Source organism: Bradysia coprophila, unplaced genomic scaffold, assembly GCF_014529535.1.
Source record: "Bradysia coprophila strain Holo2 unplaced genomic scaffold, BU_Bcop_v1 contig_24, whole genome shotgun sequence".
In the NCBI taxonomy this organism is placed as follows: domain Eukaryota; kingdom Metazoa; phylum Arthropoda; class Insecta; order Diptera; family Sciaridae; genus Bradysia; species Bradysia coprophila.
Genome location: NW_023503501.1, coordinates 3,868,524 through 4,156,881, shown reverse-complemented (window position 1 = coordinate 4,156,881; position 288,358 = coordinate 3,868,524). Strand labels below are relative to the sequence as shown.

The following is a 288,358-nucleotide window of genomic DNA, read 5'->3' as shown; positions in this document are numbered from 1 at the left end:
TCTGCATGAGACAATTTTAGTCGTTTTCAAATAGGAAGTCCTTTGAAAAACCTTTAGACTTCTACATGTCATGAGGCACACACAATTTTTCCGATGATTGGGATGATACCCTTGAGTTTGCAGGGTGCATGTCATAGTTAAAACGGAAATCGGTTCTACGAATCTCACAGCAAAAAGTGCCTCCGTTCTATGTAACCATTTTAAGAGATAATGCTGATGTAGTATGCAATTTCCGATGTATATTAAACAAAGATTTACTTTGATTGAAAATGAGATTAAAGCTTCAATTAAAAATGTTTTACTGAAGAGCGTTATTACTTAACCTGCAAAATGTATGGTCGGACTATGTATGTGCATACATTATGCAGAACATACGGGTAAACTTTTAGTTGGGTTGAAAGCTGAGTGATTGCTTTTAATTCAACTAGACGTTTTAAAAAAGCGTTAATGGAATGAAATGTGAGAAGCGAAATAGCTGAAATTGAATATGAGTTAATTTGACGAAGAGAGAACATAAACGCAATGAAGTCAGCAAAACTCGTTGATTAGAAAAATAGTTGGAACCGTCTCAGGCAAGGCATAATATTGCGAATTTCACTAAAAAATTCACTAACTTTGATGAATTTTTTGGTGAAATTTAGTGAAATATTTCTCAATGGTGGACAAGTAGAAGAAAATCATTAGGCTGAAAATACACGAGCAATGTTGCGATGATCATTAATTAATCCTATTTTTTTTTTTCATTTTAATCTGATATTCACCACAGGCTAAACGATGGAAAACACTAAGAGCATTGAAGGAGACTATGACAATAATGGGGGACTGAAGTTTCGATAATTTCGATAGACAACATTATTCTAAGCAAAAAATTATTCTACACTATCGTAAAATTATAAACATTTATATTTTTAATTAATTGTTTTCTGATTTTCAAAGATCATTCAAACATAAAAAAGACTATACGTCTATATATGCCTCTCTTTTCTTCTCATGTCATTTTTTCTTAATTCTCTCACGAAAAAGGTATGCTTTTGGGTTGAATTTGGGTCGTAGTCGTAATTGAAATATAAATTAAAAGTAAAAAACTTGAAAATTCGGCAATAGTGTAGAACAATTTTTTGTTTACAATAACATTCTTAATCTAAATTAAAAAAATGTCAAAAGTTCAATGTCCCATTGTTAAGTTTTCACAGTTACGCGTTTTGTCTCCATGTACATGACAGTTGACATTTCATACAATTCAGCACATGTTCGGTCTATTGTTTGAACTGTCAACCCGAGGCCAACTTTACTGTTTTGCCCGATAATTGTATTGAACCACTTGTAAGTAAAAGTATTTTACCACACACGTGCAAACTTTGCTTTCAGCATGGATACTTGAACTATTTACGACGCGACTATTAAATAGGCATAGGATTTTTGCTATTAGATGCAGAGGCTAGTATTGAGAATTTTTTTTTATCGAAACTTCCGAAACTAATATGTCCTAGCACATACCCTACATAACTACAATACTTCCAGGTACTACTGTTTTGCACACGCAAAAAGTTCCACTTTCGTTTCTAAGATGTTCTTGTTGTTATCTTCCATTTTTCTCATGTCACTAATATCCTATGCCATTTAAAACGGCTAAAATGACAGAGTAACATTTCATACCAATCATACTTTTATTAAATGAACAGTTTTCGGTGCAGAAGCATGTGATCTGCACTTTCTTTGTGTTCATTTACTGATCAGAAGCACGTAAAGTATTGTGCGTGCGTGGTGTCAAATTTTTGTTTTGAGGAGTATATCTTGGAGTATATCCGCCACGGATGTAATGTACCGTGGGAGCTAATCTCAACCATATAGAATATGGGACTACAGTCAACTGCCTACTATCTAATCTACAAGAGAAAGACGTAGAATTGTTGTCTCGGCCGAAGCCGGACAGTGAATGTTTTATTGTCGTAATGTACCTGGTCTGGTATATATAGGCTGGAGCACAGGCAATTCAATGGCAAACTGTGATCACCACGGCACTAATATAGAATCTTTAAAATGTCTTGGATGAACATTCATCAATCGAAGCTGTTGTTGGATGAGTGCGAAGTGTGAACGACGTGGCAACATTACATGACACCTTTCTTCATATTCAGGACATTAACCCGTAAATTCGCACTGTTATTTTCCTTACTCCACTTGTATTCACCAGCATTATTCGGTATTGTCATTATCTACCCATATTTACTCGGTATTTATCCAAAGTTACAAGAATTCGTCATCAATATGGTATTCAAACCTTTCCTTAAGACCTAAATCGGTTAAAATGGATTTAAGAGCATCGGGACCTTAATTCGTTATCATGACGAACAGTGTCGTGGAATGTCCACTTGAACAATTCTGGAATATTCTACTGTTGTCCTCAAACTCAAACTTCTTAACATTCCCATTAAAGTGGTTCCAATGGTATCACCTACGCAAATACAAAATTTTACGAAATCAGCTTTGCTAGTTGTGGCGTGTGCCCACAATATTCATTTAAAGAAAGAAAGGAAAAAAAATTATTAGAAGACGAAGCAATATTCCCACGGCAAATAAATCATTCAAACTTTTAATTAGAAAATATTTTCCCTCCTTTATTGCAAAGTTAACAAAGGTTTTTTTTTCCTATCTTCGGTCTATGCTCCATAATCTCTGTCTTAAATTGTTGTACTAATTTTCCTTTTGTTGGATTTTATGTTACGAACATACGCATTGGCATTATTACCGAATTTCATAAATATTTATTTAAAAATTATTTCCATTCAGCAAGCATTGGTGTTGCATCACGTATTTTTATAGCCAATTTCAAATTAAATTCCATCTTCTAACGTTAATACATTACAAACCAACAAAATAAACGGCTAAATTTGGGGTTGATGAAATTAAATTTTTTTTTCTCCGTAAAGGGAAAGCAGTTTAATTTAGTGCCATTGCCAAGGCGTGTTGTAATGATATGGCCGCGCTATATTTTCCGTATTTTCTCTACGTTTCCATCAGATAAATAGCGTTCCATTTCAATAATCTGTACTTTGCACACGAGAGAAAAAAAAAATCGCATTTTAGTCGAAAAAGGGGTTATTTTAATTGCGTATTTTTACAGCGATGATAACCTTGGCATCTCCAGTACATTGCGTCCCTTTGACACTTTCAAATCTGTGTTGAAAGTGGGAGAGTAAATTATTACATCTGTTTTATTACAGCAATCAAATACTTAGGTACGGAAGCGTTCTCTCACATACCGTTTATTTTCGGTCTTGGGTGGACAGGGTATTTGATGGTCCCGTAGACGAGGAATACTATCAAGTCGAGTTGAATATTGAAAAATGTGCTGAGATCAGCCATTGTTTTCGGACATTTAGGAATGGTTTTAATTTAAATTACAGATAAAACGACTGTGAAACGAAACATTTGGTTTTGTTCTGCTGACAAAAATCAGTTTTACGACTTGGACGAAATTGCTACCGGAGATTGGATTTGTATTTGTGTACACAGATAAAAATTTGGGATTAAAATTTTAGGTCAGTGTGGAATTACTTACTGTGGATTGGTAAGGGACGGTATTAAAGAACGTATTTTAATCTCATGGGGACTTTTTTTTGTAGCAAATAGACTCCAGTGGGATTAAATTCTGATAAAGCATTTTTTGAGTGAGTAGACTACAAACAAGTAAAACCATAAAATCACGCATAAATGTGTAAATTTCAATAATTCAAAGGAAATTTTGGTTTGTATAACTTACTTCGACAAACCTGTGCAGATTCAAAGCACCTAGCAGGGTAATAGAGGTTTTTACACGTCAAATAGAGTAGTATTTTGGTACCAATAATACCATTAGCAGCCTTAATGGTAATTTTGCAATGACATTATTAAAAAAAAGGTATGGAAATTTTCGCATACTTCGATTAAAATACTACTTAATTTTTTTCTATTACCCTGCTAGGTGCTTTGGCAGATTACATAAATTTACAAAATCTGCAAAGTGGGATAAGTTATCACCCACAAACCAATTTTCCCTTCAAAAGTACAGTCAAAGGCAGTCAATTCTCAGCATAAATTAGCTTCAGCTGTTTTTCAGCTGATCCATACAAACAATCACAACCGTTTATACGTCTTTATACGGTTTTACCACTATCATGCGCGTGCGTGTAGCAGCTTCAACCGTATGAACAAGGAAAACCAGTTTTGATTGTTTTTGTGGATCAGCTGAAAAACAGCTGAAGCAAATTTATGCTGAAAATTGACTGCGTTTGACTGTAAGACATTTTTGCGTGCTTTAATAGTTTTACTTTAAAAAAAATTGTTTTAAGAAATCATCAAACAAACGAACATTTTTATGCCTAAATGTAGGCTGCAAATTTGTGAAGGGTCATTGTAGAAAATTGAGACACCACACGCACGGCTTATGTACACAAATTCCCTTAACAGTATTTTTTCATACGAGTCATTCGGTGTGTACATTTTGAGTGAAATTTTGGACGTTACTAATTCGATATAATCTGTAGAAAAATTCGATGTAGAATTTTGTCTGACACGGGAAACGAACCCGAATCATTTTGGTGGAAGTCTACTACGTATATCAACTGAACCATGACGTTAACTCCTGTTGTTTAATCATTTGGTGTGGTTTCACTGCGAACACTTTTACATTATTCACACAACCATGTTTGTGGTTGTTGCAAACACGTTCTATCACTTAAGATAAAACTTACAGACAACCTGAAAGTAGCCTCCCGTTTAATCGAGGTTGTACGGCGACGGTCTAGATAAAATGGTTCATCAAAGAATAAAATTCGAAACCACAAGTCTTCTCATGAAATAGAAATTCACGGCGCTGGGTAAATGGTCGCTAAAGTGAAGATGTTTTGCAAATTCATTTCTCTAACTTTACGTTCGAAATCATATAAATGTGTTCGTTTACCTTGCGGAACAAAAATATATTTTCCGTCTCTAGGACATGTCTTCTTTAACTTTATGGTGGTATACAATAATGAACAGCTTTGAAAAGAAATACCAAGTGAAATTCTTAGCGAAAAGATATTTCCAAGAATATTTTCCAGATGTACATTTCCATACTTGAATTTATGTGTGTGTCTATATTCGTTGTAGATAATAAACTTTTTTTTTAAATTCAAATTTTTGCAAAACTTTCTGCACACAGACATGATGTTTGAAACAAAATATTCTGACACTTTTCAACCAAAGTTATGTAATTTCTGGAAAAGGAACTTATAAAATTTGGAATATTGCTACATCGTGGCAGCTATAGTGTAAGTAACCGTATACTTAAATAGTCATGTCGGACGGGGGCGTAATTTCGTAACATTGAGATGTATCTCTTCGATGCTGTTGTATGTATATTTTCAACATTGTTCATCATCTTAATTCATTTCTCCGGACAAAAGAATGTGTTGTACACGAAAACAAATTGAAATTTTAATTCCAACCCGACAATGTTGTGAAAGCTTAAATAATTTACCATCGTTCAATGTTTTCAGCGCGGCGAAATGTTTCGGAACAAAAATATTTCCAGACAATCCCAATTAATGTTTAGGAAATGGACTTGTGACGATGTCGTCTCGGTGGTTTTTTTGATAAATATTTGATTTAAGTGAACAGGACTGATTCTTGTTAATGAATGGACTCCTGGAAAATTTAAATTTTAGTCAATGTACCGAGCCATTTCTTGTATTAATTTACTAAGCTGTTGTATTGCTTTGTTCCGACCAATGTTGAAAGTTTTTAGCCCCGTACGAAGTACGAAGGGGCTTATAGGATTACGATGCCGTGTGTAATTGATGGAATTCGAAGCAGACGGTAAGGGCAAAGTGTTTGCCTATGTTCATAGATAACGAATCCGCAATAAAAATTTGGTCCGTCTGTCCGTCTGTCCGTCTGTCCGTCTGTCCGTCTGTCCGTCACGTCGATATCTTGAGTAAATCAAATCCGATTTCAAAATTTTTTTTTTTCCCTGAAAGATAGTCAAAATAGTAAGGCTAAGTTCGAAGATGGGCATATTCGGGTCGGCCCTTCGTGAGTTAGGGCCACCTAAGTGATTTAAGGTCTTTTGGTGATATTTATGGCAAAATAAACGAAGGAAATGTAAATGACACGGCAAATGATAGGTATTGTCAATACCAATCCAGGAAAAAAAAGTTTTTTAAAATCGGGTGAGTGGACCGTGAGTTAGGGCCTTAGAAGTGAAAAGCTACTAGGGCCCTATGTGTATTTTACATAGAACTCAAGTAAATTTCATTCGTTTTTCGTAGTTTTTGTGTCATTTGGAAGGTAATCAAAAGCCGAAAAGAATGTTGTTGAAAAAAAAAAAAATTGGGTCCTCGGACTAAGGCCGCTACTAGGGCCCTATGCGTATTTTACATACAACTCGTGTAAATTTCATCCGTTTTTCGTAATTTTTGTTTCATTTGAAAGATAATCGAACACCGAATAGAATGTTGTTGAAAAAAAAATTAAATTTGGGTCCTTGGACTATGGCCGCTACTAGGGCCCTATGTGTGTTCTACATATAACTCGAGCAAATTTCATCCGTTTTTCGTATTTTTTGTTTCGTTTGGAAGGTAATCGAACACCGAATAGAATGTAGTTGAAAAAAAAAATAAATTTGGATCCTCGGACTGAGGCCGATACTAGGCCCTATGTGTATTTATACTCAATAAATTAAAATTTTAGGTCAATTCGAAATTTGTGTTACAGTTAAAAGGAACGTCGTACGGGGCTTCGTAATTGCGCTATGCGCAATTTTTAAGACGTACACATTTCATAAGAATTTTACTTTACCGACGTTTACGGGCGCAGTAGGTTTACTAGGGTCACGTACGCAATAGACGTACGGGTTTGTACGGGGCGCAGTCGCAGCAAACGCTCCGGCTGTTCTGACGGCTCGTTTTATTTCAACGTAAAAAATGAAACGTGTTACCGTTTACATTTTAAATGTTTTAGGAACAGTCATGCACGTTCTACAACCACAGGTTCTAGCTAGTGTAGCCATGTAGAAAAATTAATGGTAAAATTGATGGTAAAACTAATGAAAGAATTTGTCTGTAGTCTGTACCAAACAAGTACAATGTTAAGCACTGTTTCGTATTGATACTTTAATGCTGATTTACTACTGTTGCAGTGCTGATGCACTACCACGATACAGTTGACGTGAAAAAAGCTGTCAAAGGGAATCATGACAGATTGTGATTTTCACTTAGAATTGTTGGTTGGTCTGTAACACTTCTGACTTGCAAGGTGACTCGCTGTCTTAGACTAATCATACCTAGACGGCTAATTGCTAACAGAATTACATAAAAATGCATGCAAAATTCACAAAAAAACACGAAACGACGAAATAGAAAATTAAAAGGTGCCCACTATAACGATCAAAATGTGTTAATGAAAAACTCTACGTACAGTCAGAGGCAGTGAATTTTCAGCATGAATTTGCTTCAGCTGTTTTTCAGCTGATCCACACATACAATCAAAACTCTTTATACTTGTTAATACGCATGTGGTAGTGGTAAAACCGTATAAAGACATATAAACAGTTTTGATTGTTTGTGTGGATCAGCTGAAAAACAGCTGAAGCAAATTCATACTGAAAATTCACTGCCTCCAACTGTAAGATTGTACGAAATTTGTATCTTGTTCAAGCTGGTGTCTGCACCAAATTTTATCATACGAGGTACCGGTCGTACCAGTCTAGTATGATCCCAACAAAAATCTGTGACGCAGCCTTTGTAGTACAATTTCTAAAATGAATGATATCGCTAGAGTTGACGCTTTCAGCTTCGCTGGCTTAGTTTTCCTCATCATCTGCCAAACATTTTTTACCGAAAAAATTGACTGACAGATGTTCACAGATGTTGACAAATGTTCAGAAACAGACCTACAAGAAAATTTCTCTGCCACATGCGACGCAGATTGTTTTGGTAAAATTTCTGTCGTTTTCAGCCAAGTTTTTTTTGTAAAAAATATTTGGTAGATGATGAGGAAAACTGAGCCATCTTGTTTGAAAAAGGTTTTCTGGTGATATAGACCAAATAAAAGGTTAGAAACTAAAATGTTCGGCTATACATAGTTGGCGCGTCTCAAAAAAACTTCTTTGTTCTTTTTTGGGGGGAGAAAGACTGCGTCAAGTCCTTTGCTATCGCTCCGGACATGATTAGTCTAGGATCGCTGAACACCTTTTATGTCGAGTTTACGTGAATATAATGTTCACGTTTTACGCTGATTCATAAGTGAAAATCGTAGTTTTTCCGTTTGAGTGCTCAACCTCTGGATATTGATCATTAAGTTCAGGTTAGAAAAACAATTTTGTAACTTCGGTTGATTACATACTTGTTCATACATTCCATCCATTAATTAAGTGAAAACACGTTTTAGCAATTCAGATATCCTATAAAGCTATGCATACGACTACGACCTGGACCAGAAAATGTTCACAGTGGATACGGAAAATTTATGAATATTTACCAATTGAAATAACTTTTCACCGCATAAATTTAAACAATTTCACCCAGCTAAAAGACACACGAAAAATCTAAAAATAAGACGAAAAAAGAAATCTGCATAAATGTACTCCGTCCTATTTGGAGAGAGAGCAAAATAAGAAAAAGGCGAAAATTGAAGAAAGAAAAAAAAACGGAAAAACAACACAGACCAAACGAACGAAAGAAAAGAAGTTATTCTTAATCTACTGAGAAATTAATTAACCATAAAATTTTAATTATGCTAATAATCTTTTGGCAAAATGTCTGTGTATCGCATAAATAATGAATCCTTACGCATAAAGCGAAAATTCCACGCGATTTGCATAATTAAAATATTATCTTCTTAAATAATAAATGTACCAAAGTCACTATTGAATTTTAATTAATTTTTTTCCCTCGTCCTACTTACGTCGGCGAACAAACACGCTTTGTTCAAGTCTTGATAATCTGATTTGAATAAAAAAGTGTGTTATTACGGCCGCAGCGAGGAAAAAATCCATTTCGATCAATAGAAAAAAATCCTGAGACAACAAAAGTCTGTTTTCAATTAGTTGAAGGAAGTTTGAATGTCATTAATTCTGCGTAAACAAATGATACGTTTAAGAAACAGTCAACAACAACCAGCAGCGTATTTAAACATTTCACAGACGTCAAACATAATCGGCAGTTTTATTGTTAGATCTATTACTTCATTTGACATAAACATTGAGAGTTATATTACATTACTTTCATAGGTCCAAACTTTTATTTTGACGAGTTGGGACAGGTGGGACGTGATTGGGCGTGATTGGGCAACGTAAATGGCAGTTTCCACGCTCAGTGAGAATTCAGAATTTGTACTAACACACACTGAGGCTGTAGTACTATAGTGTTCATACCTCAGTACATTTCGTACATTTTTCGACATTGCCATTATTTTGGTTTCAGTTTTTTTTTTGTTTTTTTGAGTGATTGATTGGTGTTATTTAAATTAACTGATTCGGTGAGAAATGGTAAGTATGTAATCTGAGAGGCCATTTAGGGATTTACGGAAGATATTTAATCCGAAGATATGTGTATGTTCGAGGACGTGACACGAACAAAATTATAGATGCGCCCAAACAAAACATAAAAAAATGTTGACCGTGATGGTTTCAGCAGTGTGAAAAACATCAATGAATCTCGTTAGCGATGTACATCAGAGATAATTTTACTAATTACAGGCTCTTACTAACGCTGAAAGGAAAAGAAAATACATCGAAAATTTGAATTTAAGTGGACGATACGAAGACTAAAAAAGAAAAAAAGCAGCTGACGAAAAACTGAAACGATCCCGAATGAAAGAAAATCTAGAAAAAATTCCAAAAAGAATGAAAATGGAATTGTTAGAATTGCGAAGAAACTGAATCTCGTCAGCGCAGCGGGCTAAGAAATTTAGAGAAAAAAACAAGCTCAAACGAACGGAATCTTCTTGGCGAATACACGTCACATGCACTACGAAAAGCTCTCAAGAAAGTCAAGCGATCTATGCCATATTGTCTGGTGAAACAAAAGGAAATTATGGGAAAACTTTTTTTTTGACTTGGCGGTTGAAGAACAGGAGAAAATTCTGAAAAGCAATAAGCAAATGAGAAACGCTTCAAAACGAGGTTTGCCAGTGGAACTGATAAAAGAAGTCATTGAATTTTACATCCGCGACGACGTGAGCGGACAATCTCCGAATGTTAAGGATACGCGATATTTCATCGATCCGTTGACTATGAAGACCGAATCGAAAGCCAAGCGCCATTTAAAGTTGTATCCGTTTCGTAAGCATTAAATTAAATGATGATTCAAATGTTATTATTTAACTATGAAGAAACACGTTTGGCGTATGTGATTGCATACAATTTTTCTTACTTGAGAAACGTTCGGAACGATACTTAAATATGGTTTAATTTTGCAAATTTTATAAATAATAAACTTTCATCTTTAATAGTCATTGAGAAACCATTTTTGAAGCAATCTAATGATTTCCAAGATATTTTGTTTTATTTAAAAAGTATCATGCACGCAAATATTACAAAAGAACCTGCCCAATACATATTTCATACGAGCGAAGCGCTATTTACATTGCCGTAACACGCAAAAGACTTGTTTGAACAGTGCTACAAAGGACCGCATTAGTCAGAGCTTGTCGTTTATTTCTGAAGTCGTTATCGATACTTAGATAAAATGAAGTAATAGAATGGATTATAATACTGGTGATATACTTGTCGTCCTTGAAAGGTTGAAAGACTTTGGTTGACAGTGCGAATGCATGAAGTGAATCAGTTTGTGCTACATGTGCTACCGATTCATTCATGCGTAAAATCTATTAACGCTCGACTTAGGAAAAACTCTGACAAATAAAGCGCGATTCGCTTATTGGTCGGCTGGGTTTTAATATTTCATGAGCTTCAGACTTTTGCCTTTTTGAAAATTTAATTCACTCGAATAGACTACGCCAAAATGATTTTTTTTCTCAATTTTTTTTACATAAAGCAGCTAAAAATTGAAAATAAAGATACACGTGTCTCGTGACGAAAAAACTTGAAACCGGAAAGATTTTTCACTTTATAAATTCCTGAAATATGTGATTTGCGCCATTTTCCACCCAAATTCCACATAAGGTCTTAAGTTTGCCACTTTGCAATTACAGTAGTATGAGTAGTATTGTTCACTCAGTTCATCCAGTTTTGACTGATTCACTGAATGTTGTTTTGATGAAATGTCAAATCGGGACAGTAAATTTTAAATCTCAAACAAGTTTGTGTCGAAAATTTGTAGTATTTCGCCTTCGCGTAAAACAAAGTGATTCAGTTTAAATTTCGCACAGAAAATAGTTCCGAGTGTGCTCATGCTAGTGTCTTAAACAGAATTTAGGACAAATTCTCCGAAATAATTTTAAAGACAAATTAATTTGGTCAAACGTTGTGGGTGTTGTGAAAATCTCATTTTTAAAAGTAATTTGGTGTGAATTGTGCCATTCAGTGTTCAATTCCTTAATTTTATGTGCCTAGAAATTGCCTGCAATACGTTTCGTGCTAATTCAGTCGGTAAAATGTGAAGAAAACATACAAAAATATGTTGCCATTCAGGTAAACAAAATTCTTGACATGTCTGTTGTGAAGATAGTCGTAAGTGACACCACAAAACTGAAATTTTTTTGTCCGTTAATTTAAAAAATGATTTTTTTGGCGGAAATGCTTCTATTTGAATGTGTGCATGATTCCGGTAAAATAAAATAGTGATAAAGTCACCACTATTGATGACCTTTAAAATGGCATCATTGGTTAAATATGATTGGCATAGTCTATTCGAACTCGAATTTATCTTTTCGAAAGTTAAGTCCCTTTTCATTGCTATATCATTTCTGGTCGACAACGCACATAAAATGCTGAATACGAACACTTCCTGGGATCGTCTCATGAAGCAAAATAAATGCAGAGATAACGACACGGTACTTTTTGGAGCTATTCTGGCATGAAACATGAAATCTATTCTTTCTTTCTTTAAATTTCTAATTTCTACTGTAAGAGTGTTCACGCAAAGCGAAAACCAGTTAAATTTAACTGATCTGAAGGTCAGCTGTCAAAAAATCATGAGTAAAAAAAATTGAGAGTAGGTCAAGTTTAACTTTGAATGCAGTTTCTTACATTTTGACACCGAGACTAGTTGCATTTAACTGATCAAAAAGTGCTCTCCGTTAACACCGTTAATACCCTTCACAACCGAGGGTAGGTGCGGTTTTTGTGTGATTATAGAGACTCCTTTTTGAATCGTACGAGCTCCAAAGTTGATCGAGTAGCAGCATACGTTTTGGTTGAATTAATATTTAACTTGACTCGATAATGAACTTTGCTAATTATTCCGTCATAATAATAACGAAACAAAAAAGAAATCAAGATATAAGATGGTATCAAACCATACACACACTTGACGTGTCAAGGAAACACATCTTAAACTCTGCACGTTAAGAATAAGCAAACATTTTACATAACAGTTCTGAAACCATACTGAACAACAATACCATATCCCAACAACACACACACACCACAAGGATAAGAACTTTTAAACCAAACTTTATTTGGAAAATATTGTTAGACTCTCTCTCTGGTGTATGTGGTATATCTGTAATATGCGAACAATAAACAATGGTGACATTATAAGTGACAGCTGAAGTAATAAGTACCACTGAATATAGAACACATTCCCGTAATAAATGTACGTGTAAACAGCATCACGTAATAACCAAAATATTTTGTGTTCTTGAGTGAACTTTGTTAGCTTTTATATAAATTTTGTTTGCGACACATTTTATTCAAAAACAAGCCAAAGGATCGGAGAACAATAAAAGATGAATTTGTCCCATGTATAGCATTGATATATATGGAATTGTGGCTGAGGATACTGTTATAACAATTCGGTTAAAATGTGGTGCAGTTGAATATCGTTTTAATTCGGGTATAAATGTTTGAGTTTTAATTCGATACAAAAATCAGTCGCCCATCTACGAAGTATATTTGAATATGGTTGTGATTATTACACTCGAAATAAACGGGGGTGGGTGATAATTGATTCCGTGTCTGTTATGTGCATGGAATCTCTTTTTGCTTATAGTGTGGCTACAACCGGGCTTATTATTGGGACTTTTATTGCTGAAAATTCGGACAAGTTCCAAATAATTCGGAAAAAGTTCCGAAAAAATCCGAACAAAAATTTTCCGAATTTTTCGGAATTCTGTCGGAAATAAAATTTCCAATAATTAGCCGTGGGCTACAATTATCCGAAAGGAGACCGTTAAAAGTCTTTCCACATTTTCTCTGTCATTGTGGAGTTTCCTGGACTTATAGACCACCCGACTAGCCACCGAGGGTGATTATAATGAAGAACGACCTTCTTTTGCATTATTTGGCGAAGTTCTAACTGCGGCCTGGAAAATGCCTGCGATGAACGCAGGTGGGTTTTAAAAAATATCTCTCCAGAATGGGATAACATTCGATAAGATTTTCCAGTAAATCCGAAAGGGATGAAGATACGTCCCGCTCAGGAACCAGTGCAGTGTCTTCTGAAGGACCAATTAGTCCATGGTCCAGTGCACTAGGTGCACTAGGTCAATTTTCAATGGAATGCAAAAATTGGTCCCTAGACTAAAATTGTCCAGGGTGCTGAATAGGCCAGAAGCGGCACAATGAGTAACCAAGCAATACTTTATTACGACGGCAGTTCCCGTAAATTTATGATGTTTCTTCTTTAATTGGAACAAAAACTCTTATTTCCTACTTACAACCTTGATGCCACATTAGCCACATTACTTGACTGACTTACAATATCACTGAGGCCTAGTAAATTCGATGAAATAAAAAAGAAACTCAGGCTTTCAATAAATACTTATTAACTTCTGCAGCCGATACTCCAATAGGACACGGAGACAGATTTCGGCCTAAAGACGATAGTTGTACCAGAACGGTCTGCAATAGACTCTTTACGTCTTTCGCTTCGCATGATTATATCAAGACTATCGTTTTGTTGATGCCCAATGTAAAGTCGATCAATTCATCCAAGTACACTGCAAGTGTGGATGATACATGGGATGATATCTATCCATATCTCTTAATAATTAGAGATGCCGTAGTGGTTAAAACAGCTTGAATTGCCATAATAATGTCATACGTAAGAAGACTCATAACTCATGCATCGTACACGGACTCTGCAAACTTTGTGCAACCTCAGCCTGGTATATCTTTTTTAGAATGACGGCTAATCTAACGGCGAGAACTCTGCGGGCATTCATTATCGCGTTAAAGTTGATCTGTTGATCTGTTGATCTGCCCCGAAAGCGATAAGAAATACAACCTGCATCTTTGAGCAAAAACTGAACAATATGTCGTTTTCAGTGAAGTCAGCCGCTAAAATAGCCAAATTTTAGGCAGAATCAATATTTGTTGGGCATGTTATCGATATTAGGCATACCATATTAGGCAAATAAATGGAAATAGCTTCAACCATCTGATCAAATAAATTCATTCAACTTTTTAACGAATAATTTCTTGGCGAAATTAAGACGTCTTAATTTACGGGTTTTGCGGCCGCTTAAAACCGACTTCCTTTAATATAGAAGCCTCGGACATCCATAGTCTATTTTTAGAATTAAATTCGAAAAAAATGTCTCTTCATTGGAAACACTACATATCATATCTATGATACCTTCGGAACCAAATCCCGACCAAAACGTGTGATAACCCACAAAGACTCGACAATCGATTGTAGGGAAAGAAATCCAAATTTGTACGTGATTTCGGGAAGAAACTTTCTTTCGACTATTCGAGACATAAATGATAGTTATTGGGTCAACGAGGGAAGAAAAGTTGAAAATTGCAAAATGCCGTAAGAAAGTGACGTTTAGTTGATGCTTTTTCCGATGACAGTTCGGTGGAGAAAATGTTTTTTTTCCTATCTTGTTCTGACAGGGGATAAAATTTTTTTTTTTGGAATATTGTGTAACCGATTGGTGTTTTTATTCCGAGCGATTCTCGACCCTCGCTCGACTCTGGCCAGAAAAGCAGCCAGTTCCAAAATTTTACGTCAATTAATCAAATCGTTCGAAATAGAGATAATTTACTCTAATCCTTTTTCTGACTACGTAGAACTACGACAACCGGTAACATTATAATACTAGTACACCTCAGGCTGATGCTCAAAGAAAAGAGTAGAGAAATGCTAATTGACATTCTTAGGTATACTCCTTCAGCACAATAGCTGAAAGATAACAAAAGACCGAAAATAAAACGATAATTTTCCTACCAGCAAAACCCTACAGTATGAAACGTGCTAGCCTGTGAATACCAATTTCAACTAATAATAATGACGTTGATAGTCAATTATTACATAACCATCAAGAAGCAAAGCGTAATACCCACAATCCGAATACCCTAAATAATAAAATGGAATTGAATGAGATATTAAGTAATTATTAAATTTGTTGGTTGGAATTGTATTCTGCTATTTGGTATTGTGTGCACACGGTTGAGTGAATTTTTGTTTTTCCCATTTGAGATTAAAATCTTTCGAGTATTTTATATTATATTAAAGGAATCACCGTCGTATATTGATACAGACACACAAACATCAGGCCACAAAGAGAATATATTTATAAATTGCTAAAGAATATGTTCGAATAACACAATACAACAAAAAACTGATCAACCGTACGCATTGAACAATGAACGGATTCCCATATGGTTTTTGAAAATTGTAAATTCAAACATAAACGATCGACATATACCATATGGATCATACACCACACGTATACCGTATAATATCCTTAGACAGATATAACATAATATCCCAAATGTAATCAATAAAGTATTTGAGACCCAACAACATGTGTTAAATACAAAAGAGAGGATACCATCAATGATGAGTAGGTAAAAAAAAAGATTCCGAAAAAAGAAATCTTCCTCTAAAGACCTTCTTGAAAAACCTAATTTGAAGATTGAGATGTTACAAAATAATAATTACCGGTGTGAATTTGTAAACCCAAAGGTCGTTAACAAAACAAAATTCGATATATTTACCATCGCAGTTTTATTGTACAAATTTTTGTTTTTCTTTTTTTTTAATTTGTTCGTCACGATGAGATGTTTCATTTTTTTCAGTTTTAATTTTAGTATGCCATTATAGCGACCAACATTCTATCATAATTCATAGGATACTCCTCTAAGAACATAGAAACTTTGAAATTCTATTTCATGAAAATAGTTTTACACAGGAACAGGATACATTCGAATTTGAATTCCCTATGGGCTATTAGAACCAACGAAATGTTTAACTAATTAACGGAGCGTCTCTTCCCATATGCATGTTTTATATGGGGCAACAGATTATATCGATGAAGCCTCACTAAGAGGATTTACCGTTAAGCCGAACACATAGAAGTGAAAATGAAGTGATGGACAACACGGCGCGCTAGGAACAAGTCTGAAAAAAGCTGACTACGGAGAAACTACGCGGGCAAATACTGGGACAGGTGCTATTTTCTATTAACGCCAGTAGAAGGAAATAGTGCACCAATGGTCACCAATACCAAATAGATGGCGTAGTTTCCCCCTCGCAAGCATTATTGGTACGATAATTTGAGTGACATTTTTCGACTGATAAATCCATCTAAGTTATCGTAAAATTAGAATCGACATTTGGCCAACATGGCTATGCAAACTTTTTCATAAATTTGAAGCATCTGATCAAATATAATCTATTTTCAACCAATGTAAGTTGTTTTTTGGCACGTTTTGCGAGTATGTTTTTGAATCCAAGTCGAAAAACTCGTGAGTGTAGTGTATCTAGGCTATGGAATGTTCGACCAATTATCATTGAAATTACAGCTCTAGGTGAGTTAGAATTTAAAACTTGTTTCACTGACAAAAGCTGGATTACGTGAATGATACCGACTGCGAATTTACACCTAAAGTTTTAGGTGTAATTTTGCATTCGGTTTCATTTACGTCGTTATGCAAATCTAATCAATCCAAACTAATGTCAAAACGTTTGAAACCTGTGCAGAGACATAAATTTACACAATCTGCAATGGTTTCTCATAGTGGGATAAGTTATCACCAACAGAAGAGCCACAGACCTTTTTTTTTCTTTAAAAGTAACACATTTTTGAGTGATTGAATGGTTTTACAATTTCCAAAAAAAAACATTTTGGATCAGAGAAATCGTGAGAAAATGAATATTTTTCCGCCTAGGCTACAAGTTTGCAAAAGGTGCATCGCTCGAAGAGCTTAGGGACACTTTTTTGAACGAAGATATTTTACCGCCGAAGTGAACACATCAAACATTCATTCTAGTACTTATAATAGCGGAGTGTGACAGTTGGGTCGAAATGTTTTCTGTGTTTTTGTAGCTTTTGTAGCGACGAAACAAAAAAAAACTTTTTGTTTTTGCATCGAGTAAAAAGTGTTCAGTGTTCAAATATGCCTTGGAGACCTAAAGAGACTATGCCCGAATACAATGTAAACCATAAGAGTTGGGTTTCTTTGAATTTTTTCGGTGAATTTTTGTGATAAAATTTTCCATTCATTTTCGGGAAACTGTCCTGTCATTTTCCTATGACGGGGCTTTAATAGAACATGATCTGAAACGGTTTTATTCACTGTTTCAATTCATGAAAAATCCCACATGACGTGATCCAAACTTATACTTTATTTTGTAGATAAAATTCAACATTACAAAGCATAATACAGCAAAAACATTAGCAAAATTGCTCTGCAAAAGTTATTACACCTCCATAACGAAATATTGTCTGAAACTGGATCCAACCCACGTGTGCATACTATAAATCAACACACTATCAAAATAGGTGCATGTCAAAGTCGAGAAACTTCTTGATTTTATGATGCATAACGGTACGTGGAAAAGAGATGAAAATTGTTAAAATGTAACAATCTAATCTATACAGTGTAAGGAGAGCGATTTTTGACCACTTAGTTTAAACTGGTCTCGGGGACACATGTCAAAATTAGAGAAATCACATACAAATTTAAACTGGCTCAACTCTCAATTTTTTTTTTCATAGATCATTTTCATGACCTTGTAAACGTCAGACACGATCCCAGCTGTCAGACATGTCGAAAAATATCGAATGAATTGACCGATCGATTTTCATGTAAAAACCAGTAAATTGAACGCAGTCAACGTCAATTAATTGAGGTTAAGGACTACTGTACTACTGGACGAAACATTTAGTGGGGTTACGTTGACAAGTACCGTATAATGAAAATGATCTATTGATGAATATTTGACAGCTGATCCCGAGACCAATTAAATTTAACTGGTTTTCGCTCTCCTTAAACACTGTATAAGGACGGTAGTTTAAGTAACATTCGATCAGTGGTTACGGACTTGTCCTTGCACTAAAATTATTGGAATTTCTACATGTAATTTACCTAGCGAGGTTGTCGCATTAAATGTAACGCCCTAAACTTCACTCAAGGCTCTACTTTCGCCAAAATGTCCAATATCGTAACCAAATTATTTTTAAAATGCTCTCACTTGAAATCAGAGAAATGATAAGCGCGGCCACTCATGGCTGGGATAGATCACTCCTGAGGCATATTTTTTTCAACAATTTTCTCTCTCATTTCGTCTGTCAATTTCTCATATATTTTTGACGTATTGGTTGGATTATTACATGGACTTTTTTCTTCCATCGGTTATATGTAATCAATCAGTCATCGTCAGGCGTGTTCTATCCCAGCCATGAGTGGCCATGAGTGGCCGCGCTTATAATTTCTCTGCTTGAAATACAAAGAAAATGAGCAGTCACACGCCTACCAAAGTACTCGGGAGCCGGAGATATTGCGTTATCCAAGTCGTAATTTTCAGTACAAATACATGAAAAATGGCATTATCCAAACAATCATAATCTTTCAACTCACCCTGTATGTTTCTATCTATCTGTCTATCTATCTATCTCTCAGCCTTTTTTTGATGAGAGTATTGTGATGATAGTTAGTTGTGATGTATGTTGTGAAGTTGGTTGTAATTTGGTTGAAATATCAGAACTCAAAAATTTGGAATATGATGGTTTACATGGTGGGTAATTTAAAAAAAATTGGTCACTTTCGGGGTATGTTGGGCAGCTGGAAATATTTGGCCACTTTCAGGGTATGTTGGGCAGCTGGAAAAATTTTACCAAAAAAATCTGCGTCGCAAAGTGGCAAATGAACCGATCTACAAGAAAATGTATCTGCCACATGCGACACAGATTTTTTTGGGAATACGACGTAAGTAAAGCCTAATGTGTATCCGCCCTAACGATGAATTTGAGTAAATACTATTTCTACCCTATAGTTAGGCGAGATGTCAGTAGAGAGTATTTACATAGTATTTGAAGACTCGTTATGCTGGTAGTCCAGATTGAACCTATTGGCCGTAAAATGTATCAAAAACAAACATTACCGTAGCAGTAGCATTATTTAAATATAAAATTTTAATTTGCAAACATCAGTCACCGAATATTTTCTATGTTAATGCTAGAAGCAGTGCATGAAACGACATTCGACGCAAAGAAAGGTAGACCGTAACTTATGCTGAAGTGAGTAAATGCGAGGAATGTTTTTTAGTTTTCCACCCCAATTAATATTTCCGTTCAAAATGATTAACAGCTGAAGTTATGCAATGCAAACCACCACCTTCAATACCACACATTTGTACGAATAGTTCACATACCAGAGCGATATTGAGCCGTGCGAATGTCCCACCAACACATAAATACACACAAGATAAACACCTGTGCTTTTAGTTGTGCAACATTTTTTCTATGAAAATTTTAGTTATAACATTTTGCTTACAAACTATATGTGGCTCATACACTGTTTACGAGCACACACAGTGTCCCATAAATCAACAAAATTTATGACGAAATTGTTTTAGATAAATGTCTGAACAATTGTTTAGTTAGTACCATTTGAATCGAACGGCTCTATTTTAGGGCTTTGAATTAATTTCACATCGTTACACATTCTACGTATACATATGGATATCCACAACTATGTAGGTTGTTACACATATGAAGTGTGTAATTTTGTAATAAAATGACCCATTATTGGAATAGAGGGATCTATGCATACAATTATTATGTGTATCAGTCATGTAAACACGTATACTGTGCTTGTAATAAAGCTTATCATCGTGTTACACATACCCCGGAACTTCTAAACGAAAATAGGATGTCGTGAATACATATTTACTTGATCCTAATTTAAACTGAACTCTGTGCTATGCTATAGAGAGCGAAAAAAAACCAACAAAACAAAGTTATGTGCAGCATTTTCTCCAGATAAGGTACTAAAAATTCCACAGAAAAATACAATTTTACATCAATTTATTGGATGTTGTTGGTGAAAAACTGGCAAAATGCTATAGAAAAGCTCTCAAGATAGTTTGTTTTAGATCGGATTAGTTTTTTTTTGTGTATACCCGGCACCCCTTTATAGTTCTTGTTTCGTACACTTCGTACATGAACATTTTACTGCTGTGTGGATATGCTATACGTGGATACATGTATACCTACTTGTTCAGACATAAGCATAAATTGAGTTGAATTCGCTTTTATGGTAAAAAAAATATTTTCCATCAGAAGTTTGTTTGTTTGATAAAATAGAGAAGGCAGACAAAAAATGTAGAACTTGTCGGATAGGAAAAAAATATGTGATGACTAGTATTTTGTACTAAAGAAATTTTATTTATAAAATAAAATTGGAATAAAAATTTTTATTCCTTTTCGATCCTTCAAACATAAATAACAATATAAAAAAATCTGAAGTATTGGAATGTCGTCGACGATGGATTGGCGAATTTTTAATACCCGAACGCGGGAATTTTGAAGACTCTGATACGCAAATATACAATTTTTAATGTCATTTCACTGCTCAAGCCGTAAGTACGCTTGAATTTTTAAATGGAAAGTGTGAAATTCTTTCTAACGCGGTGTCATTTTCATACAATGAAGCGCTGAAATGTATTTTTCGGTTCACTTTTTCATCCACTGACTGACGGTGTTCACTTCTTATTTTCTATAAAAATGCGGCGATCGTAAAGTAAAATTTTGAAACGAAATGACAGCCCAAAATTTCACTTTTGGATCGCCAATAGATTAAGGAATTTGTTTATGCATTGTCCGTCGACAAGAGGATCGTCACGGGTTTCTGGTGGATTTTGATTTTAGTTTTTTACACGTTTCCAGACATTATTGACAATTTAAAGATATTTTAATTGGGAGGTTACGCTGAAACTTTGGTGAAAAAGGACTTCACCTAGCACAAATTAAAGGCCTTGGACATATGTTTGACATTGTAATCAATGTAATGTGGGCAACATAGAGGGACATAGCTTCAAAACCCACCGAAACCTCTTGCTTCGATCTACTTAAAAAACACACACCGAGTGAGCCAATCTTAATCTATCACTTGGGGGGAAATTTTGTACTGAAAAGCAGGTAGAGTTACCGATAGCAGCAATAGATTTTTTGCAATACGACCCAGGGCCTATTTTAAGGAAATTAAATTTCCAAAAATTCTCAAATTTTTCCATCACTTTTCGTCATTTTATCTAAAAACACAACAGATTGTGCATCGTAAATGTTGTTTTTACTGCCTTTTTAGTTGTTTTTCATGTCTTTGAGCTTAACTGATTACTTTGGAACGACATCTATCAGAAAACAAAATTTAGAAATTTTAAGAATTTTTGTGAAATCTGTGAAATTTTGGAAATTTTTGGAAATTAAATTCCTTAAAATAGGCCCCAGTGAAGTAAAGGCGGTCGGTGTAACCGCCCTACATTTATGAAATCGCGATACAATTTTGTATGAAAAATACAGAAAAGTTCAGAAAATTTTGCGATAATTTTGCTCAGCGTAACCGATACCTCCTTATATCCAATCTCGGCATAAATACAATAGATTGTGGAGTTTCACAGAATCGAAAATTTAAAGTTCTAAACAAATGATTCGGCATCGTTGATAAGTGCGGTAGTGACGATACACCGTTTTACAAGTGGTTCGTCACTGGCTTTGAGAAGGTTTTGTTTGTTGTTTTTTATACATTGCCACACGTGCTTTTGTCAAATTCTACGTTTTTATGGGAAGGTTAAGGACATTGCTTGGCAACATAAAAATCAAATTTTCAAAACACCCTGGAACCCAGTGCTTCCATCTATTCGTTATATACGAACTAGGCGAGCCAATCTTAATGTTTAATTAATTTTTAGGTATATCAGCCTTATAGTTCCGACAATTACATTTAAGACTTTCAAATGACGCGACAACCGAACGTACACGACATAAATTAAAACTCAAAAATTATAAAAAACAAACCTTTCAAACGCTTTCGAAATCAACGATTTCATCTTCGGGAGATGATACACGATACTGAAGCCAAAATCAAATTTTTATATCAATCTCGTACTTTAAGTACGTCGTCAAATGCTCATTGTATTACAAAAAACAGGATTTTTTGTACACATCCATAACATCAAAAGCACTGATGTTATTTCGTTCAGTCTAAACATCAAATGTTAGGTCATATGCAAGAATAAAGCACTTTCCATTCCAGTGCAGGCAGTTTTACGTTCATAATTTCACCTTTATGTTTATCAATATTATTAGACTAGTGTTTAGCACTATTATTTTCAACAATTTTATGCGTCGGATTATCAAAAATATGTTTCGCGACCGCGGATCTTAAATCCTCCTTTTCGATAGCTCAAATATGTTCTTTCCACCGACAACGACACCGACGGCTCGTTTGTCCCACATAAAATCTGTCACATACTTCACATTTCATTTAATAGATTCCCGGCTTATCCGATTTATTCACTTTGTCCTTGTTGCACAACGAATTCTTAATTTTGTTGTCACTCGCATAAGCCGTTGAAATGCCGACCGACTTTAAAACGTCTTTGATCTTATCCGTTAGAGGCGGATAGTACGAAAGCCTCATTCTAGGGATTTTCTTTTTATCAATTCTGTTGTATTTTCACAATATATTGAAAACTAAAAGTGAATGCGGTCACTCTATTTGAATGGCGGAGACTATAAGTTCGGTGATGTAAAGATGTTCGAAGTTAAATTTGGTGGAAGAACAGAAATACTTTGGATCACACTTACTAATACTTGTTTGCTATCAGCTATGGATCGACAAAGACGTTCTCTTACACACTATAAAAACTATAAGGTCGATGGTTGCTGGCACGATAACCGTGTTAGAAACTAATGCTAGCTAATGTGGTATTATTACACCAAGTAACCGTTATTTTCATGTATTTCCAGTACTTCATACTTTACGCTGTCGCAAGACGATAAAATCTGTTAACTCATTTGTTTAATCATCGGCGATCGTTCAAAGTCTACAAAATTCAAAATCCACACAATTTTTGGGTTATTTAAAGTTTCATGGCCTTCAAGTTTTCTGTGTCCTTATACTATAATATTATGCTTAATTCTTCACAGACGACACAACAATCAAGTCTTACTGTTTTTCAACAAATACTACATTGATTGATACATTATAACTGGAGCAAAATGGTTTATTTCTGCTGTCACTGTCCTTAGATGATAAAAATGTCACTTTTCAGATAAATGATAATGCTGTCATCATTTCTCTGAATATAAGCTATATCAACAGATTCAAACATTAAATGTGCTGTCACGGCACAGTAAAATAAACCAGGAAGGAGCAGTTCATTTTCGAAACGTCAAATCAGGGACCCAATTCACGCCTTAAGTGTGCCTAAAATTTGAATTTGAAGTGAACGATTCGATGAAAAAGTGAACCGAAAAGTAAATTTCAACGCTTTCCTTGTATGAAAATGACGCTGCGTTAGAAATTATCACGCACTTTCCATTTTGAATTTCGACCGCACTTACGGCGTCAATACATTGTATGAAAATGAACTCAAATGAACACTGACTAAATTATAAAAATTTATTCGCAAAAAATATAGTGCTTCTAGATTATTCAGGTGAATCAGGTCCCTATAGTCAAATCAGCGCTCCTGCCTGGTTTACTTTACTCTGCCGTGGTTCTGTTCAACTAGTTAATAGTCGATTTTTAATGGAAACTGCAGATTCGCAGAACAGTCATGCAGCTGGCTTATCATAAGCCACTGTCGTTAATGTTCGTATACGTTAATATCATACTGAATATTGAATCGTACCTATAAGAATTGTAAGACTTGTAACATAACGGTATTACAGAGGTAGTAGGATTAAATTCCCATTATCATTAGTACACATAACTAGTGCACACAATTCTATTTTGCTATAATTTCACGCAGGCCAACATTATTTCGGATGGTTAATATTTGCACAGAATACAGAAATAGAGAGATACACATTAACGTTTTGGAGTTATAAAGGATTTACATTTATGTTTCAATGATTTTAGCTGAACAAAAAAAATCAATGTGCACATAAAGCACTCGGTGCTTGTGTAAATAAATCCGATTTTGGTCCATTACATGATTGGCCATTTATATGCACCCACCAACATTTGCTGTAAGAAATTTATGAATTCTGTTTGACTTACTTGCGAATGCATTAAGAGAGTAAAAGCTCTGTGATGAGAAAAAAAAAATATTTTTTTAATATTTACTGTAAAGTTGCAAAGCGCTACATTTTCCAGATTTATTTTTCATTTCAAGGCAAATATTGTTCTATCATCGCTCATAGTGGATGAAATGACACATTCAATTTTTTTTTTTGTTAATGTTTCACCATCCCATTCATGTATGAAGGTGCGGGAAAAGGCAATAAATCAATACGATAAAAGGAGTACATCTGTAAGATTTGAGGTGATGGCCCACAAAATTTAAAAAAATGAATTTTTGCAAACATTGGATTAATGATACAAGTCTGTTCCATTAGGTAAGTTGTTACTTTACGACTGGTGTGCTTCGAAATAGTTATTTCTCTAACGAATGCTAAACAGCTCCGACTCGTGCTGAAAGGTTTTTTTTAGCCTGTTTGATTCTAGAACTCGCCTCCGGCTCGTACAGGTTAAAAAAGGCTTTCAGCATGCGTTAGGAAAATGTCTGTTGACTGCCTACCCTAGAGATTTTTCATTTTCGATAAAATCGAGGAAAATTTCCACAATTCTAGAAAAATAGGAAAGTTTCGATTCTTTGAAAATTGAAGAAAATTGAAAAACTTTTAAAAATCTTGAAAATCCAGGAAATTTGAATGGTTTTATCGATTGAAAATATTCACGAAAATTGAAAAAATGAAAGAAAATATTCGTGAAAATAAACAACATTTTCTTAAATGTAGGCAGTGTCTAAAAGCACATCAAAACGCTGTTGAGATCCTCATAATCTTGCCTATTTTTGATATTTTCTAACTATTTTGAATACTGTGTTGCATTTTTATCGTCTTTTTCTGCATCTCCCAGTTCGTATTGTGCAGAAGAAATGTTTCCTTATATGTTTTCTCTAGACGAAAATTCATTTTTTTCTCCGTATTCATGTCTGAGATATCTAGGTTGTAGTCACATGAACTATACTAAATCCGCCAACATTTGAATTATTCCGCACGAATAAACGTTGTATACAGAATAACATCCGTATGTGCTCCATTTTTATAAAGCCCTGAATGTTAGTACAAACTTCATTTATGCATTAACACAGGAAAGGTGTTCTCATTGGCGCTACACAATATGAACAAATTAATCGCATATATACGCCAGTATAACAATTTTCACTACGTATACCACCAGTAACACTTGAACATTGTGCTATTATTTTCTGTATTTCCTAGCAAAACATTGCACTCTACACCCATACACAGCACTCTGCACATTTTACAAGTATTAATATTAAAAATACTCCAGAAAAAATCCCTTTGTGAGCGAATGCCGCAATTTCAAACGATAAATGTTCGTTCTTCAAAGGCAAAACAACAACAACAACAAAAAATATTGTCTGAGCGACGTTGCTCTTAATTACGAACGATTTTAATTTATGTAATAGAAGCTGTTGACTGTGAACGAGAGACTCTTTTAGACGCTGCTTGGGCTTGTACCCATTTTCTTTCTTTCTTTTTTCTTTGCCTCCCAAACGTACACCGTATACTATAATAGCAGTTGAGTATAGTAATAAATTTATACCTTCGTTTGATACACATTACACATTATTTGGCGTAATGCATCACAATCTATCATGTAATTATAATGAACAGCTTTATAGAGTCATCTCCGTGATGGCTTTTTTCCTCATTTTCTATTTCACATACAAGTTCTTTTGATAGAATTATGCATGCAATACACTTATAACACCTTTATCGTTCGTTTAAGTAAAGTGTTTCGCATACATAAAGGACGACACTCTCCTTTATGGAAACTATTTTTGAGTTATAGTTAACGCAAATTGAAATTAATTTTGGCATCTGAACGAAACAAGAAAATAAAATTGCGTTTTTGGGTTAAGATGTGAATTTGAGCTAAGTTTGTGTACATAATAATGTGAAAATTGGTGTGCGAGAGTTAAAAAACTACTAGCCAAATATCTGTCAATATTTCACTCCTACTGAAAAAGTGACAGAAAGTCCATACATTTTCTGTCAAAATTTCAGACTTTTTTGGTAAAATTTTTGTTGTTTTCAGTCAATTTTTTTTTGTAAAATTTATTTGGCAGATGATGAGGAAAACTACACCAGCTTCTTTGAACTTATTGGCTGTAAAATTTAATTTTTTCGTAACAAAGCTGAAAGTGTCAACTCTAGCGATATCATTCATTTTAGAAATCGTGAAAGACTGCATCACACTTTTCTCGTAGAGATTTTTGTTGAGATATCACTCATTATGGACGTTTTAGGTCAACAATTTGACGAAAATCGAAAATTTGACGAAATTTCACAAAATCAAAAATTTGACGAAAATTGAAAAGTTGGTAAAAATCAGCTGCACCGAAAGCGACCAAATTTTTCCAGCTGCCCAACATACCCTGAAAGTGAACAACTATTTCTAATTGCCCACCATATTCAAAAACTTTTAAATTTCGACCAAATTACAACCAACTTCACAACAATCATCACAACACTATCATCACAAAATGGCTGTACATTTTTATATGAGAGAAATTGTTCCGAAAATTAATTAATTAATTCCAAAAAATTCTGATCTTTCCTGGGATAATGATGAATGAAACTTAAGTTCTAATGGCCTGACTAAGGTTCCTGCAGAGTTTCATGGAGTTTGGCTGACTACTTTCCGAGATAGTCCGTCGATAGATAGATAGATAGAAAAAAAAATACAGAGTAAGTTGAAAGATTGTTTGGAGAATGCCATTTTTCGTGTATTTGTACTGCAAATGACGACTCGGAAAACGCAATATCTCCGGTTCCCGAGCATTTTGGTAGGCGTGTTTTCTTTGTATTTCAAGTGAGAATATTTTAAAAATAATTTGGTTGCGATATTGGACATTTTAGCGAAAGTAGAATTCTCGCCTATACATAGCTGTCGCGTCTCAAAAAAAAATTCTCCATTCTTCTTTTGGGGGTTAGACTGCGTCAATTCCTCCGGACATGAGCCTCTATTTCTCTGATCCGCTGAGAGCTTGCATTTCCTTCAATGTTTATATACTTTGGTTACAACCTTCCCTAAGGCTTTCGTTACATTTCCCTAGACTGTGCAGTTCGTAGTAAAGGTAGCAAATGTGAGTGGATCAGCGACTTGCGAATCGCCCTTTACCTTCCTACGTAATGCATTTTTTTGTTTTCATTTTCCCACTCCAAAACTCTCTATATATATTTTTGGATGTTCACTTTAAAACATGTAGCAAAAAAATGCGAACCGTAGACTGTATCCAGTTACAAACCGCCATTAATATTAATTTCTATAAAACAACAAAAAGATGAAAATGAAAATTAATTGCAGTGAACGAAATAAATTCAAAACAAAAGAAAGCAAACGAAAACGTTGTGCTAATTGAAACAAAAGGACAGTCAATGGTGATACTTATGAATGAGGTATATAATGCATAAAACTGTCGAGCAAATTCGTTGCATAAAATTTAATATTTAAATTTTAGTATTCCGTCATCATTGAAGATAAGGAACGAGAGACTATTTCTAGTTACTAACCTAACACGGAGAGCAATTTTTCATGTTTGGAATTTCGTTGTGATTCTTAAGGAATCTGAAATTATGTCTAAAAGTCTCTTGGTGAGTCGTAATTCTGTCTTTAATCTCGGATTCACTTCATCATCTCGATTATTCCTGCGAGTTCAGCATCACTCTCCATATGCTTAAAGTCGAAATTGCATTGCCTTCTTTCCACATTTTTTTTTATTTTTGAGTCGAACATTTACATAGTGGCTATTACCAACCTTGTTGTCCCGTATCTATTGGTAAGATTACTAAACAGTGGAATAATGGATTCAAGCAAGAATTACAGTCGGATTTATCCTATAAGCCGGTAAAATCAGTTAAGGTAAAGTTGAAATATCGCGACTTCCTCTAGCTAACGCAACAGCGACGCGAAGGAAACCCAATTTTTTATGCTTTTGTTCTCCTGTCAAAGTTGACAGTTAAACATAAGACGAATTTAAATTATAGTGTTTAACTGCAGGGTTCTATTTTCAATTATGGAAGATGAATCTCACTGGAAACTGACGTCACTTCGATACGAAAAATGGCGGTATTTTCCAGGTAGACTCATCTTCCCATGATTGAAAATAGAGACCCAGATCTGCTCCTAGAATGAAAAGAGGCCTTGAGTTTCATTCGTAAAGACTAGGAGGCTTTTTGACGTCGGCAAAAATGAGTGTTAATGCTAGGAGCAGTCCTATGGTTTAACTTATGCTCTTTAACGCATTCCTTGGAAGGGCTGACATTTCGGGACTAGGAAAATGTCAGGATTCAGCCCATTCCAGGTTAATTGCTTTTGTAAAAGTAAGACTATAAAGCTTACAGTGTAAAATCGTTTGAATTTGAATTGAAAAGAAGTGTACCTCGGAACTATTAACGGCTGTACGTGTACACCAATGACTTAATTTCATACGACCTGAATTCTGGACCTTCATACACACAATGCAATGAAAGCCATCTGTGTAGCCCTTGTGACACTGACATTCAAAAAATATAGCCGATGAGCTCCGTTAATCTGTACTCATGGCTTTAAGATGTAACCTTAGTAGAAGCGGATTAGTAGCAATTTTTCACAAGAAACAACACCTAATTAGACGTTGATCAGTATTTATATCGTTTTAAAAACCAGCTTCTATTGAGAATGGAAATTCTGTATTTGTATACCCCATCAACATCAATTCATCAATGAAACATCCGACGAACGTTTCAAGCGAAAGAAAGTAGAATAAAAAAAAACGACGCGAGAAAATATGTGGGTGAACATTGCACATATCCTAGCATTACCAAAGAAAATATTCGGAGGCTTATGCACTGAAAATAGGCTCTGTAATACAGAGTCTGGTATTGCTTTCATTGAGACAGGAGTAATGTCAATCTTTGAGAAAAGTTTTCTTGATTTTATCGAATTTTCGTTTATTTTCTCGTAATCAACCAAATTTCTGTTTGTTCAACGCACTTCAAGCAAAAGTGTTCACAATCGACAGCTGTCAAATATAGTACTATTTTGTATGAATTGTATTTACAGTGTTTGACACACTGTGAAGTTTCAGTACCCTATTTAGAGTACTGTTTTCTTGGTATGAGTTACAACCCTCAGTACATGCAAATACGGCATCGATAATTCAAATTTTGGAGGATTTTTGACGTCTGACATTTGGGTGTTAATGCTAGGAATAGTGCTACGGGGTGAATTTAAACTATTTTTTTCTTCTTTCTCTCCGCTGATATTATCGTTTGAACGAACGAATAAACCGTCAACCACACCGCGCAACAACTTCATTAACGGAATGAATAAATACTTGCTTGAACTCAAATAACAACTCAATCGGTGTTGTCATGGAAAGGATTAATTAAAAACAATATTTAATTGGATAATTGGAACGAATGTAATGTCAATCTGGTGGAAGGGAGAAAAACGAGGAAAAGAATAATTAATTAAGTTGTTATCATGGCTCTTTCGTTCGTTCGTTTCAAAAAAACTTAAAACGAGTTTTTTGTTTACCAGCTTTAATGTGCTGGCTGGCGAAAGTGTAGAATGTATGGGTGTCTCTGATGGTCGTAAATATAAAGTGGGTTATATATTTTCTCGAATAAAGAAACCTTCATTATTGAATAATGGCGCTAAAAACGAGGCATATTGTGGAATGTGTTGAATTAATTAATTTCAGAGACATTTATCTGTAACAAGTGGCGCTAAATGATCCACACCAGCAAAACATTTGTTCGATGTTCAAGTAGGTGTTTTGTCTACATTGTAACATTTTACATCCTTCGGAAGAGAGCTCTCACTTACACTTATAACATTCGTTATTCTGATTCTGGAGTTGGATTAAAATTATCGATGTCTTAAAAGGCTAATTCGGATGCAATGGGTTAGACCAGAGATCTGAGAAAAGAGTGAGGGATTCTTCTGAAAAACAGAAGACCGAAATCGGACTCATTTTCTATTGGCATTTTTTATATGTGCCCAGTAAGGTATTCGACCCCAAAAGCCAAAACCACTTTCAAAAAATTCTTCGAAGCTTGTGTGGCTAGTGTGAGGTCAGCAAAAACCGAAAACTTGCACAAAAATTTCTCTAATTACACGAGCCGTACATGGTCGTGTGAGGCGTCATTAGAAAGGTAATTGCATGTACTTCCGGGGCAGATAGGGTCTTATTGGGTTTAAAGTTCATCCACACTGAGATATGTTAAAGTTGAAGTTTTCAACCGAAAAAAAGACTGAAAACTTACACTTTTGTTACAGAAATTTCTCGAAGTTACACGAAACGTACATGGTCGTGTGGGTTGTCATTAGAAAGGTAATCATCACATGGCCTAACTTCTCGGTTTATTTAAAAGTAAAATAAATTTCCAAATTGAAAAAAAAAATCGTTTCAGTCAAGTCTTCGTCTGATTGAATACGCCGGCGCATTGGGTCCACTGATCATTTTACTAAAAATTTTCGGATCATATGGCCCCCTAACGGTTAGTCTCGGATACGTGTTCGGTGGTGGTGAATTCGATTTGAAGACATCTTTGTGCGGTATCCGCATTGTCGGTTTTAGTCTGGTTTCGTTGGGATGGATTGAATTTGTCTTCTCGCGCTCGAATTTCGGATACGCATTCGGTCCAGGTGTTTCGAACTTTGGCTTCAATGGTTTTCTAAAAAGTATAAAACCAATGATTGGATAGAAAGAAAACTAACGAAAAAGAAAAACTTACGGACGGCCAGCAAATGTGAACCTATTCTTTTCTTCAATCGGTAAAATCGATTTACCGACTGAAGGATACAGAGCTGGTTCGGTATGGATTGATGGTTTCAGTGGTTTTCTGTGAAACATGATAGCTGGTTGTATAAATGCAAATGACCAATATACCAATAGTCTCACGTCGCTCTACCGAAAGAGAACTTGTTCGCTCTCTTCGGTATATTCAATCCATTGATCGGTAGTTTGTCATTAAAATACATTTCGTTACTATCATCAAGAAGTGGATAAGCTGCTGGTCCCGGATTGATCAGCTGATTTTCCAAACTGAAAGAAACGATTTTTATTTGGTTCAATCTTCTTACGCATTTTCGTTCATTGACACTTACAATCTTCGAGCACCAAAAGTAGACTTTAATGATTGGTCATTCTGATAAAATGATTGATCTTTGTGCTGTTGTCTATCATCGATTTGCGGATAAGCAGCTGGGCCCGGACCAAAAGCTAAAATATAATTCGATTGAAAAAAATAATTAACCGAACCGTATTCAAGAATTCACCTTTAGGTTTCGTCTTTTCACCTTTCGGGAACGAGTACATCGGAAGTTTCTTAAAGGTGATGTCATGATTTTTGTGACCAACAGTTGTGTGATTGGTGTATTTGGTTGTGATCTTAGATTTTTTCTCAGACAAGTTTGCTGTTAAACGAAAAACGAATCTTCAGTATTTAATTGTTTTGGCTCAAGCTGCGGTATTTTATCAGCCGTACAACGTTAAAGAGAGAAAAGATTTAATATGAAAAATCCATACAAAATCTTCTCTCTCTCTATGTGTTTTTCATTTTGAAGCTTTTTAACGTTGTATGTACCACAGAAATCAAAACAAGGTATGACAAGCTTTACCTTTCGAGCTTATCGACCTAACGTTTTTTTCATGGTAAAATCTACCACTTCTTTTGTTTGCCTAGAATTTGATGAAAAATCTGTTTCGACTGAGAATGACTTACCCATGTTTTGATTTTCGACAAAAATTTTGTTTGAATTTTGAGCAATCTGTTACCGAAAAGTTACTAGTTAAAAATCACCAGTAAAGGGTTGGCCTACTCTTCGATGCTATCAATATATGACTGTAAAAGTTCCTGAACTTGAGAGTACTAAATTGACTTGACATCGTCGTCCTTCGTCAATGGAAAATCAGATAAAAATGTACAGCCTAAAATCTTAAGCACAGCTGTCAACTTTGCCCATAGATCATCTTAAATGCCGTTTGAAATGCCATACACGTTAAGAAATGCCATCCACGTTAAAAAAATCGTATACAAATGAATGAATGAACGAAGCATTTAACGAAACTTTAGTGAGGTTACGTCTGAAAGTACCGTATCTTGAAGATAATCTATAATTATAAATTAATGTTTAAACGGAAAACGAGAGAGGTTCTGTTAAGGGGTCATTCTCAAAGTGTGAGAAAAATGACGTAAAACGTATGGACAGAAAATTTAAATATATTAAACGCAAGCTTCCGTCTCCCCCAATGAGAGTGAGTAATTTGTGAATGAACCCTTAATAGTAATTGTGGCTCCAAGTTCTTCATTGTTATGCCGAAAAAAATTAGAAAACCTGTATTTGAACTTGAACACCAGAAGACCAAGTACAAGTTTTGCACAAAACACCCCGTGTACTTGTGCATATAACTTTTAAGATACGTTAGATAGGTAAGCCTAGTGAAAAAACAAAAGTATAAAAAGGTCGAGTAGCGTACACCCACCCACGATCTCGTCTCTTGTGTCGTTTCGTTTTCACCTGGGAGACTATATTGAAGATAAATCAAGAAATTGTGACCGCATATACGTGATCAGGGCTTACTTTAGAGAATTAAAATTCTGAAAATTCCGAAAATTCTGAAAAAGTTCCGAAAAATTCTGAAAAAATTCCTAACAATTCCGAAATATTTTTTAGGAATTTTTTCAGAATTTTTCGGAACTTTTTCAGAATTTTCGGAATTTTCAGAATTTTAATTCTCTAAAGTAAGCCCTGTACGTGATACGAAAAAGTATCCAAAGTTTTGCTTCTTCACTTACGACCGTGTACAATTACAGTTTATCGTCGTCAATGTAACTGAATTGCTCGAATGTTTATGCATTTGACTTCTTAGTTTCAACTTCCAACGTTTGGAAGCTGCGAAAAAGCCAAAAAAAATCTTTTACTTCATTTGTTTCTCCTAAAAATGTAGCTATATATGAGGTCGGTTTCTAAAGCCGATCGGTTGATTTTGTGTAGTGTTTATGATATCAGATGAATAATCAGGTCAAAACAAGTCCTGTTACCATAGGTAACATAAATTCTAAAAGGTTACACATCGGACAGCGTCTTCGTTGGATCGCTTTCAGCATCGACCAAAAGATTATGTAAAATAGGGCACTGCCTCAACACACAAATATCTTTTTGGAATGTTGTTTGTAGAACACAAACCCGCACAAACCATTTGAGAAATCCGCGACTCCACATTTTTCGCTATTCGTGTTTGCATTGAATCGATGCCAGATTTTCTGTTCGAACGACACAGCGTCAGAACATTCATTCTAATAATTTTATTTCGCTATTTCGGTTATTAATCGTTAAATTTATAAATGTGCGAATTTGCACTTATAATAATATCTATAATGTCCTACTCTTAGGAGCGGCTAAAAGCAATTTTGCCTGTCAAAAATAAATTACACTCATAAAATATTTATGAAGCCAAGGGGATGGATATGTATACATAAGTTGCGAAAAACAATAAAATCCACTTAGCCTCACTCAAGCGAAAAATCGCATACCGACACATTGCATAAAATGCTTTATTTTACTTGTGTCCTTTTTTAATAAATGCCAAAAATAAATCCTTTAAGCCAATAGGCACGAAACTAATACCTTTTTAAAGGTATCATAAAGTTTATTTTCATTGCAAAATACAATCCCTGCATGTATCATTAAATGTAATATGTATATTGTATTATCCTAGCATTATACGTGCATTTATATTCCATATAAAATTTAAGAATCTTACTCGTCGTATACGTTCGTGTATATATAACAATGCCAATCTCATTCCACCACATGTCCTTTCCTTACAGCATTTATTTAAGTCCTGCTTTGACAATAACTGTATTATAGGACATGTATGCATACACATACACACATGATTCGGATAAGTTTATTTTAACCAACGAATTGTTTTATACACATTCCGACAGACACATATCTGATTATAATCTACGTAACAGTACGTTAGATGTTTGTGGAAAAAGCCCCCGCTATAATAATGTGTATACACTCAGTGCTAGATGCTGAAGATACAGAGAGACAAATGAAGTGAAGTGGTTTATGTATTCTCTTATATTCCCGAGGAAAGATTAATGATTCATCTAATTACAAAACTGGAGTTTTACCAGCTGGATATCAAAGTTCATTTGTTATTATCATAATGCGAGACAAATAGAATTATATGCGAAAATTTTGAGACAGGTGAATATGGTTGTGGAATGGAAAGTGGAATGAAAGTGCTCGCATAAATGAAATGAATATTACCGCAAAGGTTAATTCATCGTCATATGGTTCATTTTTATCAGCCTATTCGTTACGGAAATCAGTTAGTTAGATAGTGAACCTTTCGCCACTATAATTTGAACGGTCGGGTTAGATGCTTTATGGTTTACAATTGTGACAGTTGGTATCAAAAGTCGGTCTATTTCTTCTGTCAAAGTAGCGTTTTAAACGTCAAACCAAAATTTTTCTGACAAATAGTTAAGAAGTGACAATTTTTCCTCAATTCTATCAGTGAAAGAGATTTATAGTAAAATAAACGATTTTGTAATGGGTTGTGATGGAACTTACAGATTTAGCCGCGCCAACTTTGTAATTTTCTTTCTCGAATTTCACACGTAATTTCTACTCAAACGGGAATAGTTTTGTAATTTTACTTAAAAAGTACAAACTCTACTACCGAGTCAAAACATAAACAACCAGAATACATGTCTTATTTACGAGCGTCATATACCTTGATCGCAATTCTTCTTCTTCTTCTTAAAATGGCGGAAATCACAACCCATTATTTGGTTAAAAAATTTTGGTTTGACGTTTAAAATGTCACTTTGACAGATGTAATAATAGACCGATTTTTGATCCCAACTGTCACAATTATTTTCTGATCAATAATTTCAGGCACTATTCAACCTTTCAAGAGAATTCATCAACGTGACTAATCGTAGCCATTTTGCACCCAAATCCCACATAAGGTCTTGAGTTTGCAACTTTTCAATTATTGCAGTTCTAGAAATCGTAGAAGACTGAAAATATACCAGTATCCTGTGTTATACTGAGTTGTTAAAACGTGATCGAATACTTTATGCGATAGGTGTATCAGTTGCCCCAAAAAATATAAAATCCATATGAAACTAAAAGTACCGCTAAAGACTACAGATTTCTAGAACCTAGGACCCATAACATAAGGAATGATCAGTTTATAGGAACTGGCCTCTAATTACCTCAAGAATGGCATAAATACAGAAAAACATGAAAAAATCCGATGAAAATCCGATAAATCTATAGGTTCTAAAGCTGGGAAGACGATAGAACATCAGGAATGTACATGGTACAGTTAGTTATCACCATTTAAAACGTTTCTGGTGTTAAGTCGTCGAATTAAAAGTAGCTTAGTGCAAAAATAAGGTTTATTTTGACGAGTTTACAAATTGGGGTGTTGAATGGCATCCACAACATCCTGAGCTAGTGTTGTTCAATTCTAAAATGATGTGGACAGGCTATTCTTCTAAATTCATCAGCAAAAATTAATTATGTGTCGCTATTTTGCTCAGAAATAAATACTAAATAATGTTGAAAATATCAGTTCTAGGAACCGTGGAAGTCCGGGCTTATATCTCGACATCGAGGAAACGGCGTTAAGCCCACCGGGCTGCATTCGAAAATTTATTTATTTATTGAAATCAGTTTCGAATTCACGGTGTGAGGTGAGCTCAAAGTTTAGGACTTTTCCTTAACAAAGATTCCTATATTGACGACATAATGGCCCTACGTTAGTGAAAGGCCGTGACGCAAGTCCGTTCACACTGAAAATTTTGACAAAAAAAATTTTCCGCAGGACTGAGGAACATTTATACACGAACTTTTTGACTTTCCCCCTTTGCTCCTACTACCCCCAAAGTATTTTATTCGTAATCTGGGCGTCCATACGAGTTCAACGAGCTATCACACGCCTCATAAGGTTAAGATTTGGCCGAGATATTAAATTTCAAAACTTGGAAATTTGCAGAAATTTGTATGAAGAAATTCATTTTCATACATGTTGAAATTGATGAATTTTACCAACCTTTGTTACTCTGTTACTCTGTTACGGCGAAACTTTTTAATTTACCGGTGGATTTGGCTGAAATTTTCAGGGCGGGTTTGGGAGCTATGAGCGGAAAATATGGCAGATAGAAAGTTCGTTTAAAAGACAATTTTATAGAGTTTCACATTCTAGTCGCCACGTGTTTCATGTTTTTCCTAAAAAGTCGCTTATTTGGGAGCTATGAGCGTTTTAAGCGCGTCAATTTTTCGATTTTAGTCAAATTTTCGATTTTTATCAAAGTTTTAATTTTCGTCAAATTTTCAAATTCCGTCAAAATTTTCGAATTTCGTCAAATTTTTTATTTTCGTCAAATGAAAGCTGGAAGTTTCAGATCAAAGAGAAAGTTATACAGTTTTGTAAGAGGAATATTTTCGTTAAAACTGCACAATATGATTGTCTATTATCTGCGACCAAATTCTAAAAAATCACAACTTACAAAAGAGCTGATATCGCCCAAAACCACTTACAGTGGAGGTGTGACGCAAGTCCTGTTATCCACCTTCAAAAGAACTGATATCGGTGTAGGTGACGCTTACAGATTCGACACGCAAAAAGGTATGCGTCACAAATGACAGCTGATGAGGAAAGTACGCGAAAGTTTTATCAACAAAAATCTTACCAGAAAAATTTTAGGAAGAAAATTATAATAATAATATATCCGTTTGAATTCCATTTTTTAAAGGAATATGTTTCACAATTATACAAATTTTCCTTCCTCAACATCTGCTACTTTTGGACGCAAACTTTTTTATTATTATTTTCTTTCCTCATCAGCTGTCATTTGTGACGCATACCTTTTTGCGTGTCGAATCTGTAAGCGTCACCTACACCGATATCAGTTCTTTTGGAAGTGGATAACAGGACTTGCGTCACACCTCCACTGTAAGTGGTTTTGGGCGATTACATTTTACAGAAAATAAACTTGTTCCACGAAATGTTGGTATTGAATCAGGCTTTCAAGGAAAAAAAGAATTTTTGAATTAAGTTGTCGCGTTCGGTAGATATTTAACTTAATTTTTTCATAAAAACCGCTTTTCCGGCTGGAAAAACGATTTTCCATTTTCCAGAAAAATTTTTAGTTACACAATGCTCAATCAGAAGTCAACCCTTCTAAAGTTTTTAATTTCGATTGGTCTAGCCTAGACCATAATATTAGATTCAGTCATACCTTCTGCATCTCTATCCCCAGTATCATATGTCGGTAATACAACAATAAAAACTTCCGCTGTATAAAAACAAGAAAAAATCCGAAACAAAAAAGGGTTATCAGTTCAACAGCATCCCCTTTCTTTCGTACAAAATTATAAATATTTATTTCGCAAAACTTATAATCTCTCTGCTGTATACACGATTAATATCTGACGAAATTTATACCGAGAATTCTTTTATTGTTTTATTAGTCTTCTGCGTAATCCTTTCGTTTCTCAAATTTTCTAAATAAAATTAATTTCACGTTTGTAGTCTTTTATACAAAAACCTGAAGACTTTTGGAGTATGTATCATAAAAACGAAACCGTATTAGCGTTGCGTGTGCAGTTTTATTTTCATAATTTTTTTTTCTTTTTCTTCGCTTCTCTGTGTTGTAAATTTAAAAAAAAAGTGCCCTCTTCAAACCGCTACGTATGCTTTAACCGTCTTAACCGTCTTATTGCGCTCATATTATAAGTTGATTGAGACATCACAAATTCACTTTATGTATTGTACATCGTTTATCTTTATCATGCCCTGTTTATTGTGTACATGTGAAACATACTATGCGGAGAAGAAGAAGATGGAAAAAAATGATGCTTCGGGGGCAACCACAAATGTCTTTATTTTGCTCGTCTGACTTTGGCTATAAAATAAGAAATTATCCATGGTAGGTTAACTTAACATATTCACATGATGTAGATACACAAGATATAATACACTTGATATAAATGAACGAGAGTAGGAAGGAAAAAAAATGAATACGCCAAGAGTTCCTCTCAGTCTGAAGTGCGTGCACTTTTTTTTGTTTAAGTATAATAACCACAAAGGTTCCGCGCAACGAAACGAAAAACCGTGAAATATTTTTTCGTTCTTATAAGCTGGGATATGCAATATGTACCAGATGTGTAAAGGCAGTATAAATAGTCGGATGTTCAGCGAACAATATATGCAATGCTATATGCGTTAGTAGGACCATCAAGCAATTCAAATATAAATTTGTTCCCCACAATATCGAACAGATATCAATATTCCAATAAACAATTTTGATGTATCACATTTTCAGTGGTCTCGAAACACTCAACCTCACCGGCTGAATAGACGAACTGTAAAAACTGTACTGTTGAAGCGAAGTGCGCGTTTATTCAAAATGCACCCCTTCTCAAAAATTATGCAAATTTTACAAAATTTCAAATTTACCATCCCGCACAGTTTTGAAATAGTGACATGTGGCCACAATAGAGATAGGTAATTGCAGAGGCGTCTATATTTACACTCGACTATTTCCATAATCCATTAAAGTTGTTTCAAATACTCACAAAAAAAAGTGACGCGAATTGTATACGCTACCACAAAAGCAAGTCTACTCGGCTCGGTTTTCCATTGGGAATTTCAGAAAAAGCTGCAAGGAGGAATAAAATCAATAATTTACTGACGTTATTTACTAAAACTAATAAAATTGTTTGAAATTAGAGTGTGAAGCTGTTAACATTTCCCTGCTTTGAGTAGTTATGTTATATTTGACATTCTCTTAGCAATTACGATTTTAATCATCTTTTTTGTACATACATCGAGATCCGACATATCGTTTTGCAGTCCGTGTAGTTCTTGAATAGTTTTCCTAACCAGGGTTGACTCTATCTCGTATTTTTCACATCGTTTACAAAAAACTTTGTTACTCGCCTCCGGCTCATTCGCCAAACAAAAACTTTTGAGCATGCGTTAGGAAAATAACTATTGCCTTTATGTGTGGCAGTGGGATCCTCAATTTTATAATCGTCATGTCAGCGACGAGTAGTATCTGATGAGCTATGCATTTTTACATTGATATTTGAATTTAAAGAAAAGGTGACTGCGGGAACCAGAGACTAATCTGAGGGACAATTTGTTTGAATAGTTAAATGTAGAAACGGGACATTAGCGAATTATAAGAAAAATTAAATTTCCAGGCATCCCACTCAAAAATATATACTAAGGAATTTCGTCGAAAGAAAAATAATGAATTCTGATGCGGAAAATCAGGAAAAAATTAAGATTTTTCGAAACAAATTTCTAAATGAAAGCAAATGATTACATGTCAAAAGAGATGAAAAATGTGAGCCTGAAAGAAATGTTGGAAATCTGAGAACCAAATGATTGATCGAATTGAACTGATTGATTAGGCTACGTTTCAGACAGGCTCTCAATGTCGAAAGAAGTTTCTTTAATTATAGTTTAAAACAAAATATATCATCGTAAGCCTATTCGAAACCGAGCTAAATGAATAAAATGTCATTTTTCTTATAATTCGCTAATGTGTCATGTCCAGTTTTTGCATTTAAGTATTCATTCATCTTCGATGGTTGCATCCCAAGCCTAAAGCGAGGCTTATAGTTCCCTTCGAAGATGAACAAATCGTACTACATTAAACACAAGGTATTTTAATTTCCTTGTGTGGCCGAGGGGCCTATGGCAATTCAAAATTAAGGCCGTGTGATCCTAACAGTGACATCCCTGAGTGAACTGGAATTTTCACCGAAACGGTATCGACGTACTGTCACTTTCATGCCTATCTAGGGAAATAATGACCTATTGTCCACACAATTTCTGTCAGAATTTCATTTCGCTCGGCGTTGTTTATGATATAAAAAAATTATTTAACATAAATGTCTGGCAAAATGTATGAATTTCCAGTTTTCGAGTAACAATCTCACTGAAGTGTAATAATAATTCAACTGTGTACTACTTGTTGTTCATATTAATCCATGCATAATACATGTTGAATGACTTTGAAAGCCTATACATTATATTTGTGTGCGCTAAAATATTATTCATATCGAAAATTATTGTTATGAAAATGGTAGCGTTATACATCAACCCCTGTCACATCCAAATTATTATACAGGAAAAAATATAATATGAAAACCGACTTCCATTTAAAAAACAAAAATTATTGTTCTTACCACCACCCTATCTCTCTCCCTCTCTATCTCCCTCTCTCTTTATACACAAACACACAATATTTTCGGATATTATACCTTTACCCTAATTCAATCCATGCCTTATGTTTTACAATCTAACATAAAAACGAACAAACGACTTTCATTAAGAAAAACAAAACTAACCAACCAGCCAACCAACCCTTGTTTAGTGTAAAATCAACGCAATCAAAAATATTTTTTTTGTGTTCTGCCGTAATGGTGGGTTCAAGTATTATTACGTTTTTTCCACATAAAATTCTACATTTCCCTAGCTCTTCCAAAAAGTATAACGTAAAAATATAACACGCGTTTTATGCAGTATGGTTGGCTAATATTATGCGACACAATGTAAAAAAAAAAATTATAAAAAAGGATATAAATGTTGGTGTTGGCTAAGCCAATTCATTTTTTTGTTGTTGTTGGTGCTGCTATAAAAGAAGCTTTGTCGCACATCGTGTCGTCACCGCAAAACCCATTTGGTGAACACATATAAACCACCTAGCTATGAGAGGAGATTTGTCATCGTTAACCATAAAGGATTAAGCAAATCAGATGGATTTGTCCTGTAATACGATGTTATATCAACCACATACCTTATGAGCTTGACTCTTAACTTACCAGCCAGCAATTTACAATTTTATTATTTAGCTGCTTGTTCGGGTTATTGGATTTCCTGGCGAGTAAATAGGATGGAATAAGACTAGCTTTGCGTTTAGAGTTAATATTTGGAGTTACCGCAGAGAGTATCTCGGATTAAAGATTGAGTCAATCTATTACTCAATCAGTCAAGAAGCCCTTCACAGGTAAATGTGACGCAAGTCTGAATGATATCATTCTATTGGCAGTCTTAGTTTTTACGTTCAATATGGTCGCATTTTGTACAAAAAACAAAATAGATCTGAATATAAAACTGCTAACATGCATGCCATCTTCTTCTTGATCTGCATTTATCAACTGTGTTGTAGATATTGGGCTCCCCTTTGCCTTTCCACTTTTATCGATATTCTGCTGTTTGCTGTCAGTTTATTCCTGCTTCATGATGTTGTGATGGCATCTTTCTGGTAGTCTGCCCATTGGTCTTTTCGTCGGCGATGAACGTTGATCATGGAGTAGGATAGCTTTGGTCCAATATTCATTAGTCCGCCTGGCAACAGTGATGTAACAAATGGAATGAATCCATTCGATGATGTTATTCACTCCATGACATCAATGACTTTCGTTTGTTGTTTGATCCATTGATCCCTCTAAGCGAAATTTTCAGCATACACTTTTGCATTCTAATTTCAGTCGATTTTCAAACTATTTCGTTAATGTGAGAAGCTCCATAGATGAGTATTGGGAGGACACATTTTGAGCTTCAGACTGTTGTTCATATTGCACCTGAACATTTGTCTGACTTTTCCAAACGCTCCCCACTCTGCACCGATTCTTCGTTTCACTTCAGCTGTTTGATTTTAGATATACACAGATGAGGCAGTGCCTTTGGTCTACCTTCACAACTTTTCTTTATGCTACCCAATGGGATAATAATTTCACGAAATGAGTTTGCATCCCCTCGATGATATATCAACGGTTAATAGAGTGAATCAAGTCATTCTTGATTTAACCCCATACTGCATTATTGTGTGTACATACGTACGTATGTATAAATAACCCTCAACAAGAAACGCAAATATATTTGCCAGAAAAACGTTTCCTCCATTATAGGGAAGGAGGGAAACAACATATATCGATGGAAAATATTGTAATAGTCAAATATTTGAAAATAGTTTATTGAAGATTCAAAATGTATTTCCCTTTCTTTTCTTTTCTTTTTTTTTTGCTTATGCTGAGGTTGTAAAAACGAAAACAATCTATACATGCAATTACTGCTGATAGTCTAGTGCTTTCAAGTAGTAGAAATAGCAGACCTTGAAAGATGCGATCACTGGGTTCAGAGCGATTTTCTTGTACTAGATTCTTCATGAGGCTGCATATTCAGGCAAAGCACATAGCAGGGTACTAGGAAAAAGTAGAGTACTACTTTAATCTAAGTATACGAATATTTAAAAACCATTTTTTCCTTAATGTCATTGCAAAATTACCATTAAGGCTGCTAATGGTATTATTGGTATCAAAATAGTACTCTATTTGACGTGGTAAAACCTCTATTACCCTGCTAGCTTTTGCTTTGATTTAGGCAAACCTTAAACGATTTTATATGTCACAATTTGAAAGGTTTTATCCGTAGAAAATTGGATTTTGGTCGGAAAAAGTTACTACCCGATTGGAGCTCTCGTTACCTGACATGTTTATTAATGAAGCAAGGAATTTTTTTTTGGTGAGTATGCAGTGTTGCTACCCGACCCAAAGACAAGGGTTGCATGCATACTCTCAAAAAGAACACTTTCATCGAGTTACGTATAAAACTTTTGATGTCAAGGGCTACGAAAGCTTATGTACATCAGTGTGATCCTCATTTACGCACTATGATCGCACTACGTGTACATACATAAAGTAAAGTGTCTGCAGGATCTTTGATCTGGGTTCCTGCTTCTCAATGGAGGAAGACTCCCAAAAACTCTAATCTAATGTAAAGTGTCTACAGTAATAAATTTTCAGGACCATTTCATGTGCAACCAGGGGTCAGACGTTTCAAGAAAAAGAATTAAAAGTAAAATACGACTCACCCTGACTCACCCTAGTGTTGGTACAAAACACATGACCAACTTCACTCTTTGACGCCATTTTTCTCCTATATCAAATTCGAGTCAAGTTATACATTTATAGCTTGAACCCAGCGTTGCGAAATGATCTACTTATTAAAATTAGCTTTGCAATAATGAAGTTGATTTCCCCATCAAATGCACCAGACTATGATGCTCTGTGTACTCTTTCATGCAATGTATTGCAAACATAACTTATTTACAAAACTTCATATATTGCTTTAAAATATTCTGTACGAATCGGTTAGGGAAGATTCAGCGAGTTTGTTTTATATACTTTATACATACACATGGAACATAAAACCGAAATATTCACATATATTCCGCTGGGACTTATATCATGGAGAGAAAATTTTTGCAAAACGGACTTAATCTCGTGGGAAATTAGTTTTTTGTGAAAAATACATTCGTTTTATTTTTATTATTTGTTTCTATTTCAATTTAAGCGCATGATTTATAATGCTAAAGTGTAAATATTACTTAAAAGGTTCTCTTTCTCCGCTTTCTTGGGGGTTTTTTCTTTCTGCTTTTTGCCCTCGTCTATGATGATCTGTCTTCTCCCATATATTCCCATTAATATTTTACGGACATTAAATCTAAAATTCAATTTATTTCACTTAATTTGTCAAATTTCGTAGATGCATTTTAGTAAGAAAAAAAAAAGAATTAAAAAAATGAAAATGGAAATTCCATTCGACTACTAAAAAATTGTATTTAAACCTGAAAATCCGAAAAGGCATCCCTCCTGTCTGTGCAATTGTGCTAAGTAAACGTCGTCTGTTATGAAAACGATAACAACTTTAATGCAATCTTTCAGAATTACTCTCTTTTCCTATCTAACAACATGTAAAAAAAAACGAACAAAGCCGTTCATGATGCTGAATAACACAGCTCGGAAAAAAAGTATTTTTCACTTTCATCGTTGATAATTTCATTAGTTTTATCCTGAGAGAATTTTTAATGTTTTGTGACACGTGTCAAAAGGTTATAGTACAATCTGTTAAGAAGTTGTTGTAAGCAAGTGCATAACTATTTTTTTATGTTGATCACTCTCTCTCTGTGCGCTTATGAGGAAGGTATATAAAATGCAAATTATAAAAATATAAAATGTGAGGGTGGACTTTTTGGGTTGATTGTGTAGATTGCCATTAACTGTGAGAGTGTACTTTTCCATTATAGATGACATTTTAATGGATAAAATTAAATTGTTGGCATTTTCAGTTAAAGGGGGTTAGTATCGCGTTTTGTGCGACATAAAATATTCACTCTACAATAGTATGGTCGGGTTGTAAGGTATTGTAAGCGGCTAAGGTGGTAGTCACTGTAGAAACAAAAATAGACTTGTTGAGGTGAAGTGGTCAATAGATCAATAATTTATTTTCTTTTTTCAAGGAAGAATAGAGGACTGACGTGGAAATGTATTTTATATAGTATTTTCAGAGAAAAAAGGGTGAGAAAATGTCAGAAAGTCACATTCTTGCGTATTGACAGACCTCGGCTACGCCTCGTATCATCAAAATTCACACGACAACCGTGACCGTGACATATCAAGAGCTGGTGCCTGTGCACTGCACATATACAATACAATGTGACCCAATATAATGCCACAAGGATAAATCAGTTACCTGATAACGAATTAGTTGTCCGAATCTCACCTGTTATAACTTTACAATTACCTGTCTCCCACTAATCTCACCATTGTCCATTCCGTTTGTTCAGTTCAGTATTTAGATTTCCATAACAGGACCTTCAACAATCTCACATTTGAGCACCTCCAACGGTCAATCAATCCTCGAACGTTCTTCGCAGCCATCGAATCAGAGTTCTCCAGGAAGTCATTCGGTCAAAGTACATACGATGGAGTGAACGAAGGTTCAGAAAGCGGTTGACGAGGCAAGAGTTGAAGGGTGAAAGCGAAGACTAAGACAACGAACGTAATCCTGTGCAGAAAAGCGGACGAAAGTCGGTTACTACCGAACGGCTTTTTGTCCTAGGAATTTCTTCTTCTTCTTCTTCTTCTCCGGCGCTACAGCCACTTGTGGGCCTTGGCCTGATCGAGAATCCGGTTCCAGCGAACCCTGTCCCCTGCTACACTTCGCCAACTTCTTATTCCCAGCGTCCGTAGATCTGATTCGACGCCATCTATCCATCTCATCTTTGGACGACCTTTTCCTCGCCGCCCTTCTGGATCGTTTCGGAATAACATCGAGGGGGCTCTGTTCATATCCATGCGTGCTAGATGCCCCGCCCACCTCAACCGTTGGACTTTCACCACTGCCACAATATCCGGTTCACCAAAATCACGTTTCAGTTCAAAGTTGTACCGTCGCCGCCACCTTCACCTAGGGATTTCTCCTTCTACGAAAGGTAACGCAAAGACTTTTTTAGTCCTAGAGAACTCATCCTTACACGAAAGATAACGCACAGGCGCTCTTCGGCTCTAGAGATTTGCCCCCTTTTAAGAAAGGTGTTCAGCTTGATCCTACGGAACCTATCTTCCTACCAAAGGCTACGGAAAGGCACCTCGCTCGACCCTAGGGAATTTCTCCTTTTACAAAAAGAATCGCAAAGGCGTTTCCCGGTCCTAGCGAATTAATTACCTCACGAAACGTAACTCAAAGGCAAAAGAAACGACACAGCGAGTTCAACCAAGTGGTCGACTTAAGGTTAAGCCCGCTAAAACAACCATTAAAAAATTCGGAGCAAAATTCTTTGCTACTTGCCACTTCCAAGGCACATGAGGACTCAACAGAAGATTCACCCTTTCACGTAACACTTCCACTCTTTCGCGTCACTTCCAGCGCATCAGTCTACACATTCCACTAATCAGGGTCACACAACGAGTCAGAGATTAGCAAATCCTTCTTCAACTTTTGTTTACTTAACAGACGTCGACAACAACTAAAATCAACAACAGACTGAAACTCGAAGCGCGCAACATTACGGAAAGAAAAAACTCTAGAGCAATCACAAACAATTGCAAACCGTGTACAGTTGCGCACGAATGTAGACGTAGAGCGTAAACAAGACTAAGGCTTCTAATCGTATCGGATTATCCGTGAAGGATCTGATTGACAAAGCTGGCAAAACAGCACATCAAGTCTAAAAGCGCAAATGCTCCTCATTAGAAATGACAAAGAAAAATTGTGAGAAACGATGCATTCAGAGAACGGCAATTGGGAAGCATCAACAATTCACACACCAAGTTACATCGCACGTACCGAAACCGTTAACAATTACAAACCGTATCTGCTTCAACTAGAGTCAGAGTTTTCTCCGAACCGTGCTGCACTGTGTCCCGAACGTATCAGTTCAGTATCATTATCATATGCGGTACAACCCGTATTTGTAACATATTGATACCAGAATCAGAGCCTTTGTTCATCATTGAGTTTCACTGTTTGATCTGGATATAGTTCATTTCGATATCCATCCTGTTAGTTTCCGCATTGGCATTCGGCTCCTATTTCTTGCCATTTCCCTCAAATTCATGAATTCCATTGAACAGCTTGTTGACCAAAAAATGCTGGTTACCGTCCTGTTTCACCGCCCATGAGCCTACGTCTCCGTCCGTCGTAAATTTCATTCGGGAAAAACCACAATCGCTCGCGAAAACAATCGGACACAACCGTAAACAACTTTGGAATCAAACAATCCACGAAAACCAATAAATAACTTGCAAAATTAAGACAAATTCGACGAGCGAAAAATTTTCACGTCCAGCCATTTTCACGGCGCCTACTGTATATCAAAATTCACACGACAACTGAGCTTTTCAATTTAATTTCTTATCCCTTTTTTTGTACAATACTCGCTTTCTGTGACTTTTTCTTTGTTCTTTTTCGAGTCGAAATTGAAGATTCCACACGTCGGAAAAAAATATCCTCGCAAGACACAAGTATTTTGTTTGCTTGCCGATAGAAAATGCAAAAAACCGGTTTTGGGCGAGACGGTAATGAGTCGTTTTCTGACCGAAAGCTAAGATCTAGACACATTACCGCAATGTTTGTATTAGGATGGATATCATTTCCTTAGATTCTCTCAAACACGGAATTTCGAAAAATTGGTAAAATTTTGGAGGAAAAAAATTCCGAGAAACATGACTTGGACATAAGAAGTTTACTACTTTCAATTTACGTAAATGAAATTCGTCGTGAAAGCCTCAACATCCAGAGACGGCAATCATCTAAATGAAGAAATGCTCATCGACATTGGCATGTATCGAAGGTAATAAGGGATCATCGTAACAGTCGATGAGTGATGGTGATGGATAATAAACATTATGCACCTGTGTCCAAATGTTTATTTTGACGAGTTAGAGATTGTGATCCTAAACCGAAGGTGCGGATCATAATCCAACTAAATAATACGTTACTTTGTTCGGCCAAATTGTGTTTTGTTGTTGTGATGCTTCATTGAGTAAAATCTCTTGGGAAATTGTGTTCCTCGCCTTGGGATCGACACACAAACTTTTTTTCCGGCTCGATGGCTACTACTTTATTACCTACTACTACAAAATTAAAAAGTCAAGTTTACAGGTAAGTCTTAGTAACCCGTGGTGAAGCCCAGATCGATAATCACACGTGAAAGTTCCTTTTCACTTGTAACCCGTGTTCGCACGAATTTAAACACGAACAACAAAATAAGAAATTATTACAACCCTAGTGCTGTAATGTGTATATGGGCTGCAACCCTCAGAGTAATGACTCATTTTCCCAGATGGGCATTGTAAAATTGCTGCAACCACATGTTATACTGACATCGAATATTCATTAGCTTATCTTGGGGGTGTTTTTTCATGAAAATTATTTTAAGATCTGCTAAAATCTCGATAGCATATCGATAAATCTCCCGATGAAAAATATGGAACAAAGGGCCCGTTTAATTGAAGTTGTATATATACAGCGTTTCAGAGAACGAAAATCGACTCCATTTCGTATTAGCATAAGCAAACGGTTTTGCAGTGAAGAAGTTGCAATTACCGCACCAAGAGAATCAACAGACGAAAATTTAATAAACCTAAATATATACCATAAAGACCCCCAATTTAAATTCTAATTTAATTTAAATTAAAAATCAACAAAAGTTTTTTTTTCCTGCATATTATATTGCAAGAGCCAATGTGCGTATACATGCGTGCCGTATGAAATTTTACACTATCGTTGTTTGGATATGAAATAAACAAATTATGCTCGAAAAAAAGAGAGGAAAACAGCAAATATTTGCACAGCGTTTTCGCCTTCGAGCATGGTATTATGCGTTGAGTGTGTAACTATGTACTCTAACCGATCGAGTGGGGTGAATATGTTTTGAAATGTCACGTGTTTATTTCTGCTCGAACGTTTAAGTTTGATTTACCCTTTTCTTGTATCTCTGTTGGAAAGTTAAAGGAAAATGTTTGCATTTCTGTATTTACATTTCACGCATCGGAATACAAAAAGCGTATGCTCTGTGAGACGGTATGTATTGTACTTAAGTTACCCCTTAAAGAAAAGAGATTTCTTTACAAATTTACACGAATTTAAATTGTAATGCTCAGTCGTAAATTATGACAATCAGATCAAATAAAATAAAAACTTTTTATCGCTGTGATAGTCTGACATTGACAATTTCTATCTAAGGGAACCAAATCTGGTTTTCAACATACATTTTTCGAAAGAAGACCGGTGGCAAAAAGCTGCTGAAGATAGTAAATTCTTGTGTTTAGGATGCGCAATATTCTTCAAGTAATTGTCTAGATAGTGTTGCACGCGAGGGGATAACTACTCCGAAAAACGCTGTACCATGACTTTGTGACTTTGAATAAAGTTCAGAGTCACGCTGAGCCGATGGCTTTATGTGTGAGTGTGTGGTGACTTTTCCTGGCCCTGTACCATGACTTTCCGGAGCAGTTTTCTTCTTGGTTGCACATCCTAACATTTGTAATACTCAAGGAGCAAATGCTATACATAAATGACCATGAGGAAAGTCTCGCCCATTCTTTTTTAAGGCTAGTTCGTGAAAAATGCATGCAAAATCGACCTCTGCAAAATGCTTGCAAAATATGACACAAAATGTATGAGCTATCTGTCAAATATTTTTTTTTCAATGTCGATTTTGTATGCATTTTTCACGAACTCTGTACTCATCTTTAGGAAAGGGCATATCTGTCCTACAAAGCATCAAAAAGTAAGTGCAAAAGAGATGAACGATTTTGTGAGAGAACGTTTATACCCTCTCAAAATCTTGCATCTCTTTTGCTCTATGTTTTTCATGCGTTGAAGATTGCAGAGCAGATATACGATACGCAAAGTGCCTGCAAACGTTCCGAGGCATGAAAACGACATTTTCCTTTGAAATGAGCATCATAACGTGTGTAAAATTTTGAATATCACATGGAGATCCACTCAATCACAACATGTATGCATGTGAGTTCGTATACCTCGAGTACAAACACATACATCATTCAGGAATTTCGTGTGTTCCATGTGATTTAAATATCTATTTATCTCCCAATGATTTTTCGATAAAAATGACATTGCCGCTGTTCCCTCTGCAATAGTGTTTACTTACTTACTTAAAATGTCACAGATCCACCTGATTTATTCAGGCCGGGTTCAGGTCTAATAATGTAGGCGGATTTTGTATTGAGATGACGTGGAAACAGCAAATTCCGATTCTTACTTGTTGTACTGTCAGAACTGCAAACAGATCCGCCTGGCCCTATGGGTATTCGGGCGATACCCGAAAGGCTTTCCTATTCTTGTATGGTTAAAAGACAACGAGGTCTTTTTCGAGCCAGTCCGGATCAGACTGCAAATAGTAATAAAGTTTTCTGGTAAATTTCGTCTTTTACACCGCATTCAAAATCTTTACTTTTCTGCAAATTGATTGCATCCGTTAAATTGTGCAATTTTCAATGATCATTGCTATATTTCAGTTGCATATTATATTTACCCGAATCACAAACAAAATTATAATCTCACCGTATCTACTTATATTAGTTAGATACTTTGAACTAATTTCGAATTCAATTAAATTACAGGATTTAGCGCACAATGTATCATAAATTCCATATTCGAAAATCTGATATTCTGTTTCTGAATTTGTAATTTTTGGTTTATTTCTTTCTTGTTTTGTGCAAAATATTCATTTTTACCACAGCACTTCTCCTAGCATGAACACCGAATGGTCAAGTGTCAAATTTGGAGGTTTTAGTGATAAGGCCGAGGTTAATATCGTGTAAATGCCATATATAACCGAATCAGATGTGCGGTGGCATGAAAATTCGATACAAACGCCATGTCCTCGCTTCGTTAGAAATAAAAAATGGAATAGAAACTCGGGCCATCTGTTGTGAGATAGCGAACTTATTTTGAGAAACACAAGTAAATGATAGTCAACCATTTTAAGCGAAGATGTCATTGGCATCGAACTTATGTGCTACACCGCTCGTCTGAATGGCATTACCTCCACACTATATTTACCTTGGTTTTAATTCATACGACGAAAACAACTCACACCGTAAGTGTGCCTAAAATTTGAATTTTAAGTGAACGATTCGATGAGAAAGTGAATCGAAAAATACATTTCAAGAGCCCGTACAGAAATTCTATTTTTTCGTCGCTCAGTGAACGCTAACTCAGCGCGTGAAAGTAAATTTTGACAACTGTTGTTGCAATAAAAACAAAATTTAATTAATTGATTTTCACTATTTGAACACAATGTCATCACTCAAAAATAATTATTATTCATCAACACGAAAATCGAAAACCTTTTTACATCAAAAATGTCAAGTTTCACTGACAAGTTAATTCTTCACGGACAAAATCGGCCGTGGTAAATCTAACCTCACAGTTAACTTTGACAGTATTAACTGAGCGACAAAAGTTAACGTCAATGAATGAAATACAATTGTTGTACACGGCCCAACGCTTCATTGTATGAAAATGACGCTACGTTAAAAAGACTTCCGCACTTTCCATTTTGAATTTCGACCACACTTACGGCGTGAATTCATCTATATTTACAAAAGAAACGCAGTGCCTGCTGTGATTTCATGCTAGGAGCAGTGCTGTGTTTTTACTTAAAAAGAATAAACTTCTGGCTTGGAACCAAAAACTGTATACCTGCCAGGCTGATTTCATTAAGCAGCACCAAATTTATCGATTCGAATGGAACTCTCTCTATCTCTGTACCGTTTTCCGAAACATTATCACGTGACGATTGTATCACACATTTGCATTGCTAATGAATGATATTGGATTTATTATTACAATTGGAATAAATTTATTTATATAACCGACGAAAATCGCTTAATATCTGAACGAAAATTGCGTGCATCATGCATATTTGTATAGCATAACAACGCAGACACAATTATCTATCGACATTCGTTTTATTATACATAAATCCTAGCCACTGACTGGTTGAAAGCGTCGCGCATCGATTCACGGATTAATGACTTCATTTGTTATTATTTGTTAATATCAAAAACGGAACGCATGCATTTGTGTTGTAGTGTGTTTTGTGTATATTACGAATGTCCACGGTCGGGGCGACCCTATTTACGAAGGGTATAATTTGCTTTTGAAATGTTTGTGTGTTTCAAATAATAAATAATAATTCTCCGTTCGGCACGAACAGTGGACATATGCTTTCAATAAATTGGTAGACATTAAACAAAAGACAGAAACGAATAACGAAATAAAAAAAAATCCATTTTTTTGTGTGTCAATACTTAGAAAACCGACCGACATAATCGACAACGATTATTGCCTCCATTTTATTAAAACCATGGTGGAATACGTTTTAATATGTTCTGTACCATATGTCTCTAATTTATCCTAATGCAAGCCAGCTAACTTCTGTGTATTATATCAAAAAGAATGCATCAAAGGAAGATCCAATTAAAATACAATTAAGTTGTACCGATCTTCCCAACAGTAAGGTCATGTGGGAGAATGATTTTATAAAATTGAAACGAACGATGATGATGGTGTGTGTACGAAAATGCGATTGTTTTTTATGTTGTTTTTTAAACATTCGAAAATATCATGCGCGTAATAACTTAATTTCAAACAACAGATGTCAACAGTTTAACACTTGTAAAGAATGAAAATTATGAAGATTGTTGTGGTGATGATTTAGTGCATCGTTCGAAGAGATTTCATCGAAAATTTTGTGTAGATGAGATTTCCGTTGTGGAGGTTGTAAATTTTAAAATACAGAAATTTTCCAACGAAAAGTATAATTTCATTTCTTTCATGATCACTTAACATAAATAATGCAATTAGCATGGTGTTATGAGTTATGACAACTATAACATTCATAATCATTCGGAAAAAGTGTTATATGTGAGGCATAAATGAATATCTAAATACATAATGGTGACGTGTCCAATTAGCGAATTATAACGAAAATGAAATTTCATTTATTAATCTTCGATCCCTTCTTCTTTTTATTTGATTTTCTTTAGGATTCTATGATCTTGAGGAATTTCTTTTGTAAAATTTTGAAGGCTTTTCTAAGAATATTATTTTTTTGACAAAGGATTTTCTGTGAATATTTGCCCTTCAGTTTATGGATTTATCGTCAGGGGCGGATCCAGAAAATCCTGACTTAGGTGGTTGAAATTCGGTTGTTTCTGAATGATAAAAAATCTGCGCAATTTAGGGACAACAAATAGCCTTTCTATTCATAGAACCTTTCACCACCTTTTACCGACAGCACTCATATGACCAGTTAGGTAACAATGAATCTGTTACTTCTTTTGAACCAAATATTTTTGATAGATTAATACAGATAGACAAATCTTGTACTTCACAAGTCTTAACATGAATTTTACTATTAGAAAACGGAATAGCCGAAGCTCATAGTTTATTTTTGGTCCTCGCTCATAACAGATGACATGTAATGTAAAAAGTACTTTCTCTAAATAAATTCATAAGAATGATGACTCCTAAAATCGAAAGTGGTCTCGTCGAAAATTTAAAGATCGGACTTTATCAGACAATGTTATCGCTTGCATGCTAAATGTTCGTTAATCTATGGTCATTTAATTTACTGAAACATTAAACAAATGACAAACAATCTTGAGTTAACTTGAAAACTTGAGGAATTTCAAAAGAAAAGAGTTCAATCATACAGCCAAAAGAATTTCAAACCATCAACACTTCTTTGTTGTTTAAGCGGTTAATTGACGGTATTTCAACTAATCAACTAATTCCTTTTCCAATTTAACAATACAATGCTAGAGAACTCGTTCACTTACCGCCAAATTAGACTACCTCCATGGTTTCAATCTAGTCCTCAGCAACAACAAATAAAAAACGAACCGGCCAAAATCAACAATAAACTTCATTTACTTTCGAGAGGGAAAAAAACGTTAAATGATTCCAATTGCTAGAAATAAGATAACTTAATTAGTACACTCGCACAGATAGAACCTGAAAAACAAAACACACATAAACAACCTGCCAAGCGAGAGAGAGAGAGAGAGAGAGAGAGAACCCAAAAATTACTCGTTTACCCAGAATTGAAAATACAATATACATCCAGTCCCCCAGAAATCACCAGACAACTTTATCATGCATAGTATCACACAGTATCTGGGAATATGTTACAAAAACCCCAAATCTAAAATTTGCATAAAAGGAAAATCTCGTTTTTCACTTAAAAAACAAAAAAATAGAAACCGAATGTCAAAGTGAAAACTAAACTTTCCGTTCGGTAAATGAAAGTGGGAAATTTTAGGCGTTCGTTCTGGGATATTATCTATTACATTGCTGTCTCCTATGTTAATGATAGTGTTACCGTAAACTATTCAGTTTCAGATGTACAGACCCCACCGTAAAACGTTCTATTATGTAGCGGGGGTACTTGTGAAAAGTCTGTTACGGTTATTGAATTATTTATGTATCATTAAAGGTATAAAACCGCTATTTTCTGTGAAAATTGTATTACTATGGATTATAAAACGGGATACCCCATCCATGTATACACAAAGAATATGTACGGGGTTTGAGGGTGGACACATTTATGGGGGTGTGATTAATTCGGTATTTGAGGACTTTATTTAAAGAGAAGTTTTTGAAGCTTAAAATTAGGCAATTAAAAACTTTGTAGGTTTGAACTTTTCGGTAAACAAGAACAAAGACAAACAAAATATAAATAGAAAAGTATTAGCAGGGAGAGTGAAGCATGTGTTGTACACTAAATATCCGCAAAGGTACCGTGCTTTTTATAGGCTATTTATGGGAGTTTTTGTCTGCAATATATATACCCACAACACGACGATATGTTTTAAGTTCATACATAAATGAACTCTGTCCTTCTCTCTCACCGTTGGTGTGCGGAAATATTATATGAGGTACCATAATATAATATAGTTTGCAGCAGGGATTTGCCAAACCAAAACATTTATTTACTGTTAGCGCAAATTTAGATTACTTGAATAATGCATTTGGGATTATGTTTTGTTTTGCAGAAGTTTGTTGTTTGTTAAAATATGCGTGTGTTGATTTGATTACGAGAAAACTCATTTAACTTGTATCCAACTGTCTGAATGGAACGCCTCGGTGTTTCATGTGTGAGTAGGAACGGGTGTACAAATTGGAGCAATTCAACTCTGAGAATAACAAAATTATTTGGAATCATTGCAACGCCATTCCGATTGTTTATATCTGACATTCATAGAGAGAGAGGAAGACATTAAGTAAGATTGGATGGATGGATATCAAAATTGATTTTTATGGAACGTATGCTGGCTATTCCAATGTCAAGATCATGTCGCAGACGAGAATATATAGGTTGTTCTGTAGGTATGACGTTTCATAATGCAGGCTTTCGCTTTTTCCATATCATCGGTGCTTTGTCTTGCGAGTGATAGTGGATATAATGTAGGATCAGGTTAGGCCGTAGCTAAATGAAACATCCGACTTTTAAACACAAATGAACTCAATTTTATTTAAATCTTCCTTCATCTACCTATCGCCTGAAGCTGATTAACAATTCTCGTCTTTCTCTATGCAACTGTTCATCATGGTAAAACGATATCGATAAAAGGACATATACCCAGTACCCACATATACTCGACATTAAGCAACAATCCTAGATTTGCGTAGACAAATAATGGCATAGTGCGTTTGTTAGGTGCTGGTGTACAAAACGTTGGTTCAAATGATGTCTGCAGTTCTACTGGACCCGCTACACACAAAAAAAATTATAAAAAGTTATGGGAACCGGACGAGTTAAAACGGTCAGAGAGATGCTACTATGACGATTGGGTCGTTTCGACGGATTTCGAATGATTTAAAATTTGGTCGAGAAAAAATGTATTGAAAAAAATTCAATTTTGTCTCTCACGCGAAGTACTTTTTTGGTAATTGGAAATCAAGCCTTAGACAAGCTGACCGGTGGTTTTTTGTATGACATACACCATCACCAATACTTATTTCGTGCTTTGGAACAGTTGCCATATCGGAGCTGTGTAGAGAAGCGTAATGAATGGCAACATTCTGAGACATTAAATATTCATTAAATCAAAAACAAAGATGAGTGTAACGGTATTGTCTTATGGCTTTCGACACATTCTTGGGCTTTTTCATGTATCACCATTTAAGGTGTTAATGTTAGTAAAGGAATTTTCCAACAGGATTTTCTATCCAAATTTCAATCTTTAAATAGGATTACGTCTTCATAAGATTTCCTCTTTCGCTTTTAACCCTACCTGATGTACTGTGCTCTAACGAACGGCAATGATTCAATTTTCTTCGAATTTGTTCTTGTTTTAAGATGAAAACCACTTTAACAATATCACCCGAACTAGTTCAGCCACACCACTTTCTTATCTGTAAAATTTGTTTTAGCTGTTTTACCAGGATTGGAGCGTATCAGCAGTGTGTTTGAGTGAGTGGATCAGCTGGTAAAGTCGACTGTATTACAAATTTGGTTAACTTTAACTGTATCCCTTCAATAAAACTACGATATGAATACCTACAGTAAACGTCAGGGAAATGAGGACATGAATTTGCTTCAGTTGTTTTTCAGTTGGTCCACTCATACAAACAAAACTGCTCATCTGTAGTCTAATCTACCACTACCATGTGCGTGCGAGTAAATATTTAGCCTGTATAAGCTTTTTTGTTTGTATGAGGTGAAAAACAGCTGAATCAAATTCATGTCTAAATTTCACTGACGTCGACTGTACAATGGCAATAGAATCAATTGCGTATCAATCTCCAACATTACATCGCAACAAAGAAAATGAAACCCAACAATTTACATGTTTTCACAAACTGAATCGATAATATCTCCGAGCGACACAAAAGCCTACATCATCGCCACGAAATTCCGATTTGTCTGTTCTAAGAACAAAATCGTAAGAATGGAGAAGAAGAAGAAAAAACAACACTCCAAGGCATATCGATGTGCGAGTTGTCATATGTTAACATATGTATCGCAAAAGAAACGGAGAAAAAAATTCATTTACGGAAACGAACCGTAACAAAGGAAGATAAAGAAAATTTTATCATCAGATCTCGTGTCGCAAATGTTTTATATCATTCTTTGAGATTGCAAAAGAAGAGATGAAGAAGGGAAAAAAAAAGTTTCCATCGCTCAAGGTCAATTTCAAATCATTTTATTCGCGTAAATCGTATCAAACTCAATATCGTCTTTCGTATCCCCGTAAATGTCTTTAAAATGCCACCGAATGTGAGTGTACATCATGGTGTTATACAGCGTAACAAGCCGATTGGATTGATTGCTAACACTCCAAAGACGAAATACACTTTACACTTACGGGATGATGATTTTTTTTTCAGATGTGAGCTTCTGCCTTAAATTACATAAAATGGAATTTCTTGTTTCTATAGCGATGATGGTGCGGTGTGGTGATGCACACAACACGTAAGTTCTCATATTTTTATTTGGTTTTTATGTTACGTTTCTATAGTCACATCTTATTATAAATACACTCTCCTTACCAGGTTCTCCTCGGATGTAGCATTTATCAGTGGAAAAAACACCCTTACAGCCTGAAGGTGACGCTAGTCCCTCTGTCTTTGCTCACAAAAGAATTCATATGACTAGGAGTGACACATTCTGCAGAAAATTTTACCCCAAATCGGGTGACTCATCTTTTTTCTTAGAATGTTCGTTGTTACAATTTTTTCTAGCGAAGTTTTAAGGTTGCCTGTTGATGAAAAAAAAGATTTTCACACAGTACGGCTGTGGAAACTTTCAAACATCGAAATCTCGAAGGTTTGACCAAAAAAAAACTTTTTTCAGAAAGGTAATGTCAATGTTTTGTAAGGTGCATTTTTTTTAATGAGCAACCTCCTACCATCTTAAAAATCTAAAAAATCGAAATCCTGAAGTTCTAGAACTGGGAAGATAGTTGAGTGATGAAATTGAAGGAACAACCTAATATCAACTCAAAAGTCCAGAAAGGTATCTAAAATACAGTCAATGCTCCTCAAAATCCTAGAATTCTACAGGTAGGGCCTACCTCGTAGGCGCTGTGATGGAGGGAAACTTTTTTCGCCATTATTCGTAGTTTGACTTCACGGATGTAAATCCTTCAAAAAATCACTAAAATTTAAACATTCTCCGCTGCAGTTCGTCAGTGAATGGGTAGAGTAGATGTTTTCATTACATACATTCCAAATTTCAAGCAAATCTATAGGAACGTTTAGGATGAACATGATTTTTGAACTGATTGATTCGTTGTTGATGTGATGAGTGCATTCTATGTTAACCAATTTAATGATGATCGGTTCATCTTTTGGTTTAATAAATTCAACAAATGCAGACACATTTCACATCGTGTCTGTAGAAGAATCAAACTACTCATGCATAAGCATTTGACTTGTTTACAGGTCTGTTGTGTATGTGTTTACACATCGTTCTGATTTTTCTTTCGCAGTATGTGCTGCTCTGTAGTGGCTATAGCTACAGTACTCCAACACGTGGAGGGTAAGTTTTTTTAGTGATGAGGCGTTTTGAAGAATATTATTTCTTCATTTAGCTAATGATTCACTGAAAAATAGCGTGTATAAAGGCATGACTACCTCTCGTAGTTTGGTCATTTCTTTGCCACTGTCGCCTCGGCCTGAGAAACAGTGGTCAAACGTACCTCGAACGTTGAGGAGTTGTTGCATCCAATTTTTCATAGGAACTAGGCAACTAAGAACTAAACATAAACGTAGAAAGTTTCAGTTATCTCAAAATACGAAATGTTGCATTTTTTCATACAAATGTTCTATTTAAAATTACGAAAACATTAGTTGTGGGACGATTGGGTGAAGGGATGGAAGTAAAAAAATGTCTGTAAATATGTTTCCTAGTCCCTAAAGAATTTGTTTTTATGTTTTGGGTGGTTTTAAACTAGCGAGGATGATACTTGGTCCCTAATTTTTTTTTCAACTTTTGTAGCATTGGACCTGTGCCACGCCCGCTTACTACCGCGTGGGCATGATATACCAAAAATACTTATTTTCTATGAAATATTATCATATATGAAAGGGAGACGTGCTGGTCGGTCGCTATGCTGTATGGTAAAGCTTAATATCAAACCGTATGCAGTGTGCATATGAATATTAGAGTTTTACGGCATATCCAAAGGTATATTACTTTCTCTTCGGTCTTCTTCTTCTTTTTTTTTGGCAAGGATATCGTTTTTTTCCTCTTCTCCGACATATGTAAAATAAAACAGAAGATAAAATAGCTCTCATAAATGAATATTTAAGGATATTGTTGTAGCTCTTGTTCCACTCATATAATACGATCATATTTCATAAAAACGAAAAATTTGATTTATTGCCCGAACATCTGCGATAAATTTTGATTTTATGTTCCATACAGAATGAATGTGACGTAAGATGAAAGTTAAAATTTCTATCGGGTAAAACAATTTTCCTCGCTATTACGGCAAAACGCTCTCATTCGCGATATTATATGCATATACACGGATGTCTAAATTTTCGCCGAAAACCATTTTGATGAAAACTTAGTTTGCAATTAGTGAGACGAATACCAATGAGTTTTTGATTGGCGCATTTCTTTAATTAACCGCAACGGATTAGATTAAAGTTTACAAGTTTACAGAGTGCTGGTGTTGGATCAACACAAGTATGTATCGACTAGACATAGTGCAATAGTGGTGTATAGTGTTGTCTTAGCAATATTGCTAAGACTTTTACTTAATTAAATGCTAAATGTTTGCTATTTCAATAACGAATGCTTCATGGACAGATGGATATGAACCCAGAAAAACGTTTGTGGTACACTTTTTGTAAAACGATTACAATTGCACTGAAGTTCCGATAACATGAGTACCGACCACTTACTGGAGAAACGATGAGTTATAGATGAAATGACGATTAGTCGATGTTTCTTCAGTATTTCATTGATACTTCTCGCCGGTCCTACACTTCTTTAATATTTAGTAAAATGAATATTCCTTTTAAACCAAAATGGTTAGAAGCGACGACTTCCTGAAGAAACGACGAATTCCTGAACTAGTCGTCAATACCCTATGTCGTCGAAACTTCAGTGCTCTTGCAACAGCGGACAAATATGTCGTTACATTTCTCATTACTTCATTATAACAGTAGTACTGATACAATGCTACATTATACCATTTTACACACGAACAAGTCTATCGAATCATAAATAAAATGAAATTTCGGTGTCGGGACATTTACATACCGTGTCAATATCGTCAGTAACGATATTATCGTTTTTTTGGACGATACTATCGTCTAAAAAACGATACTATCGTCTAAAAAACGATACTATCGTCTAAAAAACGATAATATCATTTTTAGACGATAGTATCGTCCAAAAAAACGATATTATCGTCCAAAAAATTTTCATCCAGGACGATAATATCGTCTAAATTGAAAAATTCTGAAATACTGTCTGGACGAAAGTATCGTTTTCTGGACGATAATATCGTCCAAAACGATAATATCGTCCTGGGCGATATTATCGTTTTCTTAAATGATAATATCGTTCAGGACGATACTATCGTTTAAAAAAACGATAATATCGCCCAGGACGATATTATCGTTTAGTTTTGGGTGGTAATATTGTCCAGGACTCAATTTTACTCAGAGGTGCAGCAAGAACCGAATTCTCTTCCAAAATATCGAAAAACAATTGTCAGAGGAAATCACCTACCAAAAAATAAAAGGACAATTTACTCACACAAAGTCGGTAACTTCCTCCATTAAAAATCATATTTTTTATTGCAGCTATTTATCAAGCCAACGTCTTTCCTCAATGTGGAATATCTTAGCTCAACTCAAGACAATCTTGAGATTAAGTTGAGTTGAGATCTCAACTCAACTCAAGATTTTCTTGAGATCTTAATATCAACTCAAGATTACCACAATCTCAAGTTGAGTTGAGATTGAGATCTCAAGATTACCTCAAAATTAGCAGAAAGGAAGAGTTTGCAAAGTATTTATTGATAGAAAGTAAATAATCGTAAAATCGGTTGTGTTAACTACATACATTGGTCCATACACATCAGTGTTTAAAAACTACAGTGTTACATGTTACAGTCGCACGAGTCGAACTCTTTGATCCCAGGGAATTCATCCTTTTACAAAATGTAACGTAAAGACGTTTTGTTCGTTCCTTCCTAGGGAATTCACACTTTTACGAAATGAAACGTAAAGGCGTTTAGTTCGTCCCTAAATAATTCATCTTTTTACGAAATGAATACCAACTTTGATTGTACATAAAAAGCGTTTTAACACGCCGAGGGATACTATCGGGCCGGGCGCCGGAACGGTGTCGGAACTTAGGAGTTAATTTTCTATAAAAATCTACAAGATTTTGTGTTTCGTCTTCAACAACCATCCAGAACGATAATATCGCCCAGGACGATATTATCGTCTAGAATTTTTATTTTAAATAAATTAAAAACGATATTATCGCCCTGGACGATATTATCGTCTCAAATTAAAAAAAATAAATCAATTAAAAACGATATTATCGTCCCAAAAAGTATCGCCCAGGACGATAATATCGTCCAAAATAACGACAAAAATTGTTCAGAAAAAGAAAATAACGATAATATCGTCCAGCGGATATTTTCATACAGGACGATATTATCGTCAAAAAAACGATATTATCATTTTTTGAACGATAATATCGTTTTTTAAACGATAGTATCGTCCAGAAAACGATAATATCGTCCTGAAAATATTTTAGAATTTATAATTTTAGACGATATTATCGTCCTGGATGAAAATTATTTGGACGATAATATCGTTTTTTAGACGATACTATCGTCTAGAAAACGATAATATCGTTCCTGACGATATTAACCGTGTAGTTATGCCGCCTCATCGAAATTTCAATTTCTAACTATATCTGCAAACTGATGGTGTGCCAGTGTGTAGTGAGGTAACACAGAACTAGATGTATGCTATATGAATATACTCTACCATGGATAGCAGCCTCAATACAAACATCGTGTATATCCATAGACAGCAACGGCATCTATTGAGCATGAAATTGCATTAAACCTTTAAAGAGTTTATACAGAAAGAAACGGGATACAATTTAAAAAATACCGTCACACCTCTCTTCTCTTCAAAAAAAATTACATTGCACTTGTCTCTTAGATCAGAAGAAAATTGTTGTTGTAGCCGTGAGCTGGCTGCAATATTTTTCTATTTTGAAGTGTTCTTCTACAAGAACAAAGTAGCAGCAAACGAAAACATTTTACTTTTCCAAGTAGGTACAATTGTTTTTCCCCCGATGCCCAAGAGCCTCGCTAAGAGCACTTGTATTAGCCATTTAAAAGAATAAACAAAAATGTCCTTGCGCTAACGAACATTTTGTCGTGTTGTGAATGTCCTCTATTTAAAAATCCGACAAAGTAAATATGCATACAAAAGGGATGAGGCTGTATCAAACATTCTTATTCATAACATTTAACTCCTCAACAACAAAGCGGTACACAATTCTTTTGTAAATCTAATTAAAATTCCACATAAATAGGATTCATCCATTCTTGTTGCAATAAAATTAAAAACAGTCCCCAGTTTGTTGTGCGAGGAAGCCGTGTCTCTTCTTGTTGTTGTTGTTTTTGTGTTGTTGTATATATACCACCCTAATTCCCTGGTGCAGTATCATCAACACTTGCATATATATCCATATCCTGCACTCATTCTTATCCTTGTTTAACAAAGTAGCAAGTAGAAAAATGCTTTAAATGAATGTGCAGAACACATACACCACACACAGTATGAGAGAATAAGCATTTGCACGACACAGCAGAAAGAAGAAAAAACAAACAGTAAAACACACAGAGTTGAGGATATATTTCCACCGAGTCGAGTATTATTCTAGTTATTTTTAATGGGGGGATTAAAACCAGATTTAGATAGCACAAAGATTCACTCTTTTTGAATAACGAGGTGTGAATGCAAAGTAGGTAATTCATTCGTTCATTCCATGGTAGGGAACCATTTATTTTTCTCCGTTTAAGCGTGTTTTAAAATACTTTGATTTATTGCATTGTTTATTGTCTGACGGGATGATGTTTCGTTTGATAGACGAAGACTATTTTTTCTCCGTCGTTCTGGAAGTGACTAAGGGAAAAAAATGTGCGCACTGGGTATTAAGGATTGTACAATCAATTGGATATTGAGCAGGAATTTTTTTTCTTCAATGCTGCCGGATTATATATACCATCATCAGACGTAGATTATCCAGTCATTGTTTTTGGATGACTGTTGAAAATATTGCCGTGAGTTCAAAATACGGTTTTTTCGTCTCTTGAGAGGCATAAGGATTACGATGTCCTATCCATTCAAAATTGAGATTTTGTTATTACGTTGACATGTATTTACGGTTCAACCTAAATCGTTACTGTCTGAAACTTTACCATGGAGACTTAAATGGTTCGATAAATTTTCTTATCTTTTAATCATGGCTAGCGGCGTTGAAATCCTATAAAAAAGTTGAAGTAATTTTAACAGTTTACGAGTGACATTCATACTGTCATACTTCTGTTTAGTAAATTATTTTGACTCAACATCTTTTACTTCACTTGTTTCAACAAATATTTAGCTTAAAAGAAGAACTAGTCATAGGAGCAATACACAATAACGGTGGTCTGACAACAGCATAAGCTTCGTACATTTTCGAAATTATAACGTTTTGGAGTAAGATAAGATGGGGGTAGTAGTCTGAACTCGTAATTTTTCGCTCAAAAACGGTTTCTAACGGAAGGGGTTTTATGTAAACGATTTCTGACGGAAGCGGTTTTATGCAAACGATTTCTGACGGAAACGGCTTCTAACGTAAACGCTTTATTTCTTGCTGTCACCACACAGTTTCAATAAAGTAGCTAGCGCTCTCCAAGATCCGTATATTTTCTCACCAAGTGACATGATTTTCTTTTTTTCTAAACCTGGCAAAACTCCAAACAGACTGCCATCCAAAACCCTGCACCCTGCAAGTGAGAGACGAGGCGGGGTGAATTACAAGCGAGTTTAAGTATCTATTGCCCCAACTTTTTGTTTGATGCACAAAAAATTGTTTTCTCCTCTTTAAAAGAACTTTGTACAAAGAGTACAGGAATTAACTAAGTAAAAGCAAACTATAAAAAACAGCGAGCGAACGAAGCAAAAAGAAAGAGTTTTTAAAGAGTTGCAATTGAACAATGAACGAGTAGAACTCAAGGTGAAATAAAATTAAAAAGATATAAAGGACAACAAGATTTATGGAGAAGGAAAGTTCTGTAACATTAAAATTTATTTAAAGTGTTTGCGTTGCCGATGTTACTAAATATAATATGCGAGAGAAGTACTCCGCAAGGAAGGTGGTTTTAATTTATTTACGTTTTTCGATTTTGTTTTTGTAATTTTTTTTTCTCTCCACTTCTTTTAATATTCGAACTTAAGGGCATGTAATTGAAATTTTAACATTGTGAACTTACCGAACAATGCTTTTAAAACAATCATTTCGGATATATATACCTTTATTTAGTACTTAAAAAGTGTAAGATTTGCTGAGTGGAAAATAGTGATTTATCTACCAAGGCAGGTAGTATGTGAACAATGCAGCAATCCTAGGGAAAAATGAGTGATATAAGGAGAAATTTGACAAAAAAATGTCATTTTGATGATTTTTCGATCATAAAGTTACGACAGTTAAGTTGGCCCAAATAGCCCAATAGCCGACCATTTCTCCCCAGAATTGCTGCATTGTTCACGCCAGCAATACTAGGAACGATTTGGAACCGTTTTTGCATACATTCTGTGAAAAATAAAAACATTTGTTGTTAATTATTAATAACTTTGTCAATAAAAACATTTGGTTTTACTCGTACCATTTTAGAAAGCTTTAACTCCAAACAATTTCTGGAAAAGTCATGGTCGGGAACACTTCTTGTAATTTTTCATCGGTGAATCGAATTTTTTTAAATTTTAAAGTATGCCAAATATGTCCAAGACACAGTCTCTACGAGTATTTATCATATACACTTAACAAATTTGTTTCAACACAGTCGGCAGAACTGTTGTCACTATGACTCTGTGACGGTTTTCAGAGGTGCGCGTGGGAGCTTTGAATTGTAATTTTTTTTGTGTTATTTTCGTGATCAGTGGACCATTCTGCCGATGCACAGGCCTTAAAAAAAATGCAAAACGCTACACCCTACTGATGATGGGTCCATAGCATCCACAAATAAGTGCGAGAAAACGTTTCTAGTAATGAGTTCGATTCGAAGGTGTCGTTGAAAAAATCGTGATTCATCATACCAGACATGTATGGAAAGGTGTTGATTATGGCCCTGGATTGCAAGAAAAATATTTTTCTTTCTCACCTTTTTTTTTGAAAATATTTTTTCCATTCCTTTTTTTCTCCGAATAATTTTCATGTTTGCTCCTCGAAAGAAGGAAAGTAAAAGTTTGCGACAAGAACACAAAAATGGTTTAAAAAAGTTTTTGAATTAAAAGAATAGATAAATTAAAATATTCCTCCTGAAATGTGTTTTATTCTCATCATAGCGAATGAGAGCTGCATTTACGATATATGTGTAGCTATATGTACATACCGTTAAGCTGTATTATATATATATATATATGACACACCAAAGGAGGACACAAACGAACAATTTATATCCAACATTTTACGAAACGAAAAAGAAAAAAAAAATTGCGAGAAGAAACAGTATAACTCTCGAAAAACCTAACTAAACTTTCTTAAATGCAAAGCGGTTGGTTGGGTTGATTGTGTCTTCACGTAACGAAGATTTTTTTTTTCTTTTTTCCTTTTTTTGTTTAACGTGACGATAAAAGTTTTACGATGAAAAATTTAGCAAAATTTTGTTTTTGTGACTATTTGTTTCGTCTTAATTTATCTTCCTTTTTTGTGTGCTTGCTTTCTATTGTAGGTTGACACTTTTGTTTCTTAATTACAATTAGATTGTTGTGTTGTTAATTATATTTTTGTTAGAGAACAACGAGTGAAACAAAAAAAAATCCAAATGAGGTAAGCGCACAAAATTGGAAAATAAATTGTTGGATGGAGTGAATGGAAGATGACAGGGATATTTTCTCATTCGTTTATTATCATGGCCCCAGTTGGTGAAGAAGATTAAATGTCATAGTGGATGGGCAAGTTTTCGTCCCTATTTGAATCAAAACAGAAACAGTAATGTTTCAGAAGCGGCTGGAGTTTTGCAATCATTTAATCTGTTACTTCTTTTGTTCAGCGCATCGTTCAGTGTTTGGTATGAAATCTTTTACCTCATTCCTTGTAACATACAATTTTCTTTATAAGGCCGTAATGAAACTGATCATTTTGGTTGTTGCTGGCGATAGCAGATGATTTTCCGTTTCTTTTTAGGGAATATCGAAATCATTCAAGACTTTCGCGAATTTCCTCAAAAATTTTCTTTATTTTTCTGGTTTGTTGACAATCAGGTTTTAAAGTTAAAAAAAAAACATAAAATTTCTACCTGCCATTCTAAATTATCAAAGCAAAGCTTCATAATCATCTCTCTACGATCGTATCGTATGATAAAATAAAAAAAATTCTTGGCACACGTGAATTTTTCATGAAATTTCATAGGTTTAGACCTTAACGTACGTCCAGTTTTGTGGTAGCTCACGCAGCCAGCAGTGTTGAATTGAAATTTTTTTAAAATTATAATTCGCTAGACTTGGTCACGTGCAAAATGATGAAATGTTATTAGAACATTGTATTAGTACCACTGATGTCATGGCGTAATGAGAAATGGAATACTGATGCAGTCATATTTGTCTCACATCGAAACGGCGGTCGCATTATGTTTATTGATTTCAATGAAACTTTCTTGGAATTTTTCCGAAAACAGCTTCACACCTCAATTGGAAATTGTTGCTTGACTATACAATGGATAGTATACACTTTAACGTGATACTTGCTTAATTCGTAGAAATTGTTTTCTTCCAAATTGTTTCTCCGCAATTCATCTCAACTCAAATCTAATCCAGAAGCGATTATTCATACAACATGCCCGAGTTCATTTCTGATTATTTCAGAAGGAAGTACTAAGAAGATGGGCCAGACCATGAATTCGTTAGTACTTAACAGCTAGTTCAAATTCATATCTATTTAATTTTCGACAACATTCAAACCATTGTAACGACTCAAGTTGAAGATATCTTACCTAGTGGCACACAATTCAACCTCGACACTAACCGAAATATAGTTGGATCTCTTGTATATAGATATAAAAGTTAAGCAGATTTTCCTACAAGAAATATCCTCTCATTCTGCTGTACTTAAGCAAGCATGAATATTCCACAATCCCGTTTTATATACGTATATACGTATCCACAAGCACGTATCCACTTAAAACATGACACGAAAATGATCTGGTTTTGTGCATTTGAACAAGTCATGCTCTCGGTCCAAAATCCCAATCGTAATTTCCCAACTTGAAAACTGATTAAGTTTATGGCTGTTAGATACTAGTTTCCACATATAATGAAAGTGTACTTGTGTCGGTTCCCTCCGTTAACAGTAATGCATTATCTTCAATGAATTTTGATAGTTTTCAGTTTAATGTGGAGAACACTGCTTCAAGATTAAAACATTAAAGGTGCGGTTTTGTTCACGACCGACGCATAGTTAGATGGATATTTCATTATTTTCTATTAAACTTTACCAGCGAACATTTAAATTGGTCTTGATTGTTTTATCTCGTTGTGCGGTGGGTTACATTTGGATATATTTCAATTTTCACATTGTGGAGGTAAAGACATTATCATCATTTGGATGATTTTTCATTATTACATCATTTTAAGGTGCTCTTTCAATATTAATTCGAATTTGAATATTCAATTAATGGTGGCCGCTATTATACAAAGTACAAAACAACGCGGGTAGCATAGTGGGCGTGACGCAAGTCCCATCACGAGAAAAAATTCAACAAAACAAAAATTTTGCAAATTTGGAAATTTGCACAATACGGCCCCATCCGTACGATTTGAACGATATATCACACGCCAAAATCGGTGGTAATTTGGCCGAGATATAAATCTTTGAAGTTAGGGAATCTACACGCTAATTGACCGATTTTCTTTTGACAGTTTATTGAGGTGGCGGTTGGTTTGTTCCTATACATCTGCTATGTAGTTGTGTTTGCAATAGCCGACGAGTGGCGATATGTGGTGGTATGTGTGATTTTAAATGACGTGAAAAGTGTGAGCAATCTTTTGCGTTTAAGCAGTGAGATGATAATTTGGCGACTGGGACGTTTATATTCATTCTGACGTTCAAATGATAATTTTATCAATTTATTTCGTTGCAATTGGTGGTATAGAAAATAATTTAAAATGTGCGGTTATGTTGGCTACTCATGGTAGCATATCCATATCATTCAATATTTTGTAACCCTCTTCCACAAATTACCTCCATCTGTCGAAGCGACGTCCCAGTCGCCATATTATCATACCTCTCAAGATAAAGAATCAGATAATGATACGTTAAAGTGCTCTAACTAATGATGGTGTTTCAAAGCTTATCACAACTGAGCACTAAAAAATGAATTCATTTCGGCGGAAGTGCACACACATTCAAATAAATGCTTTTCCACAGAAAACTGCAATTTTCAAATTACCGACGTTTGCCATGCGATTAATCACAAAATATGATTATCGGAAAGTTGGTGATTAAATTTTTGAGATAATGTCCTATTGCTAACTTCATATTTTATCTGGAATTATTTGGAAAAAGAGCGCAAACCACATTTTTCATAAATTTTAAAAATTTTCGTCAAATCAAGTGAAGTGAAGCCTCTTTATTTTGAGTTATTAAGCATCTTATAGAAGAAAAGCGAAGAAAAAGTTAAATTATTCATTCCTTATTCTTCGAAACTCTCAACATTCTTTAATAAGAGGAATGTGACGCAAGCTTCTGTGCAAAAATTTTCTTGATAAAATATTTGCGCTCAGGCGCAGAATACGTCAAATACAATGACATCAGTTGTTTTGGAAGTATGCCTAGGGACTAGCGTCACATTTGACTTATTAAGGGTAGGCTGACTGATACACACACCTTTCCAAATAAATTGCCAACCTAAACAAACCCATTAGTATACAAACAGCAGTTTTTCCGACTCTCTCTTCTTCCCTATTATTTTGTTGCTTTTTTATTAATTTGTTTGTCCACAATAAAACGACGAAAAAACGGTCTATTCTCATAAATCTATAAATGAAAACGATAGCAGTTTTTGAACATTATCTACTCGCCTGGCGAAAATCATAACATTAACAAACAAATTTTAATTAAATTTTTAGATGTCAAAGGAAATATAAAACCACCCCTTTGCTTGTTCATGTTAAATTAATTGAAATGAGGGCTTCATTCAAACAATATTAATGTGTGCTGCGACGGATATTTGTAGAGACGGTACCTGGATTGTTGTTGGTTGTTTTTTTTTGCTCCAATATATTCTGTTTTCTCTCCCTCTTTTTTCTAAAAAAGTGATTTTTTATCTTCAATTAAATAGAAAATACACAACTGAAATATTTAGAGCTAATTGTCACGCAATTTATGCTTCCCGAACAAATATTATATATTACTATTTGGTGGATGTGGGTGGTTTTTATTTCGAAAGTAAAAGTATTTATGTTTGACTTCAACAGTCATAAATAACGAGCTGTAGTGTATATTCGTGACGAAAAAATAAAGTTTATGGAGAACGCAACGGAACATGTTAAAGTTACCTTTTAATGGCATCTAAATCAAATAAATAATATTTACTCGAATTAATTAACTAACATGAACGTTGTTAACCACATCAAATTGACGCGACGATAAAACTGAGCAGTTTCCTTGCACTATATGTTTAGCTTTCAGTTTCGAATGAATTTCGAATCGCATGGACGAGAGTTTCATAATATGCATGGTAAAATTCTAGCGTTATTTTATGTGAAACGATAAATGCAGAAAAGGGGCAAGTAACATTAGCGAATTATAAGAAAAATGAAATTTCAGTTATGTAGCTCCGTTTTTAGAAAAGTATACGATGTTTTTGTTGCAAACAATCAAAAAGCATCTTTTGACACAGTTAGTCAATTTGAGCTAAATCAATTAAATTTCATTGTCATTATAATTCGCTAATGTTGAAACTGATCGTTTCTGTATGTGGCCTTTGTCAGGGTCTGTCTCCTTCCTATGGAGCTTTGACTGTGTCGTGTCAAGAGCTCCTTTCTTTCACCTTTCTATACAGCTTTGACAATGTCGTGCCAAGACTGCCAAGAGCAATACTACGCCTTTCCTATTGGCTTTTACTATGTCGTGTAAAAGGCCTTGTTTGATCTACAATTAAAAACCCGGAGAATGTTACTCGCTTGAGGTTTTGTTTTAATGTGATGATATTCCTTACAATCTAATCGTATGACTGCTCGATATGATTTAATTCAAATGACAAAGAAAAGTGACTTAGATTGTAGACAAAAAGTAGAGTGATTTGATGCAGAGTTAAATTACAAAATCTTAGATAACACATTTCATTCCAATTTCAACAGCTAATGTGACTTGTCCCTCTTCTGCACTTAACTATGGGATCACCACCAGAAAGAATCACTCCAAACAACTGGGAAACTGTCAATATGTATTTCTCTGTCAAAGATCATTAAGATCTGTAATCTTGACCAGTGTGTGCGTGGCCAGTCTGCTGATAAAACGTAGCGTAAAAATATGGCATAGTTTCCTGATATTGGTACATATTGGTCGAAATTGAGTGAAATAACAGTAAAGTGCTACGAAATAGACGGAGCATGTTACGTCAGATTCAGCAACTAGATTTTTTTGCTTGAATTGTTGTTGCTTTCACTATTAGTTAGAAATAATTTAACCATTCCTACAGATTGAAATATCATTTATCCTCCACATATTCGTCGAAATTTGGAGACTCTTCCGCCACCGAAAAATCTTGATTAAATTTTCTGATGCGCAAAATTGAAAATATCCAAGTTTCGGAATGACCGCGTAACCTGACCACCTTTTCTTGGCATATACTTTAAATGAATAACGAATCGTATGCATGTCAGGCTAACATATTGTGGCTAACTAAGATGCGGACAAGATAGATGTTCACACGACATGGAAATTTAAAAATGCTCAGTATTTGGCCAGTCCGACCGTTCTTATATCAACTACTACATTTCTTCGACAAATCAAAGCTGTTGATTCTTATTAAATCTGTTATTAGACCCAGTAACATCTATTACATCATCCCGACAACACTGTTTTTCGCAACTGCACCCGACCGCTCCCTTATCAGCGTTTCCACTTGCATTGTTCTCGAAAGGATTTTTTTTCGGAGGCTAAATTGAATATTTTTCATTTCGATTTCAATTGAACTAAAAATTCAACAAACTAACTTTCGCTGCATTTGACACATTATTTAACTGCAAATGCAATTGTTGTAAAAGGTAAATAGGTTTGGTGGTTTCATTCCATTTCAATATCACAATGTCTGCAATTGACAATATACCCTCAACTATTCATTTGTATATAAAATATATATATCGTCGGTCGGTGGTGGTGGTGATGGCGGTTATTTGTGTCATGTGAATGTTTGTGTGCGGTGGATTAATAAATACCAGTTTGACTAATAATTCGTGACCGAGCGATTTAACATTCGCATTTTGATTCTTCGTTTTTTTTTGCATTGTCAACGAACGTGTGGTAAAAGCCCTTCACTGTAAATAAATGTGCGGGCGGAGGCTGTTACGTACTGTGACTTAAAAAGTAAGTAAACAAAATTGATGTAAAAAATGCGGTCTAATTTGTATGCAGCGCATTACGCAGAGAGAGTCCTAAGTAAATAGAAATTTTACCGATAAAATGTTCCCGATTCGGCTTGGATTATTTGTTGAATGGGATAAGTTATACATAAAATGTAACAAGACCAACAGAGCTACAGAGCGTTTTCCAACCGTTAAACAGTTTTTTTTTTGTACAACGAAAATTCCTGAATCGAAAACATTACGCTTTATTGGGAAATTAATTAGTTTTTGTTTCGGTTAAAAAGTTTTTAATTTGTCGAACGAAACTTTTGTTCGTACAATATACCTGCGTTTTTTCCATATGTTTCGCCCTTTGTGGTCTTGGCTACTAAGTAAACTGTTGTTATAAGTAATTGTAATTTCATAATCAATAATTCCATCGTCTTTTAAACAAGCGGGTAACAAATCGGTATAATAAATTATAATTTTATTGGACCCACCAAGTAGCTATCGTTTTATATCTACTTATATAAAGAACAACGGCTATAAAGGAGGAACAATACAATATTGATCGTCGGAAACAAACTACTGTGTGTAGATGAAAATCTATTGACTTGCCCAGCTACCAGGCGTAATACATCGTACTCGATTTCTTTTTTAATCAAAAACTTAAAACTTTCGTTATAATGGCCGGGTAATTGATTCGGGCGGTCTCACTTAACTTTATGTAATAAATGGAGGAACATCGAACGTCGATATATATAAAGAAATCACACTCAAGAAACTGTCAATGAAAAATGACAAATTGAATTTTCTTCGATAACTCGTAGAACGGTTGGCGATGGAAAACCATGGCACCTACACCATAGCACTTTTATTTACTCTCATGATTCGGTTACTTCATTTTCTCCCATCATAAAGTCTCCATCGTAATTTGTTTTCCTTCTCGTGATGTATTTACTTAAACTGCACATAAGGAAAGTTTGGATTAGATCGCAGAATGTTACTACAAGATGACTATTTGATTTGACGAATGTAAATTTATCTCTAAATGCAAATTCATCCATGCATATTCGTTGAAATAGATCAGGTTTCAAATTACTGCACAGTGCACACACATCTGAAAAAAACATTTTCACGTAATTATACCAAAAACCATTGCTAAGCAATGGATAACGAACCATATAAAATTTGATGTGCATCGAAATTACATAAAGGAAAATCTGAGAGTTTCATTGTAATGCTTGGTGGGGTTTCAGAGACAAAGCAATCATCCTAGTGAACCCTTAATTTTCTGGTTTTTCTCGATTTTCCACAATTTTCTCAAATTTTCTTGATTCTATCGACACAACATTGGCAAAGGTAGACAGTACAATTGGGATTGATTAGTAGAATTTAAATCGTTAAATGACAGGTGACATACCTTACCAAATTAATATAATCGATTTATCGGCCGAAAGAACACCAATCCATTTGCACCAATAGATTTGGTAGATTTGGCATGAACAGCTGCTGGCATTTAATCCGTGTTTAAATTGATGAACGTGTTAAGGTGATGTGGAAAAAATAAATAGTCGCCACTGACTGGGGTTGAGGTTAACGCAAGCTCATGTAAAATACGTTCAATTGTTGTCGAGTTTGGCTATCTCAGTATTTTCGTTACGGTTAGTGAAAAAAATGATCGACGACATCGATGATAAAATAAGCGATGAACTCTGAGTAATACGATTTCATCTGCCTATAATGCACGTTAAACCTATTGAAGTAAAAGATTGTCTTTTTTTGAAAATACTTACGGCAAAAGAAGTAGGAGATTCAATTGGTGTGCCTGCAGCTTGCAGTCGTTAATTGCTTGTAACGCTTCGATCATGTTCAGGTCGACCTAATTTAGATCAGGCTTACCAAAAACTGTATTCAAATCTAAATCTCCAGATTTTCCTCAGTGAAAGTGCAGCATGTAGATCGTCTCTTCATTATACAAAATGTGTGATACGCAACCCATTATTTTTCTATTATGTAAGTGAGACCACGATTTGATTAGTTGCACAGAATAAAACCTAATAATCGAGACTCTAATTCAATGAAATTTTGTCGGATTCTAACGATTCACACACAAGAGACGAAAAAAAAGGTTCAGAAGAGCCGGCATTAATTGTTACGCTTCTATAAATTTCGGCAACTCAATTGAGGTGATAACAAGCTAATTTAAAAATTCAACAAAATAGAGAGAAGACGAACGTGAATACAATAACAACAAAAACGACTTACTACTTTTTCCAACCAAATTCTCACCTAACAATTGCTTTGCAATCGAAAAAAAAGGAAAAAGAAGAACCTCGACAATAACACAACCATCTTATATACCAACCCGAGATTTGTGTGTTCGTATGATATTGTTTCATTTTGTTCCTTTTCTTTTCTTCATTTTTTTTTTTACTTTTGTGCCCATAAGCATCAAACATTTACACCGAGCAATAAAGTAGCAGAGAAGTCGGTGTTAGACACGAATAAAAAAAAGGTGTTAGACTTAAGTTATTTTATCATAAAAAATTGTTTTTTGTGTGTGTATCAACGATGCTCCGTTTTTTATTCCCTAATGCAGCATAATATACGTTTTCGGATACACCGGGTTGGTATACGGGTTCGGGACAATATATATATATATATTCAAACTTTTATTATGTTCTACCAAAAAATATTATTCTCTCAGCTCTGAGACGAATATACCGTCGGAATGGTAATAAATGCATAAATCGATTGTTAGATGGGATTGCTTTAAGGGTACTTTTCATATTTGATTCCTTTTTTTGCGCCTGTGTGGATAAGGTGAGATTCTGGGATTCATTTTTTTTTTTAAATTCGACAGAACGAAATATTTGTCAAAACAAAAATGCAGAAATCTTTAACCCTGAATTTAATGGTACGACGGCGATTTTGTGTATAGGATTTTGATTACGAGGTGACAATTTGCACCCGAGTGCAAATGTTCATTATATTATTTTGCACCTGGGCGCAAATATATTCCCGCCAAAGTCAAATCGCCAAGAAAAAAGAAAATCGCCAGAAAAATCGCCAAAGTGTGAAGAACCACCAAGAAAAATCACCAAAGTGTGAAGAAACGCTAATTTATTTGATTTTTTTCTTTTTGTCGTTTCTTCTCACTTTGGCGAATTTTCTTGGCGTTTCTTCACACTTTGGCGATTTTTTTTTTGTCGTTTTCTTCCCTCACACCTAAAACTACTGAAATTGACCACGAATTTACTCAAATTTAATAAAGCTATACAGAAATTTAACGAAGATTTACAGAAATTTAACGAAGATTTACAGAAATTTAACGAAGATTTACAGAAAATTACCGAAAATTTACTGAAATTTACAGATAAACTTTGGTAAATTCAGAACATTTTTGATAAATCTTATTTAGTAAATGTAACAGGCCTGGATGCAATTGTATTTAGCCTTTTACAAATCGTATAACCCAGACGTTTTGTAGGATCATGGTGAATGGGTCTAACAAATATGCAAATAAAACATAGAAGAGGCTGTTCGCACAGTGTATACCGTAGTGCAAATAGAAAAATACGGAGACTATTTGCACCTGGGTGCAAGTAGCATCTATCGTTTGTTTAATTAATAAATTATAAACGGTTGGTTGTGCTGCTAGATGGACTAGACATACCCTAAGATAAAGCGATAAAGCCTTTTTACCATTTTATTGCACATGTCCAGTTCACAAACCCATTAACTTCACTGGTTTTGTTTTTGTCTGGACTTTTAGCAATAACATTTTGTGTTTAATAAAAAGCAAAATGTTTCTCTGGTCTCATCAATTTTTATTATTTTGTTATTCATATTATGGTCTACATGATTACCGTTAAACGAGATTAAGAAAATGAAATTCAAAACCGTAATTTTTATGATTTACATTTGAAGACCGAATAAAATGCAAAAGTTTTATGTCTGGCAATCCCAGGCAGAATTAGATCACATTGACCTTGGTCCTTCAAATAGTTATTAAGAAAAATAAGTTTCAAATTGTGGATGAAATTTTATGTATGAAGTGCAGTGCAGGCTTGATTTCCACTTACCAAAAAAGAATTCCATTTTTGATAGTTCACGTAGTACTTTTTGTTGAGTGGATACTGGATACCATACCATACTTAAGACTGTAAATACCGAATATATCGTTGAACGAATTGAAGTAGTCGCAAGGACAAAGTAACAGATAATAGGCGAGTTATAGTGACACATCTTTCTGGATAAATTCAGGTCGCTTTTCTGTCACAGTTTTTAACCTCTATTCTAAATAATAAAGTCTTTCGATTGATTTCGCATCGCCTCGCAGATATCCCCTTATTCTGTAGTAGTTTCGCGCTAATTCGCTAATTCAACATTCAATAAACGGCAAACGCATCTACATACACCGACTCAATCTATAACTCCATTTGCTTAAATTATAGCTTACGATGTGCAGGCGAAATATTTGGCAATAAAATCAACAAAAAATTGAGCGATTCGAGACAAAACAAAGGGTATAGCTTAACTTTGACACTAAATCTACTACTTCCATAATTTGATTACATATTTCACTATTTCAGTAAACACTAGCATGAGCTCATGAGCTATTATAGATAACACATGACTAGACGTTGGCCTAATAAAAGTTTCAGGGACATTTTTGTGAGGTTTCTCAGCGAACTGATTATAAACGAAAAAAACGTCGTTTCGCTTTAAAAAATCTAAGAAAGTTTGTATTGTATGGATAATTGTCAATGTCGTTTGAGATGTCATTTTCACAAAGCTAACCACAATGTTACACAAATTTATATGGAGCTGTCATTGTTTGAGGTTAGCTTTGTGAAATTGACAACTCATTTGACACTATTTTGAGATAAGAAACCGTTATTTGACATTGATCTATCGTATTGATGTTGCGAAAGTAATTCATTTACATGAGATAACAATTTTAGGACCAACGGAAACTCACAAGCATGTGCAGAGAGAAGATCCGAAGTCAAGGAAAACGCGCGAGTGAGTTTTTGTGACTATCACAAGATTGTTTCAGAAATAATAATTTAAATGTATCGAGCCTTCGCTAAAATAAATTAGCGAGAAATGTGTGAAATGGTAGTCCTTTGGTTCTAAAGAAATTTTACGTTGGCTTTTGGATAGCACATTCTCATTTCTATTGCCGATGCACATTTTCATATTTTTCTTTTGTTTAGACTTCAAACAATTCGAACACCAATTGTTAGTTTATTTTCATTTCTAATTTTGCCAAATCAAGTTAAAGATAAAGAAGTTCATGAAATCGTTTGTTATTACAAGTATCATCAAAAATCATGAAAAAATGGAAACTTTTCCTCGCAGATCTGCTTCGAAATTACATTAAGGTAAAAACTTTTTATTCCAATCGGTAAATTAACTCCATTGTGTCAACTTCGACTAAATTGAATAATTTTGAAGAACTTTCCCGAATGACATTCCGGATCAATTCACCCCGACGTTCGTCAGGACGAGAAAAAAAAAACCAAACTTTTCCAAAACTTAATCCCCTGTAATAAAACGTTCAAACATCAAAGGCAATTTTGAGTTATTATCTCGTTTTCTCATGAATGAACACATTGGATAGAAATGACAATAAAAATATTAAAAAAAAAAAATCACAAATCCTTTGGAAATTGCTCTATCGCCGAAATATTTGAATGATTCGTTCAGATTCGAAATAAATATAGAGAAAAAATCTCACATTCCGGTTTATTTACTCATGGAAAAATCGACGTTTTTTTAGCATTGGAAAAATTATCCGTCATTGCACTTGATGATTTCTCACACACGACGATTGGATCGGTGTTTGTATGTTGGGTTGTTGTTGTTTTTGCTCATGTAGCAATCATTCAAAAATAAATTCAAATTTTCCAACAAAAATTCGCTTTTCCATTTTACTAATATTGTACTTACGTATATGCCGGGAACCGGGTATACAATCAAAGTGGAACACAGTGTTTTTCGATTGATTCTTTTATTTGCGACTTTTTTTTGTTACACTCTCTTTTCACAATATTTTTTTTCTGTTCGTTTGTTAGCGCTATTTAGGTGGCGAATATGTACTCCACACACCGAAGGCTTTATTTATTTCCTTTTATGAATATCAAAAAGAGGGTGAAAATCTGTCAATCACAAACTTCTTCCATATTCATAAAATGTTTTCCGAAAAATATTTTCCGTTCAAATTTGGCGCAAAATGCATTTGGGATTTATATGGATGTACGTGAAACAGTGTGTATATACTCACTAACACGTATTATATTCAACTCGATGTTCGTCATGTGTATTTAAACGTATGGATGCGAGTAGATTTTCACCAGAAAAAAAGTTAAAGAATCTCAACATTCTCTTGATGGATGAATGGTTGGATGATTTCATGTACATATGTTAATATCTACATTCACTTTGCTTCATTTATTCACACTGAATATGGGCGCTTAAGCGTGTATTTTTATTGTAATTTTTAAGTGCTTATTGAAATGGTTTGTTTGGTATTGGGAATTTTTTTATTATTATTAAATAAGGGTTCGCTCACTTCAATCCGACAGGAGAGGTGTGGTTTTATCTGATTTAAGTTGATTTGCGTTCATTTTGGCAGAAATGTACATTTTGTGCTTTTTTTGTTGGCGTAACAAAGTTTTTTATTTTTTTTATTTTTAACACTCAGGATAAAATAGACAGTTTGCGCATATAGTTATACATCATGTCGACTTATAAATCTGAACTTATAAGTTGTTAGTATTGTAGTTATAAGTCGACTACTTATTAAGTCAAATTTATAAGTTCAGTAGGCTATACGCCACGAAAACTTATGGACTTATCACTTATAGACGTATGACGTATAAACTTCTGAATTTAAGAGTTTTGACGTACATATTTATGAACTTATAAATTTGACTTTATAAGTAGTCGACTTATAACTTACGTCTTTATAACCACCTGACTTATAACTTATGACACCAATACTTATAGCTTATAAGTTCAGGATCATAAGTCGACGTATATGTTACACGCTATTTGCGCAAACTATCTAATACGCTGAAAAATATTATTCCATTTGAATTAATAATATGCAAACAGTGAATTTAATGTGCAAAATGTAAATCTGGATTATTGTTCGCTCGTACATTTTGTGTATTGATTTTAAAAATTGTAAATATTTTTTAATGTTTGGGTTTTTGGTTAAAATTAACCATTCACCTGAGTAGAACAGGCACACGGATTCACCATTTGGGCGTATTTAATTATCTATCAAAGTCAGATAATAATTGTGTCTGCTAGGGTGAAACCACCATAGAAAATTCAAAATTGGTCGATGGAAAATTTGGTATTGACTCAATAATATTATTGGAATTTTTTAAGAAAGTTTGGAGCATCTAGACAAGTTTTTTTTGATCGACACATAGCACAGTTTTAAGCAAAATATTGGTTCTACGATATGCCTCCAAAATGAACCAAGTTTTTTTCTGCCGTGAAATAAACTTAGAAACATACAACCACCAAAATGATAATAATTACGAAATGGCACACGCATTCTTTGATTTTACACTGATTTAAGACATTTTATTAATCGAGAAATGTGGTCAAACATTTAAATATAGCTGGAAAGGTCAAAGATATTTTTAATTATTTCGGCTACAAACGCTCTCAGTCAACTTTTGAGCGGCTGACAAAATAAGGTGCTTTGTTGTTATTATGACCAAATCAATTTTAATTTTTTGAGAGATGTACAACAACTTTATGCTTAGAATTACGTTCGGCGTCGAAAAGTTTGAAATAGCCGTACCATCGGTATTCCTGTCAATGAATGGAATTTTAAAAATTGGTTGGAGATTCAGTGGATTATTTTCAGTCCAAGAAAAGTGAATTCCGTCAGGTTTCCTGATTTTTTGGTTGTTGTCGTTTACACAAACCGTATTTGAAATCCAAACGATTTATCTAAAAAACGAAGGACTAGATTTATATTTTCTGTCAGGAAAACAGGTAGACAGCTAGAGGCTTTTATTTGCTTAGCGAAATATGTGGATTACAAAGAATTGTTTTTTTTTAGATCATCCTTTTAGAGGGATTCTTTTGAAAAACAGCCTACCGAAATCGGACGCATTTTCCAGTGGACTTTTTTATATGTGCCTAGAAAGGAATACGACCCTAGAGCCCAAAATCACTTTCAAAAAAAATCTTCGAAGTTTTTGTGACTGGTGAAAGGTGATCAAAAACCGAAAACTTGCACTTTTCTTACCAAAATTTCTCCGGGTACACGAGCCGTACATGATCTTGTGGGGTGTCATTAGAAAGGTAATCACATGTACTATTGAGCCGAATAGAGACTCATTGGTTTTATAATTAATGTGTACTGAAACATGTGCAGTTGAAGTTTTCAACCGAAAACTTGCACTTTTCTTACCAATATTTCTCCAGTTACACGAGCCGTACATGGAGGTGTGGGGTATCATTTGAAAGGTAATTTTATGTGCTTTTGGGCCAAATAGGGTCTTATGGGGTTTGGATGCATATGCGCTGAAATATGAGGAGTTGAAATGTTTAAGTGCCCATATTTCATCGCATATGCATCCGAACCCCATAAGACCCTATTTGGCCCAAAAGCACATAAAATTACCTTTCAAATCATACCCCACACTAGAGGAATATTGGTAAGAAAAGTGCAAGTTTTCGGTTGAAAACTTCAACTGCACATATTTCAGTGTGGATTAATTTTATAACCAATCAGTCTCTATTCGGCTCAATAGTACATGTGATTACCTTTCTAATGACACCCCACAAGACCCTGTACGGCTTGTGTACCTGGAGAAATTTTGGTAAGAAAAGTGCAAATTTTCGGCTTTCGATCACCTTTCACCAGCCATAAAAGCTTCGAAGAATTTTTTTGAGAGTGGTTTTGGCTTCTAGGGTCGAATACCTTTCTAGGCACATATAAAAAGTTCCACTAGAAAACACGCCCGATTTCGGTAGGCTGTTTTTCAAAAGAATCCCTCTTAAGAATTTATTCTGGCTTACCGGCTTAGCCTGGAACGATGTCTTAAAGCATGCAAATACTCTCTTGGAGAAAGTTAGGAGCAAAGCTGATATCACGCCTAAATGTAGGTAGACACATTGCACAAATTAAAAAGTATTTTGGTCAAGTCGTACGAGTCATTCAGTGTGCACACCAAATACACCACATACACTGCCCAAAAATTCTATGTGGAATATGTCTGACGTAGAATCCGTATTATTTTGGTGGAAGGTCAGTACATAAACACTGAGACATCCCATCGCATCCACACAACAACCGTTCCCAGAAATGAGTGAAATTTTAGGAATTTTACGGCATTGAAGAGTGGAATTTCTGCAGCTAATGTGCTTGTCGTCTATTAAGAGCTCAATAGCTATATTCACGTTTTGACCCGATTCGATCGTATTGCAATGTTACACCTTAAGGCCAGTTCATGGTCGCATATATCGCAAAAATGTATGCGAGTATGAACTGGCCTTAAAGTACTAGATTATGATTTTTTTTTCGTTTAGTCAATTTACAGGTCAATTTAAGTCAAAAACATTGTTTCACTCTTGTACAAATAAACGTTTGCTGTTCTAAATGATCTGATTACGATCTATGTAATTATCCTTTTGGTAAGAGCACATGTTTGAATATTACATTCTTATCCCAAAGTACAAAGAATTTGTATGATTGCGCTGGCTATTGTTTCAATCGAAAACATATTTTGTACTCCGTAATTTCATTGAAAATTTGCAATTCATAATTTCGTTTTACCCAATTGCTGGACGCAAAAACCATAAATCAAGCAACCGATCCATGAGTACTTTTCAATGGGCCATCTTATAGTAACGTGGCTTATCATTGTGTATAGTATGTACATGCTTTACAACCAGAGGGTGTTTTGCCGAAAAATGTTTTATTAACAATTCGTCGTAATTACAATGTGTACACATTACACAGCGGCGCGCAATGATTTTTTATTACTTGAAATGAACGAATTTGTTCTTTTGTATCGGAAGGCGTTTTTTTTATCGAATAAAATGCAATTAAGATGTAAGATGTAATCAAAGCTGCATCAATTGAAAAATGAAAATAAAGAAATATTCGGTTGAAATGTTCTGTATATTATGCGAGTGCCATCGTTTCAGCATTACTCGGCTTACAAATATGATGTTCCTTTAACATTTTCGAATATTTTGTACAATAAATCTTAACAGAGCCCGTGGCAAGAAAATTATATTTCATTGAATTTCATTTCCATAGCACGAAATAAAGACATGCAAAGACAATGATTTTTATCTTTATCAATTTCGAACCGATATAGGGCGTTCCATTATTTCGAAAACAATTTGAATTCATTTCGCAAAGATGATATCGGGACGATGTTATATTGGCATCGAAAATTGTATGTAGGCAGATGATGCTGGAATGCTTTTATGCGCTAATAAAACAGAATGCATAATTGTTATGGGAACGGGGAAGAATTGTCAAGGTATGTTATGATGCATTCATAGTAGTGATAGTGGAATAGGAAATAATTTCTCAATTTTCGTTCTTTGTATGGTGGGTCGTGCCGAAACGATGCTTCCATATTTTATTGAATTATTGATATTCAAATCCCTTTTGTCAACCAAAAATTGGCTGAAATTCAGTGATTGGTCCAGGTCTGAACTGGCTACCAAAAGACGATATGCTTGCGCATAAACTTAGTAAATGTCGCAAATTATACTCGGACAAGACATATAGTCATTATAATAATTTCAAGTAAAAAATGGCCAACGGCGTAAAGGGATTGGCCCGATTAGCCCATATGGCCAGACTGGCACTGGATTCGGTACATTTTTGATGATTCGCTTTTCTTTTGTTTAAATTCTTTCAGTACATTTTTCAACCATTTTCCTAACAATACGTTCCTCAACATCTGCCACTTGTGACGCAAATTTCTTGTTGTAAAATTTTCTTTGAATTTTTGACAATGCGTCACCCTCAGCGATATCATTTTTTTTGTAAGTAAGATAAAAGACTTGTGTCACATTTACCCTTTGGGTTTTTTTTTGACTGATAGCATCACTTTTGTAAGTATGTCATCTCGACAGCATCAAAAAACCTTATGGAAATTAAAAAATGCTAGAGAAATCAGTCTGAATCTTAAAATATAGAAACCAATCTTGGTACACTTCACTTATATTGAAAATAACCCAAATCCATCGAAAAATCGAAGTTAGGAAGTGCTATAGGAATCATCTGGCATCCCAAAATTTAGGAACCAACTTTGGAACACCTCACTCATGTCGAAAATAACCCAAATCCATCAAAAAATCCGATGGAAGTTAGGTAGTGCCAGAGGAATCACCTGTCATCCCAAAATTTAGGAACCGACCTAGTAGAAGTTAATACTAAATGATCCCAACAATAATCAACAAGAAAAACATCCCAAAACAACACACACCATTCACCACATTACCATCCACATCATGCAACAGAATATACAACTCACACACACACATACAAATTGACTTTTATATGGCATTTGTATGGAGACTTTGGGGAGCTCCAGCTACCAAGATATAAGTTTTTTCCAACTTTTGAAAATTCCATTCTTATTTTTGGGCCAACATTAGCCTATAACCAAAATTTCAGGAAAATGTATAGAAACGTTTATGAGTTGCTGGATCCACTTTTCCATAGGAACTAACTAACTAACTAACTAACGTAAGCGATTTCAGTTATCTGAGTTTTCGAGAAAATTGGAAAATCTAGGAAGAAGTTTTCCCAAAAATAGTTTTAGACTTAAATTCATTGTGGTTATTCTTTTAAAACAACAGCTCCTACTAGGTCACTAATCTGACCATCGAAAAATGAACCGTTGCTGCCTGTGTATTTACTATGCCGTGCATTCATCAATCCCAGTTTATTTCTGCAATCGCTTTCCCCCATGGAATCAATGAATGTATACACACTGTTTGGTCTAATGTCAAAATTTGTATTGAGCGGAGGAAATAGCGATTTCATATAAATAAACACACCTTTCAATGAAAATCATTGAGAGGTGAGTTTGTTTATATGAAATCGCTATTTCCTCCGGCTTGTATGGATAGACCATACCTGGTTTGTACATTCATTGCATGAAATTACCTAAATTTTACTGATCTAATAAAGATAAGAAAATTGCGAGAAATAATTCCCTCCGAAACGATGAGACTAAATTTTATTAAAACCATCATCCAGATGAGAAATGTTGCGACTTTCAGTTTCCAATTTCAGCTTGCATTAAAAAAGAAGAAGAATGAAAACAATGACAAACCGTCGTCATTGATGCAGACAAATTAATGTACAAAACGCTGGCTGTGTATTTTTTGTTTGGACGCTATATTCGCTCGACATTATAATGTAGAGCTTGAGAACATTAAAATATTTTACGAAAATCACAAAAACTTTGAGCAATTAAATAGTCCCGGAGCTTTGAGAAAACTTCCTAATTAAATAATAAAAGTTTCCCATTATTTTCATTTTATGTTTTATTGGTACAACACCAGTAAGAAGGGAAAGTTGAAGAAGACTTTTCCAGTTTAGCATACAACCGATTCAGTACGGTAAATGGTAATATGTCTCGTAATAAAGTTTATTGAATGTTGCAGTTTGAAACTGGAAAATCGGCCAAATGAATATAAACGTATACAATAATAACGAAAATTAATGAATTTCTCTTCACGAAAAAAAAAATGAAAGAACAAAAAAATCTGAGAATCGATAACGTAAAATTGAATTTAAAATTTTTTGAAACAAAATATAATTTATGTAGAACATTTTGGCGTTACCAGCAGCCAATGCTTTCAAAGTTTCAAATGTATTTCATGGCACAACTCCAAATATTTTTTATTATAAATTTTTGTACTTATCCGGGAAAAAAATATGTTTTGCTTATACTCTATTTCTCCCTCCAAAAATAAAATGACAAAAAAATCCATTTTCTTTCTTGGATCGTTTCAAGGGACATTCCTCAAAGTGTAAGTGACTACTAATGCTAATTGCGATGGGAATTGTTCAGCTAACAATGCGACAAAAATAACTTTCAAGAACCATTCGTTTAGCCTTTGCAGCACATCATTAGTAATAAAAGAGTAGCTTCGGTTCAAAAGAAAACTTATGTCCGATCAGAGTAGTTCGTAAATGGAGTGGTTCGTAACCGCACTAGTGCTTAAAAATGTGACGTTTGTAAAAATGAGGATCTCTCTGCTGTCCATAATATATATTACACAAGGTCGAGGCTTGCCGAGACTGAAAGTGATTAGTGTGTACTCTATTTTATTACATAAGCGAAAACGAGAGAACAACAACATATACCTGAAGAGTAATTTTTGAATTATTCTTCTAGTTAAATAATTTGGACACCCGAACATCGCGCGTATGTAATGATAGTTATTTATTATCGCACTAGAAGCGAAGCTGAGGTTGACAAGACATCGTGTGCGATAACATACCTGCTTACAATTAGTGTTGCATACAACGTTTTACACAACTAAGAAAATCAAATAAATATCGAAGATAATTGTTGAAACGATGTTATTTCTAATTGAATTTGCATAGAGCGTCCTCCAAACCTTCAAATGTAATTGTCTCATGGAAATTCATTTTTCTCTGACATCGTCCCATACTTACGTCTTAATTACGTCATTAGCAGAGAGTCCAGCAAATTGATCATCCAACTCGAACTTAAATCAGTCTCCCAAAACTTCGATATTTACTTTTTCTCGTCACCGTGGTACAGTCAAAGGCAGTCAATTTTCAGCATAAATTTGCTTCAGCTGCTTTTCAGCTGATCCACACATACAATCAAAACGGGTTTTCCTTGTTCATACGGTTGAAGCTGCTACACGCACGCGCATGATAGTGGTAAAACCGTATAAAGACGTATAAACGGTTGTGATTGTTTGTATGGATCAGCTGAAAAACAGCTGAAGCTAATTCACACAAAATTTCATTTTACAAAGATGTCGGTTTCTTCGATTATTTCTAATTCAGTTTGCATACTGAGTTTTCCACAGGAACAATAATCATTTACTAGTGACCAATGCGATTAAAAACCCTTGCAATTCCTTTATCGCACCAATGCGATAAAATGCGTTCATATTACATTTCACACAGGCTGCGTAAGTTCCATATATCATCACTGAATTGCGCCGAACTATACTAGACTCTCATTTTGATTTGTGTAGTCTGTTTTCCATCTGTCACATAAAGCAACCAACTGTTTATATTATAGTTTGGTTTTGATACTCAGTTATTGTCAACAATAAGGGTCAATGTTAGGCGCTTAATTCGTTTAATCGCACCCATTCTCATATTAATATCGAAATACATAAGGAGTCTATATATCCGATTGGCGAATTATAAGAAAAATTAAACTTCTTTTTGAACAGCATGACGATGTCAGTAGAAGTTTCTTTTGATTCTTCAGAAGCAAAAATGTAGTCTGGTCATTGGGATTGAAGCTAAATGAATGAAATTTCATTTTTCATAGAATTCGCTAATTGGAGCTGTCTCCTTTCTGCATTTAGTAATTCATAAAGGAAGAGGTGACATTTGTTTTTCGGTGCATTTGTTGACCTATTGGTCAATTTTAAATTAAACCTTCAAATTCACGCAGTAAGTGCGGTCGAAATTCAAAATGAAAAGTGCGGAGGTCTTTCTAACGTAGCGTCATTTTCATACAAGGAAGCGTTGAAATGTATTTTTCGGTTCACTTTTTCGTCGAATCGTTCACTTAAAATTCAAATTTTAGGCACACTTACGGCGTGAATTTGTGGAATGAATGAAGGGACAAAATGTCATGTAAAATGATCATTTGTTATGAATACAAATTCGTCGAATATGAAAGGAAACTTTTTTTTCCGAGCTTCGTATTTCGCCAAACTGAATCACCAAATTTTCAGCTAGTTTGCTTGACTTGTCATACAATTGCTTATTATTTCCCGATAATTAAAACCATTTGTGCAAATTTGTTGGAATGTTATTATCGAGAATAGCAAAATTAAACAATGTTCCACTGGTATTGACTGTATACGTATACTGATATGATGGTGTTATTTAGATGGTGTTATTTAGAAACAATTCTAATTTTATTCGCAAAACAGGAAAAAATAGTTCAGGTTATTTGCCAATAAATTTTAAACACATTTTCAAAATGCGTATTTCTGCGCAGATTTAGGATCTGACGCAAACGAACGACTAATCACAGGTGTTGTCAATATTTTTGCTGTTTTTTTTCTTCATAAACTGAACTCAAAATAAGTTTTGTTTCTTCCAAACAATTTCAAAATATCTAAAACAGATAACAAAAAAGTTGACTGCCCAAGCCCATGCCTTAAACCCACGGGAAGGCATTTTTTAAAATTAGAGGGTTCATTCGTCACTAACAACAACGTGAACTTTGGTTCACTTTTATGATCTAAATTTTTCGAAAACTGAACAAGCTGGTACTGCTGAACAAATTTATTCATAATCATTACACCAATGTGTCTACACCTTAGACGAATTTTTCGTCTGAGGTCTACACTGCTTGAACGAAAAACGTGAAATAAAAAATTTAATTTCAAACCTGTCCTCAAACATGAGCACCTTTTGGTATCGGTTTCTTTGCATGAGCCACCAACATGCAAAATGGAATGATAATTTTTCCATCGTTTCGTTCCCTATTCGATTTATATGGTGCGGGTAGTTTCATTGTCATCACCTTGTTGATGTATATTTGAAGAAATTCTCGTTTCAGAGACTCTGATATTTCGTCCAGAAATGGAGCAATTGCGATAATAGAATCTACAAGAAAGAAAAATAAATGAAAAATTCATCGTAATAGATCATTGTCAATGTCGTTTGAGATGTCGAATGAGCTGTCATTTTCACAAAGCTAACCAAAATGTTACAAAAATTTATATGGAGCTGTCATTGTTTGAGGTTAGCTTTGTGAAATTGACAACTCATTTGACACTATTTTGAGAGAAGAACAGTTATTTGACACTGATCTATTCCAAGGCTGTAAACGTTTCTAATAAACTTTACAGCCTTGGTAATTTCGCGATTTGCTTGGTGAACTCCGAAATCGCCTACGTCAAGTCAAAAATAGCATGCCTCAACGTCAAAGTATTAATTCAATACCGCTGTGCTTGTCACACCCGATCGCGTATTACTAATCAATAGCTGTACGTTTCAAGGTCGTTGAAAATGTCAAATGGCACTGAGAAGCTAACACATCCTCATTTTGAAGCATAAAAGAGTTACACTCAATATATGTTAAGGTGGCTCTGTCATTATTTCAACATGTCTGGATTCCCACATATTTTTGTGAGTTCTTTTGATCGACCGCGCCACAATGTATTATTCTATGCTTTGAAGTTTGAACGAAACAATTTGTTTAAATTGCAGCACCGAAGCAAACGGTGGATGACGGTCGGTTGTAATCGGCCTGTCAAAATTCGTTTATACCGTACAATGGAACTATGGAACAGACCAATAATATAGACAAACTGTCATTACGTAAGTAATTTGAGCGTCAAAAAAAAATAATTGAAAAATTCCAGGCAGTGGCTGGTTTTAGAATGTTAGTCACTGTATGAGCTGAGCAAATTTCAGAAGTTCTCAGAGCAACAAAATTGTGCCCCAAATACCTAATTAGTCACAACAATAAAATATTTTGTTAACAAATACGCTCACCAAGGAATACTTGACTATCGAAATGGAAGATCCGCTTCTTTAAAACGATATTGATGTCGACGAATCCAGCTCGCTCCACTCGCATATAAAGCTCCTTTTCGGGATTCTCTTTTCGAAAGTATGGCGCTATAAACCTTTTCATATCGAGTCTGTACGGTGACCATTTCGGGCGTTCAGACATGTCAGCATAATGTTCAAATAACGGATGGTTCTGTATGTGGGTCATCAATACCTCTCCGCCAGGTTGTAATAAACTGAAGATGTGCTCCATGACAACATATTGCTTTAACGCCCAGTGTAAGGCAAAAAATGAAGTGATACGCTTAAATTGTCCATACTCTCGCAACACATTATTTACATCATTTTCACTTTCGATATCTAGTTTAGCGAACGATATTCGAGGATGCGAGAAATGCAAACTGGCATAATCAAGCATTGCCTGCGACTTATCACTGGCGACTATTTGTGAATTTTGTGGTATAATTGGCAGGATATAATCGTATGTAATGTCACTGCAACCAGTCCCTATGTCTAACAGGCTATCATCTCCCTTAGGTGACCATTGAAACATTCCTCGGTATTGGTACTCTGTTATGGTGTCTAAAGCATCTTTGCGCTGCATACAATTTGTCTCGTGATAGCATTTCGCATTGTGCATGCGAACATCGTCAATATTAATGGGAACAGGACCTATGTTGTGCATGCTTGTTTGGTTTCCTTTTTTCGCAAACGCTATCAACATCCGATACGGTACGGTAATATTGTGATTGTTTTGTGTTTTGTAGGTGTTCTCCGACATTTGCATGACTTTTTGTTCGTAGGTACTGAGAAATTCTTTTCGAAGGCCCTCAGGAAGGTGACATAAAATTGGAGCGCTGGGGCTTGTTGCATCTGTGATAAGAGTAAGTACTTGATGAGTTTGATGAGATCAAATTTTTAGAAGTAATAATCATATTTAATAGCTATTTTCATAACGTCTGTTTCTGTGACATACCTAAATGAAATGGAGCTAGATCTTAATCTCTTAGCTATTAACAGTACGTGACCGAATCTTTTTTTGGAATTAACATTCAATTTCCTCGGGCATTACTTTCATTTAACCCCAAATCATTTAAGTGAGGATAGCAATCCGTTATCCCTTCAAGTATCTATTCTAGATAGGATTGGGTGTGGTTTTGTTTTCTAATGAAATGATACATGTGTCAATCCAAATTTTTGAAATTTTAGAACCGATGCCGTTAAAAAATGGAAAGCGTCTACAGACGTCAAGTCATGCCTGTCACCGTTATCATTTTACTCTCAATTTTAAACCACAGAAGATTTGAATTTCCGTAATCCTTTGGAGGGGATTTCAATGGAAGTAGTTCCAGAAAAATTACTTGTTCGAAGATTTTTATCTGTGTATGTGTGTGTATGCACGCACACGGTGCAAACAATATTTTATGTACAGGATTGTACAGGATATTTACTCGATCTACATGAACAATAAACTTCCTGACGATTAATATTGTCATTTGCCAATTTGCCGAGGGGGAAACAACAATGGCGAATGGTGGGACAGGATTTGGTCGAATAAAGGCGAATAATGAGGAAATAATAGGCGAATGGCCGAACGGTAGGACAAGATTTTCCATTGTTGTTTCCCCCTCGCAATTTGCGCAATAGCAAACTCAAACAACTTATTCAAAACGGATGAAAACTGCTGTGGGTCTTCAAGAACTCACCGATAAAACCCTGTTTCTCGTACCGGACCAAGCGTTCCTTCAACTCAACATGAACATATTTAAATCCAGTCTTTTCCAATATCGCCTTCAACATTTTAACTGGATCCGAAACCCCGAAATACGGTGACGTACTCAATTTCATTTGTTCTCGATAATCGCTCCACTTGTCCATTGCCATCATGTCGCGATAATGTTCGAACAGCGGATGGCTTTCGCACAATGTTATCAATATGTCTCCATGTGGTGCCAATAGATTGAAAATATTTTTGAAAGCGAGTTCCTGGTTCATGACCCAATGCAAACTGCACAAGGTGGTGATATGATCAAATTGACCGAATTGGTTCAGTATTCGGTTGACATCATCCGCATTGATGATATCAGCACGGTCAAAAAACAATTTTGGATGACGATAGTTTTCCACCGCATAGGAAATCATTTCTTCCGATTTATCGATACCGACCAGCCTTGAAAAGTTCTTCGGTAGCAGTGGAAAAATGTAGTCAAACAGAACGTCTCCGCTACGGCTGCCGATGTGTAGAACACTGTCACCACCTTCTGTTAACCACTTCACTTTACTGGCAAATTCATTCAATGTATCTTCGGCATCCTGTCTTTGCAAACAATTCGTTTTGCTGCCAGTCTTTGTTTCATCCAAAAGCATGGTGTTTGGTCAGAATTCCTTTTGATTGAAAAAACCGAAAACTCACTTCACTCAATTTCTGGGATTTTTTACTGTTACTTTTTGCTTCACTAAATATTTTTTTTAAAAAATGTTCACTTAACGTACGAGTTTCTTTCAGAGAGTGTGTTTTTGTAGAACTGCGGGTGTATGGCTTGTTATCAGTCTTTATATATATGCGAGATTTTTAATATGAAAATGCTTCATGTATCGACATCGACATGAGCGTTGAGCAATTATTTAGTCATAAAGTTCTGAAATATTTGTTTTTAATGTTTACTTTTTACGGAGTTTATAATGGATGTTTTACCGTCAGCACTTATCGGCGTTTGATAAATTTAATTCGCCTGATCGTTGGAATGAGTTTACCCTTGGCACTTAACAAAGCACTCGAACAGATTTTTTTTAACGCTCATTTGGCCCTTCATTTTCGAAAAATGCTACTGCGTTCCAATTAATTTATTTACTTTTGGACTACTGCGTCGAGAAGGCCCCTCTTGAAAATTCTGTTCTAGTGTTTGTTCAGTGCTATGGTTTAACTGTTGAATGTATCAACTATGACAAGAAAACAGCTAATGTTTTCAGTTTATCATGAAATTTAATTGTCATATCAATGCACATTTACGGCCGTAATTCGGAAGAAAAACAATTTCCAATAAAATAACAAAAGAAATACTGGAAATTCTTTTGTTATTTCCACTGGAAATTGTTTTTCTTACAAATTACGGCACATTAGAACTGTGTATATAGAGAGATAACCGACAGGGATATATGCTGTGATCGAGGTATCTATATATGTAAACTCAAGCATAAGAAGAAATGTTCCGAAAATACAGAATCGAATGCTCAGAAATTTTCACTAGTTCTTTTCCCCTCGAATATTGGGAAACTAATTATTATTTACACGCATTCAAGAAAACAGTAACGCGACGCGACGTTAGCCTCGTACGAACCTGTGTACATTCTTCAAACACACAACCATACATATCGTCAAACAACCGTACATATCTTCACACGACTATTATTTTGCATTAATATTTTCAAGACCTTGACTTTGCACATTTAAAATGTTGCCTAATAGAGTATGAACGTTTAAAAACGTGCAGTGCACATCAGTAAATCCGAATGAAAATAGTTTTCAATTTTTTTATTGATTGATTGATTGATCAATCAAATTAAATACGGCGGATGTGAACAGACTTTTTATATTCGACTAATTGATGTAATTCTTCATTGTAGTTTTGTGTGATGCACATAGAGGCGCCGACTTTAGCTATGCTCTTGGAACAAGATTATTTTTCTGAATTCCACCTAACAAACGTCAATGCTAGTAATCTGTTTTGGTAGCAACTACTCATAGAGCAGCTAAAGATTTAATCTCACTCGGCGCCACTGGATGCACAACGTCGGTTTAAGTAGCACTCATGAGTTTAGGTCGAGTGCTATATAAATAAAAATCAACTTGTGTAATAATTCAATTTGCAATGTCGTAAGACAATAAAAGAATTATAACAGTTTCTACACAAAGAACGATTAAATTCACAGCTTATGGAAAGCCCATTCATACCCATAGGCAAGGGAAATGCTGTTTGAAATTTAAGGCTCAAATAAAATAGATAATTTAGGCATTCAGTTACTAATGTAAGTTTGTGAGTCAACTTCACTGCTGTGACATTTCAAGTAATTTCCCCAGATTGTCTAGGCTTGTTGTTTTGATCTCAAGGAATTTTGTAAATAAACGCTAAACGATTGCAACCATGGCAGCGTACAGATACAGTTACTAACATTCTAACATTTTTTCTTTATGGTTTTGGAATATTAGTTGCTGTAACCAGGCATGTTCAGGCAGCGTGGAACAGTCGATTTGCCGAGAGACCTAAAATCATGAGTAGGCTTTTGATTTTGGTGTGAATCCTTTAGGGATTGAGATTACCCAACATGCTAACATGCTATCTACTGTAATGTCATAATCACACTTAAAAACTAATTTAAAAAATCGAACTGTCACTGTCAAGTATTCATATTCCCCACAAACAAATCTCAGATCTAGTACACTGTCAAGAATCTGCCAATGTTTCATTTGCGCACGACTAACTTCGATAATTTCTCATTTATTCACGGCGAACTTTGATAATTTTACATTTATTCACTGAAAATTAGGAGATCAAAAGTCAAATTTTTGATTTTTAGAAATTTATTTGGAAGTATTCCTCGACTCCCTTAGAACTTTTCGGTGTGCCTAAAGATGACAAGTCACAATAACCGGCAACGTGTTAGACCCAACAAAAAATTTCGGTCAAGTCGCTTAACCAACTTTTCAAAATTTGTGAAAAAATTGTCGTGCATACCCAAGTTCAAAGGGGCGCTTAATGCCTTGGCCATACTTTCTGTCAGGTTTATCGGTGTACTTTGGTGCACTTTTTGGAGCTCTTTCAGAATATACAAGCTGCCAAATTTTAAGTTTTGAAATGGCTTCAGAAATCGAGCGTGCGTTTTTGTGATTTTTGTAAATAATGCAAACATTACATTTTCGTGTCAAGATACGAATAAGTGTGTATATCATTTATCATGAGTGAAAATTTTGCTTTGAATTTGTTCAGTAATTGTTAAGTATAGTTTCCACTTAAAAAGAGCACTCCGCTTAGACTCCGTTTACATGACAGTTGCAAAACATAGCTAACGCCGACCCGTACGAAACACCTATTCGTATCAAAAGCCTTTAATGTGAAACTCTTCATTTCTCTTACTTCATTTTCTTCTCTGCTGAAAAACTATTCTTCCTTTTAAATCAGTTACATTATCCACTCTTTGCCTTGTTATCATATACAATTAAATTGCCGGAGGCAATATAGACAGCCCCGTACGAAGTCAAATTTCATAAATTCCTATTTAAACAGCTATATACCGCTATATTTACCTATATTTCACTGTAAATAAACATTTCACAGAGGAATATGCTATTATATAGCTCTATATGCCTGTATATAGCTCAATATAGCTGTATATAGGTATATATAGATGTCCATATATGGAATCCCTGAAACCCCTCACACTTAACACATTATTTCCATGTTAACAGAAACTCTCTAAGCATCATTTTTCCCACTTTATATCGTTTTACTAAAATCCAATATGGCCGCCGGCAGCCATTTTGTTAGGAGACCGGAAATAGTACCGACGCTTTACATTCGTTAATACCTTTCAAACAAAAAAAAATTCATGAAATTCGGTCAAAATTTACTCGATATTGTCAAAATACACCACGTTCACTGTACTTCCGAGTAGCCAGATAAGAGCTCACTCCAAGAGACCTAGCTGGATGCGTTTTACTCAAGTTATCGTGCAGACAGACAGACGGACAGACAGACGGACATTTTTTTTTTTGCGGATTTGGCATCTCTAGACAACCACAATAGGTTTCCCCTTACTCAGGGAGTCCAATTCGACGTGTTACAAACGTATGCGTAAACCTATAAGACCCCAGTACTTCGTACGGGTCTAAAAAGAACAAAGGAACTGTCACGTAAAAGGAGTAAAAAATTGAAATAAATTCAATTTCCGCTCCGTTTGCGTGACAGTTCTTTTGTTCTATTTTACAACTGTCATGTAGACGGAGGCTAAACGGAGTGCTCTTTTTAAGTGGAAACTATACTTTAAGGTTTTTCTATTGGTCGCATTGTGGGCATTAGCACAAAGAATAGTGTGAACCTCGTTGCACAAAGTGACTTTCAGTCGATTGTTGTTGTTCCAATTTTTCCACAATTAAAGCTATTTGATTCTTAAGTACGAGGTTTTCAAATTCTATGCGAAACCACATTAACTCAGTAACTAAAACGGAATTCTATTACATATGACCGTAGTAGGATTCTGCCAAATGCGTGCGCAAATACTTATTTAATAGTTATGCATAAGACATATAACTAAATATGTAAATATTTGCGTACGGAAATTTTCGTGGGTAAATCGACTGCATTTGATAACTAGATTGAGGCTGAATATTATGAATATTTCCAATTTCAACCTACAGTATATAAATTTAAATTTAACAATGGTGTACCGATCAAACAAATACATTTCGTGGAAACATTTGATCAACACTACAACAAATGGCTTAGAACATCTGTGCTCAAAATACGTGTTAGCACGTTTTATGACACATTTTAATACGTAAACCAACGACCATAGTGTTAAAAGAGCGAAAAACAGGGGGAAAAAACCAATGAAAGTTTAAACCAGGTATGGTCTGTTCATACAAACCGGAGGACATGGCGATTTCATATAAACAAACTCACCTCTCATGACGTACAAAGTTTGACATTCGACCATACCTTATGTTGACGTTCATTGGAAAAAACCAAGTTATAGCTCAGCTCGATGATATGTCCAAATTTGTATGTAAAAAGGGGAAAAAAACAGTTACGCCAGTTACTTTAACTGAGATTGATGGGTGATAAGTCAGAATTTCTACTCTCTTTTAATACGCTGTACGGCTCTACACGCAAAAAAGTCAGTTATAGGTTGTAGACTTAAGCATTGCACGTGTGAAACAAACAATATACTTCTGATACGTACTTTATGCATCTAACACGTATTACAATTTTACGTGTGTAACATGTACAATTTACTGATAAGTGAAATCCGTAATAGTTATTTACGTATCGATTGAGTAGGCCGAAAGAGTTACGTATTAAGTTTTGTATGCTTGCTAAGAGGACCGAAAGTAAAGAAATGTCAATTGACAGCTTTACTTTCGGTCCTCTTAGCAAGCATACAATAGTTATTTACGTATCGTTTGAGGAGGCCGAAAGAGTTACGTATTAAGTTTTATACGCTGCCTACTGGGGACGAAAGTTGTAAATGTCAGTCCAAGGGCCGAAAGTGACAGAAAAATGTAAGCTAAAGGGGTGAAAGCGAAGCTTACATATCTGTCACTTTCGGCCCGTAGGTTTACATTTTTTTCTTTCGTCCCGCAATAGGAAGCATATTAATTGTACATGTTACACATTCAATTTTTCGGGACTTCTTCAGAGAAAGATATTGGCGGCCGAAAGCACTTTGTCGGCCGAAAGTGGATTTTCATGTATATTTTTTTTGGGCTCAATCAAGTGTGCATGCTTTGTTGTTGAAATGGCTGAGAGTGATTTCTTTGTTTATGTTGTGGTTTTGTTTCCTTTCAGTATTCAAGCGCAAAAAAGCATCGTTTGAGACTCGTGTTGAAAGTGAAAAGCGAAAAATTCAACTTTTCATCACTCGTAACAAAATATACTATTACAGACCACAGCTATTTTCATTCACTTCGTAATTTGCATTAAAAAAAAATTTATGGAAAAATAGTACAAAAGAATGGTTGAGCTATTATTTGTAGCATTAAAACAACCAACAAAGATTCAACCGTCTATTTTTCCCTGTTTACATAGTTATGCACCAATTAAAACTAAAAACCTGAAATTGAGGTTCACACCTGACCTCAAACATGAACATCACCTGAACTCGGTTTCTTTGCGGAAGCCACCATCATACAAAATGGAATGATAGTTTTTCCATCGTTTCGTTCCCTATTCGATTTAAATGGCGCAGGTAGTTTCATTGTCATGACCTTGTTGATGTATGTTTGGAGGAATTCTTGTTTCAATGACTCCGGTACTTTGACCAGAAATGGTACAACTGCGATAATAGAATCTACAAGAAAAATAAATGAAAAATTCACCGTTATTTCGCGGTTTGTTTAAATAGACTCGGGCAAACGTTAAGGAAAGTGAGTTAAAAGTTTTCCAAAGTTCTCAGAACTACAAATTAGCGACAAAATTCGGCCGCACCTAGATTGCTAGCCACGATCGTGAAGTTTTTAATAAACAATATGCTCACCAAGGAATACTTGACTATCGAAATGGTAGAGCCGTTTCTTTAAAACGACATTGATGTCCACAAATCCAGCCCGTTCCAATAGCAGAAACATTTCCCTTTCGGGATTTTCGTCTCGAAAATATGGTGTCGTACTCGCTTCCATATCCGGTCTGTACGGCGACCATTCGGGACGTTCACACATGTCAACGTAATGTTCAAATACCGGATGTTCATGTAGAAGAGTTAACAATATGTTGCCGCCAGCTTGTAATAAGCTGAAGATATTCTCCATCACCAAATATTGTTTTGGTGCCCAGTGTAAGGCAAAAAATGAAGTGATACGCTTAAATTGTCCATACTCTCGTAACACATCATTTACATCATTTTCACTTTCGATGTCAAGTTTAGCGAACGATATTCGAGGATGCGAAAAATGCGCACTGGCAAAGTCAACCATTTCCTGAGACTTATCACTGGCAACTATTTTCGATTTTTGTGGCAAAATTGGCAGGATGTAATCGTGTGTAATGTCACCACATCCACTCCCTATATCTAACAGGCAATCATCTGCCTTTGGCAACCATTGGAAAATTCGTTGGTACTCGGTTATGATATCTAAAGCATCTTCACGTTGCATACAGTTTGTGGCGTGATAACGTTTGGCATTGTGCATACGAAGTTCGTCAATACGAAGTGTAATAGTTTCAGTGTCGTGCATGCTTGTTTGGTTTCCTTTTTTCGCATACGCAATCAATTGGCGATACGGTACGGTAATGATGTGATTGTTTCGTGTTTTGTTCGTGTTTTGCGACATATGCATGACTTTTCGTTCGTAGATGCTGAGAAATTCTCTTCGAAGACTCTGTGGAAGGTGACTTAAAATTGGAGCGCTGAGGCTTGTTGCATCTAGGATAAAGGTAAGTATTTGATGAGTTTCGTAAGTGCAACATTCAACAAGAAATGTTTAACGTAAAGTAAACCGTAACAAGTCTAATAGAATTTAAGTAACTGTGGGGAAGCACAGCAGGCCCATCTGAAGCTTAGGAGCAGGTTATGTTCCACCCACTTTTTCTAACTATCTAAAGTAAACCGTCTGATTGCTTTCGTGAAAATTCTGTACATTAGGGCGTATCGAATTTTAAGGTCCGCGATAGCCGGTGTGTGGAAAACGTAGATTATCGAAAACTGTGTCCGGGCATATGGTTGATGGATCCGATTGAGCCCGGAAAGAACTCCCCCGAACGACTTTAAGTTTCCGATGGTCATAACTCGGAAAGTTGAGAGTATTTTTGAAAACAATGTTCTAGCGAAATGTAGGTAGAGCTTTGAAAACTCTACAAAACTACCGAAGAAATATTTTGTGAAAGAGTTCAGCTACTGTCATGGAATATTATGTATACTTGGCCAAGGTGTCCTCGCCTCAGCAGCACCGGTTGCAGGGTCTGCATTGGCTTCGTGGGTGACGTGAGCATTCCTATAAATTCCATTCAAAAATTTTAAAAAAGTGGTTTCAGGTAAATAGCCTACCGGGAAATGCCTAGTGTACTGGTAGTTCTCGACCTCCTCTACCACCTCATACCACAAGCTAAACATAATCATATGTCTTGGAGGAAATATAAGTCAAAAATCAAAAGGCCAAATTTTCGATGTTAGGTAATCTTGGCAGTGACACCTTTAGGACCATCGGTTTCTTCGGTAGTTTTGTCGAGTTTTCAAAACTCTGCATTTCGCTAGAACCTTATTTTCAAAAATACTCACAACTTTCCGAGTTATGACCATCGGAAACTTAAAGTCGTCCGGGGGAACTGCTTCCCGGGCTCCGTTGGATCCATCAACCACATGCCCGGACACAGTTTTCTATTATTTTCGTTTTCTGCACACATGCTATCGTGGACCTTAAAATTTGCAAAATTCGATACGCCCTACTGTTCACTATTAAAAACAACCTCAGGTCCTTAGGACATAAAAGGAAAGGTAAAAATCTATATAGTTGTTCATACATTTACATAGTTGGAACTTCCGTAGGCCAGCATATACACTAAACGGATCTTAAACCACTTACCGATAAAAACCTGTTTCTCGTACCGGACCAAGCGTTCCTTCAACTCAACATGAACATATTTAAATCCAGCCTTTTCCAATATCGCTTTCAACATTTTAACTGGATCCGAAGCCCCGAAATACGGTGACATACTCAATTTCATTTGTTCTCGATAATCGCGCCATTTATCCATTGCCATCATGTCTCGATAATGTTCGTACAGCGGATGGCGTTCGCACATTGTTATCAATATGTCTCCATGTGGTGCCAATAGATTGAAAATATTTTTGAAGGCGAGTTCCTGGTTCATGACCCAATGCAAACTGCACAAGGTGGTGATATGATCGAATTGACCAAATTGGTTCAGTAATCGGTTGACATCATCCGCATTGATGATATCAGCACGGTCAAAAAACAATTTGGGATGACGATAGTTTTCCACCGCATAGGAAATCATTTCTTCCGATTTATCGATACCGACCAGCCTTGAAAAGTTCTTCGGTAGCAGTGGAAAAATGTAGTCAAACAGAACGTCTCCGCTACGGCTGCCGATGTGTAGAACACTGTCACCACCTTCTGTTAACCACTTCACTTTACTGGCAAATTCATTCAATGTATCTTCGGCATCCTGTCTTTGCAAACAGTTCATTACGCTATAACCATCAGTGTAAGCTTTTGCTCTATCCAACAACATTTTTTTGGTTGGCATTCCTTCTTATTTAAAACTGGAATATTATTTAAATTTCTGAAATCTTTTACTATTTGTAACACTTCACAATTTTTCCTAGGTTCAGATAAAGTTTTTATGACCTTATTTCAGGCAGTGTGTTGTCGAAGAACTGCTCATGTTACAGTTTGTTGCCTGTCTTTATATACGCGAGAGATATTCACTACGAAAACGTTTAGTCTATCGACACGAACGTCGAACAATTATTTAGTTTTAAAGTACGAAAATATTTGTTTTGAATATTTAATTTTTTACATAGTTTACTTACAACCAATGGTTGAGTGTATTCCCGTCAGCTGGACAAATTTTATTCGCCAAAAAGTAGTATATCGAAATTATAGGTCATTATAATATAAAAACGGACCGAAAAGAACCGAGCGTCATCCGTAGAGCCATACCCCCAATGCTTTTGTGAACATTTTGCAAACAATATTTTCTTGATTATGTCGTCTGCGAGTGACGTTTCGACATCTCAAAAAACCAGGAGATGTCTGGAAAATGTGTGATAATTTAGAAAAATGTTTTTCAAAAATATAGTCCTCGCAAATAACCTTGCAAAATTTATCAACTATGACGGGAACACAGTTAATGTTTGAAGTTCATCATGAAATTTAATTGTTGTGTCAAAGAACATGAGATCTCTTAGCGAGTGGTAACCGACTAAGATGAATGTAATAGTGGTAAATATCTAGGAAGTGAGGTCAATGGAATGAATTTCTGTAAATTTTGGTAAAGACCAAGTAATTCCCAAGTACAAATTTCAAAATAAATTCTTGTGAAAATGACCGAGTAACTATCCGTGAAATGCAGAATCAAATGCGCCTAAATTTTCACGAGTTATTTTCCCCTCGGCTCTTAGACAGCTGTAGTACCAAAAAAAAAATATCACAGAAAATATGCAAAGTAATTACATGAGACACAATAAAAAAACAGTAATAGATGCGACATTAGCTCCGTACGACTAGTCTAGTCCCCGTCTAGTCTTTGAAAACACAAATATACTTATCTCCAGTTGACTATATAATTTGCATTGATTATCATAGACCTTGACTTTAAGTATAAACGTTGATTACAATTGCAGTGCGAATCGGCTAATCGTACGAAAATGGAATGACTTTTTATGGATTTATGATTGATTTATTGATCACGTTAAATACGGCGGTTAGGATCAATCTTATTGTCTTCCGATAACAATTGATGTATTTTTCACTGTGACTTTGTGTAATGCAGACGGGAATATTCAACGACGATAATTAGAACTTTCGTCGACTGTCTTGAAAAAAACGTTGTATGCAACTCTGATATAAATGCTTCTCGAGTAGCAATCTACGCATTTCGTGCCTTAAAAAACCTTAGCGTACAGCAATTCTTCGTTAAGTTTAACCAATGAATATTGACAGCTCTACCCATACAATTTATATGGGTAGACCTGCCAACCTTTTTAACAGTGAACTTCACCGGACATTACGCACTCAAAGAAATTTTCATTTGATGACACGTTTTGATGAAGCTACCTGGTGCTTCTTTAGTGCTTGGACTTGCAAAGTATATGGTGCCACAAGCAGATAATGAGAACTAACCATGTGTATGTCAATGATGTCAATCGACAAAATCTAAAATGAAACTGGATTCGTTGGTTCAATTGAATGTGGGAAATGTAGGATGTAAAAGTAATGCACCCTACAACCGTAATCATAATATAATTGAGCAACTAGATCACAAGTAATTGAGCAAGTTTCATAGGACGATTTTTTAGGATACATTTTTCCACATTTTCTTGAATTTTCCCACATTTTCTTGAATTTTCCCACATTTTCTTGAATTTTCCCACATTTTCCTCGATTTTCCAGTAGTTTGTCAAAAAATGTCTTTGGGAAAACTCATGAAAATTTGGAAAATTTTGGAAAATATGAGAGAATGTTTTTCCAAAAATAGTCCATGCTGAAAATTAAATCCATTTGACTCTTAAGTACAGGCCTTTTCAAAATTGTTGCACGAAAGATGTTTTATCGAAAAAAAATCTAAATTTGAAAATGGTCTACTGATATAATAAAGGCATTTAGTGAAACGCAAATATTAATCAACAAAACCAAAAAAAAATAATTCAGACCATTTGAACAAATGTTTTCAAAGTAGGTACGTGTCAGCCAGTTTCATCACACGTTTTAATAAGCAAACAAACGTCTATCACTCTATCCACAGCCGCAGCAGAGTTTCTTTTCGGGAATACGTTTTCCAATAGATTCTAGAATTCTAGAAAATAGATCCAATCATTTCGTCTGTTTGGAAGCTGTGCAATAAGACCATATAGAAAGGATTGATATATGCAACAATAAGTTGAATATGCGTGGGACACGAGAACCTGTGATGGCAACTCTGATGTTGAATTATAGTACATTTTCTACCTTGGTGTATATTTCGAGAATAACTTCATATGTACAATTGTATATAACGAGCGCCAGCGAGTGTATATACAATTGTACATAAGAAGTGATTCGAGAAATATACACCAAGGTAGAACAATGTTTTATCTCCTGCAAGCTGATATTTCATACATTAGCGAAATAACCACAAAAATTTGGATTTAAAATTAATTAATTAAGCATGTTGTTTTAAAACGCATTCACAACAAAAAAAAAACGTCATACAGAGAATCCTTTATTTACTTACTCACACACATATACTACATTTCGACATTTCGTTCAAATCACATCATTCCGACTACTCTGATTATTTGATCGATGTAGAAGTGACTAACGAACCACTACCGACACCAATTGCATCGCGTTATGTGATTTGTTGGCGTAGTGGTCAGCATGTTTGGTTGATATGCTGCTGGTCCCGTGTTCGCTTCCGCCGTTCGGCGATTTTTAGCCCCGTACGAAGTACAAAGGGGCTTATAGGTTTACGATGCCGTGTGTAATTGATGGAATTCGAAGCAGACGGTAAGGGCAAAGTGTTTGCCTATGTTCATAGATGACGAATCTGCAATAAAAATTTTGTCTGTCCGTCTGTCCGTCTGTCCGTCTGTCCGTCTGTCCGTCTGTCCGTCTGTCCGTCTGTCCGTCTGTCCGTCTGTCACGTCGATATCTTGAGTAAATCAAATCCGATTTCAAAAATTTTTTTTTTCCCTGAAAGATAGTCGAAATAGTGAGGCTAAGTTCGAAGATGGGCATATTCGGGTCGGCCCTTCGTGAGTTAGGGCCACCTAAGTGATTTAAGGTCTTTTCGTGATATTTATGGCAAAATAAACGATGGAAATGTAAATGACACGGCAAATGATAGGTATTGTCAATACCAATCCAGGAAAAAAAAGTTTTTTAAAATCGGGTAAGTGGGCCGTGAGTTAGGGCCTTAGAAGTGAAATGCTACTAGGGCCCTATGTGTATTTTACATAGAACTCGAGTAAATTTCATTCGTTTTTCGTAATTTTTGTTTGATTTGGAAGGTAATCGAATGCCGAATAGAATGTTGTTGAAAAAAAATTAAATTTGGGTCCTTGGCCTAAGGCCGCTACTAGGGCCCTATGTGTATTTCACATATAACTCGAGTATATTTCATCCGTTTTTCGTAATTTTTGTTTCATTTGGAAGGTAATCAAAGGCCGAATAGAATGTTGTTGAAAAAAAATTAAATTTGGGTCCTTGGACTAAGGCCACTACTAGGGCCCTATGTGTATTTTACATATAACTCGAGCAAATTTCATCCGTTTTTCGTAATTTTTGTTTTATTTGGGAGGTAATCAAAGGCCGAATAGAATGTAGTTGAAAAAAAAAAAATTGGGTCCTCGGACTGAGGCCGATACTAGGGCCCTATGTGTATTTTACATATAACTCGAGCAAATTTCATTCGTTTTTCGTAATTTTTGTTTCATTTGGAAGGTAATCAAAGGCCGAATAGAATGTAGTTGAAAAAAAATTTAAATTTGGGTCCTCGGACTGAGGCCGATACTAGGCCCTTCAAAAAAATAAAATTTTAGGGCGATTTGAAATTTTTGTTTCATTTGAAAGGAACGTCGTACGGGGCTTCGTAATTGCGCTATGCGCAATTTGTAAGATGTACACATTACATAATAATTTTACTTTAACTACATTAACCGGCGCAATAGGCTTACGATCAAAGTAGGGTGACAGACGCACTAGGGTCACGAACGCAATAGATATACGGGTTTGTACGGGGCTCAGTCGCAGCAAACGCTCCGACTGTTCTGATGGCTCGTTTTTCTTTCAAATATGTAGATGGAAAGTAAATTTACCCTAGGTGGGTTATGTGTGAATTATCCAATCGTATAGGCTGTGGTTATGTATGTGTTTGTGTTTATATGCAGAAACGCGTAATGTATGAAATATCAGCTTGCAGGAGATAAACTGTATAATCGACCTTGATAAGTGTGCAGAACTGAAAAGTTTTACGTCAGAAACATATTTCTACTCGGGGAAGCCTTCAGTATGTGTCGAACGCTTTGCAAACGAAAACATCTTTCCATTGCCATTTGAATTTATACAAATCATCAGTTGATGACACGCTCTTAGTATTAAGAGTGATATAGTGAAAACTTGCACCAATTCGAAAGCTGTACGACGCATTATCGTTCGTCTTGCATGCCAATTGGTTGGTAAAAAGTATAGGTTTTGTTGGGATTATGTAAAATTCGGTCACCTAATTAATACGCTGCTTACCATAAGTAAATTGAGTGAAGTTTAAGTATAGTTTCCACTTAAAAAGAGCACTCCGTTTAGCCTCCGTCTACATGACAGTTGTAAAATAGAACAAAGGAACTGTCCCAAAAAAAATTTCATTAAATATAGTGCCAAAAACAACCCCATTTCTTTGTTGCATATTCTTTTCCTGATAATGGTTTGTTGTCAGTTTGTGCACTTAGACGTACGTCGTGCATAAAAATAATGTTTTCTTCCCGGTAAGTCCTTTCCGCTAATAAAAACTTCCCGATGATATAGACTTCCCGGCTGAACACTGACAAGAAAAAAAATTCTCGCTGATAGACTTCCCGCTAACAGAAACTTCCCAATAAGTTCTTCACCCGTCTGTAGAAACTTCTCGATAAGTTCTTCCCGCTGATAAAATTTCACGGTTCTTCCAAGTGATAGCTATTTCGGATTTCTCGGTGACAGCTATTTTCCGGTTAGTTCTGAATTCTTCACGCTGATAGATATTTCCCAGTGAGTACTTCCCGCTGATAGATATTCCCCGGTGTGAGTTCTTCACAGTGAAAGCTATTTCCGATTTCCCGGTGACAGCTATTTCCCGGTTAGTTCTGAATTCTTCCTGCTTATAGATATTTCCCGGTGAGCACTTCCAGCTGATAGATATTTCCCGGTGGGGTCTAATTTTTACAGTAAAAAAAAAAGAAAATCGCCTTCGGTGAAGGCTAAATTTCCCGGTATCCAAGTTTTCACACCGACGACTTCCCGGTATCTAGGATACCAAGATACCGCATTATTTCCATGCACGACGTACGTAACGGAGGTTTGTGAAATTAACATCGAAATGAAGTCGATTTTCACGCCAAATCTGAAATCAGATTCGTCCCGACACTAGTGTTGAAATAAAAGGCATTAGTATCTTTCATGGGTTGCTTTTATTCGTAACATTTTAAAACAGCCAACTATATTTTGTACAAAACATTTCATGACAAAATCTTGAAATTATCACAAATAAACAGCTCGTTTATTTAACAAAAATTCTGAAATTCATTAGGGTACTGCTGAGCTAATTCATACTTACAGCAGTCACTCTCCAATGTGCTTACATAGTACACGGCTTAAAATATAAAACGTGAATTAAAAACCTGGAAAGTAAGTTGAGAACCGTCTTCAAACATGAGTATCTTCTGTACTCGGCTTCTTTGCATGGGCCACCAACATGCAAAATGGAATGATAGTTTTTCCATCGTTCCGTTCCCTGTTCGATTTATATGGTGCAGGCAGATTCATTGTCATTACCTTGTTTATGTATATCTGCAGGAATTCTTCTTTCAATGACTCTGATATTTTGTCTAGAAATGGTGCGACTGGGACAGTAGAATCTACAGAAAAAGAAATTGAAAAAATCAAATCTCATCGCCTACGAGATTGTTAGTTGGACTTGAGTAGGAAAATGATATAAAAAGTGAAGTGACATGTTTAGAAAGGAAAATGTTATTTTGATCAGAACAACGACCATGAAAGAATTTCGTTAAAAATATGCTCACCAAGGAATACTTGACTATCGAAATGGAAGATCCGTCTCTTTAAAACGACATTGATGTCTACGAATCCAGCCCGCTCCAGTCGCATATACAGCTCCTTTTCGGGATTTTCGTTTCGAAAATATGGTGTCGTACTCTTTTTCATATCCGGTCTATAAGGCGACCATTTTGAAAGTTCAGACATGTCAGCGTAATGTTCGTACAACGGATGATGCTGACAAATGGTAATCAATATGTCGCCGCCAGGTTGTAACAAACTGAAGATATTCTCCATCACCAAATATTGTTTTAACGCCCAATGTAAGGCACAAAATGAAGTGATATGCTGAAATTGTCCGTACTTCCGTAACACCTCATTCACATCGTTTTCACTTTCGATGTCTAGTTTAGCGAACGATATTCGAGGATGCGAGAAATGCGTACTGGCATAATCAAGCATTTCCTGCGACTTATCACTGGCAACTATTTGCGATTTTTGTGGTAAAATAGGCAGGATATAATCAAGTGTGACGTCACCGCTGCCAGTCCCTATATCTAACAGGCTATCATCTCCCTTTGGTGACCATTGGAACATTCCTTGGTACTCCGTTATGGTGTCTAAAGCATCTTTACGCTGCATACAATTTGTGGCGTGATAACATTTCGCGTTGTACATACGAACTTCGTCAATCTTAAGAGGAACACGATGTACATGTGCGTAGTAGTTTATGTCGATGTGAATATTTGTGTTGTTTCCTTTTTTCGCATACGCAATCAATTGGCGATACGGTACGGTAATAATGCGATTGTTTTGTGTTTTGTACGTGTTTTGCGACATCTGCATGACTTTCTGTTCGTAGATACTGAGAAATTCTCGACGCAGACTCTCAGGAAGGTGACATAAAATCGGAGCGCAGGGGCTTGTTGCATCTAAGATAAAGGTAAGTATTTGATCAGATTCAAAGAAATGGCTGAAGAGCGAAAATTGAATCTCAATGAGGACCAATATACAGGTTCGGGTAACGGATAGATATGTGATTGTGTGCTTCAAAACGATGCTATACCGAACGTGTTGCATATAATGCTCCAAGTTGGGTAGGTAACTAGATATGTTAGTTTACTAGATGTGGAGGTTTAAATAGCAACAAAGCTGTTCGATTGAATAGTGCATTACCATTCACCGTAGTGTTTACGCGATATGTACAAAAGCTTGCGTTAGTAGAAAAATGTTTCTTGAAAGTGCAGAATGAGTGGCTAAGTTTTCCATCATCTACAGACATTACGTAAGCCGATTAATGAACTCCATATTTGTACAATCATTGGCTGAGCCTTTATCATTGGTAAAAGGAGTTTTGTAATTTAACAACTAAACGCTTTCAGATATTAGTTTCCATAATTCGAAAGACCCACGCTGACAACTGAACATCGTGTTAAAAGATAAAGTTAAACTATCGTGTTAGCCAACTAACATTCTAGATTGAATTTATACTCGGGGAAAGCTTCAAAGTATCTAATGCTTGCGAATTGAAGGTTTCAAGCGGATAGTCATGGTGTTTTTATGAGCAGAGCATTTTTATATTTCCACATGTGAGAACAAAACCACTTACCGATAAAAACCTGTTTCTCGTACCGGACCAAGCGTTCCTTCAACTCAACATGAACATATTTAAATCCAACCTTTTCCAATATCTCTTTCAACATTTTCACTGGATCCGAAACCCCGAAATACGGTGACGTACTCAATTTCATTTGTTCTCGATAATCGCTCCACTTATCCAGTGCCATCATGTCTCGATAGTGTTCGTACAGCGGATGGCGTTCGCACATTGTTATCAAGATGTCTCCATGTGGGTCCAATAGATTGAAAATATTTTTGAAAGCGAGCTCCTGGTCCATGACCCAATGCAAACTGCACAAGGTGGTGATATGATCGAATTGACCAAATTGGTTCAGTAATCGGTTGACATCATCCGCATTGATGATATCAGCACGGTCAAAAAACAATTTCGGATGACGATAGTTTTCCATCGCATAGGAAATCATTTCTTCCGATTTATCGATACCGACCAGCCTTGAAAAGTTCTTCGGTAACAGTGGAAAAATGTAGTCGAACAGAACATCGCCGCTACGGCTGCCGATGTGTAGAACACTATCACCACCTTCTGTTAACCACTTCACTTTATTGACTAACTCACTTAACGTATCTTCAGCATCTTGTCTTTGCAAACAGTTCGTTTCATTGTAAGCCTTTGCTTTGTCTAAAAACATTTTGTTTGATTTTAGTCTTTCTTTTCATCCGGAAAACGCTTTAGCTCACTCAATTTCTGTGATATTTTATTATCTTTTTATTAACACTTTGCGTCACAATTATGTTTTTAATGTTCACTCAAACTTAACAGGTAGTATGTTGTCGTAGAACTGCTAGCCAAATGTGTTGTTGTCAGCCTTTATATATGCTTAAGTCGGTTGCTAAAAAAATGCTAATGTATCGAAATTAATGTTCGGCAATTATTTAATCATTAAGTTCAAAAATATTTGTTTTGGATGTTTACTTTTTTACTCAGTTTTCAGTGTTTTAGGTTTTAAATCGTCATCAGTATGGGGCCCTATGGTGATAAAATAGCGGCAGGAGTTTCGAGCGTATTCAGTGAACAATAAATCCAACTCGGAACTTTTCAATAAATGATACGTAACACAGCCGCAATGATATGTGTCGAACAAGCCAAATAAACAAAACAATTATTTAAATAAGAAACAAAAACGAAAATGAGAGAGTAACGATGACGAAATGGTGTTATGTGATGGGCATTTAAATGGTGCTCACAAAAATGACCAACAACTTGAATGACGAGGATTGAAATTTTGGGAAAGTCTCATGTTTTTGTAGTGGTCACAAAAGTTTATCCGGTAAACTTGTTTGCAGCCAAAGAAACACTTCTGTCATTACAATGATCTCACTGAAACTCAAACGAAATTACTGGATAAAGGTTTTATGACCACTACTGACATGATAGAGACGCAAAATTTGAATATTGAATTGGCCGGATGAGCATCCTTCCCCATATACCTTCTTTCTTGAGTTCTATAGTCTTGATCGATTTGCTTGAGATATTTTTAAGGTTGACCACGATTTTCATCCCTACGGGACAAAATTATCCACTGAAGGCATTTTTGTCGATGTATAAATCACAGAGAGATGCGATAGTACACAAAATCACTCTGAGGACACAGGACCCCTGTATGTTTGGGTAGTTCAACCGAATTTCATTTCATTTTTGTTATGATTCGCTAAGATATTACACGTATAGGATTATGACTAGGAGTGGCAGATGACCACTGTCGCCATGGCTTGATCAGATGACAGTGAATTGATGTTTTTAAATTATTCACAAAACAATATCTCGTTGGATCGAACCTTCATTTAAATAGAGAAATACTTCGGATATAATTAACGAGCGATCGAAGTGTTTGACTGGTGTATGAAATATTAACACTAGGAACGGGTTTGGGTTGATCTGTTTCGGTTTATTTGAAATTGATCTTGACCTGAGCTTGAATTTATGATTTCAGGCTAGACTCAAAATTAACGCAGCCATCAAACTTATCAGATCAGGTCAGGTTCAAGAAACCTAAATGATGTTTGATTTTGAATCTAAGTCACTGTAGATACGCGAGTTTGCCATAAAAATCTGTTGCTTACAGATTTCTTGTCAGATCTAATTTATTTATTTTTTTATGCTGATGCTGTCAAATTTGACAGGAGAACAAAAGGAAAATTCGAATTACCTCTCTTTCGTTTTGCTATGTGTTCCTAGAGACAGACAGGGAATATCTGAAATCATCACCCTTCAACAAAGCCTGTTCATTGTTCAACATCGCTGCTAGGCACATTGACGCATCATTATCCCGTAGACAATTTTAAATCTCCTTACCCAAAAATTAAAAATAAAGCAGGCATTAAACTACTTAAACTACCTGACGACGCACTTGGACTCTTTTACACCATTTATCTTTCTATTTATTCTTTGCCTACTCCCTTCCTTTATTTATAAGATTTAAACTTAATTTTAATGTTTGACATTATAAGTCTACCTACAGAATGATCTGTGATACTGACTGTGATATTTTGATAATTCTATCTGTCTAATTTATGTACCTAATTTAACTTTCACATTACACCATTGTATTCTGTTTGCACTAGACCGACGTTAAACGAATAAATAATAATAATAATAGCACGACGTGATGGCTCCTGGAGTTAGTCGATTGATTCAAGGTAAATATAATGAAAGTTCGATACAAACGCCATCTCATCCCTTCGTTGAAAGCAAAAAATGGAATAGAAAGTCAGGCCATCTGTTGTGAGATAGCGAAAATATTTTTGTGACATACAAGTAAATCGTAGTCAACCATTTTAAAAAAAGATGTCATTGGCATCGAACTTATGTGCTAGGCCGCGCGTCTGAATGGCACTACCTCGCGCGTCTGAATGGCACTACCTCGCGCGTCTGAATGGCATTACCTCCTCACTATATTTACCTTGGATTGATTCATCTCAGTAGATGGGGGTTTGACATGCAATAACAAATTAATTGAAATCTGAAAACGATAGTACATTCCTGTCTTGCTGGGATATTTGATGGTAGGACTTGACGAAAATTTGTTGCTCGAGTCGAAGCCGAGGACTATATTCTACACATCGAAACAAAAAATTTAGTAGCAAAAGAAAACACTTTGGAAGCCGTTAGGTACTATATTTTATTGTATTCGATGAGAATGTATTTATGTGAGAATGAATCGGCCGGGAGACGAACGAATCGGTTGTTAAAAAATTAATCGGTTGTGACGTTTTCATCAACACACTCGCAACTATTACAAAATAGCCCAAAACACACACAAGGTGTGTACTTCTCGATGACATTGCGTTGCTATTGTAGACTTAAAAAAATGAGGATCTCGACTAACTGCAAAGAAGAAAGTTGTGCAATCATAGTTGGGAGATTCATGGTTTTCGTTTTAATTTTTTCACCAAACAAATTCTCCTACAAATTTTACTAGTAATAATGACTAGGCAAATAATTTAGATAAACACACTTACTCAACAAAATATAAAACGCTAAGTCAACAATTTTACATGAACAAACTACAGTCAATGATCATGACCATTATTACATACGACTTGAATAAGTTTCTAGACAATGCATAATAACAGCAATTAAAATCGACATAAAAATCGGATAAATAAACAAATCAATTAAAATGCGATCAAGTCGTTGTTTTTCTTGATATTTCCGATTTACATGGAAACTAGTGAACATCGGCAATACTGTACATACAATGAGTCAGCTGAGTAAATGGGTCCATCCGTCGGAAAGTTTTCATCGTTGGTCATTGTGGTCATTAGACTCTCGTCTTAGCAGTGAACGCTTTCGATCAGTTATAAGAGAGGATTCGTTAAGTTGGGCTGCATATTTTAGTCTCTGCATGGTGTCGTTCAAATTTACATAAGCGCTAAGTCTGACTTGGTCCTTCGTCAAAAGCGCTTCAATACAATGAGCCTCATCATTTAAAGTTAAACTTCTGTGTTTTGACTAGAGCTGGTTTGGTCTCGCTCGAAGATCAAAGATCACAAAGAATAATGTACGGAAAAAATTGCGTCTCTGCAGGCCAACGAAGATTTCCAATATTGAAACCATAACTTATTTTTAACCAAGACCAAGATCTATTGCAAGGCTCTGAAAGAAATAAGATCTACTGCTCATAAAACGTCACAGTCTGACGTTAAGGTCAAAATGAGTTCAAAATACAGGCGTGCGGTATAAAATTATCTCCTTAATGGTTTTCTAGCAAAAAAACTGAAATGTGTGAATTAACATGCTAACAATAAAATGTTACCGTAGCAACAAAAAAGAGTCATATAACTGTAGCACGCTTAGCAAAGATCTTGCTAGGATGGAAATAGCCATAAATATAGAAATTGAGACAAAAAAAATTATTACACGAAGTCATGTCACCAGTCTTATGTTGATATTTCTAAGCAATTTCATCGAACGTAAGCAAATTAAAATCGAATTAGCGATTAACAAAAATATGAACTAAAGTGTTCGATGAACTTGTTTAAAAAAAAAAATAGAGATCTATGGATTTTGCGTCATTTGAGTATAGACACTGTTTTAAGGTCAGGACAGGTAGACACGTGTTCGTAATAACAACTCTTAAATTGAATTATAATGTGGTTGGTCAGTCAGTCAATTATTTAATTATTAACCATGACATGACAAACTAAACCTAGCCGAAAGAAGCTTTTTCGCTCTCGTTATCATAGTAATGGGAAAACTCTTATAAGAAAAGTTCCCATTGGGACTCCAGTAATTCCAGAAAGAAGTTTTTTTGTCGAGAACTCAATACCTCAATAATTAGTGTTCAAAGCTGTAACGAGTGTGAAGTTTTCACAATTACACGAAAAACCCTATCATATCAACGACACGAAAAAGTATGACTAAATTAGGAAGGTGCAAAAAAAAATTCCAATTTTTTTAGTTCGGAAAATAAGAGGACCCCTGTTTTTGTCTTTTTTGATTCGAGCAAAAGTACCCTCTATAGGGCATTTTATACTTCCCATAAGACATTGTGCTTCCGTTACGGTAAAATGAGAAATTCCTTCGTGCGGATTGTGGCACTCGCTTCGCTCTGATCGCACACGTTCTTTCTTCTCGAAATATTCTATTTCTTCTTTCAGATAACAAATAACTGTTTTCTTATAAAATAAACTGGTACCCAAAAATTGCCTCTAAAAAGAATTGTTATGCCTAATAGACTATCGGGGAGTGAAGGATGGCTATTTTTATACTTTAACTCTAAACATTTCCAAGTTGTACCAAATGAATTCCTTCAGAAACCGCATTCAATCTGCATCAGACACACTAGGTATGGACGACAAATATTGTTATCGAACTCGACGATAATTCGTCGGTACAATCAAGTCTACGTTTAATAAACAGTGGACTACAACCGCTAATAGATATACTCATATAGTCATAGTCATACTCGAAACACCAAAAATATGAAACTGATGAAAGAACCGAAAATAATAAAATTTTTACCTGGAACGCTTGTAAAGTTACATTGTAGGAACTGCGCGGTACACAGTGCGCTGAATCTCACTCTGTTTCTTTGTAATATTTCTCTTCTTATTCTTTGTCGCAGACGAAATGCTGTCCATCCAGCTATAGTGAGTGTGCATCTCTCGATGTTATAAATATCTCTGTTTCTCTAGTTTCTCGGCTACAATCAACAACATAATTTTTGGCATGTGAAATTCTCGATGGGAACGCTGGTATATATAGGTAATATTTTCGTTACAATACTCACTCAATGCACTGCAGAGAGAATTATTGCATATTAATGATATACTCATACTATTCGTATATTGTTTGCTGTTGCTTTCGTGAGATAAAACAAAGTTATTTTCCCAGGCGATTGGATAAGGTGTCATCAAACATGTCTATAAAATGATAACGCCTTTCCATTATTTAGAAGATATGGTTCCGAGAGGTCCGGTTCAAAAAATAAAGTGGAGCGTCATGCACTGGATGGATATTTGCAACGAATAATGGCTGTAACAAAAGTCTCACCAGTTAAGTTGTTCGTTCGATGGTGAATCCTTTTAATTTTTTCAGCAATCTCACGTTGATTCTCGTTATTGAGTAGGTGAAAATTTAATACGGCGTTTGGTAATGTTACCACCAGAATATTGTTTAGTAGACTAGTGTGAGGAACTAGAAAATTTGGGACTTCGTCATCAACTCAGAGATGTCTTAAGCTGTTCTTTCAGAGCAAAAAAAAAATCAACGAACAATGTAGTCGAAAGAACGAGATTAGGAAAAGGATACTTCCGAGTTCATCAATGGTAAGTCAGTGAAGCCAGTTTCTATTCCGGATTTTTCTGTCTGAAGTCGGTTAAGAAGTAGTTCTACAAAATCATTACTCCCCTACTGTTCAATTGCCTTAATCGACGTCTAGATAACAAATGCAATTCATTCGCCACAAGCATCCAGAACTCAATACTCTTTTCCGAAAAATAAATTAAATACCTCACTGTATACAAAGTCGTTACTGCGACAATAACCGGACTAATCCGGAGAGAATTAATACTCACTCATGAAATGTGTATCGAATTCTCTCTCTCTCAATATTGGAATCTCTCCGATACACTGTAAAATTCAGCCTATAAACATAACTACACTGAGAATGCACAGAGAATCGTATATACAGAATCATCCCTAATCGAAAATCTGTACTCAACGTACAATAATAAAACCGGCTGGTTCATTCGCAACATCTTATGTATACGTATTAGGTATACAACATTATAATATAAAATGCTCTTTCAGCTCTGACAACATTTTTCCCATTGAAAACAGTTGTCAGTATTATACAGACCGTCGGCTGGCATAGACGCATCGTTGTTTACACGAATGGAAATGTACACACCGATTATGCATTTCACGTGAATTTATAAAATCATTTTGATGAGAAACGGATTTTTATTTGTGAAAATTTAACTTTTTTTTGTTGAAATTTGTTTTTGTTTTTTCGCTTGATAATAGCGCGAAGGTATTCAAAACGCCACATTCAGTGTGGTTTAGCATAAAAGAAGTGAAGCTATAGTTTCGGTATAATAATAAATTATTCCCCCGTGTGTGGTTTTGTGAATTGAGGAGCAAAAAAAATCGTTTTTTGATTAATAAATCCAAATTTTCTGACACATTAAAACAGAGTATAAACTGCATAATAGCTTGGAATTGTTGTGTTCATTTAAAAGAACTTAAAATATAAAAAAATCTGCCCGTAAAGGTACGGTTTATAGTATCATTACACACTTTGAAAACGAATAGTTTGTAACATCTGTGATTTATACTATGCAAAAGTAGACCAACAGAAAATAAAAACGAATAACAAATTAACGGGAGGCTTCAGTTTAAATACATTTATACACAAGGACTGTGTATACGCTCCTTACGCTCGGTGTTTTATTTGCGGTGAAAGGAAAAGTTTAAATGCTCGAAAGCAGTACCGCCTCATAAGTGATTTTCTTTACTCTTTTCCTGGTTATAAAAATTGTGCATTTTGTGCAAATAATTTATTCCGCTGAGTGGGGGCAGCGATCCGAAAATCATTGCAGAAAAACGAAGAAAAACTCTGGTGCAGAAAAAAAAATTGAAATAAGAGAAGTTTTGCGAACTGTTTACATTTTCTTGATTTTTATGAGTTTTTCTACTTGGATTTCCCATTCCCGGGATTTTTATTTGATTTCATAAATGTGAGAAACGACGTGTAATTGTTATTATTATTGCACACCGAGTGTATATTGATTCGCATTTAACGTAAAGTAAATTAAAAAGATCAAATTGCCGTGGAACATTTTTGTTCGAATTATTTATCGGGTTATAAACGAAAAATGTTTCAGTGAATATCTGTGGTGAATTCACAACAAATTGTTTGAAGAAAAGAAGAACAGAGAAACAATTTGAGAACTGAAAGGATATTAACACGGGATATACACTTAATACTTCCTAAGTCGAACGAAGTAGCTATGAAACAGTAAGTAAACTTTGAATAATCCGTTGAATATCCTTTGATCATCCATCGTCAATAAGAAATTGAAAAGTCGTTGTTACAACTTGAACGAATAACTTTCCGGGAAGTTATAGTAAATTCCATTCTATATTTGCATACCCCCGATATACTAAGAAAACTTCTGAGCTATTCAGTTATTTGAACTATGGGAAACGTTAACATTTTACATAAATAACCTCAATGTGCTCTCTCTTTTGCATAAAAATGTTATGCGATTGGAAAATAACGTTCAGAACTCTTCTGTTCAGCTAAATAAAAGACTGACATTGCAACTATAATAGTTTGTGGAGAAAGAAAAAGGTCAAGAATATTCCTTTAACATCAATCATGTCTGAAAGATGAAGACGGATGCTCAAACAGCTCATTTAACGTTCTTTTTTTTCAGTTATTATCGGTTTCTGAGAGATATTAAAGATTGTGTCCCAGGCCCGGGTTTGAGTGATTGTGAGAAAATTATTAACTAAGAAACTTAGCGAATGATCTAATCGATTCTCGACAGTTTGGAGTTATGTGACCTGTATGGGGGATATCAACAAGAGGTAAAAACCTCTGCATAAAATGTATTGTCTTTTAAGTACTAGATCTATATGGAACTGTTTCTGCCAATATTTCAATCTGTGAGATAATAAAAGCAACTCTTGATGCTTTGCATTTAATAAAGCTGATCAAAAATACCACATCATATCAGGTCATGGCGACGTAGGTCATACCTTTTTGCATGAACATGTGTAGCGAATCATAAAAAATATGAAAGAAGTAAATACATAGTTCTATGTAAGTACCAAATCAAATACTTCAAACACCTGTTATAAGCCTCATGTAAGAACTCAAAGTGTCCTATCAAACATGTCCTATCATTTTGAAGTTTTAACTTGACATTAGGTGCATTCTCAACTCTCAAATTATCTGATCATGTCGTAAACTTCGAATTTTTCTATAATAACTGCTGCTAGAACTGTAAAATGTAAAATTGATACCTCGTCTCGATAAGGAGTCAATGTTGAACTAGCTTACCACATCAAGATCCAAGATAGCATTTCTCCAATTCATATAGAAGAAATAATGTCGTTCAGTCCTCGAACTTGTTTTAAAACATATACTCCACCTCAATCCGAGATACCATTTTACACTTGTAGTAACGAGTCTGCGAGCGAATCATTTCATATTTAGCTCAATAAACACTTGAAACTGTTTGCTGATTCAATTTTATTTGAATGAAAATTTTGCTGGAAAATACAGAATTTTCACAAACACACGCAAATGTGTGTCAGTAAATTACATTTCTCGCTCTCCACGTCCGTATGGCTTACGGACAATTAGTTTGCAATATTTATGTTACTATAAATTAAAACTTTTCCTAATGCACACAGTGGTTGGGTTGGCAAAAGGGATGTGTACGCAAATCGGTTTTTATATTTTTTCCACATCACCAGCTGTAGGTCAAGTGTTTTTTTCGCCACACGTTTTTATGTTATCGAATTTCTGTTACCCATATAATTTGCAGCTATGTGGTGGTGAAAATCGGGATGGAAACACATGTTATTACACTGCAGCTCCGTGAAGTTGTTTCAATAGAACATGAAAACGCTTTACATAAATTCCTTACAAATTTATTCCGAAAATTTATATCTTCCCGATCGTTTAGCTTTGACAATAAGATACGGATATCTCAACCTTATCGACGCAGAACGATATTCTAAGCAAAACGTTATTGGACGGTATGTCTCTAAAATGCAAAGATTTCTTATGAAAATTATTTGTCGTTATAACAACAAGATCAGCCGTTCTAAATTTGACTGAGGCCATTTGCTGAAGCAACAGTATAAAAATTTGTTTAAGCTGCACGGCAGCTAGAACTATTGGCCACATTTTTGGTCTTAAAACAGTGTAAAATCGAAGATATGTTTTGGCCTTTTCGTAATTTTTTAATGGGCGGCTGTACGAACATCTACAAAAAAATCGGTTCATTTTGGAGGCATACCCTGGATTTTTTTTGCTCAGAATCGACATTTGCGTCGATCAAAATTAACTCGTCTGGATGCTCTAACCCAATTTGAATTCCTTGAAAGCAAAAAAAAAAAAATCCGACGATCGGATTCATGAGTTCGATTTTCTGCATTCCGAATATTTCTTTCGTTCCTAGCCTAGTACTAGACTAAATCCTTTAACACGATATTGTGTTATTTACTGCGAATTGGATTTGTGCGATTTTTTTTGCCGTGTTCAACGAAATATTTTTTTCAAAAAGAAAACACCATCATCCTACTAACAAATTTCCCGCCGTCGTTTCGGTTTAGTATACAAGTACAAGTACACAGTAAAGCATTTGTTTTAGCCGTCGAAATAAATTTCATTTTTTTATTCTTTTTTTCTTGAAAAGAAGATAAACACACAGGCAATAGAATACTTTCATGTTATAGTTTTGTATAAAAAATTTAAAACACATGCTTGCTTGTACGTCTCACGATGATGTAGCTATAATACACCCATATATTTGTATCTACTTATATGCAGTTTGTACTCTTTGCTTCTTCCACAATATTGAAAAACAGAAATGTACATTCCATTTCTATAATTAGTTCTGATGTAGTTTGCATAAAGTTTATTTGAATTTCTTTATGGAAAATCATAAAACGGAAAAGAGCGAAGTTGGATGGTGGTTTCTTTGTTCCTTCTCTCTCTCTCTCGTACTAAACTTAAATTTTAATATCAAAAATCCGAAATGTTCTAAAAGAAAATTATGATCCCTTAAGCTCGAACTTTATAAAAGTTGATTTATTTAACGTGCACAAACATTCGACGTTTGAATTCGTTTTGAGCATTCGGAGAATTTAGAATTGATTGCGAATTTCCTTTGATTCATTATATGCGTTGCTATTTATCCTTTCGCATTTAATTTATGTTGTAGTTAAGGCGGATTGCAACAGACGAACCCAATTTTCAGAACTGTTTCAACTGTTAATCATGCAATTTGAATTACACAAAAAATGGGTTTTCAGAAAGGATATTCTGGGAAACTCTTTCAACACATCCTTCAATAAACGAGTCCTTCATTCTGTTATTTACCTTTTTAGTGGCATTTTCTACAAAATATCTGAATGTAGGATAATAATTCCATTTCATTCACTGGCGTTAAGAGTGATATCGCCAAAACTTGAACCAATTTTGGTGAAAATGAATACCATGGTTCGGCGATCCGGGCAAGCTATAGCTCGTTTGAATCGTCTTTCAATTCTGAGAAATAGGGATCTTTTACTTTTTCTGTTAGTTTCCCATTTTCGGAGTGAACACGTGAAAGTAATAGCATGTCAATGGGTCGTGAAAACAGTTTTTCGGTGATAGCTCGAGATAGAAATCTTTCTAAAATGTGAAATGTTGTAGGAATATAGGCCTCTAGCAGACCTTCAAAACGAGTATAATCATCGGTAAGGACAGCCACCCGTTCTGGACTTATGACCCAAAATATGGTGAATGTTTGGACAGTGCTGCTGGCTTGCAACAGAACTTTTCCGCGGAACTGACTATAGGGTGTTGCAGCTGGACTTACCCTCTTTCGTTCCACGTATAATACACCCCAGAAAAATTGTGTTGCAAGCCACAAAGTTAGTCGAAGTAAAATGTCGCTCCAATAGACCCATATTTTTCAGTGTTTTCAACTTGTTTTTGGTGTTCAAACAGGCTGGAGCGATAGGAATGAAATAAACTAAATCAAAATTACATGTTCAGCTCGAAATTGTGCTGAACCGTGCGATCATTGTCCTTGAAAATGTTGCTTTCTTCTTACTTCGTAGTAGGTGGAAAACATCATTTATTTGACTTCATAAAAATATCAGGAACTCAATTGCTTTCACCGAATATGGGCTTATTGTAAAGCCGAGATGCGCATCGTTCATTTTCAGTCAATAAATGGTCACCCAAGATGTAATTTGTACTTCACAAGAGGTCACGACCGTTCCCAGCTATGGAAAATGTATGAAAAATCGAGTTTTTTTTACAAAAATATTTTTTCTGTGGAGATTTTAACTGCTTTTAGTTAAGGTCTTAAGCTATGTATTCTTAAAACAATTGTTTTTGTGAAAAAAACTGGATTTTTGACACATTTTCTATAGCTGGGAACGGTCGTGACCTCTTGTGAAGTACAAATTAAATCTTGGGTGACCATTTATTGACTGTAAATGAACGATGCGCATCTCTGCTTTACAAAAAGCCCATATTCGGTGCAAACAATTGAGTTTCTGTTCATTTTGTGAAGTCAAAGAAATGAGGTTTTCCACCTACTACGAAGTAGGAGGAAAGCAACATTTTCAAGGACAATGATCGCACGGTTCAGCACAATTTCGAGCTGAACATGTAATTTTGATTTTGTTTATTTCATTCCTATCGCTCCAGCCTGTTTGAACACCAAAAACAAGTTGAAAACACTGAAAAATATGGGTCTATTGGAGCGACATTTTACTTCGACTAACTTTGTGGCTTGCAACACAATTTTTCTCGGGTGTATTATACGAGGAACGAAAGAGGGTAAGTCCAGCTACACCACCCTATAGTCAGTTCCGCGGAAAAGTTCTGTTGCAAGCCAGCAGCACTGTCCAAACATTCACCATATTTTGAGTCATAAGTCCAGAACGGGTAGCTGTCCTTACCGATGATTATACTCGTTTTGAAGGTCTGCTAGAGGCCTATATTCCTACAACATTTCACATTTTAGAAAGATTTCTATCTCGAGCTATCACCGAAAAACTGTTTTCACGACCCATTGACATGCTATTACTTTCACGTGTTCACTCCGAAAATGGGAAACTAACAGAAAAAGTAAAAGATCCCTATTTCTCAGAATTGAATGACGATTCAAACGAGCTATAGCTTGCCCGAATCGCTGAGCCGTTGTTTTGAAATTGGTTCAAGTTTTGGCGATATCACTCTTAACTGTTGTCGCTCAGTTAATCCTGTCAAAGTTAACTGTGTGGCTATATTCTTCACGTCCGATTTTGTTTGTAAAGAATTATCGCGTTATTCATAAATTTTCAATCCCGATTCTGAAGTCAATTTTAGCCATTCGGATTTCGATTTTTCAAAACTTTATAGAATTAGGTTAGAGCATCCGGACAAGTTACTTTTAATCGACACAAAGCATGATTCAAAGCAAAAAATTGTGCTACCGCATGCCTCCAAAACGAACCGATTTTTGTAGAGATTTAAACGTCAAAATCTACATCCACCCATAAGAATACATTGTTTTAGGACAATCTATTGATCAAAAATGTGCCCCAACTTACTTACTTACTTACTTACTTAGGCGAGCACTACAACCTACTATTGGTTTTGGCCTCTTCCAGCAATCTTCTCCAACCGGACCTATTCCGCGCCAACGTTCTTCAGTCGCTCACTCTTAATACTTTTAGATCAGACTCAATTGCATCTTTCCATCTCGCTCTTGGTCTTCCTGGTCTACGTCTTCCATCGGGATTTGTATTTAGCAGTTTCCGAGGTACACGTTTCTCGTTCATTCTTTGTACATGACCGAGCCATCTTAATCGATTGATTTTGATGAATTTGACTATATCAGGCTCCTTGTAAAGCTGATACAGCTTATGGTTGTATTCTCTTCTCCAGTTGCCGTTCACATTGACACCTCCAAAAATGGATCGAAGAATTCTCCTTTCAAAAACCAAAAGTGTCTGCTCGTCACTTTGTGTCATGCACCAAGCTTCCGATCCATATTCTACAACTGGTCGAATCAACGATCTGTACACTTAAGGTTGCAGTTGAGTGTTTTTGACCGGATGAGTTTTTGAAGACCTGTTACCAAGCGTTACCCTTCTACGTATTTCCTCTCCGATTTATCACTATTGACCAGCGACCCAAGGTAAATAAAGCTGTCGACAGTCTCGAAGTGTTTTCCATTCACTTCCAGCGTATGGTCCGTTGATCTGCCATCAGACAATGAAGTTGTCATGTACTTGGTTTTTCTGCCACAACATATGGTTCAAACAGATTCCTTCTTATCGCGGTCTCAGTCAAGTTTCGAGCGGTTGACAAAATGCGGTGCAGTGCGGTTATTATTATTTTGACAAAATTAGTTTTATCAGAGAATGCACGCATCTTTTAGACAACTTTTTGATTAGGGTAACTTTCTGCGTCGAAATAGCCGTACCTTATTGGTTTCGACTCGCGACGGAGTAAATTTTTAGTCATTAATGTAATCAAATATAGCAAGACACCCGCTCATTCATATTTATGCAGTCTATGAACAGAAGTACTTTTATTACAAAAGAATCACCTTGATTAGATTATACAATTTTGTATAGGAGTCTGTCGTACTGGAACAGCATCACTTAAACGTACATCAAATTCAAAATGTGCCGATAAAATCTTTGCTCTCTTTGTGTGTTTTTGTGTCATCAATCACTTAACAATTTAAATAGAACAAAATCAAGAAGAGAAACTTTTACTTCCTGCTTTCCGTTGTGTTCTGTGTGGGTAAATATATGTCTTAAGCTTATTTTGGTTGTTTCAGCATAATGGTAAAAGCCAATTCTGTCGATACACTTTTCGGTGTGGTTAATCCTCTACTTTAACCAATATTGTTTCATGGAACGATGAAGTTATTTCCCTATTCAAAATCTACACAAGCACTTCATCAAATTATTACCCGAAAAGATAACAAACAATTTTCTGTGTATTATAATCCTGTGAAGATATAGCCGCCGCACAGCAGGCAATTTTCTTCGGAGGCCCAGTGTATAGATATAATGATATCCCAAACTGTCTTAATATCATTATTAGAGAACATGTCTATATTCGGTGATATAACATTAAATTTGATACATTTTGTGTTCTAATTATATGAAAGAGAAAAGAATGGAAAAAAGTTTAAGACTAAAAATGTAACCTTTGGTGCGTCTAAATGAATTATATATATGTAGACATAACAATGTGTTCTTTATACCTGGCACGTTCATTGTATTACATGTACATTGTTAAAACTTTCTACGTTCTACCACAGAATTTCTGGTTGTTGTTTTTTCTCTCTATGATGTTACCTTCCTCCTTCCCCATTGTTGTGTGTACATTTTATACAATAGATGGAAAATTAATACGATAGAACCACTAATTTTTGATTTATTCACCCAAAAGCCATTGTTTTCTGTATATATTCTAAACCATGGATGGATATACATTTCTACACAAAGATATATCCATAATAATAAATATTTATTAAAATGATGTTCATTATGCCACAGCTATATCATTAATGGGTACTCTTTTCTTCTGGGTTACCAGAGAACTTATTCGGGACAAAAAGAGCAAGCGTAAATTGTAGGCCTTCTTCTTGTTACACCACCATCGTCAAAATTATTAGAATGAATGACGGACAGAATATAATGTATATGCAGTAAGAGACATATGTCATTGTCTAAATATCGTGTGGTTTGATAGTAACATTAATCGAACAGGCCAGAAAAAACACCAAACGGTGGGATTGTTACCTGTGGGATTGAAAAGTGTTTGATTGGGTTAGCGTGTGCTAGATGCATAACGTAAAGATGACTTAATGCAACTAAATTAATGAAATACGACAGATTTTGGGATTTAAGAGTTGTTTGAGTGGCTCCACACATAAATTCGTTTAACAAATGAAGATCTAGATTTTTATACTCTGAAATGTTGTTGCAAGAAACGTACGCCGATCTAGCAGCACTCGCCTTGCAATGAAATACTAAAACACTAAATCTAGATTTTCATTTGTTGAAATGAAGGTGGGAACAATTACCAGCCACATCAAATCTACCAAATCAGACAATATGCTGGATTTTACTTTTTCGCGAGAAAATACTACCCAAGAAAATCATCATATTCTCCCCGAAACATGACAAATATTTAGATTTACGCAACATGCTAATTTTCCGACATATTGTAGACGATCTGCATTTCAGCTAAGTTTTCATTTCAGTAATAGCCGTAAGCAGTCCTCTTGCCAATATGTTGATTTTAAGTTTTATATTTAGAACCTGATCTACCCAAAAATATGGGATTATGGGATAGGATGTGAATCAACGTGAATGCTATCGCATTTCTTGTTTTCGTTACAACAAAAAGGTCAAGTCTAAGAATAAAATCAATCGGTACGTCAGAGTAGCAAGCAAATGGACGTTTGCAGCCGACAACTAAATCATTAGTGGCGGGTAATAAGTCGAGAGACTCTGAAAGGACTGGTTATAGGTAATGACTAAATTCGTCGTTTTTTACCAAATTCGTTAGCGAACACACCTTGGAACAGCTTTACGGTAGTCGTTTTTTATTCGTTTTTCTATCACAACTCCTAAAAAATTGGATGGTAGAGATGATACGAAAAGAGAATACAGAGAATACAGAGTGACAGAGTAAAATGATGTCCACCTGTAACTCAATTGATTTTATATCTCGTCAACTTGCAATACCTGCGAAAATTTATGACGTGAACGGTCTTGTTAAAGTAAATTTTCATGTTCAAAAAAATTGAAGTAAAAGATTTGTTACAACCCGTAGGTTACATGAATGATTTTAATAAAATGTTTAAAAAAAAAGATTTGAAATCAAATCTCTTGAAAATGTTTACATCAAATGAAGTAATAGATTTGATAGTCTGCGATGCAATCAAGACATAATATGCATTACAAAATGTCTAATATTCGCTGTACGAGATCAAACCCGATGTATTCAGTCGGTTCATTTCTTAATCCCAATTCAATTGTTAGTCTATGAATTGAACCGAAACCCCCTGACTAAAGTACTTCTCTCTTTGATATGATAATTATGGAGATTCTTATCAGTTAATAGTTTCTTTAAAATGTTGACACAACTTCGTGTACATATGGAATATGACTTAATAGAGATAGCAGCACAGCACACAATGACACAAAAAAGCAATCTTACGATATAGTCATCCACCGTTTACGAGAACAATGCATACTAAACAATAGAGGCCTCTTCCTCCACAGATTTGTTTGGTTTGTTTTTTCTCCGAAAAAAATGACGGCACACTATCTCACCGATAGACACTGTCGGTGTTCTTCGATTTTTCACCAATTAAGTGAAAAATATTTATTTCCTCCGTTTTTATAGCTGTGAGCGAACTGATGTAATGGCCCGGCTATAATTCAATATACCACACCATATATATACACAGATCCAAAATTCGTACAACGATATTGAATGGCACACAAATGGGACAATACGGTACGGCAATTTGGCTTTTATTATTTGTTCCCCATTTTACGATCGCTAGCATATTTTGCTAAAGAAAGCTAAAATTGAATGGAACGTTCGGATGAAAATGGGAGGCTATTCTTACGAACCAAAGGTTGGTAGATAAAACGAATTCAAGCATGACAATGAAAATTCCATCAATTTGAGTGGAAGGCTATACATAGGGTTGACGTTGCATTAAATGTGCAGTGCATAAAGGTTTCGTTTTTTTTTATTATTATATCGGTACCGAACAATACTATACTGCTGTAGGTTGGAACTAGGGCTCGGAACAGATTGTTCTGACCTGATCTGAAATCTGAAAATGACGAATCTGAACTTTTCAGATCAGATCAGATCAAGTTTGAATGTAATCTGATCTGATCTGGAAAATTCAGATTAGTGCTTTCAGATTTCAGATCAGATCAGATTGATCTGATTCAATTGATTATAAGTTGAGGCTGGCAGGTGTCTCTATTAACAAGAAAATAATAAGAGGAGATATCGAAAAGACAGAAAACAATTAACTTTTTTCGTACAGTTTTTCTGTACATTTTATTTCTTGTAGTCCAAAAGTTTAAAGTAAAAAATTATTCAAAAAAACAAATTAGTCTTGGCATTGAAAATCAACCGAATGAGTTCAAAGATAGCGATTTTACTTGTTGTTACTGAACCACGATTTCAAAAACATGGAAGCTCTGATGGTTTCGGCCGTCAATGAACATCTCGTTGGCGTGACAACACGTGCCCCTTTTGAAAAATCACGTTCAACAGCAACCGATGACGATTGAACTGGAAGAACATCCATTGCCATTTTACTTAGCTTTGGAAAATCGTGTTGCACTGATTCGGAGCGCCAATATTCTAACGGCTGCATTGATGGGTTTGATAGTGGCAACGACAAATATTTTTGAAGCTCCGACGACACTTTATCCACTTTGCTTCGCTTGTACATGTGAGCGAAAAGTTCGTCCTCATCAGGCGTGCACTGATCTTCAGGTGGAATCTCTTCATTTGGTATGACTGCGCTCTCGTAGTTTTCACTAAAGTAATCAGTGATCATGTTCTTAATCTCACGAATTTTGCCGTTCGAGTATTTATGCTCTTTGAAGTAATTGAGCTTCAAGGCAGGGTGTAAAAATGTTGCAATGAACGGTAGCTTCGAAGAGTAAATAATTCTTTCATACTTCTGCAGTTTTTCTAGGCCCTCGTTTGCAGCGTGAACTAAACCGGTCGGTCCGCGAGCAATACTTTTTAGGCTTACGATCAGCCAATCTAGTGTTGGCAAGTACGCTGATATGGTTGAGTGGCGTTCCATACTAACCAGCTGTGTTGCTCGATGAAACTTCTGGAGCAGGTGTTTTATTTCGAGCAGCGACATCCATTGAACTTCTGTTATTTGATGAGATGAAAGGCCCCGCTCGTTCGAGCAAAGAGCTCGCAGTGGTGTCTGGAGGTGTTCCGCTCTCAAAATCATATCGTACGTGGAGTTCCACCTGTTCTTCACATCCAGTATAGGGACCAAATACTTCACTTGGTAGATCTTGCATAGTTTCTTGAGCTTTTGTCTCAGCTGAACGGATTTTCGGATCTTTCGTACCAGCGTCCGAAGCTTCACAACTATCATTTCGTTATCAGCCCCGTCTGTCGAACTGTCTTCATCGTCACTGTCGGTTACTTCGGTACCTAAATCAATATCGTCTAGGATTTCGTCAGTCAGCAAATTTTCAGTCATTCTGCTCTCCGTCGTTTCCTCGGCAAGACCTACAGTGTAGCCTCTTAATGATGCTAGCACGTCTTGTGCGGCAAGGTTAATAATATGCGCGAGACACCGAACTTGTGCATCCTTTCCGAACATTGCAAGATGTTCTTCCAATTCGTCGAAGAACGTATCATTTGATGACACGTTGTCCACCGTGATAGATATGATTTTGTGTAGAGGAATGTCCAACGATTGTAACACCTCTACGAAGAGGTCCTTGAATGCCTTACCACTGTGAGACCCTTCGATATGGCAAAAATCAAGCAGCTGTGACTGGTACTTCCATTGGGCGTCAAGCCAATGGGCTCTGATGGCAAGAAATGGTAACACATTCTTGGATGTCCAGCCATCCATGGTTACTGCAATTTTTCCTGGAACCTCGCTCACTCGTACTTTCAATTCATTTAACTTATCATTAAATGTGTCGAGAAGATCGGCCCGCATTGTTTTGTCCGAATAGATTTTCGCATCTGGGTTTAACGTTCGCACCAGTTCTGCGAATGCTTCCTCTTGTGGTGCCGTGAACGGTTGATCGCATAAAACTAGCCATTTTAGCAAAGCCTTTCGAAAGCTTTCTTGCGAAAACACCTGTGGGGACTCAATCGTTATTTTGAGAATTGTTGAAATTAGATTTTAAACTCACAAAAGCTCCGTCTTCTTCTCCATCCTCCGAGCTTCCCAGTGTGCCTGGATGTTTGTTCATCAAATGCTTACGCATATTGCCGGTGCTACCGTTCGCAGTACCAGATCTCTTATACCTCCTTGAATTAGAAAATATATTCTACAAATCATATCAGCACGTGATCGTTATAAATCTGGTAGCAACTGACTTAATTTTTGCCTGTTGTCTGTCGAATTCTCTTTACAATTTTTACCGAAAACCAACTGTCTACTTACTTTTTACAGCGATTACATTCCGCATATTTTACCGCTTCCACAATAATCTCACTGTAATGAGCCCAAACACCACTTCTTTGCTTCGTAGGCTTTGGATTTGGTGATCCAACGTCGGCGTCATTTTCAACATTTTCAGCGTCCTGAGCATCTTGCTCATTCTCATGATCGTCGTTGAAAAAACTTTGAATGTTAATGTCGTTGCCATCTACATCGTCCATGGTTATCAGAAATTACTTAAATTTAATCACAAAAAGCCGACTTCGGAACCGTTTCAATTTTTGTCGATTTCACAATAGTACCGTTAGATATGCTAGACAAGTGCTTCTGTTCATATAAGTGACAGTGTGTGTGTGAAGAAACAGTAAGTCTAGTTATTTTGGACTGAAGAAACAGTAAGTCTAGTTATTTTGGACGGACGCGTACTTTTGCTATTTATTTTAGCCCGGGGCATTTTGACATCGTAAATTATAAATCAAAGTACAGAACACCTAGCACCTAGCACCTAGTGCATTTTAAGTTTCATTGATTCGTTCGACAAGATATTAAATTAGTTTTTAACAATTGTGAATCACAAAGTGTCGACCATATTTTCTATAACTCTTTCAGTAATGTTTCAAGTGAATATGTAAACAATGGATAATACTGAGTAACTCAAACTTTAAATAACGCAAATACAGCTTCAACAGTTTTCAGATCAGATTCAGATCAGATTCAGATTGATCTGTTCAAGATTTTCAGATTCCAGATCAGAATCAGATCAGATCAAAATTTTCAGATCAGATTAGGATCTGAAAAATTTCAGGTCAATCTGAAAAAAAAACAGATTGATCTGATCTGTTCCGAGCCCTAGTTGGAACGATTTAAAAAAAAAATCTCTGGTAAATGTTTATTCAAACTTCATTACATTCTTGTAAAATTGTTAGCCTCTGTGCGAAGGGTACAGTGGACTATTGAGTTACATAGTCAAAATTGTTGATCTAATCTGTGGCTGTAAAGTGAAAGTATGAATCTCGTATCCATCAGTTTCAGAGACAATTCTGCCTCTATTCTATTGGCAACACTTTGTTGTGTGCTTTCCGTAGCCGCATTTTCAGCAGTCGTTGGAGGTATTATGACTAAATAAGTACATGAACGTAATCGCACTTAATGCAGATACAGTAATTGAGTTTCGAATATCATTAATACGTAACTCAATTTGGGATGTTATTTACTTCCATCGTACACTTTGTCTCAGTCTTTGTGTTTCTTCTTCCACTTCTTAATCGTGTTCGTTATTCTAATTCACCTGGAAGGCATATTGTGATTTAGCTCGTTAAAATAACTTTATGAACAATATAATACGTTGTCATTCCCTTCTCGCTCTGTCTCTTCAGTCTTTCGTAAGTTTATTACACCTAAACCAAAGCACATATTATATGTAACAGAGACGATTGTTGATATGCAATATTTAAATAAACCACAAAAATATTTTTATTTATTTTTCCATGATAAACCTGTCGGCGCCCATTTACCGATAAAAACAACAAACAAGACTATGACTTATCTATCTCTACTCTCCCCATTTCTCTAGTATTTTGTGTGTTTATTTTTTCACTCGTTTCACCTAAAAACATTTCGAATGCACATAAAACAAGAATATCTTGCCGGAATATGAAAATGTTTTTCGAGTGCATAATATTGAAATTACACAACCAATAACACAACAAATATTAACATAAATTCTTAAATGGCTCGGTTTCTTTTTCGGGGATAATGAACGTTTAACCACGGACAAAAAATCAAGTTTTTGTTTTGTTTTTTGTATAAAAGAAATATTTACATTTTATATTTCATTCTGTTACATGCTCTTTGACCATTGGTATACAAAATAAATGCAAAAACATAAGATGGAAACACCCGTACGAATGGTGTGTGTAACAGCTAGATTCTAGCCGCTAGATGTACATAAAATGATGTACATGTACACACTGAATGATCCGTATGACATAATTGAAATACGACTTTTGCTTGATTGGAGAAGGTGAAACAGCTTACCCACTTAACTTTGCATTGCTGGTCAGGCTTACTAATTTCTTTTACCAGAAGCTCGATGATTGGTTGGTATTTTGCTTGCCACCCTTGACCAAATCATAAAAACGATTTTTTCTTTTTCACAATCATATTCATGGCTAGAATTTCTTTCAAAAATTTATTTTAAGAGCGCTCACCCCTTGGCAAAATCCTAGCCTACATTTGTGCGCAAAAATATTCGTTTTTTGATGATTTCATCAAAAAACGAATATTTTTGCGCACAAATGTAGGCTAGAATTTTGCCAACGGATGAGCGCTCTTAAAGGCGATATTGTGTACATTACATATGTCCAGCATACATTTAGGCGAGATATCTATCAAACACCTAAAGTGCCTCAGAAAGTAATTGTATACGTTGAGGAGTGGTTCAGAAGTTCAGAAGTCACGTTAGGCCGGTGGTCCAGACTGCTCTTGTTATTTGCCGAAAAAGGCTGTTAGTGAGGTTTTTAAACAAATATAAATCAAATCAAAAGTCAGGTATCGTGACATTGCATCTATGAGTTTCTCTATTTGAACTTCATATTACGTAACATCCCAAATTGCTTGAGTTATTTATGTCGTCGAAAATGCTTTTTTTAGGCACTAAATGTGTAAATTGTCACTCTAGGCATAAAAAAAGCATTTATCACCGCATTACATCCACTGTTTTTCTAAATAAAGTCACTTTTCGTCACTGAATTCGGAAATGACTATTTCGACACTGAGTTCAGAAATGCAAAGAAAATTCCGAAATGTGACTTAAAGCTGCGTTCGGTTGCATAGTTCCGAAGATTTTTAAGAAAAACCTTGATCATCTCTTTAAATTCGCACCTTTCCGTCGCTACTTCTGGACCTACTCTAAATTTTTTGCTCATTCGAACGTAACTTTCCAACTTAGCCAATTTATTTTTGCCAATTTTGAGCAACCACAAAATCGTTTCCTCTTTATCAGGGATTCGAATCCGACTTGTTACAAACGTAATAGACGTATAAGATCAATGTACTTCGGACGAGTCTAATGATTTCTCTCTACAAAAACCAAAAACATCGACAAAATCTCGAATAAAATTAAAGAAGAATTCCGAAAATGATTCTTTGATGTATTACACTCTCGTATAGATCTCAAGATCTCATGGGCGTAATAGCAGAGCCTTATTAGAAATTCAAGTGTGACTCCGAATGGTGTGTGACTACACAAGTTTTGTGTTTATCGGATAAATGTTTCACTTCGGTTTTTGTTTTTTATTATTTTTTAATTAAGATGTAATTGATATCTTAAATAACTTTCTAATTTTCCAATATTCTTTTTCGTTTTTTTTTTTCTAATTCCATTTCATTTCGTTTCGAACAGTCCGTGGGCATCGCTTAATTGCTTTTTCGAATGTAATATTATTATGCGGTGTTGAGTTTGATGGACTGAAATGAAATGAAATTATAATTAAGTGCTAATTTATAACACGATATAATTGAATAAAATTAACTATTTAAAAGGTTTAGACATTTTCATTGGATATATATACGACTTCATTAAGCGATTAACGGTTTTTAAGAATATTAATAAATTTATTACGAAAATCATTAGCGACGAAACGCTTAGATGCAATAATTGATGCTATAAGAGATAGAAATAGTCATTAAATTAATTCAATTGCTTTGAATAATGGCACAAAGAGTGACTATACACGGTTGTAGACTCGGCTACTGGATAGAGCAAAGGATGGATACAAAAAGGAAAAATGAAAAGAAAAACAAACAACACACAGATATATATCCACTCTTTTATCGTCACTGACGACTCGTCATTCTGTTGCTTTTCGGCTCTGAGCTTTTCAATTGGAGAGTCATTCAAAGTGAAAAATTGAACCATTAGCGATATTACCAGACGTTTCAGTTTTCTCCATTGATCAGGCAAACTGGTGCTTTTTGTCAAATCAATAGCATTATCAACAAGTTTCCCATGTTATCATCGATATCTGAAACTACATTGCCATTTCATTCGGAAACAGTTTTGGTCATCATCACAGTAGTAATATCTGTGCAATATGTCTAGGCTCTCTCGGAAGAGATTATGACAGATGCTATGAATAATCAAATTCAGAATGGGCAAAGAGGATGAGTTTAATTAGCGAATGATAAGAAAAATGAAATTCTATTCATTTTTATTGGCTTCTTTTTCTATTGACATCATCAGACTATTCGATTTGAAATTCACTTGCTGGGGATTTAAATAATGGTTGAACACACAGGCGGGAAATGTAAATAAAGAGAAGTCGCCTTTACGTTTATGGATACCGAGAAATCAGATATAAATACCGGGAACGAAAGACTGCAACGATATATATTACGTTTTCGAATGATTTTTATCCTCGACTTTTAAATATTAAAGTATTTCGCAGGAGGACTGTCTCACACACTCCTTTGTAATCTTATTAAAAACCCAATTTCTGAGAACTTCATAATTTATCATGACGTTTACTCTTTAGTTACACGTGAGGTGGTTGATGATTTATGCTCGACCTTCACCGAAACGTTGTTGAGTTCGCCTCAAAATTATCCCACATGGTGAACCGTTCCAAAAACAGCCCGTTTTTCTCCACCAAATGATTGCCGATCTCCAAATAACTTTCAGTTGTTGAGTTGTACCTCGGCCAAAGCATATCATCCAAGTACTCATCGTTCTGTTTATTTGGATTTCTGTTTCGAATCGGACATAATATTAACTCAACGAACCTGCACGAACTACAGATGCGCGGGCCGATGATTTTAGAAAATCCAACCCGAACCCGACTCAATTTAATTTTTGAAAACGAATGGCGCAAGGGCCCGGTGAAATTAAAATCAGGTTGGGTCGGATTTTTATCCGCTCATCACCGAATATTGACATATTTACCCAGTCCAAGCAAATTGTTCCCAAATCCTTGTCATCCGTTCCACAACAAAACTGTCTGGATGACCTAAAGGAATGGCAACAGAGCCAGGTCGACCTAAGTTAAATACATATTGAATGTCGTCTTCATGGTGTACTCCATACGGTCGATTTCTCGGAAAATTGAAAACGCTAAATTGGCCGACATAAGAAAATTTGTAGTAATAAACGTCAATGAACGTATTCACCAGATGGACGAATTTGTGGACGCCATAGCTTATGAGCGAATCACCAAAGAGATTGTTCAAATTGTTGAACGACCGGATGTCAATATCATTGAACGGGAAATACGATTCCCTAATTGCTGTCGCCATTTCTTCGGTTGACGTAAATTCGTTCCCTTCAAAAAAGAAGCAGATTGGTGCAATGGAGGCCCAGTTTTCGTTAAGATACGCTGTCGCTGTTGGGTCTCCAAGAACATCTAAAATATACGAGAGTATTATCGGACCGGAATTTACTAGCTTTTGCGTATCTTAAACTAACTTGCAGCAGGAGCTATGAATTCATGGTCTGTAATTCCTGCAATTGTACTGACCCTTGAAAAGTTTCCTTGGCGAAACAAAACACTCGGATCGTCGGTCAAAAACCTTTCTTGACCGAAATCATCCTCGATAAGCGGTGTCCAAGCTAACACTAAGCATGGAAAAACCTCAATTATCATATTTTGAGCGATTACTTGTGCCGATGTCTTTGAAAATAGGAAAATGTGACTCAAAATGACAATTTATTCAACTCGGATTTCTTACGTTCCGAAGACAATCAACCATCCCATCAACAGATATAGTCGTGCAATTGACTCTCTTAGCCAATTCCATTACGGCGACAGTGTTAGTTGTGCCACGTTTTATTGGGGCATCGACCGGTCCGGATGCGATTGATCCGCTTAGACCAATTACTCTGTGAAATAATCCCTGAGACATCGGCGATACCATGTGTGCCGTCACCGAAAAACTTCCAGCTGAATGGCCACCGATTGTGACTCGATTCCGATCACCACCGAAATGGTGTATGTTTTCCTGAACCCATCGAAATGATAGAGTTTGGTCCTTCAGTCCTTGATTGCCTGTCACATCAGCTCTTCCAACAGCCATAAATCCGAATGCAGACAGTCGATACTGAACCGTAACGAAAACGACATCTCTATCCATCAAATATTCCGCTCCATGCTCGGCCGCCGATCCAACCTAATTAACAAAGCAATTCGAATTACGTCACAATAGTTTTCAAATAACGAAAAACCTCAAAGCCTCCTCCATGAACGTAGACAATAACCGGCTTCAATTGAACGATTTGGCTCAATGGCAGATTTTTCGTGAATACATTCAACTGAAGACAGTCTTCTGAAGCAAGCCCTTCAGTCCCAAATTGCATGCACATCGGCCCAAAGACTGTACAATTCAATATTCCATACCAGGGTTCGTTGCGAACAGGTGCACGAAATCGCAATTCGTCGATTGGTGGACGGGCGAAAGGAATACCGAGAAATGCATTAAATTTAACACCTGACCGGGATTCCATTTCTCTTCCCAATATTAGACCATCCTCGATTTGGATAACTTGACCTGCAGTGAATGTTACAAGTAAACTTTGTATTAGTACACTGACGAGCACTTTTCGATTCAACATTTTTTGCCGACTGACTGTTTGTAATCATAAGAACCGGTATTATTTCTATAGGCTGATGTAGACCGTAAAAGTGTTAACATTTAATACCAAAATTCCGCGTTTGTTGATTACAAAATGATTGTAATCTTCAGTGCAATAATAATGGAGATAATGGAGGAGGGACTATAATGTTCGTGCAAAATTTGAGTGAAAAACAGAACAATGAATTTTATTGTGCTCGCTTCACTACATGTCGTAATTACTAATTTGAGAAAACCTCAACCAAACATTGTCGAGTTTGTCTCAAAATTATCCCAAACGGTAAATCGTTCCAAAAACAGTCCATTCTTCTCCACTAAATGATTGCCAATGTCCAAATACCAGTGAGTTGTTGAATTGTGCCTCGGCCACAGCATATGCTCCAAGAACTCATCGGCTGGATTATTTGGATTTCTGTTTCGAATCAGACATATAGTAACTCAATGAACCGCACAATATAGAGATGAGCGGGTCGAGGATTTTCGAAACCCGAAAACCCAGAAGATAAGTTCGTGTAACCCACTCATCTCTAGCCCGAAGATTTAAATATTTACCCAGTCCAAGCAAATTGTTCCCAAATCCTCGTCATCCGTTCCACCACAAAACTATCTGGATGATTGAATGGAATTGCAATCGCACCGGATGGAGCAATGTTAAATACATATTGAATGTCGTCTCCATGGTGCACCCCATACGGTCGATTTCTCGGAAAATTGAAGAAGCTCAATTGGCCGACATACGAAAATTTGTAGTAATAAACGTCAATGAACGTGTTGACGAGATTGACGAATTTGTGGACGCCATAGCTTATAATTGAATCAGCAAAGAGATTGTTCAAATTGTTGAAAGAGCGGATATCAATCACATTGAATGGGAAATACGATTCCCTAATTATTTCTGCCATTTCTTCGGTTGACGTAAATTCGTTTCCTTCGAAGTAGAAGCAAATCGGTGCAATACTATCCCAGTTTTCATTGAGATAGGCCGTCGCTATCGGATTGTACAGAACGGCTGAAATAGACCGAAATTAGTGGAAACATTCTGTTTTCGGTTGATAGTTTCAAACTGACCTGCAACAGGCGATATAAATTCATGATCTGTAATACCCATTATTGCATTGACTCGCGAAAAATTTCCACTGCGAAACAAAACACTCGGATCTTCCGTTATGAATCTTTCTTGACCAAAATCTTCCTCCAGAAGCGGTGTCCAAGTAAACATAAGACAAGGGAAAACTGTGATTCTCATATTTTGAGCGATGGCTAGTGCCGATGTCTGTGAAAATGGGAAAATTTAACTCAAACCGGCAATTTGTTCTACTCGTATTTTTACATTTCGAAGACAATCTATCATGCCATCAACCGTTGCAGTTGTGCAGTTGACTCGTCTCGCTACCTCCATCACGACATCGGTGTTAGTCGTTTCGGGTCTTATTTGTGAAGCAATGGATCCACTAAGACCGATCACATTGTGAAATAATCCTTGTGACATCGGCGACACCATGTGTGCAGTCACCGAAAAACTTCCCGCTGAAAGTCCAGAGATTGTGACTCTGTTCCGATCACCGCCAAAATGGTGTATGTTCTCCTGGACCCATCTAAGTGACAGAGTTTGATCTTTCAATCCTTGATTTCCAGTCACATCTGCTCTTCCAACAGCTATAAATCCGAAGATAGCTAGTCTATAATGAACTGTCACCAAAATGATGTCTCTATCCATCAAATATTCCGGTCCGTGATCCGTTGCCGATCCACCCTAAATAACCAACAGACCATATTTTAAGATTCTGCTTATAACAAGACAGTCAATAAAGACCTCAAAACCTCCTCCATGAATGTAGACAATAACAGGCTTCAATTGATCGGTTTGATTGGATGGTAGATTTTTCGTGAATACATTCAAGTGAAGACAGTCTTCTGAGGCTGCAGCTCCAGCACCAGCCTGCATGCACACCGGACCAAAGGTTGTACAATTCAATATACCATCCCATGGTTCGTTCCGAACGGGTGCACGAAATCGCAGTTCGCCGATTGGTGGACGGGCGAAAGGAATCCCAAGAAATGCATTAAACGTTGCACCTGACCGGGATTCCATTTCTCTTCCCAAAATTAAGCCATCCTCGATTTGTATAACTTGGCCTACAGTCAATGCCACAAGTAAACCTTGTGCAAGTACACCGACAAACACTTTTCGATTCAACATTTTGTTCCGACTAACTGTCTGTCATTCCGAAGAGTTGGTGTTATTTATACCCAGTACATAGCCCATTGATAACTATCTGATTTTTATATTATACCTGACTTATAGACTGTCAGAACAGACAGTAATAGTGTTAGAGTTTCGGAAATGACTTTATTTAACAAATTAAATTCTGTGAAAAATTTCTGAAAAACTTGAGTCGAGAAACGATTGTTATAACGGTTGAGAGAAAACTACAGATAGTTTCAACTGAACCAATAAAAGAGAATCATAATATATGAAGTGCAGTGGATATAGCGTTGTATCTACGACTCAACTACATTTTGCGATATTGAAAAATGCCTCGAAGAATGCAAACATTGTCACCTATAGAACTTGACCTACAATAATATACGGAAGCTACCACAATGACGATAAGATAACATGCTTTCAATAAATAAATCAAATCCCAACAATGAACGTTCTTAATCCTAAAATTCCTTTTTTTCGTTGATTACAAAATTATTATCAGTTCACTTCAGTTCAATATTTATTTTGAGCATACAGAAGTTTAAATTTATACCAATAAATTGATGAGATAATAATGAAGAATGACTGGCAGTTTATATTAAAAGAGACCGCCTAGTTCGTTAATGTTAACGCTGCGGGCGGATGATTTATTAAGTTCAGTGTTCTAACAAAAAAAGTTTTGCACAACATCAGATTACAAATGAAGTGCCAGATTTTTGTATCAAAGACTAGATAATTATTTGAACAACTGAAGTAGAAGATTGAATGTATCGCTTTGTTGAATGTATAAATCCAGATAGGTTACGTGTGACAATAGTGAATAATAAGAAAAATGAAATTTTATGTTTTCGATGTGTTTTGTGTTAAACAAAAAAAGAGAACTCTATTGGCAATGTCTATTTGAAGCAGAGCTAAATCAATTAAAATTTCATTTATCTTTTAATTCACTAATGAGACATGTCCCGTTTTTGCCATTTCTAACAGGTAGAATGGTGCACCCATTTCATCCGACAAAATAATAGACTGAATTCAGTCTTGGTTCGATTACATTACCTACTCGAAGTATCAAAGCAGTCACGTGCCATACGTACGCTGGTACAGTTAAGCAGAACATAGAGATGCAAGCCAACGACCAAATTGTTTTGATATGGGATGTCCTTCGAAATAAACGTACACCATCTGCAAGCACTTTTTTATCTACCACCCCTTTAAATTCTTAAAAAAAAACATTCTAACAAGCATCGTCACATCTGCATAAAAAGCAAGGTTCACCAAAGCCACTCTCCCGGTTCAAAAAAAAATCTAATTCTCATTACCCTAAACGGATTTGCAAATGCACTCTATGAATATTAATAAGAGCCAGAGCCACACATCGTCGCTTATATCTAAGTATTATTGGCAGTTGTTTTCATAGGATTCGATCAGCATTTAACCTAATTCCTGAAATAAATATGCTCAGTCAAAACTACACAAAGGACCGTAATATCAAACGGTATGCAATAAAAAAAATTATTAATCACTCAATCATCTCATATTGCAAGCCAATCCGCACGTATATATGGCCATCTATATGGATGAAAAAGTGGAACAAAATATTTGTTTTTGAAAAAAAAACGGAAAATTGCATTCATCAATCGCAGATGCGACACAATAAAAAATAGGAATTGAAAATGAAAAACCTAACAAAAAATATGCCGAATACAAAAACCAGTTATAAAGTGTAGCAAAAACGCATGCGCTTCCCGCAATAAAAAAAAATCAACCAAGTTTAGTGTATAGATGAATGATGAGCAATTACGTGAGATGAATTTAAAAACACGGATAAAATGTGCCATTTTACGCACACACGCACGCTAAAAAGAAATTTTTAGATTTTGTATTGCTTTTTTGTTGTTGTTGGCCTGGTGCGGTGCTCTCCTGTGTTCATAAACATTTTTGACTGCAAAACTTTTATTTTTCATCCTTATGTGAATTATATTACGGAACGTATACGTTATAAGTAGGACCGAAATACCATTCACTCTTTTTATGATCGAGAGCATAGACTTTTTATTAGTTTTATTTTTTCGATGGGGTGCTCATTTAAATTTTATACCCAAAGGTAGTGGGTTTTTCTTGTATTATAATTCAGAGTGTATAATATGTGTCTATCTCTATACCCTCTTTATACATACACACACCTAACCCCCATCGATCGTATACGATTTTTATATAACGTAGCAACAAACAATAATGTTTTTTATGCTTACGCGTGTTATGAATTCACAAATTTAAATGTTTCTTACGCACAGTTGCAATTGTCGTTCTTGTCACTGGGTTAATCAAGAAACGAAGATGTTATAGATACACAACAATAAATCCGTTTAAATTAGGGGTTGTTAGGCAGAGAAAAGGGTCTCTCTGGTAAAATCCTTTGAGGAATTTAAGCTTAAGAGATTATTTACCTCTCTGGAAGTTATCACAGTGCAGTCAGCTAATGAATAAAATTTCCTTCTTCCTGTCACGAATTAATTAAGCATCAATCAGATTATTATCAGAACTGGGTAGAGGGAACGCATTGTATAAGTTTACTGGTGTCTAGAATGTATTCTGCATATAGTATGGTACATGCGCTTTCAATAGTTATTTATGCAAAAAGAAGAATTGTATAAAGGGATGTTATCGCTGAAATTATCGCACTAGATATTGATTGTCAAACAGAGGCGAAGTGGACGTTGAAAACACATCATGGGCGATAATAAACCAGCATACATTCCTGTTGCATACAATGTTTTGTGCAATCTGTGACGGAATGAACTGTTTCTATGCCAAAACATGGAAACATAGATTACACGACACAAAACCATTCTCAATATAAAGAGACTAATCTTAGCTTTATGCATGGGCATGTTTAGCGAATCATGAGGAAAATGTAATTGAATTTTCAATGATGTCATGATTCGCTAAACATATACATGCATGAAGCTAAGACGAGCCTCCTTATAATAAGAGTGGTGTTACCACTGCCTGTTTAAATGTGACAAGTGTTAGCGGCTTTTGTTGTTGTTAAGATCTGCATTGTACTTTAGTGTTTTGGGGTATGAACAGTTCCGTATGCGACATAGGTTTGCTCTTGTAGTATTTTGACATTCCCACACATAGTAAATAAAATATGTTATCATCCCTCCTGGCAACACGTTAGAGTGCTAAGAATCTTATTTGCACTATAATAATCTTCCACCTAACGATTACACGAAGAGGCAACGAACAATTCAATTTGCGTCACAGAATTGTATAAACCCTCTTACATATGAACTGTGTATACAATTACTATACATACATTACATGCGATGATGAATTACGTGTCAAATTTTATTAGAACATTTTATAGTCTGATTTGTTTACAAAATATTCATCATATGGAGTCAGCATAATTGTACACTCCTATAAAATGGTAATTTTCCTAACCTTATGGACTATCAACAATTTATGGCTGGTTTCTAGCAACATAGCACATAATGTGTGGGTCTTTACAGCCTGAGTTGTTGATATGCTGAGCAAAACAACATAAATTCTAATTTTAGTATTTCACAATTCCAGACAATTAACTATCGTCTCTCAGAAATTTTTTGTATTTACAATGAAACTGAACAACAATTTAACAAATCGATAAAATCGAATGGCCGCCACTCTTAGCGTTTTCTTTTTTATTGGTTTTGAAATGTTCAATTTCATTTGGTTAATTCGAATAGGTCGTTTTAAATTGAATATTCTCATCAGATATCCATCTATTCATGTTGGCATCAAGCTATTTGCATTCACGAAAATCGATTTCCAAATTGGACGATGTGCAATGGCATTTTTCATCTTATTGATGTATATCAGAAAAATTAGAAAGAAATAAATTCGTCGGAAAAAATTACTTTCTCTGATACTACAAATACTGAAGCTCTCTTGTCGGTCTTCATCAATTCCAAAATATCCCAATATTTATTAAGGTTAATATTGAAAGCAGAGCAATGTTAGAAAGTTTTAAATCAAGAAGGGTAGTGGAACAGAATGCTAAAAAAAACCGTATCCGTTGAGCACTTCAGACAAGAAGCCATTAGAACACTTTCTCTCTATATTTCTATAAAATTACCTTAAATTTTGGTTGAATTAGCTAGCGTATACACATTACGGCAGGATCTGTATACTTCTCTTGTATAAAGTATTTTGTGTTTGATGAAAAATCTTGTACATCTGCACGTTCAGTATACATTTTGCTGTATCCCGTTATTCCGTATTTTTGACGACGTTGTCGATAACAGATGACTAGCTGTTGAATCAATTCTTACACTGATCGTTTTCATTTGTAGTATGGAATTTCGTTTAAATAAGAATTTTAGCTCAGCCTAGCTATTGTAACAATACTGATTCTTTCTCACTACTACTCGATGGAGTACGTTGGATTTTACCATTTATTATCGTAATTCAACACCGATTGTTGAAGGCCTAGATCACTCCAAATTTAAAGGGTTGATTTCGTTAACTAACAGCAAGCATATCAGTAGTTTTACTGATCTATGACTACATTAGATCTAGGGATTTAGTTTTCAAATCTTTTACTTCAATTTGTTCAACATTCTTTTGATATTATAAAACCACTTTTAGACAGGTGTTGTCAATTATTCCTATGTAGTCGTTATCAATAACAGATGATAGCTGTCTGTAATAGGTTAAAGATGATTTCCTCTCCGGGGAGCGTAGATGCAAACTTTCCGGTTTTATTTTTTCTTAGACTCCCCTTTCCTCTTCCCTTGGAAGAAATAAGATAACAAACGAACGATATGCAATTTTGCGTCGTAAAATTGTGCGTAATCTTTTGCAGTAAAATCCGAGAAGAGAAAAATTCAAATTTTAGTAACACACATCAAAACACATCCATGAAGGGAGCATTCGGTTATACATTGTAAACATCTTGAAATTTATGATTACCTCTCCATAATTTATTTTCACATGACTCCCTTGACTGCTATTTAAAAAACCTATTCACGAGAATTATTCCACATAATTATCCCATTCACGAAACCTTTTGTATTTATCTTTTAATAGTAAAAGCCTCTCTATTACCTACCTACAACACACAGCAATGTAATAAAACAGAGATCTTATGAATATATCTACTGCTCTTCGTAGTCGTTTCGGTTTTGTTTTTTTTTTTTCTTCTTCGATGTATTCTTTATGAACCAAGGAGAAATTTTTCATGTTAAACATCAGAAAATCTAACAGTGAAATGTTCAAAACCGAATAAGGAAAAATTTATGTAAAATTCAAATAAATTTGGTTGTTACATGCATGCAAACAAAGTTATAAATCATTCCACTCAGCATCTCATTTTCGGAAAAAAAGGCAAGTATCTCTTTTGTGTTGTTAATCGAACTACAGTCATCCTATTATACATATATTGGTCGTGTATGGTTTTGTGTAGCTTCGTATATCTAGACACGATAGGTACCATTCTTGTTTCTTTTTTCTTATTCATGTTGAAGATGTTCAACTTATTGAAATATCATTTTTATTACGTACGTCTATTAACCATGTGTTAAGGTGTAATTGGTTTTAGCTGGGTGGGATTGGTGTACGTGTTCCGTTTCAAGTCTTTTTAAATTGTGAAACAAATGGATAATTTAATTTCTGACAATTTTGTTTCTTCTTCAATTTATTCTTTTCTAGACGAGGATGAATTTTGAGATAAATTAACTGTATGTCGTGACCAATCATCCCTTTTATGCAAGCATATCGAATTGGTATCCCTATATATACCGACGAACTCATTTTTAAAACCGAAAATTAATAATGGTTTTTGTGAACATATATCGCCCATTTAATGCACTCTCATTTTGTTTTAATAATGTGGAAATCTAATATGTTTACACCGTACGTCCCTCATATATATAATATGCTGTTTCTAACCCTCTTCTGGTTACAGACTCATTATTGTTTTCGAGCACACCACACTTCCTAACACTTGCATTTCGTAAACAACAATGGAAAAACGTTTACAAGAAATAATGGCAAGGATATGTGTGTGTGTGTGTGTGTGTGGTGTTTTTGGGTGCAATGTAACATTTCACTGAAATTGCATTCTTCGTAAAATGTCTCGATGTTTCGCTGTTTCAGTTTAATATTTAATTGAATCTTGTACAACCTCAGTAGTAGCAGAATTTGAAATCAATATTATAAACAGTTAAGCAAATTTCAACTGAATAATGGGAAATTCGGAGAAAAGCGAGTAAAATTGTATGATAGACTGGTATAATTGTAATGGTTTTTCATCGACATAAAATGGTTTAATCGGTTAAGTTACAAGCAGTTGCTGATATTGGCAGCTGTCGTTTTTCATCTGCTTTACTCCAATAGCATTGTATAATTCTAACATGCATCCCTACTTCATAAGTAATATCTCTATCAATTCCACGAAATGTGCGCCTTACTCAATTATTTAAACAGTCGGCTACCACTTTTTAATTTCCAATTTGTCGCAAACCCATAGGGATTTCTCCAACTAAAAAAGCACACAAATTCAAGAGGAGTGTTGGACTAATATTTCAGTTATTTGATGTGTAATGTAATCCTCAAGTGGATACGCACATACATAGAGAGAAATATTTTAAATATTTGGATTTGAGTTAAGAGATAGGAAGAAAAATTATTAAAATATTCACTGGTCTGGCCGTCATTTACGGAAAGCATAGATTCGCCAGCTTCTTCTCGGTAAACATTTACCGCAAACTGAACATAAAACAGTAGTTGCAGACTGTGTATGTACTTCAAAAATCCATACGTAAAAACAAAATTATAATCAGGAAGAACCAACCCTTAAAATCTAATATGTGAATTTTATATGTGTAGTGAAGTGTTCTTTTGGTATGAATAAATGTTTACTTTTGTGATTTGATTCATTCGAAGAGTTCTACGGAAATTTAGACGGAATAGTTCGAACAAGTGTGGTTAACGAGAGAAAAAAGACACAAATAAAATTGAAAAATGTTGTAAAATTGTCGAGTGTTCACCACTAGTTAGAATGGGTATACCCACAGATTCGTCACTCTTAAACAATAGTTAGAGGTGCAGGCTCTCTCTAGTTCATTTGTTCATTCGTTAAACCATTATCTACTTTGCAATAATTAAATCTACTACTTCTGTTGTTCAAATTATTGAATAATCCTTAATATAAAATCTTGTACTTCATTTGTTTTAACATTCAATTCTTGATGCTAAAGATGTTCTAAGGCTGCAAAATCGTTGGTACGTCGACCTAATCTGCTGAGATGATCGTTGAGACTGGCATACAGTGGATCGGTCAGTGAGAACAATTTCTGAATTTCGTTCCAAGGTATTAAATCCCTAGATCTAATGTAGTCATAGATCAGTAAAACTACTGATATGCTTGCTGTTAGTTAACGAAATCAACCCTTTAAATTTGAAGTGATCTAGGCCTTCAACAATCGGCTTAGAACTGATGTGCCCACACAATCAATTCAAATTTTCCCCTTTTTTTCAAGTTCATGTTTTTCTTACTACAGTATCAACAGCCAGTAGTAGATAAAAAAAGAAAACCCCGCAATGCCTTTCAACATAATGTATGGGTAACATTCTTTTAAATCATCCCATTCCCAGCATCATCACAATAATTACAGGTGTTGAAATTTTAATTTAAGTCCAACCAAATCCGTTTCATTACGCTAAATTCGCCAAAAATTTCCAACCGGCAACCTTTTGTTGAAATTTTGGAAATGAAAATTTATTTAGGTCACATAACCCATCGCTGAATTTTGATACCCAAACAATCTATTATACTCCATTCCTCCATGTGTGTAATATGATTATATGTATGTTGTTTCGGGTGTGGGTTGTCCGAATAACATTTAGAATTTTGTGCATTAAATTTATTCATTAAGGTATAGTCAAATAGGCAGGCATATTATTCACTAAAAATTTAAACTATTCGGTTCCGTCCACTAAATTTTAATGTAATATTACTGTGTCATTATAAATGATGGTTTGGCCATCCAGATATATCCGCACAACGTTCGTTAATATTTAATGAAAAGTGGATAAAAGATAAATTGAATGTACCAACTACCACTTGACCGGACGATTCTATGGGCCTTTTTTCTTTAACAAAAGCAAAACTATCAATGAAATTACAAATTGGAAAAAAAATTCTATTGAATGGAAGAACCTATCTCGACCCGCAATCTATTGATTATTACTCGTAATTAGTGGAGGCATCGCAATACTTATGAATTTTGTTGAACAAATGAACAATATGAATGGCTACTACAATACTACATCCAATCCATACACATCGACACTCGTTTCATGATCATCATTTTGATACTAGACGGAACGCAACGATAATACATTATAGATTTTGGACGATGATATTCGCATCGAATGTTTTATTCATGTGAATAATTAATGTGATAATAAAGTTAAAATTTTCCCAGTGAGTGTATGTATGTATGCAATTGCACATCATGTTTGCATTCGATGCGTGCATACGTCGAATTTCGGTTATTATACTGTAATCTGAATGGGAAACTGGTAGCTTATTATCAATATATTATTTTAGGTAGTTGGGGGTTTAATTAATATGTGCAGTTGCATAAATAAATTGATTGATGTGATTTTCGAAATATATGTTGGATACCCTGTCGGAAAAATTCAATTACCATTTCCCGGAATGTTTAAGCTTTTCTCTTGTTTTCCGAAAATGTTTTAACGAGTTACAACTCGCAATTTGCCAGGCCTATTCATTTACATGGAACAGAAGTTATAAGACCCACAAATGGAACAGAAGTTATACAACGGGTGGAATGGCTCCGTGGTTGCGTATCCATCAAAATGATCCGCATTCGGTTCCTGTGTCTGACAAATTCCACGTAGATTTTTTTTAGCGAATATGTCTTATAGCACATGGGCAACGCCCATGTTTGGTAGCTGCAACGATGTACACACTTGTAGTGTCTCATTATTTTCATTTAATGTGTTACAATGTCTTAATCTGACCGATAATCGCCACAGAATAGATTGGTTAAGTGAACCAGTATGCTCGCGTGGTCTGGTACCGGAGACTGGAGTACGAACACATACGTCCTTACGTCCAAAAGTGCCTTAATAATTTCTCGACGAAAATTTGTCTGGTATAATGGTTGCTCAGGAAACATCTTCCCCATAACTCTAATCTTATCTAGCCTCCGTCTTTACACTTTGTATTGAAATGTTATCTCGGTGTTTTCTTAAAGCATTTTTAACCTTTGCTCAAAATACAGCAAAAGTAATATGTTAAAACAATTGAAGTACAAGAACTGTAGGCAATAATTTGAACAACAGAAGTAGAAGATTTAATGAGTGAATAGCGATAAAAGCTTACAGTTTCTAAAACGAAACGAAGAGTCCAAAAATCAGAGGAGGATATTTATGGACAGCCTATACAAAAACACTATGAGTCATAGTCTATGACTAAACTGAGGTTCTATCTCCGTGTAATGGTTTTCATTTCGTTGTAGAAATACCACAGATAGAAATACTTTGCATGTATCATACCGTTTTGAATAATATTCAAAAAGTTCAAATTGTACTGCTTAACTGTAATTTAGAGTGATTATATTAAAACTGCTAAACAATTTTCAGGTTTTTCTTCTTCTGCTGGCAAATATTATGCCATACCAGGAAAAAAACCACATGCCTTGAATGAAACACTTTTCCCTGAAATGCCACACGACACACAGTATAGTTTTGAAATTATCATGCACTGTTTGTAAATAATGTCCGTAATGTTCATAATTGAATTGAAAAAGTTTTCTTTTTTATACTCCAACAAAATGCTCTGCTTAAATTTTCGAATTTTACGAAAAACTTTTCCACAAAAACATTTCATATTATGCGCATAATCGTCGATGCAAAGTGAAAACATCTAAGTTTTGAGTTTTCATAACATTATTCAAATATGCGCCACGTAAAATTAGCTCTATACATCGTACGTACCAGCGTTGATGGAAAGAGATTGAAATGAAGTTGAAAGAAGTAATTTTATCGGGATATATATTAGAGTTTAAATTTGATTCTATTAGAGTCTGACGTACAGAGAGAAAAAAAAACGGTCGTTGCTTAATGTGCCACAGATTTCATTGAAAGAAAAAAAACATCTCTCTTCCTTCAACGATGGTCTGACCTGCATTATACGTATATTCCGAATAAAAGCAGAATATGTTTTATGATTACTTTGAACTCTTTCATTGTTTGAATGATGCTGACTTATATTGTAACTAGTACATTACATTGGAGGCTGCGAAAGTAATCAGGAAACAATTTTGTAATGAAAGCAAACTCACTCGTGTGTGAGCAACACGCTTTAGTAACTGTCTTTTCGACGAGTGTAGAGTTTCTATATCGGGAAGCGAGTTATCAAACTACACCTGCCGAGAAACAGTAACCGAAGCAAGTGGCTTTTTCGATTATGACAATGTTGTTTCCGAATTAATAAAATGTGTAGCATACAACAGGGCTAGTTTTTGGGAATTTTAATTCTGAAGAACTCCACAAGATTTCTGAAAAAAATTTGAATTTTTCAGAACTTTTCAGGATTAAAATTCTCAACTATGAGCCCTGGCAACCAATATATTCTGGCCTGCTTCAAGTTAATTAAGTTGATTATCACAAAGACATTCAAATAAAATCAACCGAGAAAACATTTTCGCGATGGACAAAATCCTATATCATGGTCAACTTTCGCTTGGGGCAGACAATAAAACGTTTACCACAACCCTTTTTCTGCTGAAAGTATAAAATTCCATGAAAACGTATAATTTAAGTCGACTTCTTTTAAGACTGAATTCACTTCCATTTCAGTAATTAACAATTTTCTTTCTCTCAGATTTCAGACGAATGCACTGTGACAGTGTCCGCTGGCCGAAACGTCAAGACCAAAAAATATCTACACGTATGCATAACGCATCGCCGAGCGGTTTCTAAGCAAGTCGCCCCCATTAATTCAGATTAATGTGGGAGATGTTAGATTCGGCTAACGAGGAATGTGGAAATGAATGCTGGGGGCCTGGACCACCGCCCGTATTTTTAATACCACCACCGCCGCGACCAACATTTTTACAGGAATCAACCAAATGTATACTGGAGTTACCAACGGACGCCGAAATGTGTGAAGCAATGCCGGTGAGTTTGGAACAATTATTTTATTTTTTGTGGCCTTCGTTTTGCTTTTAATTAAAAGCGGGAAACGAATGAAAGAAAAATGGGAAAAAATGGCAGAAAGAATTATGTAATTAGGCTCATAAATCCATTCGGAATAATCACATGCCAATTGAAGCTGATCAATTGATGTGCTAAATTAATTTCCCTTTAATCTTGAAATAAATTCTTTTTCTCGCCAAATCCGCATAAAAGAAACATAAACTATATGCACACCTCCCGCTTCTTCGCCGAAAATCCTGTCTGCAAAGTGTTTATCTAATTAGTTTTGCGACACGAGCGCCAAGTCCTATATACATAAACGTTGAATTCCTCATCCACATTAATTATTTGGAATTCATTTCGCTTGAAGGTAATTCCACCAGAAAAGACACTTACACTCCATTTGAATTTCAATTAGATCTTCCATTTCTATAATGATTTTGAATTGTCAGAGCATTTCTGTTTGTGTAATTGGACGCTGCTTTTGCTGCTTTTATGTTAATTATTGATAATATTGCATTAAGCAATCAAATTCTAAATAGAGAGTGAAATCGGATGGATAAATGTTCGTTTGAATTATTAAGCATCCAGCTTTTATACTCTCGTCTGTTGTGTGTTGAGATAGGTAATAAAGATAAGAAACAATGTCATCCCCCTCTCCTGTTACTGTATACGTATCGGATAATGTTGAATAAATGGAATGACCTCCTATGAACTAATTATTTTAAGTACACAAAAGCCCTTACTGTCGACGACACAGCGAAAGCAAAATGTTATATTTCCAGCATTGGAGATGTGGAATAAATTTAATCCGATTTATTTGTGCAAGGAACATTTTATGGGTTACATCGTTGAATACGGCATAATGTTCTTTTAATAAAATTGAATTGAGGGAGAAGAAAAAAAGAAGAAGCAACTTGCAACTTATAGTACGTCTCCGATTGCTTTCTCTACGTTCTCTCTCGCAATAAGAATTAATAATCTGTACTGCTGTTTACTAAGAGGTTTTATTTTTGTTGTATTGTGAGAGTGCTGTTCTGTTCGAAGAATACCCAGACGAAAATAATTGTCTTCCCTAAGCCGGTTTCAGATACTTCATTGTAAATTTATAAGTTTCACTGCTGGTAAGACGAAACGCAAGGCAAACGGTTAATTTTATGAAAAAAGAGCTTCTCGTCTGATAAGTCTTCTTTTTTCGTACTTCAATTTAGTTTTTACCAAAACATTTTTCTACACGAACAATTTCGTTATGAATTTATTAGTTTTCTTGCAATGCATATATTGAAAGCAGTTTAGACACAATTAAATGGTATACGTATAGTGACTTCTCCCATTGCCTTACATTCGTGAGATACTCCGTTTCCATGTGAACATAATTGTGATCTTATTAAAATGCTTCAGCTACTAGTATACAATTCACGGTAACAAGAATTTTTAAGTGAAACCCAGCAAAATGGAAAACTGTGCACGTCAAAATGTATCCGCCATTCTTTGCAATATGTGCATTACATAACAATAAACTATCTCGCAATTCGCAATTATGAATTCCACTTAAACTTCTTTTTATTAACTCACAAATTACATTTTATCCAACCGTACATACGATTCAGCTGTGATATAATAAGTTATTACATTTATTGTACGCCCCTAACAATAAACTTTGTGCTATTGTTTGAGAAGACTTAGCCTGAAAACAGACGGGATACTACTGAACGACTTGGGCTAGTCGATGTAATACAGAAAATAGAGTCTGCTCGTCTGATCGTGAAAAAATTAAATTCAGGAAAAAATATGCGGATGAGGAAAACCGGAGAAGGCAGAGAAATACCGTAGCCAAATGAAACATCTGACTTTTCAACCCATATAAACTCAATTTTATTTAAAACTTTCTTCATCTACGGTTCTAAAACTGAATAACAGTTCTCGTCTCTCTATGCAATTGCACATCATGACAAAATGATATCTAATGGATAATTGGCATGTGCCGATTACTCAGTACCCACATGAGTACGTTGGTAGGCTCACAATTTTTCTACCAGAGTATTTGTATAAAAATGTCGGGATCCATTTTCATTACCGGCTTTGTTTTTAAACTATTTTCTTTAAGAGAAACTTGCTTCCCCTAATTTTGCGCCCGATAAATCGCTGCAACCTAGGCGAATGTCACAAATATTCGTGCTGACTTGGCGATTCTAAGATATTCTGAAAAATCCTAAATTATTAAAATCCAACATTCTTCTTAGTACAAATATGGCAGAAGTAGAGAATTATGGATGGAAATACAGCTCTCCTTTTCGTCGACCAAAAAAATCTTGTGAAAACTTCTGTCCCGCATGAATGGGTTAATACTTCTAGATGAGGGACCATTCATAAAGTATAAAGTATGGTGAGATACATGTAGACTCCACGCTTGATATACTTTATGAACGATCACTAACTTGTGGAATATTATATTCCAGTTAACAGGTGAAGTACAAGATTTTTGATCTACAAATAGAAACTTGGTTCTGCCCACTTTCACTTGCTTATCATCAAAGTTATTTATTGAAAAATAAATGAAGCCAAATTAAAAATCCAACGATTTTGTCGGGAACATCAAAATTTTTTGCTATTTTTCCTGTTTAATATTCCGTATGCTGGCAACGGAATATAAATTATTATACGAAAGTTAATAACAAATATAAATGGAAAGTTTCTATCAAAGAAAACTTCGCTTGTACTACAAAGTGAAATCATTTACCGCATGGAATTGGAATATATGTTCCTAACCAGGCCACATTTATACAAAATATTACATATAGAAAATTGATAAAGTTTTCCATTCACTCACGTCAAAGTAAACAATCAAACACGTTTTCAAGGTGTATTCGTCGGATATCGTTTATATATATATATATATATATATGTGGGAAGGAGCATAAAAGCGTGTGCACGCTCGGGTGTGTAGCTGAGGAAGACGAGGAAGCAGAAGAAGAAGAATATTTATTCTTTTTATAAGCAAGAAAGCCAATTGATTTATTATTTATATTTATAAACATTGGCAAGAGAAAAAAAAATGTATTTTCGATGATTTTTCTTCCCATATCTTCCGAACGGTATAATGTAATATTTATCGATGTATTCCGTATAAAATATTATAGATCCAACAAAACAGAAAATTTTTCCGTTGATTTGATTATCAAAAAAGGTTGCGTGCATGTCAAAGCGAAGAAGAATATCTGTCTTTCATGTAATTAAATTGATTTCTGGGGGAAATGAAACATTTTCCAGTGTGTATGTGTTGTTGTATGTGAGGGATACGTATTACCTATAGTGATGGAGGAAGTATAATGTTTTATAATAAAACGTGGAGTCGGGGAATATAATATGGAAAAGGGAAAAATAAAAACGAAAAATCTGAAGAAAAGATTATTTATTACATTTTATGTCTACGGTGTATATGATACAGTCGTTGCTATATATATGGAAAAATATGAAAAGCTGAAAGAAAGAAAAACCGGATGTAAATTCGTTTAAATATTTCAAAGTAACGTTACCAGCCATTTCCTTTCTCAATGGGATAGTTTCGTGTTTGTCTTTGATGTGCTCGTTTTTATTTCTTTTTCAAAAATAATCTCATTTACTATTTAATGACAGATTTTGGACTTGGTTTCTACGGTTCCAAAAATTTTAGATGGAATCTACTATGTCCCTTAATTTTTTTTTCTCAATCTTTCTAAAAGTCTAAAATATTCAAAAATGATGTTCTCGATATTACATATTTTTCATTCCTCCTACCTGCCACCCTATTGTATCCTTATTAGAATACGTATTGAAAAATCATATACTTAACCTTTTACAGACGTTAAGCATAACTGCGACACGTCTTAGCAAGTCTTTTATAGCGATTGATGGAAGTATTTTCAAAAGTTTCGTACACAATATTTTACTTCATTAGTTTTAACATACATTTTGTTGTATAAAGAAACATTGACCAGAGTTTCTTTCTTTCGTTTTTGACGCTGCAGTCGAATGAAATAGCCCCTTAGGAAAGAAACAAAATCAGGATTTAGAGTTTGATATCGTAGAGTCTTTCTTCCGACATAGTGGATACACGAATTGTCAAAGTCCTCTTTGTGGCTGTACCATTCGTTTTCATATACTCAACTCGACAATGAACATCCTCTTTGTGTTCACATCATTAAATCTTTACTAATTTTGTTTAAAGTATCGTCAAAATCTATTACTTCCATGACTTATTACTTATAATGATACTGATCCGATACAAATATTTTTTGTAACAGATTTGTTTTGCAGCATAAGCCGCAGCGAATATAAAAGGTATACTTAAGCTGTATCACTGACAAAAAACTTCTGCTCTTTTAAGTCTTTCTAAGTCGAATTAAAAACTGTTCATCGACACATTGTCCATCCTGTGCGCTGTCAACTCCTTCAATTCACATTGAACAAAAAAATTTAACAGTTTAACATTACAATTTGAAACAACTTTATACATAACTAGCAAATCTAGTCTTTATCATCATGACAAAGCGTTTCGACCCAAATTTTATTATAAAAAAGAATAAATTGACCGACTTAAAATGGATTAGAAATTCCCTGTCATGGAAAGACTTGCATTTTATTGGAAGGCTGGACGTTTTGCCATTCATTTTTATTTATTCTCGAAATGTATCCAGCGCGATTAAAGCGATTTAGTTGACGATATAAACGAGACTGAAATATGGTCCGAACGATACATCCAATGTGTCTAATTTTCCTATAAAGATTGAATTTTATTTACATCATTTGCACATTATAGAGAGATATCACTGGTGATTAATTAGAGAAAACCATTTTACAACGGGCAACCACACAAAATGACTTTAATCTGTAATATCTCGTTTATAGTTTAGGAGAACGAAGGCGAGGAAAAAACAAACCGAGATCTAAATTTATATCCACAAAAATGTCAAATAGAACTTGAGAAAGTAAAAACAATATAAATCTTTTGGCATACACGGACATAAAACAGAATACATATACCGAGAGAATATAACGTCTCAATATGTAAATTTTAAATCCCGTTTGGAAATAGAAAAACTAAACTTTGATTAAATTGAATTTTCTTCGAAAAATCTCTGGAGAAAAATTTGAAAAATGCAAGACACGCAAGTGACAATAAAAAAAAGTGGAACGAAGAAAAAAACGAGCCGTCAGAACAGTCGGAGCGTTTGCTGCGACTGAGCCCCGTACAAACCCGTACATCTATTGCGCACGTGACCCTACTTCGTCCGTCGCCCTACTCTTACCGTAAGCCTATTGCGCCCGTAAACGTCGTAAAATTCTTATGCAATGTGTACGTCTTAAAAATTGCGCATAGCGCAATTACGAAGCCCCGTACGACGTTCCTTTCAAAAGTAACACAAACTACACTTCCCACTGATCAGTGATTTTGGAATTATCATTTTCACCTATTTATATTGATTTTACAAAAATCCAAAATGGCGGCCGACGGCCATTTTGTTAGGAGGTGGAAAGTACAACGGCTGCTTTACATTCGTTAGTACCTTTCAAACAAAAAAAAATTCATGAAATTCGGTTAAATTTTACTCGAGATATTAACAAAAAACACCACCTTCACTGTACGGCCGAGTAGCCACATATAAGCTCACTCCAAGAGACCTAGCTCACGCTCCGGTAAACCGAATTTCATAAACGTTTTTTTTCCCTGATTGGTACGGTCAATACCTATCTAATAAATCAAAATCCATCTAAATCCGTTCAAATTTGACTAACCTACAAGCAAAAACGGATTGCCGCCCTGTACCTAGTTCACACCAAGGGGTCTAACTCACGAGTCGGTCATCCAATTTCCATAAACTTTTTTTTTGTGGATAGGTATTGTAAATACCTTTCATTTGATGTATCACTTGCAAGTGTAGCCTTTAAATGGCCAGAGAAATCTTTGGAAAACGTTAAAGCACTTATGGGGCCCCAGCTCTGGAGGGGTCGACCCAAAATCGCCCATCTTCGAACTTAGCCTCACTATTTCAACTACCTTTCAGGGAAAAAAAAAATTTTTGAAATCGGATTTGATTTACTCAAGATATCGACGTGACAGACGGACAGACGGACAGACGGACAGACGGACAGAAGGACAGACGGACAGACGGACAGACGGACAGACGGACAGACGGACAGACGGACAGACGGACAGACGGACAGACAAAATTTTTATTGCGGATTCGTTATCTATGAACATAGGCAAACACTTTGCCCTTACCGTCTGCTTCGAATTCCATCAATTACACACGGCATCGTAATCCTATAAGCCCCTTCGTACTTCGTACGGGGCTAAAAACAGAATACGAAAACAATCCCAATACAGAACATGTATGAGTAATAAATCTGCTCAGTTTATAAAATGTTTACAAAATCCACACCCTTGATTCTGTTTAGAATGTTAGTAAGTATTAAGTTGAAGCATATTTTTGTTTCGAAAACTTTTTTTTATTCTGTTTTTGTGTGATAAGTGTGGATGGTGTTGTGTTGTTGACTGGGATATTTCGACAAATTGTACGATTTTATGTTTTATTTTTCCATAACAATTGCAATATTCATAACTTGAAAGGAAATGTTTCATATTATTTATGACGATTTAAATGATGTGCTCGCAGTTTGTCATTTTAAAATTTGAATATTGTTGATGGCAGGGCTGCTGAACGCTGAATTTTTGTTGTCCCATTAATTTGAGTTAGAAGGAAAACATTTATTGAAAATAATTGGAGGATCTGAAGGCAGGTCATATTTTCGCGATTTATTTCCCCCCTAAATTCCCCTTTGAAATTTTTCGAATTCTTGGAGATTTTCCGAAATCTTGGAAGTTCTCCGAATTCCTGAAAAGTTTCCGAATTTCTGAAAATTCTTCGAAATTTGAGTGAACGGCAAGAATTTTTAAGAAATTTAATTCTCGAAATTCTTGGTGAATTTCATGAAATCTTTTTTGAAAATAGGCCGTGTGTTCCCAGAGCTACTTTATAAAACTCCGTGACTGGCCCTGTGTTCCCAGAGCTACTTTATAAAACTCCGTGACTTAAATGTTTTTTTCCCGACGCTCTTCCATCATTTCAAGCGCTAAAAAGCATAAATTTCACAATTCTCTCAGTGAAATGATGTCGGTTATACGGTTATGTCGGTCAAAGGCTAATTCACCTTAAAGGTATGCATTTTCTTCACTTTGTTACATTTTTCATCTACACCCCACAGACAGAGCCCTCAATAGTGCACATCTGACAAATATGGCCCGAACAATTTCTTTTGTTCTTGTAACACTGCACCCCGTGCCAATATAAAAATTAGAATACTAAAAAGACCTCCCAAGTTTACACAAAGAAATATGAAACAATTACCTGTCTCATTATAATCTCATAATGAAATCCTGTCGCACATAAATGATTGTCAGGTATAATACTATACAGAACTGAACGTGTCATTATTCAGTCATCAAAATCCTTTTCGGTAATATCAAAACATTTTGGCTGCATACACATTCCGTGGAAGAAGCATCGTTTCACTCTCATGCAGTAGATTTCAACGGAAATTATACGTAGAATGTAAGAGCGCGTTAAATATGGGAAATAGGCAGGATGTTAAATATACTTAGAATTTATAGTTGCAGTTGGAGTAGCTCAAAATATTAGCTTCTATCAGAATATCTTCATTTTATATTCGGAAGAATAAGAATTAAAAATTTGGAATGTAAATTGAGTATTACATAGCAGACTGCAGGATGAAGCGAATAATTGACGCATAGTTTACTTCTTTTGCTTACCGATCTATTCTTATTACAACCTTCAAACGTATTGCAAACTCATTGCCTGTACTGTTGCTCTAGGTACACATTTATTTATGTAGTGAAACAAACTTTTAAGACAACAATTTTGAGCACGACTTTATTACGAAAAAATTGCAAGTTTAAATTTGAATCACTTGAATTCATTCGCCGTGTAACCGCAAAACTATCACACAACTGTCGCATTTATCAATTAAATTACTTACAATTGAAACCAATTTTTATGATACACTTTTGCGGGGGGGAAATTCGAAAAGACTTTGTGTCATTGTTATTCGTCCAGGGGATGGATTCTACAAAAAAATCAATCCAATACCCGACGGCAAAATGAGGTTGCAACGTCGATCTTTACAGATTTACATTTTGTTATTGGTTTTTTATTTGACGAAGTTTGCATTCACCTTCCGGGGCGAATAAATTGTTGTATTGCTGCAGGTGGATCTATCCCCTGGTCTGATAAATTAAATCAAATTCGCCGACAGTTTTCTCAGCTGTTTCGACTGCCGAGAAAACTGAATAGTTAAACGCAGAAACGGGACACGTCACATTAGCGAATTATAAAGTAATCGAAATTTTATTGAAAATAGAGTGGTAATGTCAGAAGACGTTTTCTTTTATAAATTAAAATATAAAACATAGTTGACCTGTTCGTGACGGAGTTAGAAAATTAAATTTATTTTTCTTATAATTCGCTAAGATGACATCTCATTTCTTCAATTTCTTCATTCAACTATTCCTCGAAACAACCAAATTCTTTTATTACCCCAGTGTCGGGGCGAATAGCATGTCTCCTATATCTTATTGATAAAAATGATGAGGAAAATTGATACCTCATCTCCCTTCAAGAATTTCAAGTATCTAATACTCTCTGCAAGAAACTATTTTCCAATAAAAATTCAAATTGAAATAAACAAAATTGCAATATCGAATGCTGGTAGCCAATATACTGTTACATCTCTCAGTCCATGAAGATTGCACTGAATTGAACACTCTGTATTATGATCCAGCTATATTTTGTAACAATCATTTTTATTCAATTTAACGAAACGAAATTTCCCGAACCGAATCCATTTCGCATTTGGTGAAAGAAGTGGTGCCCGGAGACATATAATTTATGTATGTTATATAGCTACACACAGAGCTTTCTGACTTGAGAGATTTTTTTTTGTTGGTTGTCGTTTCATCCCACATGAACCCTCACTTTTTCCTGTAATAGGTAACCCACCCGCACACGTTTGTGGCACACAGCACAATCGGGTATAAAATAACTAAAAAGAGGAAAGGGAACAACCGGAATTTTTTTTTTCTCTACTACAAAAGAAAAATAAATGAAAGTTTTGTGCTGAGGTATTCATCCGCTAAGTTAAAAAAAAACGAGTGGCAAAAGGCAATAAAACACTGAGTTAAAGAAGATAAAAAAATTATTTCATATAAAATAATAGACAAGAGCTAGCAACAACAACAACGGCAGCAACAACAAAGAAAAGAGCAAAAGAAGTGAAAGAATTGTATCCAATAGAGGAAAGTTATTTTTATTGGTTTTTGTGGAGGAATTCGGTTTATTTTGAGAACTTTTAGTCGGTTGTTGTGTTATGTACCAGGAAGTTATTAATATTGTTCAGACGGCAATGTTAAATTTATATGATTGAAAAGAATGTCATCAAAAGGAACATACTCCGCGTTCCACTTGTGTCTCTTTGTGTACACATTCACAAGACAGGCAGATAAAACATTTCTCCTGATTCCAGTAAATATTATGGCTTTACGTTTTCAATTAAACAAAATTAGCATGAATAATCCTCACTATCTGTATGGCAATGTCATAACTCCTATTTGTAGTTATTCTGAATACAACTTGCATTGCATAATATTAGCAAATGTCTGGAAAGTACATTAGCATCTGAATGTGTTCCTTATGCAATGCTACTATATTTAGTGTATACCAGTCGGCTGTACACCTGAGTATCTCAGTATATTTTATTGCCATGCATAAGTCATACGTAATCAAAGTTTCTTCCATGCTGTGTGCCTTTCTACGTAACGTTCAGCTTCAAAGAAATAATTTACTTTTATTATTGCTTGCGAAGTGTACCTGTATTTCTACATGTCTGGTGGAAATGGAAATGGGATGAAAAAAAAAAAGTGAATGTCACTCCGTGGAAATTCATGACGTTGAAATTACTTTCTTCTACTTTTCATTTTATTGCATACAGCAGCATCTGAAAATGAGCCATGCAGAGAAGATTAATGAATATGACTGAGCAGTATCCGTATACCGGTTTTTTTTTATTCATCTATGTCATGTCGTAGGACTTTTACAAGCTAAAAAGAAAACAATCGAAAAGTGCAGTGGCATTCGAAACAGAAGAGCAATCGTGCTCTCCTATATAAAAACGAACAAAAGAAGTCTGCAGTCCCATTGAATTCAAATAAATTTAACATAAGAAGTACAATGGGTAATTTGGTTTATTCGCTTCCGAGAACAAGAGCAAGAACTTTATTAGAGTTTCGGAATAACAAAAACACAATCTTCAATTTGTTAGCCAAATTAATTCCTTCACTAAAGTGCGTGTGTTAGTGTCTTGAGTCTGTTTAATACTCAAACCAATTAGGGATGACACTGTGAAAAGTTCCCATAGAAATATTCCGCAATAACATAGAACATATAATTGTTTCTAAAGTAACCTTCCTCGAGAACTCTGTAATTTCTCTTATACCGTCTCAGATTCAGTACTCGTTCAAAAATGACGCTGTGAAATTTTCCACCTCTCTTTTCATTGGGGCGAAGAACTCAGGTCCTTTTCGTGGTCTCTCCTTTGGAGATACTGTAAAATTTGTCATTTCTCATTAATGAGGACGAAATGAAAGAGTATCTAGAAACAGATACATCTATTGTCGACATGTCAAACGACAGCGAAATAAATGAGCGATGACCCACGGTTAATGTAAAGAGAATGTTAAAACAAATGAAGTAAAAGATTTTATGTTGATGATAACTGGAGACCTTGAGCAGAGGAAGTAATAAATTTAAATATTGTATCGCGACACGTTTGCCGTTTCTAAGAGGTTAAAAATGGAAAGATCTACCGAAATATTTGTAGAAGCAAAAAAAAAGTTTTTTTTACTTTCGGTTTTTGTCAGAATGCAATGTCAGTCGTGAGCAATACCACCCTCTAACTTGACATAATTTTTGAACGACCCCCTGATTACCTTTGTTATAAAAAATTACTCCGTTACGTATGCTAAAATTCAAATCATCTACCCACGAAAAAAATACCAATTTTAACAAACAGAATTTTGAATAAAAATAATTGAGTGCTGCAAAAGTTTATGCAGCAATTCTCGTAATTCGCAACAATGCTGAGGTTTTCGGTTGGTATGGTAATTTATTCAAAAATGAACTTTAAAATAAAGCTCCCTGTAATATATGAAATCTGTTTTGTTACTCTCTTATTATATAAGCCATCCGAAACAACAACAACAAAATCGTAATAATAATAGCAACTTGAATTGGACATAAAAAATGTGTTTCTGCTTTTTTTTGTGTGATTACGCCGTATCCTCTATGTTTTTTAAACAATTCAAACAATTTTTTTTAAAATATGCTATGCGTGCAGTATGAGGGGTATGGGGTAGGTATATATATGTATATATATTGTGGAACTGAGACCCAGACAGCGGCATATAATGAATCATATGGATCATGTTTTATGCATGGGTATGTGAGTTTTTTTTCGGGGGGGTTCATTGTTCATTTATTCGTTTTTTTTAATATTCTGGTTGTTGTTGATGTTATTTTATTTTGTGTTATTTGCATAAATCGTGCCAGGCAAAAGAAAGTTGATTAACTAATAAATTTTGGCACTGGTGAAGAACAACAATGAAAAGCTTTTTACATCATTTACTATGAGGTTATAGCGTTGTGTACCAAATGAGGCAATAAATTAAAAAAAAAAATTAAATAAACATACAGGGTGTGTGTGTGCTCTTTTGCACGTTGATTCAGTATATCGTTCGTTTATATTATGCGCTAGCATACAGTGAGAGATTTCCATAAATTAAAATCACAATCACATTGTTCGAGGCATTGGTCTCCTGAGAAGCGTTTTATTTGTGATGTGAATAACAATACCAGGTTCGGGATTTATGTATCGAGAGCTTTTGTGTGTTTTACCAGGTCCTGCTTTTGGGAAAAAATATTTTTTATAATTTCCTGAATTTTCTAAAGAAAATTTAAGAAAATTTGGGAGAGTCTAAGAAAATATGGAAAAGTTCAAAGAAATATGGGAAAATCAAGGAAATCGTAGAAAAATTAAAGAAAATACTGGAAAATGTTTTCCCGAAAATAGTCCATGGTTTCTACTATCAAACAAAAATGAACTTTTATGTGTTTGAACTTCATGCGATGGTTTGATATCGATTTGAAAAATAAATCCACACAACAGACACCGACAAAAAACAATTTCATTAGCTCACGTTCGGATTAAATGCAAATTGTCGGTCCGTGATTTTTTTTATCCCGTTCGTCATATTGCAGACTTTTTATAACGGTTTTTCACATCACTCAAATTGCACATCTTATTATGGGATACGAAAATGGCAATTTGATCCAGTTACTATGACGTTTTTCATTTTGGATTTTTTTTTCGTTATAAGCAGACTTCGTCTTAAAAGTCTTAAAATTCAATTCTCATAAAAAAAACGATTTTTCCAAGAACGTTTCGTTCAATGGTTTTTCATTTTAATAAAGAGAATGCGTCCAAACACACAATGTGCGCTTCGTTTTAGCTTATTGAATTTCCCAGTGTCTCATTTCCGATATTCAATTTCTTCGATCACATCTACCAGCTGCTTTGTAGATTCCCTATACATCAAGGAAAGGGGGAAATAGATAGACAAATGCATGTCTTACGTCTTCGTTTATCCTTTCGTTTCAATGTATGCTGATTGTCAAATTATCAAGTCATTTTCCCTCCTTTACAACTGCATTACCGACGATTTATTCTACTTAAACGACATTTCGATCTTTTTACCGATTTTCTGTTCTAATTCACCCAAGGTTCTAGAGGACCGAAGACTAGTTATTTATAACTTGCCTTGGGGTACTTGTCAAAATATTTCTTTCTCTTTCATCATAACATGAAGTTATGCAGATCGCCGTTTTTTGATTGGGTCGTATCGATTCGTTATGGTTACCGACAATTTGCTGATGATTTGGTCTACTTTACCGATCACATTTATGACGATTTTATCAAATTTAAAAAAAATCTGGTTTTGTATTTACTATGCGACCAAGGCCTGTCCCACCATTTCCTCTAGTTGCTTCCCCCTCCAGTTAGAAGCAACGATAATCATAATGCCAATGTTATACAAAAATTAATAGATTTTTCCGAAGAAGCAAGGTAAAAGCATTCAATTTCAAAGTTGTGCAAAGTTTCGAACTTTTTTTTCTTATTTTAACTGAAGCAAAAGAGTATCATGTATACTCGTTACGTAGAAAATGTAAGATAATTGGCTGTTTCGTTTAGAACGATATTTGCATTCCATGCTCTCCGCAGAGACTGATAAATATTCGAACCGATAATCTTGTTACCGAGCTGAACTATTTCCCGGGAAGTTTATTTAAGATGAAGCACCGCTGCCCTGTCAATGAATTTAACTGGGAATTTTGCCGGCAGCTTTTAAGACGGGAATTAGATTAAAAAGTATTTTGTCCAAATTGTGTTCTATCAAAGTGCTACAAAATCCTTGCTTTATTTTACTTTCATATTTTCGTTGTCTATTATTACGTTTCGTTAATTGCGATGGCAGATAACATTACGTGCACAATTTCTCTTCATGCACTTAACTTTCAAACAAAAAAGAAAATCTTAATTAAATCAACAAAGAAGTTTCCATTTAAAATATAAAAAAAGCGACAGAGAAGAGAAGGAAAAAAATAATAAAATTTCTCGCCATGATAAAAGCCATCACCCATTCGATAAAGCTGTTGGAAAGCTATTAGTGCAAAGTACACACAGCGAGCTTAACTGTTATAATACATAATAGAAAGACATTCTATGTTGCCCGTCGATGTGTATATGTTGTGCGTACATTCGCTCAATAGATATAGGTAGTGCATATAGCTTTCGGATACTTTTCAAATTAAAAACTATTATTTCTGTCTTAATAAGAGAAAACAATGGCAAAGGAAAATTTTAAATTCATTAAAATCCATTCAATGTGCTACAATATAAGCTCTGTACACAAAATACACTTTTAAGATATTTTACCCAGAGTATTTTCGCAACGACACACAATCACTATACAATATAGGATAGTAAATAGCTTATAAGAGCAATAGCAGATGCTTTTCCATTTAGTGCAGAGGAGAGGTTACTGCAAACTTTTGATAAAATTATACAAAGAACTTTATGTTCCAGGGTTTTTATTGTTTCACACAGCCATATAAAACATTTTCACAATACTCTCCGGATTCAACATTCGGTATAGCTGAAACGCTATCATACAGGCCCCGGTTTTACAACAGTGGGGTGGTATGGTATGATTGTGACATTCACTTAGCGAAATGCACAAGGAACATTATTTTTCTGTTTCATAATCAATTAGCTGAAAACTTAATTCAATTGAAGGCGAAAATGTTCGGTGAATTTATTTTACCCAGGTAAAATGTGTCGTAAACAATTCGACCGATGATTTTGAATGGTTTACTAACACCCTGAAAATTGAAATAAATACAAATGCAAAAAAAGAAAGGAAAAGAAGAAAAAAATCTCCGTAGCATAGATAAGAATTCGGAAGATGAAGAAATCAACAAAAGTTTCTGATGACTTAATTTAGAGCAATTCATAAAAAAATCCCTTATTAATTTTGCAGAAAAAAAAATGAGAAGAAATTCTCCACACCCGCCAACTCCATAAAATTTTCATTCGCTTGAAGTGAAACACAAAAAATCATTCAAATATATTTAACAGACCCAAGAATTTCATATTCATAATTCAAATAGGTCTACTATACGTATATACAGCTCGAACATCCACCAATAAAAGAGGGTAAAAAAAACTGTTCCAAACCAAATTCAGCAACTCTTAAACAAAACCAAGACGATGAAGGGAAGAATGAACGAAAAAAAAAAACGTTAAAGGACCCACTCTTGCTAATAAAAATTCCAATTTTAAATTCATTTTTTTCTCCATCCATTTTTTCTTCTCTTTTCATATTTTATTATAAAGTATAGGGAACATCATACATTAAACCACCGACCTTTGTTAAAAATGTTTCACAGAATCTGGAAATTCCATGGTACAATTTTGCCTCCTCGATTTTCGCTTATGTATGAAAAGAGCTTTATCGTCGCTTCGGTTTCTTCACTTGGTAAACACCAGTCGCTTTTTTAAGATGAACAGCACAAGTGACTGTGCCTATTCGCAAAATTCACAGCTTTTCAAAGTATAATCATTTCGACTTGGACCTGCAGCTTGGGCGATGTGATTGAGACAGTTTTATTTTTTAATCGCTACACACGAGCAATTTTGCGTTGCTGAGATCGACAACTGTGCTGCGACATCCATTGTTTATCATGATTTAAAAATCGGACTACAATGGATGTCGCTGCATAGTTGTCAATTTCAGCAACGCAAAATTGCTCGTGTGTTTTAGGCCCAGAGATCTTTCAATTTTTATCAAATTTCTTAGGCCGAAAACACACAAGCAATTTTTCGTCGCTGAGATCGACAATTATGCTGCGTTTTCAATTGTGCTACAAATCGGATTACAATGGATGTCGCGTCGCAGCATAATTGTCGATTTCAGCAACGCAAAATGGATCGTGTGTCTTCAGCCTTAAAATGTTCACCAAAAATGCAAATGATCAACTAGCTACACCCATGCTCGGTATACCATTTCGGGTATAAAAATATGAAAGAATCGTAATCAGCACAAGAAAAAGGAAGATATTTTCGCTCGCATACAAAATACAAAATTAGATTATGCAAGACACATATTTTGCGATGATTTTTTTTCGGTCGTTTATGGGGGGAGAGAGTTGCAAAGCAATTCATAATCGAAAACGCACTGTGATGATGACTAAGGCATGAATTGCGAGGTATTGTGTATGCCGTTAAATTAATCAGAGATTGTATTCGGAATTTGAGAGATATTTTTCTTTCCCACCTTATCGTTGCCGAATATTTCATTTGCTTGATTTCTTTTCCGATTTCGGATAGAATAACTAATCAATTTATGGACTTCTGATATGATATTGAGTATTGATGACAGCTGTGTAATATACCTGAATATACGCCTTCTGAAAGTTTTCTTTTTCGACATTTTTCTTAGTCATTGCAGAAGACAGATAAGAAAACGCCCCGAGAGAAATAATATATGATCCGACGATTTCCATCCAATCTACGCCTCTCCATTCTATTCAAGATATCAAGATTACGATACAGGCACGCATTGTAAAGTTGCACTCGTTTTGTAACGCATAATGTAATCAGGAGAGGGATTACGGCATCAGTTCTCTTTCCTCTACCGATAGAGTACAATTCTCTGTTTCAATGAAAGATGTCCAGTAAAATGTCATCATGTAGCACGTAAACTCAGGACTCCAGAACAGTAATCAGTTTTTTAATCGGCCCTTTATTTTCTTGGAGATAAGGAGAATAGAGAACTGTTGCCGTAATGCCTCTCCAGAAGAATTATTTGGATTGAAATTGTTGGGTGAAATTCCTTTCCTCTTGTAGACGAACGGTGAAACATTTCTTGTGTTAAAAGTGTATGTCCGTGCCGAAGGCGAGGTCAATAATCACACCATTCTAATAATTTGTTCCATAGAAATGTAAAGTATTTCACTGAAATTTTTTTCCAGTCGTGAGTGGAATTAAGCTTAACGTCGAGTGGTTGAGTAAAAATACACCCGTTGCGTATAGTACAGCGCTTTCTGAATCATACAATTTTCCAAACACTTGTGGTTTTGTTAAGTGGGGTATGAGCAGGGGTATGAGTAATGCAAATTCCGAGAGTACAATTCCGCGATGGAATGAAAGTTTTCACTTGAGTTTTTATGAATAGATAAAACTCACTTTTTCAATTGTTACCGTAGCAAATGTTACAACTAGTGTACGGAACAATTGAAAAGTATAAGGACTTATTCATTTTAATGATTAAGTAAAGAAAATTATTTATTCGTGAAGCACTTCTAAGTTACTTTGGTTGCCTGGCTCCACCCGAAGAATTCTAGTTTAGTTTATGTTTGTACTTAACGACAAAAATTTAGCGTGAAAAACAATATTCCAACAAATTAATTGTATTGAGAAACGCTGAAACTATTTCAACATAAATTCCTTACGATAAAACTTAAGTGTTAAGGGCTCGTGATACGGACTCATCTTACTGAAGTCTGTGTAAATACAAACGTTTCCCACGTAAACATTAGCTATCGTTCAAAAGTGGGAAACAAAGCTTAATTTGACAGCCTTTAATGTGAGGCAGTAAAGGCAAAAAAGAATAGATAGGCACTGACCGAGCAAAGTTTTAACCTTTCACAGACGGACGGCAAGCCAGAATCTTTTACTTAATTTGTTTTAACATGTGCTACACAAGCCATAATAACGACGTTCGTTTAACCCCATCATTTTTTTGTGTCTTCATTGTCGGTAGCTTTTTCAGTTTATTTATTTTTGTAGCAAAGATTTGGAGAATTGGAGTCCAAAAATAGCGCTGAAATTTGAAAGAAAACTGGCGCATTCTCACTTCGCTTGAATTCACGCTGCGAGCTTGAGAATATCGTAAAATAGAAAATGGATATATTGGACGGAAAAACAAATGACACATTCTACCAGGGCCTAATATTGGAAGACTGTTTTGCGAATTTAGTGAAACTGCAATTTAATGAAATTTGATCAAATCTGCCGTAATAATAAGAGACTTTGTGAACCAAAAGTTTTTTTTTACATTTTTCAAGAAGTCGTTAATACAAATTACGACAGAAATTAGGTCAAATTAGTGAAATTTAGTGAAATCAGCGAAACTTAGCGAAAAATCGTGAAATTTGGTGAAATTAGTAAAATTGGGTGAAATAAGCGAAATTTATGGATATTTTGGAAATTTGTGAAACATTTCTCTAATATTAGGTCCTGCTGCATCCAACCCATAGACCTCTCTTATAACGACAGTTAAAAAAACTCAATTGAAGATTACCACTAGTGTTTGCAGGAAATGTTCTTTGATTTGCTTTTCTGAGTTGTTTTTCTATTTTGCTGTCGAGGCACCACAACAAATTATGTTCATTGATTATTATTTCTCAAACAGCGTTCGTCAGAGTATATAATCTAATTATTGCTTCCCACGTTGATTACCTTTGAACATAATAAATGTCCATTTCCGTAACGCACATTAGCATACATCAACCGATAGAAGTGAGAAAAGTACAAGGCACCAACAAAAAAAATTATTCGAAATTTGCCCGTGTCGTGAAAAATAACCTAATTTACTTATCTTTTCACAAGACCATATTACGATCATGTACTATGTAGTATATATAGGAAGAAAAAACACATCCACCCTCCTCGCATATATTTTAATTCACAAAGACGATTTATACTGAACTGAAAAGCTTTGCTTTATTTTCTAACGATTCTTTTTCCATAAATTTTGTTAACATCAAAAATTTTCTTTAAAAAAAACGACGAAACGAAACTCAAACATAAATTCCCTTCACAAATAATCGTATTCATCAAACTCATCTATAACATCAATACTTAGGCTAAGGCATCAAAATAAGAGAGGAAAAAAATATCTTTAACGAAAATAATGTATACCTAACACTTAAAGGAACGTTCGGAGGATTTTTTTTCTTCTTCTCCTCTTCTTTTCGTTTTTTTTCTGTTGTTGCCTTGTACGAAAATAACATAGACAAAAAGTCTCGTCTTTTTTAGCAACTATACAAATGCCAAAAGCATTTTCTTCAATATTTGGCGTGTGGTTATACCCCTGTTTCAACAAATTACCTTTTGAAAGAACACCCGAAGGCATTTCATCTACATCATTCTTTCTCCTGCCACCCATTATATTCTCATTCCGTACCATATCCATCCGTTACATGTATCCTTAACGCTTAATACATATATACATTTAGTGTGGTGGAGATACACAACGTTATAGACAGATCTATAGACAGATAGATATGTATAGATACCCGGTGTGACTACAAAACAGATAAAGTTTACCACTTCAAATCGACAACTTTTGATTTTCCTTTTTGCCATATTATAGCATTACTTCTTTTCTATTTGCTGGATAGATTTGATGTTTTAGAAGGATATATAGCAATCTACATTTGATTCTTATATAATCTACCTCACCACGTCCTCGTTTGTATACGTTAGGCGAATACTATATACACATGTAGCTCCATAGGCTAGCGCTAGGCGTAGATGTATACACATTCTATCGTTTATACACGTACATGGGCATATATAGCCTAAAACCCGAATAAAAAAAGATAGAAGAAGAAATCTTCCTTTGTACCACTTATATCTAACTTTATGGTTCCACTCTCGATTTTACTTTTAACAAAATGTTTCCGAACAATTTCCCCAAATAAAAAAAAATGTTGTGTGTCTATACATACAATTTTCTTCGTGATTGTCTCTTTCTCTCTCTGTCTCTCCATTCACATCTAAATTGTGGATGTTATTTGGAAATGTTTTGCAGTCGGAATGTTGATATTTTTTTCTGTGTTGTTGAGAAAATCATACAGGGATACTGATGAACCGACATGGTACTTCATTCCACATTATGTTCAGACTCTGCTACTTCTTCTTCTTATTTTATATTTTATCTCGTAAAATACATGGCTTTTGAAGAGATGTATGGGCTTTAAGTTTGGGATTAGTAGCCAACAAATGTTATTTAACAATTGAAATAAAAAAGTAAAGTTTTTTTTGGGCCGTCTGTGTGTACGTTTTTTTTTCTTCTCTTCTTCATGCGGTGGATATAAATCCACTGGCATAACGGCCCATGTAGACGTATACATGGAAGTTAGAATATGCTATTATACAGACATTTGGTTGGATAAAATGGCAATTGAAACTGTCAAAATGATAATAAATATATAAATATTGTGGAAGTAAAATGGAAAAAATATTATGCCCGGTACCGGAGTTTATATATCACGCTCAAATGTACTCAGTACGATGTGTGTAGGAGTAGGTGGTATGTACGAGTCATTCTACAAAAAAAATATAAATTTGTTCGATTTGACATACATTTTCTATATAAATTGATTGGCCGCGAGCAATGTACTTAAAAGATTGAATAACAACTGCTGTCAGGAGGATGACAGTCAAGTGGTATTATGTTCTTTGCGTATGTGTTCCTCTGTTTTGATTTTATTTTTTTAGCTTTTCATGCTCCATTTCTGTTTGCTGTAAATTTCTTATAGGATTTAAGATTTTATCTATAGGCGTGTGTACCTATATCAGATAAAAAAAGCACTCTTCGTGGTTGTCAGTAAAGCACACAGGATCAATTTTTAAGTACACAAGCCAGTCAACAGACATCGTGCAAACCGAGGTCAATCGGAACGCAGACTACAGAGATCTCGTTTTTAAAAATTACCAATTTGTTTATATTTTGCCAATGTGTAATGCGAGGTGTAAAGGGTGCAGTGTAGTAGAAATTTGTCCAAGAGATGTGAACATTGTCAGCCAGCGAAGAGGTACATGTAACACCTGTACATGCACTCTGCCCGCAACACCAGAATGAATTAAAATGTTTGGTTGATTTCCATAACGTTTATGATTCGCTAGATGTGCACATTCACAAAAGTATAACTAACTTCCTAGAGGTTTGTCATTTCTTACTAACTTCTGACTAAAATCATCGGCTATTGCTATGAATAACCTTTATTTATTTCAACTCACCGCCGAAATCCAGCAGGCAATCCAGGCACAATTCGAAAATTTAAATCTCGTTACTCATACTCTTCCGAAGTCTTCTCATTAAATACTTCGAAAAACTCAAAGCCAAGCCAAAACTTTCAGATTATTTACCTAATACCTGGTTACCTAGATCTCTGTCTACCGACTTGTTAAAATTTACATTTTGCGGATTCACATTTACTTGCGGATTCACAAGCTACCGATGATAAGACAATATCGACCTCATTCTGATTACAATTTCTAGTTAATTTTGATCTCAAATTCAACTCATCTCCGATTTGAATGGGCTCTATTACAGCACCCGCGTCGATTCTATTATTTAAAATGAAATCATTTCCATTTTAATAAATATAACCCACTTCCAATTCTCGTTACAGCAACGCAACCCCTCGTACATATACTAATTTTCAATTCATTTCCTAATTTCCCGGACAATTTTCGAAATCGTTTATCCATGCCATATCAATTTCAATAATTTGCCTTCGCACATCTTACATAATATAACACCCGCTCCTCCACCCGCCAGTCAGCGACGAAACATAAGTTTTCACACAACCTTTCCATTACTTTATCTTTTCTTCTCGTTCTCATTTACCGATACCCCGACATAATGTGTACCTATTGTATATACGTACAATCTGTATTTATATAAAGAGGAAATCTTGTTTATATTTTCGGTATAACTCATCTAAGCCACGATTTAGTTTGTACTTATACGATGAATGGTGTTGGTGTGTATACTATTATAGATGACGAGCTAAGGAAAATAATAATTTCTCTTTGATCCATAAATTCAACACTTCATCGTCGTCATCATCATTCATCTATTTTATCAACGAAAATGTCAAATTAGTAGTACGTACATATTTACGCTCTTGTTGGGGGCGCTTTGGGACACCCAAAATTCAACCATTTATTCAGATTAAACTAACAATTTTTAGTGGCAGATTAAAGTGGTGTGAAGTGAAACACTATATCCTAATGTGAATACAGCCACCTCTCGAACAGAGTGAGGTGTTAAAGTATGCGAAAAGCTTGGGGAATATATAGTCGAACATTATTCGACAGGTTTGTAAATAGGGTGATGGGGGGTATACACGATAGACAAATTGTAGTTTTCCCGGGAAATAATCGCGGTAATAGATTAAAGTGATGCGAAATGTTTTTTTCATTTAAAATAGCATTAACGTGAGAATGGATTGCATGGACAGAGGATTGGAATGAAAAACAGAGATAATTTTTTATTTACTTTGGCGAGGACATTTTGTACACAAAATCTCCGATTTATTTGGCGAAAATGAACCGCTTAATAGAAGAGACTCTGCTGGGAGCTGCAGCGCAACCAAATAGGCCTTTCACACGTCAAAGTCGATGAAAATTTATCGTAAGAAATTTTCCTTCACTACTTCCTCCACCAAACTTAACGTCTTCATATCTACCGGAACGAGTGATCCGAATTCCATTAAATTGTGTCATATTTCCTAGTCGATCCTATTTCGATCTAGGCGTGATGACCTTACAAATTACCTCCGAACTACCCATTTCCCTGACGATTTATCCAATAAACTTTATTAATATGGCGGAAATTACTTCACAAACCGATCGTTTCCCGCAGCTCCCCGGGACTTTAACCACTATAAGTTTGTGCAAAGTATGTGTGAAAAATTGACAGCAAAAAAAAATTTTAAGGATCATCAATATCAGCTCCTTGAACAAGACTAGAGAATAGAAAATGATATGAGTTGAGTATGTCTTTTATCTATGCGGAGTCTGTATAAAAAGGGTTTTATGCAGCATCAGCCGTCGTCAATGCTTTTAAAAAAGAAAACTTTTTTTCGTTTTATTCGACATTCACTTTTCTTTATTGTTATTGAAAACTCAGTGAGTAATGCTTTCGAACGAACTTTACAGTCATTTCATAATAAGTAGAAATTTCCTTCGTCGTATTTTTCTTCTTCTTTTATGAGAATGAAAACTCATAATGTATATATAGCACTGCCGTATCTTTTAGTGACATCATCGCCGTTTACATACATGAAAGGGTGTACTATAATAGAAAAGTGCTTTCCCCAAAGTCAAATATAACCCTTGAAAAAGAGGGAAAAAATTTGAATGTACTTTTCTTGTTCACACGTATATAGAAAAGGTTATACAACTACTTTCGTGTGGAAAAACTTTTTCCTATAGCTTTCGAACGGTTATAATACCCTGAAAGAGAGAAGTGAACCATATTTCGGTTGAGTGGTTTGACCATTGACCTGCTGATACTATGTGTATGCACTATCAACCAACATTATATATGTAATATTGCCCGGATGTGTGTACAATTCTCTAGTTTAATGTTGAAAATTCGAGATATATTAAAGTTTTTGGAGTATGTTTTCGAGAATGAATGCATGGAAAGACTTTGTGCGAAACGAATTTAATGAAAGAGATAGAAGATTTATTCAATTAATTTCGGCATTATAATATTACAATGACGTAGAAGTGATAGCAGGGCTTGTTGTTCGAAGTAGAAAAGGATTCAAGCGATTCGGAGTGAAAGTTGCCCGATTTTTTTTTTAAATTCTAGGTTAGTCTATAGCATAACTCGATATCAGGGCTTGTTATTCGGAGTTGATTTTAATTATATGAATCTGAGTGAAAGTTGTCCGAAAATTTTTCGGGGCATAGTTTATTATCGGAAAGTATAATTCGTAGGAGATGTGAGATATAGGAGAATCGTTTGGTCAACGGATACAGTAAAACTATTACTCACCCATTTATGGCACACATTTTCACAATTTGTACGGTTTGTACGTCTACACTTGGGATAGCTGATCACACACTGAGAAACCAGTTTGCAGGTTTTAGTGACAAATTTCTATTTCATTTCAATTAGGATTCGCTAAACTTGTTCGTTTGCAAAATGATATAGTGATATTAGAGCATCGTTACAACTGTTGCTCTGACCGGGGGAATATTCCTTTAAGAAGTTTATATGATAGAGGTAGATAACAAGCCCTAAAAGTGAATCGTACCATTCATCAGAGTACAATATGTAGTTGGTGAAACTAATTTTCAAATTCATGAATAAATTTTAGTGCAACCAGCAATTCGCTCCCTGCACATTCATATGTTTATTGTTATGCATATTCTATAATACGCATGGAGAATACAAGAATCGCAAATACCCTCCATAGACAGTTCGTCCTTACTTGCTGTAATCACTCGTCACATTTTACTTGGTGCTCTGAAACTGTACTTCCATCTATATGCATCTAAATCGACGGACAGATCATCCATAACGCAAGAGGATTTTTTTGCAACTGTGATCCCATACAATGTTTCCTCAATGAAATATTCATCAGTAGTGGAATTGTTGGGATTTCAAATGAATTCATTAGACGTTCGGTATGCTCAAGAACATTGATTCAAAATGCGTCCTTTCAATTATCGAATTGCGAAATGAAATTATTTACAAGAATTTACATTTTGTTAGACATTATTATGGAAATCCTGCTGGCTGCTTATTGAATTTCGTTTGACATCCGGTGCCGGCAATAATTCAAAACAATCCCACCCAAATTGAAAATGTTTGATTTTCTATTCCCTTTCGAAAATTAATTTTTCGAAGATCTATTCTAATTGGATATTCGATAGCCTATTTGCATAAAATCCGCAACAACGATAACAATTACGGAATAGGTTAACCAAGCCATTGTTTTGCTCTCGTATACTAAATTGTATACTAAATAGAAACACACCATTCTAGTTTGGTATCATTATATCCATATATAACAACAACTTTATATTACTAACTTGTGATAATATTATACAGTCATAGTGCACCCAGGAACCGTCTATAGATGTATGGATGTATACGTTACGTATGTATCCTCAAACTAAACCCGATGAGGAAAAAGATGTATATTGTGAATGAGTTTTCGGTTTTGTATGGAAGTGGAAATAATTCAACATTATATTGGAAGGTCTGGGTGGTTTGGGTACATATTTCGGTGTACACACAACACACAGCAAACGATGTTATAAGCAATAGTAAAACCGTACCATTATAATATATACGTTACGTATTGCAATATTACGTATTATATGGAGCGATGGGTGTATGACCATTTTACCGGGGCTTTCAGGGTGCGCTTGAGGTTTCCATTCTTCCCATAATAATGTTTTTTAACATTCAGACACGTAGTTGTGTGTACACCACCAGTTTCGAAATATTTGTTTTATGTTGTGTTTATATGCGCTAACGTTACGGTTTAAGAATGTTTGGAGTGGCGTATTTTCTGTAACCGAGACGTTTTACTGAGTTTTCTTTTCTGTTTTTTTTTCTCTGTTTTTTTTTTATATTCATGTTTTCTGCGGAACACTTACAATTCAGTAGATTTACTAAAGCGGCTAGTAGCTGCAGTTAACAATAGACGTTTGTGTATTCGTATATAATGCGCGTTACATGTTTTGGAAAAGAAATGCGGATGTATTTTTGATTTTTCCTGGTGCTTTACTTTATAAAGCAAAAACATGTTATGGAGAAGACTATTTGCGTTGTATAGTATTGTGTTTATACTATACCATGTACTGTGCACATTGTACTGGGCATATATTTTTCACTACTTTTTTTGTTGCTTTTCTCAAGTGTCGTTTGCTTTAATTTTTACTCGTAAATGTCGTTGTGGTTTTACGTTTTTTTCTTTCTTTATTTTGTTAAGACTTCAATATTGTCAAGACTTTTCAAATAATTGAAGTGTAGTGTGTCGTAGTGCATAACAGGGTACACAGTTGCTAACGTTATTGCGTTATTGGTTACACCTTTGGTTGCAACTAAATTTCATTATCAAACGTCTGGTTAATTCGTACATTAATTGAAATAATCAGCTGCGAAGTTGCATGACGCTTGAGAAGAAAAATAAAGTTTTACGTTCGGAAAGTCTGTGAAAAAGCAGCCGATATCGACAAGCGTTAAATCTGGAAATCTGGAACCATTTTAAACAGTTTCTCTCGGGAAACATTGTTTTTAACAAATCGAAAATTTGATGTCAAATTTCGTTCAGTCTCTACTTTTACATCAGCATCTGAAATAGTCTCATTTAAGTCTTGCTTACTGTTATTTCGAGATGTAAATCTATTTAGTTCTATCTTTCTGATTCTTAACCTTAAATGCTGATTAACTGCAGAAACTTTTTGTGACTTTTTCATTCACTTTGTCTCTAAAAAGATTATTCATTTAAAGTCCTAGATTCATTACATGATCACAGTAATCTACTTCCTCAAAAATCCTTGAGTTTCAATAGTTTGAAAGTGACGTGATGGCTTACTATATTATTCCTCTTGTTCAAATTATTTCTTGTATTTGATACAAAATCTTGTACTTCAATTCTGGTGGCATCGATTTTGGCTGACAGATTGTCAGCACCTCGATTTGGCAGAGTCATCATTGCGAAATTTAACACAGTTGGATGAGTTGCCATCTATTCCATCAGGTCAGAAAAATTGGGATAAACCGATGGTCTCAAAAATTTTGAATGACCTACCACGAACAAACTTAACTGATAAGGCACGTTTGCTTGTAGTTTCCGAAAAAGAATCCGGCGATTGGTTGAATGCTGTTCCGTCCCCTAACCTTAGCACGCACGCTCCTCGACCCGGAAACTTTACGAGTTGCAGTCTCACTTCGTCTTGGTGTCAAAATCTATCGCAGTCATCGTTGTCGTTGTGGCGAACTTGCTGACGAATTCGGGTATCACAGTCTCAAATGCCGTAAAAGCACTGGAAGATATTCACGTCACAGTGCCTTGAATGACTTGATTAAGCGCGCACTTTCGACTGCAGAAATTCAATCATTACTGGAACCAATGGACATTGCGAACGACAACGATTCATCTAGAGTGGATGGAGTGACCATAGTGCCTTGGTCACATAGACGTCAACTGGCTTGGGATGCTACTTGTGTCGATCCGTTATGCAAGTCGAATATTGTGAGATCATTGAAAGTGGCTTGCTCAGCTGTGGAAAAAGCCGCGCTAAGTAAACGACGTGAGTACAGCACTGTATGTGGACAGTATTGGTTTGTGGCCTTCGCAGTGGATTGTTTTGATGGTTGGTCAAACGAAGCCAGAGATTTTTCACTTGATTTGGGCAGAAGAATGGTCAACGTGACTGGCGAATCCAGATCACTCTATTTCTTTCGACAAAGGGTGAGTTTGACAATTCAAAGAGGCAATTCATCCAGCGTACTCGGAACGCGTCCTTCTTTAACCCAACAAAAGCCGCAAGTGGCGTTCATCACTAATTTGTCGATTATTTTGTCAGTGAAACTTAGCAGTGAAATCAACGATTATATCAGCAGTGAAATCAGCGATTACATTAGCAGTGAAGTCAGCGATTACATTAGCAGTGAAATCAGCGATTTCATTAGCAGTGAAATCAGCGATTATATCAGCAGTTCATCGCTGAATTTAATCAGTGTTGAATTTATCAATAATTCTCAGCAATGAGAATTCAGCGAAAATTGTTGTTAGTAATGAACTTATCGAACACCGCCGTACATAGAATAGAGATACTCGACCAACAAAATAATGATCATAACTGAGCTGTCGAAAGAAACAATTTGACTTCTCATGCAATTATTATAATAGAACATTGTTTTGTTTATATCAATACAAAAAACCGCCCTCATCAACAACGCTTGAATGTTTCTATAATAAAATTCGTTGTTATGAAGATTGGATGAAAGTCTCGCAATTTTGTCCGATAAAAGGAAAGACAAGATTATTTCTGTTTTCATAATTGTATAGAATCTACACTGTACATTGTTCCAATGAAAGTCTTGAAATTTTGTCCGATAAAAGGAAAGCCAATTGTCTATTCGGTGACAATATCCTTCGACTATTTGCTAATTGCGCCGACTGTTCCAATGAAAGACTAGAAATTTTGTCCGATAAAAGGAAAGCCAAGACGACTCGGTGAAAACATGCTTGTCCATTGATGAAAGTCTCGAAACTTTGTCCGATAAAAGGAAAGCCAACACGACTCGGTGACAATATGCTTCAAAATGTGCTAAATACGGTACTTGTCCATTGATGAAAGTCTCGAAATTTTGTCCGATAAAAGGAAAACCAAGATGACTTAGTCCAGATGACTCTGCTTGTTCCATTGATGAAAGTCTCGAAATTTTGTCCGATAAAAGGAAAGCCAAAACGATTCCATGACAACATGCTTCCGAGTACGTGCTAATTGCGCCATTGTTCCAATGAAAATCTCGAAACTTTGTCCGATAAAAGGAAAGCTCAGTCCCAATTCGCTTCGAGTACTGATTATGCCGATTGTTCAATTGATGAATGTCTTGAAATTTCTTCCGATAAAAGAAAAACCTGGATTACTCGTTGTTGTGTAGATTGTTCTAGTGATTTTTCATTGTGTTGAACGTTGCAATGAAATAGTTGAAACTCTGACAAAAAAAAAGCAACGGCTACTATGATAAATTATGCAATGTCTTTGTTGTAAATTTGACGTCGTTTGAAAAGTTAGACAGTTACAAACCAACCGAATGAGTGTGCCTATGCTCAAAATTGTGGTTATGTTCGATTACTGTTTATTGAACAACTAATAGGTTTGTTCCAAATAACTGTAAACTCTAACTTTGACATCTCTATTGGCAACGATTTCATCCACAGCAACATAACCTACGCGATTTTACATACAGTTGATAGGTTATGTCTTTATAGATGAAATTTGACAGTAATTTGACAATTTGTATTGTCTTGGAAAATGAGCTATAGGTTTGAGCTCATTGAAATTGGATGATAATATATTGATTTTAAAGGCTTTATAATTTAAAACTGCATTGAAAGTTCCAATGAAAGACTAGAAATTTTGTCCGATAAAAAGAAAGCAACGGCTCCTAAGCTGTTATAAATAAATTACATTTTTCGTAAATTTGACATTAAATACCATACAACTCTAGTTATTATTTGGATGACCTAGACTCGAATGCTAAACAAGGTTTTCTTACATTTGAATTTCACACAAATGAAATCTAGGTTTCTCTACTGTTTAACATTATCTATGATATTATTGTAAACTCAAATCAAAAATGCATTTAACGTAATAAACCAATGTTCGCCAAAATTGATGCAGCCACGCTACCATTTTTTTTTGTTTCAACTAAGTAATACAAAATGAGCTCATATGTGAAGCAATGGATGACGTTCAAAACTATCGGTATTATCAGTCGGAAGGAATTATCGATAATCGAAACACATTCAAAATAATTGCGGCTTGTCAACTTTCGGCACCCTGGACTTTACTTAAATAGTCGTGGAATACCTCCAAATAAATTTCTAAAAATCTAGAATTCAGTATCGATAATAATCAAAGTACGGAAATTTGATAGTTATCGATTAATTATCAAAAAATCCATAATTTGATAATTATTAAACTTTTCATATTTGAATGGACGTGCTAGACGAAAATGACAACTTTGCGTACTGATGCGTATCGACAATCAAAACTACTATCGGCCATGCCGAATTAGAACACTAATATACTCTCCACTACACGATTGTAAATATGAAAATAATGTTAGGAGCCTTATAAATAACTATATTCGCAACAACTAACGTCAAGTTACTATACTCGAAGAAATCAGCGACCATACGTTAATCGGTAATAATAATTAAAAATGTGTTTTTGTGCTTGATTTTCACTATTTTAATCGACAATGAGCGGAAAAAGGCTACATTCGGAAGTAGTAGACGACGAAGAAGATTGCAGTTTTTCTGAATGTGATTCCTGTGATAGTGACGATTCGGAATCAGAGGATGATGATGACGAAACTAGTGAATGTGACGACCCACAACAATTGGATCGTGAATGGAAATCAGTTCCTCCAAGTTTCATTCCCCGAAAGACTATACCTTCATATAAAAAGCCTGAAATATTCGAATGTGATGAAAAGTCGACAATTACCGAAATATTTTTGAAGCTTTTTCCAAAAAGTCTTCTTATTTGGATCGCAGAATGCACCAATGAAAGACTCGAAATTTTGTCCGAAAAAAAAGGGAAACCAATCAAACCCACTAATCCCGATGAAATCATGGTGGTCCTGGGCGTACTTTTGGTCATGTCGTACAACCGAGTGCCACATATGTGGATGTACTGGTCGCAAAACAAGTCACTAAGGAATGAAACAATCGCTGCAGCAATATCCCGAAACCGATTTATGTTGCTGCATTCAAAGATTTATTTCAATCATCCTTCGAAGCCAAAGGACGCGCCAAAAACATACTATACGACTGAATTGGTCAGTTGCTTGATCCACACTTTCAATAAGTACCGATCAGAAGCTACACATCAAAGCATAGACGAGTTCATGGTTAAGTTCAAAGGCCGAACGTCCATGAAGCAATACATGCCAATTAAACCAGTGAAAAAAGGGATGAAAGGTTATGCTCGTGCCGATGCTGACACCGGATATATGTATTACTTTTATATCTACGAAGGACAAGAAAAGCAACCTTCAGAAGGCACTCTTGGTGAGCGGGTACGTGAGTTCAATGTTTTAATTTGTCTCTAAAAATTTGCGCTTAAATTATTTCATTGTGGAAGTAAACACTAGTTCTTATAATATTTGAGATTTGAGATATTTGAGACAACTTGAGAATTTTAGCTAAAAAATAATAATGTACACGTACGGCGTACGGCCACACATTCAAAATGGAATCGGCTAAGGTCAATCTTACGTTGCGTTAAATCGCCCTATTCTTAGAAAAGGTAGCGTTGAAATTTATTTTTCGGTTAATTTTTCGCTCACTTAAAATTAAATTCTGAAGCGCACTTACGATTGAATTAATGATTACTTCCTCTTCTGGAGAAACCATTTTTAAGTTTCGTTTTGTGTTGTTGTTTAGGTAGTGAACAGTCTTTGTGCACCGATACGTGAAGAAAACGTTGTCATCGTCATTGACAGATTTTTCACATCTGTCGAATTGCTTCGAACTTTGGATTATGCTTGTCTGGGTACGGTAATGAGTAATAGGAAAAACCTCCCAGATGTGAAGGGAAAGTTAATACGAGGACAATCAGTGGCAAAATCGACTGGTGATGGCGTTATTTTCTACAAGTGGCAAGACACAAAAGAGGTAACTGATGTTCATCAACGCTTTTCTTATTTTGCGTAAAATTGAGCCGAAAATTTGCATCTATTGCCTTTTCATATTGGAAAATCAGAAGAATACAGATACAATAATTACTTACAGGTTATGTTATTGTCTAATTGCCACCATCATAAGATCGGAACGACTGAAAGGAGACAGAAAGACGGCACAAAAAAAACATATGACTGTCCCGAGGCTTTCATATATTACAATCGTTTCATGGCCGGTGTAGATAAGGCCGACCAATATTCAACGTACTACGAAATCGATCGGAAATCCAATAAATGGTGGAAACGTGTTTTCTATCGCTTATTACTTATGACCGTTAGCAATGCGTGGATATTATATAAAACTTGTCAAGGCAAAACGACTGCATTGATTGACTCCTTGATACCGTTGGCCGAAGAGTTAATTGCAACTGGAAACAATAATATTGGCGAACGAAAGTTGCGATTCGGTCCACCATCCAAAAAACCAAAAATGATGGTGAACGTTGGCCATCTACCAATCAACAGAAGAACGAGACGTAGATGTGCTTACTGTTCGCAGAAAAAGAAGGTGCAAGTCAGAACGTACTATATCTGTACAACTTGCGATGTACCCTTGTGCGTTGAGTGTTTCGCCCCGTACCACGGCTACAAGGGTTAACTGTTTTTTTTGTTTGTCTACAGAAGATAATAAAACATTTTTTAAATCACTCATCTTGGTTTTCATCGGCGCGGCGCAGCAGTACAACAATAAATTGGTAGCCTCTAAGTCTCTCATATGAACTTATTACATTTCGTGGAACAATACTATCCGATTATTTTATTCTGATTTGAGCGATAAATTTCATCAATGAGCATGTCATTGTTAATTTAGTGCTGAACTATCATTCAACAACAAGCAGATTTTTCATTGCTGATTTCAACAGTATAAGCGCTGATGCCCTTTGATAAAATCGAGTTTCATCGCTAATATTCATCAATGATTTCGGAAATCATCGCTTATTTGTTTTCTTATTGTACCAATGGCATCTATTGGGTTAAACGAAGTATGCTATCTTCGCTAATGCTTTTACTTATTTCTTTCGGCATCGGGGAATCTGGCACACGCATCATAGTATGCGTCCTTTTACGGCATGTAATGAGAAGTCATGATTGTGCCAAATTCGCCGCCTATAGGTGAATCTGGCACACCATCAATTTGTATGGTGTGCCAGATTACCCGTCCCCTTTCTTTCGTTGTTCAATAATGTGTTTAAAGAACACTGACCAAAGAGCATGGCGCATTATTGTCGCTGCTGTCGATAACAGATGATTAACCGTTTCTAAAAGGTACGTAATGATCTCCTGTTCTGCGATCTGGTGTCCACTCATATCATACAAACACACTTCTTAATAAGCAGTGCTTATGCGTCTTTATATGCCGTTCGTTCTTTCACACGTATAGAAGTAAAACCCTGTAAATGCTCATGAGCTGCGTGGTTTTGACTGTGCGACTAGATCAGCTGGTAAAACGGTTTAAGCAAAGGAAGACGCAGATTCGATTCACTTAAACTGGTTGGTTTTTGAACATCAATTTCAGAATTTTTTTTTGTAGAACTAACGTTGTTTTGTGGCTAGAGTCTTAGGACAATATTTTCAAAGAATCATGTATGTAACACAATAGAATGAATAATCAAATGCAGAAAGATCACATGTTCAATTAGCGAATTATAAGAAAAATGACATTGATTTATTACCAATAGGAACATGACGCCTTTTTCTTCGGAAGTATCACAAAACTTCTATTGATAACGTCAGCCTATTGTCTATTCGAAACAAAGTAAAATCCATTTTATTTTTCTTATAATCTGCTAATAGAACTGAGCCATTTCTGAAACTAGATATTCAAATATCCTGAATTGATTCCGCATGGTCCTGGATTTTTCTTTTAATTACTGCATTCTTCGTACACTGTTGTAATTATGGGAAAAGGTTTTAAATTAAAGCAGTCAATAGGAATAACATTCATTGTTCAAAAACGATTCGCTAAATTCAGCGATAAATAAATTTTCAACTGAAAATTAATTTGCCAAATGAATCGAGAAAATTGTATTTACTCGGAAATTGTGTTTAACAGACTGATTCGAAATCTATGTAGTAAATTAAGTGTGTATCAATTGGTAAGTATATTAATACAAAATTTTATGTTTTATGGATAGCAATTTTCTTTTGTCCGGCAATTTTTTGATCAGTCGCTGAATAACGCCTAATTTACGAATGTTAAACCAGTTAGCGATTACACTGAACAATTTTACAAATTTTCAATTACATAGCCAATCATTATGCAATTCATGCGGATGGGAAAAAACCTCGATTGCAAATTTAATTAAAATTTTCGTACAAAGTGAAGTAATATCTGATTTTGTAAATTGAATTTTCAGAGTTTTATTTATTCGGAATCAATTTAAAATTGAACAGGAATGTGTCACAATTGAAAACTTTGCACTCAGCCATGTAAAAAAAACCTTTTGCTATACTTCAATCTTGTATTATGTGTTATGCCTCCGCCCCTACTACAATTATACGGGTGGTAGCATTAACATTATGAGTGAAAAGAGTTAATTTCTTCTAGATTTTAATTGCATTTTCTGTACATTTATTTATTCTCTGCTTTCCTTTCGTTTCAGATCATTGATGCCAGCTTTCAAAGCAGTCCGTCGCTACAGACATCCACCATGATTGCAGTGTGTTCCATCCTTTTAGTCGTTGTAATATTTATATCTTCTCTGTTTATGTGGAAGTAAGTAAAAAATTTTCATTTTTTTTTTCTTTCAAAATATTTTTGCATATCCACCGTCAGTACATTTTCACCACTTCCACCATTGTATCCCTCTCGTGTACGTTATTTAATTTCATACTTGATGTTCTGCCATGTTAAATCTTATATAATTCACAATTCACACATATGTGAAACACGTAGTGCACTTTACGAATCTGTCTTTGTTCCATCACCATTTTACGAATAAAACAATGCCAGCACACTCCAGCGAAGTGTACTTCTTCGAGTTAAAAAAAAATCCCGCATAAATTCAAACACAGAGGAAAATGCAGAACTGCGTCACGATGATTTATTTTTTTCTTCAGTGAACTGCCAGTTTTTGTTAGCGAACGTATTGTTTTTTCGTGGTTAAGCAATTTATCGTTTGAAAATAAAATAAAAAAAAAGTTTTAAAAAAATGTATATGGGAGGTAGCACACACCATTTTGATTGTGTATCCGGAGAGAGACACTTGAGAAACGCGTTTTCAGCACGCCTTCTTTCGCAAATAATATTTATTGTGTGTGTGAAATGAATGTGGTTTTAACTTTTATATATTTTTGCATAATGTCATATGTCATTTTGAGATGTGTGTGCGGTGCTGTGGTATATGATGCGAACATTTATATAAAATTATTTTACATTGTCTTCAGCGTTTTTGACTCATAAAATTGAATTGCTTGTTTTATGCGTTTGCCGTACCGATTGTAATGGATACGGATTGCTGGTTCATAGGATAATGTATATGTCGACGCGGACACAAAATACGTAATACGAAATGTACGTATTAGCTAGACGAACATACGAAGCAAACGTACGTTTCGTAGAACACGAAATAGATATGGTCAATTGTGGTTCGTAAAGTTTCGTAAGAAATGTCAAAAGTTTACGAAATTGAACATAACGAACCATAATGGCTTACCCCTAGAAGATCTAAATACAGAATGTGACCAACTACAATTAGCGAATTATAATAAAATTAACATTTCATTGATTTAACTTCGTTTCGAAGTCTGACGATGTCAATATAGACATTTTCTAATACTTCCTATGAAAAAACTTCGTCAGCCTATTGCAGGGCCTGTTTAAGTGAAATTGATTCATGAGAATACTTGAACAGCATGAAAATTGTCGGAAAAATTTCTAAACTTCTTGAACATTTCTGAAATTTTTAAAAATTCCTGAAATTCTTTACAAAATTTCGAAAAAAATCCTGATGCTTCCTGGGAATAAAATTTAATTTTTCTAATATATTCCCCTTTTTTCTTGATTTAATATTTCATATGATACTACTGCTTGTGTAAACTTTCTTACACGGGTCTCCTTGCTTAGCCTACCTATTTTTACTGCTTTTTCTGTTGATGAAACGACATTATTTCTGTTCACCACATTAATTAACAACTGAAATTTTGTGTGTACGTGACCACCAACAAATTATCCAGACAGGATATGATCTCAGAATAAATTTGAAGGGGAAATGTCGGTTCGTGTTTCCAATCAATCTTTTCGCAAATATTTTAATTTTTCGCGAAAATTATTCTCGTGTACACCAACTGGAGAAGATGATAAATTTTACTAAATATCGCGGTGGGTCTCTGAATTTACTCTACATTTAATCCATCATGCAATATGCAATACAATACCCACATGCTATGTGCACCTTATGTTCCATTCTCGTTATGATTGACAAACATATCAATTAAAATGTTATTTTCCAAGGAAAATTGAAAATTAATTTTCCCAAACCAAACACATTTGCCGACAGTCTCTCTCAATGTGGTTAACCATCAAAACACACGAGGAAAAAAAATATTAATTTTCTTGATTACCAACGAGTAAGATGTTGAAATTCTATCTCAATTTTATTTATAAACATGAAATTACATGCAATCAACATAAACCATAAAATAAACAACATTTTCTCTACATCGAGTTAAATTTCTATGGATACAATTTGAAATGGGGAATATCACAAATTGAACATTTTCGAAAACTAACCTAAAACTGTCAACGCTTGATTTGGCCATAAGCGAAACAGATGGTGCATATAAGAGAGAGTTTTTCAGGGAGTATGATTGTGCATATGCTATATGCAGTATACTATTGGGTACTGTACACTGTACATCCATTCCATATACTCGAACGGAACGCACAGATATACAGAAAAAGAAATGAAAAAGAAAGAAAAAAATAAAATAAACGGACGGATGTGCATCGACAGAATGGAATTCGGAATTTCATTCATTCAGAGTACTGAATGAAACTTATAAAACTACGTTCGGTCGTGTTGATTTTGCATATACACTAAATTCATCGATACATGTAATGATATGGTATTGGCTCGTTGATATGCAAATTTATGAGCAGCGAAAATTTTTCTTGTACATTTTCTGGTGAAGCATCGACTCAAGTAGTACTCTCACTTACTGCATGTGAATTAAGTAATTGCAACCGTCACAGCGTTGAATTATTTACGTAAAACACCATTTCGTATTTACGTATTTTCATTATTAAATTATTCACATCAAGCCAGCCTTGAAGTCAGACACGAAAAAATTTAGCTCTACATTTCAATAAAAAAGAATTTCTAAATTTTCAATTCAATTACTCAAATCAAAAGAAAGTATTGATAATTACGACTACAGAAACAATTATAATGAAAAATAAGGTCAGATTGAAAAGACCAGCTACAGTAAAAATCCCACATAAGAACAAAAAAAGAACTCGAGTTGAAAATGAACCATCAACCAGTACCTTCAACGCATATGCCGAATTAACAGACAACGAAGAAGAAATTATGGTTCAGTCGAAACCAATCGACAAAGTCAAAATCCCTCCGATAATCGTCGTCAACATGAAACATAATCAAATTATAAGCTTCATGACAGAAAGTAAAATCACCGATTACAACATTCAATACATTTCACTAGGAATCAAAATACTATGCAAATCAATCAATGATTTCAATACTACGAAAAATAATTTACAACAAATCAAAACAGAGTTCTTCACACATGACATTCCCTCACAAAAAACAACTAAGATGGTCCTAAAGGGATTACCAAATTTAGAAATCGAACAAGTTAAAGAAGGTCTTACTACAGCCAACGTAAAGTTCCTGGATGTCAAAAAAATGAACACCAAACATAAAAGTGAAGATTTTGCATTGTTCTTGGTCTATTTTGAGAACAAATCGATAAAAATTCAAGACCTGAAACAAACAAAATACATCCTCAATGTTGTAGTTAAATGGCAACCATACATTACATCTAGAAATGGTCCCACCCAATGCAATAATTGCCAATTACATGGACATGGCAGCAAAAATTGCACCCTACAATCACGATGTGCAAAATGTGGTGGAAAACACGTTACAACATCCTGTGAAATACCAGAATCAGATTTCAAATGCTGCCTATGTGGTAATCAACATTCATCACGAGATCGCCACTGCCCGAACCGTAACAATTACATTCAAATGAAATTAAAACAATCACGGAACGGAAACAACAAAAAAGAAATAATTAATACAAATGAACCGATCAACTATCAAAACCATACGATGTTTCCCGCTTTAAGAGTACAAAAATCTACAAGATATTCCGATTGGTTCACAGGTACTATTAACACACCAAGTCAAACAAATCCTCACCAACAAAATTATTCACCACAAAACATTAACACTTCACACAATTTACATGAAACACTTTTTTCTACCGAAACCCTTTTACAATTAACAACCGATTTAATAATGAACCTAAAAAACTGCCGAACCAAACTTGATCAATTTCAAGTTATAACTAAATTAGCCATACAATATATAAATAATGACTAACACACTAACACGTAATCTAAGAATACTTTGTTGGAACACCCAAAGCTTTCGACCAAAATATTATGAAATTGTTGATTATCTCGGCTCTACACACTTTGATGTAATATGTTTTAGTGAAACCTGGCTCATCATCACAGATGTTATATATTTACCATCTCATAAATTCTATCGAACTGATAGAGAAACTAATAATCACGGTGGTGTTGCGATTGCAATTCATAAATCCATACCACATAAGCAAACTTTCATTAAAACCAACATAATTGAAAATGTAGCAATTAACATAAAAACCCCTACTGGTGATATAACGTTGATTTCTGTTTATTTTTCAAATTCAAAATTATCCAGTCAATCCAAAATTTTATTTGAAAACAACATTAAAATGCTCACTTCAATTCGTAACAGTTACTTCATTTGTGGAGACCTTAATTCAAAACATAGGCTTTGGAACAATACCAGAGGAAATTGTCTTGGTAATATAATTTACGATCAACTCACGCGAAAACCTTTTTCAGTTCATCACTCCATTACACCAACATATTTTCCACCACAAGCGAATAGAAACCCATCGAATATTGACATCGTTTTATCAAATAATTTACATGATTTGTCACAAATTCTTCCAAATTATAATCTTATGTCTGATCACTGTGCAATTGAATTCAAAATTAATTGTTTAATTGCCAAAAATGTTGATAAATCAAAAAAGTTCAGGTTTGATCTAACTGATTGGAAAGAATTCGAACGGAAAATGAACGGTAAAATTAATCTTAATGACATTCGCCTATCAAATTCTGATGAAATTGATTCGGAAATATCTAAATTCACCAAAAATATTTTCGATACCATGAATGAGTCCATCCCCAAGAGGCCCCATGTAGCTCAACATCTCAGATTAACGCCTTATATCCGTGAATTGATTTGTTATAAAAATACTGTTAAGAGACAATGTCAACGAGCTCATGACCAGAGTAAATTAATGCTTCTCAGATCATTAACAAAGCAAATAAAATTCCAAATTACGAACCTTCGTAATAGCTCTTTCGGATCGAAATTAAAAACGCTTGCGTATGCTTCTCAATCATTTTGGAAATTTACTAAGTTGATCAAGAATAAAAGGACCAATCTCCCTCCGCTGAAAAGAGATTCAAATACGATGGTTTACACCAATAATGAGAAAACGCAGTTAATAGGAGAAACTGTTTACAAATCTCATATCCTCACTCAAGGTTATAACCATCAGCCAACAATTAATAAAGTAAATCGATCCGTAAACGTTGTCAACAATGCTCAGCTCTCAACTTCTGATGTTACACCGTTCCTTTCGAAACCGTCTGAAGTTAAAAAACTGATCAAAAGATTAAAAACAAAAGTGGCTCCTGGCCAAGACCATGTTCAAAATTTCGTACTCAAAAAACTTCCACATAGAGCAATAGTGCTAATTACGAAAATAGTCAATGCTTGTATTTTAAATTCTTATTTCCCAAGTGATTGGAAAATTGCCAAAGTAATTGCGATTCAAAAACAAAATAAAGATCCTATGGATCCTTCCAGCTACCGTCCGATCAGTCTGTTGAGCTCACTGAGTAAACTGTTGGAAAGGGTTTTGCTGAAAAGGATAAATAAGCATGTTGTTGTCAATGATATCATTCCTGACCATCAGTTCGGGTTTAGAAAAAATCATTCTACCGCGCATCAGCTTTATAGAGTTACTAAACTGATTAAGGACAACTTCTCCAGACACAGATCGACAGGAATGATAACGTTAGACATAGAAAAAGCATATGATACCACGTGGCACGATGGACTGATCCATAAATTATTAAAGTTCAAATTTCCTTTACCATTAATAAAGATTATCAAATCTTTTCTTTCGAATCGATACTTCTATGTTCAAATTTATAATGACAAATCAACACAATTTCCTATCCCAGCTGGTCTTCCACAAGGAAGTACATTGAGTCCAATTTTATATAACATTTACACATCCGATCTCAAAATTCCACAAAACACAACTCTTGCCCAATTCGCTGATGACACCAATATACTAACTCACAATACACGTCCAATTCCAATACTATATACACTTGAAAAATCCTTTAAAAAAATATCAAAATATTATTTTAAATGGAAGATCAAAATTAACGAAACGAAATCCAAAAGCATATTTTTTACAAAAAGACGTGCTAAACAGTTTCTTCCACATCGACAACTCCAACTCACTAACTACCAAATTAACTGGTCAAATTCGGTAAAGTATTTAGGTGTAGAGTTAGACAAAACTCTTACATTCTCAAAACATATTCAGTACACGAAATTAAAAGTTTTAAAGTTCATAAAAATTCTTTATCCATTCATTAACAAGAAATCAAAATTAAACTATAAGAATAAGCTTCTGATTTTTAAAAATATCTTTCATCCAATTTTTCTCTATGCATCACCAATATGGGGTAATTGTGCAATCACACATATTAAATCACTACAGACTACACAAAATAAAATTCTCAAATTAATATTAAACAAACCATATTACTACAAAACCACGAAATTACATACACACACCAATATCAAACTAATACGAGATATCATTCCCATTCGTACTAACAAATTCATATCTAAATGTATTCAATCCGACAACCCCTTGATTTTCAATTTAATTGACTAATAAACAGCCAACGCGAAATATAATCAACTTTTTCTAATATATTCCAAATTTTTGTCCCTAATTATAAGTTAGTATGTAAAAATAAAAATACTAGATAAGGTTTTTGTTCAGATAATTTTCCTTACAATCTACATGATAAACAAATCACTTGAATTATATAAAATCAACTATTAACCTACTAACCCTAAAATTTAGATGTAAAACCGGCATAGGTTCAACTCTATATTTAAACCAAATAATATTATTATATCCACAACTCATTATTAAATCGAATTATTAAATCGAACATTTCTCCGAAAACAGTCAAACAGATTTTAAGATATTGAAGCTATGGACACATTTAACCGAATAACTAATGCATCTCAAACTTTGTGATATTCGAAATGCATAGCAGAGGTTTGGTCATTTGGCATAATCTAAATGAAAATTTTCCATTCAGAAAATTGTTTTGTCGCTCATAAGTTACATTATGGCAGTATACAGTCAATTCATCAGTTCTTTCTTTCTTCTTACAAAGTTTCCGTACAAAGTTTCATGAATTTTATTCATCCATCTAATATAAAATGGCTTGAGTGGGCTTCACTGCTGAGATAAACTTTTGAAATGAAATATACCCAACGTAAAAGACAGAAAACTCAGATTTTGATTCAGTCTTTAGTTCTATACATGACATTTTCATTAACTGTTAAAACTACAGTTTTAGTTCAGCTTCACTGCTATTCATTTCAATTTTCCATGAAAAAAAAGGAATTTTGTTTACAAAGTTTTTCGTAATAACAAAACGACTGAAGTTTTAACGTTTTTCCACATTTATTCAAGGGAGGGGTTAAACGACATGTGACTCCGATTCGTTAGGCATGTATAATTTTGAGCGCATTTCTCACGTTTCGTGATCTTTCAATCCTACAGTGAACGACATCTCAAATGTCTCACTGTCAAATTTTTCTGAGAATTTTATTGTGTCATTGCAAATTCACAATGACATTCTCTGAAAAAAAAGACAGTGAGACATTTGAGATGTCGTTCACTGTACGACCTCGTGTCATAATTACACATCTATAGCCTAATAAAGTACTTCGCATCTGATGTCATAATAGCTATATCTACAACAGCGCTGCGAAAATAAAGACCCTTCATACGTCACCCGGATGAGGCATGAGAAAGTTCACTTTTCCCAGCGCCGTTGCAGAAATAACTATTTCAGCACTAGTGTTGAAAGAGTCCCTTGTCAATACTAGAATGACACACTCCTTCCAATCCTAGTGTTGAAAAAAAAACGTTTCCACACTAGTGTTACTGTTGAAAACTACGCCTTGTCGATACTAGGACTTGTCACACGAAAAGCAGCAAATTGCTAAAGTACAAATTGGAATGCATTTTTGTTTTTGTTTTTTAAACAACAGAAATGGAATTTGAGTTATCACGTAACTTTCCAGAAGTTTCTCTTTTTGTCTCATTCTGATGCACATAAACTACACAGAAACTTTCTGATTGAAACACTGCAGTATATATTGAACAGTTCAGTAAACAATTAAAGATACTTACAGATCTCGTGCATACTTTCATTAAATGCTTACAATTTTATACGTTCATTCAAATTGAATCTTATTTGCTGTGCAGTTACAACCAGCACAAAATAATGCACCAAGTAATCTTTGTGAATCCTTTTTGCGGGTTACACACAACAGTCATTCATTTATTTTTTGATAAATAAACGAAGCAAATGTACTGCTAGGGCCACAATATTTACTTCGTTTATAAAAAAAATACAAAACAAAAATTGGCGTAGGGTATATTATATCCTAACCAAACATATACTTCATATAAAACACGCCAAACGTATACGGTATTCAGTTAGCCCGTTGATTCAGTTTGATACAAATCTATTTGTTTCTGCAGAACTTTTTCGTTTATTTTGCGAACGAAAAAAGAAGTTTGTTTTAGTTTTAATTAAATTAGGTTTTTAGTGCAGTACGTACAGGAAATTGTTGTTTTTTTTTTGGTCGAAACGAGAGAGAAAAAAAAAATTAAATAAACGAAGCAAAGCAATACAATGAACTGATTCCAATAGAAAATAAAGTCTGTGCAAAAAAAAAAACAGAAACCTCTGCATACACAATGTATTTGTACAAGTAATTAAAAGTTTCCATTGGTACGTACAGTTCGTACAGTGTTTCGGAACTAACAAACATTTATCCGCAACCTACATTTTGGTTCGATAATCGTTGACAATTTCACAAAAAAAAAAATTTGCAAATCAGTGCATTAAATAGTAATTATAACTCTCATATCCGTGGTGATGCTAAAACTTTTAATTCAACGAACAAAAACAAACTTTATTTAAACCAGCACGCGTTGTGATCGCTTTACCCTTATACTAAAACAGGACATTCGATATTTTTAACGTTGCGAATTGGCAACCCGCATGTTTGGTTACGAAGTGGTTTGCAAATTGTTATTTTTATTCCTCTTATGATTCGCTAAGGATGTACATGCAAAAATGTAGGACTACCTCTCGATGGATATCGACCACGTACCGAATGAATAGGTAAATGCAGAGACGTGCTATGTGACATTAGCGAATTATAAAAAGAATGAAATTTCAATCATTTGGCTACCTTTCCAAGAAGCTACGTTGGCTACGTCAATCGAAGTTTATCTTCTGCCCTATTTCAAACGAAATTTCATTTTTATTATAATTCGCTAATGTAACTTGTTACACTTATACATTCATTCATTGTGCCTCTTCTAAAGATTTTTAGCAATAACAATTTTCCAATCATTTTCCCTTAAACTTTTCCAAAATTCGGAAAAACTGGTAACGATTTCGGGACATTGGGCATTTCTGCAAAATATTTTCTTCAGGCAGTACATTACGTCCGTTGTTCATTTTTTTTTTGACATGTGAGAAAACGGAGGGCGGTATTCAAACTCGTCGAAATAAAAATTTAGGAACCACGTACGTACTATACTTTACGTGCTGCTTCTGGTGGATTGGTTGGCGAAAATGAACATAAAAAAATTGCATTTACCAAGCAGAAGCACGTGAAGACAGTTTTAGTCTGTGATCGTTAAAAAAAACGTTTGTGGTATGTTTTCAGCTAAAACTTCATTTCTGATACTCTAAAAACCAACCGCAAACATTTCAAAAAACAAACATAAACATTAAACATGCCACATCCCTCAATTATTGAAAGCAAAATTTGTTTCAAAAATTGGACGTGGACACTGGTTTACCAACATTTAATTAAATTGAATATTTACTAGACAGCTTATACATCTGTTGGTGATTTTGTTGGTTCATTATATATCCGTTTCAGTTCTGTTGCAGTCTATATTTATTTTATGCGAGGATTTTATATGAATTATTGCCGAACGCCAGGCACTGGCTATAAATGTACATTTTATAAACAAAAACGTTGGATGAAATTGACTGTGTACGTTGGATTGGCATTGAAAATTTTGTGGTTGCATTTATTCTTGACACAATTGGTAAATGTCCTTCATTACATTAAAGTCCCTTTTAAATTGCGAATAGATGTTGTCAATTGGTACCGCTCGGACAAAATGATTATCGCATCGCATTAATTGTCACACCGTTAGTGCGAATTAAAATAATCCGTTTAAAATTGGTATTTTCGGTGAGAGGTTATTTCAGCTAATTGGATCGGATTTAAATAGAATTTCGGCGTGATCCTTTCAATATACTATAATATTCCCTATTCAGCTAGGAGCACGGGTCGACTTAGAGTTTATGTTCTACCTTAGTGAACTGCTTGCGTTGAGTTGCACTATTTATCATGAAAATAGCATTCGGTATTTAATATAATCTAATAATGTGGTAGTCCAATACAGGTAAGAGAATGACAATCACGAGTATCATTGAGGGAGAGGGCCAATCATTCCAAGAAAGAATTTCCCTGGCATACAGGTATTGAAGACGTAAATGAGTTTTTGTACCAATCAAGGTTTATTCTTTGCTGGGACTATAATGAACTTCAGAAGTGCTCCCAATAAGCAGTCTAGTGAATTTCTAAAGGTGCATACTCCTAGCGCCATAATTCTCGATGTGTTACATCTCATTATCCCATATTTTCATATTAGAGCTGATTGCGTTAATGAAATGCCCAGCCCAGAATCGCATTGATAAACCAATGACCAACTAATGGGTAATGTTCAATTATCATGATTTTTACCATTTACCATTACCATTTTTATCATGATTTCTGGCGTGAAAACATAATTACTTCGAGTTTTTTTTTGTTGCAAATGACTCAGGAGGGTCCTTTGATTCAATTACTGTATACCCTCCAAAAAACGCCGATGGCTTGTTTTTAAGTTGTGCGATGTTTTGGCAAATTGACTCTTAAATTTCACTGCATTGACGATTCAGTAATTAAACTAAATGAATGACATTTCATTTTCCTTATAATTCGCTAATTAGACAGGTCATCTTTCTGCATTTATTCAAATAGACAATAGTTTGTCTAATTTTTGAGAGAAATTAACTCTCAATTAGGCTCTCGATTTAACAGTAAAAGAAGACATTGAGAGGTTACTTCTCTCATACTAATAGCCACGAATAACCTGTCCTGTTTCCGATTAACCGAAATTTTATGTTTGAACCCCTTGACATAATATTGATTGTATATTTGACATATGTGCACTATACACACCTTCTACCGAATCGGACATTTTTTTGTAATAAAATATTAAATTTCTGATAAATATTATTATATAACCGTGCTGGCAGTGCATTCAATTTTTATTATATTTTTTTCGTGCCCAGATGTATCCGCAACTTAAATACCAATAAAATAAAAATTTATTGAACGTTGGATAGTCTATTTATACGTTGTGCTCTAAATATGTAACGTTGTTTGTAATTAACAGATAGAACGAAAAATTGATACATTCGGTTATTTATATTGCCTCCAACTTCCGTTATTGCTTTTAATTAAAATCACTTGAGATGTGTAGAGCCTCTGCCTCTGGTAGAGGAATTCTTTCTTTTTTTATGTAATTCGTTAATAATCTTCCACACAGCCAGCATAACCACACATTAAACCGTACGCACACCAAATATTTGAAAAATGCTCAAGATGTACACGGTCTTCATTTTAATACATGTTTATGCCATACCGAGAGTGTGTTAAATGTATTTTTTTTCCTTCCATCTCTTGTCGTCCTTTTTTTTATACATTATATCCTCTTTACCGAAACACCAATTTGCGGTTTGTCTGCGAATATAAATCCCTAGTTCAAATCCCAGACATTATTTGCGCTCACACCCTCCATTTTCCGGTTCTCATTTTTCGTTAGATCTATGTTTTACTGTGCGACAGAGGGTATCTATTTTGGCTAGAAACGATGTAACGAAAATGTAGATAAAATTTGGTTCCGTTATATTACGTAAAATATAGGATATGTAACGACCGAAGTCTGTAATAAAGGGAATATATTGGGTATTGGATGAATTGGTTAAATTGCTCGGTTTTTTTTGCTCGTTCATTCGCTCGTCTTCTTTACTTTAAGAGGCCATCGGCTTCAAATTGTTTTCGGCAATATATTCCCAGTATGCTTCATTTGGGCGAAAGTAGTACATTTGAGGTTTTGATTTATGCGTAGAACATTATGTTGCATAAGTGTTATACTAAATGGCGCAATTTTACCTTTTGGAGGTGCAAAAGGAATCGGTTTGTTTTCTCCTTGCTTGGTAATTGAATGGTGGATGATCCAATATACAGAAAAAGCTGTCTGCACATTACTACCAACAAATGACCCTATTAGAAATGATTAACCACACCAAATCACTAACAGGACGGGATGGCTGAGTGGTGACGTACTAGCCTTTAACCAAATTCGATTACCGTTTAGGACAGATTCTAGAGAGGTAGGCATTGGCAACATCCTAAAGTTTACACAACCAACTTCCATAATTTGTAGTTTATATGTTTGCTGCAACACACTGAATGGCTCGACAGCCTACATTTAGGCGAGATATTAGTTAAAGGTTTAACTTTCTATCAGAGAGTATCTGACTGTCAGTCAATAGTGATCACAGTTTACGTGATTTTGACCTTATTTTACGCAGATTTTACGTACAATCTATCTAGGGTATAGGGTAAAGGACCTTTACTAAAGATAGATCACCTTAAAAATGAGTAAAAATATCAATTACGAGCCACTTTGTAATACAATCCGTCAATTGTCTCTTCTATTGTTCGCTCGATTCAGCTTCAGATTCACAGATTTATTATAACAATAAATTATGAACTCGGGCTAAATCGACAAGCTTTCCAACTTAATTTACGTTAGCGTCTTAGTAATATATAATGCTAATTGGCAATGGCTGAAAGCGAAAGGAAACGACTCGAAAAACCTTTACTGATATCCTGACTAAGGACTACGGACTAACAGTTTAGAGAAGGGGATGGGAAGTGACAAAAAAGTAAGGACATGGGAAATTTACATTTACAATGAATTTACTATCCACGCAGTCAAAGCAAAAGAGGCAAATAGCATCAGCTAAGCATACTTTCTCTATTCTCTACTCTATATACTACCAAAATTACTATGAAAATTATTCCACTGACGTATGTGATTGAAACATTTTCATAGTAGTTTTGGCAGAGTAGAGAATAGACAAAACATGCCGCAATTCTTCTCCAGGCTGGAGATATTGTTCGCTCGTATTTATTAGTTTTACCCTATAAATAGCAAATATTTCGTTTTCCAATTATTTCAATTTAGAGCAAAATTTGAATTTAACCAAAATTAGTGTAATTGCAAAGCAAAACATTTGCCTCAATAAACGTATTCGAATTGATTCTTAACTTCACACAAGGAAATCGATTTCAATTTGCACCGTACATGAATACATGAATCAAACCAATATAAACCAATACTCGGCTTGACTCAGACGATGCTATTATACCAAAAAGTAGGTTACTATTACATGGTTTGTACGAGCAGCGAGCAATTATTATCCATCTACGATTTACATATAATATGGAAACCATTTTCCGAAAAATTTACCCCACCGACTGTTACAATTATCATCAGTAACATGCAATATAACACCATAGGAAAATCAGCTCAAAGTTGAGCGTAAAAACGATAAAATGGTTCGTTCCCATTTATTACCCATATTATCGTATCGTTTAATAAAAATTTTAAAGCATTCCACTTGCCCCAATATTTGAGGCATTATATAAACACAAAATGAAATATCATTAGTCCATGGCGTAAATATACGTACCAGTTTTTCGTACTAATAATAATCATTATTTTGCTGACTCCAAAATACATTGACAGCCTTAATTAAATGATTTATGTATCAGCTATTTGTTCTGTTGGATATGTATTCCGTTCAATACGAAATATGGGGTTTTAATGAATAATGACGACATCCAATAAAGGTGTAGATGGATGGAGAGAGAAGGAAACAGAGGAAGAGTGAGTGTGTATCTAATTACAGTGTAATTACTAGGGTAAATTCTATATTGTTATTGATGTGATATTTTCCACAAAGTTTATACATCCCATGAAGACTTTCAATTTAGAATGATGCTACCAAAACCGCATTGCAAACCCAACATTTTCAATATCCAACGACGATAGATGTTCTGAAATTAAGTTGATTTTCATTAGACAGTGAACCACAAATAGATCGACACATAAGGATTATTAAATTGATATTGATGGTAATAAAGTGTCGGAGACGGTTCTGTGTTGAAATATACCGAATTAGATGGATTGCTTTTAAATGTTGGGTGCAAAGGCGCATCATTGTTCTTCCTGGAAAAAAGAAAGTTTGAAGATGATAAAACAATGGAAAGAATGGAATCCTGGCAACGGGCCAGGTATTGACATCAGGGCCTATTTCCAGGATTTTTTTTTTGGGAATTTCGATTATCTTCCAGAATTTCAAGAATTTTCAATGACTTCGAGATTTTAGGGTAACATTTCACAGACAGCAAGCAAGCATGTGCGCAATGTTATCACTGAATCTTTTACTTAGTCGGAGTAAACCGTTTTGAACGATTGCATACATAATCTTGTACTTCCTTTGTTTGAATCAATTTTATGACGTGATCAGGGCCTATTATTTGGGAATTAATTCCCAAAATTCCCAAATATTCCCAAATATTCCCAAATATTCCTAAATATTCCCAAATATTCACAAATATTCACAAATATTCACAAATATTCCCAAATATTCACAAAAATTTAAGACCAGGTAGACTTAAATAAAATTTGAACGATTCAGTGGAAATCATGCTTATAAAATTTGTGATACATAATAAAGTGTTTTAAGCCAGCGGCGTTGGAGGTACCCCAAAAAATGTATGTGTTACGGCACAGCCCTGCTACTAGCATGAACACTGAATTGACAAGTGTCAAATTTGGAGGCTTTAGTGATACGAGCTACCGCTTAGGATTATGTTTTAACTCATACAACAAAAACAAGTCATCTATCTGTATAACAGAAACGCAGTGCCTACTGTGATTTCATCAGCCTCATGGTTTGGGAATCAATATTATTAATATTTGTGAATATTTGGGGATATTTGTAAATATTGGTGAATTTTGGGAATATTTGTGAATTTTGGGAATATTTGTGAATTTTGGGAATATTTGGAAATATTGGTGAATTTTGGGAATATTTGGGAATATTTGTGAATATTTGTGAATATTTGGGAATATTTGGGAATATTTGGGAATATTTGGGAATATTTGAGAATATTTGTGAATATTTGTGAATTTTGGGAATATTTGGGAAGTAGACGAGGTGTAAAAGTTTTAACGATAGAAAATACCTGCTGTAATGCCACTGGTTATTTCTAAGTCATTTGTGAACATCGAAAATAAACTTCTGATGGATGAGATTAAATGTCAATGGTATTTAAACACGATTTATAAAGCTTTATTGATAACAGTACAAAATAGAAACCAAAAATTTTGGGATAATATATTCAAAAGGAGTAATTATTTGGGAATTAATCCCCAAATATTCACAAAAATTCTCAAATATTCCCAAAATTCCCAAATATTCACAAATATTCCCAAATATTCCCAAAATTCACAAATATTCCCAAATATACCCAAAATCGATTCCCAAATAATAGGCCCTGGACGTGATGAACCAAAATTCGTTGTAAAGCAGCTGGAAATTTATCAGACTTTTCTAAAAGCTACTGTCAACTAATGGACAGACGTTTCCAGGATGTTATGATAGAAGTCTAACAGGTTTCGACCTATTTTGGTTTGAAGTTTCTTTTGTCATTATTTTGGATTATCTTAATGCAGAAAGGAGTTTTGATTAGCGAATTATAACAAAAATGAATTTTCACTGATTTAACTTCGTTTCGAATAAGGTGACGATGCCAATAGAAGTTTTTTGATAGTTCAGAAGAGTGAACGCTGTCAGCCTATTGGTAATGAAGCTAAATATATGAAATTACAATTTTCTGATAATTGGACATGTCCAGTATAGTTTCATTATCTTCCGAAAATTCTCCCTTTAGCTTAACTAGTTCTTCTATTGCCGACGTAGCAGTGTCTTCTATGCTTCTGATGTTGTTGTTCGGATTTTATTAGCATACAATTTTTGGATTATTCGTGCGGTTTTAATGACTTTAGGCGTACACTGCTTGACAGAGTGATAGCTCCATAAATATCCGTATAACGAACCTCAACTCATAAAAACTAGAAACTCGACAATGTCATTTAGTTTTTGCTGTGAATTTATTTTCATTGGATAAGGGTTTCTAGAAATTCATTTTGATAAATTCTCAGAAAATAATTGACTGGTTGCATGAATTATATCTAATGAAATGCGAAATGTATCAACTGTTTGTGACGGCAATATTATCAGAATACCCAAATGTTTAATTAAAGAGTTTAACTTGGAAATTGGCAGTACAGTTACAGTATCACCGGCAGATAAAATGGAAAATTCTGTTCGCAAATATGATATGGATAATGGATTTAATTTTATGTTCGCATATAAGTAATTTGGGGATGTGTCTGGAATTTCCTTAAATTTTCCCATTTTCCTTAATTTTCCTAAATAATATTTTTGGATAAGTTTGGAAAATTCGTGAAAATATGCGAAAATTCAAGAAACTGTATAGTCTCTCACTCTGAATTGCGGGTGCCTCTCCTCCATTCTGGCGCATTTTAATTTGGAAAATGAAAATTCAATTTTAAGCACTAACACAAAGACCGCGCACAATTCATACAAATGTATTAGAACAAATGAAAATATAATACAAACCACTCAATGCGATAAGAATAATTAGAGCGATATCTGATTAATCATAAAATATCATTACTTTCTCGAGTTGCCTTTGATTACAACATTGATATATGTTGTGTTTGAACGTAGAGGTTTATAATTAATGCTCCACATTTTGAAACCGAACCGAACAGTTGGAGAGAGAAAGAGAGTGCTAACTAATTATGCTATATGAATTTCGAAATGGAATGAAAAGTGTTTGTATGTTTGATTATCATAGATGTTCTGTATTTGTTGGATATATCCCCATTTATATATATATATATATGTATCTACCAGATAATGGTGTATATGCCAGCCACTTTGCATTAGAATACATAAATTCTTACATATGTGAAGATGTTCGGTGTTCCTGCTTTATGAATATATGAAAAGATTTGTTGGAACAGATTAGAATGGCTGGGGTGTTACACTAATTAAAGTTTGCGAAATCCAGAAACTTTGCGTTAGAAATTGAACCATACCATTTTCTATATATTATTATAAATGTGGAGATGTGAATGGTGGGATATATAGACAGCAAAAGGGGAAACATTATCAACTATCTTTCAATTCAAATTTTAACTATTAATTACTATCAAAATTCACAGATAATGGTTGAATGTGTAATCCGAAAACGTAATGGAAATGTGTGGTTCGAAGTTTCTTTAATTTCTAATAGGCATTCGGTTACCAAGTTTCTCGTGTTTGGTGTTTCGTTATACATGATACCCTTTTTCAATTTATTAAAATTGCAATCGAGAGGTTGAGGTATAGTAATATGAAGCCGCAGAACTAGCAGGAGGTGGAAATTAAATAGTCGATTTATCGATGAGCTCAGTGATGAGTTTTATTAAGTAGCTGTGGTCGAAGTATGATTTTTCTGATTGGAATTTGAATCTATTTATATCACCGCCAACGAATTGGCTGAATAATCATAAAATCAGATTCGATTTTCTTCTACGTCACCTGCTACATGGTCCAATACTAACGTTATCGTCGACTGAAAATTGAGCCTAAGATGACGATTTAACAACAAGATCAGCAAACTAATTAACCCACACAATCAAACAAGAATCAGCTGGTAAGCCAAATAATTTACGTTACAGTGGACGTCAGTGAAATTTAGATATGAATTTGCTTCATCTTCAGGTAGTACTGCTAGAACCGTATCAGGATGTTTTGCTTGCATGAGTTGACCAACTGAAAAACAGCAGCATATTCAGGCCTAAATGCCTAACACTTACCGTATCAAACCTCTCTTCCATCAAACGATTCAAGCTCAACTGGCCTACCGATATTTTGACTTCGAAAATTTAAAGCTCAAATCGTTCTAATTTCCGTGAGAACATCGGAAGCACATATAGCGTCTGCTATCTTCCTTCAAACCATTCAAGGGTCTCCAAGTTCAGAGTCCTACACCATTCCTCATACCGTACCTACCCATACTCGGAACTCTAGCCGAGACCGTAATTCGAACACACCTTCAGCGTCTCCATCTTAAATTTTCTGTTCGACTTTCGTTTGATACCATTTGTCGTGCAATATCTGTAATTTCTTCCATATGATGAGCGAGAGTGTATTTCTGCTGATCCACAACTAAGGTTCCACGCCCATCGTCTTTCTTGTTTATAATTTTATACGGCGCGACGGGCGCATCCAACAAAGTCGAAGCTCTACTGTACATGCAGTAAAAATTGCACATTTGTCCACGTTAAAAAGAGCCCTTCTGCTCAGAGCCTTTTTTTGGTAAATAAATTTTGCGCAGATTCTAGGATTTTTTGGGAAATTCAGAAAATTGATTTCCCAAAAATAGGCCCTGTCTTTGCTACGTTCCATTCATTATATTCTTTTCAAGTTATCAGCGACAAATGCATGTATCAGTCACTTCAATCACATCGTTCCTAAACGTTTAACGTTTATACGTTTATACCCAAAATACTTACCGCGGTTCATATTCGTGTTAGTATTTCGTTACGTAATACTTTTTAAAAATCTTTGGAATCTTTGTTTGACGTTAGAAGTTGGTACAATAATTATCGACCCTCAGCACCTTTAGTTTCGTAAAACTAAAAAAGGAAAGTTGATGAACCCAGTGATGTGTTTTATTAAACTCATTAGGTTGTGTTCAAAGTATGATTTTACTGATTTTAATGTATTTAACGGTACGTTAACCTTTAAACGGTTGTTACATGTTCCAAATCACTTCATTAATAACAGGAAACTTATACCGTTACACATTGGCTGTTGTTAATATAATATATTCCATCGCAGACATTAAAAACTGTATAAACATCCCACACTTTTATCTCACAAAATTCTCCCATTTTTATTTGGAACCTTTAAATCAAATCAGACCGATAAAAAGCTTCTCTCATCTCGTTAATCGCAGAAGTTTTCCAAGTCATTGTTAAAATAGCGCAACAATTTAACTTTTCGTTAGCACAAAAATACATTTATACCGTAGGAAGCAGACAAAAACGTACCTCCGAAACTTTGCTGAAGTATATATTCCTTTTGTGTAAACGTTTTTTTTTTCGTTGGAAAACGGTTCGCTATCCGAAAAATCATTTGGAAAGTGTAAACGTGTACCACCATGAGTATACGAACGATGTCTCAATATAATAAATAAAAACCCATCAATTTGAGAATGAAACTTTTTTTTAACATTCGGAGTAAGAGAGTGTAGTAGATACGTAATTAAATTAAATTCATTTCATCGATACGACAACGGTTTGGGTTGAAGTGTGTGTGTGTGTGTTTCACTCATAAAAAGAGATAGATCGTGGGGAAAAACAGAGCCTGCGATTGTGATATCTATAAATTTAAAATATATTTGTACACATCGGGTGGGATGATGTTAAAAAGCAGAAATGTTTCTTTTGTATACATTGGCAGGTATTTTATAAATTTTATTATAACCGAAGAGGAAGAGATACTGACTGGCACAAGAAGTGAGAAGCGAAGATGAAGAAGAATACAAAAATCGATAGATTGATGTTAAAGTGTACTTCACAAAAAAATTTCCTTATTTCTTTTTAATATATATGGCGTGTTTATGCGTACACGATTTATTATATGCACTCAACTGTATAAACAGAAATGTAAACAAATTTTATTTTTTATTTTAGAATATTATTCGATCGTCAAGCGCGCCCGCGTTGATATCAAATTTTGATAATGAATTTTTTATTTCTGACTTTCCGCATCATAAGAGCAATATCGCGAAATTCTCGAACAACTTTCGGACACGGGATCAGGGTTTGGGTCGAGTTAAGGCTCGTTGGAATCATTTTTAGACGGTAGACACCGTATCACTTTTGGAAAAATTCATTTTTTTTGCCTTATGATCATAACATTCGATCCATTCGATGTTTTTCGTCGCTGCAACTACGACCGATAAATTCAATTTTTCGGTACTTCTCAGAGAAATTTTGGCTTCGAGTCGGAACAACAAAATCCACACGAAAACTCCACTTTTCATCTATTTAATTTTAGTTACTGACTATTGCTTTCGGCGCCAGAGGGTGTTGACTGAAAGTCTGTTAGAAGAGACGCAGAGTTTGAGTATACACAGCGCTACGGTTATGCTGGCCTTCCACAGATATTGTCATTTTAGGTTAAGATTTATTTTTAAATTTTTCGAAGTACTTGGCTGACTGCGGTGACCAGTTGAGTAACATGATATTTTATCGTATGTACGGACGGGATGGCTCAGTGATTACTTACTAGCCTTCCATCAAAATGATCTGGGTTCGATTCCCGTGTCAAATTCCACATGGATTTAATCTAGCGATTATGTCGCTTTGGTAACATACTAAAGTTCACTCAAACTTCATAATTTTTGCTGCAACGATATAAACACTGAATGACTCGTATGACGTAACTCAAATACGATGAATATGTGTCTAGCCTACATTTAGGGGAGATATCGATTAACTTTCCTCAGAGAGTATTTACATACTTCGGGCGTGGTTCACGTTAAGCCGGTGTTCCAGACTGCACTTGTTATTGGCCGTTATATTCCTGATTTTGGTCGATGAATTCGCGATATCACTCTTAAAAAGCCGTCCAGAAATCTGTAGAATTTTCTCTTTCGATCCAGTTCTCTCTTTCATTTATCCGGGGTGGACTATTGGTTATTGTAAGAAAAAGGCTCGCCTGATTTCACTCATTATTGTTAGACATTGGAGTGGAAAAGTCAGCGAAAATTTTTAATGAAGTTATTATCAAGCAGTTATGTCCCCCGGTTAAAAGCATTATACATTCCAAGTACAGGGGATCGGATAGGCACGTGCTGAAACAATTAACATTTGATTGATAATCAAAATATCCACAGCCAACAAAAATGGAAAATTAACAAGGCAGTCAGAAGCGATGTTCGTATATATTTAGTGTATGTGACCGTAACGGTTCCATAATTACATGTATGTTTCAAGATGAAAAGTTTTACCATGGAAAAAAACGAGAAACGTCCTGCACACAGTCTGTTAATGAAGTGAATAATTTCCCATACCGGCTTTGAATTAGATTTCATTTTAAATCAATTGCACATCTCATGAATTGTATAAATTTTTTCCATTTTCTGGACACAGAAATATATAGCTGGAAGCTGCTTTTTTGTGTTTTTGTTTTATACAAAAAAACAGAGGAGAGATAGCAAAAAATGTACACGAAAAATCCATTTCACATTTCAATTTAGAACCGCACACACACTCAGTCATATAAACATCATTTCTCATTCCAAAAGGGCGATTAAAAAAAAATCCCCAACCCCCCGGTACCTACAATTAAGCAGAACAAAACTCCGCTTGATTGGTATGTACTTTGAAAAGCGATTGCTCTTGGTGATAGATTGAATCATCTGTTTGTATCCATTATTATTTTACTGTATGGTAGGTAGGTATATGTTATGCGCCACCCAGATTCACAGAAGCTTTTTTTTCATGCTCTATGAATGGCGATGGAAACTAATGAATTAGTTATTGTATGGTGCATATGGATGAAGCGTTTTTTTTCTGTGCAAAAAATAAAATCAACGAAAAATGAACGAGTGGAAAAACGCGTAAAAAGCCTTGAATATATGATTGAAAATTTAATAAAAGATGATACAGTTACCATCCATCCCATGTTCATTTATATGTGAATTTTTGTGTTTCTCTATCCAATCAATGAAAACAGAAAAATTTGTAAACTTTTGTTGAGGTACATTGGTGGCAAATTCTATTTTATTGAAGGGAAAAAACTTTTTTGGTTTCATACTTTGAAATTGAACAACATTCGGAATAGGAGAGTGGTTTCTGGATGCATTGAAAACAAAAATGCACATAGTGCGGTATAAATTGAAACATTCTAATTCGAACATGTTCAACCATTATTCAGTTGCAATCATGCTAAGATTTTCAGAGAATTGATTACAGAGTTGCAGACAACATTTTTCAATATTTTCCTAGATATTCCCGAATTTTCCGGAATTTATTGGGAAAATTAAGAAAAGATATAGAAAATGTGGAACAACTCAAGAAAATGAGGGAAAAGTTTTTCCTAAAAATTTCCAAATTGACCAAGAAATCGATTCAAGCCATTAAAGATCCAAAGAGCACGCATCGAACTGAGAGACGATTGCAACGCATTTGTTTGAAAATAGTACATTGAATGACAAGGGGCGAAAGTAAAAAAAAATCAACCGTGTGCGAGAGTTGATGCCCGCGCCGAAGGCAAGGGCCTCAATCGCACAGGTTGATTTTTTTTACTTTCGCCCCGAGTCGTTCATACTATTTTTTTTATACCAGCATCGAAAGTTGATACGTATCGCAAACAGCAGAACAAAATTGTGAAAAAAGGTATTTAACAAGGAAATGTCCAGTGAGGGGCAGCCTCCTGGTATATGAAAAATGTAATTATTTAGGCATCACAACAATAACAGCAAGAAAAAGTGGTAACGAGTAATTTCGCGCCGCGCGAGATTACACATATTATAGTGGAATTTCGCGCCCATACATTTTTCAATGGCTAACTTGATTTAAAGAATTTTTACGAGTACCTGGCGATAAATTGGCGGTAGATTCAGTTGAGTATCAGGCACATAAATTTTGGAGATGCGAATTTTATTCTAACACCCTAGAGCTTTGTATCAAGGATACCGGTATCCCGACATAGAAAGTATGGATTTTCCTTTTACAAAACGTTAGGATACCGGTATCCCAACTGAGATAAACGTATTATGTATCAAGGATACCGGTATCCCGACATAGAACGTGTGGATTTTCCTTTTACAAAACGTTAGGATACCGGTATCCCAACTGATATACACGTATTTTGTATCAAGGATACCGGTATCCCGACATAGAAAGTGTGGATTTTCCTTTTACAAAACGTTAGGATACCGGTATCCCAACTGAGATACACGTATTATGTATCAACGATACCGGTATCCCGACATAGAACGTGTGGATTTTCTTTTTACAAAACGTTAGGATACCGGTATCCCAACTGAGATACACATATTTTGCATCAAGGATACCGGTATCCTTACTCAGAAAAAGTGGATTTTCCTTTTACAAAATGTTAGGATGCCTGCATCGCAACTGAGACGTTGCGAGATTCCTACCAGCAAGAAATTCCTTATGGGCGCGAAATTACACTAACAAAGTAGGAATTTCGCGTGGCGCCCATACGGCGCGAAATTACTACTAGCCGAAAAAGTATCAACTTCGTGTGATAGTTTCAATAAGAACACTGGCGCACAGTATTTTACAATTTTAATCAAAGTATTCTGCATAATATGAGCGGATTTTGTTGACAACTCGTCTCATTTCTCTCATTTTCTGTGACGTCAGTCACCTTCGCTGTTCGTTCAGTTGCGTTCGCTCTTCGTTAAGTACTTTCTCCCCGTGGGATGCATTTTTTTACTTTCGCCCCTCATATGCGGGGCGAAAGTATCAACTTTCGATGTTGTTATCAAAAAAAAAGAGTTCAATATGCTATAGCCTATGGCGACAAGCAAAGGGACAACAAACTGTAGATGGATATCTTACTTAGTTATACATATACATTTAGCGAATCATAAGGGAAATGAAAATAGGATTATCAAACCATTACATCATCGAAACTGATCATCGAATCTTGAAGCGATTGCTATAGTATACTTTAGTATAAATATACCGAACCAATAGACACATCCGAGCGAAATATTGACAAAATTCATGAAAATTCGAGAAAACGTTTCCACGATTACAGGTTCTGCATTGCTTTCCTTTATGAACATTTGAGTATGAAACCGTCAGATGCTCAACTGCGTTCCAAATAAATGTATTAATTTGAAGCATGAAAAAAGCTTCTGTGAAGCTGTGGGACGATTTGTATTACATCACTGAATTCTGTGAATTGTTCAGTGAAATTTGGTTAAATATTTCTCAATATTCGTTTCTGCATTGCACTGCCAAAAAACTTTCATCTTTGTCAAAAACAATCTTTTTCGTTTCGCAAAATTGACACAGTCTGACATTCGACAAAGATGAATATACAAAGTGAAATGTCAAATTCTACAACTTGAAAAGCGCAAATCTTTGAAAATTTTGAATTTTTCATTTCTACCCGAAATACGATTTCCGTTTCAGTTGGGAGTTTTGACGTTTTGATTTCAGTTTCTTTTTAATTTCGAAACTACAATCTCTCGTTGACTGTAAAATTTTCTATAAATAAAAATTTGATCATAACATATGTCAAACTCATATTGTGTGTATAACAGTAACGGGATAAATAAATAATGCAACAGAGAAAATGTCAGTTAAGTTCTTAACATTGACATCCCCCGCTCACTCGCTCTCTGTCGTAGCGACAAATCTGAATCCCGTTTAAATATATATTTTCGGAATATTTCACTTCACATTGTCAAAAGCAAAAACCCATAATAATGCTAATATTGATCAAAATTTATTCATTTATACATTCATATCCGTGTATCATATAAAATATATGACTAACACGACTCGCACACTGTTTATCGACATACATTCCAATTTTATCAATACTATCTTTTAGCATAAGCCCCTTCGTTTTTCTGTCAAGTATGGAGAAGTAGAAGAAAAAGACACAAAACGAAGAAAGCTGGTAAAACGTCTCCCGGTGTTTTTTTTTGCCAGCATTGCATGGAAACAAAACTTTATTTATCTTCTTAAGTTATTTTCTTTTCCTCCCCTTCCAGAAACTGTTACTGTAGGTAGGATACAGCATAAAGAGCATTTTCATACATAAATAAACATAAGTTTCATGCTGAAAATAAAATACCGAAATAAAATGTGAAACTTTCACAGTTTAAGTATGGGAAACGGATTCCATTTTTTGTTCGCCTCCATTACCAATAGTTTGAATGAACCCCTCTATTATGCAAGTCTCATCAAATTTAACTTTTATATGCAGCACTAATGTGTGAATCGAATTTTCCATTCTATACCTTCGACCGTAGAGTCTTTGAATCGTATAAATCCACTTAAACTTTAGAGACCATGGCACATAAAGCACTTGCTTCTGTTGGATTCTTTTTTATATTATTATCTTGAAACGGTAATATGGCTGACCACCTATATTGCACTCAATGGTGCTAGAAGACCATCCATTTAAAATAGAGAGGAAAAAGAACCAAAGCCAATATCTGAGCTTCTTGAATGGTCAACCGAATCTTTTTTGCGGCACTAATGGATGTTTCCACATTTTAAATTTAAATCTTTTTATATAATGTAGTTGAATGGAGGAAATACAAGAAGTTACGTAGTTTTCATACAGAACTGGGGAACGATGATAGGCATTTATATAAAGATAAAGATCGATGTCATGCCAATGGCTACGACTTTTAAATAAATTATTTTTGGCTACGTAAATAACTTGTCGGTTTAATTGATCGATTGTTATGTGGAAATATATTATTCATTTATGGTGTCTCCTGAAGAAGCAAAAAAATGTTTCAGTTTCGAATGTTGATGGATGTCTCTATTCGCTTCAAATTCCGAAACGTGTGCCAAAGGTTGAAGTTGGGTAAGGGAAAAAATTATCAAAAGCAAATTCGCAGATCACTTTGTCATAAATAGTCTGGGTGATGGTTCCTCGGAACTCAATTCAGGTTGGGGTAAAGCAATGGAATTTTTGGGAATAGTATATTCCTATACAAGGGAAAGAATTTGATATTTCGTATCCAGATGAGTAAAAGTGTCCGATGGCTTTAGACCGAGGTACTTTTACTCATGTGTATACGAAATATCCAATTATCTCCGAGGGTAGTATGACGTTTTTCTTTACGAAGGAGGGAAACACTTTTCCCTAGGGACGGAAAGTCCATTTTTCCTCCCTAGTAAAGGAAAACATCTTTCACTGTTTCCTAAAATTTCCCGAATTTTCCAACATTAATCCAGATTTTCTCAAAAATATTTTTGGGAAAATTGAGGAAAATGTGGAAAAAATCTACAAAAATGTTGAAAAATTCAAGAAAAAATGGGAAAATGCTTTCCGAAAATTATTCCCTGTGTAAATTTAAACGGAATGCAGGTTTAACAGGACCTGTTGCGACCATTATTTTGTCTGTCTCCCAGTTAGATTACTTCTGTGTCCCATTTAAAGATAGTCAAGTCACTCCTCGTTCCGTGTCATTTTCCAACCACAAACTGAAACATTTTTTAACAGAATTTGGTAGTGACAAACGAATCGACAAAGTCTGACGTTCCTTCTCCGTGGATCGATAAAAGTTCAAATTTGAGCAGTCACGCAAAATTTTTGTATAATGATTATTTCATCCTCACTAACCAGATAAGTTAGATAAGTCCTCACTGGGGCTAAAGCACTTTATCGACGCCAGTTGTCAACACAAGCGACACATTAGCGAAGCTAGTTAAACTTTTCCATTTCCGACCACATTTTATATGTCGAATTATTTTCCCTCTTTTCACTAAGCTTTTAACGGGGTGAACTATGTCGAATTTTCCTGTAAAGTCATCTCGCTCGCTCCACATATATAAAAAGTCTATTTCCGAACTCATAAATTAAATTAATATCCACGAACGCTGTATACAATGTATGTATATATCAAAGGCTGCGATTATATACATGAACTGAACATACACTACACACAATCTCCTGTACGTTCCATTCCATCCATGCGACTATAAAATTATGATGAACGTAAACGTTTTTGGAACACATTGTAATGAAATTCCTTTAACTTTATTAAATTAATGAATTTTCTCTAATTAACCCGTCATGTAAAATTCGGTATACCGTATCACAAATTACGCATAGGTATATACGGCACGCCAGCCGCATACCAAATTTTCACATACATCTGAAAATGACACCTCCTGTGTGTTTTTGCTTTCAGTCGAAGTTCGGTGCTTTTTTTTCCAAACCCCATAATACTAGCGAATTTACAACACCACTCTTATGGGGAATAAACAATCGACTATGTGTATAGGGTATAGAGTCAAAGCGTCCAATTGACGGTATATTAATTTATGTCTGTCGTTTACAATTTACGTTTGCGGTGATCTAAATTTATAATTTTATTGGGTATTGTGTGTGTAAATACGCAACGCTGAAAGGTGTGCCATTGTTTATAGTAGACGCAGTTAACAACCATTTCATTTATTTTTTCCGCATCACTGAGCGAACCCTCTCTGTTCCATTTATGAATTCAATTTTCATCGCTTAACTCTCTTCAATGTACTTAATATCGACCTAATAAAAACGATTGCGTTCAATTACATTATCTTGAATGGTCTCCATTTACCGGATCGATATATATGAGTTTGATTCCCGCATACCGACGAATTCTCTTAAATGAGCCAAAGTAGTGCAGTATGTACGATATGGTATACTTGGTATACTTGGTATTTTTGGTAGATTCGGTTAGAAAAATTTGTGAATGCTTTTCAAAATTTCGGTAAATTTTCCCAATTTTCGGTAAATTTTCCCAATTTTCGGTAAATTTTCCCAAATTTTGGTAAATTTTCCGGATTTTCGGTAAATTTTCCAAATTTTCGGTAAATTTTCCCAAGATTCGATAAGTTGGCTTTCTCAAACATCGGAAAATTTCGGTGAATTTTGGCTACGTTTTGTAAATAAAATTTACCAAAGAAATAAGCCCTGATATGGTGCGCATACCTCTCCAATGTCGGCAACCATAAAAATGTTCCCAACGTAAATATGTGTGACTAAAAGGGAAACTTTAATTTATTTTTATCTGTCCTCCATACGTCTTTGTGTTTTCCTTTCGATTTAGTCGGCAAAAAGGACGAATCAATGGGGAAAGAAAAAACGACGAAAGGGAAAAATTGTTATGTTGCCAATTGCTTTTTTAAGAATTTCTTTCCTTTTTTCTTCTTTGCTTTGTTTGAACTAAGCATTCGAATATTGTTGTGTACCATTTGTGACTTATCTCGTCAAATTGATATAAAACCACGGCTACACCATTTTCACCCCCGATGGTGTGACAAAAAACAGTAACGAAACACTTTAACCTCTCTACAGGGTGATGAAAAAAATTGTGTTTAAACATGATTCAATCATGGAAAATACTTTTTTCCCATCGTTCCTTCCCTCCCAAAAACACATCCGCAACACAAAAACATTGATGACTAATCCCTGTTCATCATGTTCACCATTAGACTCAACGAGAAAAGCGGCACGGAAAAAAATCCAAAAAATTGCTATCGAAAAGTTTCAAATCCCTGTCAAAAACTTTTGTTAGCCAACAAAAGCTTTATAGATCCCCACGAGCGCAGAAAAAAAAATGGTTATGACCTTTTTTCCCCGTTTGCTTCTGTTAGAGGTTTTCATCTGAATGTAGAAAAACTGTAATATTTGTACATATGGGACTCGTTTTTGCCTTTCTTTCGTTTTGTTGTTGTAATAGAAGGTGTTCTATTGGCTGGTTTTTCTTTTATCATTTATTATCTGATAAACTCGGCATTCATCGATTGCTTAAGGACTTTTCTTTACCATTCGATGAATTGAAGCTTAACGGTGGGAAATGGCTGTGTTCGTTTTTTTTTCTCTTATCTTTTTAAGACTGAAATCTGTTCCTTTTTCCCTTTCAGGGATATTAGTAAAGTAAACCGTTCTGCATCATTTGATTTCAGACAATACGACAGAGATTCCTATTCTATATAATATGGCACGGGAAGAGATAACTAAATTTTAAAATTTGTTTGCCTTTCTAGTCAAATTGAACTGGACGAGGTATGCATGTGTAATTTTGTGCGCTGTATGAAAGCCTCATAAAAATTCAGCACCCACCACCCGCTTCTCTACTACTTAGGATATAATAACGAAAATAACGTTTCTCATCCACCTATTTTTGATGATTATGGAAAATTATAAACAATGAAATCAAGAATTTTGTACGTAAACTATAATTAGTTGGATCTCCATTTTGTGCATTGTTTTATCGGACTTGTTTGCATCGAAAATTATTTTCAGAAACTTGAAACTTACCGCTTTTCAAAATTCGGAATTGAAAATATTTCATTATAAAGCAGCTCGTACATGAGCTCGTACTTTGTGCGATCATAAGCCGCCGAGAAGTTCGGGCTAAACAGTAAGTGTGTGACGCAGGTCATTTCTGGCTAATTTGTTGGAGTGATCTCTTGTTTTACAACGCAATATTTCCGGCTACTTCCGCTTTACATAAATGCAGAAACAGGGCGTGTCTTATTAGCGAATTATAAGAAAAATGAAACTTACTTGATTTAACTGTGGTTCGAATAGGATCAATGTTTCTTTGATTTGATATAAAATGCAACTTCAATTGCCGTCGTCAACCTATTAGAAGCATATGTTTCATTTTTCTTATAATTCGCTAACATGAATTTGCATTTAACTATTTATATCGTCTATATTTCGAAAACATTTTGAGAATGTGATTTTATTTTCACCGAATGTTTCGAAATGAGGGTGTTTTGCGCACTTGTGCCTTTTAACGCGTTTTCATTTAGATTTTTTCGCACTAGTGCGTTTTACCGCTTTCTTGATTTTCTGGAATTTTCCTTAATTTTTCCAATTTTCGAGAATTTTCCCAAATCAAAAAGTTAGAGAAAACCATTGAAATTTTCTCGATTTTCTTACATTTTGTAAGGTTCAAAAAAATCTTGAGAATCGAAAAAACTTAGAGAAACTTTTTCGATTTGTTTAGGTTTTCATCATTTTCTCGAATTTCTGAAATTTTTCTTGATTTTCTCGAAAATATTTATCAAAGATCAGAATAGTTTTTCTTTCCCTACCAACACCTTTTCCGTTTACACTTTCTTATCATAATATTGGACTTGCGCCATCCTGTAGTGTATCACCGCGTAAAAATAACATGTTCCAAACTCAAAACCACATAATCCTCAATTGCATTTTACTTCAACATCCAATGGTTACTTAATCCCATATTTAGTTAGTCCATGCCATTAATCTCACATTCGCAAGAGAAATATTCCCGAAATGCCCTCAAAACAATGTAGACAAGTTGAACTCGTATATGTATCCAAGTCCATTCCGTAAATATATACGAAGAACGATTTCGCTTGAAAAAAGAATGGATTTGAATATTCATGTACAAATAAAACGACGTTGGCAATTAAATAATTTGCGACAACTGTAAATAAATACATTCATCAGAATGTTGACAAACTTAAAAAGATAAAAGAAAAGAAAAAAAAACGAAGACGAGAAGAAAAAGAAATGAACTGAAGTTCATTTGACATAGTCAATAAATTACTTCAACTAAATCGCATTTGGAATTGATTTAATGCAGCAGAAAATTTCCAACAAGTCATTTAATAGAGTATAACATCTCGGCTCTGATCTCTCGCTCTCTTCTTCTGTGTTCGCTCGGTTCAAGCTAGATGTGATTTAATCAAATAATTTAAAATGGTTTCGCCTGACGGGTTGCTATATAAATAGAAAATTTATTTGATTAAATGCATAATGGTTTGCTGTGTGTCTGACTGTTTTTTTCTTCTCCTCTCGTTGCGACTTTAATTACATTAACTATTAAATCGTTGAGCTAGTTGCAGTTGTAGTAATTACAAATCATTTAGTGGTTTCTCGATTTACAAAGAATGAAGAGTGAAAGACATGCAACTCTATGCTAATTAAATTAGAAATTCTCTTTGAATGTTACCATGTACGCCACAATCTAGTTTTATTTTGGAAAGACTTTTGAAACGATTTTCAAAACTATGAAAAGGAGCTCTCTAAGCAGCAAATTAAGTGGCGGTGACTTCAATTGCAACCGACATCACATATGGGTGCTGAGCATAAGATATAAATTGAAATTGTAGAATTTGACTTTTGTTGCAATTTTCACACAAAAGGAAAACATGAATTGAAGTTTCATTTGCGATGATTGAATGGGACCCTTTAGTAATTACTTCAGCTGCAAATGATCTTTGAGCCATTAACAAATGGCCTAGTGATAACAGATACAGAATTGGTAGGACTACAAAGATGTGAAACAAACAAGAATACTCACAACGCATCTTCTCGTCTTTGATCAAAGTGTAGACATAAACGTTAAACTATCGCTTCGCAGTTATCCTGAGCCTGAACTAAAATAATGGAAGCTCTTATGTTTGTCGGTTTCGTCAAAACAGTTTGTTGGTTGATAACGGGTGATAGCGACATATTCAAACTCCTATCTTATTTTCCCGAGTTTGATTGCGAAAAAAGTCGCACGATCGTGACGATCGTTGAATGAATTTCTTGTGCAGAATTAGCAACAGGTTCCACCAGTTCTGCTGATGCACAGCCAGCTGAGTGCTTCTTTTACATATAAATGTTATTAACAGAAATTTGAGCACCACGTGATATCAGCGCCATAATTTATAAAATTTGTTTTACATTGAGAATTAATCCTAGGAAAGGAGTGGTTGTGCACCAGCTGGATAAACAGCTGTTCCTAGTTCTGCACAAGTAATTCATTTACTGATTGTAATACAAAATCTACTATTGTAACACTATGTTGTTATGCAATTGAAATCTTATTTGGGTCAAACCGTTCCACGTTAAAACGAAAACTTTACATTGCGATGTTGCTTCACTCTAGATGAGAAATACATTTTTTTAATCTTCCCTTGTAGCGTACCGTTACACAGATTTGTTATTTCACTGGAAAACTTGAAAATAAATATTTTGTCTAGGGAAATTATGAATGAAAAGGGGTTGAAATATCAAGAATCAAATTAATTACAAATCGGATTCCCTCTTTATGCATGCAAAATAATTTTTAATTATCTCCGGTTTTTATACCATCATCGCTTAATTACTAAAAAATTGAGTTCCGGCCAATGTTGCCGGCTTCTGTTATTTATTTGATATTCGAAAAGACCTACACGAATCTACACAACATGTTACTGAATTTACGTCTTTCCCCCGGATCCACCTCACATGTTATATACGACATTGATGCTAAGTTCATCTTACATCCCGAAACGATACGAAAACATTAAAAATTCATTAGCAAAGTGTATGTGTACCACTTTTTGGAGCATATACACACTCGTAACAACAAAAATACACATGCGATGCTGGGAGATTAGGCATCATTGCGAATCGGATATGGTTACACTGGTACACCTCAATATATCATTCTTAGAGGTAGATAATAATTCGCGTATCGAGATAGATCCGTTCATATTAGTTGCGAATGAACGGGAGACAAGCAAAAATGTATGTTGCCCAACCATAAATCATAGGAAAATTCAGCAAAATTAAATGGCCATCATGAAATCCATAAATAAATTTCGAGAAAAGATTAATTTTCGTTTAATTTTCTATGTTAACCGAATAGCACGTAGCGAAAACATAAACATAAACACACGGCTTTCGCATGTAATAAGCGAACAGAATTTAAATAAAATAAATCGTGACGTTGATCCATGCATAGAGGATTTTTTTTCGTAAAAACGGATCAACCAACATTGATTTTATCATATAACCCGCATTATATGTTGCAAAGCGAAGTAGTTTAACAACTACACGCCCCCGGTCAATTTTCAAACCCTATAATCCACTTCATCGACATCGACAAGCTAAACAAACATTTTAGTTTTAATGTGTCATGATGATCGCGCAACTAACGAACGATTATAATACTCATAATACTCATTATCTCATTGATCCGCGTCATATCTGATAAAAGTTGTCTAGTTTGTCCGATATGCGCCCAGTGTCAGACACACAAAGATGCAGAAATTATGAAAATTGAAACATCACCATCGCCCATGTAGGACACAACATTGCAATTTAACCTATACACATTGAAAAGTCAAACTTGACAACATAATGGATTGATGTTCAGTCGAAACGACAGTCTGGATGGATGTGCACACACTCACACCGCATACACAGAGTACCTATGCACAGAGCCAAGACATATCGTTTCAGTAAGGGTATTCGCGGTTGCGACTAACACTCGAGTATATCCAGTATATTTGAGTATATTTGAGTATATTTGAGTATATCGAGTATAACGACAACTGTCAACTGAAAAATAATTAAATTTCGAGTCGACGGATTGTGGTCAAACAAAATGCCAGTGTGTAGTGCGCATAATCTCAAGACCCCGGTGAAGCAATTAGTTTTTCAATCGGACCAATATCTTCCAAGTGATAACACTTTGAAAACGTGATTTGAGGAAAAGACACACACACTGGCATTTCGTTTGACCGAAATCCGTCAAATCGAAATTTAATTATTTTTCAGTTGACAGTTGTCGTTATACTCGATATACTGGATATACTCGAGTATAAGTCGCAACCGCGAATACCCTTATTTATGTTCTCCAGCCATATCATCTGTAGATAAATATATATACGTCACTTACCGAACTCTATTAACGTTCCTGCTAAAACTCCTCTTGTTGTTTGTTGTGTTCTAATATGTCTCTGAATTGAATGCGTTCGTATTATATTTTGAAATTAAGGTGTCCGTGATGGGAAGGTATGTGTATGGTGGATTTTCGTTGGAATTATATGTATAGCTCGATATATATAATGGTTGAATATAACAAGCAGTGTGTGTCTGGTATAACCACTATTTTGCTTTATGTGGTATTTACGTGTTTGATATCTTAATATGAGAATTATGCCATACACGAGAAGAGAACAAAAATTACAAGCAACAGAAAAAAAGAACTGATGGAAAAAGACGTGTAAGTGGAGAGGAACATGCGATATTGTTAATTTGATCATATTCGAACAATGCGATGGGTATGATACGATGTATTAAATGGGAAGAGAAGACGAAAACAATAACCTGCTCGTCGTTTTTTTTTTCATGCTCGATGCGAAACCTTAATCCTTGAATCGATTTTTTTTTTGTTTCTACGGTTCAGACCACGCTATAATGGGGTGGAGTAATGCCAAAATGTCTTCATTAAATCAACGCGAAAAGACTTATCGTTTTAAGTCAATTTTTCAATGTCGATGGAGTGCATGATTTTGTTCGAAATCGAAGATAGTTTTGGTTTTTGTGTGTGGTGTGTCTGTGTACGCTTTGTGAAAGGTTAATAAATAACCGGGAGTAACGACACGTCAGACAATATTGGTACGAAAAAGTAAGCTGATGACGAGGCAGATGGTTTGAAATTTTAACTTACTGGTGCGATACGAACAGGACCGTACTTAGGTGGAGCTGACCCAGAGACCACAAAAACCCTTTTTGGTTAATTTATCCATACAAACAAGAATCCGGCACGACCAGAAAATCCTGTCTGGGAACATTTTTGGATTTTTTGCCAAACAGACTTAAGCCAATGATTCTAAAGTTAAAGGCAGTGCCGCATTGGTCATACTGAGAATTCGGGCGTTTTTCGAAGGGCCTTTTTCATTTTTGTGGGAAAATTTTTATTTATTTGGCTTTTCGGAGATTTGACTGGCCTTACCCCGATGGGCCTTTTGGTAGCCAGTTCGGAACTGGTTAAAGTTATTGTAGAAAATAAGAAAACCTGTCAGTGAACACTCCTTGCATATATCATTAGTACCACTCAATTTTTACGCCGGGAATTCACTTATGACTTAATTAGCACAACAGTTTTCAGTCATTAACAGATTTCCATCACACTTTGAACATGGAAATTCGATTGTTTGTAACTCACTTATTAACATTCCTGATGAGATGACAAGAACTTTGCAGTTCAAAGGCAAACGTAATTTCGTTTGGTAACAGGAAAATCTGATCTAGTTAATGTACAGATCGATGCTAAATATATTCAATACGTTAACCATTATACATTGCGATTAATTTGCAACATTTTCATTAAGCAACACAGAGTTGAACAGACACACACACACACAGTAATGTGGATTGTAGTAGATGGCAAATCCCTTGAGTATATATGGGAAAAAAATGTTGTTATTAAACTCCAATGTATCACATCGGCATATGTATTGGCACAAACTATAAGTTGTAATAGTTGCGGAAGGGAGGTTTCGTAGCAATAATTAACTGCTCAAACAATGTAACCATTAGTCATTCGTTGCGTTTGTGTGCTTGACATGTTTGCCCGAATATCAAGATTCAAGACGAAATTTTCGAATTATCGATTTCTTAGATTGAAATGGAATATCAAGGACTAGAGGCAGTTTAATCGGCGAAACAGTTGTGGTATTAACATTTACCAGGATTTAAAAAAAAGTAAAATTATATTTCGTTCTGGGAATTTCCTGACTGTTTGACTAAATGTGTAATGAACCAAAAATCTGGCCTTCGATAGAGCAAATACATAAACATGAACGACGGCTACATGAATGTGTTTTATGTGCACAACAGTCGCAGTTTCGATAATTACGAAATCGTCAAACGTAAAGTTTGTTACCATTCGGTTTCCGTAAACACCAATAATAGCCTAACAGAATACTGCGATGTACGTTTATGCTATTTGCACAATAATATAAATGAAAAGCGCTTTGATGGCATCGAGAACACGTTGTCGGATATGTACTGTACGTACAGAGTTTAATCTCGACCGATATTTACCTGATAATCATTTTAAAATCCGAAATCCGTTCATCGAACAAAATCAATGTAATTACCAAAAAAAGCATTTGGATGAACTATGTGTATGTGACGTGTCAAGTTCTACTAATGTAAGCAGTTGACCAGTTATTTGTTAGTTAGTATTCGCTTTGATCGATTGCGGTTCTCTTTGCAAATTTGCTATGAATAGACCGAATTGCATGAATCAATTTGTTAAATAGTAAAATGCAGAAAGTGGACGTGTCGAATTAGCGAATTATAAGAAAAATGAAAGTTGCTTTTTTACCACTGCTGGCACAAATTCAATTCGCTCCTCCAATCCTCCATATATAGGAAGCATCATATACATGGATTGTATACATCAAACTTTCGAAAAGAACATATTATGTTCTGTAAACATCAACCGTTCCTTCTTCAATCGACCACTTACATTTTGATTTCTGAGACTAGCTAAACCATCGGAACATGCACATAATTAAATCAATGATAATATACTACCGAGGGTATAATTGAGTTCAGTCAAGCTGCTGTATGGAATGAACACCTATTCAAGTTTTATTGTTGAGGCAAAGTGACGTAGCTATGGTTAAAACACACACTTCAGACCACCATCGATTCTCGTTTATATTGAACGAGTAAAATAATTAGCAATAACGAACGGGTTTCCCTATGTTGAGTTCTCATATGTACCATTATACGGAGAAAGCAATTAGAATGCCCTCCACTTTAAGCGATACGGTGATGCCACTTCACAATGATCGCTAGGCAACAAATACGCATTGATGTACCTAATTTTATTCACAGAGCAAAGACATTTCATTCTTTTAAAATCGCTAGAGCAAAATATACATTTTTAAAATCGCAATCATTCATCCATCGTATCCATAGAGCGGGGCACATCATGTCTTATTAAACGAATACAAATAGACATTAGAATAGAGAAAATATTTCCTGTAAACATAATAACATAAAAATGAAATCCAATATGTTATTTATGTAAATCCCTCCGAAAAGCCGTTTTCTGAAAGTCCTTTTTTATGCTTATCATCAACAAGGCCCCCTTCATTCTACTCTTCACACTTCGGTGTATACAATTTTTTTTACACATTATTATCCTATATATACCGAAAAATACATCAAAAACCCCTCGACACAGAAAAAAAAGTATTTCTTACCCTTCTTTGCTCGCATCAGTCTTTACTGTGTCTATCGCCTCCGAACCACCGGTTCTCGCCGCTCGCTGATATGCCATCGAAGAAAAGTACTATACACATTTTATATGGCTGTTAAAAACGAAAAATCCATTCATTTCATTCATAAATATTATACTCTTGAATCTATAGATGATGTGCCTGCCTATATAACATCAATATAGCACCGATATAGCAACCATAATGTCGCCTTCCAAAATACTATATTCATTTTTTCGTTAAGCCCAATATCCATTCATTATACAGCATAATATATCTGTAAAGAGAGAGGAACAGATGATAACTGAGCCAATCAATTTTGCATGTAGCATTATCAACGTTTATGTGCATGCGGTCGTTTCAAGATGAAAGGATTAAAAAGGATTTAAAATTTCTGGTTTATGTATTTTACATAAATATATTCAGCGCTATCCCTACGGAAAAGACGAAGAATAAGAGTGTGTATGGAATTATATTATAATACATGTACACCATGCATTAGATGGTGCGGTGTAGTATCTACAAGTTCTCACCGTGGCGGATTGAAATGTACAATGTACATACGTATATAAATACGGTATGTGGGGCAGGGTCTATATTCAGCCGTTTTTTTTCGAGAATTTTTTCGAATTTCGGGCGTTTTCGTGATTTTTTCGAACTTTGAGCATTGGCAAGATTTTTTCGAAATTCGAACACTTTCCAGAATTTTTCAAATTGCGAGCAAAATTTTTCAAAAATTTCAAATGTCTCGAAGCTCTAAAATTGAAGAATTTTTGGAAATTTCCTAGAATTTCCAGCATTTAGTTAGTTTATTTCATGTCATAATATGAGTAAGGCCTTTCGGCCTTTTAAATTACATATTATTTGCGCAGAAGAAAAGTCGTTATATAAACCAAATGAGAACAGTTCAGTCATTACGGTGAAAAGAAAACGTAAACAATCGTAGGTCAAGGACGTCGATCTTGGTTTTAGTGGTGCAGAACCAATACAGCCTAATCCACTGGTATCGAAGAAAATAATAGTAAGGCCAGTTGACGATTTGAATTAAACTATAAGTGGCGTAGGTTGTAGAGATCCACAATCGAAAAAGACATCCGAGAATGCTGGTTGCATTTGAGTCTGAGGTAGAAGCGAACAACATTAATCGGCTGTAGAATTGACTCCATTTGTGACTCGATCATATGCTGTATTTGAGGTGTACACCCTGAGAGATAATTGGCGTCAGTGCAATATTAACCTCTTATTCCGTCCGTCCAAGTTGCCCACAGCGAGATTAACCGTTTTTACGATGCTTGATCAGCATTTGTCGATGTCATCAGACGATTTTCGATTCAAAACAGTAATGGTGGCTTGCCGTCGAACAAAGACGAATCGAATGATGATGATTTATTCGTGAATAATTGACGACGACGGTAATTGACGATGAAAATTCTCGTATCAAACATTCATCGTTCCACAGCACCAAATTGGATCCATAATCGATAAACAATCGAAAAATAAACTTTGCTATCCAGAATGTTCGACAAAATGAGAAGAACAATAGTCGTTTTGTTTACGGACACCAACACAACACACGTCCGCACTGCTCGGATGACTGAACTGAACTGATTTACATTCTAAAATATTTTTGAATTTTAGAATTTCAAGCAATTTTATGACTTTCGAGAATTTTCAAGAATTTCTATAATTTTCAAGAATTAATTTCACAAAAATAGGCCCTGGTACCTACATGTACACGTCGCTTTTCATACCGACCAAAATTTTAAGTATAAAGAGACTATCTTCGTTTGAGTTTTATATTGTGTGGTGACTATAGCATATTGAGGGTGACTTAACCCTTCAATGTTTTCTCTTTCATGGTTATAACCCATTTAACTAGTACATTGTACAATGTACACGTACAGGTTACAGTAATCCAACATTTAACCCAGAAAAGAGTGTATGTGTGTACACACTACGGCAGAGAAAGCTAGCTTAAATCGTGGAACATAGGTAAATGTTTATAAAGAATCTTGTTAAACAAGTTTTTAATGAAAATATTATTTTGTTTTGTTCCGTATACATAAGTACTCCAGGTTGTTTTAGAAAATGAATATTACAATAGATTTTATCCGCACACGTGCACTGTTACATACATATCTATCACTCTTTTTATACTTTAACATTACATAAATTTCTTATTCTGCTTTTATGCTCATCCGTCGTTTTTCGGGTATAAATATCTCAACTTTGCGAGAGATTAAATTTTATTTTGTGATGTATTGATGTTGGGGAACTGATGGGAAAGGAACTGATGGTAAGAGTTTATAAAGGAGATATACAAGGCGTCTTTACCGTGTATTTGTTTTATGTTTTTAAATGGAATTAACAGTTCAAAGAGGATGATTTGTCGTTGAATTATGAGTGTACGGATACATAAATTGTCTTTTCATTTTATTTTATCGTCAAACACATCACAATATATTAATCCATCACATCAGTTTGTCAATTATTATTTGATTATTTGCTGTGTCATGCTTTTGATCTACTTACAGTATTATTTATACAAAATACATATAATTTAGTTGAGAGATGAATTTGTTGATTAAATCGGATACACTTCTCGCATATAGACGAAATTTTATCCCCCATTGAACTTCTCTTTATACATGATATGTGTCGAATATAAAATATGTGAGTGCGTCAATATAATATTTTGTGGAAATTATGAATAGAGCTGTCGAATCTGATTTGTTTATTTAACAATATAGATTGATGCAGCCAGTGTGTACGTTTGAATTTTCTTCTTCTTTTTGATATGTATCAAATTAGGGATGTCGATTGTAACATTTCGTGCACTACGCACTCTTCAAATTCACAAACTGATGCAACAGAAATCAAAGCAATGAATAGTTCTTTACTTGCCTTTCAGCTCTTATACCAAACGAGAGGTTTCCAGTGCGAGCCGGAGGCGAGTTCTGAAATAGTATACGCTAAAAAAGCCTTTCAGCATAAGTTAGGAACAATGTTTTCACTAAACGTAGTGACTATTCGCAGGCGCCTGCCAATAGCCAAATTATTACTAAAGATGCTATTGGCAGGCGCTTGCCAATAGCATCTCCCTTATACAAAATTCTATTAGCAGCCGAATAGCATTTTCTCTTTTAGAAAGACTATTTGCAGATGAAATGGCCTGCCAATAGCATCTACGTTCACTAAACGACGTCCTAAACACTAGTTAGGAAAAAGTCATTTTAAGAAACGATAACTCCAAACCTGCCAGTCCAAGAACTGGAACTGGAAATTTACAAACACGATCCACATAACAGAAAAGTAACGGATAAACTAATGGCGACCCAGCCCGTGTTTACTAACGTACAGTAAACTTCGGGTATAAAAACGTAGAAATGGACGACATTTTTAACAAAGTCAAAGTTCCAACGTTCATGTATCTCCAGGAGTCCTTTATAATAATCAACTAGGTTGATCCACAGCTAAGTTAAAAAAGGTCAAGTCTCACTTATATGTTATCACTAACGTTCAAAGTACATTCTACATCTTAAGTGCAGACGTTAACGTTGTACACGACTGAGGGTTCAAATTCGGATCTCAATTTATTTATTTTTGGTCCTCGGTTATAACTCAGTGCTAGCAAATTGACCGATTTTTTCATTAATCCTGTTGTCGTCGTAATTAGCTTTCCAAGGGTAAACATAACGGATTGTCGAAAGTTCGGTAAAATAGCCTGACATCATTTTTGAACGTCCCCTAAAGAATCAAAATAGCACAACTTCCTGGGCAATAATTCGACATGGTAATTAGGTGTCAAGGGAAAACCATCAATGCTCATTTCTTTTTCGAAACTTTTTCTCAAAACTTTGATGCATTGGCGATCTTTTCTTGATGGAAATCGTTTTTATAAATCAATTTAGCTTCATTCGTCGAACAATTGTAAAACAATCCCAAGACCAGACCATATTCGATTCAATTGCAATTTAAAGAAAAATAAAATGAAACCGAAATGATACACAGTTGTTATTGAGTTATGGAAAATGAACACAGAGAAGAAGTAATTTCTAAAAAGCAAAAAGGAAGAAAAAAATGTAATTAAAACCTCAAAAACAAGTAAAAGAAGAAAAAAAATCCCCCGCAGCTATCCACTTGAGAAGTCGAGATTAATTAAGTTTGTATGACGACCAAATCTAATTTGACTGTCTACTCTACCTTTTTAACTAAGCTAAATTAAAGCTATATAAAGGATTATGTACACACAAAAAATACCATCTCCAAATTTTCACCTTATACCAAGTAGTACGGCTGGGTTGTACAAAATCTCATTTCACCTGAGCATAAAAAAAATTAATTATACGAAAAAGGACGATTTTTCTCCATAAAACTTTTGCATTTCTTAACCCTTTCTTTTGTGGATAAATTTCCTATTCATATACGTTTATGTGAAACCAAAAAAAATTGGAAAGTTTACGGAATGATGCTGATGCTAGCAGTGCTCGAGCCACAGTGTTTATGATTTAAGTAAAAGTTTTTGTTTTACCAGAAATCTAAAAGAAATTTTGCCTACTGTTTCTCTTTGAAAAGCAATTATAACACGTCTACCTTTAAGTGATCCGGATGTAGGTTTAAAGTATAATTTACTCGCTGTATGCACCTCAAACATTCGTTTTAAATTATAGTAACTTGTTTCTGGCGGTTCTCGTGAGTAAAACGTAATGGTATGAAGATTGTTAGTTTGATTTGTGTAGTTGCATCCCTCACCTTCGGCTCGTTCTGTGAACGTCATACTTATTAAAATAAAAATCTCTAAACCAGTACGTAAACCTACTGTTAAGAATTGAATGTCTATATGCAGAAAGGGACGTGTCCAACTAGCGAGTTATATGAAAAATTAAATTTCATTGATTTAACTTCGTTTTGAATAGTTTTCCCGAAACAATGTCAAACTTTATACAAATTTATTCACATTTAAATGTAGAAAAGATTTTTAATTAACTGAGCTGACGATGCGAATAGAGGTGTTTTGATAATACAGGAAAAAGGACATCGTCAGCCTATTGGGAATAAACTACGTTACAGTGAGCGAATTTGAAATATGTGACGCATTTCGTTTCAGCTGTTTTTCAGATGATACACTGATACTACTACCACGTGCGGACGTGTAACTATTTCACCCGTATACACAAGTTTAACTAAACATTTTTGTTTGTATGAGTGGATCAGTGAACAGCTGAAACAAAATTCTTCACTTATTTCAAAGCGGCCGACTGTAATTAATGTTTCATTTTACTTACAGTTCGCTAACTAGACTTGTGTTCATTTTGCATTTAGATTCAAATTAGATTGGATTTCAATTAGTTTAGATTTGGATGTACTATGAATTTTAACATTTTTTGACGTCATCTAAAAATTATTGGTCGTTATACTTGTAACTTGTCACTATTACAACTGTCAAGATCATAGATTTCAGATTGTTGAAAGACAGAGATCTTTGATAGATTTCGTTGAACTGTTTCGTTCTTTTACGTCGAGTTTTAATGTAAAAAACATTTTTTTTTTAAGAAACCGCATCAATCTACCATAATGATTCAACATCAAAGTCGATCAAGCTAAGCCATCTTTTCCTTCCCCCGTTTTTCATTTATCCAATCTGGAACATTATCACTGTACCAAACAGCTCGGAAAAAGCGATTATCTCAAAATGGTTATTAAACCGATTTTTGAGAGTGTTAAAATATAAATTTTGTCCGTGTTAAGTATATTTTAAGACAAAGAACTAACAAGAAAGCTAACATAAGTTTGCCGAAAGAAGAGTATGCGAGAGGAAAAAAAGGGGAATGAAATGGTTGTATGTAAAACATTATGGCTCCAAACCATTAACCTCTATAAATCATTTACCATTCTTTGCCTGCTGTTGTTGTTAGTCTATACAATATATCTATCTGCTAAGACATAAGAATTTTGTTATATTAAATATAAAAGCAGAAGGGTCATATGTATAATGGTGTACAGAAACAGCAGCACAAAATACTCTCAGCCCCGATGTATATATTGTACACTATGGTGATGCATCGTAAAATTAACTTTTAGTTGCTCTTCTCCGAGGTAAAAGCTTTTTATTTTTTTGGGTGTACGTACGTATAGCGTTTTAATGCTTTTATAACGGCACAATGTGGTACAGACAAATGATTTATTTAATTTTAGTTATTTAATATCGAAAAGACCAATAAATTCATAGAATTCAGAAAATGAGACGATATTCCATGGGGGGTTTAAATCCGTAATGAACAGATTATTTATTAGATATAAATTTCCGCATTGAAATAAACTTATAGACCAGTGCCTCACGTCACTTTGTGTCCGTCAGAAGGCAACAGATTAAAACCAATGTCAAACGACTATTCAACGACTTTTGCCTTTGAGCCCTAGAAGAACCCTAACGAGGGTAGCCCTAGTCTATATTTGTGAGCTATATGACACGTTGTCCAAAACATGTTCCAAGATTTTCCTAAGTTTTACGTTATTTACCAAAAAAATGTGAAAATTAAGAAAAATATGGAAAAACTTGGGAAATAGTCTTTAATCCTTAAAGTGAAGGTATTGCTGCACAATGTGACATTTTCGTTGATAGTGTTGCGGCCTGGGTTGCGGTGGCTGACAAGCCATTTCTTTTCAAATTTTCGACTTGTCAGGCACGTTTGATCCTCATTTTACCACCAATTTAGACTTTGTAATATGTGTGACGGTTGAGATATACATTAGGGCTACCAAGAGCCCTACTAGGGATCAAAGGCGAAAGTAGTAGAATAATTTACCAGTGAACTTATGTGGGGCTCAAAATGACGCAGGGCACTTGTCTATTACCTTTTGTTGCTTTTCCATCATTCAAATATTTCCATGCTGACTACACCCCACCTTCAGTTTCAGTCAGGAATGCCGAACTAGAATAAACTTTCATTGACAAACAGCAATATGCAAATAACACAAATGACATAATTGTTATCACAGTAAATAGCTGCAGTAATGTAGACAATGGCATTCAACTAAACAATTTAATTAATCTCTGGAGGGTATGATATCCGTATAACTTATTTGTTCTAGATGTCATGTTTGCCGACGAAAAGTCTTTCGCAAATAATTTGTGAACTATTATCCAAAGTGTCATTAGCTGGGGAAATAATCGCAAATAGTTGACAACGAAACAGCTGAATGGAAAAAGTACCAGGGACATTTTAAAAAAACGGGAAACACAGCCCAGCTACACTGCAGTGGTGTATCGATTTTGTGTGTATTCCGTCAAAAAACCCATATCCCATTTCACATATTCGTGAAACAATTTACAATGGTAGGTTACGCGATATGGCAACGGTAAAGTATTTCAGTTTCATTTATTTCGTTTGTTCGAGTTAGATGATACAGTTCGTCTACAAAGTTCAGTGTAGGATGTGAAATATTTGTTGTCATCCTTGGAAGTGACACCCAGGTGGTAGATTCACTTATATTAGCAATTGAATATTCGAAAACGGTACGACGCAGCTGAAAAGGGATATGATTGAACACGAAAATAAAGATGAAGTGTCTATTTGCGCCCGGGTGCAGATAGCCTATCAGACACTATTTGCGCGCCCATACGACGTTGCAAAAGGTCATTTTTTCCTATAGAAGCTAGATTAACGATTGATGGCTTTGACAGTACATCGTAGAAAGAGACAAAACGTGCCAAACAAGGATGGCCCGGATGTCATTTTCTAACGGAAATTTTACTTTAATTTTACTTTAATGAATTTTGTAAAGAAATACTTTCCCAATTCGTTGTACAGACTGGCCTGACATTGAGTGTTTGGACCGAAACTTTAACCTTACTTGTAGAAGCTACAGCCTGGGACAGTTAAAAAAGTGCATTTTTATTCTATACGTGTTTCAACGATTTCAGCTGTTTTGCCATTGTAATTTGTATTGTTAAAACAGCTGAAATCGATAAACACGAAAATCATAAAAATACACTTTTTTGACTGTCCTTGGCTGTAGTCTAACAATTGGGCGTTTCGACAGAAGCAACTTGAATCGTTCTTGTACAAATAAGATTAACAATTAGGTGCAAATAGACAGTGAAACACTATTTGTACCCAGCTGCAAATATCGTCTACCAAATAAAAAAACACAAATACCTCGCTCACACTCTGATTGCACTCGCAAAGAAACTGAATTTTCCATTAAACCACCAATTTGCGGTAGAATAAAATTCCCGAGTAGATTTACTCGTCAATATTTGGCTGAGATATTGGTGGTGTACCGAAACCCCATAACCGAGTTAATAAAAATCGTTCCATAATGCTCCACAACCATCAAATTAATAATAAAATTCTTTGGTTCAACGTTTTTCTCTTCCATTTTTTTGTTGGTGTGCTGGTTTTTCCGTTACCGGTTAATGGAATCTTTTATATTCTCGTTTTATTTATTGGTGATTCAGTCATATAATACGCGTTATAAGCTTAGCTGTTTTGTACGTACTTTGTACTACTGGGTACCACTGTGAGTACATAAAATGTTGACTCGCTGGATTCAAATTGAGATTTTTTTTTATTAAAATTTAATTTAACTTTTGAACATGTAGCAATATGTCAAAAACATTCTCTCTCCCAAAGTGTACTCATGTTCTAGTACGCCATTGAGTGGAGTGTATAATATTACAGATTCATTTCACCACCACCACCCCCCATACTTTTATGTATTATACGATTGGTGTTGAATTTCACCTGAAAAATCATTTCTTTTATTAAAATTTTTTTATTTGCGAATTCACGCACGTGCTTTTATTTATTCACGCACTTTCCTGTTCCGTTGTTCATTCATTTAGGCGTACATGAAATATCATTGTGAAAAAAAATCTCATCAAAATTAATCAGAGCTGACATTCCTTTTAGTGTAACACATACACAATCAAACAAGCAAGCGACAAAAAAGAAGAAAGAACAGAAGAGCAGTAGCAGAACAAAAAAATAAAATCCGAGAAACCATTACCATTATGGATGGATTTGCTTTATAATATCCCTCTCGTAAGAGATCTGCCCTCTAAATAAAATCAATTTAATGTTAAATCAAAATAATGCATTAACCTCTGCGAGAGCGTACATATACCGTCCCCATTCGCATTATAACTCACTTGTGTTCGGTAACATTATGACAAAATGTCAACCTTTTGTGTTGCAGGTTTTTCCTATTTGGAAATGTTTTCCACCCTCATAATTTATATAAAAGATATTGTATCTGTACTAGGGTGTAGCGGTTTTTACAAAATGTCTTAGTTTTTTTAAGGCTCAGCCGGAAATCCACTCTGCTGGTCCGTCTGATAGAAGAAAAAAAAATATTTTAAACTTTAATTTTGTGCTTTTTCTTTTCTTCCATAAAATGATCAGACGCACCAGCTTAGTGGATTTCCGGCTGAGCCTTAAAAAAACTAAGACATTTTGTGAAAACCGCTGCACCCTAATATATACGTGTGTGTACTGAATGTGTTTCGGTGGAATATTGAATGCTTTTCGCCCAGTGCTTTTTGCGCTAACAAACATCTTGTAAAAAGAAAATTTAATTTTCCAACAGTTGATATAGTTGAGCAGCAACAAAGATTTATTTTATGTGGATTTTGCGAGAGAGGGGGAAGTTAATGCTAAGCAAGACTTAATAAGCAGTACCCGGCGAATTGACAAATCGAATCTTGTTGTTTGGAGAGAGTACTTGCAAACACATACACACTCATATAATGTTGATGTCTACTTCGTATGAATTAAACAGTATGTATACCAAGCATCCCCCGTTCTTTTTGTTCGTTCCTTATTTTCCGCTTAAATATTTTATCGGAATTGTAGCAACTGTTGTTGGTGTGGCAGTAATCTAAATTTTATTAATTTTATTTATTAGAATGAAGCATACATTTCAGCCTACATGTATCGGTTGTTTTTACTACTATTTTCGACGAGCATACAGAAGACGACGAAAAAAAAGAGAAGAAAACGAAACATAACTGGCAAATACTAAATTATTCACATTATGTTTCATGCATTATTAAGGAACGATGTTGCTTTAGTTGAGGCAAAAGCACTTGAGCTCTTGTTGTATCACAAATTTTATTCTAAACACAGCTTCAACGGGAGACCGGAGTTTATGTGTGATGAGTGGAGGTATAATCCTACAGACAACAAATGCTTTTAATTCCAGTCAGGATAGCGGGTACACACAGGTACACTACACACATACTTTCCGATTCATTGAAGCAATAGTTTCGACATAGAGCGTTCTCGTATCATTAGGTTTGCCATATATCGATTCATGAATAAATATTGAGGTTTACGATTTAGACGATGGGAAGCAGTTTGGTAACTGAATGAAAGACATACACCAGGAAATTAAGTTGTTTTGTCGATTTGCTGTCGTTTTTGTGGTATTCTGTTGACACATAATACCCTTTATTGGCTGTACACAGCGCATATTTTCAGAAAATTTTTCGAGATTTTCGGAAATTTTGGAAAATTTTCAAGAATTGCAGAAATTTCAAAAATTGTTGAACTTTGAGAATTTTAAGAACTTTCAGAATTTCTAGAGCCACGAAATTTTCACGAATTTAAATTCGTGAAAAATCTTGAAATTTTCATTCGAGTATTGCTAAGAATTTCTGAATCTCACGAAAATAGGCCCTACTGTACACAATTCAATTTTGAAACTAAAATCAATCGTTATTAGGGATGGGAGACCTTTTATATTATCGATAATATCAATCAAAACAATTTATCGATAACTGATATATCATATCGTTATCGATAATTTGATAATTATCGATAATTATCGAATTATCGATAATTTGTAATTATCAAAATATCGATATATCGATAATTATCAAAATATCGATATATCGATAATTATCAAAATATCGATATTTCGATAATTATCAAATTTTGATATTTCTGAAAATAATTGATACTCATAAAGTTATGTTACTGTGAAGAAATTGAAAACTGTTCTAAGCAACTTTTCGAGATCTCTGTCTAATTTTTCATCATCCTAATGGAAAGATGGAAGATTTACAGCTGAAAACTGCATGCATTTGTATTGATTTATCTAAATATTCATATTAAAGTAGCTATCAAAATATCGATTTTTCGATAATTATCAAAATATCGATATTTTGATAATTATCGAGATATCGATATTTTGATAATTATGGAAATATCAATTATTATCGATTATCGATATTATTTTTGATAATTTTCGATAAAAAAATTTATCGATAATCGATTATCGATAATCGATAATTATCGATTATCAATATCAATATCGCCCATCCCTATTATTGACATTACCACATTCCGAAGAGCAATTTTACCCCTCAAAAAGTTATATACAATCGAACAAAAGCTAGACCACAACCATACCAACAGCAATACACCCGAAATATAGTTTTTTTTCTGTTCAATATTTTTATAACAATCGGTTCGAGCTATTTATCAATAAAAATAACTAAACTCGTCCGAGTGTTTGCTTTGATTTAGTTGAATGGGTTTTCTTATTGGATTTTCTGTCAAGCACCTTATCGAACATTTACTATACAGAATACTTCAACGTATCAACGAAATGATGGCATGAATCAATAAAACAATAAAAAAAAACAAACAGACACAGCAGCAGCAAAGGGAGAACGAGAAAAAAAAACTTATTCCGAAGTTCTTCCAAATGAAAAAAAAACCAGCCAGCAGAATGAGATTGGCTTTTTGATAACATAATTTCGTTCGAAGTCACTATGGATTAGAATTTAAGTGTGTTATTGGTAGAAGGAAATTCGATATTATGTGATTGGTGTGGTGGGTGCGGTAATTTTAGTTGTAATAATTTGTTTTCTTTTTATATAATACCGCTTAGGATTACACGTGTATGTACCTATAGCATTGTGGGCTATGTGGAACAAATGTAATAATTTTACCAATCGAAAACATCGAATTGATTTGGTTTCAAAGTCTCGGGTTTCATCGTCGATTGTCCTCGTGCAACTTCGCACGTATACAACAATTTTAATAGTTGGAACCTGAGTCTGCTTACTAGATCTTTTCGTCTATGTCGTGACAAACTGTCGTATCTCCCAAAAACACTATTAAATTTCATTGTGTTTAAAAGTCTACGATAGTTTGTCGTGAGACAGATGTTTTAATCGTGGAGTTCTGACGAGCAGGGCATATTATTCGGAATTTAAGAAAAAATAATTTTTAGAATTTGAAAAATGAAATCCTTGAAGCTCTCAAATTTATTTAAAAAATTTTTATAATTTTTGACGTTGTTACAATTTTAAGTTAAATTGACATCTGACATGCAATATCCAACCGTTTTCTATCAAACGGATTTTCCTTTTTGGCCTAGGCTTCAAAATAATTCAAAGAATCCAGATAAAGTCCAGTGCACTGAACGGTACATCAGCAAAGTCTTGTATGAAACCGAAAAGCCAATTTATCCAATTTGATTGACCCAAGGGTTGTCGAATGGTTGATGAAATGTAAAATTCTTCATCGTCCAAATTGTGATCAGCATAAATTGAAGTTCAAAGTGAATTTTCAGAGAAACCATTTCGGTATTACAACGGAACTCATACATATTTTAAGGCAACATAGGTTCGTTTTGTCGATTCCATTCATTCATGGGCGGTGAATGAGTTGTAATGCAGTCTGAGTCAATTACTTTTCAGCAATTTCTGTGCTTCAAAATGGAATGGTTAAGGTCGTTACACAGTAGGCGGGAAAAGAATTGTGTTTTTGAGTTAAAACGTTTAACCTTTCAGAGACGGCAAGCATACCAGTAATTTTTGCTATCCGATCTATTACTTCATTTCGTTTAAATCAAATGTTTACTTCAATTTTTGTACCTTTTCGTTCATTCCTAGATCACCATCGATTACAGATGTTAGCCGTCCGAAACAGGTAAACACGGCTCTACAAATATCGGTCTAGCTTTACTTTCTCGCTCATCTCGTGGATAATATAGAAATATAGTTTAAGTCGTAGAAGAAATCATAAAATTTCTTTCGTATACCTGGTGGCTGTATACAGACCTTTACGTTAATGAATTAATTCTATAATGGCATCACAAACATTGACCGTGTTGGTGTATGTCTAACTGATTTCATGTTGGAACATTTAAAAAGAAGAACAAGTGAAGAGAATGATCTAGGTAGAAGACTTGTGCAGATAATGTGAATAAAATAAACGAAAAGGGGGAAAGGGTATAGTATAGCCCAGTAGCTAGCCTTACCACTAAAGCTGTAAGTCAAATGAAAAGCTAACTCTTTCAACGGAACTTTCATATTCAAATAATATGCTTGGATTCACTACAAACTACACACAAGAGTAGTGTGTTTGTTGGTTTTGCTCTACTTTCCATTTGCATTTTACGATTTCTTTCTGTACTTAAATCCCATTTTCATTGCTGCAATAATAATATGATTCCACCTCTCAGTCAGTAATGTGTACAATGAATGCATGAACGAAGCGTGTATTACTTAAGTGCATCGATAGAGAGATATAATATTATTGTCCGTATGCAAACCAGCCAGATATACAATTTTTTAAGAATAGTAAATCGACTTGAAATTTCCGTTAACCGAACAGTATATATGGACTAACGACCTATTCAAACCGCATTCACAGCCAAACACACACACGCAAATCTCTCCAGGGGATGGCATATTAAAGCTACTTGAAAAACATGGAAAATACATATTTGAAAATATAAAATACATGTTCCGTCTACGTGATGTGTCATTGACATATTACTCACAGTGAAATGCCGTCGTATTATATTTTTATGATTCCAGTATGGGAAGGAAATTCATTCCTTTCTTCGGCTTTTGACGTGAATATGGCAGAACGAAAGTTTTATTGTGAATATGCCAGCGTGGCCATTATATACTTTTCGTGGATGATCTTCGTCATAAACTATTATAATCCTATCAAGTCGAATTTTTCAGAAAATTGGACCCCTTTATACCGGACCTTTTCTATATTTAAATTTTCCATTCTCCTCGCATTCTCCCACTGACGTCACTCATTTCATGAAAGTGGAAAATCGGCAAATCGGCATGTGGAGTGGAACGAGAAACAAATGAAAATATTTTTGGAAGGATTTGGAGGAATTTGTTTTTCTGATCAGTTAAAAAAAACGATGGGATTGTCTAGGTCACGGTCACGGATCCCAAAATGACTATGTTCCTGCTTCCGAAATAGTACTTCGTAACCATCAGACGTAAGGCTAAAAATTTCTTTTGTTTAACATTGGTTTTAAATGACAGCAAAAGTGGACCTCATTATAATCGAATCTATCGTCGAATTATTTCCAACTGATTGATGCAAAATCTTTTACTTCATTCGTTTTACTGATGGCAATTACACCTTTCAAACGCCATGTATAGTACACCAAGGCTGTAAACTTTGCGGAATTTATATCGATGTTTGCTTCAGCTGTTTTACCCAATGAAAGTCTAGAACAGGTATGGTCGATCGGTGAATTCGTCTTAAACGCACTCACATTTTATGTCAAAATAATATGAAAATGAGTGCGTTTAAGTACGAAAATCTAATTTTTATGTCCTCCGGGCGGACAATATACCATACCTGTTTTACACTTCCATTGGTTTTACCAGGTGGTCCACTCATACAAACACTCGACAATCGCTTGCTTATACCGTAAGCAGAGTGTTTATAGATTTTATGAGTAAACCAGCAGGTGAAACAGATTAAGCAAATTTCTACATAAATTTTGTTGACTTTAACTGTACAACTGTTGCGAAACAGTGTACATATAAATCCGATGACTCATGACTCGGCTATAATTCCTTTCTAATGTCATTTTTACCGACATTCAATGGTCATTCTCAACTGATTTCAACTAGAATTTGCGGTCTACATTTTGCATATCCTTATTGCAATTTGTGTTTTTCTTCCTTCTTCTGCTCTGCATTCATAAAAACGTGTCTTTTCAATTGGAACATCTAGCAAATCTAACATGACAAAATCACTCGATTTACTTCCATACCGAGTTCCATACTCATCCGGCTGTAACATTTTCATTTCTAATACGAAACATGAGATTTCCAATCTCTACGACCGATGATGATTATTATGGTCGGAGATATATGTAGTAGATAAATCAAATTCAACCATACGGTTGAATGTAAATATTGCTTAAAAGGATCAGAAATGAAAGGGATAAGCTCGATATATTGACGAAAAGATGTAATTCGATATTATCCCTGTGGTATAGGTGGATTAGGGATTTTTCCATCGATAAATTGTACCGACGACGAATCTCGGTCGGAAAGTATTATATCTGGACAATGACTTTGATAAGCCTAATACTAAGCTGTTACGTATCAGTCGAGTTTATTTCTTCTTAAAATGGAATTTTCCTCTCGAGAATTTCTTTTCCGGAAATTTTTAATCAAAAACCTTAATCCGAAAAAAAATTCGCTTTGAAACAAATGCAATAATTCATGAACCATCCAGCCCCTATACTCATCATCAACTCACATAAAAATAATATTTACGACGCATTAACATATATAATGCGTGTGTCGCGCATCCAAATACAGACGGCAAACACTGCACTAATTTAATAAATGATTTTCTATCCAAATGCAGTTTATTATCCGTCCTATCTACATACGTCGATCTAATTTATGTATAAAATGGATCTACTTAACAGCAAACATTTTAATAACAAATGTGGGTAGTGAGAGGATTTCACAATGGAAATCCTTTATACACCAAAATACAGTAGGCAAATTTTCGATTCTATTTTATATCAAGATCTTTATTTAGGGGCTGCTTATATGTTTAATGTCCTCACTTTGGAAAAAAATAAAAATAAAAAATCCAACAAACAGAGGAAAACAGACAGAGAGATATGTGTGTTTGTTGTGCTAGACTGGGAAACAGTAACTATATCTCTGACTCTTGGTGTTTATTATTTCTGCCTGGCACTGGCTTAGGTACACAATTTATAACTGCCCAAATAAATAATGGAACAACAAAATATTTTTGATGGTACCGGGGATATATGTGTATCGAAACGATGAACGGTATACGGTGTAAGGTTGTTTTTTTTATTGTATCTCTACGTAACAACAAATGGCATCGCATGCATATACACAATATCGTACAATAATATATACGAGTCGATGTATAAAACATTTTGTGTGATAAAAAAAGGGTGATCCAACCGATAACCGACATCCATGAATATATATCCTGTTTTTTGATTTATCGAAATTGACTTTGTTGGTTGGGTTAGTTAGGGTTGTGTTTCGTTTGAAGTTATCATTTAAAGTAAATGATTAATTGTGCGTTCGGAAAAACTAAATTATTTTAGGGGACCGTATTGCTTTTGAAGAAGAAAAAAAATGTTGAACGTGGAGAGAAAATACTGTTGTGGCAGAGGTAATTGGTTTTTACCTTATCCATTACCCTCATACCATCACAGTTTATTGCCCGTTTTTTTCAATTTTGTGTTCATATTTCATTGAAATCCAGTCAAAGTAATTGGTTGTTTGATCGAATAATAAATTGACGGTATTCGGTAAAGGTACTCAGTAAATATTTTTACATGCTACATGCCTCGAAAACCGTACTTTTCATGTTTCAAGCACGACTTTTGACGCCCTCAGCATGTAAAATCTATTACGTAACTCGGGATAAGAAGATATCAAGTCTCGTTTACGTGTGTTAATTGACCTCGGCTTCGTCTCGAATCAACAAAATTCACAGGAAAACTCCCTAGTCATGTCAAATACCAGTGGCTATATTCTCGAAAATATTTTCACAAATTTTCACGAATTTCTCAAATTTTCGTGAATTTTCACAAACAGTTTTTTGTGAAAATTTGAGAAAATTCGTGAAAATATTTTCGCAAATATAGACACTGTCAAATACTATGATAACACATTATTACAGTCAGACCGACCAAAAACGTCACATTCTCTCACCAGATGAAGAGGCAAAACAACAACTTTTACTCTCACGTTTCGTTCCCAGTGATGTCACTTTACGTTCCCAGTTCAATTTTATTACGCTGCATTCTCAAACGTTTTCACCACCTGGGTCGAAAACTCACCATTTCCGTAATTTCTTAAATTTTCGTCTATTTTCCTAACAAAAAGAATCATAAAACTTACTGACATATTTCTGGCCAAGACATTCTTTAAATCGATTTTTCACCATGAAGCCATGATGGCTCATTTTTGGTCAAATGGAGAAAAATAGACCAGATCTAAAATTAACAATACGCTGCCGTTCATTAGTACTGGTAAAATGTACGTTTTATATGTTAGTGCAAATGTGTCCTTCGATGCCGCCCCATTTTGTACTAGACCGATGTTTCGGCATTCGGAGTCTTTTTTCTGATTTGTCGATCACTTCAGTGATGTGAGATTTGAATGTCAGACGTTGATCCGAGAATCACTCCAAGATAGCGTTGATTGTTTGTTTCTTTTATTGGTTCGTTGTTGTAGAGTAAGTTGAACTTTCTACAGTCGTTTCGCATTGTGAACAGCTGGCAATTCGTTTTTTCCATGTTCACAATCATTTTATTATAATGCACCCAAAGTGATAAGATTTCCAAAGCACAGTTCATAATCGATTCCATTATTGATAATACATCGCCGGTGACCAAAATAACAATATCGTCTGCAAATGCGATTACCTCCACACCTGGTATTGACCTCAGCAATGTGTACACAGATCGTTCATCATACAATTGAACAATGTCGTGCTTGAAAGATCGTGTGAAAATTGAGGAAAATACAGGAAAACGCTTTCTGAAAATTCCCTAATTGACCCAAAAATAATTAGTTGGACAATTTGAGAAAAGTAGGGAAAATTACGGAAAATCCGTGGTATTAACTGTAAACACAGTGCACTCAAACAGATCGACAATTTTAATATTCAGAAATGTCGAATTAAAAGTGTACCAATTAGTGACGCTGGTTTCCAAAGCAATCTCACCCCACACACCGTTTTACATTTTTACATACCATCTCTCACCCTCACCAATAGTTCAACCATTTTACGTTGTAATATTCATAAACGATTCCTAGGAAACGACAAATTAAATATTTTATCGGAAAATGTATTAGCAACACTGGCACGTGAGGCTTGAATTACACCATAATTTTAGTGGAAGTTGTAAAGAATTTAATGCTTTTCAAAGTTACAATAAATTTTAATAACAAAGCCAAGAACCCTCTCAATTCCGAACCACAATATAGCTAGACAAAAAAAAATTCAATGAACCGAAATTTGAAATATTCCTTCCCACCTATAAGTTAAAATATAAGTACATGGAAAAGAGGATTAGATATTTTTTCTATCCTCCTTACGCTACTTTTACTCCGGCTCTGTTGTGTGTATTCAAACCACAGCTAAAATTATTATGACATTTACGAGTTTCGTCAACATCTCCGAAAAGTTATACACACCTGAAGTCACTTTTCCATCAATATTAAAATATTTTAACAAAAGGATTTGTATATTGAAAGGGAAATATGGTTTTTCTAAAGTGATGTATACAATAAGACAACAAGCCGGCAACGCGAAGACTCCTACGAAGTCGGATCAGGAGAATAAAGTAGTCATCTTTGAGTGTTGCAAAAACGTCATATACAACGCTATCTTACTGTAGCTAACCATAGCGACCACGGCAGAGTAAAAGTAAACCTGGCGGGAAGCGGTTCATTATTGAAACGTCAAATGAGGGACCTAACGCACTGTATGAAAATGAACTCAAATGAACACTGACATAAGTTGAAAAATTGAATTTGCAAAAAACATAGGGCTACTAGATTATTCAGGTCACTAGTCAAACAAGCGCTCCTGTCTGGGTTACTTTTACTCTGCCGTGATAGCAACGTAAAACAAACCTTTTATAAGTTCCTTTTCACTATAGCTTCTGATTTGTTAAATGAATGAAATAATTCGCTATTTGGACATGTCCCCTTTCTACAGTTTTTAACATCTAGGAACCAGCCACTGATGAGATTTTAGTTACATTCCACATACATTCCATTGATTGAGGTAGTTGTCAAAACGAATTGGCTTGTTTAGTGTGGCTTTACGACAGAGTAAAGTTAACCAGGTAGGAGCGCTTGTTTGACTAGGGACCTGAATAATCTAGTAGCCCAATATTTTTTGCGAATCAAAATTTTCAATTTATGTCAGTGTTCATTTGAGTTCATTTTTATACAGTGTATTAGGTCCCTTATTTTACGTTTCGAAAATAAACCGCTCCTGCCTGGTTTATTTTACTCTGCCGTGGTGGCTTCCATTAAATTCAACACATAAGAAATTAAGCAAAACAAAAAATGAAATGAAAAAGTAAGTTGATGAACAGATGACTTTACCTTCTTCTAGTTTGCAGACTTCTATCGTTTCGATATCATTTTGACAATTGTCATTTCAAAAGAAAATATAAATTGTCTTAGTGGGCTGGTTTTGTTGAACAATTACTAAAATAAACAACAAAATCGATTGATCAACGCGTTTACTGAATATTTACTGAACGTATCCAAATCGTTTTGACAACTGCATCAATTAGTGGAATGTGATTAATTTGAAAATCTAGTCAGTGGCTGGCTCTTAGATGTTAAAGACTGTACGTGTAGACAATCAATAAGAACATCCCCCACACTGAGAAAATTTGTCAATTCGCCTTGATGATGTACATTTTATATTAAATTTTGAGCGTAATTATGGCGAGAATCTGCCATATTACCCGATTTCTCCACACAAAAGAAGAATCTAACAACCGGAACACTTTTTAAGAAATCTGCTGCTGCACTATTTTCGGTCTCCTTTCCGTCGTTACTAAGGGCATAAACCGATTAACAAACCTAATAACCCTTTGTACTTCGTACGCGACTGAAAATCCAGATCGTATCGAAACACTGCGAGTTCGCCTTTATTACACGGAGTGTAGAGCACTGAAGCGAAGGTACATGTTTAAAGGATGGGATTGTTTTAAGTATTTTTCAGAAAATGAGAAATAAGCTCCTACTTTGAGAGTCTCAGAGGTTGTTCTTTGAAATGATGTTCGATGTCTCTATACGTGCTATATTGCCAGTTTTGCATAGAAATTGTGTACCGTGTTTGAGTGCAGACAACAGACAGAAAAAGATTTACATAAAACATTTTGTTATAAAGAGGAAATCTTTTTCCATAAAAGAAAATTCCGAATTTATTTTTGTTTATATTCTGTCTGGGTTGGTTGTGTTTCAAGGCGAGAATGTTATTGTTTTTCAATAATTTTTTTTGTCTGCTCTTATTATTTCTCTGATATTTCTTTGTGAAGCAGAAGAAGAAGATTACTCTTGATTTCTGATTTTCCCAACTTATTTAAAATGTATTTCGAAAGAAAATTTACAAATTCAAATATTTTTTTTTATTTTATTATAAAAGAGAAAGGCCCTTAGGTGAGGAGAGTACAAAAGCTTTTGTAATTGCACAACTACTTGATTTCGCTTTTATAAAACATCTGTTTGAATATTTGATTTGAAAATTGTTTTCGTATTTTTTTATGATTATAAAAGACAGACAAGCCATATTAGACCCTTGTTTTCATGATTTTTTTTTACGAATTTCGAAAACTTTTAAGTTTTGTGAATTTTTGAAAATTTTCAAGAATTTCAGGAACTTTAGGAAGTTAAATTCTTGATATTAAATTTTAGAATTATCAAGAATTGCAACAATTTCAATAATTTTGACAATTTCAAGAATTTTGAGAATTTCAAGAATTTAAATTCTTGAAAATTTCAAAATTCTTGATTCAATTGGATTTTCCATTATACGAAGTCTTTGTGGGTCCAGATAAAAAGTTTGAGTGATTATCCATATCCAGCGTCGAACTCATAGTAAACCAATATTTTGGTTATAATATCATAAATCTTACTGCTTATTATATCGCATAAATCGAGCCTTTTATGAACGAAAGTAGCAGCTAGCTTTCCTTGTCCATATATACATACATAAACTGCACAACACGCTGAATTCTTAAGTCGAACCGTTGTTGTGTAACAGTATTTCAATGATAAATCACTTAATACATTATGGATTTTCCCCAAACGAAGAATAAGAAAAAACACGCACACAACGAGCAAAGTAAATTGTTCCCCTTGTTTTTCAATCAAAGCTTTACTCGTATGCCTGATTGCCGACTTCTATCGCCGCATACACATAAGTAGTGTGGGGATGTCCATATATGACGTCCGCTATAAGCGGGAACAAAAGGGTTTGACCGACGTTGAGTCTACATGCTATATCGGTATTACCGAAAATAGTGAACGTGGTGGTCTTAAAAATCTAGAAAAACATTGGATGTCATTTGTGGACATCCCCATTTCCTCCGTTATAATTTTCGGCCAATAAATTAGACTCATCGCACAACAATATCCTTTTACACACATTCTCGCATAAAAGCTTCTAATCATAAATCATATCCTAAAAGAGACTATTATATTATTTATTATTCGAGCTGTGCCATCTTCGTCCTTCCACATTATTTCTCTTTTGCTTCAATATATATTCGGCGTTTCCTGTTAAATCGATAAATTTATTGTTTTCTTTTGCGCTTCGGATACATTGGAGAGCAGAAAAAAGATACATATTTTGACATGAGCTGTCAGAACAAATTCTAAACTAAACACTCAAGCTCGTTATATAATGAATATACGAGTGTGTACTGTAACGTAACATATATCGCAACATATTATTCGGTATAAAGGTTACGTATGATGATTTGTGTTTATATGCATGAATCGATTTTGTAAGTACCCCCTCACCAAATGTGATATACGTATAAAATGTTTTTTGAGTTATAATATTCGGTTTGTCGAGATGTATATACCATACCGTATAGTATATGTGTATACGGCTGTCTAATCTGCAGTATAAATATTTATACATTAAATTATATTTTATGATAAACATTTTCGTTTGAATGTAATACTTACTATTTATGTTTATGTTTGAATAATCTGTCGGAAAATGATGAAAATTTGCAGTCAATGGTTCATAAAAACCAATATATATTTATGTATGGCTGGATGGCGTGTATATTTCACGAAATTACTATTTTACACTTTAAATGTAATTAAATTTGAATAGATTTTGAATTTTGTATATATATAATATCGTTCATTGTAGTCATTTAATCTTTTAATTGATTTTACTTTATTCCAACACCCGGTTAATAATAGATTTTATGCAATTCAGTGAGCGAATTCGATACCTGTGTGCAGTGTCGTTTGAAGCAGTTCTATTTCATCTAAAAATTAGTGCGAAAAGAAATTATGTTGACAATCGCATTTAGCGCCATAATAGTCATTTACGTAACAAAAATCGTATGAAGCCTTGCAAATCCTTTACCGCACTAGAGATTCTTCTTCTTTTTCAGCCTGTTTCTATTCACTGCTGGACGTAGACCTCCCCAATTCTCTTCCATTTCGAACGATCCATTGCCACTTGTTGCCAATTTGCGCCTGCAATTCTCTTTATACCATTATTCCATCCCTCTGTGATATCGTAGAGCGGAAAAGTTTTTTTTGGACTCACAGTGTTGCCAGCAGAAACTTTCTATTCATATATCCAGACCGAAGTTAATATTAACGATAGGATGTTCTATCTGCTATATGTGAAAGTTTCGTTCAAATACCACAACAATAATCATCTCCCACATTAGGTCCACACTATTCACACCTTGAAACACTAAAGTGAAATGCAAAAGTTGCCGATAACATGAAACGTTAGCTTTCGCCACAGGCAGTGAATGAATGAATGCGGATGTTTAGCGAATCATGAGAAAAATGTATAAATTAGAAAATTTAGTTACATTCAATTGATTCGCTTAACACGCTCATGCATACAGCTAAGACTAGACTCCTTATATTGGCATCTCTCAGGATTGCAACAGTGACCACAGTATATCATATTGTGTTGGAACGTTTTCTTTACACCATTCGAAAATCCAGTCTTCAAATCGCTGTTTGGCATTTGTCAAAACATTGAAGTTTAATTCACAGTCATCCGTTTTCCAGGCGTTTGCTTGACAGTTGGAATTAGAACAATGCAAAAGTTATATAAACAATAGAAACGTCACGTAAACCGAGAGTTAAACGGCTTAAAAACGGACGACTGTGAATTCAACTTTAATGTGTTAATGTTCAATTTTAGCTTTAGGTTGTTCTTAGCTTTAATTTTCTGATACATTGTTTACGAGGTGAGAGAAATGCGATGGGACGTCTCTATTTATAAACTGAAAGCCAAAACTTCGGTTGCATGGCGTTGATCGCATTGAATCTAATGAGAGGTCTGTTCATAGAACAAGAACTTTTTGTTTAAACTTACGACGAACTGTCGGTATGTTCTAAAGTTAACCTAAACTTCCCAGCATAAAACAAGATTTTCATTTACATATTACTATGCTCAGCACATTTAAGTTTTGAATAGCTGTGGTGTATGGGGCTCTATCCATACGCAAAAATAATGAATACATAACAGCCATGTGTGTAAAACATCTGATTCTATATTAAGGCAGAGGTATAATTAGCTTGGCTAGAAATTCTAAATAGTATGTGCTAACCACCCGCATGGGTTGTTCGGAACTGATGTTAAGCATGTACTATTACAAATTGTTTGGGATTTAGTTACTGACACAAAAAAGTGCTATAAGCCTTGAGGTCTTTTTTGAATGTACCCTGTTAATTTGTACTTCTCGTTTGGGAATAAAAGTTGAGATGGGTTGCTCGTACATGCATAAAAAAATGTTAGATGAGGTTTCTACGACAATGCTTCAAAATGTTGTCAATGTTCTCATTATCCTAGTCCACTGTCCGGCCCTGCCCTGCCTGACAATGGTTTTAATTTCTTTGGGCTATTTTTTCTTTTCCAATTATCTTTATTCCGTCTAATGAAAACTAAAACTCAAAGTTCATCAGAATTTCCATTTGATATAAGAAATGTTGTTGATGACATAGCCTGTAGCACAATGTTCTAAAAACGACAACAACAACAACAAAAAATTGATCTCATTGAAATGCGATAAATTAATTGAAAAAGACGAATGAAAAAAAGACAAACAAACAACGCGATTGAATTGTAGACGTGCTGTTGTTCATCGAATGAATTTATTTAACAAATATTTGAATCGAACGAAGGAATGTTGCCATTTACACAATTCTTTTTCTTCTTTTTCAAATAAAAAATTCCGGAACTGTATGCACAGTTCCAGCTACTAATACCACTAAAAGCAGACTGCATTTAAACCGAGAATTTTCGTCCCATAAATACGTGACATTAAATGCCAATTCCATTCCAAAGATATTTCCAAAAAATATTATTTTAAAATAAACTCGAAAATAACGAAAATGTTTCGTTGAACGAAACAAATTTAATTAAAATTTTTGTCTCATTTCGCCTTTACGTTCATATTTTCCAGACATAAAAGAAAAGTTCAAAACTTTTTCCCGTGCAAAACGCCAACACGTGGACACATAGACACCACAATATCCGGAGGACATTCTGTTACGTATGAGGATCCTGATGCACATATGGGTCGACGTCCATTAGTTATGCGACATCACAATATGGAGGTGAGTTTAATGGTCATTCATGTCACTATTTTTGTTATTATTAACCCCCCACCCACACGAACATGTCTGTCCTGGAGTTTAATTAATTTTTTGAATAAACTTAGTTCGTCGGGAACTAAGCAATAATATCACCAACGGTACTAATATCACCAACGAGAAATTTGCTTTGAACTGAACACTCATAAAGGGTGGTAATAATGTTCGTCTTCAAAACACGTTAAATAACTGGTAACAAGATCGCAGTGCATCTCATACCCCATTTATGCATCTTGTTTAAATGATACAAGAAACAGCATGATGAGAAATTTGTCGTAACTCACTTTCACAGATGAACGTCGTTTAGCTTCGAGGTCGTGAACCATTCTTTTTTATGTAGAAAATAATCCATCAGTTGCATGTCTCTCGTATCTATTCCTTGCATTCGATTGATTGAATTAAAACTTGAAAATTGTTTTTCGATAAATTTGGACAAATGTACGAAAATGTAAGAAAATATAGGAACGAGTTTTCCGTGAATGAATATCGAAACTTGGTACCATAGAAGGACGATAGAGGTCGCTAGTAGATTCTATCGAAAGTCGCACTTCAAATGAACCGATTAAACCAGATGTTGTTAAATTCGAAGTGACAACTCAATATTTCGATGCAAGTCTTCAATCAACAAACTTCGCTTGTAAAATGTTTTCACAAAAAAAAATTCGGTCCAATCCCGTTCGACGGTTTTGGCTCGCAAATATTATCCACGTAAAACAGTACCTTGAAGTACTGGATTTTGATGAAAGCGATGCCTCAAATGGACGTTTTTCTTAAAATTAATGCCAAATTTAGTGCTGCAAAAGACGTTTTTCAGAAATAAGAGGCTGGCGGACCCCGAGAAAAACAAACCTTTATGGCCTCCTGATAAAAATTGTATATGGGGCCGATGCGGTGACGAAATATGTGAAAAAACGCTATGATTTTCCATAAATTTTTTCCATTACTTTCTATGGGAAAATTTTTTTAGCGACAATATCAAACGTCTTTGGTCCATACATAGACAACTTAGTTTAGATGCAAGCGCAACAAAAATGCGTTGTTTTCATTTTTTTGAATTTTTATATCGTCTGGACACACCTAACAATATTGATACAGACAAAAATCCACAGATAATTTCCAAGTAATACAAAGTCATACTTAGTTACTTTTTAGGGGGATGAGGGTGTCTGAAAAAGGCGTAAGCTTCGGAAATTTTCAAAATTTTCTCGATACATCTTGACGAATTCAATAATTTACAACACACTCAGCTCTAAAGTATATCAAATTCATAAAAATAAATAAAAAAAAACTTCTTTAAGCAATTCAAGTTTTCGGTACATTTTTCGGAAACTTTTCGCTTTTTCAATTTCAGCTCTATATTAGTGTACCCGATGCGAAAGACACATAAAATGAAGAATTTAACAAATTACAGTCATTTTTTATATTTTCCCATTTTACTCGTCTCCTCTGAGCCAGTTTACATTTTTCCAACTGTACAAAAGAGAGCATATATCCAACAATAAACGTTGGAAACGGCTTGGTTAATATTTTTTTCCCTTGTCTTAAATTTATAAAAAAAGGGCGCACTTTTCTATCGTAAACTAAAAAAATTTGAAAAATAACAACAACCGCACCACCACCATTTCACAAAAGAGATGAAAATTCGGAATGTACGCCACTTTTTGGCATAACATAAAAATATCCGAAAAGTCAAATTTTTCTTTCTAAACCATGACTACACCATGTAATACGATGTAGATTTAACTTTCAATCCCCCTTATAGCTATACCACATTATGCTCTCGTACAACATCGAATTTTTATTTCTTTCTTTCTACTGAATAGGGAAAAAAACTTCAGTCTCCTGTGCATTGCAAAGAAAAGTCACCGTACAGATTCTCAGTTCTCTCTGTTGGTCTTGCTTTAAAACAAAACCAAAAAAATGAAAATGAAAAGACGAAACTTTTTTTTGTACTTCTTCCTGCCATGGCATTATACGTTCATTTTTTTTCTGTCCCCGTTCCAACCGCATTAATGTTGCAAAACGAATAAACGTAATGTGTGTAACATAATTTGCCATTGTTCCAAAATTACACATTTGCATAAAATTGTCCTTTGTGGAAAGGAAAATAAGTGGAAGACAAGGCCCGTTTTCATAATAATCCATTGTGCGAATGTAATTTCTTGTACTTAACTCGAAAATTACATGTCACTGAATGTTTTGCGGGGATGGCTTGGCGAATGTGGATGCAACGGGTAGTATATATCTCTTGCAACCCCCGAATGAATGGTTTCATGATTACGATATGTATGCAAAGTCAACAATTAAATTCAAATGCATTTATATAGCAGGAATGAACGTCCAGTGATTCGGTATACAGACAACGAATTATGTAACTTGTGCCATCCATTCTAGATCTTAGAATACATCGTTAAAATTTTGCCTACTTGTGACCATCCCATTAGCACAAGGTATTTTTAACACCAAAAGCGAACACAATCGTTACAATCATGTAGTAATAGATTGTGGAAATTGTTCGTGTGAAATGACAGACTTGCTGACAATGTTAATTATCGACAGTCCTGTAATGTTGCTCAAAAAAACAATCTATTGCAATTTCAGGAACAAATTTCTACTTTTGCGATCTCCGCATAAACATCTCCGCAATACAATCGTTCACGATTAAAAGTGAACGCGGTCGCTCAAGTTGTACTAAGGAGATCATAAGTGCGGAGTTCAATCTGGTTGAACAACCACAATAAAATAGCTAACCCCCTTCAACTAGTCTCCACATTTGTAAAACATGTGCTGCCTCATATACTCGAATTTATCTACCTAAATGTAAACGTCGCTGTGGAATGATTGCATTGATGGAATCCTTTTACAATCTGTGTTATCTGAAAGGATTCAAATGACGCAGGCAGATTGCTATTTCGTCCTGTTTGCATTCAGTCTACATTTCGCGGAAAATCGTTTTCAGTGGTTTAGTTCGGTTAGTGGTAAAATGGTGGAAAAAAGGGAAATAAATTTCTGTAGAAACAATTCTCGTTCCGTTGCACTATTCAAACCGCAAATTAGTTTCGCATAGCCAATTTAATTAACTTCAAAATTAGTTTCCTTTCGCAAAATAGAAAACCAAAATCAACATGTTTGACTGGCGCTTTGAAGGTATAAAAACAGAAATGCTGACAACTGTTGTTCATTTACTTTCCGAACCGCATTTCATATTTTAACAAGTTACTTAAACTGAACGATTGCAGGTCAGTGTGATTTTACAATTTTACATTTATTCGATTGTTTGCATCAAACACAAAGCCAGAATGTCCACGGAATCCGTTTTGATTCAAAATTTCTTGGAATATTTTGCAGTAGTAAAAATGCCAAGTGGTGTGAATTTGGCCTTTGTACATTTGCGACTTTTGGTTCAAATTAAAAAAAAGGATTTTGGGTTCCATTCTTCAATATTTCCCGGTTCTTTTGCTGTTTACAAGATTAGTTTGTTCGTTTGTGTAGAACCCTTACTAACAGGCTTTAATGGCCAATAACATATTAAGTCAGAACCACCGGATTGACGTGTAGTGACTTTCTAACCACGTCTTAAAATATGTAAATAGTCTTTGAGAGAAAGTTAGGCGTAAAAGTGATATCGTTCCTAAATGTGGGCTAGACATATATGTTCATCGTATTTGTGTTACGTCGAGTCATTCAGTGTCGTGTCTACCGCAGCACCCACCCAACAAACTGCAACTACCAAAATAATATGAAGCTTGAGCGAGCTTTAGGACGTTACCAATGCGATCTTTTTTCGTGTTATAAATGTGCTGATATGTAAAAAAACCTTTTCCTATCTCTCTCAATTACATAGAACTCATGTATCGGATGGGAGTTTCCGATATTACCATCAAATCATTCGAATAGAAATGACATTAATCAACATTCCAAGAAGGAAATCGAATGCACAAACAATAATCGGATGTTCTGCTTTGTTAGTTTACCTACGTCTTCTCATCTTGCTCTTGCTGGTAGATTATAATGAATGCTAAATGTAATGTTCGAAAAGCCCTGTTGCTGCGTATGACGAGAAGAACACTTCAATATAATATAGTCACCTGAGAACCAAATTTTCCGTAATAAAATCCAATCTGTGTGCCAACCGAACACGCCTTAATCCTCTCAGAAATTGACAAACAGAAAGAACCTTTTCAAAGGGAATAAATTGAGGGCCATGTGTCGAAATGAATTAAATCTAAAATGGTAATTCAATGTGTTGTAGAGAAAACGGTCTACGAGAACAGTTTTATTACAAACGTCCCCACATCATATACACACACGCACCATATATATCCGGTTTATTTAAACAAGAATCAAAAGTATAAAAGCAAATACTAACCATATTAAAAACTCAATCCACTTCAATGAAATTCTGAATTAATAGAATTGTCATGTACAAATTTCAGCATCGCCAAGATCAGATGTGAATCATTTTTGCTTCATCTCTGACTCGTTCTCTCGCTTTGGGATTTCAATTTTGTTTTTTTTTTCTTTCCCCGGTTTCCTAACTATATATTTTCCCATTCAATTGAATATTGCATTCATTATATGGATAGAGAAAGAGAGAGAGAGCGAGCGACAAAAAAAAAAGTTTTAAAGAAAACCTGTCACAATATTGGGACCAAAAATGTCACAACACATCAAATCCAGACAATCATTTCAATTCAAAAATAAAAAAAAAGTTTTTATAGAAAACAAATTTATGTCGTTCCTGCCTCTCCGTCTTAACAGAATATATTTGTGTATACAATAATGGGTTTTATATTACCGTGTATACATTACACGTTGAGAAGTTCAAGCAAAATGAGATGAGATGAGATTTTAATTTTTTATCAGTTTTGATGCTCGTTGAAAATTATATGAATGGGGAATTTGAAATTGGTTTTCAACGAAAAAAAAAATAATAATTCTGGGACTGCAAGTTTGAATGCGTAAAAAAATAAGTTAAGAATCCTGGAGGCGGCAGCAGAGGCGGGTATCATATTTGAATTTTATATTATTATCTTCTTTTTGTCCGGGCAACATGTCATACATATACGGTTCATTTACTGTTCATGTACACCTAACTTGCCTACCTTTCTGAATTAATTTAATCCATGCTTCCGTCCTTCTTCATTTATAAATTAAATTCGTCTTAGATGTGGCACATCGAATTATGTTATGACAAATACAATTACCGAAATCACATTTGCGGTTCAGTTTTTCTTTGTTACATTAATGTGTCAACGGAATTGTAGATTACTGTGCTGGACAGAAAATCAGCCATTACGTTGAAGAAAGAGTTATTTGCTTACCGATGGAAGAAAAACATAAATTTGTAGCCAGGACAAAGTTTGCAGCCAGGACGAAGTTTGCAGCCAGAACAAAGTTTGCAGCCAGAACAAAGTTTGCAGCCAGAACGAATTTTGCTGTCAGAGCGAAGTAAATTACTACGGTTGGAATTCACCACTGGACATATTTTACTTTGGTTTGACTTTCGTATGAAATTGTATTTGCTATTACAATTCTACGTCTATGGTCTTCAGCATAACGTCTTAATGTGGAGTCGTACTAACATCAGTTCAGTATAAAGTGAATTACTAGACGGACGCCAGTATTTTCCTTACCACGTGCGGTAATTCCTTCTTTTTAAAAAATTCCTTTTGTAAGTAATTAAGGAATTTTCAGAAATTTGTTAAGAATCTTATGGAACTTTGAAGAAATAAACTTCTATAAATAGACCCTGCAGTCAGCCGAAATTTCGGTTAAAAATTACCTATGCATCCTTGAGACGATTTATATAAGGCAACCGAAGATTTCAAATCTGTTGCTCTTTAAACTAATTTTCAAGTATTGGTTCAGAATCTTTTACTTCATTTGTTTTCAGACATATTTTCTTATTTAAGAGAACACAATCCAGAGCACAGCATTTACTTTAATAGTCATTCTCCGTAGGAGATGATATGAAGTAAACTTTGACTTCATGAAAGGCCGTTACTTATGCTATACGACGCTCAATTTTACCTTTAATCATACGTCTAATTCAACATTGAGGCAAAATTCATCCAGAATTTTAATTCATTTTTTTCTTCGTTATGACTGAAAAGAATTTTTTTCCTCGTGTTGATGAAATGTAATACCTTCAGTTCATTTGTCAATCGGATGTATTCTGTCAAAAGGATTATAGAAGCAGAGTGTATTATGGTTTTTGTTATTCACATGGAAACCGGTCGTAGAATTCGTTCTTAAAACTACTCTTTATGCTTCATGTTGGATGATAAAAGGATTAAAAGACATTTGAGAGAAAAATAAAATGTAAAACGTAAATGATGTATACGTACAGCAACAGCTCACGTCGATTCGTAGAGTTGACAAAGATTATTTTTGAAAAGGGAAAAATTTCAACATATTTGGCAGATCAATTTTTTATCATTACAATGAAACAATAAATTGGAAACTCCACAGACTTCACCTTCTTCTTTTCCTTATCAGAGCAATACACTTCACTCAAGCTCGAACAGATAGACCTAATACTTATCAGCCAATTCCTCCGCTCGTTGAATAACACCTGAGGACACATACGGATGGTTTATGATCTGTCCTGGCTGCACCGTAACATATCGTGGCGGTTCGTTATCATTTTCATTCATTGGCGGCAAAATGAAAATCTTTGTTTCTGAAAAGCGACGCAATTTCCACTATCAAATGCGAATCCACTTTTGCGGTGATTGAATTAAAAAAATAAATAATTTACCTTTGGGACTACAGATGATGCAACCCATTCTGTTTTTTTTAGATTAATTTTTTTTGCCGTTTTTATAACACGTTTAACTGTAAATATTGACAATGGTTTGTATTATCGGCTAGTTCACACATTTTATACAATGTGTGACTGAATGATATTATATGTTATCGGAACCGTTACATACCGATAAGCCTAATGATACTGTCGTGTCGCTTAATCATATAACATTTGACTGAGTCAACTTGTGCGAATGATTTATGTGTGCGGTAGAAAAGGATTGGATGTGTAGGCTATGGGAGCAAAAATATTTATGGATTGCAATGACGACACCATGCCAGCCCTGAATTATTATTATTCTATTGAAAATCTAGAATGTCAAGCTGAAATTTCTAACGAATTGTTGACTCGTCGTCTTAATGCCTAAAACAAATTACGTAACCGGACCTTCCTCAACAATACTCAATACACTAACCTAGCTTACATTCACCCGCATGAGGTACAGACATAACACCACAACTCCTAAAATAAATGTATTACTAATGTCGAATCGGCTCTTGACACCATGTTATGATTACTTATCTGAACTAACTTACATGACTCACCGACAGACACACAGTGGAAATGTGTGTTTATAAACGAAATCCCACAATGTTACTTTCGGTTTATCACAGCACACACAATGTTTTCCTTTATCTCACTGCTAACTATATATTCAAATACAAGCCCAGGTGTTGTACATGTTCGACAACATGTTTTGTGTGAAAACAAACGACGGACAAAGCGTTCGGTTATGGCATAGCTGTAGATGAATGTTGAGCTGGACATTTCATTCAAAATCGATATAAAACGTTCAGACTTAAGGTTGCCTTAAGCTGTGGAAAAGTGGTAAAATCATGGCGAGTTGAATGTATGCTTTTGTTGTTCACCCTTACTAGAGCCTTTTGTTTGGAAAACAATTTCATTATGGTGGCTACACGGCTAAAAGCACAGGTAAAGAAAATTCAGTATTGTGATGATTCACACTGCTCAGAAACCATTTTCTTTAATTTGGAACTGTCTCTAGGCGACGTTGGGTGATTTAAAACATGATTTAACAACCGACGAAGGGTTTGTTAGATTATTACGACACTAGTTTTGGTGCTGATGGTTCTATTATTATAACCGAAATAGTATTCTGAGTAAGAGACTTCAATTTCACTTTACATATTGGGACTGGTTGAAAGAGAACCGTTGTCTTGTCGGTATAAAGCATAATGTCGATCGTTCAACTCTGCTATCGACAGGCAGAAATGCAGTTGGTTGAACGAATAAATAAATATTTTACCAAAATATTAAGTAAAATCGTGTTTCCTTCATGCAAAAACCGCTTTTCATCACCGAGTGTCGGTAATGAAGTGACGGCTAAAATGTGAACAATGGAAATGGATTGACTTGCCTTATTTAAAAATCTAATCTAAACTTATTTAAAAATTTAAAAAAACTCACAATCGGATCTTTGTCTGCGAGTCAATTTCAAATCCTCGCACGCATTAGCAACTCAGTTCTTTAGCGATAAGCAAACTCCATCCCTTAATCTTGTGCTGCCATGAATTATGGATGTCCCATTTGACGCAAATATAGTAGATTACATTGGATGCGGCGAATAAACTGCGGTAACTGTATTTTTTGACAAGGGTAGACTGGCTTTCGGCTCGAATATACAGCTACACGGCATCCAATGTATTCTGATTTTCACAAACGAATTCACGTAAAATGAACCGAAAATATGCTTCGTGTAATGTATCATTTTCGTAGGGGACATACTGCTTTGTAATTTCTGCTTTACCTCTCTATATAACTACTTCCAAGAAAGCATAAACATAAAAAGAAGATTCGATTGTCGATTACTCGATTCTGGCAATCTAAAACTCATATGAAAAGATTTTATTTCACATAAAAAATTGTGTGACACTTCGTTTCGTTCAAGTGCTGTTGTTGGGACACTAAATAAATATATTTCATCAACCCAGGTAACTCTAAACAAAAGTACATAAAACGTCAATCAATTTTTGCTAACACTAAAACATAACCGAAATATAAATCCATGAAAAATGTTCCCATCAAAAAGCCATACGTCAAATTCTAAAACCTATTCCTCCTTTGCATTGCCAGTATAATATAAAATGTCGTGGCACATACATATATTACCATTTTGTGTGGCTTCTCACCCACACCGCTCTCCCCCAAATCCTGGGCTTTTTCATCGCGAAATGCATGAGTTATTGATAGTCTTGTATGATTTCTATATGCCATCATATTACATGGGTAAAACCATTTTTGTCGTCGGAAATTGAATTAAGATGTTCGTCTGTGATAAGACTAGTGGAATACTCGAGAGGAAGATATAGGTTCTTATTGTCGGTTCACTGTCGAATCGAATTTTGTGTGGAATACGGCTTTTATGGTGCGGGAGAATACATTCTGGTAAATTAGTTTCATTCTACTATTTGACGTTTTGCCAGCAGATTTGATTTCCTTCTTACAAGTTAATCGACACCACTCTCTCCTTCTGCCATTTTCGACAACAAAATCTCTATCCGATATTAAATGCACACAATGTTCGTTCGTCTGTCGACTGCACTTATATTCTAAAGACAATTTCATCTTTAATCATTTCTCAATTTTCATTTTCAATAATGACTTCCATAAAATTTTAATAGAAAGAAGAATAAAAAAACCGTCTTCTGTTTTGTGTGTATGGGAACCCTGCAGCAATTCCACCAGAGAAACATCGTGCCGTCAGTAGTACGTCCTTATTATATATTTTCATTTTAAATAAAATGCTGGAGCAACTTGTAGGAAATTCAGTGTACAAGAGGGAAAAAAACAAACTCAAATTTAACTAGCGAAAAATTTTCATTTTATTTTGCATTTTTTAAGATAAATCTTATGAGAAATGATAAAAAAAATTATAATAAAATGGAAACAACGTCTGCATCGGCATTATTATTATTATACTTATCTCCATAGTGTTTTTCACTTTCCGAAACTTTTAGCGCAAGAAATTATTTACAGAAAAGGGAACTGATAGAATTATCAGAGAATCGGTCGCCGTTTTTTATTTTCATTTTTTTTTGTTGTTGTCGTGCTCGTTGTTTTTGTTTCGTGCGCTTTGTCAAAAAGACCATTATAAAAATGCTGTCGAAATGAATGTTGTTTTGTGTCCCGTTGAACACTTCAAACAATATCGCTTCAGGTAAAGTGCCCACTTCAAAGGTGTGAAAATTTAGCTGGATTGAACAAAAGAAGGGGCACAAAAAAATGATACAAAAAATAGAAAGAAAAAATAGAAATAAATTTCAAGTGTAGAAAAATATGAATACACCAGATTTGAGCTCAAAAAAATATGCAAAATAATGAAAAGGAAATCATTGTTGTAATTATACAGTATACAGGTCTTAGGTTCATATACACAAACAAAGGGTAGCCAATTTCAATGGAAAAATGGTAATCCTTTTCATAGGTCAGAAATAGTCTGCTGTGTCATAAATTAAAAAAAAAATGGTTGAGAAAATCTGTAATCAACGTTTGATTATTTGATCCCAAAATTTTTTTTTTCAATCGATTCGATGCATTTTGGTGGAAAGGGTGAATTTACACAAAGAAAATATAGAAAGAAACAAATGTGAGTTACTCGCCTGCCAATAGCCAAATTATTACTAAAGATGCTATTGGCAGGCGAACTTGCCTGCGAATAGTGTTTTCCCTTTTACGGAGGCTATTAGCAGGCGCCTCCAATAGCATTTTCTCTTTTACAAAGACTATTTGCAGGTGAAATGGCCTGCCAATAGCATCTGCGTACTCAAAAATCATTACTACTGCATCAATGAAGCATAGCATTTCTTTCTCAACCATCAGCATGTAATAGTAAATTACTGTATCGCTGGGACATTTTTTATTGAGGCGGGGGGGAAGGTTTCGAGCCAAAGGCGAAGAATATGTCCCACACGTTGAAACCAAAAAATGAGTCGGTCCTTTTTCTGCGTGGTTTTTGACCCCGGCTTCGTCTCGGATCAACAAAGTTCGCGCAAAAACTTGACTTTTGATTTTTCCGTCCTTGGGACATAAATATCTACTGTCGATGTCGAACGATTAGTTTTGGTTGACCTTACAGTATTCTTTCACCGACAGCCGACAAATTCGCTTAATAGCTATGTACGTCCATCGCATCGCCTCGTACGATACCATTTCCTCTTTCTTTTCCTTAAATCCGGAAATTAGTCTCGTTTTCATACTCACTTCAGAGTGAGCGTTGCTTATGATTTCATGGTTAAACATTTTTTTTAATAAACCGAATGTCTTATTCTTGCGAACTCTGTGGCAGATGTAATCACATCTGAAATGCATTTACAAGCTTGCGACAAAAAATATCGTCAGGAAAACGTTTCACGTGTCTTGATAGAGTGAATTTCGTCCACTTTATCGACACTAGCTGAGATCAACGAAACTTTCATCTCTGTGATAGTGATAACTCTTAGGTGAAGGTATATTAAGAGAGTGTGGTCGTGTCTCGTTGATCTGAAATTTGGACCTAGATCCTAGATTTGGACCACAATCGTACACACAATATAGCCAATATTTCGTACACATTTCAACATTAGCAATATTTATTTGACAGTTTATCTGTCAAATCGTATGACAATTTGTTATGATGTGTATGACATTCATATTGTATGCGAGGAGCATTAATTAGAGCTCTTTCCGTAATTCTTCGTTAATTTTAACCAGTGAATTTTGACAGGTCTATTCATATGAATGACATGGGTAGACCTGTCAAAATCTTCACAGTCAACTTCACTGGACATTACTGTACACACTCTTAACATCGATGACACTTGAAACACTGATAAATCAAAAATTGCGTTTTCCAAAGATGAGCTTCCTGTATGAGTAGGGAGACTTATAAAAAAAAATCAGAAATGAGCGAATGAGATTTTTTTTATCTGATAAGATTTGAGCCCGGGACGTCCAGTCGAGCGTCCTACCACTACTAAAATTCGTTCTAATCTCACATTTTTTAACAGTGTAAGAACCCTCGATTTAACCATTCAAATTCGTATCGATAATTTAAGAAATGAAAGAAAGAAAAAAAGATCTAGTGCACGATGAAGTAACTCGATAAACTATACCGAACATGTAAATTTACAATCAAAATTGCTCTGTTGATTATCAGAAAATACGAACAAATAATGTTGTGATTAGGCCTAATTCAACGTAAATAATTAATTTACTTGTACAATTAGGTGATACATGTTTACGTACGGGTTACATACATTACAAACAGCCAGGGAACGTGCATGTTTCATATGCCTTCATATTCCCTTGATAGATTTTACGTGCATCTATAAGTTGAAAACCCGTCAACAAGCAAATAGCAAATATAATGCACACACACACTCACACAGACCAAACATGATAAGTTTACCCAAATAACGTACATTTTCATCGAATTGCCGTATAATATTAGAAAATTAGTAGAACAGAAAATTACGTAGTGCATCGGATATTTATTTCGAAAAACACTCATTAGTAAACGGTAATTGGAGTATCGTGCCTGAGCTCAGCCCATTCATTGTTGTATGCTTCACGAAAATAACAGAAACATAATAAGCAAATAAGCTGGACGCTTACATGAAAAGGGATGGATCGAAACAAAGGAAAATAAAAATAAAACAATTTCATCAGCCAAAGAGAATTCTATATAAAAACAAATCCGGTGTGAATGGCCCCACGAAGCACAGAATAATCAAAGCTTCTATTAAACATTTATTATCCGAAACCTCTATAATATATGCTGCACATTGTTCATACCATTTACTCTATGTAGTGCACTATTCTTCCATATAAGTCTCTTTGTGCCATCATCTATGTGCAATGTAACCGCTCTTTAAACTATGTATGCGCTACATGTTATGCTATGTCGGAAAACACCTTTTGCTGCCAATCATATTATTGGAATACATTTAACACGGTAACACTTTGTGTGTGGGTACACATTGTGAAATCAATCGACGCTATTCGTTATAACCCAGCAAATTAAATTAAAATTCCTTTTTTATTTTTGCACACCCTTTGTCAATGTACATTGCACATACACACACACACTCGATAAGTACAAAAGCTCGGGCTTTCAGATGTGGTCACGTTTGTATCAAAGTTTCACTGCACTCTAAATGAAATTATACCGGCGAAATATTATATGTATGACATGGCACAGAGCGCTCTCAGCAGCGTATATTGTGTATGCTTTTTATTTAATAATTTTATTGTTTGCTAAACGTATAGCGCAGAGTAAAATTTAGGTCTGTTTATAAAGGTGACATAGTGTCCACATATATAACGAATATTATAATGTAGTTCACTATCCTTTCACTGGGATGCACAAATGCCTGGGTTAAAAAAAATACACCTTTATGATGCAGTGCCTGGTAAAAAATATTCTGCCATTATTATGGTCCCGCACATAAATTATTCAACCTGCAGGTGACTTTGAAAGAATGACCGTTTGAACGAATTCTAATTCCTAAAATACTTGCCTTCGGCTCGGTCCTTCACACTTTTCAAACTAAAAAGTTCCAAACAAAGACTCCTTAGAATTGTATACAAACTGGAGCCATGCGGATCATTTGTAAAAGATTTCCTTTTGATTAAAATAAATAAATTAATTAAAATGAAGGCATAGTAAGCTAAAGCACCGTATCGCATTGTTTGTGTACTTTCGAAGGATTTGAGCTTTTTTCGATGCCATTGGATAAGTGGAATATTTCAGTGGAATACAAAAGAAGCCTTAAGCTCTCGAAAGCTATTTAAAAGTACAGATACAAATGTGTTACGGCGTCTTGGCAGTAATTTTACTGCTGCATGAGAAAGTTCTCCATTACAAAACAGTTTGTCCTCTAAAAAAATGTTTTTTCGTGATTTCTTTTGTGCTAAACAACTTTCGTATGGTGAAGGTAAAACACCAGAATACATTGGAAGTTAATTCATTAATTTGGAAACGACCTTGTGACACTGGCAAACTGACTCATGTGTTTTTCGAGCATGTTGCTTCGGTAACTGTGTTTGGACAAGTGTAATTGCATGTCTCGCCGTCGGCTCCAATATACAAAGTACACAGTTGTCGAAAAGACAGTTACCGATTCTCTTGTTGCACAAAAAACACCTGGGAGTTTCTTTTATTACAAAACTGTTTCCTCGTGTAATGAATTACTTTCGCAGCATCAAATTTAATGTACAATTTATGCTTCCAACATTTGACCTAGCTTGGTGCCAAGCACAAGCTAGATGTAATATCAACTCACGCCTCTATCTTTAACAATGTTTTTCAGCGCAATTCTCCCATCTCTCCCATTCAGAAGAGTGAGCCACTTTTGAACGATTGCTTCGTAAAGAAAACTGAAATTATTTTTTATCAAAATGAATGGTGCAATAAGGATGGAATGTCTGAAGACATATATGCGAAGTAATGGGATTTTTATGGTTTTCGTTTATTCAATTTTTGTCAGGAAACTCATATTTCTATTCTGTTAGTGAGAAGAACGTATTATGGAGAAAACGTATCATTCAGAATGAATAGAACCAATTTCCACTACATCCAACAATACAATGTTACCGCTTCCGGTCAATCAATTAAACAATCTTTTTTCGTTTTCTTTCTTTCAGATGTTGCATTCAAAGTCTTTGCACTATCCGAGCGGCTATCCAATGACACGATCACCGCCACTATTCGTATGTTCGTCACCCGGTCCCGATCCATACAGATCGCACGACAATGTCTACGAAGAGTTGGGCCCACCACGAGATTCGGATGCTGAATCGGACATTGCGCTACATTCGGATGACGATTTCGCCGAAGACGAATCAAGCTTACCAGGCGAACGGTCAGTGAATAAATTATCGTCACACGATGTTACGCCAACTGTTGCAACGATATATCATGAACGAGTGGCGGCTGGCGGTGGTGGTGCTGGTGTGAACGTGAACGGCGGTTTGTGTTTAATTGAACGATCGGCGAATGAACGAAACTCGTTGCTGTCGTCTTCTTCGTCGGATCGTAATGGCTGTGGTAGTAGTAGTGGATACGGGAATGATAAAAGTGTGCATAGTGCGATACGAAGTTCGGCCAGTCCGGAGAGTGGTCTGTTTCGCGGTGGTCGTCGGCTATTCAATAGTCGAGCGAAACAGCGAACGTACAGCACAGACGAATTGAACACATCGTCGGAACAAACGCCGTCGGATGTTGTGCCCACTATTTATGATGAAAGGAATTTACTGACCCTACCTTATAGTCATAGTAATAGTAATAGCTTTAGTAACCATAGCAGTAGTCATAGAAATAAATCAATAAATTGTTGTAACTCAACGGTGGCAAATGACGATGTAGAACGTCGCAATCATATAAACAATCAGTTGTCAAGTAACGCGGTGTCGACAATTTATCGTGGTCGTACGATGGCCAACGGACGAAATCAGCCGTCATTAAATTACCATAATAACCATAGCAGTAGGTCACGAACCAATCCCCGATCATTAGATAGACGAAGAATCAACACCGCACTACCATCACCGAGCACTGAAACGTCGTACGTTTATCCCGAACCGATGTTTCACGACGGTATGGTCTACGATTCATGCTTGAATCACCAACTAACCGACAGAAATCATTTGTATCCGTACATCTTGCCCGAATTCACGTCATTTCGTAACATGACCCATTCGGCAAGCGGTGCCGAACAACCGAATCAACCGATCCATCCGATTTATTCGAGAGATTCGAGTTTCGGTTCGGATTCGGGATACAGTCATCACACACAGACAAGTGGTCGTGGTGGTGGAAGCGGCAGTGCTGGAGGTGGAGGTGCTGGGAATCAGAGTGGTGCTTTGAGTAGTCTGTGGGGACGGAACAAAGAGAATCCGGCAAGAAAGGGTAATAATACCTTTGATGCCTCCTGAAAATAGGGAGATCATTCTGGGTCTCAGATAAAGAATTTTGTTTGAAACAGGCCCGGACTGGCCATACAGGCTAATCGGGTAAATCTCGATGATTCCTTGGCCTATTTTACTTAATATTCCCAGTTCGAGCCTGGTCTCAAATGTGATTTTCGTTGGTTTCCGATTCCAGTCGCTGCTTCTACTAATTTTTCCGATTCGATTCACTGAATCAATGTTTCAGTTGCCCGGAATTATTGAACAAATGATGATGGGGAACCATTTTATTTGTTAGTTAAATTGTAACGTTGAGTCGTTTACAACTACGGAACAGCTAGAGAGTCGTATAAAGTAATCGTCTAACATTCTATTGTACATAGCGTCCTCCCCGCCAATAAAAAATCGACATGAAATTTTCGTTCATCATAAAAACGGAATGGAATCTTCTTCTACTTCTACTACTATTTTCACGATCCGTTCCACAGTTCCATATCCAATCGAACGGCGAATTGTAACAAAATGAGTTCACCATTCAGTGGTTAAAATTGTGGTTGACTGTGTATAATCCTTCTGTGGTAGCATTAAATCCGGTACATTTATGTGTTATAATGTTGTAGAAGAGAAAAAAGTAAAAAGAAAATAAAAGTAAATATTACCCAAGCACCAGGGTCTATTATTGGTAGATTTATTCACTGGTGTTTAATGAAATTTACCGGAAATTTATCATAAATTTACCGGAAATTTACGGAATATTTACCGGAAATTTACGGAATATTTACCGAAAATCTACAGAAAATTTACCGTAATATTTACCGAAAATTTACCAAATATTTAAATTTACAGAATATTTACCGGAAATTTAACGAACATTTTCTGGAAATGTACTGCCTACATTTTCGGATAAATTCATTAAATCTTAAGTAAATTTCGGTAAAAAAATTTATCAATAGTAAGCCCTGCCAAGCACTTCAACTACACTCCTTTTTTGCTCTAACGTTCTCTCTCAACTCCCAATAAAAACAACCAACCAACCCAATAAATAAATACAAATTATCCAATGAGTGTTAGCTGGTATACATTCTACATAAAAAATTAAGAGTTAGGATATTTGTGTTTTATCTGCAAAGCAATTATAGACCATTACATATACCACAAGACTGTTAAAAATGAGGCGAATGATACGAAAATAAATATAAAAAAAGCGGAGAGAAATAGGATTCGTTTTTAAGTGTTAAGGATTGGAATTGACGCGATAGATAGAATGTGATGAAACAACAGCTATAGTAAGCTAACAAAAGGAACGAGACACGAACCCACGGAGAAATAAAATTAATGTGAAAGTTGTAAATAGGAATTAGGTAAATAAAATAGTGAAAATGCAATTTCAATATAAAAAACAAATCATTTTATGGTCAAAACAACTGTAATACACAAAGAGCACAAAATATGTATCCTAAATTTGAGTTAGAAAGCATATTTAAAAGAAGAAAAAACCTACTTAACAGCCACATACAAGTTATAGGTCGAACAATGTGTGAAAGAAAATTGTAAGAAAATAAACTAGACATCACAGCCTGTAAATTATTTTATCTTTAAACAAAAGTTGATTTCAAAAAAAAGTTCGGAACAAAGCAAAAGTTATCATTCGAACAAACTTAAACTAATTTCCACAAAATCATGGACTCTTATCTGGCAAATGTAAGCAGCATAAATAATAATTACCATACACACCACACACACACACACACAATAAAATCCCTGGCTCAAATCATCAATAACAACCACAAAATTGTAAATATATTAAATTGAACAGTTACTAAGGATAATGAACCTGCACTCAGTATATTTTGTACAATTCAAATCCAATTTCTACGTAAGATGGGCTTTGTTCACAAAATGGCTACGGTTTAGTTAAGTGTGCGGAACGTTTGCAGCTTTTGTAGCGATTATTTTTACAAACGAAGTTGTTGTCTAATGAAGATGACCGTTTTGTGCACAAAGAGAGCGATAGAAACAAGTTCTTAGGTCGAGTTGTTTTGTGTAGAAAGACATACTTTCTACGCGTAAAGATTCTTTACAAAGTAGAGCTTTTTTGTACACAAAGACGAGCTTTTTGCACACAAAGAACAAAAAGATGCACAAAGAGCCTTTTGTGTCCAAGATTAAGTTTTTTCATATGAAAAGCTGAATACAAAGACGAGCTTTTATATGAACAAGAACCAAATTTTTGTGCAACCTATAGCATTTCTGTATCTGCATACGTAGTTTCCGTATATATGCTCTAGCTGTTCTACATACAAAGACTAGCTGCTTTGCGAACAGCGACAAGCGTTTCGGTGTACAAAAAGAAACTTTTCTGCGTACTACAGACACAATTTCTTTGTAGAAATACGAGCTTTTCAGCGTGTAAAGGCGAGATTTTCTGTGTACTAAGACGAGCATTTTTGCGTCCAAAGTCAAGCTTCTCAGGGTGCGAAGATCATCTGTCTTGCGTACATAGACAAACTTTTCGACGAACAAACTGAACCTGCAAGCTTTCTGTACACAAACTAGAGCCCTTCTGCGACAAGAAGGACGAGCAGTTTTTTTTTTTTGTAAACAACGACCAGTTTTTCTGCGTAGAAGAATATTTTGAATTGTACACAAAACAGAATTAGCCATAAGCATATCGTAGGGAACGGATAAATGGTCGAATTTTAAATAAACTAAAGAAGAAAAAAAAACATTTTTAATTACTAGTTAGATAATTGCCGATGAAGAAGGAGAAAAAAAAAATTTAAACAAAAAAAGGATAAATACAAAAAGATGTAGCGGAAAAGTTTACCATTCGCATTGTTTTATGTTGCACATGAAACATTTTCCCTTGATTGAATTGCTTTTTTCCTTGATGTTTTTATGTTGTGTTAACGATCCTACATTTTTCTCTCTATCCTTGTTTATTTGCTATTCATATACGGACAGACGAACACTTTATAATTCATTTTGTTTTCCTTTGGGCGAACGTATTATATATTGTATATTGCAAGAGGAATTCGTAATTTATTTCTACATTTAAAGTTTCGTGTCTAATGTGTCAGACGGGGCGGTTGTTTACCGTCAGAAACTTGTATTTATAATGAATTGAATGATGAACTCGGTAATTAGTAATTGTTTTGTATCAAACTGCTAATGACTTTTCGAGCATTGGTAACAACACATTTTCTTCAAACTCATTATAACTTCAACATTATGGGGGGTGTGAGAATTTCCAACGAAGCGAAGTTTGTTCGTCGGTTAGATTCGTTAGCGTTTGAGCAACGGCAAACGTTTTGTCGTTATATGATCCGTCACTCAATTTGTTCTATCGTCTAGTGTTTGACACAACATCTTTTACTTTATTCGTTTTAACATAAACGTTTTCACAATGAAAGACAACGTTAACCGGTGGTCATCGCTTGTTTTTGTCATTGCTGTTTCGAAAAGATTGAGATCATTAGATTTCTTAGGTTTTTATAGAATCTAGCAACAATCGACGAAAATTTAAACGGTTAATTTCGTCTCAGCCAAATCATTTGAGTACAAACGTCAAATTTGTTTCTACCAATCCATTAAGCTCCATTCAGAATTCCTATAAAAAACTTATAATTCTACTGTATGCGTTTCGATTTTAAATTCGTCAGTTTTGCGTCCTTATTATACCTGCATGTTGGTTTAATTTTCATAAATTTCATAATTTCCATTAATTTAATGGCAGAGGTGTCATAATAAGTTCAATTAGCCCAGTTTCACAATTCAGTTAATCACCTTACAATGTTGAAAATTTTGCCGCATAAAGCAAACGTTTCACAGCCACTCTGATACATACTGGGTGTGTGAATATTGAATGGAATTAAATAAATCGATTAATTTGTTCGAAATAAATAAATTAATTAATTTATACAACAACAAAACCGGAAAATGTTATAATGAATGGAGCAAACAGGACTCAGTAATACACTGAAGCTGATATATAAAATACAAAAAAAAAATGTGTTATTAAAGTGTAGTTATATCCGATTACACAAACGCAACGACGACGAAAAAAAATTAAATTTAATTTCGCTCTTTGTAGACCAAAACAAAAAATAAATCTGTTTATTCAGGCGAAATTTCAATTATTTTTTAACACAATTTGCAAAGCAGATAAAAAGCTTTTATTTATTTATTTATATCAACTGAATTTTTCAATACAATTTCCATGCAAAACTATAAAAATGACCGAACGGCTACATTATCATTTCAAAAACATAATTTTTCTTTGTCATTTTTGGTCATACCCAATTTATAAAAAATTCGCGGAGAAAATTTCAATTGCTATTTGAACCATTAACTGCAAACCGTGAAATGGTATATGCTTTCAAGTAGAAAAAATTGAACAACTGCTGGACTTCGGATGAATCTGTGTTTGCGCCGCTGTTCAATGGCATTAATACCCGTGGACTCAAAGGAATCATGAGAATCACGTGAATCATTAGAATCACGTGAATCATTAGAATCACGTGAATCATTAGAATCACGTGAATCATTAGAATCACGTGAATCATTAGAATCACGTGAATCATGAGAATTACGTGAATCATTAGAATCACGTAAATCATTAGAATCATGTGAATCATTAGAATCATGTGAATCATTAGAATCGCGGGAATCATTAGAACCACGTGAATCAAGACAATCATCTGAGAGAAATCCGTAGAATCATTTGGATAATCTCTAAAAAAGTTCGGATATAGCTGGAAGATTGCGTCATTTTTTTTATACAAACGTGACAGTACAGTCTCGGAATTATAATAAGTAACAATTACAATCCAATCGACACTGTTCATCCTACATGCATTACCAGCGTTACTACATTTACGTATGTATATTATTATAACGTGTAAATCGCATGTGGAATGAATAACGTCGATTGGATTGTAATTGTTGAAAATGTAACTTCCTATAATTCTTCCACCGTATTTTCCAGACTGATTCACTTTTTGAGTGTTGAAAATAATGTCCAGATGACTTGAAATCAAATCGCATCTGGAAAGTCGTCGATTGATTATAAGACCACGAAAACCTTTGAGAATCACAATATCAGATTTATATTAACCTTGCGATGTTCTTCGATACCTGAGAGCAAATTTCACCTAACGGCGAAGTGTACACTAGGCTTATAGTAAAAACAACAAATAGAAATTACCAGAGGTTTCCGAGCAACAATGACACCATTTCGATTTTAATTAGACTAAAACGATGAATTCATTTTAATCAATTCTAAACAAAACTGGGATACCCTGGAATAGTGGGATATAGGAAAACTGTAAAATTGTTAATATTAAAACCTAAACCAACAGATATGAACGAAATAATAAAAAAAATATTTTAGAAGAAAATTTCAATAGCAGAGAAAACCAAACGGAATGCAACATAGACCCTTCAAAAAAGCATTTTATCATAACACACTCATAACTTAATCGATTAATCATTTAAAAGAAACAAATTAACTAAAAAATATTGCAGCAATCAATCATTATAGTAAACAATAAAAATTATATAGAAAACTATGAATGGCATACAGAAAGTATAATTTAAAAAAATAATAAAATTAATGAAAATGCAAAATAAATAAATGGAAATAATTATAACAGTTGACTCAGTAAGTGCGTCAAAACTCAAGTATTGGCTGACAAAGTGCCAACACTAACACAAATTGTCAGATACAGAGCGTTCAAATAACCCTCTCTACGTGTTAAATGTTAGACTAGAAGGCGCACTTATATGGGTGAGAAAAAAAAACTCCTAACAAACATAGGTTTATTTGAAAAATATCACTCGACCTTAGGTACCTGCCCTTGTAAACTAAAACTAATAACAACAACAAAAAAAAAACTTATTTTAAACTCTTAGTCTAAAACGTGATTTTATTGAAAGTAAATAAAGTCCATCGGACACACTGCAAACTGCTTTTTTGTTGCGACAAATTTTATCATTTGGAATAATGGATTACATTGGATGCTGCGAAAGTAATTCATTACACGAGGTAACAATTTTGTGATAAAAACAAACTCACTCGTGTTTGTTTTTGAGCAACAAGCTTCAGTAACCAAATTAATGAATTACTTTCGCAGCATCCAACGTATTCCGGATGCCCCATGTGAAAGTTGAATATCACAAAGAAATTGACGTAACGAAAGTATTCTTCACGTAACGGATCATTTTGAACTGCTATGTAATAGTTAATTTTCGCAAGGGGCAGGCTATAAAATAATAACTTTCGACTACAGCGAAATTTCAATTTTAATTCTGTTGCTGAATGTACCTCTGTTATGTTCTGTTTTTAATTTAAATATCATTTAAGGTAAACAGCATTAGATATGTCAGCGGCTATCTAAACGGTAGTGGCTGTCATGTCTGATGCTCTCATGAATTACATCTCTTTTTCGTAACAACCGTCGAAATTAAATGACAAACTTTAACCGCCCCGAATTTATTACCAGTAGAATCTTTATTAAATGTAAGCAAAATGGAAAAAGTATATTGATAAGTAACCATATCATCATCACACAGACACAAGAAAGAAGAAAAAAAAATTGAAAAATTCTCTATTTATAAAATGATTTTGTATAAATCAAATTTGCCAGAAATTTTCCTTTTGTAAATAAAAAAGAAATGGAAAATCAATTAAGTTTATAACTTGTACGAAATCAGGAAGATATACATTTGTTTAGGCTTATTTCATGCTAGTCTCTTTTTCGAATATATTAAATTAAAAGAAAAAATATTGTTATTGAAATTATGTTTTCATTTTATACAGAAAAAAAAGAAAAGAAAAATTGATGATACTAAGAATTGTAAAAAAAAAGGAAAATTGAAAATTACGTTGGAAAAACTAAAATTTAATAAAAAAGAAAATATTAAACAAAAATTGAAAATGTTTTTATTTAATAATTGAACTTAAGAGTGATATAGCGAAAACATCGAACAAAATCAGACATTTTGGGACTAGGAGTCACGGATATTATTGAGTTATAGATCATTCGATTCGTTGAACTGTTTGCGAGTAAAGCGAAGTACTACGTTTTTAGTGTAATTTACTTTGTTGTCGACGCTCGAGGTCGTGAAGTAAGGGTCTGCCAAAAGGGGCCCGAAATCGTTTTCTTCCGATTAGTAAAACAATTTCGGGAAAAAGCGATAAAATTCCGTCGATTTGGGGTAGACTTCCACTAAAGTCGCTTCCGGTCGCTGGTATTATGTCACTGCAGCCGGTCAGGGAAAATCAACAATTTTTTCACCTAAAATGGCTAACATCACCAACAGGTCAACATGGACCTGGTGGTGCGTATACTCACAATGTGCGTTTCTTCAAGGCTAGCTAAAAAAGTTTTTTTCAGAAAATTGTTTTACTTATAGCAAGAAAACGATTTTAAGCCTGTTTTGGCAGACCCTTAACACCTGAAATTCGAAATTTAAAGTGCTTACAGCCGAAATTCCAGCAAACTTAAAGAAGTACACCTAAAATGCCTACAAATTCCGCTGAAATAACTATGGACGTAAAACGATAAAAAGAGAATTTTTAACGAACCAACAGCGCAAGAATGCTCTTCCCAAGACAGCAGTAGATTTTCGATTGAACGAGCGATGTAAATTTACAATGAAAACTTGCAATCGGATGGAATGTTCGGACATAAAGAAAGCTACAGCGAAACGTAGCAAGAAAACAGTGAAAATTCAGTCAACATTCGAGCAGCGAACAAACAGCCAAACATAATAGAAACTTTCACGATATCAACTTCCATTCAATCTGCTACCAAACCGAATTTTCCTTTCTCCAATCAACCAAATTGAAATCGTTTTCAATCATCCACTCTGCTCGTACACACATGTTAACTGGTCTTGTTCCAAATTTCTCAAAATCCATCGAAAAACCGCCGATTGAAACAAACGAATCAGCAGCAAAATGCCAAATCGCATCGCTAAAAAAGTCTGAGTTCATTAATATATCGAGGTAGTGGTTTATTCAGCCTTTTGAAGTAGGTGTAAATGTTGTTGCAAAACTTGTAGCTACTTCAGGCGGGTCGACTATTTTCTAGAACTAATTGAACTTCCATAGCGGTTCACAGGTAAGTTACCGAGAATACCACATACCGCCAATCTGCATCTCACTTCCTTTATAACCGTTTCTCATTTACCTTTTAAAGCAAATAGAAATTTAATTTACTAAAATAAACATTTCGTGTATTTGTACATGAATGTTCAGTTCATGTTGGGTAATAATTGTGATCTTAATAAAAAATTCCACAACAACCACATCCATTTAGCCCTCGATTTAGCCACCCTATTAATATAAAACAATTTCAAAACCAAATCACGTTCAACAAAATGTACCACAAATGCATATAATGTGAATATTAATTAAAATTTAAAACACGAATTACAAAGTTTTGCTTGAAAATTGTTGTGGTTAGATCTGAAAATGATATCATTGAGGTGCTTACGAGCTTCTCCGGCAATATAAAAAGTAATTTCAGAAATAGAGAACTTTTGTATTTCGCATTTTGTATTTAAGTATCACTCCAGAGAGTGAAAGAGTGCACGATGTTATATTTAAACATATAAATTGGCGAAGGGTTTTTTAAAGTTCTGTTAAAGTTTACACAAATTGTGTGTACTATGCAATCAACCACCCCTCGATGTTACTAATGATTTGCTGTTATTTTATGCTTCAAATTGTATTGGTAAATTAAACTCTTGACATCAGGACAAATATTATACAGCAACTTAATATGGTTAGTATGTGCGGCATGGCCCTGTATTTGCAGACAAACAAATTTTAATTTAAAAATGATTTACGATTTCCGCATTTATAATCACGGTAAAATGCCTGGCAAAATACTCTGCTGGGCACCTTGCCACAGAATCTGATAAATATTCATGTTACGGATCAATTTAACAAGCAACAAAACGAAGTTAAGTGCTGAAAGGTCATGGTAAAGGTCTTCGCGCCCTTAACCGTTTTAGGACTCCGTTTACGTTGAATTAATGAATCTGTTGCACTCGTTATAGGGCATTTCACGGAACCATCAAATTCTCGGAAATTTGGTACTGCTCCTAGCATTCAGATAAAAAATATTCGGATGGTGGTTTCTTCCGAATAAGACAGATGACCCGTTTTCTATATAAACTCGCAACATTAATCGGCAATTTTATGCTATATATCTCACAACATTCAGAATGTGACTAATTAGAGATACAACAATCGCCTTTAGTAGTCAGTTCAGGTTCCTCTTTTACTCTGCTAGATGTAACGGGTGAGCACTAGGACAATTACGTGATATTCTCATGTAGCAGTAAAAAACCCCTCGGGTATCACAACAAGCATTTCAGCTATAAACCATCTAAAGTCTAGCCGGTATGAGCGATGTCCTCCGCATTACTTTCAATATGATACACGATTTTGTGTAGCGTAATTTTATATGGCCGAAAAAGATGTTATAATGGCACACGGTATCCCGTCTATTTTTCAATATTTTCGTGCAAAAACACTATGCATAATTTAATAACTAAGTCTTTCACGTATTCATGTTTCATGTAATATTATCGTAATGTGAAAACATATTTTAATATTTGAAACATAAAATACAGATGTCGCATCGTCATAGCGGAGAAAGAGAGCAAGTTTTTATGGTTGTAACCGACAGCACACGTTTATGTGTCGGATTATAAATATCTATGCGAAATATATACCATTTTGCCTACACTAACACATATAATGTACAATATACTGCATGCCCAAAGATTAAACCATGTCGGTTGGCTTTGTGCATTTCACCGTTGTAGAAGAAGCTTTTGAATAGTTTTAAATTTCAGTCGAATTATACTATACATGACATACAATGTATATGACTAGACACATATTCGCATAATTTCGAAATGAAAGCCATCCCTTGCGTCCGTATTTGAGTTATTGATGGTAAAGTAGGATGGCCACAGGGATTTCTGATTAACTCTGTAAGTGGGTTAGTTTTCGTGACAATTTCATGTTAGAGAAATAGTTTCGAAAGTCAACACTGAAAGTCGAGGTGCAAAATTGACTTTAAGCAGACTTGCTTTCTCATAGTCCTTTTGTTTATTCAAAACAAATTTTTAGAACAAACGAAGCGAACCATGTGTTACATTGGAGACGGGTAATCTGACACACGGTGTCAAAAGAACGCACTTTTCAACTACAACTACTTTTCAAAAATGAATCGCTCCTGCCTGCCTGGTTTGTTTTACTCTGCCGTGTTCAGATATGACCTAATAAGAGGCTTAGACCCAAGATGCATTTGAAGAAGCTTTATAGCTTCAGCACTTCAACGAACACATAAACGAACGCGCGTGGTGCTTAAGGGAACGGGTGCTAAAACACTGGTTTCTTTGTATTTCAATTCTTAAATTTTTAAATATTTTTAAAAATTCTGAAAATTCTTAAATTTGAGAATTTTAGGAGTTTTACGGATTTTTAAGAACTAATTCTAAAAAATTGTTTCAATTCACAAAATTTCTCAAAATTCTTGAAAAATCAAAAATTTCCAGAAAAAGTTCTGAGAAATTTTTAAGAATTCCCGAAAAAATTCAATAATAAACCCTATCTTGTCTCTGACCCATACAAGTCCTAAAAAACCTCGAAAATCTGTTATCATCTGTTATTTACAAATACACCGGCGACACAGAGGACATAATCAGACTGACGGACGATGCCATCGAGTAGCTGAAAACTTTACAGCTTTAGGACGGCCTCAGTGTGTCTTTTTATTTCCGGCTGTCATTTTAAACTCTCAATTTTAAATTTTGTGATGCTAAAACTGAGATTGTGAATTGTAAATTGTAAATTTTTCTAGTTTTTGATTATAACTGTAACTATATATGTAAATCTGTACGAAAGGAGGCACAATAAAACCATACGCTAATAATAATAATCTGTTATCAACAACGACAGCAATAATAAATGACAAGCTCTGACTAATGAGGTTTTATAGCAAAAAGCATGTTAAAAACAAATGAAGTAAAAGATTTCTGAAATCAATCTCTGAATATCTTCAATCAAATGAAGTAATAGATCAGATAGTAAAACTGTTAATATGCTTGCCGTCTGTGACAGGTTAACCGTTCTTCAATTCACTTGTTGGTTTTCGTCCAAAGTTTTGTCAGATTTCGTTATTCGTTTGTCGATAATTTATAATTTTTAAACGGTTTATTCTACCTCTACATATTGAACTATTAAGACTGTTAATTGTCCATCGTCAGTTAGCAAATCTGCTGTCGATGGTTAAGCCACTAAATTAATATAAATAAAAATTGATGGTACGAACTACTCAAGCCTAAAGTTAGATGCACTTTCAGCGAACCAAAACAAGAATGACTTACACTGCTTATATAGTAGCAAATTGCCAGGTGTCATAACTGGGTGCCTTATAGAGGCGGCAAAATCTGATGAATTTATGAAACCATGTTGCGCTACAGGATCCAAATAATTCTGATTGAATTGGGTAAGTTCTTCCTGCTGACTCAGATAGCAATGTAAAGTTAACGAAAAATTTCTGTTGCTTTCAGCTCTTTTCGTATTGTCTTAAAATGTCAAACTGTCATTTACTGCTAAATTTTCTCAAGTGAAATGAATCAATCAAAGAAAACTGGTAGCAAATACAAATTTGACATTTTGTGACAATGCGAAAGGAGCTGACAGCAAAAGAAATTTGTCGTTAACTGTACATTCGCTTTTGTTATGTGAATGAAGAGTAGTGAACTAAGCTAGGCCTTCGTTCAATATCTTTTAGTTACACTAATTTATAGCAGTCTAGCGATAACTGAGCATCCCACAATACATTAAGCTAAACTCCATTTCAGTTCAGTATAGACTAGCAAGCTAAATAAAACGTGCCTTCCAGCAATAATATGTTTCTTTTTGTCTGCAGTTCCAGTTTTTCTTATTACAAACTTTTCACAAATTTACATCCACAGAACTACTGTTCTTATAAGTTTCTCTGTATAAAAGGAATGGAATGGAAAAAAGATACGAATTCCAACAACACTTGAACCTCGACTTAAAACGAATGTCTGGAATCCCTGTGTATCCACATTCGTATACTATTCTTCTGTTTTATGGCGTAATACTATCGTATTTCAATATTTTGTCATATAAGTCTACATTAAAGAGAAAATTATGATTGCATATGGAAATTTATGCGCCCCCACCCGAAAAACCCCCCCAGAAAAAAGGGAAAAGAAATATTTTTTTTTTGCTTCGTTTCTGTTTAGCATAAATATTTTCACCGTTAGTATATTATCGTATATAAAATTGTAATGCGAGTGTATATGACTGTAAATATTATTTTCTCACGCGGTAAATTCGGATGTTTTGTGCGATTCGCTTTTTTTTTTCTTCTCTTATTTTTATACAATTTTTTTTTTCGGGTAAAGAAGGAAATTTGTTCGTTCTCATGAATACCAAGAAAGCTGGAAAATTTATGATGAAATTGATTTTGATGCCCAGGAAATAGAATTTTCTTTTTGAAATTTGTGGAAGGTATTTTTTTCTCTATACTTTGCCTTGGATGATGTCAAAACAGAAAATAAAAAGGAAAATTTTCTCGGTGCAAATAATATTTATATTTACGTGAAAAGGAGAGCAAAAAAAAAACTAACGTTGAAGAGGGATCACATAATTTTCAAATTATTTCATAAAAACATTTTCATTGCAACATTTATTTATTAGTGTGTGGTGTGGATACGGATCATACGTAGACGTTTCACTAAATGGGGCCGGAAAAGAGGAATGATATGCGAGCTGAATTGATGAATAAAAAATGGATTTGTGCGTGCATACGATATATATACTTTGGAGTGTTAGGTTTATTGTGTGATTGTGCGCTTGCAATCAAACCAGCAACCGACAATCTTCCATACATGACGCTGAGCTACGCTAATAGAATGGGCTTCTATGATCACATCAATCTTGAAGGTGGTCGTGTTGATCCAAGTACTATCGATCGCTCGCCGAACGACTTTAGATTTCCAGACACTGTTCCGTTGAGCTCTGAAACGCACGGAGGAGACGTCGGGATCTGGGCAGCAGGACCATGGTTTCATCTCATCAGAGAGACACAATGGAACAACACGTCATCCCTCATCATGGCTTATGCCAGGTGCAACGGAGACGATTTGACAATGTGCGAAAATTAAAAATTTTGATAAGATTACTTTTAGTACCTCGAACCCATAAAATCTCCGATCTGAACAGTAAATGAAAATTTTCGATACTTCCTGAATCTACATTGAAATCAAAGTATGAAATGCGCCTATCAAGTTAAGTTAGGTGGGACGATAATAGCGATATGTAACGTCAGATTTTCTGAACAGAAAACCCAAACAAAGTCACAAACGGAAAGGACAAGTTTGACAGATGCACAGAAAAATAATTTAATTCTGACTGCAAGGATTTTAATTAAACAAAATGCCATTGCGTAGCGCATGATCTCCTGAGTCCGGAGATCGAATTGTTTTCTCAATCCGACCAATATATGTCGAGCGATAAGCATTTGATGATTATCATTTTTTGAACGATATTATCATCTAAAAAACGATAATATCGTTCCTGACTATATTGACCGTGTAGAAATCTCGCCTCTTCAATTTACTCTACTTACAATCACGTATCTCTCAGAAAGGAGCTATTGTATTTTCATTTTTATTATAATTCGCTAATGCAATTCTTTATTCTTCTCTACTGGGCACGTAATGAGTTGGTATTGCCAGATTTTCGTTACGATGGATGATGATATGTCAAATTCCTACGATCACCAGCACAAAATGTTACACCGCTTCGGTGTATGTAAACTTGAGATATATTCCCACTTCTACCCTGTAACATTGAAATTAATATCCCAAACATATTTTGTCTGTGTCACCCCACTCATACCGATGAGATTAAATTGTAATAATCATTTACCATGGCACACCACTCAATCAGTAAAAGTCGTCAAATCATAAGCCGTGTTAGAGTCATGTATGCATGAAATAACTTAATAATTAACTGTGTTAGCATAAAAACTGGTTGACGCTTTTATTTAGGTCATTTGTTAATCTATGTAGTGTGTTAACAGCACCATCATCATAGCCAGCACGGAATGCAAAGGACATAAATTCAGAAATTCTTCTTTTTTTTGTGTTCGTTAAAAATTAAATCGAATTTTTCCTAGAAAGTGCTTTTTCATGCATGCGTGAGCGTAAAGAATTATAGAAATTTGATATACGAGAGATGAGGTGTGACAACTTACGATATGACCGGGGCCATATATAGCTTATCCTAGTCTATCTGAAACGACAAAAGTAAATTTTTCGAATACAGAATGTAATGTACACAAAACGCATTATAGATTTTATGAACCGAAAATCGCTTTATGTGAAGCAGTAACAAAAGAAAAATTCATTGTAAAACCCAGTGTAAAATATAGGAGAGAAAACAGTAAACTCAAATTGCTTGGAATTTGAATAGAAAATTTATTGTTACAAAAACGGGCGGTACAGAAGTCTCTGATAAAGTGGATTTTAACTATAACTGCTTTAGTATACCATAGTGATGTTGTATATATATACATTTGTCTATGCATACATATCTTGTGCCTACACATTTTGCAAACGGTAGCTACTACCAGGTATACAATACAAGTCACTCACACTTCCGCTTTTGCTATATTATCTCTAAACTGAGCTGTGCTTTCGAAACAATCAGTATAATGTGCTCTGGCATCATAGGTATTTTAAGTCGATGTTCCTACATTTTCGGAGATATTTAAATAAATGGTGTTTTATTGCGTAATTTTGTATGGTTGAGGTGTTTGGGAAATTGAAATTTAAGTGATAGGGGTATATTGCGCCGAAACAATTTGATATTAATTTGCTCCAGTTTTTTTTTGTTATTGTTATTTTGGCGGGCTTTTATTTTCTGAATGAATAAATAGAAATTAATTTTATTTGCCGAAATTCATTTGGCTAGCACAGTTCCCTGAAAATGCACCAATGCCAACAAAAAATGAATGAAATTAACAATCTGGTTCTCGCTGCTTCGTCACTTCTAATACTGAGGAAAGTGCACGAACTTCCTATGTAACAAACAATTTAACAAAGTTACATCATTTTAACTAAAATTCAAGATGGCCGCCGGCTGCCATTTTTTTTAGGATGTCAAAAATAGAAAGGCCACTTTGCAGTCAATAGCTTTCAAACAAAAAAAAAATCATGAAAAACTGTCAAAATTTACTCGAGATATTGACAAAATACAACACGTTCACTGTACGGCCGAGTAGCCGGATATGAGCTCACTCCAAGGGACCTAGCTCACGTTGTGGTGAACCGAATTTCATAAACTGTTTTTCCCCTGATTGGTACGGTCCATACCTATCTAATGAAGCGAAAGTACTTGAAATCTGTTCAAATTTGGCCGACCTACAAGCAAAAACTGCTTCGCGCCCTGTACCTGGTTCACATCAAGGGCTCCAACACACGAGTCGGTCATCCGATTTCTATAACATTTTTTTTGTAGATCGGCATAGTCAATACCTTTCAAATAGATCAGAAACTGTGAAAAAGTGCTTTAATTTTCTCGACCTACACGCTAAAAACAACTAGGGCCTAGTGTTCACCTCACTCTTAGGGCTCTCTCTTACGAACCACTGACCTGATTTTAACAGACTTTTTTTTCCCTGATCGGCATTGTCAATACCTTTCATTTGACGTGCCACACGCAGTTGTAAGCTTCTTATTTGCGTAGATATACTTAAAAAATCCTCAAACACTTATGGATCCCTAGCTCAGGTATGGCCAGTCCTATTATGTCCATTTTAATTTTTATTCATTTCATTTGCACTACTATACAAATTAAGACTTCTTGCGGCAATAAATGGTCATTAATAATCTGTTTAACACTATAAAACTAATTCCACCCAAAAAGTGGGTGGTGGGTGGTATTTTTTCAAGGTCTGTCAATCGTTTTCGAATCAGAGTGGCAGGCTGTATCACTGGTCCAAATTTCACAATTCTGCTATGAACTGAACTATTTTTAGCCTATGGACTTCTACCATCAAGGCTTTCAGACGTTTCAAATTAATTCACTGCATTTTTCTAATCTTTGTATTCGTTATTGCTCCTAGAAACCTGCGAATCCAACAGGTTATGGGCCCAGAGGACGCGGAATAGAAACAGAAACAGTGAAAAAAAATTGTGAATAAAAAAGGATAAACAAATCTGGAATTGAAACGGATTTGGAACAGACGTGGAACTTGTATACTGAAGAAGAAGAAAACGTGGAACTTGTACACGGAAGAAGAAGGGTGAACTTGTACACGGAAAAGGAACGTGAAATTTGTACACGGAAGAGGAACGTTGAAGTAGAAGATAGAAATAGAAATGAAAATGGCATCGGAATGACACAGTACGGAAGTTGTACTTGAATTGACACAATCAGAATTAGTGAACGGTTGGAATTAACGCACAATTGGAAACGGCATACTATTGGCATCGATAATCGGAATTGGCTACAAAATGCACGCGATTGAAGGTCGATAAACAATTGGAATCAGCACACGATTGGAATTGGAAAGGATTGGCACACGATTGGAATAGAGAAACCAGACAAACGATTGGAATGGAATGAACAATCGGGATTTGCGGAACAATTGGTTCTGGAAATTGACACTGGAAATTGGTTCGGGAAGCTACACCAGGAAACAAGGAATTGGATTTAGAATTAGATCAGGAAATTAGGTATGATTTTTTTAAATCTAATTGAATTGAGGAGGAGTTTTATGTCGATCAGATTGAGGAGGAGTGTTGGATTTGCAATCTGATTAATCTAGTGTTCGACGAATTAGTTTTAGTATGCCTTGTACGATAGTTCAGTTCGTTTATATAAGTCATTTTTCTAATCTTTGTATTCGTTATTGCTCCTGGAAACCTCCGAATCCAACACATACGACCTTTATTCAGTCTTTATTTCACTATTCGCACAAAGTGTGATTAGTCTTTTTTGACTAGACTAGACTGAAACGGTATTTATTTATGTTATTTATAAAGCCAGCATTGACTTAAAACATGAAAATGTAACTGGTAATGTCTCGTATTACGTTTTGACATATTGTAAAGGGTAGCATCGTCCTCTACTACAAAAATTTTGTAAACGGAATCATCACTCATTCTACAAGCACTGTGAAGAAGATAGTAATGCTTTCTTTTACACATCGCTTGTGGAATAGATTGATGCTTCCTTTCACACATTGTTTTTAGAGGAGAGCGTAGCTTCATTTTACAAAGTATTTTCAGAGAAGAGTACTGCTTCCTTTTACAAAGTGCTTGTAGAACTACATCATACGAAGTTTTTCAGTCTATTCGAAATAGTGAAATAAAGAGTGATGACATTTTGTGCGAATAGTCTTTATTTGACTATTCGCTCAAAGTGCGATTAGTCTTTATTTGACCATTCGCACTGTGTGTATCTACTTTTATTTATCATCAAAAAAGCTTCCATCATAGCTTCGTACATACTCTAGGGCCTAATATTTGACAAAGTGTCACAAATGTTTCACAAACACAATTCTTGTGAAACATTTGTTAAACATTTGTGAAACTTTATCAAATATTAGGCCCTGGTAGTATGTACCAGGGCCTGGTACTCACACAGATATGCATTTTATGACAATTCAAATGCAATAACCGTTTCAGGCGATACAACTGTTACGATTGAGACGATATAAATATCGTTTGTATACTATATTATTAGCATTGCCTTCGTCTTACGATACAGCTGACAAACAAACATGACAAACTGACAATAAGTTAATTTATTATTTCATTGATTTTGACCTATTGCTTGAAATCCTTTGATATATTTTCAGTCAAAGACTGAAATTGTCCGTGTGTTTTGGGCCTAAGTTCAACGAAAACATTCTATTTAAAAATCATATCAAACTTTGCCAATTTCTAATCGTTCTTCCTTTGCAAATTCCGCTCTTCTTGTCAAAAAACGAAAATACCGATAAGCTGCACAATGGCAAAAATCGCAATAAAATGTGATATATGAAAGTCAGCCAACATTATGATACACTTCTTTTTGTGGTAAACGACATTCTGTATCCGAAATGTTTGGAAAAGGGTTATTATAAAGGAATTTCAATGCTGTAACGGGTTTTGGGAATTCCGATCGAAATGCTGTTCCTCCGAAAAGAATGCAATTATGAATACGTCGACCAAAAAAGAACGTACACCACGTACACAGAGGAAAACGTTTGATTTAATATCGACAAGCAAAGTGAACTGATGTCACATGAAATGTTGTAAAGGTACAAATTCCGGATTGTGAACATTTAGTCCCGTACGAAGCACTATGGCCTATTCGGTTGAATGTGTTTTGGAATACCAAAAAGATCACAATAGGAAGTTCCATTTTGTGTGGACCTACAAGGTTTTTTTCTACTTCTTACTCTAGCTATAACGAAGCAAAGGACACCTTATCCAATTTTTTTTTTGCTCTGTCACCTTTGACAGGAGAACAAAATAAAAAATTTGAATTAAGTCTATTCCGTTTCAGCCTTTCATTAGCCTTTTAGCCTTTCATTTTATTTGTTCTCTTATATTTTAGGTAAATTTCGCATTACAGCACAGGGCGCCGTTTCGTAACTTTAAGAATTCGTAACTTGACAGTTCTTACGGGGTTTTATACATGCCACTGTCAAATTACGAATTCTTAGTGTTACGAACGCTACGAGAATATACGCCCAGAAGTATCAAATTAAAACTGTAATTAGCACAGAGAACAGTGTAGATCTCATGAGTATTCGGAGTAATTATACATTTCGCATTGGGTAATTATTGCAATAAGCGATGTGACTATTCAAGCGTATTTGTGTGTATAAGGTAAGCATTCGTATGGGGCTAATGTCGCAGCGATGTGCTACGTTTTTCCAACCGGATTTCTTATGCTTTCAGAAAAGCTATCAAAACGGTTGAAGGAACCAACCAAGATATTTCAATAAAAATATTTTCCGACTATTACAAGGCCCACATCAAAATTGCCAAATTTAAAATTGAAATTCTTCCCAGTTAATGCCACTTGAAATTCAAGATGATGCATTCCACAACGTTACGTACCACTGGACATAGTCTAATGGACTACTTTGACACGAGCTTTGAAGTAATCGAGATAGATGGAGAGAGAGAAATTGAAACCGCAACCCATGTCAAAATTAACTTTCATAATATTAAACATAGTCGCAGTGGGAGTATATCTAAAACCATCTCCCATATAAATTAAATGGTCGCAGTCATTGTGGTATTTAAAATAGACAACGCTGCACACTCCATTAGTTTCGTAACCATCCGAAACTTTAATGGGAAAACGAAACAGCCTATACACACACTACACAAAGATCGACTTTATGGCATCCTCCATAAAACTGGGAAATGCATTCACCAGTGTTCTTTGGGATGTTTCTGATTAAATTATTTATTATCTTCTTCAGACCAGATAGCTGTATACATTGTTTTTTTGTGTGTGTGTGTGGGTATGAGGGTGTGGGTGGAGGAGGATGCTGCTGGTGTGTAAAGGATGTACTTTCTTAACATTATTTAAATAAATGATTTTAATTAAGAAAGTTATGTACATCAAAACTTGACAAAAACCCTTTAAAATAATTCGTTTATGTGCGCTCTCCTATTTTCTTCGTGCAATGGCGTAATACTCTAAACTCTCAATCTAATAATAAATTGAAAGTTTTCAAAAACGGTAGACAAGTATTTTAGAGCAATTTTATCTTGTGCCGTATATATAGCCCATGGTATACCATGTACCACTGTGTACAAGTAGTAGATTATACTGTGTTTATATGTTGGATGTGTTGTTATTTTCACGATACTTTTGAATTTAGTTTGAGTCATCTCTTTTATGTCATGTAATGGTATAACCTCCTGCAAATATATACTCTACCACATACAGCACAAATGAAACGAATACTAGGTCCCATCATTTGGGTGGGTCAGATCCCTTGATCGTGAAATTAATCAATAGATTTTTTAGGTTTTAGTAAGTAAGTTTTGTTTGTTCCATTCGCTCCAAGCGTCCAACATACATGAGGTTTGCGACTTTCTTTACGTTCATTCCATTCTACCCTACTTTCTGAATTAAGTCATCAATGTCCTTAAGACATAATCAAGGGAAAAGAAAAGACACGAAGTTAAATTTTTTCTAACTAAAAAGCTCTGAATTGTAAAAGGAAATTCGCGTGAATAATGGCCCTCGCTCCGCTCTGACAGCAAACCTACGAGTCGGTAATATATGGAACACTAATTACTGAAAAGAAAAACTTTCTTTCTGAAATTACTTTGTAATCGATGAAATCAATCGTAAAAGTCGGTTACCAATCACTCAAGAGTTATTGTGAGAACAAAAACGTTACAAATCAAGTTGTAAGACCCCGACTTTCAGTCCAGGGAATAAACAGACTCAGCTTCTGCACATAGCATTTTGTGGTAAATATTTGGAAGATTGCATTACTTTGCTGACCTATCTCATACCCTCTCGAAAACTGGTAAAATACATCAGAGAAACCCTAAGGGTCACTACGGAGAACTCCCGTTGTGTTTATATGCACATTTGAAAACGAAGAGGCAACGTTTTAGAGTGTGCTAGCTGCTGCTGCTGGTATATACAATAAAACAAGGATAGAATTCGGCTATTTACGAGTATGTAATAATGTTCACGTACCGTTCCGTCTGAAACACTTCTCATTCACCATCACCTAATATATATGAATGTGTATAATAATGTAACGATACACAGGCAACATCAACTTAAATGCTTATAACGTGTAGGCTCGTATTCGAATCATGTTACTATAATATGCTCTCTATATGATCTGGATGTGATGGCAGCTCCATATATATGTCTAATGGTAGATGTGTATCAAAGTCATTCACTCAAATGGAAAACCCTCCGAAAACCTCGAAATGTTTGTTGGAAGGATAAGAACACTTCAATTCCGGTGAGGATGTTAAATTTTGAAGGATTTGATATTATGTGACCACTTAGTTTCAAGTTTTCGGTATTATGTGTATACGTATTGCGATCCGAAACGATGCGCCCAGAGAGGTATGAACGAAGGTACTGTACGTACAGTACATGAATATGATAATTAAAATGCTTCATATAAGTATCGTGTTCAACCTAATAAATTGTCTGTTAAAAGTTGAATTAGGTATATTTAATTTAGAGTCCTCTCATAGCATAGACCGAGTTAGACGTATTAATACATGCATGGTTATCAGGGACTAGATTCGTGAAATCGATTCTTGAAATTTAACTAAAATTTAAGAGATCAAATGAAATGAAGAGAAAATTATTAATAAAATTGTTGTATTGCTTGGTCAGTAATTCAACATTGACAAAGTGTTGTATTGCTTTGACTTGACCAAAATAGTTGATTTTTTTTTTTTATTCAACGAAAGGGCGAACGAAACGTGTTACCGTTTACGATTCGTGACGAAACGGTTTACCCTTTACAATCATAGTGCGGACGAACAACAGGACAAACAATGCTGATTTCGGCGTATCACGCCATCATCAGTGCACCTATGTCTTGCGATGACTATGTGCATATCAGCACGACACAAACTGAAGTGAGCAATCGCTTCAATAAATGATGGAATTTGTTTATGTACTGTCCGTTTGACAAGAGGATCGCCACGGTTCAGCAGGGGGTTTTGAACATTTGTTTTTTACACGTTGGCACACGTGCTCTTGTCAGATTCAAGATTCTTTTTACGAAGGTTACGCTGATTATACTTTGTGAAAAAGGCCAATACCTTGCAAATATGTCACATCTTGGACAGAATTTGACACTGCAATATCTGCAACATGAAAAAACTAAATGTTCGAAACCCCCTGAAACCCCGTGCTTCAACCTACATAATATACACAAACTAGGTGAGCCAATCTTAATTTATTGTACGAGCATTATATACACTTTTTCGTCATTTGTTAAGACTCTCTGTTTTTTGTGCTATATCTCTCACATACAGCTTTTGTGGATCTCTCACATCCGACAATTTGTTTTTCGGTAATTTTCGGTAAAGAGAAATGTTTGCAGAGAGATCACAACAGATGACGTTACTTACAGCGTTGCCGGCGAGACGGGACGCCATCTATTATCAACTCTCTGAATGTTTGAGCCGGGCTCTTTATGACAGAAATAAATGAATTGAGTTGAAATGAAACATCAAGTTTACATCAGCTACAGATAGCAAACGCGAAAGAGACCAAATTCAAATTTTTCTTTCTTCACGAACATGCGGCAGGCAGCCATTTTTTTTGCTGTCGATATTTTTGGTTCAAACGAATAGGCCACAGCGGATACAGGATGTCAAATTTTTGAAATTATTGAAAATTCTCGAAATTCTCGAAATTCTTGAAAATTGGCCCTGAGGTATCCGAGAATGAGATGAGAATTATCCAATTAAAATAGTGCGATACAAATTTCACGTGCGGTTTATTTTTCATTGAAAATTCGGGCAACTTTTCGATATCCCCACTTTGCTTTCGTGTACATTATACGACACGAATTGAAAAACGTTTGCAAACAAGCACAAACTTCGAACATGTTCCAATAAAGTTTTCCAGTGAAATTTTCTCCCCTTCCCCGTTGGGATGCGATGCTATTAATCATTTAGTTTGTGTAATTTAGTGCCCCAACACCCCCATAATTTTCTAGTGCAAAAATCTATACAATTAATTTGGAACAGAACTCTCAATTTCCGAAACAAAACGATTCTTGTTTGCTCAGCCAAATGATGCATTTCCACATTCGATCCGAAACTATTCTATTATTCAATATTGTAATTTTCAAATGTTGCACTTGTTTGTTGTATCTAGTCCCAACGAATGAACAGGTGTAGGTATAACTCATTGTATAATGTGTCCAATGTGTCGAGAACTTCTACAAAATTAAAGACTGGAAAATTTGCATTAAAGCGAGGTAGACAACTCGGTTGAGAAGTGATATCTTACACGATACATGCATTTGGTTTAAACTTGTATTGCATTGGTAAGGTACGCAATCAAGTGTAATATGGAAATATGGAATAACTCTAGGAATTAATGGGAAATGTATTCAGAATTGTCAGTCTGACATTGGAATAGGTAGATCGGAAAATTCTAACTTGCAACCGTGAACAATAAATTTTACATTGTAGTTGTTAGAATGTGTCCATCTACTATGCATCACACGAAAGTCGTTGGCTCTTTCAATTTTTAAGGCACAAATTTTTGTCCAGGATTTACCGACACACAATGAAATTTGCCAAAGAAAAACCTTTAAAAGCTGTTTAGAGAGCGAGATTTCGTAGCATCCTTTTAAATCCAATAGACAATGTTCGTTCACTGTAATAATCACATAAAACTGACATATTATCAGCTAGCTCATACATTCGTATCACGTTATATTCATTGAATCTACTACTACTTTTGTTTAAATTGTCTTAATTGTTTGATACGAAATCCGGTACTTTGTTTTGTTTTATCCTATTGTTTTCAACAAATGATGCGCTAGACAGAGCTTACCGCTTTCGTGTAGCTGTTGTCGTCGATAAAGATGGATCACGAAAGGTTAAAATCCGTCCACATCAAGGGAGATTTTGGAAAAAATGTTTATTGACATTTTCTGCCCTTATTACAAGTGGGTTGGTACGATACAATAACCAAACAATGAAACGATCACACGTTAATAGTACATTACTGATTTAAGGTTGTATATGAGACACGTTAACGTATACGATCGCTTGCGCAAGTATTAGTATGAGTCTCTTATACAGCCTTATATCAGTGAGGTATTTTATCGCAGTAGGCAAACATCCCTTTTTCTAGTGATATTATTTTGCTTGCAAAACCTTTAGCACTCTAGGGTAATATATATTATGCACCTGTTGCCAAGATTGGTATTTTGACGTGTAGGACGTTATTGCCCTAGCCGAAGGCGTGGGTCATAATGCCTACACGTCAAAATAACAGTCTGGCAATAGGTGCATATCATATTTTATCTGTCGAGAACAGATATATCGAGATAAACAAAAACTCCCTAGAGGGATAAGCTCGAGATTATCGTTCTAGACAGATAAATTTGTTTGTATGCTTGCTAAGAGGACCGAAAGTAAAGCTGTCAATTCGCGGGGCGAAAGCTTTCGCTTTCGCCCCTTGAATTGACATTTCTTTACTTTCGGTCCTCTTAGCAAGCATACAAAACTTAATACGTAACTCTTTCGGCCTACTCAATCGATACGTAAATAACTATTACTCTACGTCGTGTATATAGCGCACAATACACACACACACACCGCATGCGATAAAACACAGTTATCACATACGCGCGGTGTTCGGATGTCAAAATTACTTAAGGCCCGTCATTGGGAAATGACAGGACAGTTTCCCGAAAATGTATGTAAAATTTTATCACAAAAATTCACCGAAAAAATTCAAAGAAACTCACCTCTTATGCTTTCCATTGTATTCGGGCATAGTCTCTTTATTTGAACACTAAAACACTTTTTACTCGATGCAAAAACAAAAACTTTTTTTTGTTTTGTCACGACAAAAACACAGAAAATATTTCGACACAACTGTGACGCTCCGCTACTATAAGTACTAGAATCAATGTGTGCTGTGTTCACTTCGGCGGTAACACTTTTCATTCAAAAAAGTGTCGGACATTTGAAAACAATCATCAAACGGTTGACAAAGGGTAGCGTATACAGTTAATAGTGCTCATCGACCATTTTTTAAAGCTTTACGAGAGCTCAGCGGACATTCTTTCGACGATGGGAGAGCATGTCTAATTATGCCACCTGTTTAAATAAAAATATCGGCTGAGTTCTAATAATTCTCCGCTGAGTTTTAATAATTCTCCGCTGAGCTCTAATAATTCTCCGCTAGGCTTCAGGAAGTGTCCGTTAGGCCTGAACAAGTTAGATCTGCCAAAGCTAAGTGGAGTCTTATTAAATCATAGCAACAATTATTAGGTATCCGCTGATGCTTATTGAGTGTTCGCTTAGCTTCATTGCCTTACTACAACGTGCTAAGGTCTGACGGACTCTTACTGAAGCCTAGCGGAGAATTATTAGAACTCATTAGAGGTTTGTCAAAGCTCAGCGGAGAATTATTAGAACTCAGCGGAGTAGTGTAGTCGATAACGCAATTTTCAGTACAAACGTTTACAAGAGTTTTCTGCTTAGATTTCACCCAAAATACGTCCGAAAGTATTCTAACAAGAAAAGACCGAAAGCTATAACAAAAATACAAATGTATCATCTTGCTGGGACATATTTGGAGGTGTTTTGGATGAGATCTAAGCAGAAGACTCCTTGTAAACGTTTTGCGTTATCGACTAGACTAGAGGTTTGTTAAAGCTCAGCGGAGAATTATTCGACCTCAGCCGATATTTTTGTTCGAAGAGGTGGCATAATTAGACTCACGAAGTCTTGTTAGCTTACTAAAGAAGTGGGAGAGGTTACAATTTTAATAAATGTCTACCATCGTTGAAGTGTCGGACACTTTTTTGAATGAAAATATTTTACCGCCGAGGTGAACACAGCAAACATTCATTCTAGTCCTTATAATAGCGGAGTGTCACAGTTGTGTCGAAATATTTTCTGTGTTTTATCGCGACAAAACAAAAAAAAACTTTTTGTTTTTGCATCGAGTAAAAAGTGTTTTAGTGTTTAAATATGCCTTGGGGACATAAAGAGACGGTGCACGAATACAATGGAAAGCATCATGGGTGAGTTTCTTTGAATCTTTTCGGTGAATTTTTGTGATAAAATTTTCCATACATTTTCGGGAAACTGTCCTGTCATTTCCCTATGACGGGCCTTAACTAGAAGAATAATTCGAAAATTACACTTCAGGTCTATGTTGTTGTCTCGTTTTCGCTTATGTAATAAAATAGAGTACACACTTGTCACTATCAGTCTCGGCAAGCCTCGACTTCTTCGTTTTTTCAAAATCAAAACAAAGTTACAGTTGCAATGTTGCAAAGGTAAAAACCTCTTGTTCACGCCACACGGATGAAATAGTCTTTTACATGCTACATGCGCCAAAAACCGTACTTTTCATGTTTCAAGCACTTCTTTCGACGCCCTCAGCATGTAAAATCCATTCATCTTTTTATCCCTAGTCATGTAAAATACTATTACATGCCCTTTTCATCACTGTTTTTGACTTTGCCGGACGCTAGCATGTAAAATATTTTAAGATTGTGCACCTCTTGCCAAAATTGTTATTATATCGAGAAGTGTGGGCATTGCTGGTCGAGCCGTAGGGGAGAACCGTAATGACCACACTTCAAGATAACAATTTTGGCAAGAGGTGCTTACACTTTTGTATCTGCCGTGAACATATATACCGAGGTAAACAAAAATGCTCTAGAGGGATAAGTGGGAAGTTATTGTTATAGGCAGATAAAATATTCTGCGTTAAAATTTGCTTACTCACTGTGCGGATTATATCGCTCGCCTTCGGCTCTGGATACAAACTTCCCCCTCACGAGTAAGCCCAATTTTCCTGCAGGTACGTAACATACTCTTACGTAACTAGCATCGATATAATATAGGGTAGATAAGTAATGTGAAAGCTACTTTATGCGGAAAGATCACATGGAGGTATGTGTAACGTAACTTACGTTTTGAGAAAGCGCTCGAAATAATGTCAGACAAATATTTGAAAATATTTGAAAATAATTGAAACTCTGCATTTCTCAATTTCCTTTTTCTCTTCGTTTTGTGTTGTGATTCGTATTTTTTGCACTTGTATGTGTGCTATATTTCCGAAATTTCGTTCTTCTTGTCTCATTATCTACAGTACATTATATCTATGGTAACTAGTGATGAAAAGACGAAAAATAGAGTTTTCGTGTGAATTTTGCTGATCAGAGGCGAAGTCGAGGTCAATAAACACACGAAAACAAGACTTTTCATTTTTATTCCGAGTTATGTAATGGGTTTTTACATGCTGAGGGCATCGAAAGTAGTGCTCGAATCATGAAAAGTACGGTCTTCGACGCATGTAAAATTATGTGTTCATCTCGGGAATAAATAGGTAATTCCAAATCGCTCCAAACTTTCATTTTTGTTGGAATTTCCAATCTACTAATCATGGTAAACAAATAACCATTGAATTCTTCGTTCAATAACCAATTATTCTCAAAACTTGGTAAACTCAATATCGAAACTATCTTCATATTATGCATTCCCTTATTCAAAGTTCATTCTTAGTAAAATTGCCGAATTTAAAGTTCTAACGAATCGATTTTTAATGCAATTTTATTGCTGAATTGTCTTCCAATACCTTTTGCCACAAAATATCTCGCATTTTCCAAAAACCGAAATCGATAAACCGACTAAAAGATTAGACGAAATTTTTTGATAATTACCAGCATCATCTCAACAACGAGGAAATGCGCTAAATCTTAAGTGAAACTACGCCAGCATATCTTGTGCACATAAAATTACATCCTAAAAACCATTTAAAGAATGGCAGAAGCTGCTTAATGGCATCATATCATCACGGTAACATAAAATAACGTCGACGAAAAGCGTGTGTGTGTACACTGAGTGTAGTGTATAGTCTTAGCATTTTAAAGTGTTTGCTAGGAATAACATAGGTTACATAATGCGACAATAGCACACTCTCCATACTGTCTGTGTGTGACTGGCTGAATGGTGTATTATGTTCGCGAGCTGTGTGTCTATATTTTATGTTAACGCGTCTCTGCTCCTCCGTAGTGTTTCGCTTCACTACCATAGTCTTGTCTGTAATACATTCTATGTGTTATGTTCAGTCAAAAGTATGCCCAACATTTTGATAGAAATTTATGTTGGATAATGTGTGAATATTATCGTAAAAGGTTTTTGAGTTGAAATTTTAATGAAATTAATATGAAAGCTCGCACACACTTGCTTTAAACATAAATAAGATCATTCGTGGTAGAGAAAGTATTAGAGGCGCTGCAAAATGAAATTGAGTTATTCTTCGACAGAAGGAAAATTGGATAAACATGTTTTTTAATTAAATTGCTGAATTTTGAACTGACTTCTTCTCGTGTTATATTAGACTGTGCATAACGGTATGATATTTACGCCTCCACTCCACAACAGTGTACACAGCGAAAATGGTCCCGAGTGAACGATACTGAAATTCTACGAAAATTTTGTTTATTGTTTCCATTTCTCGACTAATTCCATATCCGGCAGCTTAGTTATTATTTAAGTCTTGCTGGTTTCAGTACTGTATATTGTTAGAAGACTATGAAAGTAGGCCATATGGAACGTTTAAACAGAGAACTGTATGGTGCTAAAATTGTTTGTCCATGCGGACCTGATTGATTTTCATTTTTAGTCCTGCTTATATGAAGCACTGTGGGCTATTAGAGCCAATAAACCGTTCGTGAGAGTTGCAATTCTTAGCGGAGGGGAATAGCGTTCCTTCGCAGATATAGAGATACCAAACCCTCAATATATGTTTGGCTTTCACACTTCACTCTTGTTTAGAGTTCTTTCTCGTTAAGGGTTCTCTATCGTTAAGAATTCACTCTTGTCTAGGTTTTATTCTTCTTGAGGTCTTACTCTTGTTGAGCTTTCACTCTTTTTGACGGTTCATTCTAGTTTTATTGTTGGGGGTTCAGTCTTGTTGAGGACTCTCCGCAGGATAACATAATCACTCAGCAAGTTTAAAATAAACCACCGCAAAACGTGTCAATTACCTCAGACTTTCCTTTGTATGTCCTGTCGCGAATATAATCCTCAAATGTGTACAAGACAAACGAGTGCAAAGAGAAGATTAAAATGACCCAATTCCCAATGCGAACAGCATTCATTCGTCGATTTATGTGGGTGGTTCCAAGGGGTTCCGTTGAACTATATGAAAAGTGATGTATGAAAGGTACCGATCTGTTTTAATGATGAACAACACGACCCACAAATTGTAATTTGGTTTCTATGATTTCGGCACACTTCGGCTTGACCGTTATTATCCGTGGTAGAAACCAACTACCAATACAGGATGAGTGCTTTAAACCAAGAAAGTAGTTTCCAACAGGGCTCATTTTTGGTATTTGGAAAAAAATTGGTTTTACCAAAATTTCCAAAAACAAATTTCCAGGCCCGTATCTATACTGTAGATTCCACAGGGTTGCTATTTGGGCTTGGACATTATTTTCCAATTTCGCCAAATAAAAAAGGTTTTTTTTGGTCGCTTAGCTCCTCAAAATGCCTGGATACTTAGGGACTAGCCACGGGCTTGAAGTTTCTGTAACTTTTGGTAAACTTTAGCAAATTTTTCCAAATAAACTTTCCAAAAATAGGCGTTAATTTACACGTTCCACCCACCCACAGTAAAATGAGTGCTTCGCATATTACATCCAGAATTCAGCGGAACCAGATATGACAAAATTAAGTGAACTTTTCATAAAACGCACGGCACAATAAAAAAACATTGTAAAAGACGAAAAAGCTATTATTTGCGCATGGTCTACATATTATATAAATTCAGCAGTAATTCTACCTTCGCACAGTTTATCATCATGTTCCATTGTTCATTGTAACATTTCAAGGTTATCGTCTTCACAGCCGACTAAATATGCAGAGGCAAAATTATGTATAATAATAATTAGACTCTCAAGATATATCTACTACCTACAGGCAATAATTTTAAATTCTAAGAGAACACGAAAGTTAATGGTTTTAATGGTTAGAATGTCTGCGTTCAATATATTGTTGATTTTGAAAATGTAGCTTTAAAAGCCATCAAATTTCGGTCGTAATGA

At 35.0% G+C, this 288,358-nt stretch overlaps 5 protein-coding genes and 3 long non-coding RNA genes across 13 annotated transcripts; 2 read left to right on the top strand and 6 right to left on the bottom strand.

Annotated features, from left to right (window-relative positions):
* Window positions 1–30,974: 30,974 nt before the first annotated feature.
* Window positions 30,975–32,461, bottom strand: LOC119077916. Its single transcript, XM_037185295.1, has 6 exons — window positions 32,356–32,461; window positions 31,910–32,047; window positions 31,739–31,853; window positions 31,533–31,676; window positions 31,366–31,473; window positions 30,975–31,305 (listed from the first exon to the last, which is right to left on the bottom strand). The coding sequence occupies exons 1-6, from the start codon at window positions 32,357–32,359 to the stop codon at window positions 31,038–31,040; spliced, it is 777 nt and encodes a 258-aa protein (XP_037041190.1). The 5' UTR covers window positions 32,360–32,461; the 3' UTR covers window positions 30,975–31,037.
* Window positions 32,462–76,595: 44,134 nt separating this feature from the next.
* Window positions 76,596–90,174, top strand: LOC119077941. The gene is made up of 3 exons (XR_005087902.1): window positions 76,596–76,750; window positions 86,966–86,970; window positions 90,163–90,174. It is a non-coding gene; the product is annotated as an uncharacterized LOC119077941 (long non-coding RNA).
* Window positions 87,352–91,128, bottom strand: LOC119077870. Its single transcript, XM_037185217.1, has 3 exons — window positions 90,309–91,128; window positions 88,585–89,475; window positions 87,352–87,690 (listed from the first exon to the last, which is right to left on the bottom strand). Exons 1-3 carry the CDS (start codon window positions 90,967–90,969, stop codon window positions 87,479–87,481), a joined length of 1,764 nt encoding a protein of 587 aa, XP_037041112.1. The 5' UTR covers window positions 90,970–91,128; the 3' UTR covers window positions 87,352–87,478.
* Window positions 91,129–96,383: 5,255 nt separating this feature from the next.
* On the bottom strand, window positions 96,384–108,222 carry LOC119077868. 4 transcript variants are annotated; one of them, XM_037185215.1, is made up of 4 exons: window positions 108,017–108,222; window positions 98,894–99,516; window positions 96,853–97,737; window positions 96,384–96,666 (listed from the first exon to the last, which is right to left on the bottom strand). In XM_037185215.1, exons 1-4 carry the CDS (start codon window positions 108,052–108,054, stop codon window positions 96,455–96,457), a joined length of 1,758 nt encoding a protein of 585 aa, XP_037041110.1. In that variant the 5' UTR covers window positions 108,055–108,222; the 3' UTR covers window positions 96,384–96,454. The 4 variants fall into 4 exon arrangements, 3 of the variants coding, with proteins under 3 accessions (XP_037041110.1, XP_037041111.1, XP_037041108.1); XR_005087891.1 differs by lacking the exons at window positions 96,384–96,666; window positions 96,853–97,737; window positions 98,894–99,516 and adding exons at window positions 105,185–105,220; window positions 105,332–105,645; window positions 105,811–106,716 and having other exon boundaries at window positions 107,394–108,213; XM_037185216.1 differs by lacking the exon at window positions 98,894–99,516 and having other exon boundaries at window positions 107,394–108,222.
* A 6,008-nt stretch (window positions 108,223–114,230) lies between these two features.
* LOC119077873 lies at window positions 114,231–264,402 on the top strand. Its single transcript, XM_037185225.1, has 5 exons — window positions 114,231–115,389; window positions 147,043–147,338; window positions 180,939–181,051; window positions 242,554–242,707; window positions 257,199–264,402. The coding sequence occupies exons 2-5, from the start codon at window positions 147,168–147,170 to the stop codon at window positions 258,486–258,488; spliced, it is 1,728 nt and encodes a 575-aa protein (XP_037041120.1). The 5' UTR covers window positions 114,231–115,389; window positions 147,043–147,167; the 3' UTR covers window positions 258,489–264,402.
* On the bottom strand, window positions 130,681–136,407 carry LOC119077871 (esterase E4-like). 3 transcript variants are annotated; one of them, XM_037185220.1, is made up of 6 exons: window positions 135,747–136,407; window positions 133,034–133,471; window positions 132,771–132,975; window positions 132,252–132,708; window positions 131,885–132,055; window positions 130,681–130,777 (listed from the first exon to the last, which is right to left on the bottom strand). In XM_037185220.1, exons 1-6 carry the CDS (start codon window positions 136,131–136,133, stop codon window positions 130,684–130,686), a joined length of 1,752 nt encoding a protein of 583 aa, XP_037041115.1. In that variant the 5' UTR covers window positions 136,134–136,407; the 3' UTR covers window positions 130,681–130,683. The 3 variants fall into 3 exon arrangements, with proteins under 3 accessions (XP_037041115.1, XP_037041114.1, XP_037041116.1); XM_037185219.1 differs by lacking the exon at window positions 135,747–136,407 and adding an exon at window positions 133,527–134,045; XM_037185221.1 differs by lacking the exons at window positions 130,681–130,777; window positions 131,885–132,055; window positions 132,252–132,708; window positions 132,771–132,975; window positions 133,034–133,471 and adding exons at window positions 133,974–134,345; window positions 134,486–134,942; window positions 135,002–135,206; window positions 135,264–135,686 and having other exon boundaries at window positions 135,747–136,322.
* Window positions 174,194–190,258, bottom strand: LOC119077949. Its single transcript, XR_005087910.1, has 3 exons — window positions 190,248–190,258; window positions 181,123–181,124; window positions 174,194–174,380 (listed from the first exon to the last, which is right to left on the bottom strand). It is a non-coding gene; the product is annotated as an uncharacterized LOC119077949 (long non-coding RNA).
* LOC119077936 lies at window positions 249,137–249,625 on the bottom strand. The gene is made up of 2 exons (XR_005087897.1): window positions 249,507–249,625; window positions 249,137–249,428 (listed from the first exon to the last, which is right to left on the bottom strand). It is a non-coding gene; the product is annotated as an uncharacterized LOC119077936 (long non-coding RNA).
* Window positions 264,403–288,358: the final 23,956 nt, after the last annotated feature.

Bases quoted from the DNA above. Each gene is read 5' to 3' on its own strand.
- LOC119077870 (XM_037185217.1), bottom strand. From the start codon at position 90,969: ATGCTTTTGGATGAAACAAAGACTGGCAGCAAAACGAATTGTTTGCAA. The intron at 89,476-90,308 runs GTGAGTTCTTGA...CTCTTATCACAG, and splicing joins CGAGAAACAGGGTTTTATCG to ATGCAACAAGCCCCAGCGCT. The intron at 87,691-88,584 runs GTGAGCGTATTT...TCTTTCTTGTAG, and splicing joins CGATAGTCAAGTATTCCTTG to ATTCTATTATCGCAATTGCT.
- LOC119077868 (XM_037185213.1), bottom strand. From the start codon at position 99,581: ATGCCAACCAAAAAAATGTTGTTGGATAGAGCAAAAGCTTACACTGAT. The intron at 97,738-98,893 runs GTAAGTGGTTTA...CCTTTATCCTAG, and splicing joins CGAGAAACAGGTTTTTATCG to ATGCAACAAGCCTCAGCGCT. The intron at 96,667-96,852 runs GTGAGCATATTG...TTTTTCTTGTAG, and splicing joins CGATAGTCAAGTATTCCTTG to ATTCTATTATCGCAGTTGTA.
- LOC119077916 (XM_037185295.1), bottom strand. The intron at 31,474-31,532 runs GTGAGACTATTG...CATGTTTCACAG, and splicing joins TTCTCTTTCGGTAGAGCGAC to AAAACCACTGAAACCATCAA. The intron at 31,306-31,365 runs GTAAGTTTTTCT...TATACTTTTTAG, and splicing joins TTCACATTTGCTGGCCGTCC to AAAACCATTGAAGCCAAAGT.
- LOC119077873 (XM_037185225.1), top strand. From the start codon at position 147,168: ATGTGGGAGATGTTAGATTCGGCTAACGAGGAATGTGGAAATGAATGC. The intron at 147,339-180,938 runs GTGAGTTTGGAA...CTTTCGTTTCAG, and splicing joins AAATGTGTGAAGCAATGCCG to ATCATTGATGCCAGCTTTCA. The intron at 181,052-242,553 runs GTAAGTAAAAAA...CATATTTTCCAG, and splicing joins TCTTCTCTGTTTATGTGGAA to ACATAAAAGAAAAGTTCAAA.
- LOC119077871 (XM_037185220.1), bottom strand. From the start codon at position 136,133: ATGTTGAATCGAAAAGTGTTTGTCGGTGTACTTGCACAAGGTTTACTT. The intron at 132,976-133,033 runs GTAAGAAATCCG...CTATTTTCAAAG, and splicing joins TGGTTGATTGTCTTCGGAAC to ACATCGGCACAAGTAATCGC. The intron at 132,056-132,251 runs GTAAATATGTCA...GATTCGAAACAG, and splicing joins GAACAATTTGCTTGGACTGG to AAATCCAAATAAACAGAACG.